The 288,358-nt window shown below is 45.2% G+C and overlaps 1 protein-coding gene across 6 annotated transcripts; it reads right to left on the bottom strand.

Annotated features, from left to right (window-relative positions):
* Positions 1–33,943: 33,943 nt before the first annotated feature.
* On the bottom strand, positions 33,944–140,053 carry LYSMD3 (LysM domain containing 3). 6 transcript variants are annotated; one of them, XM_069225229.1, is made up of 6 exons: positions 139,857–140,053; positions 104,795–104,912; positions 92,211–92,331; positions 89,404–89,470; positions 64,728–65,008; positions 33,944–36,585 (listed from the first exon to the last, which is right to left on the bottom strand). In XM_069225229.1, the coding sequence occupies exons 5-6, from the start codon at positions 64,995–64,997 to the stop codon at positions 35,944–35,946; spliced, it is 912 nt and encodes a 303-aa protein (XP_069081330.1). In that variant the 5' UTR covers positions 64,998–65,008; positions 89,404–89,470; positions 92,211–92,331; positions 104,795–104,912; positions 139,857–140,053; the 3' UTR covers positions 33,944–35,943. The 6 variants fall into 6 exon arrangements, with proteins under 6 accessions (XP_069081330.1, XP_069081340.1, XP_069081315.1 ...); XM_069225239.1 differs by lacking the exon at positions 104,795–104,912; XM_069225214.1 differs by lacking the exon at positions 92,211–92,331.
* Positions 140,054–288,358: the final 148,305 nt, after the last annotated feature.

Here is a 288,358-nt window from a genome sequence, read left to right on the forward strand (position 1 = left end):
TCATTCCAGAGGACCAGTCATCGGTTAAATACTGTTCAGTGGACGTGGCCTTAGCCATCGCACATAGCAGGTAGGATGTACTCCCCATACACTCCAATGACTTTCAGCTGTTGAGCATTCAATTTGAAGGCCGATGGTAAGTAGAGAAAACACTCCTTATGGGGTGCTCTCTCTCATGTGCATTATTGAAAGGTTTCAGCACATTCCTACAATGAGTTTTTTCATGGTCCACAGATCACAAACAAGTAACACTATCTTGATAACTTATGTTTTCTGTTGGGAATGTTGGGACAATGAAGTGCCAGGAGATGCTTCTTAAAAAGTTTTCAGGAAATCATGGGAGACCTGGGAGTCCTGTTGGTGCTAGAGAAGACAGTTGGACCAAAAATAGTGCTGTCCTTCCTCAGCATTGAAACTGACTCAAGGGCAATGGAAGCCTGCCTACTAGTGGAGAAGAAAATAACAATGCAGCTGCTGTTTGGTGCAATGTTGTGAAAGGATAAAGTTACAGTTAAGGGGGTCCAAGTGCTGTTGGGGCACTTGAATTTTGCCTGTAGAGTGGTGAGGGCAGGTAGGACATTTTGTAGGAGGTTGGTTTTGTCATTGTCAGGCTTCCCATTCCCACACTATCATGTTAGGTTATCGGCAGGCACAAAAGAAGGTCTTTTTGGACATTGGGTGCCATAACCAAAATGTAATGGGATGCCTAGATTTACTCCGATGCTGTGGGAGAGATAGGTTTTGGGTTCTACTGGCATGGACAGAGATGTGCAGAGGACTTGCCAGCAAAATGGAAGTATGGAGGAGAGGTTAGCCTTCTTAGAAGTTTTTCTCATAGTTGCGGCAGTGTGCTTATGGGAAGAGAAGTTGGCACATAAGGTTCTCTTTCGTGTTGACAACATGGCAGTGCTTCAAGCAGTGAGGGTTGGAGTTATCACAAGTCTTTGTGTTAAGTGTCTGGAATTTGACATTAGAGCGCAACATGTACCAGAAGTGGGCAATAACATTGTAGATGCTTTGTCTCATTCACAGTGGGAGAGATTCTATGGGCTGGACACGGAGACAGACAGGAGCAGGATGCCACAGGCGTTATGGACAGTAGGTAACAGAGGATGCTGCAGCTGGTGGTAGAGTCACTGGCTGTGCCGACAAGACAGGTATATAGACAGATTTGGGCAGAATTTCCGAATGGTAGTGCACAGTGGAGGGGGGATGTCTGGGAGCAGACAGAAGATTGTTGATTGAGAAAGGACAACCCGGGGGAACCATTGCATGGGGAAGCTGTTATGGGGTTATACCCCATCAGATGAGAAACTGTGGAAACTGATATTGGAAGAGTGGGCTAAAGAGATTGGTGGGAGTGGGCCAATGAGGAGGCCCCTAACTTGGGGGCTTCTTTAGAGGTGCTCAGGAGTCTGCAGGTTGTATGTGCAAATGTGGAGGAACTGGTTTTGTTTACGAAACTAATGACTTGGATGTTTTTGGGGCATTTAGAGTCTCTGAGCTTCTGGATGGGTGGAGCGAGTCGGAGGGGGGAGGGTCCATTGGGAGGAAGTGGGCAATGCCAGGTGGGACTTCAGGTATGGCTTTACAGGACCAAGACAGATCAGAGGGGACAGAGCAGTTCAGTCCTACTTCATAGATACCCAAGAAGCAGTCAAATGGGCCGCCTCCCTACGAGTGAGGTCTTCAGCTGGGGTTGGTAGAGTTTTCCGGCATTATGACGGCAAGCTGATGATGGCTTTTCATTTACTGGCTGTTTTATGCATAGAGCTGAGACATGTAGGGGTTGATGTGAAGAAGTATGGGGCACATTCATTTTCCAAAGGGGACGGCAGCGGAGGTGGGAAGGTGGGATTAGAAGGAGCAGCACATCATGACCTTGGGTAGATGGACTTCTAGTTATTACCAGCACTATGTGCGGGAGGAATGGGGTTCTCAATGTTTTTGTTGTTTTTTCCAGGTTCAGTTCCACACCCAAAGGTACCAGCCTGATCATTGTGGACAGTAGGACATTCGTTTATAAAATGTTTATAAAATGGCTGGAAATGCCGGCGCATCAAAGCAGCTATGGCGCCAACTTGGGTCTTGACCCTTCCATACTAAACGAGTGATGGCGTGGCAAAGGGGGGATGAGATGGATGGAACAGTTACCATGTTTGACTAGATTGACTGTGGCGCAGAGGTGCCCAGACGTACTGTTGATACATTTAGGTGTAAATTACCTGGTGGTACAAAAGGGGGGGGTAACTCCATTGCGAGCAATGAAAGATTACTTATCGGAAATATATAGACAGTGGGCAGGTTGCCATATTGTGTGCACAAATTCTATACCAAGAAGAGTATGGCTAGAGGCTGCCAAACCAGCAGCGATTGAGAAAACAAGGCAAAAGATTAATAGAGACATGAGGAATTTTTGTGGATAGAGAAATATTTGGAGAATTGAGCATGCAGATTTGAGATTTGACCCTAGGGAACTTTTCGCCGGAGATGGTGTGCATCTTTCATTCATGGGCATGGACATCTATTTGTTGCAGGTGCAAGACGTGGTAGCTAAGGTTTGCAAGATGTACTAGAACTCACAAGACACTTTGGGAGGAGCAGGAAAAAGTCAGGGAAGAGTCTTTTTCTAGGTGCAATTGGCACAAGTTGGCATGGGTTAGTCAAGTTTGTTGTTGACAGCGGCAATCCAGGCTGAAATTGAACACATAGGCAAGCGTACGCCTGGGAGAGGCAGGAAGTTTAAGGTTCATTACCAAGTTAACTTGGTTAGAGATTAATAGTTGCATTAAAACTGTATGGGTGGTTGAAGGTCTCAAGTCAGGAAGTTTAACCCAGGAAGCAGGCAATGACCTGCAGGTTTACGTTTGTGGGGGAGGGAGGGCACTTTTTTATGGTTGGGGGTGGTTTGACATAGGTAACTCAGTTTTATAGTAAGGTTTAGTTTTGTAAGGCAAAAGGCCCAAGCTTTAATTATATGTGATGTCCACCAGTTTCAATAAAGAAGTATTTCCTAATGGGGCCTTGGGGGGCAGTAGACCAAACGGAGGGCTGCTTCCCAGGATAATTTTGGGAATGGTTCAGCACAGGCACTAAAGCGGGCTTATTGGGCTATTTTGGATTGTTAGGTATATATCCAACACTTTTCTCTGCCAGCTATCATTCTGTAAGTGGAAACACAGTGGCTGACAGTTAGGTATAGAAGTTTTTCCCACCCCTTCCCTTAAGGTAGGCAGTTGGGGTTTTTGCTCAAGTTGATTTGGCATTTTTTGGGACTGGCTTTTCTGGAACAGGTGAACAGGGGTGATATGGTCTATTTACGTTGTTGCTTTGAAGCAGGTGCAGGAGCGGTTGGCAGACAAGGTGGCATGTGTTAGCCAAGTTTATTGTTGTTGACAGCTGAAATCAAGGCTGAAAGGGAACGGCTAGGCAAGCACATACCCAGATGTGGCAGGAAGTTTAAGGTTCATTAATAAGTTAACTTATTAATAGTTGCATTCAAACTGTATGGGAGGTTGAAGGCCTCAAGTAAGGACCTTTAGCAAAGGAGCCAGGTAGTGCCCTGCAGGTAGGTGTAGGGATGGGATTGGAGGGTGTGTGTGTTTTTTTTTTTTGGGGTAGTTTAACATAGGTAACTCAGTTGTACAGTGAGGTTTAGCCCTGTAAGGTGAAAGACACAGGGTTTAATTAGTACACCGGTTTCAATAAAGCAGCCTTTTTTCAGAAAAACACAGTATCAGTGGCCTGTTCCCCCAAATGACTAATATGTCAGCTTTTGAACCTAGATATCCCAGTTCTTCATACATCAAACTAACGCCATAGTAGATCAGTAGCATAGCTTCATGGTGTGATTTGTCAATGATCAGACATTACTGTGGTGTGAGACCGAGAGCCAGACTTTTGACTTTCCTCCAGATTCAATACTGCATGATGCTGGTCACACTAGCCATAGTGCAGTGACAGTCTATGTGCATTCCATGCTCTTATATGGTGTAACTACTTCTGCAAGTGGGCTCCGGTGAATACTGCATGGTGTAGGTTGTATTTTTATTAAATCCAGTTCGGTGCTAGAATGATATCTGGCTACCGACTATTGGCTCTCTCTTTTCCACCCCTTCCACAAGGATCTCCTGCACTCTAACCTCACCAGACCTCTGTGCCCCCTACCCCAGCCTGTGTAGATGGAGGCACTGGCCCATGCAAGTCCAAGAAGAGACAATAACAGTAATTACACCAGAGAAAAAATATATTGACCTCACAAGGAAGGCTGGCTGATGTAGTCCTGTCAGGATTGGAACTCGTAACCAGTAGGTTACCCATGGCGGGTTTTGCTTCCTTAACTCTCTTTACCAACTCCAGTGTCTTACTTCCTTGTCTTGATGTTACGCTGATTGCCCCTGGACATGTGGCTTTGGTGGCTGTGTGTTCATTCAAGGTCACAAGCAGAGTCTGCCTGCCATAGACACGTCTTACGTTGTTCCTGACTTGATAAATGTTTGTCTAAGTCTCTGATCTTACAGATAAGACTACAGTGAAGGAACAGCTCCCTAATGTCTATGACGTTTGACCGCTGCGATTCACAGGCAGAAGGCTTTAAGTACAGAGGAGGGTGTACTAGGGTTACCCAATTTTTTCATTTTTTACACACACCACGACACCAAGAAAGGACTACAATTTTACATCAACTGAGCACACAGAATGACTACGCGCATTAGCAGAGAATTACAAAAGATGCACTAAGAAAATAAACTGCATTTTTTAAAGCTAGTATCATGCTGTTAATTAAACTGCTTCTTTTTAGCATCCGCTAACTATCACTGTTTTGGAAAGCCCAAAACGCACCTCAGTCTTTTCAGACCACGGCCTGTAAAAACCGGGACATGAGCTAAATTTCTCAAAATTTGCCAGGACAGCTGGTGAAAAACCAGGACTGTCCCAGAAAATCTGAGATGCCTGGTTACCAAAGGGTGTATCCAGGGCCGGCGCTAGGCATGAGCAGCGTGGCCAGCTGCCCAGGGCCCGCACCTACTCAAAAGTACAGGACCCACCCTTGCATCTTTCAGCCAAGGTGCAGCTACAAGGTCCTGCTCCCCTGGCCCCTTTAGCTATGGAATGAAAGAACAAAATGATTGCCTCAGCTTCTAGGTTGTAATCACACTTGTAAGGACATAACTCCCGCACTTGTCAGACTACAGAGCTGTCGCTATGGAACCACATGTCATGCATTTACTTTATATATGACATATCGGCATGCATGAAAAACAAACTTTGACAATGCTTTTAGTTGTGGATATATTGGTTGCTTTATTATAGTGGACAAGCATGTGACTGCCTGTGATAAAGTACATATAGAGCATGAGACTCAATCACTGTCAATAAAATTTGTACTTATGAACAATAAAACATCAGCTTATTCATTTAATAAAATCTACATTCTAACTTTCTCAATTTGCAGTGACTGACTGCTGGGCCTTCAAGTCCTGGCCTCCATTTGTCATGTCTCCTTTTGCCCTTTGATTTCTAGGCAGTCCCACCTTTCGCTTTTTGGAGGGGGCTCACTCCAATAGATTTTGTTTTACCACGTTGTTGTAGGGGGTAGCTTCAAGTTCTTTGGATTAGGCCCAACTCGCTACCTGGCGTGTACCTATGCCCTGCTGTAAGGAAATGCCTCCTTGGCATGGTTACCCCCTGACTTTTTGCCTTTGCTGATGCCAAGTTATGATTTGAAAGTGTGCTGAGGCCTGCTAACCAGGCCCCAGCACCAGTGTTCTTTCCCTAAAACTGTACCTTTGTCTCCACAATTGGCACACCCTGGCATCCAGGTAAGTCCCTTGTAACTGGTACCCCTGGTACCAAGGGCCCTGATGCCAAGGAAGGTCTCTAAGGGCTGCAGCATGTCTTATGCCACCGTGGGGACCCCTCACTCAGCACAGACACACTGCTTGCCAGCTTGTGTGCTGGTGGGGAGAAAATGACTAAGTCGTCATGGCACTCCCCTCAGGGTGCCATGCCAACCTCACATTGCCTATGGCATAGATAAGTCACCCCTCTAGCAGGCCTTACAGCCCTAAGGCAGGGTGCACTATACCACAGGTGAGGGCATAGGTGCATGAGCACTATCACCCTACAGTGTCTAAGCAAAACCTTAGACATTGTAAGTTCAGGGTAGCCATAAGAGTTTATGGTCTGGGAGTCTGTCAAACACGAACTCCACAGTACCATGATGGCTACACTGAAAACTGGGAAGTTCGGTATCAAACTTCTCAGCACAATAAATGCACACTGATGCCAGTGTACATTTTATTGTGAAATACACCCAGAGGGCATCTTAGAGATGCCCCCTGAAAACATACCCGACTTCCAGTGTGGGCTGACTAGTTTTGCCAGCCTGCCACACACCAGACATGTTGCTGGACACATGGGGAGAGTGCCTTTGTCACTCTGTGGCTAGTAATAAAGCCTGTACTGGGTGGAGGTGCTTCTCACCTCCCACTGCAGGAACTGTAACACCTGGCTGTGAGCCTCAAAGGCTCACCCCCTTTGTTACAGAGCCACAGGGCATTCCAGCTAGTGGAGATGCCCGCCCCCTCTGGCCACGGCCCCACTTTTGCCGGCAAGGCCGGAGGAGATAATGAGAAAAACAAGGAGGAGTCACTGGCCAGTCAGGACAACCCCTAAGGTGTCCTGAGCTGAGGTGACACTGACTTTTAGAAATCCTCCATCATGCAGATGGAGGATTCACCCAATAGGATTAGGGATGTGCCCCCCTCCCCTCAGGGAGGAGGCACAAAGAGGGTGTAGCCACCCTCAGGGCTAGTAGCCATTGGCTACTAACCCCCCCAGACCTAAACACACCCCTAAATTGAGTATTTAGGGGCCCCCAGAACCTAGGAAGATATATTCCTGCAACCTAAGACGAAGAAGGACTGCTGACCTGAAGCCCTGCAGAGAAGACGGAGACACCAACTGCTTTGGCCCCAGCCCTACCGGCCTGTCTCCCCACTTCAAGAGAAACTGCAACAGCGACGCGCTCCCCAGGGTCCAGCGACCTCCAAAGCCTCAGAGGACTACCCTGCATCTAAAAGGACCAAGAACTCCAGAGATCAGCGGCTCTGTTCCAAAGAAACCAAAACTTGCAACAAAGAAACAACTTTAAAAGGACTCCACATTTCCCGCCGGAAGAGTGAGACTTTCCACTCTCCACCCGATGCCCCCGGCTCGACCTGCAGAAAAACGACACTACAGGGAGGACTCCCCGGTGACTGCGACCCTGTGAGTAGCCAGAGGTGACCCCTCTGAGCCCCCCCAGCGACGCCTGCAGAGGGAATCCCGAGGCTCCCCCTGACCGCGACTGCCTGACTCCCAGATCCCGACGCCTGGTAAAGACTCTGCCCCCGCAACCCCCAGGACCTGATGCATGAGTGACCCCCAGGAGGCCTCTCCCTTGCCCAGGTGGTGGCTACCCCGAGGAGCCCCCCCCTTGCCTGCCTGCATCGCTGAAGAGACCCCTTGGTCTCTTATTGATTTTTTTACATTGGAAACCAGACGTGTGTTTGCACACTGCACCCGGCTGTCCCCGTGCTGCTGAGGGTGTACTTTCTGTGCTAACTTGTGTCCCCCCCTGTGCCCTACAAAACCCCCCTGGTCGGCCCTCCGAAGTCGCAGGTACTTACCTGCTGGCAGACTGGAACTGGGCACCCCCTTCTCCATTGAAGCCTATGCATTTTGGGCACCACTTTGGCCTCTGCACCTGACTGGCCCTGAGCTGCTGGTGTGGTAACTTTGGGGTTGCCCTGAACCCCCAATGGTGGGCTACCTTGGACCCAACTTTGAACCCTGTAGGTGGTTTACTTACCTGCAAAACTAACAAATACTTACCTCCCCCAGGAACTGTTGAAATTTGCACAGTGTTTAGTTTTAAAATAGCTTATTGCCAATTTTGTCAAAACTGTACATGCTATTTTGCTGGTTCAAAGTTCCTATGATACCTGAGTGAAGTACCTTTCATTTAAAGTATTGATTGTAAAACGTGAACCTGTGGTTCTTAAAATAAACTAAGAAAAGATATTTTTCTATTTAAAACCTATTGGCCTGGAATTGTCTTTGAGTGTGTGCTCCTCATTTATTGCCTGTGTGTGTACAACAAATGCTTAACACTACCCTCTGATAAGCCTACTGCTCGACCACACTACCACAAAATAGAGCAGTAGAATTATCTCTTTTTGCCACTATCTTACCTCTAAGGGGAACCCTTGGACTCTGCATGCTATTTCTTACTTTTAAATAGTACATAGAGAGCCAACTTCCTACACCTGCCATCTGATCTGGCGTGTCTGGGCTGCGAGTGCAGTGTTCTTCTTACTCCCCTCACTTGGCCATCTTACACCCTGCCATAAGGCATCCCCAGGTGTGTGGCTTTTGTTCGCACACGCCCTTATTATGTGTGTCTTCCACTCAATTATTTGGTAAAACTTAGTTTACTTTCCGCTTGCCCCTTTAGTCTGTCCGGCATTGCGACTAGATGCTTTCGTGTTGGGGTGGGAGGGTGGTGTTTTCTTCCGATGTTAGAAGAAAGCGTTGTCCCGATCCTGATCTAAGCCCCAATGGGACAAACGCGCTCTTAAATGCTCCCCCGTCGCCCCCTTATTTGAATTCTTGGTCCTTCCATTGGGGGGTTTGAACAACAACAACCCCCCCCATTAGTCAATCTATAGTCGAAAGTTCCCCCCCTTCTGAAAACAAAGGGGGTGGGAGGGGTGGAACGTCGCCACCTAGCCGGCGCCCACCCTCCTCAAACCGGTTTGACCGGTCCCTTCCAAGCCAAGGCGGCTGTTACGGCGCCGGCCCTTTATGCCTCCTTTGGGGGCAGCCTTTGCACTAACTCCTGCACTTGTCAGACTACAGAGCTGTCACTATGGAACCACATGTCATGCATTTACTTTATATATGACATATCGGCATGCATGAAAAACAAACTTTGACAATGCTTTTAGTTGTGGATATATTGGCCGCTTTAATAATGTGGACAAGCATGTGACTGCCTGTGATAAAGTATATATAGAGCATGAGACTCAATCACTGTCAATAAAATTCTTACTTATAAACAATAAAACATCAGCTTATTCATTTAATAAAATCTACATTCAAACTTTCTCAATTTGCAGTGACCGACTGCAGGGCCTTCAAGTCCTGGCCTCCATTTGTCATGTCTCCTTTTGCCCTTTGATTTCTAGGCAGTTCCACCTTTCGCTTTTTGGAGGGGGCTCACTCCAATAGATTTTGTTTTATCACGTTGTTGTAGGGGTTAGCTTCAAGCTCTTTGGATTAGGCCCAACTCCCTACCTGGCGAGTACCTATGCCCTGCCATCCAATCTGCCGTGTCTGGGCTGCAAGTGCTGTGTTCCCCTTACTCCCTTCACTTGGCCATCTTACATCCTGCCGTAAGGCATCCCCAGGTGTGTGGCTTTTGTTCGCACACCCCCTTACTAGGTGTCTTCCGCTCAATTATTTGGTAAAACTTTGTTTACTTTCCACCACGCTGCCAGAGAGGCTCACTTCTCCTGGCAGCTCCCCCTGCTGCAAAACTTTTTTTATTTTGTTTTTTTTATTATTATTATTTATTTATTTTTTTAACCCATTGCTGCTGCCAAGTTGGACCAGAAGATGCCCATCCCTTCTGCTGACAAATGTACACCATCTGCCGCATAGAGCTCTGGTCCCCTGAGATGGATCAAGCCATGGCGGATGCTCTCCAGTCCGTTAACTTTGCAGTATTTGGTGACCGCGATGTTCAGTTTCCTCCTTGAGTTATCTATTGCTTTGCCCGATATTGCCCCCCTCCATGTGATTCTGGGGATTATTTCTGAGCAAATGATGGTAGTGTTTCCGCAAAGCCTAGTAAGGCTCCCTAGTGCCTGCCTGATCTCGCTCAGGAGCACCTTTCTCCCCAATGTGGTCAGATAGTTCCCCCCCAAGTGTATGATTATTGTACATGGGTGTCTTTGTGCGGTCTCCCATAGCTTGTGCAAGGTCTGTTGGAGCTGGGACCATTTCATGCCCAGAACACCCCACCATCTGTTTGTATTTTTCGCTCCTTCTCTCCTGTTGAAACTCGTGTTTTGCTTCCACCATGCTTGTAGTCTGGATATGAATGAATGCCCAATTACCCATATGAGCTTTTGAGGTGCACCTGTCAATGCAACGACATGATACCATCACAACAGATGCGGGCGCACATAACTTTTGTAAGCTTTTGACCGCCATCTCCCAACCACTTTGATTGCCTAAACTGGCAGCCGTGGTGGCGGCCCGATGCGAAACAAATGTGAACTAAACTCTGATGGTGGCAGGCCTTCCCTCTCCAGTGTTTTCCGCATGATGGCGGTAAACTGGAATCTGCTCAGGTAATCCCCATTAGAATGTCTGAACAAAGGGCCTGGTCCCCCAGGGCGTATCTCTAAGTAATCCCTTATGCTGCAAACCAGGCAATACTTGGCTTGATCTATGCATTTTAGTTCAATTCGGGTGCCCCTGCCGATTTGGTCAGTTTTTGACTGTCTCAGTATTAAGCACACCCCGTGTGCTTCTAGCTGGCAGTCATCTATTTACAGGCAGCTGTTGCCTCCTGATTTTTTCGCTGATGCCACCAACTCGCCCACTCTGAATGCCCCGAAGAATGCTGTAGCGAACGCTGCCCTGAAAACTAACATCTCATACCGGTTTTCCACTATAGTTTGTAGTGAGTCTATTAGCAGGGTCAGTTTGCTAAAATCAATGGGGTGTCTGGTGTCTTTTTTGTTCAAGGTGTTTCCAGCCGTTCATTGCAGTTGTGATGTAATGCGAGGCAGTGGGGTCGGTGCCCGTTTGTAGCTTTGAGTAGTGGGCCACTGCTGCTAACTGTGCTTGGGCCCAGGACTTCGTTTTCTCCTGATTAAAGGCACACATGATGAATTGTTCTGCTGCTGATCTGGTTGCTATAGGGTCTGTTAGCGACTCTAAACCCCCGATTTCCATGAGGAACTTGGCATATTTGTTTTATCTTTTGTGTGTCTCAGGCCTGAATGCGCTTCGCACTAATATAGACAAGTCTGTTACGCCAAATCCCACAGTTCTGCTGGAAAAGGTGTCATCCTGTTGCTTGCTTCTGGGGCGAGCTTTCTGAATCTGTCCATCTGGGAACAAGAAAGGGCATCCGCCCGTGAGTTCTTTATGCCTTGGACATGTCTGGCCCTGACATCCAGGTTGCCTTTGAGCTGGATGTGCACCAGATGTCTTAAAAGCCTCAGCGTGTTGGGGCATGACGCAGACCCCGTTTATTGCCATGACTACGCCTGGATTATCGGACCACAAAGTTATTTTCATGTTGTGCAACTGTGTTTTCCAGATTGTCAAGGTAACCACAATAGGGAATAGTTCCAGACATGTGATGTTTCTGTTGGTCCCTAACTCGTACCATCTGGGTGGCCTGCGCACCATTCCCTGCCTAGGATGGCCCCGAAACCACAACCTCCTGCGGCGTCTGTGAAAAGTGAAATCTCTCTAGCTGATATCCAGCCATCTCTCCAGATGAGCCGGCCATTGAATTCCTCTAAAAAGGAGTCCCACATGGCGAGGTCGCCTTTAACCCCTCTTCCAAGTCTCACGTGGTGATGCTTTTCATGCAGGCCTGATGTCAGCCTGCTTAGCCGTCTTGCGAAAACCCTGCCTGCTGGGATCACCCGGGTTGCGAAATTGAGTTTGCCAACTATGCTCTGCAATTCCCCTAGGGTTGCTTTCGGTTTGCCTAGCATGGACTTGATCCCTGCCCTTAGATCCACCACTTTTGTGTCTGGTAATCTGGAGGTTCCGGCGACTGAGTCTAGTTCTATGCCTAGGAACACTAACGATGTGGTTGGGCCTACCGTCTTGTCTCCTGCTAAGGGGACACCCATCTCCTCTGCTAGGGAGTGGAAAGCCTTCAGTAGGCTGGCACATGTCCCATCGTCAGCCACTCCTACAATAAGAAATCGTCCAAGTAATGCATTTTTCCCCCTGTTGGGTGTTTCTTGTGCAATGACCATTCCAGAAATGTACTGAATTGTTCAAAATATGCGCATGCGATGGAGCAACCCATTGGCATGGCCTTGTCAATGTACACCAGCCCTTTGTCCTGGAAACCTAAAAGATGATAACTGTCCGGATGTACTGGCAATAATCTAAATGCGGACTCAATATCCGCTTTTGCTAATAGTGCCCTCTTGCCTGCTGCTTTGATCATGTCAATTGCATCATCCACTGTGGCATACCCAACTGAACACGCTTCCTCTGGAATGTTGTCGTTTACTGATGTGCCTTGAGGGAATGAGAGGTGCTGTGTCAATCTGAATTGGCCAGCTTCTTTCTTGGGTACCACCCCTAATGGTGAGATGATTAGGTCTACAGGGAGGGGGTCAGTGAGGGGGCCCTCTATGCACCCCCAGCCTTAATTCCTTTTCAATTTTTTGGAGGATTACCTGTGGATGTTCTCTGACAGATTGGTTCCTGGGGGTCCCTCCCGCTATCTGCCCTTTTACCGGGATGAATAAACCTTCTTCAAAACCTTTCACTAGTGTAAGCGCATCTTTTTTGTTGTAATATTTGTTTGCTAGTTTTCTCAGGAGCCGTGTATTGATTGGGGACTTAGCCAGTTTCAATTTCATTTGGTTGGTTTTAAGATTGGTAGGTGAATTGGCGCTACTGTCTCTTTTTCTTGTCTTTTCTGTCTGACTTGTGCCTGTGTTTTTTACATGCTGCCGCTGGATGTTCTCCACCGCAAGATGAGCAGCTGTTTCTAAACTTGCAGTTCTGCCCCCAGGTGCACTCGTCTGTCTCAAATTTCCAGCATATGGCCTGCGGTCCCTTGTCGTTCTGCCCTTTGGCGCTGTGCCAGGTTTTATGTCTATATGATGCCTTGTATTTGTAATGCCTCCCCTTGTGTTGGGTATTCCGAAAGGAATGCTCCCCTTTGCCAGCCCAGGAGCTCGCCTCTTTTGCAACCATCATATTGTGGATGTAGCAGGATACATCCTCTTGATCCCACTCCACCTCTGGGTGGGCCTGCATTTTTAGCCTGAAACTCTTGTCATATGCTAGCCAGGCATCCCCCGGGAATTGGTGGTGTGCCTCATGTATTTTTGATTCGTACAACCAGAGATCAGCGGCGCAGCGTGGGAATTTTTCAACGATAACACAGGCCATTATTCTAAAAGCATCTAACCAGTTCTCAAAATTCCTCTCCTTCCTAGCTCTCTTCCTCTCCCTCCTGTCATCTTCCTTTTTGTCACATACGGTAAGATCTAAACCTTACAGTTGGATTTCCAACAGGGTGAAAATGTCTATAAATTCCTTCCTCCATATTCTTTTACTGCTAGCGGGATGGCCGTTGTCAAGCCTGCGGCTCTTGTTGTCATCCCATGAATGGTCTTGTGTATGTTTCGGGCGGGTTTCCCGTGTTTGCAGGTGTATCTGTTACCTTCGTTGTCGCGCTCCATGCTGTTAAGGGTTCCCCTTGGGAAAGGAGCTCTTTGGTAATTGCTTGGGAGCCTGACTGTCTGCCTATGGGCGCAATCCCCTCTGTGTCTGCCGCCCCATTACCCCGCAACAGCAGTGGTGCCAATGATTTAAAGCATTCTTTAATTATCGCGTTTATATGCTGCTCACCCTCTGCCGGTGCTATGCTGGACTCTGGTGACGCCGATGTATCCTCGTCAGTAGCCCGGGCCGCACCCCTTGCTCTTTTGGCTGTCTTCTTGGCCGGTTTCCCTCCGTCCTCTAGTGCTTATTTGCCTTCTGTGGTTGGGGGGGTGGGGAAGGTATCTTCTGCTGCACCTGTTTCGTCTGCGACAATCGGGTGTGCTGGGGCTGGAGAATCCTGTGCTTGATTTACTTCACCTTTGTCTTCCATTTTTGAATGCAGCCAATCCTTGCCGCGCTTCAGAGCCTCCACCCTCATGTGCGCTATCATCCTTTCTAAGTCGTCCTGTGGCTCAATCACTTGGTCTTCTTCCATGCTGAGTGGACTTGAAGTTACAGGTGCTTGCCTTTTTTCCTTGGTGCTTGTTCAATTTATTACAGTGTTTATACGCTATGACAGAGAGTTCTCTAAAGACCGTGGCCCCTGGCGCTCTGCTGTGTCTCTGCCCGGGTCACACCTTCCAGAACAGTTGTCCTCTTTTCTTGCTTTGGTCTTCTTTTTTGTTTTTCTGCTTTGGTCTTCCAAAAAAACGCGCTCTGAGAATGTGGCAGCGCAACCCTGGGAAGGCAACGGGTCGCCGCCACAAGGTGTGTTCAGAGCGGTTCAGCTGAACAATGGGTCACGTCGCCCAGCTGGGCGGGCCCAGATTCCAGCACAGGCCGCAGAGTGAGACAAAACGGCACGTGGGCTCAAAGCGCGGGGGTTCAGCTGGGGCGGGTGCCCTGGGGTAGCTGTTTTATGCGGCCGGAGCGATCCTTCGTTGCCGGCTCCAGTGAAGCCGCCGCTGGTCGTAGTCAGGTGGGCACTTTCCTCCCGCTGGATGGTTGTGCCGGTGCTGAAGGTCCCAGCAGGGTCACGTCGCGTAAATGTGCGGTCCCCAGTCGGAAGACTGGAGTGTTCGGCAACTGGGCGTGTTGTTGCCTCATGTCTCTGTGGGGTCGCGTCGCCCTGAAGAGGCAGTCCCCCGCAGGATAGGCTGTTGAAAAGCTGAAACGCGTCCTCCTTGATGTCGGCACCACTACGCCGTGACCCGGAAGGTCGAGCCGAAGTCGTGGGTCACTGCGGGGTCGCGTCGCTCAGTCGAGCGCTCCCCCGCAGAAGAGTTGTCGAAGCTGTTGTATCTTTTTAGATGCAAGCTGCACCACGCCTTCAAGCCGCCACACGCCGGGAAATCGGGCCAGAGCTGGGGATTCTATGGGTCCAGACGGGCTGAGCAGCAGTCACCCGCAGTGGAACGATCTTGACCTAAGGTACGCAATTCTTCGTTCTTCAAAATGTGCTTTCTTCCGACGTTGTCCCGATCCTGATCTAAACCCCAATGGGACAAACGCGTTCTTAAATGCTCCCCCGTCACCCCCTTATTTGAATTCTTGGTCCTTCCATTGGGGGGTTTGAACGACAACAAACCCTGCCCATTGGTCAATCTATATTCATATGTTCCACCCTTCTGAAAGCAAAGGGGGTGACGGGGTGTCGCCACCTAGCCGGTGCGCACCCTCCTCAAACCGGTTTGACCGGTCCCTTCCGGGCCAAGGTGGCAGTTGCGGCACCGGCCCTCTATGCCCCCTTTGGGGGCGGCCTTTGCACGTCTCTGCCAAACTCAATTTGTTGGCACCCCTCCCTCTGCCTTATTACTGCATCTGCATAATAATAGCAATTAGCCATGGCACTTGAAGTTGCCTTAGTTGCGAAGAGAGTCCTGCATGAATGGAAAGGATGATTTCCTGCAAAGCTGCAACCAAAAAAATAATGGCCTCGCATCACAATAGGCTCTGCTCACCTGGTATGAAGGGAAAGGGAGAAGAGCAGAGAATGGACAGAGAGGGTATTTAGTTTTACAAGCCTCATTGTATTTTTCAAACAAGTATGTGCAACCAAAAGTTACACATAGTTATAGGTAAGCATTCGCTGTGGCTGAGCATACGCGAGAGGTGTCTTTCACATTTGTGTAGTTTACATGAAACAAAGGTATAATAAATGACTGGGGCAATAACAGAGCGAGAGAGAGGAGGCAGAAAGAATAGTTTGAAAAAGAGAACAACATAAGAGGGGCAGAATCCACAAAGAGAGAGTGTGGAAAGGAAGAAATTGATTTAACAGAACACTAGAGCAGTAGTGTCACACGAAATGATGCCTGAGCAGAATGAGTGACGCCAGAGTCTCCCATCTCTTATAGATATTCATTTGCCCTGGGCTGAATGGGGGTCCCGTGGTGGGCTGGTGCTCCCCCCCCCCCCGAAGTGTTGGGGGCCAGCCAGCTCTGCAGGATTCTGTGTTATGCCCCTGCACAAGAGGTAAAACAATGTAAGAGGCTCAGGGAGAACTGTGGTGAAAAGCAGCACATGTAAAGAAGAGGCCAATGTTAGAGGAAGAACCAGCAAAAGGAGGATAGAGGTGAGAGAGAAATAAAACGTGAAGAAAAGAGCATGGAGGGGAGAGGCGAACAAAAAGAGGACAGAGCTAGTGAAAAAAGTTGAGGCTGCTGGGAAAGATGAAAGGCAGTGCTTAGATAGGAGAGGTAAACCATAAGGAGAACTTAAGTAGCTGAGTGATTTCTTGGTAAATATGCGCCTGAATGCCTTGGAAGAAGGCCTGTGGGCGAGGAGACCTGAATGCACGAGAGGGATTGAATGGAAGGGAGTCAGATGCCTCAGCTGCAATACTGACAAACTGGATCCTTCCACCTTTCTACAGTTACGTACATTGTCCCACGCTGCTTGAGGCTCCCTGTACTGGCCTGGCTACCTGCCCTGCAGTGAGCCTCTGGTGGAGGCCTGCTCCGAGACTGCTAACATCTGGATGCCAAAGGTGAGACTGTGCGATAGGGCCAACGAGGGAGTGCCACGCCAGTCTGGACGCAATTACTGCTGCTTGAAACACAACTGGCCCCACATCCTGGTGAGAATCTGCTGCCTTGGAGGAACCTGTATTTAAAAGGGAGGCTGACATGGATTTATCTTTAATGGAAGATGATTATATCCTCTTCTGGCAACCTGTTAGAAAGCACATTACCATGCACATTTTTGCATTTCCCTCAGCTGAAATTACTGATATAGCAAATGTATTTGCTGCTATTCCTAATTCTACCACACCTTCGACTGTGTTGGTAGCCTTTTCCGATGTCTTATAAAGATAGTATACCTTCAAGTAATCCTCTGGCACGAACATTGCTAAATGTCATCACCTACTGGGTAAGTGGGCAGGCTCTGGTCAGCTGCAGCTTCCTGCCACCAAGTGCAGTGGTTAAGCAGGCCTTGAGCCTATCTAGCACATAAAAACGAAGGACCCCCATGTATGCATGAAGCATCGTCTCTCCTGGCCTACTACTGGGTACAGTCAATGTCCATTCAGTTCTCCCACTGGATCCTGGCTAACCCTACAAACAAAGGCATTATGAATTCCTTAGTTCACGCAGACTCTGCTAAACCAAAAGTCGTCCATTACTGCCCTGGTGGACACTTATTCTGTGCTTGCAGGGTACTGGGTTAATTAGGAGGAATGTGAGGTAAATGCCCCTATTGAATGTGACGGCGACAGCCTGTACAGAGGGAGCCTATATGTTGTGCATCCCCCAAGAGGATGAAATACCTGGGTATTCTGTTAAACAAGGGGCTGTGACACATGATGGAGGACAATATATTGCCCCTCACAGCTAAGTCCAAATGGGATTTTGAAAAATGGGCACAGATTCAGTTATCGCTATGGGTAGAGGCCATTAAAATGGTTACAGCTCATCGCTACTATTATGTTATAGGCATCTTACCCCTCTCCATACTGCCTACCCTGTTACATAGAATAGAGTAGGGGATTAAGTCTTTTGTGTGGGGTTGTGACAGGCCTAGACTTAGGATGTTGAAACTCTAAGTGTGTTTCGAAGCCAGAGGATTACAAATAACCCACATAGGCACCTATTACCTGCTACACAACTCCTGTCCTAGTTGGTTTGTTGGTTACCCAACATTAAGGACCCCGCCGAGGGAACTACAGAACAAGGCTTATTCATTAGGTGAAACATTTCAATACCTTATACGCATTTAAGCACACACACCTGACATGGAAACGTTCATACTCTCTACTAAACACGGACATCTCGATTCACGCTTTGACACCCCTCCTACCTCCCCCCTTTGGGGCAATATGGTTCTGTTCATGGGCAGCAGAACAGTGATGTGGCGAGACTGGGAAGAAAAAGGAATACACACTATTTATCAACTATTTTCCAGGGGCACTACTGCACCTTTCCCAGAACTGAGCTCCGAATATTGAGGGGCAACAGCAGTAATAGAACTATACTCGGATGGTGCACGAACTGACAGTGAAACCTAGGGAACTTTTGCCTATAAGCAGCACAGTTCAAATTGGCCTTGCTTGGAAAGCAAGGGTATAAGAGAGTGGCTGTGGCATGGGGCTGACTGGGGGACAGTCCATAGAAGGACCAAACCCGTTTGTTTGGGTAGCTTGGAGCATGACAGAAGAAACTTGTGGATGATGGAAATGGTCTTGCATTCAATTATGTCTTTAATCAAGAGCCAGTGGATTTACCTTAGGACAGGAGCAATGTGGTTATTACCTCTTAGGCTAAATATGAGTTGAGAGAGGTGTCTAAAACCTTCCCAGTTTGGCAAGTGACTTCTCAGCTATTAGGGACATGTGACTTAACATTTTTAAAACTGTAAGGGCCAGATGTAGCAAAGGGTTTTTACCATTCTGTGTCAATGGGAAAATGTGTTCGTACATATGGCCCTAAATCTCTGTGATTATAGCTTTTGGAAAGGAAAAAAAAGTCAAGCACCTCCTCACCCAACCTACCTATTCCATGTAGCTAGAATTAATTTCTTTATAGTGGAAATCTGCGGTGATTCAGCTATAAGTCTCTCTTGTTGTGTTGCTTTAGTTTGCTACTTGTCTGTTTAGTGATTACTTCCCAATGTAGCTTTTGGCAGTTTTTTCTCTGGATGCAAATTGCTGTCCCTTTTCAGCCACCTCTTATGTATATCTTTAGATTACTTCAGCTGTTTGCATGTCTTACAAATGGAGTTTGTTAGTAATTGCTGTGTTTATGCGATCAATGTGCATGTGAGGTCCGGCCTTTGGTGCTCCTGCCAATGTATTACCCACCCCAACCCACCTGTGTATCCATGCCATCTTGTCCTCTTATCTTCTGCAATCTGTTCTTTCTGTTTGCTGCAGCACTTGCAAATCACTTACCAAAACCAGCATGTATCCCTTTGTGTTGATTCCCCAGTGAATGCTGATAACCACATGCCTTATCGTCCAACTTCACTGGCGCGATAGAAGGTTTGGTGAGTGACCCATTGTAGAGCTCTGGGACAGCCTGTCTTGTAATTTTAATTGTGCACTAATCTAGGAACAATTAGTACATCTGAGTAAAAATATCAGTTATAGAGAGACCTAGGCCTAGCTTTTCCATCCAATTGGATTAATTTATTGTATTTCCACATAACAGAGCTTTAAAATATTTGTACTTATTTAGTAGGTTTATTATTTGTGGCCATTTTAAAGATATCCATGCTAGATAAGTAGATTCTTGCAAAGCTGTTGCAACAATGACAGAAAATTAATAGAAAATTAATAGGCAATTGATGTCACTTTCTGTGATGTCACTTCCAGGGATTATTGCATCTGATGTGCATTAGAGGAGCTTCGCATGTTCCTAATCTGCACAGGTCCCCCACATATCCTTGGACCGGCCCTAGGAGGACCAAAGCATGAACCAGTGGCACTATAAGGGTGCCACAACCCTACCATGACCAGGTGCCGTTGCATCTCCAACGCGAGTAATCCATTGCCCTGCATCTCTCCCAAAAGCACCTAGAGTACCTAAAAAAAGAATTAATGCATCCTTGTGTAATGTAACTGGTGCTCATATAAAGTGCTCTAACACCTTGGGTTGAGGATATAAAACTGCACACAAAAAACGCTTCTGCTACTTCTTTCAACAGGAAGCCAGGGAGTGCAACCACTGCGTTCCACGCCTGACTCAGCCTTTCTTAATGAAAGCAGCGAGCTTTAGTTAAAACAGTGCATGACAAAACGTGTGTTGCAAGAACCTAGGTAGTCAAGTAAAATGCCTACCTAAAGGAAGAACTCTGTCCCAAAGTAAGCCAGAGTCACTGAAACAGCATGTTTTATGTGCTGCTCTTTTAACACAATTTTGTAAAATGTGGATTTTTTTGCATTATTCTAAGATTCAGCTTGATGACAGGGAATGAATCTAAAATTATCTGGGAAGGATCTTTTCCTGGAGAACTTTCCTTTAAAAACAAAAAAAAAAAAACACGGTTCTCAGAGGCTAGGTGAAACATTTTCCTCTGAAATCCAGATCCTTCATGCACCTTTATTATCCGCACCTAGGATAAATGGAAACATACCAGTAATACACATTCTAATCCACTGGATCAACGGGTAGATAAAGACTTACATTAAAACAACATAATTTTGTCCACTCAACGGGTGGGATAATCCTTTCCTCCTTGTCCTAATAGAACTGAAAGTTCTTGATGCAGTGGCTAGAACATTTTATATTCTATGTCAGGACTGGCGGCTTTGGATTATTCTAGTTTAAAGCTGATCCACCACTGCAGATGCCACATCAACAATAGGTTTTTGAGAAAATACCTTAAATGTAGAATCTGAGGACCAGTCTGCAGCTGCCATAATGTCCTCCAAACGAGAACCAGTACAAAAAGCTTTTGAAGCCATAGCACCCCTAACCCAGTGCGCTCCTAACCTAGAAATATCTATGCCAAACTTCACCCAACAACCATCTGACCCATCTGGGCAAGGTAGCTGTTGACAGCGGACCAAATAGGCCCTGCAAGGAAATGAGAAATTGCCACTGGGCATCTCAACGAACATCACAAGTACAATCCTCATAAGCTTTCAAACATTTAACCACACAACTTTTGATTATGAGGAAATGCAGGATAGGAAATACATTTAGAAGCTGTCTTTATTCTTCTAGAAACCTTAAAAGACACTCTAGAAGGACTAAATACTCTTACCTGCTAAATTGAGTGCCTGAACTTCTGAAACTCAACGACAAGATATCAAACAAAGAAGAAGAGTACGTTCTGCTGACAACTAAAGATCTTCATTGCAAGGCTAGGCTCTCAAAAAAAGTAGAACCACATCTACGAACCATAGTATATAATATTCCGTCTGCGGAGGCTTAACCATCCTGATGCCAAGCAGCAATTTGCGCATCAAAGGATGCTCCCCTACAGGTTTACTGTCCAAATGGGGATGCCCTACAGATATCACGGGTTCCAAAATTGATTGTCCTGTAAGCCACATTTTAGGCTGCTGTATCAGAAAGGAAATTAACAATCCTATTAATGTCTGTTTCAATGGGGTTATTATGTTGTGCACTATACCAACAAACCCATCTTTTTCAAGAGGATTCATATCGCTTGTGAGTGGAAGGGGCCCAGGATTGAGACAAGAGAAACATTGCGTTGTCCGAACTCCTGCCACTTGCCAACATGTCCTGAAAGTCTCCATGCCATGAGAGACAACTGATCTGTTAATATGAAGGGATGAGATAGGCCCACTGGGTCCAGCAGCAGAGATAAATGAGATGATATGTGAATCTGACGAGCACACAACAGTGAGATCGCCACTGGAAACCATGGTTGAGCCTTCCAAAGAGGCGTCACCAAAATAATCTCAGCTGCCTGTCTCCTCACCTGAGAGAGTACCTCTGAATCATGGAGAACAGGGGAAAAGCATACAAGAGTCCCATCTGGAGGAAGGCATCAGACCCTGCTGCCAAGGAATCCGGTCTCCAACTGAAGAACCAGGGCAACTGAACATGCAGGTGTGATGCAAACTGGTCTATGGAACACGGAACTCACAACTAACTCAGGTTTGCAAAACCTCAGTGGATCTAGTTTCCAATCGCTGCCATCCCTCAGGAAACAAGAGTCCCGGTCCACCACCGTATTGATGCGTCTCAGAATGTAGTCCGCCATCACTGAGATCTGATGTTGGAGGGAAAAAAACTGCCAGAACTCCTTGGCTATCTCCACCAATATCTGTCATCTGGAACCCACTAGGCGATTTATATAACAAACCGCCGAAATGTTGTCCATTAGAAGCAGGATACAAAAACTTACCTTGAGAGAGGAGAGGGACTGAATGCCCCTGCCAGAAGTTCCAGGCAACTGATATGGAGTGTAGTCTCCTGGAAGAACCACCATCCGCCTGTCTCCACAGACCCGCAACAAGCTCCCCAGCCCCAAAGACTGGCATCCGACTCTATCACTACTTCGAAAATGGATGTAAATACTGCCATTCCACGCATCCATGTGATCTAACCACCAGGTTATTTCCACTCTGGCCTCGTTAGATAATAGAATCTGCTCCGAATATGATAGACCCTTGCACAGATGCAGGATCTTTTATCACTGAAGGGCCAGATAATGAAGAGGGCCTGGAAAAATCGCCTGGATAGAAGAGGTCAAAAGACCTGCTAACCAAGCCAGGGTCTTCAACGATTTAGTCAGAGACACAAGGACTCTCCTCAACTCTTTCTTGATAGAGTTCGGTTTCAAAAGGGGCAGCAACAGTTGGGCTTTGATAGAGTCTACCTGGAAATCTAAACATTCTATTTTCTGAGATGGGATCAAGATTGACATGTCTGAGTTGATGAGGAAACCCAGATCCTCAAGAAGTTGAATCGTCCAAGACAAATGCATCAGCACTGTCTCCTCTGATTGAGCCATGATCAGAATATCGTCCAGATAGATTATAAGGTGAATGCCTCCTTCTCGAATTAACTGCACCATTTGTGTCAAGAGCTTGGTGAAGCACCAAGGGGCTGACGATAGACTGAAGGGAAGGACGGTAAACTCATACCATTGGTTTCTCTACAAAAACTGAAGACACCTTTGGTGCAGATCATACATCAGAACGGTTAGACATGCTTCCTTGAGATCTAGCCACACAAAATAATCTTTTTCCTGTAAAAGATAGCTTAGACAATGGATACCCTCCATCTTGAAGTGCTGATAGACAATCCAAGAATTGAACCCTTGTAGATTGAGCACTAGGCGAGAGCCTCCGCCTTTCTCTTTCACTAAGAAGATTGAACTGACAAACCCGGAAGGATGGGGATTTATTTTGTTTATCGTGTGCTTGCAAAGCAACACAGAATCCTCTACGTCTATGAAATTGCTCTCCTTGGGAAAAAAGAATAGACCAAGGAGATTTGCTGTGTTGAGGAGAGGTGTAAAATTCCAGCCTGAACCCCCAAACAGTTCATACGATCCATGGATCCTGAGAAATTCTCTCCCAAGCGGGAACATGTCACCTTAGGCTCCCCCTCAACCCCCAACTCCCAGACTTACTTCTGAAAACATATTGAGTCACACCTGCTGTAGTGCCATTCGATGTGTTGAAACCACCCTGGCTATTGCCTCGGAAACCTCGGCTACGACCTCTTCGAGATCTGGAGGGGTAGAATTCAGATGTGGCATAGGTGCCACTCAACCTCGCAGGGAAGAGGCCTCGTAATATCTGCGGCCTGGCGCTCGGCCCCTGAAGTGTCTGGCCGTGACAAAAAGGCCCCCTTCTAAACATCTTTTTCATTGATATCTGGGCTTTGTCCAGCACATAAAGGTGGTCACATACCTTTCCAAATCCTTACCAAATTTATCCCCGAACAACATCCCATTTGCCAGGGTCCTGGCCTCATTAGGTGCCAGCTCAGCCAACTTCGGGTCTATACACATGAGGAAGGATCGTCTATGCTCTGTAGACATTGCACAGTTGGCACTGCCCAAAAGGCAAACAGCCCGCTGAGCCCAGTCCAAAATCGTATCTGAGTCTAATGAGTTAGATTCCTTCACATGCATTGTGAGTTCTATGACTTTAGTGATTGGACTGGACATGTCAACCAGCTTGTCTTAGCAACCCTTCCATGCCCGGTCCAGACCCTTCTTGGGATCCTTTGTTAATTTTTTTTTAACAAATGTTGCCCAATTCAGGTCTAATTCAGGTGTTTCCGCCACCTTGCCCAATAACGAGGTACTTGGACATTCCGAACGCAGAGTACTGCATCCATGCCAAGCAAATCCCTCCCTTAGTCTGCCTCCCACATAATGTGCTTTTTCACCACAAGGAACCCACTCTGTGGATCGCGGGTGGATAATTGTTTCAGGATCAAAAGATAAGGTATGTTGCATCTGATTGTCATCCTCCAAGTTTAGGTTTTACCTTTGCGTATATCTGAAGGCTTTGGGTCATCTTGCCCTTGTTCAGAATCGGAAGAGTGGAAGGAGGTAGAATGGGATGCATCAACTTTACTGTAGAGGGTCCTTGAGCTGAGTCAAAGGCTCCCAGAGATGTGAAGGAACCATATTCATGGTCTTTTTAATACAGACGCAGCCATCAGCGCAAGAATCCCTGCCGGAGGGGCAGGACCAAGAGAAGCTCTCTGGGTAAAGCCCAAATCAGATGTCAGGTCACCCCTAGATGTATTCGAAATATAGGTCCGTCCCCATGGTTCATGATGACCAAATCTCACCAGGGGTTTTGTGAAAGAGTTTAAAGCCTTAATTAGAGCCTGATTCACCGAGTACTGAACATGATTACCCAGAGCCTCAACTAATCTCTCCTCCATATGATGTTCTTCTGTCAAATCAGGGAATTTCTCATAATATTCTTCCTCTTTGGCGTAGTACAACATAGTTAAGAGCAAGAGGAATGGAGGATTTTGAGGGGGGGGAGAAGGGAGAACCCCAGCAGGCTCATTAATAATTATTATAAGCACTAAGTGCCCAAATAATGAATAGCAGCACTAGATAAATAGGGGAGGGAACACCTGCTTTGAATCACCCCAAGGGCAGAGCCCTACAACTTTTATGCGCTCCGTTGGGCGTTTTAGGGATAAAACTGCCTGAATACTTACACACTATGCACTCTGGATGAAGCACTCGTAAAATCTAGAGCAAACCTCCACAAGAGCAGAGCTCCAATTCTTACATCAAGGCCCAGGTAGCTCAGCATAAAGTGCGCAATCCGACAGCTTAAACAGCCTCAGTCTAATCGCATGCAAACGCTGATCAGAAAAAAACACACATGGGACAGGCCGGGTTCGAATCATGCTACACACTGCCAGTGACAAACAATACACAATAAAATCAACACTACATGGATAAGTAAGATAAAAGCACTTACCTCAGGCTGCAATCAGCAGAGGAAGGACTTTGTTGCAAGTGACATACATATGGAAAATGTCACTTACCCAGTGTACATCTGTTCGTGGCATGAGTCGCTGCAGATTCACATGCTGTGCACAGTCCGCCGTCTGGTGTTGGGCTCGGAGTGTTACAAGTTGTTTTTATTCGAAGAAGTCTTTTCGAGTCACGAGACCGAGGGACTTCTCCCCTTTTGGTTCCATTGCGCATGGGCGTCGACTCCATCTTAGATTGTTTTCCCCGCAGAGGGTGAGGTAGGAGTTGTGTATGTTAGTCATAGTGCCCATGCAATGGAATGAATACGTATGTACATAATAAAGGTTAAAGTAATATATTTACAAATGTACAATTGTTTAAGATCTACTTCTAAACGGCTACAGGCTCTCGGGGAGGCGGGTGGGCGCATGTGAATCTGCAGCGACTCATGCCACGAACAGATGTACACTGGGTAAGTCACATTTTCCGTTCGATGGCATGTGTAGCTGCAGATACACATGCTGTGCATAGACTATTAAGCAGTTATCTCCCCAAAAGCGGTGGTTCAGCCTGTAGGAGTTGAAGTAGTTTGAAATAATGTTCTTAGTACAGCCTGACCTACTGTGGCTTGTTGTGCAGTTAACACATCTACACAGTAGTGCTTGGTAAATGTATGAGGCGTAGACCATGTTGCTGCCTTACATATTTCGTTCATTGGAATATTTCCTAGAAAGGCCATGGTAGCCCCTTTCTTTCTGGTTGAGTGTGCCTTTGGTGTAATAGGCAGCTCTCTCTTTGCTTTAAGATAGCAGGTGTGAATACACTTAACTATCCACCTGGCAATGCCTTGTTTTGAAATTGGATTTCCTGTATGAGGTTTTTGAAAGGCAATAAATAGTTGTTTTGTCTTCCTAGTTTGTTTTGTTCTGTCAATGTAGTACATTAGTGCTCTCTTGATGTCTAATGTATGTAGTGCTCTTTCAGCTACCGAATCTGGCTGTGGGAAGAACACTGGTAATTCTACTGTTTGATTTAAGTGGAACGGTGAGATAACCTTTGGTAAGAATTTTGGATTTGTTCTTAGAACTACCTTATTCTTCTGTATTTGAATAAATGGTTCTTGTATGGTAAATGCCTGAATCTCACTCACTCTTCTTAGAGATGTGATGGCAATGAGAAATGCAACTTTCCACGTTAAGTATTGCATTTCACAAGAATGCATGGGTTCGAAAGGTGGACCCATGAGCCTTGTTAAGACAATGTTGAGGTTCCATGAAGGAACAGGTGGTGTCCTTGGTGGTATAATTCTCTTTAGGCCTTCCATAAACGCTTTAATGACAGGTATTCTAAATAGGGAAGTTGAATGAGTAATCTGCAGGTAAGCAGATATTGCGGTGAGATGTATCTTTATGGAAGAGAAAGCTAGATTTGATTTTTGCAAATGTAGTAAATATCCTACTACATCTTTTGGAGATGCGTGCAATGGTTGAATTTGATTATTATGGCAGTAACAAACAAATATTTTCCATTTATTTGCATAGCAGTGTCTAGTGGAAGGTTTTCTAGCTTGTTTTATGACCTCCATACACTCTTGTGTGAGGTCTAAGTGTCCAAATTCTAGGATTTCAGGAGCCAAATTGCTAGATTCAGCGATGCTGGGTTTGGATGCCTGATCTGTTGTTTGTGTTGTGTTAACAGATCTGGTCTGTTGGGTAGCTTGACATGAGGTACTACTGACAGGTCTAGTAGTGTTGTATACCAAGGTTGTCTTGCCCATGTTGGTGCTATTAGTATGAGTTTGAGTTTGTTTTGACTCAATCTGTTTACTAGATATGGAAGGAGAGGGAGAGGGGGAAAAGCGTACGCAAATATCCCTGACCAATTCATCCATAGAGCATTGCCTTGGGATTGATGGTGTGGGAACCTGGATGCAAAGTTTTGGCATTTTGCGTTTTCTTTTGTTGCAAATAGATCTATTTGAGGTGTTCCCCAAATTTGAAAGTAAGTGTTCAGTATTTGGGGGTGAATTTCCCATTCGTGGACTTGTTGGTGATCCCGAGAGAGATTGTCTGCTAGCTGGTTCTGGATCCCTGGAATAAATTGTGCTATTAGGCGAATGTGGTTGTGAATTGCCCAATGCCATATTTTTTGTGTTAGGAGACACAACTGTGTCGAGTGTGTCCCCCCCCCTGTTTGTTTAAATAATACATTGTTGTCATGTTGTCTGTTTTGACAAGAATGTATTTGTGGGTTATCAAGGGTTGAAATGCTTTCAACGCTAGAAATACTGCTAACAGTTCTAAGTGATTTATGTGAAACTTCCTTTGATGTATGTCCCATTGTCCTTGGATGCTGTGTTGATTGAGGTGTGCTCCCCACCCTGTCATGGAAGCATCCGTTGTTATGACGTATTGTGGCACTGGGTCTTGGAAAGGCCGCCCTTTGTTTAAATTTGTACTGTTCCACCATAGAAGCGAGATGTATGTTTGGCGGTCTATCAACACCAGATCTAGAAGTTGACCCTGTGCATGTGACCATTGTGATGCTAGGCATTGTTGTAAGGGCCGCATGTGCAATCTTGCGTTTGGGACAATGGCTATGCATGAAGACATCATGCCTAGGAGTTTTAATACCATTTTTGCTTGTATCTTTTGTGTTGGATACATGGCCTGTATCACCTTGTGAAATGTTTGAACCCTTTGTGGACTTGGAGTGGCTATCCCTTCTGTTGTGTTGATTGACGTTCCTAAGTATTGCTGTGTTTGACACAGCAAAAGGTGTGACTTTGCATAGTTGATGGAGAAACCCAGCTTGTGAAGGGTCTGTATGACATACTTTGTGTGACGTGAACACCTTGTTAGCGTGTTGGTCTTGATTAACCAGTCGTCTAAGTAAGGGAACACGTGTATCTGCTGCCTTCTGATATGTGCAGCTACTACTGCCAGGCATTTTGTAAAGACTCTTGGCGCAGTTGTTATTCAGAATGGCAACACTTTGAATTGGTAATGTATTCCTTTGAATACGAACCTTAGGTATTTCCTGTGGGAAGGATGTATCGGTATGTGGAAATACGCATCCTTTAGGTCTAATGTTGTCATGTAGTCTTGCTGTTTGAGCAGTGGTATAACGTCTTGTAATGTGACCATGTGAAAGTGGTCTGATTTGATGTAGGTATTTAGTGTTCTGAGATCTAGTATTGGTCTCAGAGTTTTGTCCTTCTTTGGTATTAGAAAATACAGTGAGTAAACTCCTGTGTTTTTCTGTAGGCTTGGTACTAATTCTATTGCGTCCTTTTGTAGTAATGCTTGAACTTATAGTCCTAGAAGATCTATATGCTGTTTTGACATATTGTGTGTTTTCGGTGGGACGTTTGGAGGGAATTTGTGAAATTCTATGCAATAGCCATGTTGGATAATTGCTAAGACCCAAGTGTCTGTTGTTATTTCTTCCCAAGATTCGTAGAATTGGCTTAGTCTTCCCCCCACTGGTGTTGTGTGATGGGGTTGTGTGACTTGTGAGTCACTGTTTATTTTGAGGGGTTTTGGGACCTTGAAATTTTCCCCGACTTCTTGGGAATTGGCCTCCTCTATATTGTCCCCGAAAACCTCCCCTTTGATATTGACCCTGGTAGGTAGGTGGTCTTGTCTGTGAAGTGTTGGTTTCTGTGGGTTGACCCCGAAACCCTCCCCTAAAAGGTGTTTTCCGAAATGTGCCTCTGCTCTGCGGGGAGTAGAGTGCGCCCATGGCTTTGGCTGTATCGGTGTCCTTTTTTAGTTTTTCAATGGCAGTGTCTACCTCCGGCCCAAACAATTGCTGTTCATTAAACGGCATATTGAGCACAGCCTGTTGGATTTCGGGTTTGAACCCAGAAGAGCGCAGCCAAGCGTGCCTCCGTATTGTGACTGCAGTGTTTATTGTCCTTGCAGGTGTATCGGCTGCATCCATGGAAGACCGTATCTGATTGTTCGAGATACTTTGTGCCTCTTCCACCACTTGTTGCGCTCTTTTTTGGAACTCCTTGGGAAGGTGTTCGATGAGATGTTGCATTTCATCCCAATGAGCCCTGTCGTATCTTGCCAAGAGTGCTTGCGAGTTGGCGATACGCCACTGATTTGCTGCTTGTGCTGCAACTCTTTCCCGCTGCATCAAATTTGCGTCTCTCCTTGTCTGGAGGTGGTGCGTCGCCTGATGTCTGAGAGTTGGCTCTTTTACGAGCTGCCCCCACAACTACTGAGTCCGGTGTTAGTTGTGTTGTAATAAATATTGGGTCTGTGGGAGGTGCCTTATATTTTTTCTCCACCCTTGGAGTTATGGCTCTGCCTTTAACTGGCTCCTGAAATATTAGTTTTGAGTGCCTTAGCATTCCTGGGAGCATGGGAAGGCTTTGATACTGGCTATGGGTGGAGGACAGGGTGTTAAAGAGAAAGTCATCCTCAATAGGTTCCGAATGTAGTGAGACATTGTGGAATTCGGCTGCCCTTGCGACCACCTGTGCATATGATGTACTGTCCTCAGGTGGTGACGGTTTAGTTGGATATGAGTCTGGACTATTGTCAGACACTGGGGCGTCGTAGAGGTCCCATGCATCGGGATCATCCTGGCTCATTGTGGTATGAGCTGGTGAGTGCGTTAGTGGTGGAGTTTGCGCTGGTGATGCATGTGTTGATTGTGGTGGAGAAGGTGGTGGTGTTACTTTCTTTACCACCTTTGCTTGTGGTTGCTTGTCCCCTTGTTGGAAAACAAGTTTCCTTTTCATCTTGATTGGGGGAAGAGTGGTTATCTTACCTGTGTCTTCCTGGGATGTGAAGCCTCCTTTGAGTGTAGTCAGTTTCTACAGTTTGAAGCTCTTCACCAAATCTATGCAATTGGGTGTTTAGTCCTTGTTCCTCTGTATAGGAACTAATTTTCGGTTCCGAGGCTTTTTTCGGTACCGAAACCTTTTCGGTAGGCTTTTTAGGCCCCGAAGAAGATTTCTTTGATTTCGGCGTGGTATCTCGGTGCCGAACATCTTCGGTGCCGCTGTCTCTGCGCCGAATTGTCTCGGAGCCGGTGTCTCGGCTCCGAGGTTGCTGTGTGGCGGTATCACGACCGGAGTCGGATGACTTCGACACCAGCATGCCCTTTTTCGGTGCCTTGGCTCGGTCACCTAGTTTTTGGGTTAAGCCATGGCCTGTTGGCAGTGGCGTCCCCTGGGCTTTCGTGGACTTTTCGTGAGTCCTAATTTTCGACGTCTTACTCACAGTTGTTATGTCTTCGGCGTCGGATTCCCCCGAATCCGACTCGTGGATGGAGAACGCTTCCTCTTCGTCCTCGAACCGATGGTGTCCTGTCGGCGTGGACGCCATTTGCAATCTCCTGGCTCTTCGGTCTCTGAGCGTCTTCCTCGACCGAAACGCGACAGGCTTCACACGTATCCTCCTTGTGCTCCGGGGACAGGCACAAGTTACAGACCAGATGCTGATCCGTATACGGATATTTGTGATGGCATTTAGGACAGAAGCGGAACGGGGTCCGTTCCATCAGTCTTGAAGTTGCACGCGGTTGGGCCGACCAGGCCCCGACGGGGGATCGAAATTACCCCGAAGGGCCACCGGAGCTCTTCAAGATTCGGTGTCGATTTGTTCTAACTAACCCGATACCGAACGAAACAATACTGACGATTTTTTCTGAGATTCTAACTAACTTTCCGACCCGAAACACGGAGCGAAAAGGAACACGTCCGAACCCGATGGCGGAAAAAAAACAATCTAAGATGGAGTCGACGCCCATGCGCAATGGAACCGAAAGGGGAGAAGTCCCTCGGTCTCGTGACTCGAAAAGACTTCTTCGAAGAAAAACAACTTGTAACACTCCGAGCCCAACACCAGACGGCGGACTGTGCACAGCATGTGTATCTGCAGCTACACATGCCATCGAACATATATATATCTATATATACAGGGAGTGCAGAATTATTAGGCAAGTTGTATTTTTGAGGATTAATTTTATTATTGAACAACAACCATGTTCTCAATGAACCCAAAAAACTCATTAATATAAAAGCTGAATATTTTTGGAAGTAGTTTTTAGTTTGTTTTTAGTTTTAGCTATGTTAGGGGGATATCTGTGTGTGCAGGTGACTATTACTGTGCATAATTATTAGGCAACTTAACAAAAAAAAATATATACCCATTTCAATTATTTATTATTACCAGTGAAACCAATATAACATCTCAACATTCACAAATATACATTTCTGACATTCAAAAACAAAACAAAAACAAATCAGTGACCAATATAGCCACCTTTCTTTGCAAGGACACTCAAAAGCCTGCCATCCATGGATTCTGTCAGTGTTTTGATCTGTTCACCATCAACATTGCGTGCAGCAGCAACCACAGCCTCCCAGACACTGTTCAGAGAGGTGTACTGTTTTCCCTCCTTGTAAATCTCACATTTGATGATGGACCACAGGTTCTCAATGGGGTTCAGATCAGGTGAACAAGGAGGCCATGTCATTAGATTTCCTTCTTTTATACCCTTTCTTGCCAGCCACGCTGTGGAGTACTTGGACGCGTGTGATGGAGCATTGTCCTGCATGAAAATCATGTTTTTCTTGAAGGATGCAGACTTCTTCCTGTACCACTGCTTGAAGAAGGTGTCTTCCAGGAACTGGCAGTAGGACTGGGAGTTGAGCTTGACTCCATCCTCAACCCGAAAAGGCCCCACAAGCTCATCTTTGATGATACCAGCCCAAACCAGTACTCCACCTCCACCTTGCTGGCGTCTGAGTCGGACTGGAGCTCTCTGCCCTTTACCAATCCAGCCACGGGCCCATCCATCTGGCCCATCAAGACTCACTCTCATTTCATCAGTCCATAAAACCTTAGAAAAATCAGTCTTGAGATATTTCTTGGCCCAGTCTTGACGTTTCAGCTTGTGTGTCTTGTTCAGTGGTGGTCGTCTTTCAGCCTTTCTTACCTTGGCCATGTCTCTGAGTATTGCACACCTTGTGCTTTTGGGCACTCCAGTGATGTTGCAGCTCTGAAATATGGCCAAACTGGTGGCAAGTGGCATTGTGGCAGCTGCACGCTTGACTTTTCTCAGTTCATGGGCAGTTATTTTGCGCCTTGGTTTTTCCACACGCTTCTTGCGACCCTGTTGACTATTTTGAATGAAACGCTTGATTGTTCGATGATCACGCTTCAGAAGCTTTGCAATTTTAAGAGTGCTACATCCCTCTGCAAGATCTCTCACTATTTTTGACTTTTCTGAGCCTGTCAAGTCCTTCTTTTGACCCATTTTGCCAAAGGAAAGGAAGTTGCCTAATAATTATGCACACCTGATATAGGGTGTTGATGTCATTAGACCACACCCCTTCTCATTACAGAGATGCACATCACCTAATATGCTTAATTGGTAGTAGGCTTTCGAGCCTATACAGTTTGGAGTAAGACAACATGCATAAAGAGGATGATGTGGTCAAAATACTCATTTGCCTAATAATTCTGCACTCCCTGTATATATGGAGATAGCATATGACTATACAGTAATATGGACTACTGGGGATCTTGGGAGAAGTAATTTTTTGTGTTTAAGGTGTTTGATTGGCTGCTGTTTACATTTCAGCAAAAAGAGAGAAGCATAATCTGAAGCCTCTGGTCCTGACATAGAATCAGCACAGTATCCAGAAGGTAGCAACGTACAGATGAGAGTGCACCTTTTACCTAGGTATGGGCTGAACACTCAAAAGATTATTAATGGACAAAGTTGTAGTTAAAGAAGCTTCAAGAGGGACTACAAGTAGCGTCTTTTGGGACATTCAGTTTTGACATGAAGTAAAGCACTGTTTTCTCCTGTGCCCATATTCTGTATTTCAACATAAGACAGCTGCAGAGGTTGTAGTAGGTTAGATAACATTTTTCAGATTGCATGCCAATGGATAATATTAACTGCAGGTCTAGAGACCGATATAGGCTGCACAAAGGTACCACCTTTTTAAGTAAAAGAAAGATGCCGGTAAACGATGGCCTTAATTCAATACGTGGATACTGTGAGCAGAGGTAGAAAAGTTGCAAAAATAAAATTTTATAATGTTTTAAAATCATTGAAGTCTAATCATCCAACAGCAGAGATCAGTGTACTGCCTGGATGATATAAGTGCCAATTCTATTATATCTCCCAGGGTACCAGAGAATTTTTGGTTAATATCTGGCAGCAGGCAATTTTGGCCTGTTTGGAGCAACATTTATGTGCACTCAATTATGCATAAGATCAGAGCTGTGATGCAGAGGAAACACACTATTTAATATGCTTATAAAGATCCTCACAGTAGCATGATACATTTAAAGACATCTACCTTCTTCACTAACAGTACCACAAACTGAATACAGGTTATGTCCAGGTTTGTTCAGACATATGTCTTTAAATACAAAATATTTCTTGTCACAGGATATACATTGCATAAAACAGCATACTGAATACTTCTTGGTCATGAAACATAGCTTGCTAAATTCCTGTAGGGCTCTCCTCACTTTACTTAATTAAAATAGCATAGCTTTCAAGTTTTCCCAAGTTTTACTTGAGTAGGATGTACAACTTTCTTTGCATTACAGTAATTGTAGTACTGCATTCACAGCAAAAATAAACTACAAGTATGAGAATGCAAAAAGAAACAACATCTGAATAACCTATTGGTTTGTGACATAGCAAAACTTTTGCGCTCTCAAGAACAAGTTACTTACCTTCAGTAGCACCTTATCTGGTAGATATTACCTAGCTACATATTCCTTACCTTAGAATTATCCCCAGGCATCAGACTGAAATTAGAATATTTATTGTGGTTACTCCTGGCTGAAACACCTACATCAAGACATTAGTTATTGACAGCCCGGGAGGGCAGCTGAAGGTCCAGGACCTCTGTTGCCTTCTTCATTACCAAAGCAAATTAGGCTCTCTACGCTTTGGCCACGGTAGGACGACAGACAAAGCCAGTATCTGCGGAGGTGCCTAATCCACTGACATCTATCAAATCCTCACAGGACTCCTTTGTGACTTCTAGGGACTGGTTTTCATCGGGGTCCAGTGGCTCCTCTCAGTCATGCCTAGGTCCTAGCCCATAGGAAAAGGGCATAGGCTCTGGTCTGGGTGGAATCCTCCAGTCGGTGTCAGACAACGCCCATCTGGCTCAGTTTCGGAGGTGGAGAGTAGTAGGAGGCAGCGCTGGCAGTGGGCCGGCACTGGGGAAGGTTGAGGTGGCTCAACGGGCACCAGTTCGGATCCGCCCATGGATCCAAGGGGCCCAACTGGTGCCAGGGGAAAGACTCACCGGTGGAAGACTGATAGGGGCCTCTCAAGCCCGTGAGGACCAAAGGTGCTCTAGCGGGGACAGGGCCCCAAATATGAGGTGCATGGCCTCATAAAATTCACAGAGCCCGGAAACTCGGCGAGGGGTAGAGACGACCCATGCACAGGCTCAACCAAGGAGCCAGGTCTCGAATGCTGACACTCCCTCATCTCGTCTTCGAAGGACAGGGCAAAGTTGATAAATTCTTGGACTTTTTGCGCTTGTGGAACTTACCCAAACGACAGAATGACTTTGAGTGCGACAATGAGCATTTGGAGAGGCTCCACAACTGATACCAGGACCTTCCTCTAGATCGGGATTGAGACTGTTGTGGCATCGCACATTGGGCGGTAAGGAGCTTGAGGGACTGCTTCCTCAAGGCCCTGGGGTGCGCAGGGCGTGACAATCGATGCATGTCTTGGTGTCGCAGTCATGCTTGAGGCACCAGAGGCAGACTAGGTTTGGGTCCGTCACAGACATTTGCAGGTGATAAGCACCACAGAGCTTAAAAAATAGCCTTCCTCATGGACATCCCTACCACACCAAGAGACAATGTCTCAAAAATGTTTGACAAAAAGTTGAAAAAAGGTGAATAAAAAAATTGACTTAAGGTAGAAATTGACTTGAGGTAGCTCTTGCTGAGGTGGCACCTACATAGGCACTGCAGTCCCTTCTGGTGCTGAGGATGCCATGTGGAGCTGAACAATGCGACCTACCAGTGTGCAGGGGTACTGCTCACATAAAGTTTCCAGATAAGTCTGACACCTCCTTTTTTTCTTGTATTTATTGACACCTGGGGATAATTCTAAGTTAAGAAATTGGTGGCTGAAAGTTTCTATCAGGTACAAAGCACGCAGTAAGTGAAAACTGGGTGAACCTTTTACAATGTTCACATAGCTCCCTCAATAGCCATGTCAGCTATAACGCACACCGAAAAGAGACTTGCAAGCGAATGAAGGAAATGATAATGTAGAGGCTCACCATCTGATTGGTGCTGATGCTAACCGTGAATTATTAGGGATAAACTAGTCACCCCCACACTAAGATTAGATCAGGACACATCATTTGCTATCGACCCTCAACAAAACCATCTAAGATCTTCTGTGTAAAGATGGCTATCCCCATTTGCTAACAGCATTAAAATAAATACCAACAAGTAATTAACAAAAGCAACTAATGTGGACATTGTTTTAAGATTATATATATATATATATATATATATATTTTACATTGACAAAAACGTGTTTTCTTAATACAAGTAAAAAAGTCAACTGTGTCCTTAGTAACAATTTTGCTCATTGAATTGGTGATTCCAAAACTTTTCATGCAGTGATAATTTATTTTAAAACTGCATCTGAATAAAGTGCTTGTGTTAAAAAGGCATCTGCATAAAAATATATCATTGACGATGTTGACATTCCCCTTCAATAAATGTGCCATTCTTCTTCTCAAAACACAGGACTCCAAACAACTGGTTAACATTTTTCAACATGGATATCTACCAGCTAGCATGTTTGGAAGTTTCTACATATTTCCTGCCCATTTGTGTGCATAAATCCTGCTCATACAGGTGTATAAGTGCACTAGTGGTTCACAATTGACGATCTCCAGTTCACAACATTTTTAATTCAGGTAATTTTATAGGAAATTAGGGTGAATCAGGGTAGAACCAACTGGGGCTACAAGTCCTTCTGGACTTCAATACAGTACTACGTGAAGGGTCTGTGAAGATTTGTTTCAGAGTTCGTGGGGTAATGATTATGCTCCCTTTCAATATGATCAATGCCTGCGTCCACTGGCTCTACATAATTTTCTACTTTTTGTGCAAGAGTAGTAACTAGCGACACTGAATCATGGTGACTAACATCAGCTTTCATTAAATACTCATAATAGAGCAGATAAAATACTGGTGTGATTATACCAACCACTAACATGATAACTACTGCAGTCCACCATCCGATACCCCAGTCTGCTCCGTAGTAGGGATCTTTTGGTTTTCTCTCCTTGGGAATAGGATCAAAAAAGACCTGTTCCGCAGACAGCGAAGAAACCACCTCATTCAAGTTTTCACGCTTTGTGTCTGTACATTTCACAATCTGTTCTATGTCTCGGTCCACTTCTTGCAAAAAGTTGCCAGCACTTTTTTGGGGTGAGGTGGAATCCGAGACTGATACATTTTCTTGGTGCTCAAAAGAAAGAAGCGCAGGCCCAGATCTCGATGCGTGGTTACTCTTTGGGAAGGAATGAGCTTCTCTCAGAAAGCTGAACTTCTTCACAGGGATTTTGATTGACCTTAGAGCAAAAAAGTCCTGTTCACTGATGAAATTGTTGGCCCGCTTAATATCGGCAACCTAAACAAAAAGGGATTTCATTAGATTGATACGCAAATGATGCTTAAAAATATTTCAATTTCCAGTTCCACCAAGACTTTACAAGGACATCTATTAAAAGAAACTGAGACAGAAAACGCAATTCAAATCTGCTGCAAGAAATAGCATCCAACTGTTCAATGAGCAGATGTACATTACAATACAAGTCTTCCTCGACAGTAGACATACTAATTTATTATTCAAACACAACATGCTCCGTATGTTCATCATTAGCTACGATCCAAATCATTGATATTAAGTGCCCCCTTTAATATTTTTAGTACGTGTCACATGTACAGAGGGTGCCAACAGTGGAAGGAGAAAACGTTTGTTTAGCCATAAAATAGCGGATGACCCTCAACAGGGACCTAAACAATAAACCAGAACACGAAGTAGTGATTTAAGGAGACTGACACAAAGTTGACTTTGCCTTATTTATGTAGTTTTAATAATGCTGCAGCGCAACCGATTTTCAGCAAAAACGTTACTTAACCTTATTTTAATCAGGTGCATATTCATTAATTTATAAGCTTTGTCTATCTCCGTCTATGATAAGCTATGTCTATCTCCGGCTATGTGTAGGTTTTCGGTATTGTTAGAGAAATCTCTTGATAGCAAACAACAAAACAAGTTGGAAGAAATATCGAACTAACAAGTCTCTATTTTAATAGGGAAAATAAAGCGAATCAGGCAGGTAAACAAAGCACATAGACTTCTTATTTGACTTACCAAATGCAATGCAGCATACACCTCTTTAGTTAATTTTTTTGGCCAACCATGAGCAGAACCTTATTTGTATCCTAGGTGTCTAAATGCATAGCATGGTTTGCTTTTGGAAAATACAGTGGTTGCTTTCTGTGATGGAAAACGAAAATATTGCTTACGTTGGCGTGCAACTTATAAATTCACTTGCTGTGCTCTCTCCTTAAATGTTTTTTTCCCTAAGGTGTAACGAGTTTGTGTTTTTTGCTTCTTGTGCTGTTCCCCGGTGGGGATGAGATGTAAATCTACACAGAACTAGCGTTCTGGGAAGTCAGGGGTTACTTGACACTACCCTTCATGGATTATATCATATACAAATGGTGTCCCGGCCACAATACTGGTGCACTGCAAATTAGACAGCCAAAACCACACTTCCTTTAAACACTTGTATCTCAGAGCAGAAAGTCAAGCTTTACTGCAGGAGATGGAGGGCTTTAGATATTTAGAACTACTGTTACACAATACATAACACACAATAACCGTCTAATCCAATGTTTCCCAAACTGTGGGTCATGGCCCACTGGTGGGTCACAAGCCGATTTTTTGTGGGACCAACCAAGAATTAAAATCTGTATTTATCTTGTCACATTTGTTGTGCTTAAAAGACTGAGGTTAAATGCCAGGCTGTGTTTTCACAAATTACAGTTTTTTTTTTTTTTTTTTTAACATGGGACTAGTGCTTGTAAACTCCTCTCACTCTACAGTCAGAGAAAGAAAAGTAAAGTGAATTGTAACGATCTTGCTGCAGTACAGAGTGCGGAAGGATATAGTTTTTTGTAACACAACAAAATGTAAATTCCTGTAAATGAACTGTACACATTCAGCAGTTAGGAAAGCAAAAACACATTTTTTTGTAACTCTCAAGTGTGGTGTAATAAAGATTTTAATAAGATCAAGACACTACTTGGTGATGCACAAATGGGTAATATTTACTTAAACACGATTTACACACAATATCATTTGCGTGCAATAAAGTTTTATCAGTTAAACGGTGAAATAGTGCACTAGCAAATAAAGATACACAATGAAAGCTGAAAACCTTAGTACTACCTTACAGACCTGATGCCATGACCCCCGAGATGCCTCTATAGGAATCTAGCTCTAAATTTAGTTTTAACATTGAGCTCCATGTCTAATATTATCCTATGCGGGATGCTCTGGGTTGAATAGTCGTGTCTGGAAGTGCTCAGTTCACTTAATAAAATACAGAGGGATTGAGATACAGGCTGGGATATTGTTATAAAATAGTCATGTAACTACCCGTGGGGCGCAAAGATGCTGAGAATAAAAGCAATCAACCCTAAAAAAAAAAAAAAAAAAAAGGAATAAATGGGTAACTCCTACGAATCTGAAAAAATGCCTTATCGCAACAACTCACCATCCAAACATTAAGTACCTCTCCCACATTAAAAATAAATAAATTGCAGGTGCTCCTTTAGGGAAGACTGGGGACCTACCATACTAAAAGTGAAGTCCAGTTAGTGGGGTAGTCAAGCCCAGGAAAAGGGTCAAATGGACTCTGGCTGTGGACAGGTAGAAGGTGGTAGTGCGACAGGCAGAAGGATGCTGCATGACTCGAGCTGAAGGTGCCTTTATGTTGGTTATCATGGGCTGAGCTGAAGATTATTCTGTGGTGGTAACCAAGATTTAAGTCACCAACATATATCTTGAACTGCACTAGAAAAATTGTTCAGCAGACTAGACTTCCTCTAACCAACAGGCCCCTTGCCTTGTGTTTCCTGGTTCATCTGGAACCACAAGGCAAGGGAGGTGGGGCACCCTATGGGCATGTAGAGGGTGTGGAAGGGAGAAGTTGCATACATTTTGACACTTGAGGGCAACATGGCAGCTCTCTGACATCAAATGCCCCTTGCTTCTCCTGGGCAATTGGGCTGAGGACCTTGTGGCTCAAGGGTATTCGTAGTTCACCAAGAGGTCCTCATGATAGTCCTTACAGTGAGCTGGCTCTTGTATGGGATTACTTGCAATTGGGTTCATACTATCGCTAGGATTCACCTGCCACTTCATGCAAACAGTTAGGGCTTCCATCTCTTTCAGGTCAAGAAGCAAAGCAATACTGCATTTTTCCCCCAAGGGCAATCATGCATAGATTTTACTCCTGGTTCAAAGGTCATTCTTCCTTCCTTGCATCCATTGCTGTGCAAACTTCGTCCTTTTCTGGTCGAGAAAGTATTTTCAAAATTCCTAACGCTCCTCTAAATCTTGGCTGCTGCAGCTGGCTAAATTTCCATGCTTTCTGCGCAGTGTCAGCTATGATGAGCATTAGCCCTTTGGAGAGCAGTTGTCAGGGAAGAAGGCCACAACAGAGCAAACAAGTGAGTAATGAATTTCACTCTGGCTTAGCAAACCAAAACCTGCTCTGAGATAAAAGGATTAAGCTGGATACCAATATGCCACCTTACATGCACACCTGGTTTAATGAAGGGGAAGAGTACATGTGGAGACTGGGAAGTAAGAGTTGGCCATAACCAACTCGTCATAACAGTGACCACCACACAAAACACTTCTCTCTTGAGCTCTGGCTCTAACGGACAACAGCACTCTTCAGTCTATTTACAGTTCTGGCAAATAAACAAACTCTCTTCTTCCCTAAAGGCATTCTTCATAATCGTCACAGACCAACTGCCACTGTGATTCATTGTTATGGCATAGCTCCTGGGCTATTCGGAAGGGTGCAGTGAAGCTACATGTCAGTGAAGATTTTCTGTAAATATGTCTCCTTTAAAACTGATAGATTGAAAGAGTAATGTGTTCTGGCACCAACGGTGCTCTGCGTATTTTTTAAAAACTTTTTTAAAATGTATTTTCCTGTGAGTACATATGTTACTTTTAGCAAATGTAAAATAACCAGAAATAAATTCTTCTACACAGGTGGTTTCTGTTAACATCTAAAGCAATGTATTTTTCTTCTTTGCTTTGGAAGGCCCCTTGATGGAGAATCACATTAAGGTCTTTAGGTTGAGTCTTCCGTGGCACAGGACAGCTCCACGAGCTTTGAGAGTGGTTCTGCAGTATGAAAGATTAAAGTCTCTGGTGTCTTCAGCCTTGTTTTACGACAGGTGGTTAGTAATTATTCAGACTACATTTAAATACAGTTACTTCTCACACAATGTTTGAATCCTCTGGAAAAGTGTTACTTTGAGCTCACAATATAGCTGTCATGGAGTTCCTCCACTGATACTATTATGGAAGAGCAAAGTCTCGGATGAGCATTCATGGTGTTATTATAAACTACAACCTGCAGAGGCCAGGGGACCTGAAGCAGTCACAAACGTGACTGAACTTCATTCTCATGTGGCACAGCAAAATACAGCCAAGGTTCAAATTGAGTCTCAAAGTGTTTTTAAGGCTTGACAACTGTTTTTTTGAATGGGATGAATTAAACATTGACAAGCTCATAAATCAATGGAATCCTGAGTAAACAAATATTCCCAAATTCACATTAAGCTACCAAACAGAGAGGAGATGGGGTGTGCCTAGCCGTTGTTCAAGATCAACATGCTCTTGTGGAGCTCTCGCTACTTGGCCACAACCCCAATCAAATTGCCTGCCATCTGACCAGTTTGCTACTCCCAGGCCTCTAGAAGTACTCCTGGATGGTAGGGCTATCCAAAGAACCCATTTGATTGACTAGGAGGACCTGATCTCAATCAGGTGGGCCAGGCTCTGCGGCCATAGGGACTGCTAGTTGTCGTGGAGGCTTTGTGAGACTGTTATGCATGCGTCCCCACTCTCTTCTGAGTGGTGGGGACTGAAGCAGTTACAAGAAGCTGAGGCGTAGCTTGACACAGAGGCCCATGGCAGCCAGATACACAATATAATTCAATAGTCAAACATGGACATGATAGTGATACTCTTTGACATGAAATCTAGTTTCCAGGTATAGACACCAAAACTGACAACTTGACAGTGCAAATGAATGTTATGAAGGACCTGATGGATAAAACACAGTGATCGCCTGGACAAGGCTGAGCAAGAGATCTCCACTTTGGAAGACACTACCCCAGATATACAAAAAGCGTACAGAAAATGGAAAATAAACTAAACCGAATTTCTGTGAAGAATGAATACTTCAAAGAGCGATTGTGCAGAAATAATATTCGTATAATGGGCCTCCCAGAATCTACTAATCAGGGCAAACCAGAGACAATTGTTGGGAGACTCCAGGAAGTGCTTAATGTGGTAAAAACAAAAAAGGAAGTGCCAGAGCCCTCGTCACGGTGGCACTACTGCCTGCACCACTAATTGTCCCTGGCAGCGCTGCCAATGACAGTACCGACAGAAGTGCTAACCCTCACATTCCTACAAGTGTGACAATTTAGACTATTCCAGGCCTGCAAAGCTATAAGAATGGCTTGGGTGACTGGTTCTAGTCAATTTGAATGTATATTAAATTAATAAACAACAGTTGTTGTGATCTACTAATTTGACAAACTGCACCACCTTGTGGCATACCTCATTAGTGCTGGTGTTTACAATTAAGTTTAGGTGCTGAGCACTGGAAACCACCAGCTGTAATTAAGCATGGACTCCAGGTAGACCTAGTAGACTGATCTAGTTTTTCGGAATTACTGGTAGTCAAGCATACTAGGCTTCCCCTGGTGCCTCTCTCAGGCTAGTTATTGCTAGACTAATGAATTACTGTGATCGAGACACAACACTAAGTCTTGCGAGAGAGAAAGATAACCTTTGCCACCATGAAAACAAATTGTACTTATGAAGTGAAGCCAGAAAAATTCTTAGGCAACAGAATGTCAAATATGCTATCTTATATCCCACTTGGCTGAAAGTTCAATACAATGACTGTAAGCACAATTTGTGTATCTAAAAGATGCTATGAATTTTGCAAAAGTAGTCTCCAGGAATTCAAAAACAGCAAGCCAAAACCATGCCAAATCACCTGTGACGAATACAGGAAGGGCTACTGAATTAGTGTGGCCAGTATGTTGTGACCAAACTACACTGGATTTGGATTGCAAACTGGCTATGGTGATGTAATTATATGTGGTACCTAGGTGGGCTAGATTATAGATTCAAATGTAACTGGCAGAAAATGTTTAATGATATGTAAGTGGGATGACTGCAGAAACAGGGATGGTCGCCCTCTGACCTAAATGCTTGAAACTGTTCCGGAGGGTGAGTTAGGATGTAATATGGAGTAGGTAACTAGAAGTTGGGGTACTCCATGTGGGAGCGAGGAGGAGATGAACTAGTTATGTTTTGATCACAGTGGGAACCCGGCCCAACTCCAAGGGGGTGGCAGGAACAATGTAAATTGTCTGAAATGGTCTCAAAGGTACATATGGTGGCAAATGATGTAGTGATCTCAGTCTTGGACAGAGTTTGGTTCCCCCGTTTCTTAGTTTTCATTTGCATTGAGTGTACAACTGGTACACTTTAGCTATATCACATTTATCAGTATTATTTTTATGTACAAGCTTACATAATATTATTTTGAGAGGGCAGGGCATATGGCACTTTTTTCGAGTTGGCTTTCTCGACACACAATCAGGAACACTCTGTCCAAGGCTACATATAGAACGAGATATTCTCGTTGCCATGCTGCCAGTTTAGGCGACAGCTTCTAATACCAAGACAAAGCATTACATCAGAGCTGCATCTCCTAACAGTGCAGTTTTATTCCATAAACAACGCGCTGACTGGAAGGGTCAGTGGGGCATTCCAGCCGCAACCGTCTCTGGACCACTGTGCTTGAGAATGCAGCTTTACTGACGCTGCTCCACCATCCTCCTGATGAGGACTGACATTCATCACACAGGCAGACCCCTGACACCGGTTTCAGATATGAGGCGAAGGCTAATCCCCTGGATTGGGCAGGCAGAAGGGTATACTCCTATATCCTTTCTGTGTGTGTGTGTCTTTCTCTCTCTCTCTTTTTCTCTCTCTCTATCTCGAATATTAGGGTTAAATAGAAATCTCTAGAATTTCTAGAACAGATTAAAAATATTGGGAATGTTCATTGTTTTCACCCTGTTCATAATGCTGCTTATTTTGCCATATTTCATAAGCCTAATTATCACAGCCCATTCTCTCTATATAATTTTACGTTAATTTCAGTAAATGCATTGAAATCTCGTCATGTATCAACATTGATGTGCACGATAGTAAGGTATATCTGTATATAAACAATATATTTTCATATTCAAATGAAAACTCCACCGTTGGATTCCCCCATAGTGAACTCTCCATCAACCCTAGCACAAAGGTATTCGGTCAGGCAGGCCCTGCGACCCATGCCTCAAGGTTAATGACTGACAGGTCACAGGTAGAATAACATTCAGCGGACAACCAAACCTGCACACAGGACATCTTATACTAAGATCCCACAGATAGGTAGCTACACAACAACAGTCCCAGGAGATGGCCCCAATAAAGCATTGTAGCAACATTTCAAAACACCATAAAGTTAGAGGCCACGTGTAGTTAGGTACACTAGCCAATCAGGACTCAACATACACAGCGCATGAAGTAGCCACAAACCCCTCAGGCCGGATATCTGGACAAGAACTTGCAGGCCCACGTTTGTGTCCACGCAAGGTCTGTGCCCACCTGCTAGGATTTATGTTCATGATTCCAGGGCAGCTGCTCCCATTTTATCATCCCCAAGAATGGTATAAAATGTGTTCTGAACCAATGTACTTTGAGAGAGAGTCCTCAGATCCAATTCTGTTACTGCTCTCCTGGCTATAATATTTGATAACACACACTGATTACTGCTCTGCCAGACGCCTCATGCCTTTTTTTTTTTTTTAAGGTACAATATCATTCAAGCAACATTATGGCGAGCTAGATAGGAGAGATTGGCACCTTGGACGCGACTGCAGCCGAAGGAAGGAGACTCACATTATTATAGCAAGGAAGGTGAGAAGATGCCACAGTTGACTTAAAGTTGTGCTGAATCCACGAGGAGGAGTTCCGTCCTGAAGCCACCGTCAAAAGTGTAAGAGACCACATCTGATCCTTAGTCCTAGCATTTGGCGTGTGGCAAATTAGGAAACCATAACCCTCAGGGTGTCACCTTTGTGAAAGTCAGTGTCAGGGAGGGTGACTCTTGTGATATATTGTGTTGGATACTGACTGCTTGGATTGCTGGGTGTGATGCAGAAGGACGCATGGGCTTTGGGTGTGAGATAGAGCCAACATCTATGTTTTAAGAGGTGTCTATTACACTTAGGCTCTGGGTGTAGTATAGGGCCCACATCTCAAACATAGGTTAAGGTGTTATCACAGGGACATCAGTTTCTTACTGTCTGAAAGAAGTGAGAGGGTCTGGGTGTTATGGGGCCAACATCTCAATCTTATTAGGCTAAAGAGGTTATCTCAGCACTATCAGTTTCATAGCACTGCTGGTGTCTCAAAGAAGTAAGTGATGTGTTTGCAAACTGCTATAATCCTACCTACAGGACAGAAGAGGGACAAACAGGAAGCATTATTGGAGCTATGGGCTGTGTTTGAGGCGGCCCAGGCCAATAACCTCGACCCAACTTCAGAAGACAAGGCATCTGCACCTCCCCCATATGTAAGCATGGAAGTGCTTTCCCTGATGCCTGCCATCCCTGCACTAGGATACACCAATATGCCCATCAGGACAGTAAAAGGGGCCCCTACCGGACAACAGGCGACCAGATCTGAGCACAGTGAATCAACAGATTGACAAACAAAGATACTCTCTGCATCGCCACAGCACTAGAGTACCACAAAGCTCAAACCCCCCCATCAGTTGCAGTCAGTCAGCGACAGCGAGGAAGGAGACCCCAAATCTAGGGGATCCACCCATGAGAGAGCAGTTGAAGGCATGCGTGACAATTGTAGTCTAACCCCTCAAGAGGTAGTAGTGATAAAAGATGGGGAATACTTTGCTCACCTGTTCTGCTACTTACTGGCAGACTGGACTAGGGAGAGGAACTGATTAAACTAGTCCTGGCATAGGAGAGGGTTGTTCGAGCCTTAGGACATGGCCATGGCTGAGGACTGCATCAGGTATGAGAAGGGGAATTCCAACTGAATTTCCCCTACAAGCAGCAGTGCCCTGTAAGATGGAAGAAGGGAAGGGAAGAAGGGAAAAAGACAAGAAGTGGTTAGGACGGAACCAGGTTGTAATTGCAAAATCCCCGAGTTGGAAGCAGACAGCCCTGATTGGGACAGCGGTGGCCACAATGATGCAGAAAGTGGTGGAACCATTCGGCGTACCACCGCAGAGGTCCAGGAAAGGAAAAGCATGTAGTAGAAGGATTCAAGGAAGTCGTACAAGGACTCCCATGGACAGGAATGGGGCATAACCACCCCCCTTCCAGGACCGGACAAGCTGCAGAACAAACACAGGTTGACAATCTGAGGGGGAGCCCACCATGGACTGCTGAACAAGATACCCTATTGCTTCCTGATAGATACAGGTGCAAGAAAATCTTGTCTAAAGAAATGGAGGTATTGTGCCCATATTCAGAGACTCCATGGATGCGCAGGGGTTTTCAGGGGCTGTCATGAGGGTCCCTGGAACTAGACATGGGAGGCAGCAGCGTGAAGGAGGGGCTGTTTCAACACCCCTCATCCCCGACTGATCTCCTGAGGAGAGATCTAATGGCCAAAGTAAATATGATCATTCATTTCGTGGTTGATGGGACAATGACTTGCTCGACCCCTGGGGTTACTGCCTTGAGACTTATGTCTCTAATTAGCCTACAACTAACTGATCTGCCGATAAGAGTGGCATCCATCGACCTGACGACCTTTACTAACAAAGTCCTCACAATAGTTGTAACGCACCAGGACAGCTAGGCCGCAAGGTACAGCTACTCCACAAATTCATAATCCGCCCTGACGATCACTTTGATATAGCACCCAAAGAAGAAGTGTTGCTTTGCTTGGAGGCGGAAGCATTGCCGAAGTGAGGGGTCCTGCTGGCCATGGACCAAACAGACACCATGTGGGCATGCATCATCTTCCTCATACTCGAACTCAGCATAGGGGAGATAACAAATAAACAACTATACAGCGAATAGCCAGAAGCTCCAGAAATCGTCTTCACCAATTTGTTGCTGAGTGGAACCTTGTCGCCCATGTCTGTACTGGCAACAGAGTGAGAGCAAGACTTATCGGTGGTGCCTTTGCGGTTGTGGGTGGAGGGTCCTTACAATGTAGGGCTCATCAATACTGCTGAGCCAGTTAAGATCACCATGCAAAAAGGAGCCATCCTACCCTGGGCGCGACACTACCCTCTCTCCGAAGAGGCAGATGAGGGCATAGCGCCCACAATACAGGCACTGATTAACCAGAGGGTCCTCCACATGGGGGTCTCCCCCGCAATACTCCAATCTTCCCAGTAAATAACAACAAGGGAGGAAGCTGGCGCCTGGGACAAGACCTGCGACCCCTCCATGACATTCTGGTCCAGGAATTCCCTGTGGTGCCAGACACCTCCATCATATTGACCAACATACTTATAGACTCACTACTTCTCTGTGTTCTACATCAAAATGCATTTTTGAGCATCCTGCTGCACCCAGTCAGTCAATATCTGACTGCGTTTACTTCCGGAGGGGTTACACAAGGGTACTGAGAGTCCCCCAGTATCTTCAATAGGATATTGAGGAGAGACCTTGCCAACTTCCGGTCAGATACATTATGCTGAAGACATTTTGATATGCAGTCCCTCTAGGGACTTATATCGTCAGGACACAACAGCCCTCCTGACTGCACTTGCCAAAAGAGGATACAAAGTAGAGAAACAGAAGATGCAGTATGCACAGCCAGAGGTCAGCTATTTGGGCTGGTTGATATCAGCCGCTGGTCGAAGGATCACACCAGAATGCGTGGACTCCATCAAAGCTATACCACTACCAAAGACAAAGAAGAGTATGCAGAAGTTTTTACGGTTGTGTAACTATGTCCAGCTGTCGGTCTTTGATTACAGCACGTTTGTTGCACCCTTTCTCAGGGCCATGAAAAATGTGAAAAGTGTCTGGACACCTGAAATGCATGACGCCTTTGGTAAGCTCAATTCGGAGATCACGCGTGCCCCGGTGTTAGGGACTCCTGATTACAGTAAGGAATTATTTTTGTTTAGCCACAGTGATGGGTGAATCATGTCGGCAGTCCTGACGCAAAAATACCCCCTAGGGCACAAGCTCCTTCTGTATTACAATGGGCTCTTAGACTTGATCATGCTGGGACACTTCCCATGCAACGAGGCTCTAGCAGCCGCGGTCTTTGCCATGGAAAAAATCACCTCCATCATAATGGGGCCCTACTGATGATATTCAGAACACTCAGTGTTTGCAATTATTCGCAAGATCACGCTGACTACACAATGGGTTTTGGGCTAAATGTTGATTCTCTCTAGACCATTGCTGAAGGTAGTACGCTGCCACCTAGTGAACCCAGACACCTCCCTAGCCCAAGAGGTTCATGAGGGGGAGGAGATCCATGACTTTGTGATGTACACCCCCGAGGGAATCAGCTAGGCAGAGGGGGACCCCTTCCCAGATAGCCAGGCATTATTCATCAATGGATTCTCTGCAATCAATCAAGAGTCAGGGGTGAGGCATACAGGGGCAGGAGTAGTCATGGCTGGTAGCCACGCACTCTCTGAAAAGCTGCAGGCCATCGCGCAGCTAACTGTCCTCCCCCACCTGTCAGCGCAGGTGGCAGAATTGACTGCACTAACTGAAGCCCTCACCCAAAGCACAGGTGAGAAGGTGACAATATATTCCGACTCAGCCTGTGTCACTACCACGGTGCACTTGAGCATAGGAAGGTGGAGAAGGAGAGGGTTTCTGAAGTCAGACGGCACAACTGTCGCACAATGAGACATCCTAGAGTTACTAATCAACGAGCAGACCCTGCCCAAACGCATCGCTGTGGTGAAATGAGTCGCCCATACCGGGGGCAAAGATTTTGTATTCCAGGGAAAAGCGCTGGCCGACTTAATTGCTAAGAAAACAGCATATGGTGCCACTGAGGAGGCTCTGGTACTCTTCCCTGATAAGCCTTACACGGAAACCACAAGCCTGTATCTGAGGGACCTACAGGAGACCGTGCTGTCTGAAGAGAGAGACCAATGGGTAGCCAAAGAGTGCACCCAGACAGCACACGACCTCATACAGACACCAACTAGGAAGCCTGTTATACCACAGAGTCTGGTCAACATAGCTCTCCACCAATTACACTTACCTACACATACAGGTAAAAACAAGAAGATGGCCATCCTTAGGCCCACGGGACTTTTCTGTTACACATAGACTTCATTGATATGACTGATCGATGTGCAAACTCTCGGTACCTGACTTAGTGGTCTGCCCCAACTCTAGGTGGGTAGAAGCCAGTCCCTGTGTACAATTTGATTCCAAGGCAATGGTAATATTCCCAGTCAGAGAGGTCATACTAAGGTGGAGGGAGCCAGACGACATCTGGTCGGACAACAGGAGGCACTTTGTTAACTCCATGTTTGACCACACCTGTACCCTATTAGGAATCACATATAAACTAGCCTCCATTTACCATCCCCATAGCAACGGTACCATTGAAACCTGTATATCTCCAAAGAACTCAGTATGAAACACATCCTCTTTCACATTCCCCTCACACATGCAGGCCAAGGAAACTGCTCCTCTCCAATGATAGCCCCCCACGCGTACACTAGGGCACTGAAGGGATGACAGCAGCAGCAGCAGCAGAACACCAGTTAAGGTTAGAAACAACCCGATTACACCATTACACATACCCCTCCAGCTTACTTCTAGTCAGGTACAAAGAAAAGGGGAAGGAAACCCAACGAAGCATAGAGCAAAACAAAAAAAGAAAAGGAAAACAATTTATAAAAATAAAAGGTCTATAAAATAACCCTGTTTTTATCCAGATCCAGGTATCTCGATTGAGGCCATCCTCTGGTTCCTCACTAAGAGTATGGGAAACGCAAAATGCTCACAGATCAAGTTCTGTCAATATACAAAGTTTGATGCTATTTTCTCTTATAACATCCTACCCAACAGGTTCGCAGCTGAGCCCCTGAAAGTACACCATCTCTACAGTGGACCAAACCTCTTTCAGGGGCTGCACCAGCACCCCCAGCAGGATATAGACCAAAAGACTTTTTCACAAGAAAGTTCTCATCTTAAGGGCTACAACATATCACAAGGACTTTCCACACCCCAAGCGGGATCCCATACAACACTTTGCCCTAAAGACATTTTTCAAATATTCCCCAACAGTTTTCTACTACGAAGACCACCAGTTGTCTCATTGCGAAGATCACAGTTGACTCTTCAATGGAACCACTTTGAAAACCCAAGATGTTTCCTAAGTTATGTACACTTCTGCATTTTTACCTTCTCTGTGTAATAGAAATGCCACTGCATTCTTGCATCTCCAAAGAGCAACCCAGACTAGTGGAGTCTATTCAGAAATTGTCACCACCTTTGCAGAGGGACCTCTCGCATGTCACCTGTAATTACACCACAACACTACCATCCTACACCCACTACACAGGACACTGTTACACAACATGTGGTATGGGCACATGACCACCGTGGGCTCTAAGACATCAGCCGGGTCATGTTATGTCTGTTCGCTGATACCACATGCAGTAGGTGGAGACAGACTTTATGTATCCCAAGGGGTGGCCCCAGAGAAAGCAAAATGCCTCCTCCATCTGTACCTGTATAGAATTAGGTCCAAGTTGCAACCGAGTAGAGTAGAGCCCCACAGGGTAATGGTGAACCAAACATACTACGAGACCAATCCTACGGCACTGTACCTTTTTACCGAGACTAGCAGCATCCAAACTGAGCTAGATAGGATGTGCTGGAGGGAAGCTATAAAAGGTAACTGTTTGGCCCCAAGACTTTCATGAGAAGAGGTTCTTGGAGGTAGCTAAGCTACCTAGCCAGTGCAATAACGCATCCGTTCCAGCTTCCATCTGTAGTCCTCGGATGGCCCTTAGCGTGTCTGGGGCTGTCTTCGCTAATAACAAATGCACCCCGGATATGGAGTTTCAGTGCAGGGCCATCCATCTCAATGATACGAAGGTGTCATGAGATCTGGGGCACTGAGATAGACAGGTACATGTGAACAGAAGGGAAGAGGCCACCTCTAATTGTAAGGAAACTCACAATGTATTCCTTATGTTTCAAAGGCAAAGGAAATATCCCGCTGTGCATTAATGAGAATTGTAGCACAATACTGCACATCCCGGACATGCAACGGAGCACCTCCACGCTGATGGACATTTATTGGCAGTGCAGTGAGTTCACTTATAACCAGCTTGTCTCTGGATGGTGCAGCATCTGCTCCCTCATCACTGTCCACACCCCAACCCTGGTCATCCCTGGACACGATTCATCTGAACTGTATCAACACCCACTAAGTAAGAAAATTACATTGTTGCATCAGGTTTGAGGGAAAAGAACTGCTATTTTGTCTGGGCTCAGTACAAGGACATTGCAGAAGAGTTCAGACTGTTCACACCCTTCTTTACCTTGCAGACAAGAGCTAAGCCCACTGGTTGCAAATAATCCAGTGGGAAATGCTCAAAATTATGAACAATAATGAACTCGACCTTAATGCAATAAAGGAAGAACGTAGAGTCATCCGCCTCATGGTGATGCACATCGATATGTCTTGGACTTGATGACCGAAATGGCGGGTGCATTGTGCACCAAGATTGGCGCCTCTTACTGCACTTTTGTGCCTATCAATGACATGGATAGTGGAAGTTTGACAATAGTCATCCAAGCACTGCACTGATTACAAAAGGACATGCGTGAAGAGGGAGGTGCCTCTGAGCCCCAGTGGCTAACCAAGCAGTGCACGTCATTGATGCCTGTTTTTGTCGTGTTACTGTTTTTATGTGGTCTCCTACGATTGGGGGTTCCTGCTGTAAAAACGCAGTCCCCAAATTGGGTAGAGAACAGGTAGCAAGGGAGGTGGGACAACAGGCAACATGCACTGTGACTGTCATTTTGTGCGAATGCGAGTGTAGCTGAAGATTCAAATAGAGAGAGGAGATTGATACGCATAATAATAAGGTATTGCAGAACAATACATTTTCATATTCAAACGAAATTGCATCACCGCTGTTGGATTCCTCCATCGTGAGCTCTCCATCGACCCCAACATGAATGTATTCAGTCAGGCAGTCTGCGAGACCCAGGCCTGAAAGTTAATGACTGACAGGTCACAGGTGGGATAACATTTAGCTGACAGCCAAACACGCACAGAGAACATCTTAAACTAAGATCCCACAGATAGGCATGTACACTGCAACAGTCCCAAGAGATTGGTCCCAATAAAGCATATATGGCGACAGGGACAAGGACATTCCAAAACACTATAAAGTTAGACGCCGCACGTAGATAAGTACACCCAGCCACTCAAGAAGCAACACACACAGCAGAAAAGGTGACCATGCTCACCTCAGGCTTGAAATCTGGACAAGAACTCACTGGCCCATATTTGTTTCCACACCAGGTCAGGGGCCCCACCTGCATTAGCTCTCTAAAATTTATGTTCATGACTCCAGGGGAGATGCTCCCATTTTATGGTCCCCAAAAATTGTATAAAATGTGTTCCCAACCAATGTACTTTGAGAAACAGTCCTCAGACCAGATTCTGTAACTGCTCTCCCCGCCATAATGTTTGATTTAACAACCTGTTTCCTGCTCTGCCAGGAGCCTCTTATCTTTTGGTTTTTTTTTTTAAGGTAAAATCTCATTCAAGCAACATCTTTGTCTTTTTAACTTGGCATGCATGAGTAATATGACAAACGGGTGAGATATGTTTCCATGGGAGTCAGAGAATCGTGATTCAGATTGCCACAAATCACCTTATCCATGTAAGTTTAGGGGCTCAGGTGAGGCGCTGTGAACTAGCCAGGAACCGGCCGACATTTTATGATGATGTGGAAGGACTCAGTCCCCCCACATTCTGAAGTTCTATCGTCCCAAATGTGCAGTCCTGTTTCACAATAGGAACCACACAACATGGCACTACCATTGTTATGTCAGGTACTTATTTAACATGTCTCCTGAGCAGTTTTCTTTTGTGTGCCAAAGACGTCCTATTCACCATCAAACAGAGACATTCGTGGTGTTAAGGACATTATTCTCCTCAGCTATACAGGACGCACCTATATTTGTCTGTATGCTCTTCAAGCTTGAACTTTTTAAAATGATACCCCACTGCAGTACTTCCCTTCTTTGAATTCCATATAATTGCAAATCCAATTAATATTCCTGTTAATTGCAGACAAGCGGTTACACATTACTTCAAAATGGGCTAGCAAAAGAGGGTGGTGATATGTTAGTGTTTGAGGCAAACGCAGCATACAGAACTGAAGTTTTTTTTACTTTTCCAACAGATGATGATAACACAAACATTTCATACGTTCACACAGGCAAATGTACCACAACAATACAGACCTTACCATCATTTAGGAATATGATCAACATACCAAGAAGACCAAAATTGGTTTCAAGGAGCTCCACCACATTTCACAGGACATGTTAGACTGGGTCCCCTCAGTAATGAGAGGGCCACATGGCCGGTGTCAGCTGGCTATACACCATATCCTAATATTCAAAACTTGGCAGCAGGCGACATCCGTCCTTTATATACTAATTTAGCTAATCTATACAGGCGCTTAAGACAATCTGTGATGTGCACACTAAATACAGCACCAGTTAGGGCTGTTCAAGCTGTACAACCACAACTGGCTACGACCGGGATAAACCCAGTAGCAATAAATGCTACTGGGTAAGGTACCCACCAAACGGGAGGAGATACTGTTCTAGATTGCACAGAAAACGAATCAGCTTGAATTAGTGTTTCCCCAAGGTAAACATAGTATTCTTACAATGTGCCTGTCACTTGGAATGGTACTATCACATCTACTATGCCACATGGAGTACAGTCTTTACTGCAATATATACCATAACATATAGTACGCCTCCACTTGCTGTTTTCCCAGAGGTGGGGGTTGTCCAACTGAGCCGCAGGCAGCTAATCAATACTGAAAAACATCTCCTGGAGTTAGAAAGGAAACATAAGCGCAACTAACAGGTAAGCGGATCTGGGCAGAACCCTATGCACTTAGAGAGTATTCGCAATATAAATGCCTATATCTGGGGAGGGATGCCTGTGCGTACCTTTATGAAGAGGGTGAGCGCACCAGCAGAACTTTTATGGTTGTTGAATAATGCACACCCAAATAGTATAATACACTACATTCTATTAAAAGAGGAAATGGCAAAACAATAGATGGCAGCAAGCACATATTAAAATAATTTAATGAAGACTAAACAGATACTCCTAACCATAGAGAAATATCTAAATGGTATAGCTCTCACATGGATTGAGGGAGGGACCAGAACCTTTCTATAGGAGATGGTAGATGCCCAGGAAATAAAACTGGCTATAGAGCAGCTCCAGGAAGGTAAATCCCCAGGCATGGACCGCATTTTGACTGAATTCTAAAAAACATAAAACGCAATTCTAGCCCCAGCTGGCGGACCTATATCAGGTGGTAGTAGATGGAAAGATACCCTCCACACCCCTCACCCCCACCCTAAGAGAACCAATGATAAAGGCCATTTTAAAACCAGGAAAGGACCTCCAAGACTGTGGGCCATATAAACCAATGGCACTCATGAACCTAGATCTAGAATCCTTGATCTTATAGTGGCTCGGCGCTGGGGGTTAAAACCGGTACATGGCCAGGCGTGGAAGTGATTGCTTGTTTGCTTTTCTCTCATTACAGCGGAAAAGAGAAGATACATCATGACGATTAAATAGCGGCTTCCTGAATCGTTGAGGACTGTTAGAAGGAGCAGACGGACGGACGGACGTAGGCAGTCGAAAGCGGTTAGACTCCTAAGCTCTGGGGAGGTCTCGCAGTGCTTGTGGAACGGCCGAAGGTGGCTGTAAGTGGCAGGCCAGTGACGGCGAGGCAGCCATGTAAAACAGAGTCTTCACCATCACCATTGTAAAGACGGAGCTGCTGTGCATCTTACCGCGACCTCAGTGCTCAGAAACCGGGCCAGTCCCCGATCCCGGCGTGGCAGCAAGAGCGGCTGAAGCGGGGGGTTCTGGCTTGCAGATAATTGATATCGTCCGGCCAGGCGGGCACCCGCGGTGCAGTCAGTGAGCCCCGCTTTAGGGATGCGCCCAGACGCCAGTAGGAAAGCGCTCAGTGTTGGGTACCACTTACAGCACTAGGTGTGAATGAGGAGCGGTGCTGGCACAGTGCCAGAATCGTCGATCTAGAGACGGCGTGAGACGCAGCTGCATTGGAAAAGCCGGTCAGCCGCGAGGACCCAAGAAGGTGTCCACTGTAGTGCCTGCCCGACACGCGATTGGGAGCGAGGCAGATCCAGGCTGCTCCCCCGAGGTAATAGGCAGCACTAGGTGCATGGGGCACGAAGGGACAACACCCACGGCTGCACCCCAGAGAGAAAAAAAAATATATATATATACAGCTGTGAAAGAAAAGAAAGTCAAGGGCACAGACAGTACTCACTATAACTGCATGAACAATTAAATAAGAGGGCTCTGCAAGGCTACTATGAAATAAACATTGGAGAAGGACACTCTGTAATGAAAAAATACAATACAATACACTTTGGGTAAGGTCGCTTCCTTTGGATTCTCCTCTACTTCGCGGGTCCCGCTGCGGCGCGAGAGCCGCTTGTGCAAAACCTTTGAGCTCCGCTCCCCTGGGATACCGTCGGACTTGCTGGTTGCTGCTGGTTTGCCTTTGGACTCTCCTCTTCGCGGGTCCCGCTGCGGCGTGAGAGCCGCTTGTGTAAAACCTAGGGGCTGCGAGCGTCGGGAAAGGGCTACGTCTCCCAGCAGTCCTGTTAACCCGCGCCACTTACAGCCTGAAAAACCACCTCTGAGCTCCACTCCCCTGGGATACCGTCGGACTTGCTGTTTGCTGCTGGTTTTGCCTTTTGCCTTTGGACTCTCCTCTACTTCTGCGGCGTCCCGCTGCGGCGTGAGAGCCACTTGTGCAAAACCTACGGACAGTTTCAGTGAGGGACTGGGCGAGTGCAGGGCTGCGAGCGTCGGGACAGGACTACGTTTCCCAGTAGTCCTGTTAACCCGCGCCTTCTGTCACTGGCCGCTCTCCCTGCAAGCCCCGCCCCACTTATAGCTTAACTTTTCTCTTATAAATTCAATCAGCTACTTCCGCGTCGCGGATAAGCCCGGGACAAGGGCGGGACCGTCTGTGGCCGTCAGGGCACGCAGGAGGCTGGGCTGGGCCCACTCTCTTCCACCTGCATTTCCTTGATCCTACCTGGTATACGAAAAAGGTTCTGGGTATGCCATCATCAGCCCTAGGTGGAACAGCAGCGAAGGGGGGGGGAGCCAACACTGGGACTCTGGACAATTACTTTAAATCGGCAAAGGGTGATGGGGGAATCGAAACCTCTTTGGAGATGCGTAGGACAGAGTGTCGTCGCTCGATTGAACATATGAAAAATAGGCCCCTCAGTGACATAACTCCCTATCCTATCTCCCAAGAGGAAGGTTCCCTCAATGGCAGCCCGGATCTTTCATCCCAAGAAGATGTTCCCCTATTACTCCGGGATAGTTCTCCCATTTCTGGCCCACCTCCTAAACAAACTACGGACATCACTCCACTATTAGTTGCCAGTAGTTCGGCAGTTGACTTATCCACCCAAATACACACCAGAGCCAAAATCAAGATTAATAAGCTAAAGCAAACTGTGGTGGCAGAGGTGTATGACCTACCACCAAATAAACGCAGAAGGAAGATGAGGGGTGGTCAGGGGAAGAAAAAGATCCCCCACTCTGATTTTGGAAAGTCACTCAAGTCCGTACCTATGTTAGATAGGCCTTTAGTTAATGTGCAGAGGGCTACTCCCCCCAAGGGTACTAATATTATTACCACTGCTTCCATTAGCGACAAAGGGAAGAGCCCACTTAACACATTACTTCCCGGTAGCTCTTTGGGGAGCATTGAATCTTTAATTAGATCACTCTTGTTGCCCATTAGCGAGAGCTTGCAGAAAATAGAATTCAGGCTGACCACTCTGGAGGCAACTTTAACCACCCTGAAAATTTTGGACAACAAACAGAGTAGAACCACTGAGTCCATTCTACCAATAGGAACCTTCCCCAATACACAAAACCCACCGATCCACACGGGGCCTCCCTTGGGCACTACTGCCGCCCCTCCTTTACAGCCACTTATGGCTATCCCAGTTCCAATTTTACCTACTAACTCTAACATCCTACCATCAGAAACAGATGGCCCAGCACTCCAACGTATACTCCCTGGTAAGCCTGCCCCTAGACCACGAGGATCCGACCTACCACCAGAGGCTAACAGCCTCATGGTGGTGTTGGCTGGTGTTCCCTCTCTAGAATTGGGTGAAAATGAGAACTATCACTCACTCAAGAGGAAAACCATTAAATGGTTGAATTGGAACAGACCTCTTCCAGCTCACCTCAACAATGAGATCATTATGGTAAGAAGGGTACCATGGTTGGGGAAGTCGGGGAAATCAATAGCAGGGGACTGTATCATTGTGTCTTTGAGACCCTGGAACAGTACTATACATTTGTGCTGGGTCAAATAGATCACTGGATTCTACCATACAGACTTTGCCAGTTTCTTTCTTTTTCCCTCCTATTTTCTTGCACCATGACTTCTCACAAGGTAACTGGACAAGGGTGGAACGAAGATCTAGATACAGGGGATATGCTCCACGTCCAGTTTATCGACCTTTGGAGACTCCCTTTTTGGACCATAATCGTTTTAACTGTCTGAATGGTCTGGATGGTGTGGACTGACTGCCTCCAAACCCGAACTTAAATCCTGTGACCTTGGATAATGGTCCCAGCAAACTGCCTGATCTGGCTGAATCCACTTCTGAAAATGACCCTGTTAGAGTAATTGGTGTAGTTTCTGGCTTTGGTACTGGCTCTTCCCCCCACTCCATCCCTGCAATCTGTTCTGTGGCTTCTCCAGCGCACATGAGACTAATTTGTTGGAATGTGGCTGGTTTAGCCAGCAAACTGGGCACCCAAGATTGGACAACTTACATCGAGTCCGGGGATGTTTGCATGTTCCAAGAGACTTGGGCAAGGGAAGATTATAACCATCAAGGTTACGAGTCATTTTCCATCTCGGCTAGGTGGGAGGGTAAGGGCCGCCCCTCTGGTGGACTCACAACTTGGGTGGCTTCCCACTTAGGATGTCAGGCTTCACGCCTACCGGTGACATCAGATGATATCCTAGTGGTTTTATTAGCCTGGCCGAACCTAGCGAAACTTGCCCTGATAAATATTTACTCCAGGCCAGTGGGAGCTTCGCGTGAATCCCCCACTATAGAGGAGCTTTCAGTATATTTAGCGGAAATGCCAAGAGATATCCCTTATATAGTGGGAGGGGATTTAAATTCCCATTTCGAGCCGTTGGTCGGTCTCGTAGAGGGATTTCCCATGGAAGAAGAGTTCAGGTGGTCAGTACCCCCTGTTGTAGCACCTTCCCCAAAGGCATGGACGCCTGTGGCTTTGCAGATTACTGCTCTCACCCTAAAGCATGGAATTAGAGCCTGCAATGGACGTATTAAGTCTGATGTACCAAGCAAAACCACGTACAACAGAGTGGGAAGAGAGTCCCGCTTGGACTATGCTCTTGTACAGATAGTGAACTGGTCTTCTATCCTGGACTTTAGGGTGGTGGAGAGACTGGATAGTGACCATAACGCCCTTGAACTCGATCTTAGCCATCCTGGGCCAAAGGCCTCCATAACAACCATGGGGGAGTCCAAACCTGAACTACTATTAGACAATAACAGGAGAAGAATCAGGTGGGATAAACTAGCTACGAGCCAAGTGAAACTTTCGAAGCTCTACGCAGGTTTAATCCCCATTTTGGAAAAAGTGGGAGAGCTAGCCAACGATGTGGGCAATATAGTCCACCATGAGAAATTATATCAGGCTCATGAGGACCTTATAAAGGGAGCGGCCTCTGAGCTTTTTACCAGGGTCCAGAATCAGAAGAGGACCCAACAACATAACTCCTTATGGTACAATGCAGTCTGCAGGAAGGCAAAGGGAGAACTCCTCAGATGCATCAAGGAGGGAACAGATAGAGAGAAGCTGCGAGAAAGTAGACGGGCTTATAAAAAACTGGTCATCCATGCTAAAACCGAATGGGAGGAGAACCAGTGGGAGGAGCTTACCTCTTCCCTCGCAACAAGAGACCACCGAATGTTTTGGAGAGTAGTAAACGGGGGGTCGGGGAACCTCCATTCGGCAATAGAACCAAATATTGCAGCAGGGGTGTGGCAGGCACACTTCCAGTCTCTCTACAGTTCCGAGCAGGGAGAAACTAAGATTGATTTCGGTACTGGACTGGTAGAGTATGGCGGGGACTTGATAACAGTGGGGGAGGTGAAGGTAGCACTAATGGGACTTAAAGCTGGAAAGGCGCCAGGATTGGACGGCCTGCCCGGGGACCTGTTCAAGCAGGAGCCCGGTGTTTGGGCCCCCTATCTGGCTGCAGTGTTTAATGGAGTTTTGTGTGGCATGGAAATTCCGAGTACTTGGCTGGGGGCAGAGGTGGTTCCTATATTTAAAAAGGGCTGGCCCCTGCTCCCTGCCAACTACAGACCAATCAGTCTAATTGACGTGTCACAGAAGCTGTTTGGCAGGATACTGCTGAATCGGCTTCAGGACTGGGTGGAAGAAACGGGTGCCCTCAGTCCGTATCAGGCGGGATTTAGAAAGGGAGTTTCTACAGTGGATCAGGTTTTTCGTCTGAACGTTATCTATTGGAGGGCAGCAATATTGGAAGGGGGTAGTTTATACACTATATTTGTGGACCTGAGGGCTGCGTTTGACCTCGTGCCCAGAGGGAAACTCTGGAGTGTTCTGGCTGAGATGGGGGTCCCCCCAGACATCCTGATAACTTTAAAGAGATTGCACCATAATAACTACGCCCGGGTCAGGTGCGGGAAACACGGGGAATTAACGGACAGATTCCCCGTTGACAGGGGGGTTAGACAGGGCTGTGTATTGGCACCGACCCTGTTCTGCCTCTTCGTCAACGGGGTAATCGCCCACCTCAATGGAACTGAATACACTGATGCCCCAAAATTGAATGGCAGCAGGGTGCCTGCAATCATGTTTGCAGATGACACCCTGCTGCTGTCCAAAACCCCCATGGGGATACAGAGGATCCTTGATTCTCTTGTGGCTTTTTGCACAGATAGGGGGTTGGAAATCAATGCTAATAAAACCAAGTTTATGGTTATGAACCCAACCCCAAGATCACGCCCGAACCCCTTACTGGGAGCTTCACGTTTAGAGAGAGTCTCCACCTTTGAATATCTAGGTGTAACGTTGAATGAAAGCATGTCCTGGGGAACTCACCAGACTAGGGTTAATCTTAAATTAGTGCAGACCACTGGCGGCATTGCTCGGTTGATGAGAAGCTCCACATATCGACCGCTGGGGCCGCTTATCCAGATATACAAGGCACAGGCTAGAGGAGCTCTGATGTACGGGGCGGAACTGTGGGGTCACACAGTTTCCTGCAGTTTGTCTATAACTGAGAACAACTTCATTAGACAGATAGTAGCACTCCCGTCCAGTACTCCGCTCCTCCCCCTGAGGATGGATCTGGGTCTGAGACCAATAGCAGATGAATTAGGTCTCAGACCCATAGTCTTCTGGCGAAGGCTATGGAGCACCGAAGAACTCTCTTCTTATAGGGCGGAACTGAGGGAGTTTTTAACCCACCCTAAAGCTTTACAGATCCCGTGGATAAAATATATAAAAAAGTCCTGTATGGGATTGGGCCTCCCTAACCTGTGGTCGGATCCAGCTAACGCCTCACTAAGGATCCCACGAAGAGCTTTGGTCAGTGCTTACCACGAGCAGAAATTAGCTATGGCCCTAGACTGCAAGAATGAGGGGGTCATTAACATCTGTATTCGCGCAAAGCAAGGACTCATACCGCCTGGAGAGGGTTCTGGATGCTATGTCTCCTGTGCTGGCCAGGAAGCTATTTCTCCAATGGAGATATGGCACATTGCCTCTGCGATCTTACACCTGCTCCTGGTCAACACTGCCATCTACCAAGCTATGTCCGACATGTGTGGGAGCAGAGGAAAGCGATCTGCATGTGGTCTTGTTTTGTCCAACTTACAAGGCCGCCAGGAAATATTGGCTCCTACCACTTATTAGAAACCTTGGTTTTAGGGAGTACCTCCCGGTGTACAGAATTTTAAAAACTGATGTTTCAGGTCCAATTGTGTTTGCACTAGCCAAATTCCTTACCAATGTCTGGCATATTCGTACCCGTATTTTAAAGTTGCAGGCTCCTATCTAACTTTAAGTTTTTATTTTAATTGTATGGTCTTTTATCTGATGTGTTTTCTGTTTACTTTTCCTTGATGGTTTTATATGTTCATACGTGTGTTTTTTGTGTACATCTTTTATGGCCAAATTGGCCGAAATAAAGATCAATTGATTGATTGATATAGTGGCAAAGTCTTAACCCATTAAGGAGCTTTCTACTCCTCAGACAGTCTGGTTTTATTCTGTGACAAGTCACTTGCAACAACCTGAGAAATTGTTACATTAGATTTTGCATGAGATTGATGACTTGTATTTCTAGATGAAGAAAAGACACTCACTTCCCTCAAATGGTTGCATCTATTTGCAGTGCTTCCAAGACTAGGTGTAAGTGCTCATATACTGGGATTCCTAAATTTACTCTACACTGCACCCATGGTGAGGATGTATATCACTGGGTGCATCTTGTAGGCCTCCAAAATATATAAAAGCATGGGGCAGAGCTGTCCGTATACCGCTTCTCTTTGCACTCGCCATGAACCCCTTGGCAGCCTTGTTGCATGAACTCCATATCCACAGGGGAGCTTTGCTTCCATTGAGGCCTATATTATTGTCCCTGTTTCTGGATAATATGCTCCATTTCAACAAACCAGGTTTAGATCTAACTCCTCCAATCAGGGAAATAATGTTTGGGGTGATATCAAGGATAAGGATTAACAGGGGAAAATCTGAATTGTTCTCCCCTAATTGCGGCTTCATATAGACCACACCTTGACCTCCCACTGCGATGGTCTGACAGATTGTTTAGCTATCTATGCATAATGATAAACAGAGATTAGCAGATGATCATCCAATACCAATACAGACTGGTCATTGACAAACTGAGTGAGCACACAAAGCTTTGCATCAGTGTCCCCGTCCATGGTGGGTCGAATTGCTCTCACCAAAATGTTGGCCCTCCCCAGGCTTATATACACATTTAATAACATCCCTCTGCCCACAGGCAAAGGTTTCTTTGCAAGGTTGTAAACACCACTTAACAGAAAGTTTTGGGTGAGGTAAAAACCCCAGGTTGAAATGGGAAATCCCCACTTTGTCATTTGAGCAAAGCGATTTGCAGTACCAGAGCCTGAGGATTTTATTATCATACACCTTAAACCATTTATGCAGCTTTTTGGTCTGACCTGCTAAGTAGGGCATCCTGCACTTACCCACAGAGAGGGATCAACTGGGATGGGTGACCTACAAACTAGTATGGGGATTCAACCAAAGAGGCCACTGCAGTTTATCAAAGCTGTTCAACACACAAACTAGTTGTTACGGACCATGGCTGGGGCAGCAGGATTTAAGAGCTTATACTCTTAGAAAATTGCCATGCCTGACAACCCTGTACTTCCCTATCCCTTACGATAGAATGGGGGATCAAGCTTAGACTGTTGAAAGCATGTTGCCTCAAAAATCACCTAAAAAATACATCGATCACCTATATGTTGCTCATAAAAGAGCCATAGAACAATTTAAAGGAAAAAGAAAGTGAAGCCCCAAAGATATATTTGACTGTTACAGATTGTGGCATGCAGTGAGGGCCTAGTGCCAGATATTTCCAGTTGAACCAAACGCTTACCCACATTTACACAAATGATCAAAGATCCAGCGGGAAAAGGGTGGATCACCAGGCTCTGTAAATTATAGCCTGGCTCACTAGAGGTTGGAGCCCACTAGACAATAGTGAAATGGGAGGCAGATCTGGGGGAACAGATTGTACAAGAGATACTGCTTTGCTTAGATGCCTATCAACTACAGACCGAAATGAATACACTTCAGATTTTTAAATAGTCACCCAGTGTTCTGCATAATATGGATCCCATCAAATCCCCACAGTGTGATCAATGTAATGCAGAACCTGCAGGTTTTTTTTTCCCATTTAGCTTGGGAATGCCCAATGGTTGCGAGGTACTGGAGTGAAGTTGCACACATTATTAGGGAAATAAAGGTGTTCTCAGTAACATGCACTGCTTGGAAAATGCTACAGGGATTTACTAAACAAATCCTTCAGTCAGCCAGAAGGAAAGTGGCAATAATGATGCCACGAGCAAAGCGGAGATTTCGGAGGACATGCATGAGAGACCCTGCCCCTAAGATGGAGGACTGATTGAAAGAAAAGGACTCGAGAGATAACATGGCATCAGACTTTGCCTCCTTACAACATCCGCAAGCTATGCTATTTGGTAATGGTGACCTTCATGATCCTAATTTTACAGATACATGGTGCCGAATTAAGGGCCACATGTATAAAAGGTTTTAGCAGTCCCAAAAGCCAAATTGGGCCGTTTACGACTACTAAATAGCCTTTTGACATGTACTAACCCTATTTTGCAAGTCAGTAACCTATTGCCTTATCGCAAAATAGGGTTTGTGAGTTGGTATTAGGAAGGGTGTGTTAAGGGCATCCCTTCCTAACCGAGAAAACAGGGGCATGTATGAATGTTTCACATTTTACCAACTCTGTGAAGGAGGTGGTAACCCATTTGCAAACTGGGCTGTTTCCCCTTTGTGAATGTGGGCACCAACATTTTTGAAGAGCAGGCTCTTAAAAATGAAATTTTGAAAGCATCCAGTTTTCCTTCAAGGAAAACAGGCTGCATGTCAAACAAAAAAATGCTTTATTCAAAAAGCAGTCACAGACATGGTGGTCTGCTCGCCCCAGCAGGCCACCATACCTGTGACAACAGGTCATTCCCAGTGGGTCGCAAATTGCGACCTGCCTCATGAATATTGATGAGCCAGGTCCATTTGCGGCCCATTGCACTCGCAAACAGTGTCTGAGACATTGCTGTACATCGCAGTTTGAGACTTCCTAAATGTAAGTCGCAAAAAGCTACAATTAGGAAGTCACGATAGCACATGTGGCCCTAAGTGCCGGAGGTAACTGCCATAGAGAACATAATGTAGATGTCATGTATACTGAGAATCACTTACCAACCTGCTTGATACAAATATTTTACTGCCTAGCCACAACTATGCACCATCCAGTGGAATGCGCTGTGAAGTCGACTGAATGTGCAACACACAGCGTCCAACGTTGTAATATGCCTGAACACTGGTTGCTACAATAAGTGGGCATCGTGGTATGTTGTATCTCTATGACAAAATTAGAAACAGATTTTTAAAAAACTATTAAACATGTTGAACAAACACAACCATGACAAACACTAGACTTTGGAAATGAGTGGAAGGCAGTGTTAGAGGTCAGTGGCAATGAGGATAAAGGGCCTGATTACAACTTTGGAGGAGGTGTTAATCCGTCCCAAAAGTGACGGATATACCACCAGCCGTATTACGAGTCCATTATATCCTATGGAACTCGTAATACGGCTGGTGGTATATCCGTCACATTTGGGACGGATTAACACCTCCTCCAAAGTTGTAATCAGGCCCAGAATATCATCACCTGGAGGTCAAGAATACTATTAGAACCCAGAAATCCCTTGCCAGTCCATTCCTCCAATGACAGATGTGAAGTAAGTCCAGGTGTGATGCAGCAAGGAGTGTGTGGAATGACAGAGAAAGATAACAAAAAGAGGAATTTAAAGGACAACAACACTTTTCATACAAGCACACCCTCCATTAGCCTACAGAGATCCATTCACACACTCAATCCTGCTGTCAAGTTCACCATCCACATCTTTTTGTTACTTGTACTGAAGCACCCTTCTTACAGACCCACCATCCTTCCTATGTAGGCTCTTAAGCAACTTAGATGTGGTCAAATGGCAGTGGTTATTGCTGACAATTTTAACACTAGATAGTAACTGAACTTTCCAATGAATGTAGTGTATGGTCATAGTCATACAATTGAGGAGAAAGCAGTGAATTGCGTAAAAAATAACCACTAATCCTCTACTAGACATTAGTAATACTAAAACCAAATATATAACAAAAATATTATTTTTAAGCTTGTTATTTATGTGACAAACATATAGAGAACTTACTGAACAACTATATTGCAGAGCAACTGCATTTAACGTATCGCCTTCATGTATTTCCTTTGTTACGAACACAATGTCGTCCAGTCGGTCTCTAGAAGTGTTTCGCCTGATTTTCTCTCTTCCTCTTGGACGCAGCTCATATAATTCATTATCATCTTCCAACGCATCATTGTCTGAGTTTGTACTATTTCCAAATGGATAGCTGTGACTGACCACAGGTGGCTGAATAACTTCCGGGACGAGGAAACTACGATTCAGATTCCTTCCGGTCATGGTCAGGAAAGCTAAGGAAAAAGAAAAAACAATAAGACAGGTTTTCACAGTTGATCTTCTTGAGCATGTTTTCAAATTGCACTAAGAAAAGAATGAATAGGAACACACCTCTGGTTATTTTTTAAAGCATTTTTATTGAGGCGTATTTATTGATGGTACAGTGTTAACAGTCATTTAATAAAGTCAAATTCATAAATCGGGAAAATATTGCAGCAGCAAGTAGCACAGTACAACGTGCCATATTGTCTTATGAAGGTAAATCTGTTTGAGTTAAAAGAAAACTAGTTGTAAAGGATATTGCATTTGCTAATCTCACCCTAATGAATAATATTTTGCAGCATGTTAACTAGCTCCACAACTTCAACAATCTGTATAAGCAGCAATTCCAGTGCTTATTTAGAAGGAAGTTTAAAGGCGAGTATATCACGTTTTCTGGAACCTCCTGTTTTCACTATTGGTTGGGTTTTCCACTAAAACAAATTCAACAGGGAAGTCTCTCTGGTGTGACTGCAGTCTCCTCAAACTGCAGTATAAATGGTTATTCACAATGCCATATGCAATTTCTCTCTGTAGGTGGCAAAACTAACTAATTCAACCCGGAGATTGTCCCTGACTGCTGCCAGGGGAACACTGCAGCTATATATTTGCTGACCAGCCCTACTACCAATAACAACAGGACATGACAAAAACGTAATGGTTACTAAGGGCTGCCGGCAGGAACCACTGCAGTTTTCAAGAGGGATACTTTAACTAGGTTGTTCATGCTGGCACACTATTGCTTTATGCACAAAATAAATAATTACAGGTCTAAATTTTATATTATATGTTCAGAGGAGTAAACCTCAGTGTACGCCTTTACAGGTTAAGACAACCAGATCACCAGTCTATGGGCATGGCCTTGTGTGATGCTACCACGCACTGTTCGAGCTCAGGTTCTGCTCAACCCTTCTTACCTCTGGGTAAGTCGGGAACAGTTACAAACATTAACCTGTTTCACAGAATCTCAAAATGTTTCTGAGGTTATCATGAGTGATACATCCCTACTAATATAAAGAAAACACTATGGGAAGTACCCACTCGGAGGGGAAACCTTCAACTTCTTCCATTGCTATACATTGCTACAATATTCTGGAAATATGAAAGCGGTGGCTGGGAGAGTGGATGAGTGAATCCACCTACATAATGTGGATTCCAAGTGATTTTAATCATCAAATGTTTTATTTGAAGGTAACGCAAGAAACTGTACACTAAATGCACTATGTACACACAACCCCATCTCTCTCCCCCACCCCAAAACTGGTGTTAAGCTGTATATTTTTGAGGGTTGAGATAGTGTTCTAAACTCCACAACATGTTTTACAAGAAAGGTTACTGAATACTTAGCGATGAAGGCTCTGTGAAGCTGTTAGTAGACAGTTAGACCTGAACTGTGTTACACGTGCTCCTGGTGTTTTTTTGTGCGTGTGTATATATTTGTACAAGCCTACTTACAGCTGAGTAAATCCTCTTGCCAACAAATAAGGTGCCCGCCTGTGTTCCTGCATCGCACTCCACTGATCTGTGCCACAACGATGGCAACAACTGTTAGAGAACCAGTTATAAGTACTCTTCGATAAAGGACCTGAAATAAACTGCATTAAGGATGGACACTATTTCCTGCAAAAACTGATGGCTGTGTGGGCTTTCAATGAACTGCGAGACCCCACCAGTGCCGTACTACCCGATAGCCTTGTGACCAAGAAAGCAACACTAGTAATGAACGAGGAGGGCTCTAAAGGAAAGCTCCCTTTTCATAATACAGGGGTTTTGGATGTCCAGAAATTGAAGTACTTTCTCATACGTATTCAGAGGCATTACACAATCTAAGGCTTTATCTTGGGAATGAATTTAGGGAGTGGATATCTAGAGGAACCAATGTGTCCAAGATCAAAGGATTTTTTGCGGCACGCTGCATAAAAGACAACTAGGACCCAATCACCGCACAAAAAGGAAGCTACTAAAAGTTGAGAAATAATACAGATTTGTGATTTGGATCACCAGGGGTGCAGAGATAGCTGTGACAGCATGCCAAGTCCAGGATTACAAGTGGCACGGGGGTGGCTGCAACAGCCTACTATCTCTAGGGTTGCTAGAAGCCTATTAAGCAGAACTGTATTTAAAGGAGTGAGAGGCATGTACCAGTTTCTTATTGGATGGTTGAGTAAGCTATCCGCTTTTCAGTATTTATTTTTTTGTGGCTTTCAATGGAGTTCTGTCAGTGTTTTCCAAAGTTTTTGAAATCAGCTACCTGAACTCCAAAATAAACTAAAACAGTGTTGCCGGTTTATAAATAATATGTTGTTTTTTTGCAGTGATTGTTATAAAGCACATATTTAAGTTAAATGAGAGGTAATACAAGGTAAGTAGTGTCTTCTGATTAACAGTGTTCTGATGCTTGTATGCTAGACTGTTTTAGGCATAGAAATTCTGTGTATTGCACTCTAGTACACTCATATCTCATTACCATCTCTCTCACCTCATTATATCTCTCACTCACTGTCAGGACTCTGTCTAGTGTACAGGACTACCAATGGATTAAAAAAGTGAGCATGCTATATTCAAATGTTTTAATAGACAATTACTGGGCACAGCTGTGAGTCATTCACCCACTCTGAATTGAATATTATGAAATTGTAGGGGTGGTCAACACTGCCAACAGCATAGTAATGTCAGAAACCTTTATAATTTTTAACTACATCAGATTAATTTGTAGCCATGTATTCTAAGAGACCTGGAACTTGATGCTTTAAGAATGTTCACCGTTTTTTCCATTTTTTTGCCTGACTACATTAAGGTGGTGCTGCTGCCATATGGACAGTCATAGCTGTTAAGTGTCCCTATAACAAATGTCTCCCTTTAAGTCAGCCCTGACCTTTTAAAAGAGATCACATTGTATTCTAGGACTTGAAATGTTGCTGTTAACATTCTAACTATGGGCTCAAAACACGTGTTTAAGCATAAATTGAGAAACACTTCTGCCCTGATGGCAAAGCTATAAGTAAACTAAGAGGCAAGTCATGCATGGATCATGTGTACCCAATGTGTGGGGCTAGATTTATTATACAAGGAGCAAAGTGTTGAGAGTATTTAATCAAGCAAAAGAGGTTTTTTTTTTTTTTTTTTAAACATCAGAAATGTTGAACTCACATATTTGAAGGTGCACTCATATGAGAATGAAGAAAAAGGTGACTGTAATATACAATATTTGCCTGGGATCCCACAATTCGAGACCCGTTTCCAGGTCAAGTACATTACAGTCAGGTCGAGTAGATTATTCAAGCTACTCGACCTCCAGGTCTAGTAGTATTTTTATGATTTTTCGAGGCCTGTCAATACTGACTTGTTAGAAAAGGGAGCCAATGTATCAAATGTTTTGACTCATTATGTGTATGTGAGTAAATGCAATAGTACATATTGACCAAGATTGTTAAGGATCCACCATTGCACTATGAAACACTGATAAAAGATTAAAAGTGATTGTAATAATACTAGATTCTTTAAAGTGTACAAAATAACTAGATCCATTGTAAACATATTTCTAAACCCCACACCTTCAATTTAAGCGCACAAAACAGGAGGAAAGAAAAGGGAGAAGAAACAAATTTATTTTAGCAACATCCCTAACAACAAAACTCAAGCAGAATAATCTCAGATCAGTCTCTTGTGCTGCTAACCTGTATAACAAAGTTGCATTGTGTTGGTCCATTCAAGAGAAATAACAATGACACATTTTCTGTCACTTTTTCCTTTCTCTGACTGTTACTTCTGTATGTGGCTGTTCAGATATTTATGGGTGTTTACATTGATGAGGGCTGTTTCCCTTATGGTGGGGTTTTATCAGTTATTATAGGCTTAAACCTAAAACAGGATAGCTTAGTTATGAGGAATGTTTCTCACATGCAATAAAGTGCTACTTAATTGCAGGGTTCAGAGATTTAATTTTCGATGCCATCTTCTTTCCTCAGTGGCTACAAGTGTGTTTATACAGGGACTCGACCATTCAGTGTGGCATTACAGTCAGCACTCACCCTCCATGTAGTGCAATGGCTGCAATTGTGGGTGTTACCAACACCACCTGTTTCATCACATCACATAAGGAAAATAAATAATACAGGCAGTATACATTCACTGAGTGACAGTTGGCAGGTTTATGAGATTTACTGTTTCTTCCAAGTGTAAGTTGTATTCATTGCCGATCAATCTGATATTGGTATGTTTTAGAACTTCGGAAACTCGGTCATGGAATTGCCAAGAATATACAAATGTTCCACAGAAGGAGCTGTTTGTCTTCCTCACTGCTGCACTGCAGGAGAAGATTTTGCTCTGTTGATTCATGTTCTTGACCAGCAGATATTAAGAAAGTAACACTGATATTTTCATAAACACATAAACCACAACCCATTTAGGACTGTTTTTTTTTTTTTTTTTTAAAGATGACTGTGAAATGGGGATAGTCCAGTTGGTATAATAACATATGCACAATCTATTCACAATTTGTTATGCAAACATGCCAAAATTTAAAGAGCAATAATTTAATCAAGCAGCTGATACTTAGTTGAATAGTTTAGTGAGCAAACATTTTAGAAGGGCAAAATTACCTTTTCTGTAGAATCCACTGCCCTTTCCAGGGACAGTGCATACTTCAACAGTTTATGTATTATGTTTTGAAAGAAGTGTGTGTTACAGCCAGTTTGTGTTCTAGTTTTTCACTTCTATGAGAATATACATTGTCATTGCTACTTTTGATGTATTACAGTTTATGGTTTGATAGTCACCCTCTTATCTTTAAGTTGATTTATCTGATGTACCCTGAACTGCTATCAACTTGTGACATTTATTAGTGGGCATCATCAACTGAGGAGTAGGAGTGGGTAGAATTTTACCCTAGCTTCTATTGCACTTCTTGTAGTATGCGTTACAAGGGTTTTACCCTATTTTCCACTTGCAAGAGTTTCACCCGGTTTACACTTGCATGGGTCTAGTAGCACTCTGTGTTGAAAGTGTTTTTACCTGGTTTACAATTGTGGTTGCAAGGGTCTAGCTCCCCTCATGTTCAATGCTGCACATGTTGTTACTATGTTTAAAATTGTAAGGGTAAATGGGTACCCTGTTTTCAGAGCTGCCTTTGGCCTGGTTTATGATTGCAAGGGTCTAGTGATGCCCTGTTTTCAATGTTACAAGTGTTTCCCCTCTGTTTACAATTTTAAGGGTCATGTGTACCAGGTTCTACTGCACAGGATTTGAAACTCTAAATTTCCATTTTTCAAATGTGTGGTGTTGAAAGATACCCAACTTGGATGTTTCACTGGGGTTCAATTCACATTTGGGAATAATCAAGGGTTCCGAGAAACCCTGTTTGGATATGAAGTCAAGAGGGAATGGTGCTGCATGTTTGTGCGTATGTTTTTGATTGCATTCTATGCTGACTGCTTTTTATTTGGGTCTCAAGCTTTATTCTGTTAGTACTTTTGTTTCTTCTTTCCTCCTAACTTTATAGACATTATTTTACTAAATTCTTCATCAGTTCAGTGTGGCCAACTGGCTTGATGGGTTTTGAGTATTATGGGTGTCTCTATGCTTGTATCCATTTGAGGATGGGGGAGTGTGTTTTGACCATTCTATGTGATTTTAGTTTGCAATGTGAATTCATTTTTGTATTTGTTTGCCCACATTTGTGTGGTCTTGAGATCTGTGCGTTCTGTTTATAGTTCCCCTTTCATGTGACTTTGTTATCCTTTCTCGAGGTATTTCAGAGTACATATTTTTTCTATATGTTTCCTTGTGAAAGGGGGATATGTGTGATGACATGGAACTCTGTGTGGTGGAGGTTTGGTGGAGCAGTCACTTGGCAGTTAGACTTAGGTTAAGGTCCTGCTAACACCTACTCTTTGTATACATGCTTCTACTTGTACCTGCCTGCTGAATAACTCCTCTTGCAAAACTACAAGGTGCCTGCGCCACACCATTTATTTATGCCACACAAATTACATAGGCCAGATCTGCATCCATTCGCTTACAAATTATTGAAACGTTTATTTGATTTAAATGAATCTTAAAACTACTGTCAACATATTTTTCTAGAATGAAAAAACAAACTATAATGGTTTTTAATCTCCAGCCTATCCCAAATTTAGAGGTTTATAATAATAAACAGAATTTGCATAGCACTTTGCACCTATGTGCAGCACAGGACAGCAGGTGATTGGTTTCTTTTCAAATGGATAGACAGTTTCTGCTGTAAAATAAACGTTAGGTCACCTTTCTAAAACAATTTGAGTAGGCAATCAAAAAAAGTGTATCTGGCAGTAATATTTAATGATTTGTATAACTGTTTTTTAATTTTGCCTATTTTTTTTTATTTTTTTTAACTCAGAAAGCCACGTGCAAATGAAAGAAGGTTTAACATTTTTATTGAAAAGAACAGATAAAATTCTGCATTCTGCAAAGAGCCTATTGAGCGGATTAGCAAACATTTTGTGGCTTACAATGATCATAAAATAGTGAAACACTGGGAAAGAGAAATTGTCAACAACATTTTGTTAGACCTGACAGCCTTAGGGTGGTCACCCCCAACATTTTGCCTGCCTCCCTACACTTTTTGACACTATTTTTGCTGGTTTTATGACTGTGCAATTTAGCACTGCTAAGCAGTGCTAAAGTCCATATGCTCTCTCCCTTAAAACATGGTAACATTGGTTCATACCCAACTGGCACATTTTATCTACTGGTAAGTCCCTAGTAAAGTGCACTCCATGTGCCCAGGGCCTGTAGATTGAATGCTACTAGTGAGCCTGCCACACTGGTTGTGCCACCCACCCAGGTAGCCCCTTAACCGTGTCTCAGGCCTGCCATTGCAAGGCCTGTGTGTGCAATTTCCCTGCCACTTTGACTTTAGAAATTACTTGCCAAGCCTAAACTCCCATTTTTCTACCTATAAGTCACCCCTAAGGTAGGCCCTAGGTAACCCAGAGGGCAGGGTGCTGTGTAGGTAAAAGGCAGGACATATATGTGTGTTTTATATGTCCTGGTAGTGGAAAACCCTTAAATTAATTTTCCACTGCTGTGAGGCCTGCTCCTTTCATAGGCTAACATTAGCGCAACCCTCATAAAGCATGTGGGTGGTACATTCTGATTAGAAAGGGGTAAACCGGTCATATTTAGTATGGTCAGAATGGTAATACAAAATCCTGCTAATGGGTGAAGTTGGATTTAATATCACTATTTTAGAAATGCTACTTTTAGAAAGTGAGCCTTTCTCTGCACTTAAATCCTTCTGTACCTTTCAATCCACATCTGGCTAGGTTAGTTGACAGCTCCCTTGTGCATTTCACTCAGACAACCCCAAACACAGAATGCTCAGTCACACCTGCACACATCTGCATACAGAATAGGTCTTCCTAGGCTGGGAGGGTGGAGGGCCTGACACTTACATTTCAAAGGTCTGTCCGGCTCCCTGAGTGGAGATTGACACAACGTCAACGTTGCGTCCGGAACTTTGACACATAGCCCACCGGATGGATGCATCGCCAAGCCAGAACAACACAGCCAGACTTCCTGCAAGAATAATCGACGCATCGCCAGCCGTGCAGCAGAAATTCTACCACATGACCCACCGGATCGACGCAACAGCTGTGACTTTGCTCCGGATGCCCAGGATTTCCACACATCGTCTCTGGGCGTCAAAACACCCCGCATCGCAAAGAGGATTCAAGCCTGTGTGCCAGAATTCAGCGTAAAGCCCTTGCCGCATGGAAAAGAATCGACGCATCGTCTGTGTGAAGAAATCCGACGCACACCTACCTTTTTCCACGCATCTCCTCCTCTGCGGTCCTCTTGCGAGTAATTTTTATGCAAACCCAGTACTTTGCGCTTGCAATAGAACATTGTTGGTTTTATGAACATAAGACTCTTATTATCATTACAAAAGTGATATTTTAACTTGTGATTATCAAATCTTGATTGTTTTCACCTTAATCAGATAAATATCCCAAAAAAATGTAAACCTGTGTGGAGTCTTTTTGTGGTGTTCTCACTGTGTTATTGCATGATTTATTGCACAAATACTTTACACATTGCCTTCTAAGTTAAGCCTGACTGCTCAGTGCCAAGCTACCGGAGGGTGGGCACAAGATAATTTGGATTGTGTGTGACTTACCCTGACTAGGATTGTGGTCCCTACTTGGACAAGGGTGTATTCCTCTGACAACTAGAGACAACATTTCTAACATGTTTGAAATTAGACGTTTTTCTGATAATGGCCGAGCCATAAACTTTCTCCAGATTCCTTCGGTCATGTACAGCTTTTAGTATACCTGGAAACAAGGAATACTCTCAGCCAACTGAGCAGTCACACACAATAATTATTCACTAAACACCAAACATACGTTGGCATTAAAAAATAAATAAACAGAAATTGCCTGTCAATGAAATCTGCTTTTCTGAGCTGTACACAAGTCTAATTTCAGGGAAAGGTTTCCTTCCCAACGCTATAATATCACACGGATGTGAGGTATACTTAGCATTTAAACTATTAAAATTAAGGGTTAACAGTAAAAAGCAGCATACATTCCCACACAGCTACTGATGAAATTGATACTCCACATATGGATAAGTATTTCTCACAGAAGAGAAACAGGCAAACCCTGGGGAACGATGGATACATTCTGGAGATTTATTTTTTATAGGACTATGGAAAGAAGGATATCTGCAATTGTTGGTTTCAGGACAGCAGGCACACAGGGATAACTATCAACCCTAGAAATGTGTCTTAATTTATCTTAGGGAGGCTAAGTTGACTGTTTTGGTTTTACCATCTGACTTGGAGTTCCTGTTCTTTGTTTGGGGAGAGAAGGAGAAATGCAATCTTTTAGTGCTTTAGTTTTATGTCCTAAGTGATCAAATGTATCCTTTGCTCCCCAGATAGCAGGAGATAAGTCTCTCAAGCCTGTTGGGGCATTCACTTTTAATGTAAAGTTCGGCATCTTCAGTATATTGCAAATAAGAGACACCATGTTTTGTTAGCACATTCTTTGACTTGAGGCATAGAGATCGAACAGCATCAGTAATGACAGAGCCCTGCAGTATCCCACAAGGGAATTTTCGACACAGGTAGGAAAAAAAAGTTTCCATTTTTGATGAGATGCATTCTGTGAGAGATAAGTTCTAAACCAGTTTAACACTGTTCCTTCTATACGTATTCTGATTCTTAGGATTTTGAAGGTGGATATCTTGATAGACATATGCTTCACTGTCAAGCCAGACCTAAAAAGGTTTTGTAGGAAGGCATTGGGGAAATTCAGAAGGTATAAGGGACAGGCAGTGGATTTGCTCACTTTTCTGGCCAAAAGATCACCTATGTTCAGTCCCTACTCTCTGATCAGACCCTTTATTGTTCTTCTCTTGGTTTTAATGTGTAGCTGAGTACAAGTGGGTCAAGGATTCCAAGCGGTTGCTGCTGCACAAACTAGCTGGAGATAAATGATTTTTTTCTTTTTATGTCACAGGTTACTGAGTGCAAGGGAGTTACAGCATGCCACGAAAAATAGTATTTTCTGTGTAAGGTGATCTTTCACCCAAACAGGTGGCTGGCACTTTCTTGTCCTTGAAGATTTCTGGTCACAGCATGCGCTTTCGATTGTGATGAACTATTGTTTCTACAAGGAAAAAATAAAACTGTGAAAGGGGGTTAGTTTGTCCATTATTTATCGCTTCATTGTCAATCTTACTTTCTTTCTATGCATTCGTGAGTATGTCAGCACCTTTCTGCTTCACTCTGTCTCTGTGTTTTTTTCTTGCCTGGAGCATGGATGAAGTACTGATTGATTTCATGATTAGTGTTGTACCTTCACTTGGATTGTGGTACTTTGTTTTATTTTTTTGCTTGCAATCCAATTTTAAACAATCAGAGTTGATGCTCAAGCTTTGTGGCATTTCTAAGAGCAGAATGCAAACAACTAGCAATAATGAAACGTTGGCATGTGACCAATTTCTGAAACGTACATTTCAGCCACCCGTCACTTTTACTGGCGATCAAGCAGTAAATATACTTTCTTTGTTAAAGAGTGATGCCATACCGTATGTGTTTTTCTGAATTATCGTTTGCTGCTGTGTCACATTTGCTTAGTTACCTCTTTTAAAATTTAGAGGCTGTTTTATTCAAACACAGTGATTTCAAAAGGTTTATATGTTTCACCTTTACCTCTACCTACCCCTAAAATCATCCTTACCTCCCTTTACCAACCTGAACCCTAAAGTCACCCTTTACCACGAGCCACCACAAACCATAAATTCACTCATACCTTTCTTTAACCGTAGCCACAAACCCTAAACTCACCCTTACCGGCCTTTAATTCTACCCACTCACACCCTACATTCAACCTTACTTCCATTTACCTCTACCCACCCCGAACACTCAAGTTACCCTCACCTCCATTTACTTCTACTTACCCCATAACCTCATGTAACCCACACCTCCATTTATCTCTACCCACCTCATAATCGTCATGTCAGGCGATACCATCTATTTCAGCTTGTAAGGCTGCGGCTCGACACTGGAATAAAATGTCGCTTTTTTTTGTGTGCAAATCAGATGATGCTCGTTGAGGCTTCCACAGTCATGGCTTATACAGATTTGATGCAGTTCTTCCAACTAGGGACACTGTTCGCCCTCGCACCTGAATGATTTTATAGTTGTTTTTTGATTTCCTAGAGCTAGCTAGTAATGGCTTTTCGAGCAGGCCCCTGATAAAGACCGTGGACTGTGAATGGTTCAACTTAAGGTTATTTTTGGCACAACAGCTTTCCACCCTATTAACCAGTGCCTGAAGGACATTCAGCACAGAAAATTCATTCACATTGTTGAATGGGCACACATGACTAGCTATTTTGTTTCAGGTGGGCTCTTATCCAGGGCCATTCAAAGGACTTTACAATTAAGGACACGTTTTAGGAGACTGGATTAGCAGTATGGAAGGAGGCTCCCTCCAATTCATAATTCAGTGCATTGTGAGTGGGGTGTATTACACACAAGAGAAGAGATATGCCTGTGTGTAAACAAAGAGGGTAGTATACACCTGTGTGAGTATGGATTTACATTTTACCTGTGTGAACCCAGGTTGAAAAATATGCCCAATACCAGATAACCTGTGAACTGAGAGTGCAGGACGAACAAGTATAGGATAAGAGATGTGAGTGTATGTTGAGAGGTGTGCCTGTGAGCGCTGAATGAGCAGCGAGCTTGGATGATTGCAGAATAACGGGTGTTTAAGTATGAACGTTGGGTGAGCGTTGTGTATTGTGAATGCAGGATTTGAAAAGTACATGTACGAGTGCGAGGTGAGAGATGTATATGTTTAAGTGTACGCTGAAGAGTGTGTCTGAGCCACTTGATTTGTTCAATTATCCAGTTTTTCCAATCATGTATGGGTGCATTTTAACTGCTTCCAAGTCACTGGAAGCCACTGGATGTCTGTCACTAGTACATGTTTAATGAGCTTACCAAATATTTTTAATGTAGGTTCACCATATTAGAGAATGAGCATTCTTTGATCATATTCAAGTATAATTGCAAAGTTCATTTAATACCGCCTCCTACCACTTCATTGTTTGTAGAGGAACAACCAGTTGAGTCCTGAGGACGTGGTGCTACCCTTTACATATGTGTCCCACTGAGGATGGTAATTAGAAAATATACTTGACCATTATCAAAGCAAGTTAATATGAGTGAACCTGGTCATTTAAATTTACCTATAATAGCTCACATTCTTTCATGAATTATAAAGAGATAACATGGTAGTGTGTGCAATACTGGTTCGGGCACAAATACTTCTTCTCTGGATTTCTCACACAAGACCCTGAAGAGGAACAATCAAATCTGCAGGGGGGCCGCTGTGACAAAAAATCTCTACTGAAAGGACAGCTGAGCCCTAGCATAAACGTGTTGCACAAGCCACACTTTGCAGAAACAAAGTCGGTGTAATAGAAGACAGCCCAATCTGTTGCTTTGGACCACTGGAGAAGCCTGAGTAGGTGTCAAAAATACAAACTGGAGATTTGCTGTTTTCTTTAGGATGCAGCAACCACCATAACCACAAAACAGCATTGGAACCTAAGTGAGTGGAGAGGTGCACTTTGTATATTGCACGTACACCATGTGGAAGTGAGCAGAACTCCAGCATGTTTTGAATAACTTACTGTTATCTCAGAACTAACACTCATCATTACAGAGATAGTGCATCCACGACGATAGTGAGATGGTGTCTCCCGTTCCAGCTATTTCCTAAACACCCTCAAAACAGTTATCATTCTCTTCGAAGAAAGGACCGGGGTCAAGTGTGATCAATTCCACATGATGACGTTTTACTATAGCAGCAATCTGTAATTCATCAACAACTTCATTACAGCACATGCACAATACAGAGTTCAAGCACTAGATCTTGAACCTTCTGGGGAATGCTATGTGATCCAAGAAATCTCTTGGAAACAAACCCTACCTTTATACAGGGGTGTTACACTGAGATTAATCATGTGTACCTGAATATGCCCTAACACTGGCAAACGCTTGGTGTAGTCAGCTAAGGTCAGTCAAGCCAATTTTGTGAAGCTCCGTGCAGAGTGACACAAAAATTGTTAAAAGGGATGGGTGTGAAAAAGTAGTGTTTTCCCATTTTAGCTACCACATGAAATTTTGCTTGCACCTGCAGCAAAACTATTAACTGATTAACAACACAGTTGGTATGAAAGTAGAACCTTTCTCACAAAGCAAGCCTCCAGTGTTTTGGTGTAAATCTGTTTGATACTTTTTGCGATATAAGCCTTTCAAAATGTTGCCAGGTAGGCTTATAAGGGTTAATGCTTTTGTGTGTGTCTGCCATTTTCCGTTGTAAATCATATCAATCATTTGATTTTTTTCACATATCTGATTAGCTAATTAAGGGATTTCTTTTTTTTACCTCCAGCATCATTAAAAACAAGATTTAAAAAAAAAGTTTTTTTTTTCCACATAGTGGAAAAAAAAATTCTACATCCATGGGAAAGCACCAAGAAGGGCGTTTGACCCAGACGGAAGGCTGCGAGGCACCCACAGCTGCGGAAAAATATGCCAAAAAATATCAAAACATGTTCACAAATTCAACATTGTCATGAAAATAGGGATTCCATGGCCACCATTCTGTGCACAGCAAACAGGACACCATTTTGTGCAGGAAAATACATCATTAATTAATGAAAATAAACTATTTTGAAAATAAGGGAAAATAATTGTGCATAGTCTGCTCAAGGCCATGGAAAAGCCCATGCACAGGATGGATTGTCCACCTGCAACGGGCTGGAAGCAGGTCAAGGCCTTGTGCAGTACTGACTGGTCGCCAACAGGGGTTGGGTGCATGACCCAGAGAGTGAGGCATCCGGTCATAATGCTAACTTGACGAACTTAGGGGCTGATTACGAGTTTGGCGGGTGGAAAAACCTGACTGCCAAAGTCCAGATGAGGAGACCACCACGGTGCTCTCCACCGGCCTCATTACGAGTTTTCCACTGGTCTAACCTGCGTAAACCAAGGTTTCCACTGGTCATCCCAAAGGAAAACTTGCAGCGGCATTGGACTCAGTTCCACATTGTGGGGTTTCAGTGAGCTACAGACAGTAACCATGTTGTATGATGGAGGGGACCCCTGGCCAGAAGTGTTTCCATCCCATTGCAGGAAAAACCCCTGTAATCATCCCCCAACACATTTAGTGTCATCCCTGGGGGAAGGGAGTTCAGGGGAGTCAATGCTTTGTGGAGGCAGATCTTTTGGCCACACCTTCTTTGCCTCTGCCTCTAGTGTTCTCACCTCTGTAAACTCCTTTAGAGTAAACGGAGTTTCCTGCTGCAGTTGTTGTTGGTTAGAGAGGGTCAGTCCAGGGAAGTGGCCTTTTTGCCCCCCCCGTACTGGGGTCTCCGAAACAAGCTTTGGGAGAGGGTATTTAGAGAGAACCAATTGCTTTGGCTGTGTCTGTATCTTTTTTAAGCATTTGAAACACCTACAGTCGAAAGAGATATTTGTGATGGAACGGCAGGTTTAGGAGATGCTGTTGCGCTTGTGGCTTAAAGCCAGAGATACAGTGCCAAGCATGGCATCTAATAAGGACACTCAAATTGATCCCCCTGTAGCCACACTACCAGCTGTATCGAGGGTGCGGAGGATGGTAGTGATGGAGAGGATCTTATTCTCTGTGACTATCTCCCACAAGGCCTGTGTTGATCTTGGAGGTGATAGAAGAGTTCCTCCATTTTGTCTCAATGTGCTGTGTTGTAGCAAGAGAGAAAGCCAGCAGACTTTGTGATTCTCCATTGTGTGGCTGACTGTGAAGCCACGTTCTTGCCGGCTGCATCAATCTTTTTGCTTTCCTATTCAGGAAGCAGGGTGCCACCAGTTCCCTGAGCACTAGCACGTTATTGCTCCATGAGGGAAACCAGGGAGGGATATGATAGGCTGTCTCCCCCAAGCACAGGAGTGCTGTGACCGTTATGAAGAATGTGGTGTAGCTGGCACAAATGGGGTGGCACTTAGGAGAGGCAGGTGAATAGGAGGGTAATGTGCAGGAAGTGGGCTAGAGCCCCTATCCAAATGCTTTGTGTGCTTAGGAGGATGTGTGGGTCCCAAGACAATCTCCTCTTCAAAAATGAGTCTCCTCTTCCTAGGTATAGTGCCCTGTGACTTGGGGGGGATACTGTCCTGTGCCTTGGGTGGCAGCCTGTTGAGATCTTCCCAGTTTGTGGCTGGATAAATAGTCTCTTAACACGTATTGAGTTACTCCAGCAAATGCTGAAGGATGGGCTGTTCCAAGTCGTCGGACCGTGACGCTGATGGGGGCTTTGGTGCAGAGTGGCCTGAAGCGGAGAGATCTTTCTTATCTCCAACGAGTTTTTGGTGTTGAGATTACCTTTGATGCCAATTGAGGCTTTTAAGCCGAGCTGGGTTTCTTCAGCAGCAGAGCCATATTATACAGCAGACACAAAATATCCAAATGTACCTTATTAGTCACCAGTCCACCGGTCCAACTGATCAGCTTCACCGTCAATTTGCTGAAATCAAGTGGTCCCACATACACATTCAAATTCTGCCTAATGTTTGGCAGAAACCAGTAGAACCAGTCCACCCAACTACTGTTAGCTATGGCTGGATCCATCGCCCATGTGACTTACAAGTAAGCAGGCAGCACGCACAGGCTTTCCCTTAGGATTGTTTTTTTTTTGGCAGTTGGGGGGGCAGGGAATTTAGAAAAGAGTGGACCTCCAGGTTTCTTATCTGGGCTAGTCTTTTCAGACTTCAGCCTGAACTGTTACTTGTGTCATTCCACAATGAGGGTCTCTGGCTTGGTACCCACCCTACTGTGACTTTGTGGTTCACTTCTAATGCCTTTGTTAGCTCAGTTGAATTGGTTGCCTGCAGGACTTACACTAGCTCGCTAAGTAACATAGGGTTGATTTGCAATTGATTTTCACTCAAGACGTTCAGCAGTCCACTCTGCAAGATCATATGGGGGGGGGAAATCTAAAAAACAAAAGAACAAAAAATGAGAAAACATTTGGAGTCCGGGCTAAAGCAGGATTTCTGGCTGCCTCTGCCCTTGCACAAAGAGCTAAGTAATGCGCAGAACAAGTTGTTGCTATAGCAAATCGCAGCTCACACTCATGCAAGGAGTCTAGAGCTGCGGATAAGGGGACGGACTCCCCAGTGAACTCCCCCGTGGAATCACTGCAGGTTTCTACAGCTGTCACAATTACTGGCTCTTCCAACGCTATAAGAGCGACTGCTGGGTCATCCTCTGAGTCATCCTCCAGTGGGGTCGGTCCAAGTCTGGAAATAAAGTGTGGTACAGCTAAGGAGTATCTTTTGTTTTCCAAAGGTAAAACTGATCCTAGGGTTTTGCAAACCTTACAGTCAGCTACCCTAAAGGCAGTTTTGACTATATCAGCTTCCATATTAATTTCAAGCCTTGATTCCTCACAAGTGTCTTTCTATGGCCCCCAAGATACAACTTCTCAACTATTAGAGCATGCTCTAATGGGGAGTTACCAGCAGGAGGCACAGCAGCAAGATTCCTCCTCCGACAAATCAGGCAGTATGCAAATGAATGTCAAAATGATGCTCAATGTGATACTCATTGAGATTAGAGAACTCAGGGCATCACAGGCGACTGAAGTAGCAGCTCTCCATGCAAGGCTTGCAAAAACTGAGGGGATGATGGTCCAGTTTCCTGAAAGGTTGAAGGAGGCAGAGGCCAAAGAATTGCAATTGGAAGATCAAGTCACTTTGACCCAAAAGCAAGTCACCCAGCTCAAGAAACACAACTCATCTCTTGAGGCCAAGATAGAGGAATATGAAAATCACTCTTAAAGCGCTAATCTGCGCATAGTAGATGTCCTGGAGGGATGTGAAGGCCAGCAAGTTCTTCAATGGGTGGAATCTTTTATTAGGGCTTCTGTTCTTCCAGATTACTCCGGTGACTTAATAACAAGGGCTCATCATGTTCCAGCCAAAGGTCCCCCCAGCTCAAAATGTCCACGCACTATTCCTGGTACACTTGATGGACTATATGAATAAAGAATTAGTGCTAGCCGAGGCCGTTAAGCAAAAACAATTTTCTACACCAGAAATACCACAATGTTTTATTTTAACTGATACAACTGCTTCAGCTGCTCGTTGTCGGAAGGACTTTTTTAAAATGATGCATCTATTCAAAGCACAGGGCTTTCAACCACCAATTGTACAGCAATCTGAACTGCAGATTTTAGCCAGGGGACAAATTCAATCTTTTCTCCTGCATGGCTTCTGCATTATATTTCCAATTTGTCTAGTGTGTAAGGGGATAATTAGACTGTTTACTACTCCTGGCTTTAGCAGGCTGGTTATTGAAGGGATTTTTTAATTAATGTGCGCTTGGTAGTTATGTCTTGATTTGGGAATCAAGTCCGGCTGTTCAGCCTAGTCATTATGTGGAAAATCATTTGAAGTTTAATTGCTATATTCAATATGGTATTTTGGGGAATTGGAGGGGGGGGATGAAGGGGAGGATGTTGGCATTGTGCTGAGGAGTGCAAAGTCATGGCACCCAGTGTAGTACACCGCAGGAGGGGTATTGAGAGCAATTCCCATGCAAGGGGTAGGGTTTCCTTTCTTTTTCTGCAGTTTGTTTTATTTTAATGTTTTTTTTTTTGGAGCACTTTGCGGGGTTGGGGTGGGATTAAGAAGAGGTGCTTATATTTTTACAAGAAACTCATCTTAAGACCAATTGCCCAAAAATCCATATTTCCAAGAAGTATGAGCAAGTTTATTTTGCTTCTGCGGGTACTGCAGTGGGTGGGGGGGGCAATCTTGTTAGGAAGGGGCCTCGACTGGCAGGTCAGTGATGTAATCAGGGATCCACAGGATTGATGGCTCTGGATAAAGGTTGCAGTCAATGGTTCTCCGTTAAATCTGGTGAACAATTGTGTCCCAGTGTTTGATGAGAGAGTCTTATTGTTACAGATCTATAATATTGCTACAGGTTCTGTTGGGCCTCTGATTATTGGAGGGGATTTGAACTTTATTCAGGATTTCTCTGTAGATACCTCAAATAAATAAGTAAAAAAACAACTTAAACATAATGCTATAAAAGGTCTAGATACATTCAAGCATGATTTTGCTTTAGTGGATCCCTGGAGGCATGACCATCCAGGTCTTTCTCGATATACCTGTTTTTCATGGCAATACCATACCGCTTCTCGGATCGACTTTTTCATAGTCTCTCATTTTATTAAGAGGATTGATTCTGATACCTGGGCCAATTGCTTTTCTGATCGTTTGGTGGTTCCCATCACGATCGAGGTGAACGCATCAAGGGGTGAAAAGCCTACGTGGCAGCTGGACCTGTCACGGTTATCTGATCAGGAATGGCTCATCGATATGAGGCAATTTATTCAGGATTATTTTCTATAGAGAGGGACCCTGCCTCAATCTTCTCCGTGTGGGATACCTTTAAGGATGCGGAAAAAAAAAGAAATTGCTCAACAGGCTTGGCAACACAGGAACCGCAGAAAGCAAATAACTTTGCTGCAATCTGCAGTAGATCATGCTTTGCAGGCCAATGGGGCATCGGGTTCCGCCACCCCCTTTCATGGAGCATAATCTTAAGAAGGCCAAGCAAAAGCTTAGGGACTTTTTTGTACTGGGGGAAATTGAGAGTGCATGTTCCTGGTTCTGGCCTGGTCCACACAGGTTAGGCAAGAAGGAAGCCTTATTTGTTAGGGAACTAGAAAGTTCGGTCAGTAGTGAAATAGTCTCGGAAAAAGCCAAGGTCTCCAAATTGTATTTACAGCATTACAAGGCTTTGTATGAAACTAGCTATGGAACCTCACAGTCAAACATATCTTATTATGTGCAATCAATTAGTTTTCCGCACTTGCTGAACTCTCAGGTCTTAAAGTTTATCTCTAACAAATCCGCACATGAGATACAGGAATTGCCACTATGCCGAATGGGATCACTGCAGGTAATGATGGCTTTCCAGACACATTTTCTAAAAACATTCTCCAGCCAGGGATCGGAAACCTTTCCTGACTGATCTCTTTAATTATGTTAAAGACGTGAAGAAGTAGCTCCTCCCTTTAAGGAATCCACAATAGTCTGTTTCTTAAAGAAAGGAAAAAATCCCAGGGACATAAATTCATAACATAGACTATAAGTTGGTAATGAAGGTATGGGTGTTACGTACTACCCCTCTTGCCCAGGTCTTAATCCAAAAGGAGCAGACTGGATTTGTCAATTAATGACCACAAACATTAGCTTTTTGGTACATGCATTGGATTATTTCTCAGCTACCCACACAAAGGCAGCAGTCATTATGGTGGATGCTGAGAAAGCCATCAATATGGTCAACTGTCAGGCGCTCTCTTCTTCTCTGGTGAAATTTGGCTTTCCTCCTCAATTTATTAAAATGCTCGACAATTTATATAAAAGGAGCCCAAGCCGAGGTATTCATGAATTCCCAGCTTGCGGGATCAGTTGACATCAATAGAGGGACCTGGCAGGGGTCCAATACTTCATAAGGTAAGAGGGCTTCTTGACAGATGAGCACTTCTCCTCTTTACACTGATCGGAAGAGTGGCCCTTATTAAAATGTCCCCTCTCCGACTACTTGTTTTTTCTAAATATTCCCATTAAAATCAACACGAGCTGTTTTAGCAATCTTGATACAATGTTCCAACAATTTGTCTGAAATCGCAAAACATCTAGGGTAAAGTATTCAGCACTTCAACTTGAAATCACAAAGGATAGTCTGGCCCTTCCCCACATTCAGACTTATTACGAGGCAGCTCTTCTAGATATGCTGGTGACAGCATTCGATAATGAAGGGACGGCTGATTTGCTTTTTATAGATGTGACGGTGCAGGATGCCAGAACCGTTTTTAGCAACGCCCCAAAATTTCCACAAAAAAAATACCAAAAAAACAAACAGATCAGTTATTACAGGTTTTGAGTTTCCAACTGATAGCATTATATTGCATTAATCACATTTCAGCTGGTCATATATTTCTTAAGCTTCAAAAGGCTCGCTACGCGGGCTTGCTAATTCCTCCCTTTCAGGTTAGATACTGGAATTTCCATGGTTACAAAGAGGTGCATCATTTTCTCTTATAGGGTAAATGCATGACATGGTAAGAGATTTGTTCCTGGTGTGGTGACTCCTGCAAACAATGAGGTCTCATTACCAGGATCCTATCTGAGAAATGCATACTGTGCTGCACGTGCTTTTCGGAACTAAACTTTCAGGTATAAGGAACTTTTACAGGTTATTATGTATCTGTCAAATTTCCTGGAAAAAATCTGGGAGGCTTCACAGAGTTGGTTTTCGGAGGATGATGGTCAAACATTATCACTTATAGGCCTTAAGGGCGGCAAATTTTAAAAGGATGGCATTATCTAGATGGATAGGATATTATACTTCAACCAGCCCTCCATAGAACGTTCCCCTCTGTAGAAGATTGGTGTTTTTGTTGCATGCAGCAGGTTATAGAGGCATGGCTGTATATTTTCTATTTTTGCTTGAGGTTGGCACATTTCTGGAATCATCTTTTTTTCAGCTGTGAGCTGGGCTCTTTGAGTTGGAACAGAATGGGAAGTCATTAGTCCTTTTTGGCTCAGGAGTCATTAGTCCTTTTTGACTCAGGATCCCATAATCATCACAAGTATTTCTGTCAATTGCGCACTCTATAGCCCGCTCTTTGATTTTACAACTCTGGCGTATGGATAGGGTTCCATCTTATTATGTCTGCTTGAACAAAGTGTCCGGAACAAGGAGGTTTGAAGAGGCCTATGCCAAAAGGGTGGGGGCCTTAAAGAAATTCTATGCTTCATGGCACTAGCTGGACTTTATTCAACATGTGGGGTCGATTTTTGGATCAAGCCCTGGCAGAATCTGTAGGAAACCAACATTTTTATCATAGTTGTGACTGCACTATCAGCATAGAGTCTGTGTACTACACTACCTATATGATTTATGATGAAATGTTTATAGTTGTTATTTTTATTTTTTTTCAACTTTTAGCATTTATTTTTCTTTTTACATTTCAGTTTCTTAACGCTTGACGCATTGTTGGATCAGAGTTTTGGAACTCATTATGCATTATTCCAGATTTCCAGTCCAAATCCGAGGTAGCTTTTGCCTCTCTATTGTGGTTGCACTTAAGCACATGTTCACTTTATTAGATTGATGATATGTTTCATAGGTCATTGTACTGGATGTTTCAACCAATACTCACTTTTGCGAACTTGCACAATTGGAGTCCACTAGGAGACTACTTTCCTATGGAGAAGGAGAAGTCTAAAGTTCTTCTGTGTGATTCTTTATGTCTCTGTTTTGTGTTTTCACTTTAGCACATGTTCTCATTACAGGATCTCTGGCATTTAATATCAGGGATCTATTCTTTGATCCTTGACTTCTGCAAATGCTGTACAAAAGAGGAAAATTGGACTGAAGGTACATATTTTGACTTTGGTAAAAGCGAATCTGCATGATTCGATCTCATCAGAATATCATTTTGAAGGTTTCTATGTGCTTTATTGCTCCTATGTCAAAAGTGATAGTAAATCATATTTAGTCTGCTCAATAATATATATATAAAAAGATAGTTTTTCATACTGCATGGTTTCTGCAACATAAGACACCTTCTGATCTGAGCACAATATGACCCAATGTACCCAAGAATGCAATCACAGTATAAAACAAGTATTTGCAATGCAATAGGTTTTGCATTTTCTTGAGTTAGAGCTATTGGCACTGTAAATTCAGAACCGGACTTTTCTTGCCACATAAACTGGTGAACCCGGTCTCATAATTTTGTCTTTCGTGCCATATTTTGGTGGCCACTGGCAGCTACTGACATCAGAAATCACAACTCTTTGAAGAGAGACGAGAAGATGACTGCACTATTTCACGTTGTGTAAACGTCTGAACAGAAATTAGAAAAATAAGGCTGGAAAAGTATTTTCTTTTTATTTTAACAGAATGAAAAGTCTTGCAAGCATTCGTACCTCGCATTTCAACGAGCAGAGCTGCCTGAGAAGATTTCTGGCCCTAATAAAGAAGATAAGCAATGCCCTGTGTGCGATGTCATGAGTGCTCGCATTTCAACGAGCAGAGCTGCCTGAGAAGATTTCTGGCCCTAATAAAGAAGATAAGCAATGCCCTGTGTGCGATGTCATGAGTGCTGGCAGGGAGGGGCCCTGGCAATAAGAGACTCGAGATGCAATGTGAGGCTAAACAAGTTTCACATCATTCCTTCTAGGTTTAGCTACATTCTACCAGAATGGACATATTGTTGCTTTTGTAAGCAGTGAGCTAAATGACCGGGTATTTCTTTTGTGAAATAAGCTAATTTTAGAAGCCAGAGGTAAACGAGAACAGCACTTGAATAAAGCCAAAACAAAGGTTAGCGATATGGGAGGAGATGTGAGGATGGAATGCTGCAATAGGCAGCTACCAGCCTAAAACAGCCATAGGGAAAGGGGGGCACCACAGAAATAAAATAAAATAGTCTGTCACAGCAACAGATAAAGAAACCGAAGTGGAATAATACAATAGTTGGTCACTGCTCTGAAACAGAAAAAGGAGGGAGAAAAAGGCAGAACTGACCACTAGCAAGCAACAATTTTTAAAGGACAATGCAACCAACAAATGAAACTGCTATACTGAAAGTATATGTGAGGTCGAACGCTCAACATAAAAATGGCACATTAGCCACAGAATAGCATTAGCAGCACACAAATTAAATACCAAGAGTCTCTTTTTGGGAAGGGGACTCTCAATTGAGAGAACCCCAACATACAATAAATGTTTGAAGTACATTGTGGGGTGCTTCAATAAACCTTACCAAATCCGCAGGTCTCCAAACCCAGGCCTCCACTGCTCTTTCAAAGAAAATGTTAGACCTGTCAGCCATAGGATGGTCTTCCCCCAAGCTGTTTACTTACTCCTACATGTTTGCTGGTCTTGTTTTTGTTGGGCTTAGGATTCTGTGCACTTTACCTGTGCTAACTTGCATGTGCTCTCACCTTTAAAAATAATAAAATTGGCTTGCGCCCAACTGGCACATTTAGTTTATTTACTTTTATGTCCTGAGTAAAGTGGTAATACATGCACCGAGGCCTGTAAATTAAATGTTACATGTGGGCCTGCAGCACTTATTGTGCCACCCGCCTAAGTAGCCCTTTAAACCTGTCTCAGGTGTGCCATTGCAGCACGTGTCATTTAAACTGCCATTTTGACTTGGCAAAATAAAAACTTCTGCGAGGCCCAAACCATTTTTATTACATTTAAGTCAACCCTCGGGTATGCCATAAATAGCCCAGAATCAGGATGTAGTGTATTTAAAAAGTTGGACATGTACAGAGTTGATGAGGGGCAGAAGCTGTCACCTACCAAACTTGACTATTGTAAAGAATCTGTCTGAGCACACTCACAAAGGGTTTGACACTAGTCTTTTGTGACCCCAGAAAAGCTGGAGCAAGGGCAAGGAGGTAGAACATTTAAAACGTCTCTCGGGTTAGAAGCCACAAGAACCTTCTCTTACTTCAAAGTTGGCACCAGGTATAAAAATATTGGACCCTCCGACCCAACTCTTTGGTACACTTCTAGGCCTGTGGATGACTCAGAGGGACTGCAATGCTGCTCTGCAAGGACTGCTACTCTGCTGCCTTGCTGACCTGCTTACTAAGTGAAAGGACTGGACCAGCACCTTGATCGCAGGACCACCAAAATGATTCCAAGGGCTAGTTGGCTCGCCTCCTGATCAGAGACACAGGGACAGAAAAGGCTCCAACTACCTTCAACAAAAAACCTGGACTCTGTATGATGTAAGTCCGACCCCTCAGTGGTGCCACCACAGTCCAGGGCCCTTAGAAGTGGGCCTAAAGTTGCTCTGCCAGCAACTGTGGTCCTGTAGGCAGAACTGACACAGCGCAATTCATCTCCTAAGAGCTACAATTCTCAACTGCTGTAGCACAACGCATCCTTGACGGTAGATCTCGCATCGCAGCTTCTTCGTAACTGGTGGTGCACAGCACAAGTTCCATGCAGGACTTCGTATCACAAGCCCCTTATCAACGGCACCCTCGACGACGACGCAGCCTCTGGGAACTACTGGAGCACGATGCATCCTTGATGTGGGAAATCGCTAGTCCCTGCAACCAAGATTTTAGGTACTTTGTTCGACAAGACTAACTTGTCTCTATATCTTGCCTATGCTTCCCTGCGGTCGGCCTGAACTTGTGACTTTTTCCTGGACCAGCAGGATCAGATAACCAAAGTTGGCACTCTGAGCTACCTGGTACTATTTTTACTTGAAACTTTGAAATTGCATATCCTTGGTTCTACTTACCAGATTTTTGTTGATTTGCTCTTAAATAATGGATTACATTTCATTCTAGTTTTCTACATTGACATGAGATTTTCTTTGTGTTGTGTTCTCACTTTTTTACAGTTTCAAGTGTTGCATAAATGCTTTACACATTGCCACTAAGTTAAGTCTGACTGCTTTGCACTAAGCTACCAGAGGGTTAAGCACAGGATGATTTGGGGATTTGCTTTGACTTCGACCCGACAGGAATATTGGGTTCTTCTGCAGCAGGGTTTCACCCACTCCAACCAGTTACCCAACTTCCAACAGAGAATAATTGGAGTACATGGTACATCACTATCCAGTACTTCAGTCATGATAGCAGGGATTCAAATTGGTATTTAAAGTATCACCGAATAGCTTACAACATATGATGCACGTTTTAAACTGCGAGTAAGTATCAATAATATGTGGCTAGCATAAGGAAAAAAAAAATATATATATATACCAGTTTTTAAAATAAGGATGCAATGTTGATAGGCATCGTCCACTTGTGTCACCTCTGCATCTGTGACCTACAATTTTAAAAGAAAAATATACTTTTTATGTTTAACAGAGAATTTCAATATTTTCAGTTACTGATAAGCAAAATAATTAATGTCAGGCTACAGTATGAAGTTAGGTTGTATCAGTAGTTGCCAACGGGCAGCATTTCAGATCCAAGTAAATATTAAGCATTGGCAAAACCATTATGTCTAGTCCTTGCAAGCCTGCAAAATATTGATTATTCTCATCTTCTTTTGCAAACATCTGCAACAGACAATAAATGTGTAATAGTAAAAAAACACCACAAAAGTATGTTTGTTAAAAAAAAAAAAAAAAGACAGACACACTGGGAATAACAATGAAAAAAACGTGAAATTAAAGCAATATTTCCAGTCAGTCCTGCTACTGAAGTTGACTACATTTGGCAGATGTGCACATGTGAAAGAGCATATGCACTCATTCACGGTTAAAAGCGACAATGGCTGAAGCACTGCCCAATGTTGTGGTGAGAGACATTCGAACAAACAGACCAAATGGTGGGATAATGAAGCCCATCTACAGATATTACAGATAAAATAAATATATATCTCAATCAAAATAAAGGGAGGAGGTCCCAAAACGTGTTTTCCACATGCAATTTCCATTTGGTATATTAGATACAGCCACAGCCAAAATGACTGCACGGAGTTACACCAAATTTGGCAGGACCCTATATCTTTACCTAGGAAGTGTGCTCTTTGTTTTTTTGTATTTAGTGTAAATGTGTTTAGTAGTGGATTCAGCAGATAAAAAAAATTACATTGGATGGGCTATCCCAATATTAAAAAAAGTAGCAGGAGCCATTTTAGGACTCTGGGAGTTGGCTGGGCAGGGTAGGAATACCTTGACCCCCTTGGCCTGGTTAGGGGGAGGGGGGCTGGGGAGGATGGGGGAAGAGGGTCCCAAAGGGACCAACTCTGTGGCAAAAAAAAGTATTTTTTTTTTAGTGGTACAGCAGATCAGAGTAATTTAAATGCCTGCCCTTTTCAATTTTGAACCACGTGGGGCAGGCCAATGCCCAGGGAATGACGGGGTGTTGGTGAAAGCTCCTCTTTATGAGCCATTAGAAGGCACAAGAACCCCATCCCCTAGGGCCTAGGCCCCCAACATTTTTTTTTTAATTTTTTTAAGAGGAGGGGAGCTTGTAGCTGCCCTCCCTGAGCCAAAGGATGGCTCCTGGGAGCTCCTCCGCTGGCACCCAAGAAAGCAAATGTCCCGGGGACCACATCCCTGTGACACACTGACATGTTTCCTGTCAAGGAGTGTGCAGGCAGGGAAAATACATTTTATTCCCTATACGCACTCCCCCAGGCACGGTACATAGCTCTGCTTCCACCCACTGGCGTCAAAGCAAATGAGCTGGCTGTTGAGAGGGAGATGGAGGGGATGCAGGGGCCATGGGCCTTCTCCTGCAGCAGCAAACAATTACATATGGGTGTTCTAGGGAACCAACTTAAAAAAATAAAATAAAAATAAAGGAAAAGCAGCCTCACTGCTTTATTATTGATGTATTGATGCAGCAAGGTGACTAATAATATATATTCACTGTTCCCTCCCAGAAGTGCCCCATAATCTACTGCATGGGTATTTTGGAGCACGACAAAATTGTAGTTGTCATGGTGCCTCAATAAGGGGCAGTGGCACCACCTACAATTTGAAAGTCTTGTGGGGGGGGGGGATTCAGAAGCACAGTAGCTCCCCTAAGGAAAGTTTTTTTTTTTTTTTTAAAGAAAACTGTCTTTGAGTCATTGAATGCATGACTCCAGAAGAGCTTACCATTTAAAAAAAACAAAAAAAAAAACTGAGTTGGAGCTGTATGATCTTCTGCTGGCAGGTGCCCCTTATGGTTGGTTATTTGGCTGCTCCAAAAAAATAAAAAACCTCAAACACACATAGCTGTTCGGAAGAAAACGGATTTATATTTTTGAGCAAAAATATTTTTATACATTGCCATCTGTGTATTTTATATGAGGATTATTTTGGAATATGGTTATTAATAAATTGTGGTGACTTTTTGTCAAAGCCCATACGTCTGTTTTATATAGGTTAATATGCTGACCTCTTGCTCACACTAAGAAGCCTTCCTTTTATATTTGGGCATGCTGACTCTTTGACAAAGCCAGTAGGTCTGCCTTACTTTAAAGCCTAGAAATTCACTTAAAAAACAACAGTTAACGTGACATTATAGTTAGGTGAAAATGTAATGCTTTAAACTCTAAAACCACTGAAATTCACTTGTTAATGGAATAACTACAACTTGCCCCCTTGCCATACACTGCTTATGATCTCACATGCTACATAACTCATTTTACCAAACTATAACATCAATTTAACTTTTGTTTTTTCCGTGATATATGTGTGTGTGTGTGTGTGTGGGGGGGAGTAGAGAAGGGGGGGGGTTATGTGAATTTTATTATGATTATCGTAGAAACAATTAATTTGGAGAGACAGCTGAAGCTGTCTCTACACCAGACCTAAAAGGATTCACTTGTCCATCCATTTAAAACAAATTAACATTACCACTGGAGGCAAATGGCATGGAAGGCTACACACCTTTCTTTAGTACTGAAAAAAAAAAAAACACAAGAGCAACAATGTAATGTTGTGTACCAAGGATATAAAATGCCTAAGAGGTTATTTCGATTTCTAATCTATTTTTATTTCTGTAGTGCACGCTTATGCCCAATGGCCTTCTGGTGCTAAAATCAAGTAGGAAATGCAAATACTTACTGGTCAAATATTGAGTTTTTAAAAGCGTTCCTGAACTTAAAAGAGCAAGGTGATGGTACACGATTGGAAAAGAACTGCATTGGCGAGCTTTCCTTTTCCTGAGGGTGCACAGCAGAGATGACTAGGGAGAACAAAGAGAACGGAGAGGAATATAACGAGCAAACATCGGATGCAGAAAGGGAGGACAATTTTGTTGAAATGATGTGAAGCAAAGACTGCAAGCTTTTAAATAGCAAACATTTCTGAATGGGAAAAGCAGTGAAGCTTACTTAAGTGGTTAGAAATAGGAGCAGAAGGGGGTCTGGCGGAGACATTCTGGGCTAGAATTAATGGATGAGTGGTGGATAAGGGTAAAGCCAGGTAAAGAGCATTGGCATAATCAAAGCAAGAGCCAACTATAGCCAGGATAGTTTAAGGGGGCATAAGACTGCCTGCCCAACAAGACAACTATGCTTATGACATGTAACTGAAGATCAAAAGAACTGGAAACTTTGGAATATGAATGCACTACAGACCATCCTCTGTCACACTAGCACTAGTTTGCCCAGGGTTGTGGAATTCCCATTACCCGGCACCGGGGACATATTGTTTGATCAAGAAGTGATGATGTTTACTTTGTTCAATGGACAAGTAGGCACAGCCTCCTAAAGCACAAACATTTCCGTTAACAGTTTACAGAACCGATCTGTGTGAAGGATTGTCAGCCACTAAATCAAGTAGTCTATTTATATGTGTAAATGGTTCAAATCAGCATATGACTCAATAATGCAATGCCTTTACTATTAGGGCCAGCACTGTAAGGAAATGCAGTAAGCAGTGGGCTTAACGTCAATTACCGTCTGTGGTTCAACTACAAAAACATGTGTTTGCTTAATTTAACAATTTGAAGCTTCTTCTAATGCTCACAGAATTCTCCCTTATTATGCGCAAAAGCATGAAAGCAAGAGCAAGATGGGTGTTTTGTGGTTATCAAAATAAATAAAAAAAGAGGGTGACTCAGTTTAAAGTGAAGAGCAGAGAGAGTGCCCCTCACATTAAGGGGACGGAGCACAATGCTCAATAAGAAAACCAAATCTCCCCTTGGATAATTACTCTGTTGTAGTCACACGTTCATTGCGCAAACCCTCACTTAAAACCCAATTAATCACCTTCCCAATACTACTCAGATCAGTACCACAATAATATAAGGATCATAGACTCATAGATAATGGGTATACAAACTACTTCTTTAAGCCCAAATACATTCCTCCACTAGTTCACAAACACATTATAAAAACAATAACCACTAAATGGTGCTAACAACATTCTTTAAAAGACTTTAAATGAAAACACTCATGAAAATGGGAGAAACAACTAAAACAGCTCACAATTTTATTTTCCAGTTCTACTGATCTGGTCACTTGATATACATGGTGCATGACATTTGTATGATGTCACCATCTATTGCAGCATGCTACTAGACGGATTCGGTATATAAAATAAGTTGGTGCATTTCAGTGGACTTCACAAATTATTGCCATCTTCTTCAGGACAAGAACATATGCTCACATATTAAAAACATCTTTAAGAAAACCTAATGAACAAGTTACTTACCTTCGGTAATGCTTTTTCTGGTGTATACAGTATCTACTTGTGGATTCCTCACCTTTTAAATTCTCCCAATGCACCAGCATTTGACAGAAATCTTTTCCTTCTAGCTCTCCAAGCTGACAAGGACATCACAATAGTACAGCTCCGCACGCGACTCCGTCTGACATCATCGGAGCCATAAGAAGTCCTTGCCTGCGTGCCGGGGTCAGTTTCACCTACTTTTTTTTTCTTTTCTTTTTTTTTAACTGTGCCTTATAGACTAACGGGTGAATACCAACATCACAACATGTGCGAACTCACTATAAGACTGAATATATATATGGAAAATGTCACTTACCCAGTGTACATCTGTTCGTGGCATGTAGTGTTGCAGATTCACATGCTATGCATATCTCTTCCGACATCTAGTGTTGGGCTGAAGTGTTACAAGTTGTTTTTCTTCGAAGAAGTCTTGTTCTGGAGTCACGGGTCTGACTGTTTAGGTGAGCTCCCCAACCGATCATTGATGCATCTGTTGTAATTATGGTTTGAGGCACAGGGTCTTAAAACGACCGACCCTTCATCAATTTGCTGCGATTCTACCATTGAAGGGACATATGTGTTTGGCAGTCCATGAACACTAGATCTTGAAGTTGACCGTGTGCTAGTGACAATTGTTGTGCAAGGCACTGTTGTACGGGCATCATGTTTAATCTTGCATGTGGGACTATTGCTATGCAAGATGCCATAATTCCTAGTTTCTTTATGATAAATCTTACAGTGTATTGTTGATTTGGATGTATGAGTGGTATTAAATTTTGAAACGCTTCTACCGTATCCAAGTATACAAAGGATAGAGCTAATTGAGTATTTAGTATAGCACCTAGGTACAATTGTACTTGTGCTGGTTGAAGGTGTGACTTTTGGTAGTTTATAAAGAACGCTAGTGTGTGCAGAGTTTTTATCACATAACAAGTATGTTTTGGCATTGTGTAAGATTGTTTGATTTTATTAGCCAATCGTCTAGATGTGGAAAGACATGGATGTGTTGTCTTCTTAAGAAAGCCGCTACTACTGCTAGACTTTGTGAACACCCTTGGAGCTGTTGTTATGCCAAATGACAACACTTTGAACTGGTAGTGTTTTCCTGCTATGACAAACCTGAGTTATTTTCTGTTAGCTGGGTGGATGGGTATGTGGACATACGCATCTTTGAGATCTAGAGCAGTCATAAAATCTTGTTTTTGCAGTAGTGGAATAACATCTTGCAGAGTTACCATGTGAAAATGCTCTGGCAAGATGTATAGATTGAGGGGCCTGAGGTCTAATATGGGCCTGAGGGTGCCATCTTTTTGGGGAATTAGGAAGTATAGTGAGTATACTCCTGTTCCTTGTTGAGACCGTGGAACTAATTCTATTGCTTGCTTTAACAGCAGAGATTGTATTTATTAAGTTCATTCGGTCTAGAATCTAGTCCATTTAAGATAGTAATAACAATCATACTTGAAAAAGGAATATGATAAAAACATAGTAACAATATAGAACCAATAGACGTCAAAACATTGTAACAATAAGAACAGCAGGACAAAGCATTTAATCATATATATAAATACAATAAAATAAAACATAAATAGATATAATAAAAAAGGGGACAGAGCTAAAAACTAAAATGTAGAACTTTTTGTCTGGAGGACCAGTGTGCACAACCAGAAGACAAAAAAGACTGAAAATAGTCTAATTGGACTAAAAGGAAACATTATCAGAGTACCAATCAAAAAAAAACAACAGGAAAACTATATGGGAAGGCTATATAAGCTTGTGCAGTCTTGGTAGTCATAAAAAAGGAAACAAATTCGTAATGGAAATTTCCTACTAAAAGCAATACAAAAAGGATAAAAAGAGAAGATTAAAATCCTTCTAAAGACTAGTATAGAAATGACTCAGGAGCCTTTGGGTGCAATGAACTTGCGACGGATGTACCAGGCCTCCGATAAGTATTTGGTAACTGGAATGGCAACCCTGGGAGAAAAATCATGTGTACAGATTCTAATGGCAGTTACTCTATCCTGAAATGACATGTTTTTACAGAGGGGGATAATCCACCTCTTTCTTGGTGTCTTGTACAAAGGGCAGAAGAATAATACATGCTCTGATGTTTCTTTACAATGTTGACAGAAAATACACCTATCGTTTGTAGCGATGTTAGAAGGCCAATGGGCCGTGAAACCATTGGTAGGCAATGTACCATATCTTAACTGCAGGTATAGAGTGCGTGCATACGGAGGGATAGGGAGGTTCAGGAAATTCTCAGCCCAGGGTTCATGCTTAATTTGAAGAAAATCCATTGTTAACCTACCCGCCCTCTTTTGGTGCAGGGAATCTTCGTTAACTTTCTCCCAAGATCTGCTCGCAACAAATCTCCTAGCCTTATCAGGGATTTGATCCGGGTGGTTCCAATAATGGGAAAGACCCATTTTGTCCCAGGCAATTTTCATCTCTTTCAACCAAGGGATTCTCTCCAATGCCTTGGGAGCGGCTATCAACTCTCTTATAGCCAGCCTATATGGTTCTAGTTCAGCAGATTTCCATAGACGAATCCAGTAGGTAAGGGGTCTTAAGGCCGCTATGGTTTTAATGCCATTTAAGCCAAGGTCAAGCCTTAAAGGGGTCATTGGAGTGCCCGTACCTAGCCTGGACACCTGCCTGAGGAAAATATTTTCCTTAGTTTGCAGAATGTCCAGGTTTTTATGGGACCCCCAAAGTTCCGCTCCATATAGGGCTGCTGCTCTGATTTGAACATTATAAATCTCCGCAAGAATGTTCAGAGGGGGGCTCGGAGCCTTTCTAGATCTGCGGACTAAGGCCCCACCTCTTTGGCTTATGATCAGAGCCCCTTTATCAATTGCTGCCTTCCATTTGCCTGATGTAGATAATCTGAAACCCAAGTAATCAAACTCTTCAACTTTCTCCAATGGGGTCGAATTCATCTTAATATTAGTACGCAATCGTTTTTTAGAGGTAGTGAATATCATAAATTTGGTTTTCTTAATGTTTACATCTAAACCATAATCACTACAATAAGCACAGAACTGGTTAATCAGGTGTTGAATTCCCATTGGCGATTTTGATAGTAGGATCGTATCATCTGCATATAGCAGGCAGGGGATTTTTTTCCCACCTAGTTTCGGAGAATCATTTATGCAGTTCTCTAGGTAGTGGATGCAATTATTAATGTAGAGCAGAAAAAGAGTAGGTGCCAAAACACAACCTTGTCTAACTCCTTTTTTGATAGCTACAGGGTCAGTCAGCTCGCCCCCCTGTCCACACCTGATTTGGGCAAAGGTATTTTGGTGCAACTGAGCTATGAGTTTCAGGAGGCCAAATGGCACTCCCATGTTTAATAATGTTGACCACAGCAGATTCCTGGGGAATCCAGCAGAGATTGTACTTCTTGTTGTAACAGAATTGTATGTTCGGGGGACAACTTGTGATATTGTGGTAGAATGTTTGGAGGGGTGGATATTGGTTCTAGACAATAGCCATTTTAGATAATTGATAATACCCAGTTCTCTGTGGTGATATTTTGCCAGTGAGAGTGGAATTGTTGTAGTCTTCCTCCACAGGAGATGTGTGGAGTGGAAGGAAGTCACTGTTTAGGCTGTGATGTTTGTTTAGAGGTTTCGAATTTACCTCTATTTCTGAAGTATTGACCTCAATGTGATCCTCTAAACCCACCTCGTTGATATTGGGTTTGTTGTGATTGCTTTGTTTGGGAGGTGGAAGCCTCTGAGGATTGTGGCTTAAAACATCTTCTAAAAACTGTGGCCTGCGAAAGGAGCCTCTTTATGAGGTGGTGTATAAAGCGTCCATTGCTTTCGCAGTAGCCGAGTCCTTCCTTAATTTTTCAATAGTGTATCCACTTCTGGGCCAAAGAGATGCTTTTTATCAAAAGGCATATTAAGTACTGCCTGTTGAATTTCCGGTTTCTGGCCATGCATGTCTTCTGATTGTGACAGCAGTGTTTATACTCCTTGCTGCTGTATCAGCAGTATCAAGGACAATTCTTATTTGATTACTGCTAATTGCTTGCCCCTCTTCTACTACTTGTTGTGCCCTTTTTTGGTGCTCCTTTGGGGGATGCTGTATAATATCCTGCATTTCATCCCAATGGGCCCTATCATACCTGGCTAAGAGTGCCTGAGAATTTACAATTCTCCACTGATTTGCTGCTTGTGTAGCAACTCTTTTCCCAGCTGCGTCACATTTTCGACTCTCCTTATCAGGAGGTGGTGTATCTCCCGAGACTGACTATTTGCCCTCTTTCTTGCTGCACTGACTATCACTGAGTCAGGAGGGACCTGGTGAGTAATGTAGTCTGGGTCCGAAGGTGCAGGCTTATACTTTTGATCAATTATAGGTGTAATAATCCTAGCTTTTACAGGCTCGCTAAATAATTTGGTCTGCATGTTTAACTATGCCTGGTAACATTGGGAGACACTGGTACCTCGAATGTGTAGAAGAGAGTGTATTAAATAAGAAATCTTCTTCTAATGGCTCTGAATGCATGGTTACCCCATGATAAGCTGCTGCCCTGGATAATGCTTGGGTGCATGCAGTGGTATCTTCTGGAGGAGAAGGTTTTGATGGGTAAATATCGAGGTCATTATCTGGATTGGGATCAAGGTCATAGAGATCCCATGAGTCTGCCGTACCTCCTTGTGAATATTTAAAGAATGTGTTGGAGAAGGCTGTGGAGTGGGCTGTTGTGAGGTGAGAAAGATAATTGTGGAGTTTGAGGAGGAGAAGAATGGAGAGGTAATGGCTTCTCTTTTTGTTTTTGCACCTTTACTGGTGGCTGTGCAGAGTCCAATTCTCTTGGAAAGCCAACTTTCTTTTTGTCTTTAAAAGGAGGTGCAGTGATAATTCTTCCTGTCTCCTTATGCATATGTATTCTGGACTCTCTCTCATCCATAACCTGTAAAATCGGTTCAATTTCAGGCTCTTCCTCAGAAGTCTTATGAGATTCTCTCAATTCTTTTGAAAGCCCTCGTTTCTCTGTATGTGAGGATTTTTTCGGCTCTGAAGAGTGTAGTTTTTTCAGTCCGGAAAAGTTAGTCGAAGGTCTCGGCTCCGAAGCCAATTGCTGAATTTTCGACTCCAAAGGATGGGCTTTTTTACTGGAGTCCGAAACAGTGCCTTTAACAGGTTTACTCGACTGTAACCACAAAACGGAAACGAAAGGGAACGTGGGAGGATATGGGGCATCTAAAGCAGACTGTAAGAACAGCACTGCAGAACCCAATAGCAAAGTGTCTGCAAAACTCTAGAAATACGGCACCTCAGCACAAATTGGGTAGACAGGGGACCAATGCGTTGCTAGTGAGCAGATGAGGTTAATATGGCTCAGGGTGGAGTTGCCCCGGGATTAACCCGCTTATTTTGTAGTCCCTGGTTGGTGGACTCCACAGCACACAGGGGGCAGAGAAAGAGCAGGCAGGCAATTACTGCAGGTTCCTTCTTTGTCATGTTTGGATGATAGCTGTCCAGAGTCCAGCTCTCTAGTGAGTCTGGGGGTTTTGACCTCTCTAGCAATGACTGCAGCACAGGGCGAGCACAGCACAGAGGCTCAATGCTACAAGAAGGGAGGAGAAGCTGGGAGAGGCCAGCAGGAATGTGAAATTCGAGCAGGGAGAGTGTCTGGCATGGAGGCAGCAACAAAGAGCTCTTAATTACAAATTGACAGACCAGCGTCATCTGTAGCGTGTAAACACCATCTCCAATAAAAAAGCCCAGCTAACGCAACAAATCACAATAATTGTAGTGCTCGCAACAAAACTCCCAAAAATATAGCAGATATTCATCTGGCCTGCTCTCCCCTCAACCTTGAGCAGAGACTGAAGGGAGGAAGTGTGGAAACAGAATGCCGCAATGCAGAGAAAAGCAATGACTGGGTAGGGGGTGATCGGTGGATGGGCAAGCAATGGGGGCAGCGAGGACGTAGCGGAAACAAGACAAAAAGGAATAAATGCACATGGGGTCGGAGCAGCGTATTGAGACAGCCTGCAAAGAAGATGGAGTGCTGCAGTTTGATAGGTTTAAAAAACAGTATCACATCAGGCACAGGAAAAAATGAAAAGTAAAACAGCCGCCATGAGTATTAGCACGGAGGAGACACACAAAAGGAAAAAGAAGTGCGCTCGCAGTCAAAGTTATTGGCAAAAGTGCAATTAGCCATGTAACAGGGGTGATGCCCAAGGCAGTAACCAAACCGTCCTAAAGAGGGACAAACGTAAAGCATTTCCCAATGATAAAAAAGGATTTTTGAAGGGCACGCTCATTAACAAGTGAACGTGATGGGCGTGAGGTGGGCGTAGTTAAAAGCCCAAATAGCTAAATACACGTCGGGAAAAGCAGAGTTTGTGGCTGCTATGCTCAAACTGAAAAGGGGAATGCCCCAGCCCTTCTTACAGTGCATGGGGAAGGAGGCTTTGGCTCAACTGATAAAAATCCCCTTGCTATTGTGTGGGTAGAATCCCCAAATAGTCTTCCTGAACCAGCACAAATCACTGCAACAAGCAAAAACAATATTCTGTTTGTCATGGAACCAGGACATGGAAAATGGGAATATGTACCAGGTGATAACTGTTATTTGTGAGAATGATCATACTTGTCTCTTGTACAGACAGTACAGAGCCCCCAGCCCTGAAGTAATCGACTGACAGCACCGATCGACATCCTTGCTAAATCAGTCCGAGAACGTTTTAATTTATTTAGCACCAGACCCTGTTGAACAGGTCGGACTTCTGCATGACATATATGAAAAGCACAGTTGACATCATTTGCACATGCTCAGTCTCTATCCCCACTCCCACCAGTGCTCTGCTGAAAATATTCAATAGCACCAAAGCTGATGGAGCAATGGAAGAAAGTGATGTGCTGACTCATTTTACCCCCTATGAATATTGCCGGTTTTGCCAAGAAACGACTGAGGGAAATATGGGACAACCTGACACAGGTGATCACTTACAATGTTACTGCCAACGATGTCTGCTACAACCTAACATGCAACACTTACAAAATCAAAGAGTCCGCTTAAATTATTCCTTGAAGCAACAACGGGTCTTCCCAAGAGATCCCATGGGAACAACAAGTACTTTGTCAACTAAGAAGAGATAAAATGTCTGAAAATGTCAATAATAGCATGTCTTGCAAGAATATAGTGTCTGCTGCTAGTCACATTAAGCATGTCAAGTTACCTGTTGGATGGTTATTTTTTTGTGGAAATATCACATATACTAACATTCCTGCAAATGTAGCTGGAGGACAGTGTGTGCTTTCACACGGCTAGGACTCACAATGTTTTCATTCACTCTGTATTACATACTCAAAACACAAGGGAAACAGTTCAATTAAGCGAAGAATGACTCTGAAGTTCAACTATGAACTAGATCAGAATATGTAAGCTTAGGTCTTTCTATGGCAGGGGTTCCAGGATTAAAGGTTTATAATACTAGAGTTATTAAACTAGCATGTTTGATGGTTAAAAATATCAATAATAAATTATTGCTTTGGCAGAAGTATTACTAGAAATACAAGGCACTAGAAAAGCTGCTTTGCAAAATAGGACAGCTTTTGACTACTTGCTTCTGAAGCACAATCAAGGCTGCTCAGAATTCAAAAGAATACATTGTTTTAACTTGTCAGATCATTCTAAATCTATCCAGTCTCACATTGAAGCCATGTACGAATTGGTGAAGGGAGTGAGGCAAAATGTAGACAAAGGGTGGTGGGACTGGCTTTTTGAGTGGCTCCCAGATTTTGGAGAGCTTTGTTCTATTTTAGGTGGAATACATGTGGTAATTTGTATTATAATAATGCTATGTTGCAGTACACAATGCATGTCTAACCTAATGACTATGCTTAGACCAAAAAGGGTTGCTTTCAGACCGGTATGTTATAAAAGTCACTGGTCAAAAGGTGGAGTGTAATGCTATGTGTATTTAACCACCAACTCCATCTTGACAATTGACTTCATTTTGTGCTCAGCTTCAGTTGCCATCACAGCGGCGGCGCACGGTTTTTCCACACAGAACGTTTTTTTTCTTTTCTCACCAGAACAGGGTCATACCGTGTTGGAACACATTATGGGGGATGCGGACATAAGAGGGTACCAGGCTGGGAATGTTCATCGGAGAAAGGTACAGCTCTGTCTCTGGAATACGCACTGGGGCCCAGCCAGTTATTTTGTGTTTTCTCGAAACAGGCCAAGTACAGCCTACACTTGATTTCGTAACAGAGGGGAGGGTGTTCTAGAATGTTCTCCTAGCCTGTTTAAGGTATATAAGACGCTAAGACAGGAACTCCACTGTGGAGCTGATTCACTGCCCAAAATAATTTTGATCCCCCATATGGTCTCCTGCCTTGGCTGGGTTCCCGGGTCGATCTGGCTAGGATGAAAGATTTACCCTAATGGTGATGCATTGTTAGATAGATAGATAGATAGATAGATAGATAGATAGATAGATAGATAGATAGATAGATAGATAGATAGATAGATAGATATAGTTTTACCGTATGATTAAAGAAACAGTTTGAATACCCAAGAGTTTATGATCCTTATATTGTTGTGGTACTGATCTCAGCAGTATTGGTAAAGTGACTGATGGTTTGTGCAATGAACTTGTGACTATAGAGTAATTATCCAAGGGGAGATTTGGTTTTGTTATTGAATCAGTTTAAAACCATAATGGCCAACATGAAAATAATCATGGGAACCCAATTTTTAAAGCAGAAAAGTGCACCCGCAGATATACAAGTTCCAACATTGATAGAAATCTATGACTTTCAGGAATTCACAAAAGTTTACCAAAGGGTTCCAGTATATGTATCTTCTAGCAAACTTTAATTTTCACAAACTAAACATGGTCACAGGTTTGCATCACTGACAGGTCCACTCAACCCTTAACCCTTTTAAACTTGATTAAAAAAAAGAGCACCACTGAGTAAGGCAAAAAAAAAAAAAAAAAAAAAAAAAAAAAAAGCAGTTATTTCAGTATCAAAGGACCCTAGGGTGAACATGCGTTTTACAAATACATATTATGCTACATTTGCTTATGTAAGAATCTGGTGATCGATCGTAACGCAACTTTTTCCCCACCCTGGAAAAAGATCTAATCTTGCCTGTGTCAGGAGAAAACTTTCATCTTTTCTGTGGAAAGAGATTAGAGAGAAGTTGGTGAATAGCTCTCAACATGCAAGTTAGTGGGTGTGTGCAGACTCTCAGCCCCTTCCATCCCTGGACTTACTGCTTCCCACCTACTTCAGATACTTTACAAGATATACAGAAATGTGGGACTATCAAAGCCTTGCTAAAATCCAAAGCCTTGTATAATACAAGCATATTCAAAGAGCTGTTAGCAAAGCACTGACATAATGAGAATGCCATCTTAAATTGTCACATCACTGCAGGGCATTAACAGGGACAAGTGCTGTTTCTCGGGATAAATAGATTTCTGAAGCACTGCATGCCTTGATAACGTAGATATTTTATAAAGTTGAACACTCGTGAATGCCCAATCTGTCAAGAAAGATAAGACACCTCCACTTTTCACCTATTCTTCTCCCGTCATTTTGCTAATCAAAGTGAAGTATCACTTTGGTGGAATACATATCTTGCAAGATAAGCATCTCTCTTGCATATGCTGTAGTCAGGGCCACTGGCCTCGTAATCTAACATCTGCTGCATAAATCACTGAGGTAGAAAAAAAAAAAAGGGCAGACATCTGCAACGACAAATAAAAACTCTGCATACTTTGAGAAAATTCAAATAAGATGGCAAGAAGGATTCCCTTACGGTCACAACACCCATTTCTTTCACTAACAATGGAAATCTATGTTTACAATACGGCTGCTTCAAAAATAGAAGTCATTTTAAGATGGCAAAGGGCATGTGGAATAAACAAACATTTAGCATATTTTAATCTTAAGCGATTTTGAGTGAGATACTTGCATGATCAATACATGTGGCACAATACTGTTTACCAAGCAGCTGAAAAGTGTTACTCATACAGGACTTGCAGACTAAACTAGGATTAAATTAGATATTGAAGACTAGTTTTAAAATCCAGTTAGGATGCACAAGTTAACAGGCATACATTACAAGACATCAGTACATCAAAGCTGTTTGCTGGTAAGTGCAACTGCAGATGTCTTGATCAAATTACTTGTACTCTTGGAGGTATCAAGAACACTGGTAATTTTGTCTTGCATAGAAGCACATGAATGGCATTGTAATAACTGCTGGGAATACAATTTTGGTTAGAATCTGCTTACAAGGCACAGGTTTCTCATATGACGCCTGCATATTTTCTAAAGGGCTGACAGGAAATACCTTGTGTGTCAAAACATACGTAACACCCGCCCCCCCAAAAAAAATACATATTATGCATTTCTTTGAAGTATAATTTGCACTTTCTTCCTGCACAGTTTAGTCGCTTTGCCACATTTCTATTCTTGGTAAGTTTCTTTTTTTTCTTTCAACCACAGAAAACAAGAGGGTGCTGTCAGCCACTATTCGACTATTAAATAGGCCTAACTAAATTTAAAATAGGCAGGCGTAATTTTGTGTTATGCTTGGTGCGCAAAATTCCAGAAGTTACACCATTTCTCATAATTACAAGCCAGCTGCAGTAAAAAAATCTACAGCCAATGCAGATAAACAGAACACGAGCAGCTGTTCGCTGGGCTTTTGTTTAAATGCACCCTCATACAAAAAAATACTATTTGACTGCTAAGTCTTGCATGTTAATTAAAAAGAAAGATTTTCAAACACACATTTACACTTTATACGAAGCATTACTGTAGTCATGAGGATTTCTCATATCATAAAATACTAAACAGAACATAAAATTCAGCAGTTTTAAGTGGGAGGGGGTCTTTTGTGACAGAAGAAGCACTTACGTGCAGATGTGCCCCAGAAGATTGACTTAACTGTTTTAGTAAACCAAACAAAATACCTGAAAACTGAATCCAAGCAAGCCATTGTGAGCCCTCCCTTCAGAAAATTTCTTATTGATTCCCGTGTGGTTCTATGATCAGTTGGGAAGGTTTCAATATAACTTCTCCACCAGCAACCTAGGTACAAATATATCATTGTTAATCTACTTATAAGTCAAAAAGGGCTTATGAGATGGAATTTAGAAAACTGAAATTACAAATGTGACTTCAAAGCGATTATACAAGATTTCCCCTTTGAACACTGACAGATGAGAAACATAACCCCATTCCCTTTTCACAATCTTAATAAACATCTCTTCATGGCACATGAGATCTGACTTCACCACCCTTGCACATTTTAATTACTCATCTGTGCTGATTCAATAAAATATATTACAAATCAAATATATTTTCTGTAGCTTATCAACAACCATTATAAATAAATAAAATCAATCTAAAACAAACATAGTCCTGTTGGTCCTCATTCACATAATCTAAGAAAGGTTAGTCACAACTGTCCTTTACAAGGCATCCCTATTTACAGTTCAAGACATTTCTCTGCACACCTCAAACGAGTAAGAAGAATGTGGGCATGGAGAGACTGTGTAACATTACCACTCTGGATACTGGTGCTAGCATAACCCCACAAATGAGGGGTTGGGACTGTGGAAATCCTTGCAGTCACACTATGGCCTCTCGCTGACCTTGGAAAACCTAGCAAAAATCTCCAAAAGGTGTGCTGGCAAGGTGTTTGGAGCAACATTGTTCCTGGACCAGGAGCCGCTGCTCAAGGCCTATCTGGTCTTGAAGCAGATGAAATAGCAGGCACACACAGGACAAGAGAAAACTCTGCAAGGAACTCAGATAGAAAATAAATCACCCATGCTCAGCAACTCAAAGGCCCAACCTATTAGGAAAATAGTGAGAAACGTGGCTGGGGAGGTTCGTTTAAGAAAATGGGGCGGTCTCATCAAAACGGTGGCCAGTACAGGTGACCATTACTGCACCTGAAATTTTTCAGCAAAAGCAGGCTATACAGAAGCAAAGGCCATAATACCTACTGGAACTTCGAGGCTGGAGACTCCCATTGGGGCTAAACTGTGACAGAGAGATGGACTTAACACAGAGATGAAGTGTAGTGTACCTCATCTAGATTGGCAACTGTTTATGATAAGAAGCAATAATGGTGGGAATTAGTTTAGGATTAACAAGTCAACCCTCACTGAAACCACAAGTTAAGTAGCTGCTTTTAGGACCAGATGGGGAAGTAAAGCTTGATAGAATAACTTGCTAGGTGAACACAGGAGTATAACTCTATACCTTGTACGTCCTACTTACCACACCCTGAGTCGCAGAACAGGCAGAAAGAGCCAAGAAGATATTGAAGCCCACTATACATGTCAGCAAAAATGTCAAACAACAAGGATTGAAAACACAGCAAGAGGATGATAGTATATCGAGGAAGAAGGATACCCCTAACCGACCAAGGAGTACTCCACTCTCTTCTTCAAATCAGTCCTCCACTCTCTGCGTCAGTCTTGAAACAGGAGTTAGAGGAAGGCTGCAGGGTAATACCAGAGGCAGCAGCCAAAACTGAAAAGAGCTGCAGACCAAGTGAACAATCAAGTATTAGGGGTAGTAGAAAGAAAATCTTCAATTCTCACAATGAAGTCTAAAACAAAGGGGAAACTTAGAGAGATGGAAAGACAAATTGAAAACTCTTCATAAGAAATTTTAAAATCTTGTGAACTAAGCAAGACAAGACAGTATGAGGGTGTAGAGCATCATGGATAACATGAAGCACCTGTTTACTCTAGTGTTGGAGTTTAAGAAAGGAAGTTCAGGTTTAAAGGGGCTACAAAGGGTGTCCCAGAAAACAGGGCACAAATGGCTAACTACCAGTCATAGCTTCTGAAATGACATCATGCCAGCAAAAAGAGCTACTCATTAATGCCAAGAAGAAGAGCCCAATCAACTTTCAATGTCACAATGTGCTGTTGCTGCAGGATCCTGTACAGGCTGTGCTGGTTAAAAAGAGAAACATTTGATCTTGAATAGAAAAATATACATTTTCATAGAGCTCTTCTATGTGGAATGCAATTCCAAATGGAGGATATGAATGACTTAATCACCAGTGTTAAAGATAGGAAAAAAAGTCCAGGAAAGAAAGTTGTGCCAGATGAAGCAGCACCAACAGCTATCCAAATCCAGAACAAGCGTCAGCAAGGGTATCAGAGATGTGTAAGCAATATCAGTCAGCTTGGCTAACTCTCAAAATCGTCCCACCTGGAATGATGAGGGCTGTACTTTTTGGACATTGGGACGCTGCCATGTAGAAAAGTCCACAAGACCTAGACACACCAGAAAACAAAACATCTGGGTGAGTCCTGGGTAGTATGCTTCACCATTTTCTTACTCACAAGGCCCTGCAAACCTCCAACTTTGCTGGAAATCACAAATTGTTTCCCCATTTTTGTGATGGAACGTTCCGGAATCTGCAGGAATCCACAAAATTCCTACCACCCAGCATTGCCTCATCTATACTGATTTGGGCCAAATCAGCCTATACTGGATTCCCCTAGGTATCTAGTTTTCAAAAATGCACACGTTTGATAGGTTTCCCTATGTGCAGGCTGAGCTAGAGGGCAAAATATACAGCTAGGGACTTTGCAAAAAACACATCAGATTTCAATGTAAAAATGTGGCATGTCCATGTTGCGTTTCCTGTCGTGAGCATTAGGCCTACCCACGCAAGTGAAGTACCAGTTTTATCGGGAGACTTGGGGGAACACAGAATAGCAGAACAAGAGTTTTTGCCCCTTGTCTATCTCTACAGTTTTTCCTTCCAAATGTAAGGCAGTGTGTAAAAAAAGACATCTGTTTGAGAAATGCCCTGTAATTCACATGCTAGAATGGGCACCTTGGAATTCAGAGATGTGCAAATAACCACTGCTTCTCAACACCTTATCTTGTGCCCATTCTGCAAAAATACAAAGGTTTTCTTGATATCTATTTTTCACTCTTTATATTTCAGCAAATTAATTGCTGTATGCCTGGTATAGAATGAAAACCCATTACAAGGTGCAGCTCGTTTATTGGCTCTGGGTACCTAGGGTTCTTGATGAACCTTCAAGCCCTATATATCCCCGCAACCAGAATAGTCCAGCAGACATAACGGTATATTGCTTTCAAATATCTGAAATCGCAGGAAAAAAGTTAGAGTAAAACGTGGAGAAAAATGGCAGTTTTTTTCACCTCAATTTTAATATTTTTTTAATTTCAGCTGTCATTTTCTGTAGGAAACACTTGTAGGATCTATACAAATGAGCCCTTGCTGAATTCAGAACTTTGTCTACTTTTCAGAAATGTTTTGCTTTCCTGGATCCAGCATTGGTTTCACACCCATTTCTGTCACTAACTGGAAGGAGGCTAAAAGCACAAAAAATAGGAAAAATGGAGAATGTTCCAGTAAAATGCCAAAATTGTGTTGAAAAATGTTTTCTGATTCAAGTCTGCCTGTTCCTGAAAGCTAGGAAGCTGGTGATTTTAGCACTGCAACCCCTTTGTTGATGCCATTTTCAGGGGAAAAAACACAATCCTTCTTCTGCAGCCCTTTTTTAAATTTTTTGAAGAAGAAAAAAATGAACTTTTTGCTGTATTTTGGCTACTTTCTTGGGCTCCTTCAGGAGAACCCGCAAACTCTGGGTACCTCTAGAATCCCTAGATGTTGGAAAAAAGGATGCAAATTTGGCGTGGGTAGCTTATGTGGACAAAACGTTATGAGGGCCTAAGCGCGAACTGCCCCAAATAGCCAAAAAACAGCCTGGCACCGGAGGGGGAAAAAGCCTGGCAGCGAAGGGGTTAAAGAGAACAGAGAATACGTAACTCCATTAAATGTAAACATTTAACCTTACAAGAAAATATTAGCCAACAGGCTAGCAATGGTGTTGCTGAACCTGGTATATGAAGACCAATCAGGATACATCTCTGATAAACAGATGACAATATAAGAAGAGTGGTTCACCTTGCCCTCACATTTCCAGGACAGAAATTTCTGGAATCCACAGGGGATGTACAAAATTCCTACCACCTAGCATTCTCACAATTCTGATAACGCACAACATTTTTTTAAACAACGACCCCACTTGTGTGGCTGCGCCTCCCACCTGCAACAGAAACAGATCAAAACATGATGTTTAGATCCCTGCAGGTACCTGATGTTTCTGGCACATAAGTCTGAGGAAAAGGCATGATGTAAGATCCACACAAACTGGACAACTCAAGACACTCCTGGGTATCTCGTTTTCAGAAATCTCTGGGTCTAGTAGGATTCCCCGATTGCTGAACTAACCCAAGCCCAGGTAGTGCAATTCGGAATGGCAAGTGGGAGGAAATTGGAGTTAAACCCCACTAAGCTGGTTATGTCCAAACAAACCACATTTCCACCTGCTAACCAAGGGATTTATATGCTGCAAGCCCCAGAGGGCAGAAATAATGTTGAAGCTTTAGGGGTGGGCCAGAGGCTCAATGCCTAGGCAGCCCATCTTCATCCCATATCTGTTTCCTAAAAAAGGAGAAAACAAAAAAAAGAACAACAACTCTGGTGTCTAGCGGAGTGGATCGTTGCACCAAGCAGTGATTCACTAGGGAGTAAACACTCTGGAAATTCCCTTTCCTGCGCTTCCTCTCCCGTAGAGCTTGATATTTGAAAGAGGACATGCCATTAGTGCAGTCTACTTTCACTTTGTCTTGCTGTGATGATAGCAGGTTGTGCACATTAGTGTTACAGCAAAAACAAAAAACAAAAATAAATACAAGCATTTGTAAAGCAACCAGTCTCGCGTTTGCTTGAGCTAGAGCAATTAGCATTGTAAACTCCTAACCAGACTTTTCCTGCCACATAAATTGAAAATGAAAACAAAACAGTTTCACATAACTAACTGGTCTTTTCTTGCCATATAAACTGAAAAGTAAAAGTTTCACATAAGTGATCTGACGGCCGCCATCAGTGCAAAGCAGACACACAAAGGGAAATAAAAGTTTATTCGTAGTGAAACCAATCTGCAAAAGTGCAATTATCCATGTAACCGGCAAAAGTGCAATTATCTACATAACCGGAAAAAGTGCAATTGACTATCTAACAGGGTCAATGTCATGCAAAGCGCTCGACTTCTACCCAGCGAGATTGCGCTGTGAATAAAGAGAAAATGTAGCCCAGAAACTGGACAGAAAACATGGAGCCTCGTATGTTTTCAGTACTTTGTCGCTGCTTGCGAGGAGGACTAAACACTGGAAAAGGCATGACTTGTGCATGCCTTTCACTAATGAAAGCAAGCAGATTTTAAAAGGCAAGCCCATGAACCAAAGAAAGACACTGGCGTGACAAGGACGTGGTTTGAAGCCCAAAGAGAGATTACAACACGGGACGGAGGGCAAAAATAAAAAAGTGTGTGTTGGTTTGTGTTACTCTCCTTGTGGGGTCTTGGTATAAGACACTCACGCTGTGGGGACTTGATTGCACTAAGGGGACCTGAACCCAGGTCCCCACAAAGCAATGTCTTCTAAAATGATACACAATGGCTTCAGGAACACCTGTGTCTATTTTTACAACTTTTTTTTAGAATTGCCTTGTGGGAACCTGTGTTCATCAAGTGTGTTTATATTTCTGCTCCGCTCTGCCCCTGTAGACAGGAGGCGGTACTGCAGTTTTAAGCACACTTAACATTGATACACACTTTGAGTACAAGAAACACACACTAGCAGCAGGAAGGACAGACATAAAAAACTGCATAACCCTGGGTTTATCCACATATTTTTAATGCAAATTAACCTTTTCTCTATATATGGAAAACAAAAATTAGCTAAATGCAATTTGGGACAGTTTTGAATTCGAGAAAACTTCTCTACTGATGTTTGATTCGTAAGGGCAATTAAAGAATGATGTTGCAATATGCTGCAATATAGTATTAACTGGTCATTTCATTTTTGATAAATAACTTAAAGGCATAAATGTTTATTATTGTTCCCCTTTAATGCTTGTACCAGGAATTCAGATTATCTATGTTCCCTTGTCTTTATTTACACATTAATATGCATTATGGATTGTTATTTTTGAAAATGGCTAGATGGGAAACATCATTTACAACATTGCCTTCACCACAAAGCCTTTAATGTTATAGGGTGGATAGTGGTAAAGGGTTGTAAGGGTATTTTTAGGGATTAGGGGAAGGGAGTGGTAAAGGGTAGGAAGGGTAATGTTAGGGTTTGTAGGTGGGTAGTGGTAAAGTGCGGTAAGAGTAATTTTAGAATTATAGGATGGGTATTTGTATAGGGTGGTAAGGGTTATTTCAGTAGGTAGTGGTAAAGGGTGGTACAGGTAATTTTAGGCTATATATGTATATATACACACATATACATACATACACACACACACACACACACACTTAAGAAAACACAGGTTACATGGAAGGTGTAGTTAGGTTCTGAATTTGTTTGCACAAAACCTTAGAAATTCACCAGTTATAGTTATTTCATTCAAGTGGTTGTAACATGCTCTAAGATAACTATAACTCACGACCCTGCCATTCACAGTTTTTTAATGAATATTTTTACAACAAATGTTACAATAATCTTATCAATGGTGTTATAAAAGATGTAATGATTGCTGTAATTTCTGGGGAAATTAGCAGTGCATGGCAAGGGTGCAAGTTATAGTTACCTATAACTCCTGTTTACAGAAAGTGTAGTGTTTGCTCTGACTTGGTGAGAGCTGTCACAGCCCCCTGCCAAGCCAGCACAAACAGCTATGTCCCGGGGGCGGGCAACCCGGGACACACTAAGAGCTGGTCCTGGGGGTGGCAGTCCTCAGGGCCATAACTTCCTCCTTGTGAAGGGGTCCAAAACAGACCCCCTATTTTATTTAAAATTAGCCCCGCTTTTAAATAGTCGTTAGCCACAGGGAGGTGGCAGTCCCGTGGACTTTGGGGGGGGGGGGGGGAGGGGAAGGGGTCAGGCAGCACTCCCGCATTTAATCATTTCTTAGCCCTGGGGCGGTGGAGGTCTCCAGAGTGGGTGGGGGAGACAGGCGCCCCCTCACGTATTTCATTAGTTGTTAGCCCCAGGGAGATGGCGGTCCCTGGGGCTGCAAGAGGACCACACGTGCCTTCCCCACACTCAAAGTGATGTTTGTCCCAGGGAGGTGGTGGTGGTCCCCGGGGCTGCTAGTCAGCTCATGGGCCTGCCCAGATTAAAACATCACTAAGACCCAGAGAGTTGGTGGTCCCCAGGGAATAAAATGCCCTAAGAAGGGGCCTTGTGCACCCCCTCCTTATTTTTAACAAGTCCCCAGGACCTGGCCCACCTGGGGGCTTCAGTTAAACAAGCGCAGGAGCTCACGTTTTTTTGGGGGCGTGGTAGAGTATTTTCACTGAATCCTCCGTGAATATATATATATATTTTTTTAAACTAACGCTTTTTTGCTGGGGGAAGGGGGGAATAGTGCCTCTGGGACCTCTTCAGCAGAACTAAGAAGTCAGGATGTTCCTAACCTGGCCCCTTTTCCTAATATTCTTTTGTGGGACTCGGCTGAAGCCGAGTCCCAAGATGGCTGTCAAAACTGCCTGGCTAAAGTGCTTGCAGTCAATCAGAGCTCTGCATTTTCCTGCACAATCTTCTCTCTAGATATTTGTATTTCTTTAAAAAAAACAAAAAAAAACTACGGAATGGATTTACACCAAATAACAAGCATTTTCAATGCAAAGGGTCTCGCATTTGTTCGAGTTAGAGCTATTAGCGTTGTAAAGCAAAAAAAAAAAATAAGAAACCCAGCGCAATCGCACACTGTAAAATGCAGCGCGATTGCGCTGTGTGGAAAATAAACAGATAAAGTAGTCCGGACTCCAGGCTGAAAACATCGAGCCTCATATGTTTTTGGTACTTTACCGGTGCTGTGTAGGTGGGCTAAACAATGGAAAAGGCATGCCTTTCACAAATAAAAGCAAGCGGATTTTAAAAGGCAAGCCAACGAACCAATGTAAGTGACTGATGTAGCATGGGCGTGATTCGAAGCCCAAACAGAGATTACAGAATGGACGGAGCACTTTGTGCTCGCCCATAAAAAGCACTCTTTCTGGACCCAGAGCTACCTTTCTGCCAAATTTGGTGTAATTCCATCCAGCGGTTCGGGCTGTAGTTGTGTCTTCATTCCCTATAGGAATTATAATGTTAAGTGTATTTTTTAGACCCACCCTTCTTCTCGGTCCCCATTTGACAGATCACCCCAAAACTTTCCACATACACCAAAATTCTCAGGAACACTTTAAAAAATAAAATTTGTGAAGATTTATCAAACGGAGCCAAAGGTATAAGCAAGTCAAAATACGATTTTATTTTTCAATGGAAACATGGTCCTAACTAGGACTACCTACTGCCAACTGACAGTGGGATATATTATATATATATATATATATATATATATATATATATATATATATATATATACACACACACACACACACACACACACACACCTTTGCTTACCTCAAATACACTTAACGAGGTTAAGGCTGCTGAGTGGTAAAGCCATGTGATAAACGCTGCATGGTAAAGAAATGCATGTTAAAGGCATGTGTGGAAACATCACACAACCTGGCTAGATGCATTTTACACGGCTTGCCATTACTGTGTCAAAATTTGTACTTGAGGGCTTCATCAAATATAAATCTCACACAAGACTCCACTAGCTTGCCTTACTTATGCAATGCTTAAAATTACATAGAAACAGTACAGCCAATGACATAATTGGCATATGACTCTGAAAATATGGCTCGGCACTATTTTTACTGTTTCCCAATGGAATGCTACAAATGATTATGTATAGCATAGCCTCAGGTTTTGTTTATTAATGTCACAGAGTTGCAACTACAGCCCCATGTTTCCAAGCAGTGCTATCTTCAGCTATGCATTAACTTGTAGTTATCAAGTCAAGGCATGTGCACATAGACAGCCCGAGTTAATTCAGAAGTGCTCCTTCAGCATAATAAGCCCTCAGGACTCTTTAAGCATTTGACTTGAGTAAGAAGAGCTTCAGACTGCCCGTTGAACTGTGATTATCCATTGTGATATTACTAGAATATTGTCTCAATTCAAACATTTGTCTCAGCAACACTCCTTTTTTATCTGTTGCATAGACATGTGTATGACATGTGTATGCCCTGGTGCCATATGTGCACTTGCTCAGTACATATTTGTAGTTCTAAGTAAGTTACAGTGAACTGATCAGTCAATCATCCCACTCATCAGATGCTGGACGGGTGTTAGAAGAGGGATGGGAAGGGTGGAAAAAAAAAACACCAAGGGAAAAAGTGGGCTGGGAAAAAGGCATGCCTCGTGCTGTAGGAGAGGCTAGTTCGGAGAGGGAGTATGGGGTCAAGGATGTTTTACTCCTGCACCTCACGTCTCAAGTGATTTTAATAGATGGATTTTCCAACCAGTAAAATTTAATTCAATATCCATCCAGCCAGGAAATTCTTGTGTGGGAACAATGGGACAATTTAATTAAGTGAAACAATATTTCACCCACACCACCCAATTTATATTAAGGGCCATAGTAAAGGTATAACACAAATAATCAACAGTCCAATATATTTTCATATAATTAAACAGGTAACGTAAATGCAACATTTTTAGCTTCCACATTTTCAGAGAACAAGAATGTTTTATACAGTGGTGCTTTCATCCCACACACAGAAGAGAGACGGCTCTATGGCAGCCTTTGCTGATGTGCAGAGAAAAGATTCATTTATGTAACAAGTGAAAGATCTCTCACACACATCGGTGTAACGTAAAATTATGCCCTCCTGCAAAATGTGATGAGGGGTCCTAAGTCTCATATCTCACATATATCCATTAGCCTTTGGTTGAATAAGGGAACCCTATACGTTTGCTGGCTGCCTTGAGGGTTAGTGACTCCCCTACACTGCAGGGGTTGAAGGAGCCTGCATTACGCCCCAGCTCACACATATAGAATAGGTACAATGAAGGAAGTAGCACAGACAGTAGCATGGAGACTTCCTTCTTGCATAGACAGAACATGCACAACACAGGTAAAAGAAATGCTGCTTCCCTCGTGCACACAGGTATAAATCATTAGGAGTAGCAGTGCAAACGTATTTACAGATAGGACTTCAACTGCACAAGCAGCAGAGGTTCAAGATTCTCTCTCAGGGACTATCACAGCTCACGTAAGTGCAGTCCATGTTTTATACACATAGGATGCAGCTTTCCTTTCAATGCACGCATCGCAGTTCAGCATGACAAGTTCCTGCGTTGTGCACCTGGGAGAGAGCTGAAAAGTGCAATATCTACTAAGATATAACGCTCTTCAGGTCGCACTCTTTGCTAGTGCTCTTGTGGTTGCCTAGCACCAACAAAGGCACCCTTGCACCGCCCTGCAAGGCTGCGGAGGAAGGCACATCTCCCTGCACACAAACCATTCTTAAAGGCATGTTCCTTTTTCTATGCATGCTGAAGAATGCAGCATGCATAGAAAGTGGAAGTAACTAGAAGAAATAATGATATTTCTCCTTGTTATGCCTGCTTCAGGGAAGGATAGCTTTTTGACACATTCCCAGGGAATCTTCCAAACCCATGGGTGGATGTATGGGAATGCACATGCTCCACCCAGAGCCGTGCTCACACATCAGGGGGTTTTGTAACACATTTTAGAGCGTGCCCCTGCATTCCCGCACTAAAATGCATTCTCACACGTTTTTAGCTCCTCTGAGCAGTGCTTGAGGTAGCCTAATTTCAGCACAGCTAATTAGTTTCAACCTTTCTGCAGTACCCCAGGCAGGGACAGCCGGCTCGGAGAAGAGATGATTTTTGTCTCTGTGGAAACCTGCTCTGGGCCTGGCTTGTTACAATGTATTTGTCTGGCTCGTCCAAAATCCTCACAGCCCCTATGGAGAGAGACAGACTGAGCATCAACACTTGAGACCACATTTTCAAGGTGCTTGCTGCTGTGTGCTCCCAGCACTAGTGCCCATACCAAAGTACTCTGCCCCAGAAAGCCCTCTGTAACCCCAGAATATCAAGGGCTGCATTTGGTAAGTTATGATGCAAGTCTGATATGATGCTTGTAGACAAGACTTCGCAATATTCTTGTAAACTACTGGTGAAGTGGTTCAAGTGTGGGGTGCATTAATAAACTGACCAGAAAAGCCAGGGTTATTGTGGGCTAGGTATGATGTGCATAGGCAGTGATGTGTAGTGTTCTAGTACAGTAATGACTGTTGTATGTTAGGTATGGGCTGTATTAAGTTTGTAGTGCCTGATTTGGTATTGCTCTGATGGACTACCTTGGACGTGCACTGAAAGAGAAATGCACTATTCTACAATAATGTGAGACAGGTGTGAGGTGAAGTGATGAGCTGTGTGTGGTATACAGTAGCTGGGATAGTTGGCAATTAGGTGTGATGTCCACTGTCGCAGCTGCTTGTGGGGTATAACTACCGGAGCAGCAGATGGATTCTGAAGCTCTCTGGACTAGTAGACAATAAACTAATGTTCACATGGAGCATATCCACAGAGAAGAGACTATCCAATATACGGTACTTACAGAAGAGGCAGTATCATGAAAAGAGAGAGTGTAGACACAGAGGCCAGAGCTGTCCTGTATATTATACTTACAGAGGGAAAGTACTGTCGTTAGTTTATTCCCAGGCAGCTTGTGATTCTTATATAATGCATAATCAGTGAACTGAGTCTCCTCTACGTGCATGGGTAAATTTAGGTTATGAGTGGGTATGCATGACAGAGCACTGTTGAGAGCTCTAGAGCTGGGAATTGAGGCAGCTACAGTTTCTAACAGTGCTTGCTGATGGCTCATAAAGGTATTCGGACCTTATGCTCATCTAATTACTGGCCTGTCTACAGAGTGCGCAGAACAATAGTAATATTTTCTTTCATGGTAATCCACGTCAGTGATGCAGTCCCTTTTTACACTTTATGTTTCACTTACTTTCCATTTCCTAAGAGTAGATTAATTTTCCAGATAGTATTTTTCTCAATTTATTTTCACGCAACATAGGATTCCTGCATAGTGCATACTGCAAACGAAGTCACCTCTAGGTGACTTAGTAAATTTGGGTTGTGTGTGGGTGTGCATGGTGGGGCACAATTGAGAGTTCTGCAGTTAAGGCTGAAGTCAGTGAAAAATCCTCACAGTGCCTGTTGATCAGTCAAAGTGATTTGTAATCAACTCTCATCCATCGCATAGTTTCTCTATGACATAGTCACGAATGCCAATTGTAGGTGGTATATACCTGGTGTTATACTGACACCACCAAACCGAGCAACTTCTTGCAGGGGGACAAATTCAATGTGCTCACACCTGCCAGAGTTCTGTTTGCAATGGGAGCCTTTCGATCCGAATTGGACCAGCAGTAGACCCCTCTCCTACCCTTATCCAGAGTTGATGATGGAGATAGACTCATCACTGCTGGGTTGGGTGGCATTGCAACAAGCAGAGTGAAGCGAGGTCCTGGAATTTATGCCATGAGTCCCTGTGCTGCTAGACCTAGTTGGATTGTTAGGGCATCTGTCTGATCCTTTCATGACATGAGACGATCTATAAATGCCAGTTTGTTCACCAGTAGACAAACTCAGCTGGGGGAAATTAAAGGATCATGAATGACAACGGCGGCATCTTAAGGTAGAACAGGACGTCATCCGCCATGGGAAGAGCCCTGGATCAATCTCTTACCTACTGCTGAGAAAGTGCAGTGTCAGCACTTTGGTGTTTTGGAGTTACCAAGAGGAGCTCTCTGGGAGAGACAGGCTGCCTAGAGTGGAATGTGGGACACCGGTATGCTTTTCAGATGCTCCCTCTCCTGCCAAGAGTAATGAAGAAGCTCAAGACGGACTGAGCCCAGATCATCCAAGTGGCCCCATATTGAGTCAGGAGGGTGTGGTACCTGGACCTTCTGGGTATAAGCACCTGTCCTCCAATCAAGCTGCCGCTTTTGAAGGACCTTCTGTTGCTGCAGCAGGACAAGGTCTTGCACCTTGGGCGGTGCAATCTACACATCCATGAGTGGAAGGAGTTTATTCCCTTACATCTACCATCCAGAAGTAATGAATGTCATTCTGGCAACCAGGCATCCTACTCCGAAATCAGTTTACGCAGAATACTGTGACAATTAATGGCTTGGTGTGGCACCCCTAACATGGACCTATGACAAGTCAGACTGTTAGATGTGTTGTTGTTTCTTCTGTCTTTGGCTCAGCAAGGACCTTGTTCAAATCACTTGTAATGAATGGGTTTTCTCAAACGTTTGTTCCTTATCTTTCCTCCAAAATCATTTGTGATGCCAGTGTGGGACTTTATTTTGGTCCCTACATTTTAGTTTTTATGTGTACTAATTTTGAGGCTGATTTTTCTCATTGCAATAACATCAGCACATCAAGTGAGCGAGTTTCCAGCTCTGTCAGTACAGCTGCCTTATACCACCTTCTTTCTGGACAAGCAAGTGCTTTTCTCCTGCAGGTTGTGACCTCTTTTCACATCCGGCAATCCATCACCATTCCAATATTGGTTACCCCTCCTTATCCTTTGAATTCGTTTGGGTGCCATTTTTTTTATATCAATCGTACCAAGGAACATCGGGTAAATGATAAGCTATTTGTTGCATTTTGTCAGGCAAAGAAAGGATGCAGGGCAGCGCAGAAGAGGACATTAACCAGGTGGATCATCATGTGTATCAAGATCTGCTACATGATGGCAAAGAAGCAACCTTCAGGAGGGTTGAGGGTACATTCCACCAAAGGCCAAGTCTGCTACCACTGCATTGGCATGTGGAGCTATGGTCCAAGATATCTGTCAGGCGGAAGGGTGGACCTGTCAAGCAGAAGTGTGGACCTCAGTGAACATGTTCATGGAGCACTACAGATTTTACAGTCATGTCCAAGGGAAAGGGCATTTTTGCCATTTGGTCCTGCAGAACATTTTGGTTTGAGTCATTTCTAAGATTCACCCCACGGGGCGACTACTGCTTTGGTATCTATTTTAAAGTTGAGAAAGCTGTGGTTAGAAGTATCAATCAGATTAATAGGTTACTTATCTTTGGCAACTCTCTTTCTGGCAGATACTATCTAACCACAGACTCCCTTTTGTGGAATAGGCTCTTTTGCATCTAAAAATGACCCTAGTTAGCGACATGCACACTGACATAATTTACTACTTTTGAGATTTGCGTCTCGGGGCTTTCAGAATGATGTGTTGTCAGAGTACTTGGGTGGTGCATAGGTACAGTTCTTGTCATCACTTCCAGGGCAGGGAAGAATCAACACAGAGCTGCATGATACCACCTTTCCACATGCAGGGGCTATGCTGAAATATGTTCCAGATCCAGTCTGGCACTTCAGGATATTCTAAAAGTGAGGAATATACTGTTAGATAGAATAACTAACATCTTGGACTAAGACTGCGTTGTTTCTACTCAGGCTGCCAAACTCGATTACACTTTAATTCATTTTCTCACAGGTAAGTATGGCCACAGGAATAATGGAATTCTGTGGCTGTAAAGTTTTCTGAATAATTATGAATTTTCCTGCGCTTGAAACATAATTAATCATTTTCTACATAATTTGCTGATTTTCTCAAAAACATTTCTAGCTCATATGGTTCAACAGTTTCTAAAAGTGCTGCCACGCATGTTGCCGTGCCCGTGCAATGGCAGTCCTTTTGTAAAGGTCAACTGACCACCTTTCAGTTGCTCGATGCTGTATTTAAGTATTAAACTAACACTGCTGAGATTAAACTTTTTCCCCCCCAAACAGTGTTAACCTGAAACACTGACAAAATAATGAAATAATACTTCTGCAAAATGAGCCACATTATGTTGTATAATTTCACTTGTGTTTTTATTATACTCATTTGACAGCACATCTTCCTTGTGCCTGTAACAATATGGGTTTACAGACCCTCTTTGAGTACCACTCTTTTTTGGTGTACATGTATACAGCACTCCACTGATAGGCTGGTGCAGTAAAGATGCCTACATGGTTTAGACCTAATTACAGTTAGTATTTGTGCACCTTTGTGTCACATCTCCATCACACTGCTATGCAACGTGCCCCAAAACTAGATGAGAGCACCTCTGTGGTATCACCAACTTAGCACAAAAACACGTCCCATATAGGACGACAACAAATATAAAACTCGGCCAATATGCACTCCCCCATGATATTGAGTACTACCTATCTGAAAATGCTCTTTGGCGGCCTGCATCAGGGTGTAAAGCACTATGTAATAGCAACAATACAATACGAATCTAAATATAACTATAATGTAGTGCATGTACTCCTTTCTCTAGTACTGCTACTCTTAGCTATACTCTAGTAAACGTTCTCATTCTGATACCCTTATAATACCACTATACGTATACCATATTACATGTACTCTTAACTGTATCCACCTGCAACTACCCCTACTTACACATTAGTGCCTACACTCCAGCACCCATAACCACATCTATAACCTAGTACCTTTATCAAAGTACCTGCATCTCTGCCAACACCCTGTTAGCTCAGCCACGTCTATGTCTCCAACTATAGCCTCCTTGCTGTACCCCTTACTCGTCTTTGGAACTGCTCATCTGCTAATAGGGGGCTTCTCTCCCCTCCCCCCCCAGTATTGATATCCTGACCTTTGCCCTACAGACCCTATCCTACCTATATCCAAATATCACTGCTGTTCTCTATAATGTGGTTTATCTACCCAAACTATAGTACTTCTATCCCTGCTTAAACCCTTCTACTTCTACTCCTGCCTTTACATCTGAATCTGCCAATACCCCACTGCCTTTAACACTGCCACTACCACTACCGAAGTATGCTACTCCTTCCTATACCCTAGTATATCTACCACTACATACACCATAGTCCCTCTACCCCTAACTACATCTAAGTAACTATGGGCCAGATGTATGAAGCCTGTTGCCATTTCTAAATGGTCCGAATCAGTTTTTCGGGCCATTAAGAAATGAAAACTGGGCGTTTCTAATGTACAAAGCCCTTTAAGGAATCGCAAATTGCGATGTCTACCCTGTAGAAATCGCAATTTGCGATTCCCAGATCATGAAATGCAAATAGGGATTTCCTATTTGCATTTCCTATTATGATGTACTATGCATTTTCAATATGCGATTTTGGCATTTTGGAGATTACCACTGACTTGACGTTGGTGGTAACCAGGTGCAATTTAAATCAAGCATTTGTAATGCAATGGGTCTCACATTTTCTTGAGTTAGAGCTATTTGCGTTGTAAATTCCTAACTGGACTTTTCTTACCAGATAAATTGAAAATTAAAAGTAAAACAGCTGACAAAAGCAAGCCGATTCAAAGCATCACGCCCGCCATGAGCATGGGCGTATCGGCAGAAGTGCAATTGTTCATGTAACAGGGTCGATGGCCAAGGCGGTAACAAAACTGCCCCCTGGGGGTGCAAACAAAGCATTTAGCAATGATAACAAAGGATTTATGAAAGGCAAGCCAACAAACGCGTGATGGGCACGCAGTGGGCGTGGTTAAAAGCCCACAGATGGATTACGAGTCAGAGCAATTATGTGTGCTCTACATGTGCACTCCTATTTTTGGGGTGTACCAAGGGGGGCCTTTTTCCCATTGCCATCCCTGATCTTGCATTTCCTAAATAGCAATTTCTTAAAAAGAAATTGCTATTTAGGAAATGCAGAAAAAGGCCCACTGACTAAAATGAAATGTGATTTCTTAATACCGAACTTCCAATAGCGATTCCTACTTTACAAGAAACACTATTAGGAAATCGGTATCCTTGTACATAGCACTTTGCATTTCTTAAAATTAAATTTCTATGAAGTCCCTATTTAAGAAATGCAAAATTGCATTTTCGTACGTCTAGCACTATATGCTTGCCTATGCGTCTTGGTTTGTCTTCATCTCGTCTTGTGCTTGCATCCTTAGTGTATTTCTAAATCCCCGCCATTACTCCAGTCCCCTTTTCCACAATTTATCGGATGTTCCTAAATGCCTTGAGGACTTGTGTTTCCTCAATTCATCAAAAAGAAGATTAACTACCCTAGGGTCATCAGGCTGTTTTCCCCATTTTGTTTTTTTCTCCGTAGCATTATTAATTTGTTAAAGTACAGATGCTGTAGCAGGCCTCCATCACTATACACTGGGGAAATCCCACTGAATGTTGTGATCAATCAATAACAGAAGTCATATCGGTACATAGTCAGGAAAACTCATGTTGTCTTCCAATGCTTAATTTCTCTTTTCTGCTGACTCGCTGCACACAGAATATCCCAAAAATCTATTTTAATTTCTATATTTCCTGCTTTGCCTTGTCCCTCTTCTTCTGAATCTTCTCTCGCTCTGTGTTCTTCGAGAAAGAGAGAGAGAGAGAAAAAAAGAGAGAGTGTGTGTGTGTGTGCCCGTGTGTGAGTGTATGTGTACCCCACCCAAATAAATACTTGTCACTCCACACATGCCACAGATATTGCCTCTGTCAATGCTTGTTTACTTTTAGAAATAGTGAATATATAGTTCATTTTATGTTATGGGGTGAGGCGTGCTAAATTTCCACTGGGGCAAACAAGCACCTTGTTAGGTTGGAAGCTTGCTGTTTAGCTGTTCAGTGATGTACAATGGGTTAAAAGCACATTAGTTTGCATGATAATCAATAAGTTGTTAACAATATAAATGTGAAAATGCTGCCCACTACTTATAATATTAATGTTCAGTTTTATACAAAACTTAAATAGCACGAACAATATTGTCACAGACAAATATTATACAAGTTGCATAAATGCACACAATTTTCTAAATAGGGAAGGCTAGGAATTTAAACCTTGCCATGGCAAAGGAGACGTTAAACTGCATTCAATCTTACAATACAGTATCTTCTTCCCATTTAAAAGCCAGCAAAATAAATGTATAAATGAACCATATTGTACTAGAAACCCCAAACTATTCAACAACACCATTAACAGAAAGGGTACCAAAAGCAGGGCTCCTACCTCAGAATGGGCAACTCACAGATTTGTAAATGCACAATCACACACCAGAAAAGGTCAATTGTCATAATAAGAGATCTGTAGCTGATTTTAATGAAGGGCTGTTGATTGCACCTTAGAGAAACACTGTTGGTTTGGATATTCTCCTCTACTGGCTCTGTTACAACAATCATGATAAAAGGAAAAACGAGTAAAAGGCGTTCCTTGTCATCATACATTAGTTTTCCTGTTGAGTCCTTCATGACCTTTTGATCTTACCCCTCAGCTTCCCTGCTAACAATCAAAATTATTACTGTCATTAAGGTACTTTTGCTTCACTCTAAGGTGTGTTTAGCTTTATCCATATGTAGAGTCTTGACCCGAGCCCTAAAGTTCAAAATCTTAGGCCATAGATTTTGAAAGATACTGTTTATGTTACCTCTCTAGCAGTTTACCATAAAATTTAGGATAAACTGCTGCTCTATTATTATTGGATTGTGATGAGGTACAAACAAGAGACCCTTGCAACACTGTTCTGAGCAAAGCACAGAGTGTTTCTCCCATGACCCCTCTTTAAAAATCTCAGGCTTCTAGTTCTGAATATACTCTATAACATTCTTCTTTGTGACTATGGTGGTCATTACAACCTCGGCGGTCTTTTAAGAAGACCGCCGAGGGACCGCCGTGCGGAAGACCGCCAGTAGTGGCGGTTTGCCGCACGGCGTATTATGACCGTTGGCTGCCCTCCGTCATTTTTCCGGCGGAGAGCCGCCAACAGCCATACTTGCGGGCGGCGGGGAAGTGGAGGTTGCTCCACCTCCACCGCCACGCCAACAGAACACCGCCGAGCTAATCACTTCCTGAGATTCTGCGCGGCGGTGTTCTGTTGGCGGTGTGATGTTGGCGGAGCTGCCCCCATGGCTCCCGTCCCCACCCGGAGGATCGACGGAACAGGTAAGTCGATCAGCTGTTAGGGGAGGGGGGTGGGGGGTGTTGTGTGGGTGCATGGGGGTGTGCGTCTGTATGTAGGGGGGGGGTGTGCGTGTATGCTTGCGGGGGTGATGCGTGTTTCGGAAATGTGTGCATGTCTGTCTGTATGTATGTCTGTATGGATGTGTGCGTGAATGTGTGAATGTGGGTGTACGTGTGAGTGTGTGTGTGGATGTTGGCATGTATGTCGGTGTGGGTGCGTGGATGTGTGTTGGTGGTGCCTGGGTGCATGTCGGGTGTGTGTCAGTAATGTTATGTTGGGGGTCGGGGTGGGGAGGGGGGCCCTGCCACCTTTGGGGGGTGGCAGGGGTGGTGGAGACCCCTATCAGTGCCAGGGAAGGAATTCCCTGGCACTGATAGTGCTTACTGGCATGGATTTCATGGCGGTTCCTACCGCTGGAAATCCACGGCTGTAAGCCGGGTCACAATACCGGCGGCGGTATTGTCACGGTCGCCGGGCTGGAGACCCAGGTCTCCAGCCCAGCGGTCGTCTCCGCCCTGGCGGGCGGAACGGGGAAGCGGCGGATGACCCTGGCGATAACCGCCATGGTCATGATACTAAAAAAAAGACCGCCAGCCTGTTGGCGGTCTTACCGCCGCTTTAACACCGTCCGCCAGGGTTGTAATGACCCCCTATGTTATATAGGCCCCCACAGTCTACTTCTGGAAACCCTTTGTTCAGTAACATTCTTATCTATATTTCAGTTTCCCTAGCCCTGTGTGGTAGGGCTTCTTCTACCAAAAAGTGCTCAAAGTCTATCAAATGAACTGTGTGTGACAAAGTAAAACATAGTCTAGTGTGCTGTTTAGGTTATAGTGCAAAATGTCCACCAACCCCACAAATGTCAGCAAAGTCTAGCATCCCCTTGAAAATATCCCTTATTTCTACTGGCAAAGCCACTATCCACTCACTTCGACACACCAGAGTTCCTCCGTGCTTGGGCAGCCTCCATGGCCCCTATCCAATGAGGGCGTGGAGATCTGCTATCTCTCTGAAGCTGCATGGACAAAGAGAAACAGACTACAAACACCTTCTGATGTTTCATGCAGTTTCCACCGGCATTGCCACCATAAAACAGAGCTACCCACTCTCCTTTTTGGTCTGCCAAAGAGCCTTGCCCTTGCTGTTTTTTAACCTCTTCGGTGCCCAGGACGTAATGGTTACGTGCTGAGGCACAGTGCTCGTCTGCCCAGGATGTAACCATTACGTCCTGGGCACGGAGCCCAAGAGGGAGCGCTAGCGCTCCCTCTGTGGGGTTCCCCCCCACCCACCTAGGGCAGAGATGGAAGGAGAAGCCATTCCCCTTCCACCCCAGACCACCCCCACCCCCCATGATGTCAGCGCGCGATCATGCGCTGATTGTCACAAAGCCTACGCGCGATCGGAAGAGAAATGCTTTGCATTTCTCTCCCGATCATGTGGAGGAGGCCGGAGAGGCTTCAAAGGGAAGGGAAGGAATTTCCTTACCTTTGAAGTCTCTCTCAGCGTTTTAGCATCCGGATTTCAAGCAATCCGGCTGCTAAAACGCCCACTAGACACCAGGGATTTAGTCTTCAAATGGAAACTGGCATGAGGGGAGCGACCCCTTGGGGGGAGGGGGGCGGCATTTTGTTTGAAGGCCTTTTCTGCAGATCGGCCTATTATTAGGCAGATCTGCCCTCGGGGGGGACAGAAACCACTAGACACCAGGGAGTTTTGTTTTTTTCGTGAATTTCACGCAAGGGGAGCGACCCCTTAGGCAAGGGTCATTTCCCTGGGGGGCAAATATATTTTAGGCCATTTCTGCCCCACCGGGGGCAGATCAGCCTATTTTAATTAGGCCGATCTGCCCCCGAGGGGGGCAGAAACCACTAGGCACCGGGGATTTTTTTGTTGTTGTTGTTTTACAGATGGGGAGCGACCCATTAGGCAAGGGTCGCTCCCTGGTGGGGTGGGGGGCAAATTTATTTTAGCCCATTTCTGCCCCCTCTGGGGGCAGATTGGCCTATTGTTATTAGGCCGATCTGTAAACCACTAGGTACCGGGGATTATTTTTTTTTTGTTTTACAGATGGTGAGCGACCCCTTAGGCAAGGGGCGCTCCCTGTAGGGGCAAATTGTATTTAGACCATTTCTGCCCACTTTGGGGGCAGATCGGACGATTTTAGGTCAATCTGCCCGCAAGGGGGGCAGAAACCACTAGGCACCGGGGATTTTTTTTTTGTTTGTTTTACAGATGGTGAGCGACCCCTTAGGCAAGGGGCGCTCCCTGTAGGGGCAAATTGTATTTAGACCATTTCTGCCCACTTTGGGGGCAGATCGGACGATTTTAGGTCAATCTGCCCGCAAGGGGGGCAGAAACCACTAGGCACCAGGGATCTTTTTTTTTTTTTTTGCACCAACGTCACGCAAGGGGAGCGATCCCGAGGGGATGGGGGGGCAAATTTATTTTAGGCCATTTCTGCCCCCCCGTGGGCGGATCGGCCTATTGTTATTAGGCCGATCTGCCCCCGGGGGACCAGAAACCTCTAGGCGCCAAGGCTAATATTTTTTTTGTGTTGTTTTTTTTTTTGTTTGTTTGTTTGTTTTTTTAGAGATGGGGAGCGACCCATTAGGCAAGGGTCGCTCCCCTGGGGGCAAATTGTATTTAGACCATTTCTGCCCCCCATGGGGGCAAATCGGCCGATTTTAGATCGGCAGAAACAACTAGGCACCGGGGATCTTTTTTTTTGCACCAATGTCAGGCAGGGGAAGCGACCCCGTAGGCAAGGGTCGCTCCCCGGGGGGGGGTAAATTTATTTTAGGCCATTTCTGCCCCCCCTGGGGCCGGCTGAGCTAGAGGCCAAAATCCACTGGTAGGCAATTTGTAAAAAACACCTCTGTTTTCTGTGAAAAAAATGTGATGTGTCCACGTTGTGTTTTGGCCCACACCAGTGAGGTACCATTTTTATCGGGAGACTTGGGGGAACGCTGGGTGGAAGGAAATTTGTGGCTCCTCTCAGATTCCAGAATTTTCTGTCACCGAAATGAGAGGAAAAAGTGTTTTTTTGGTCAAATTTTGAGGTTTGCAAAGGATTCTGGGTAACAGAACCTTGTCAGAGCCCCACAAGTCACCCCAGCTTGGATTCCCCTAGGTGTCTAGTTTAAAAAAATGCACTGGTTTGCTAAGTTTCCCTAGGTGCCGGATGAGCCAGAGGCCAAAATCCACTGGTAGGCACTTTGTAAAAAACACCTCTGTTTTCGGTGAAAAAATGTGATGTGTCCACGTTGTGGTTTGGGCCATTTCCGTTCGTGGGCGCTAGGCCTACCCACACAAGTGAGGTACCATTTTTATCGGGATACTTGGGGGAACACAGAATAGGAAAACAAATGTTATTGCCCCTTGTCTTTCTCTAAATTTTTTCCTTCCAAATGTACGGCAGTGTGTAAAAAAGACGTCTATTTGAGAAATGCCCTGTAATTCACATGCTAGTATGGGCACCCCGGAATTCAGAGATGTGCAAATAACCACTGCTTCTCAACACCTTATCTTGTGGCCATTTTGGAAATGCAAAGGTTTTCTTGAGATCTATTTTTCACTTTCAGCAAATGAATTGCTGTATACCCATTATAGACTAAAAACCCACTGCAAGGTGCAGCTCATTTGTTGGCTCTGGGTACCTAGAGTTCTTGATGAACCTACAAGCCAATATATATACCCGCAACCAGAAGAGTCCAGCTGACGTAACGGTATATTGCTTTCAAAAATCTGACATCGCAGGAAAAAGTTACAGAGTAAAACGTGGAGAAAAATGGCTGGTTTTTTTCACCTCAATTTCAATATTCTTTTATTTCAGCTATTATTTTCTGTAGGAAACACTTGTAGGATGTACACAAATGACCCCTTGCTGAATTCAGAATGTTGTCTACTTTTCAGAAATGTTTAGCTTTCTCGGATCCAGCATTGGTTTCTCGCCCATTTCGGTCACTAACTGGAAGGAGGCTGAAAGCACCTTTTTTTTTTTTTAATGGGGTATGTCCCAGTAAAATGTCAGAATTGTATTGAAAAATTGGGTTTTCCAATTCAAGTCTGCATGTTCCTGAAAGCTGGGAAGATGGTGATCTTCAGGGAAAAACCACGAGCTGCCTTCTGCAGCCCTTTTTCCAATTTTTTACAAAAAAACTAAATTTTCACAGTATTTTGGCTAATTTCTTGGTCTACTTCAGAGGAACCCACAAAGTCTGGGTACCTCTAGAATCCCTAGGATGTTTGAAAAAAAGGACGCCAATTTGGCGTGGGTAGCTTGTGTGAACAAAAGGTTATGAGGGCCTAAGCGCGAACTGCTCCAAATAGTTAAAAAAGGCTCGGCACAGGAGGGGGAAAGGCCTGGCAGCGAAGGGGATAATCAACCCTTACTGCTGCTGGTCCATTTAAGCGAGATTCTAGATAACTGCCACAAACCATACCCTAAAGTATTTAAGGCCAGATGCAGATGCGATACAGTGGACTCAGACACTCGAGACCTGGCGAGTACCAGACAACCCTGCTTTTCACAATGAATGATACGTAGGAGACTCCTTGTTAGTTCCTGATAAGACCCCTTTTTGTTTTTTCCATTGGGTAGCTAGGTGCCAACTTAATGCTAATATCACTGGGGTTAAAGCAGAACGTGAGGTAATGAGTTTACCACATTCCTTGGTTAACACAAGCCCACAGATGAAGAAAATGAGGAAAACAGGGTGGAAAGATAGGGCAGGCATAACATCTCACAGAAAGGTCTGCAGAGGAGGAGGAGAATTTTAAATGCTTGGTTGCCAAAAAAGCCATGTACATTGCTATTTCTGGGGGCTGACAATAGATAGTTTTGGGCTTTTTTTTTATGTCAGAGGATTTAAAAGATTTTAGTTAAAATATTGACGTCAACACTGGTGTAATTATGCTTCTTATTGAATTATACTATTATACTTAAGACTGTAACACTGTATTTCAACAAAGGTTAGCTGATTAAAGACTCACAATTAGATTTGCTTTTGAGAGCATTTTCACCATCTAAGGTAAATGAAATGAGTAGCTGGTGAAACCTAGTTATAAAATTGCATGAAAAAGCTTCTACTGAAAGCACTATAAAGGGTGATACTTTGTTTCCTGATAGGATATACTTAACTCGGTTAAAGCAGAATCGCCCTACCCTATTCGCCATATTAAGGAAAATGTCCAGCTGTTTCAAACGCTGAATGTAGTATCAAAGAGTAATTACCAATGGGCAGACAAGGTCTCCACGTTGCACCCCTACAGTGAGGCAGTCCCTGGGGATAAAAAGAAGCCCTCCATGAGGCCAAGTATTAGTGTATATGAAAGAATTCTATCTAACACTGCGACACATTGGTGGGGCAGATGTACAATCTGAGTTTACTTCTAAATAAAGACGGGGACTTCCCTCTTAGGCCACCAGGAATTTTGAATGAAGAAAAACAAGCACCATGGTGATAAAGTAAATGGTAGTCTATGCTTAAATCAATCTTGAATGTGTAGTTTTCTGTCCATTGACATTTTTAGTTTAAATTAACTTCAGAACATGGATATGTCTAGCAGCAGAACTCGTTGCTGATCTGCCCCTCCTGAGCCTTTGAGCCGCACTGAACTGTAAATGTGTTGTATTGTCTCTATTAAGGTGTGGGCTTCCTCTGTTTTTATTGTAAAGACAGTGTGAAACATATGACATTAACATACACACTCTTACGTCCTTAATATCGCCCGACGCCCGGGACATCTTGTTTGGGGTCAAGGGCAAAAAGTTTTATGTTTACTTTATCCTTGGGACAAGTAGGCCCAACCCTCTGCAGCACAAACTCTTTGTCTGCCTGTTTACAGAGAGTGGAACTCTCTGCAGTTGAGGTAATGTGTTTCCAAAAGATACTGCTGTTCGAACTTGTATTTATGGTTCATTATTTGAAAGCCTTCATTATTAGGGTGAGTGCTGTAAATAAATGTTTTAAGGTCACACTTCACTACTGACGTTGGTTCCAGTACAACAAAAAAAAAAAAAAACATGTATACACATGTTTGAAAAGTTTAGGCTATGAGGCTAAGTATAATGCTCCCAGAATGCTCTCTGATTAGATGCAAATGAAGTGTCATTTAGTAAAATGTGTTGATGAGTGCTAGTATTTCCCAAAAATATTTCTAATGGAAAATCATTGTAACCATTTTCAACACGATTATGGGAAGCATGAAAATAAACAAACACTGACAAAGCCAACTGATCTGACATATTTGTATAAGTCTTTTAGTTTCATCAATGAGTGTCTTGTTTTGACATGGCTTTTGTAACACTTTATTGTTGTGGGAGCTACCAGGCCCTCAACATTGTAACAAACACTGGCAAAAAAAAACCAAAATGTTTTTGAACTCTAAAAGCACACGTTGCCACCAGTGGCATAACAAAGGCCCCGCAGCCGCCCTCCAGGGGGCCCCTTCAGCACAGCACCTGCCCTGAGTGAGTCTGGAGAGGACGCTCCTCCATGTTCTTTGCAAAGGGGCACCCTCCAGTTTCGTTACGTCACTGATTGCCACTGTAGTTCCTGACACTGAACAAAACTACTTTGTGTGCCGATATGCTCCTTGTGGAAGAGCAGAATGCGATCACTCACAGTAAAGCCAGCCGAAAGAGAGAGAAATAGAAGTTTAAGAAAAAACAAAATGTCTTTGTCAACACCAGACCGAATTAGGCCCACATGTAGGTAGCTTTTTGCATGTCGCAAACAGCTACTTTTGCTGTTTGCGACGGGCAAAAAGCACATTGCGATGCACAAACCCAGTTTTGCGATTCGGTAACCTGGTTACCGAATCGCAAAACGGGTTTGCGACTCGCAGTGCAATGTAGGATTGTTTTGTGACCACAAACGCGGGCACAAACCAATCGCAGTTTGCACCCATTTCAAATGGGTGCTAACACTTTCGCAAAAGGGAAGGGGTACCCATGGGACCCCTTCCCCATTGTGAATGTCACTGTAAACATTTTTTCAGAGCTCTGAAAAAATGAAACAAAAACGTTTCATTTTTTGTAATGCATCTCGTTTTCCTTTAAGGAAAACGGGCTGCATTACAAAAAAAAGTGCTTTATTGAAAAGCAGTCACAGACATGGTGGTCTGCTGTCTCCAGCAGGCCACCATCCCTGTGAGGGCCGCCATTCGCAAGGGGGTCGCAAATTGCGACCCACCTCATGATTATTTATGAGGTGGGCATTTGTGAAGCCCTTGCGAATCACAGATGGTGTCAGGGACACCATCCTACATTCGGATTTGTGACTCGCAATTTGCGGTTCGCAAATCTGAACCTACCTACATGTGGCCCCAAATTCTTAAAGAAAGTCACAAAAGTGCACCCATGGTATATGTCGTACCCCTATAAAATATTTGTGTACTGTATTTTATCATGGGTAAATACGATGTGTAGATTTGCTCATGTGAAAATCTATTGAGCATTTGCAAGTTCATTTTCCCTCCAGCCACTTTCTTCCCAACCCTGGAAAAAGTTCTAATTCTGCCAGTGTCAGGAGTAAATGTCAAACCTTTCTAATTATGGGAAAATATTATAGAGAAGCTGGTGAAAATCTTTAAAACATGTGGGTTAGTAGGTTTGCAGACTCAAAGGCATTCCAGCCCTGGAACTATTGCTTACTGCTTCCTCCAGCCCCAGTATGCAGATCTGCAGAAAGGTGGCAAAATAAGGAAATTGCTACAGTGGGGACTAAAACTGCAAGTATTCAAGCCCTACTATGGTAGTAGCCCTGGCATAATCAGAGAGGCTATTATCAGAGCTCTTACATAATGAGATTGCTGCCATAATTTGTCACCACACTACATGGCACCAAAGGGACAAGTAGATCTTTTTACAGGACAAGTAGATTTGAGAAGCAACCTGTCCCCTGGACAAGTAGATATTTTAATAAATTCCACACCCCTGTAGATACGACAGCATGAATGTATTTAAACAAAGGTTTTTTTGCCACTTCTTTCTATTAATTTGGCTCATATTAGTTCTTTTTTAACTCCTGTACGTTTTGTGACTATTTCACAGTTTATCTAATTATTTTAGAAAACAATTCTTATACTGAGGCATGTTTGTTGAATTTGAAGTGTCCTATTTTGCCCCTTGAAAGACATGCCTGGATATAGCATTGTCCTTTCTCCTACAATTAAAGGAGAGAAAAAGATAACTCAGGTAAGTGAGTTGCTGCATTAATGATCAGTGAAGTTCAGCTCAATTCTTGCATACCCACTTGGGCAAATAGTATGATGCTGGACAGACAACTTTACCTTTTTAGGCCTAATTTTTTTTTTAAGTGAAAAAATGCAAGCACCTGGAAGTTATTCTAAAGTACACAAAAAATGTAATTATACTTTGGCTTGTTGAAGGAATTGAGAGTGCATTCTTTCTTTTTTACTTTAGTGTCTAGAAATAATCATTTTTATTAAGTTTTCCATGGTGCAGTAATTGTGACAGAATTGTCAAGTGTTTTATCATGTGTTGCTGCGTTAGAAGTAGTGCCCTTATAAGGGCTACATCAGTGCTTCATTTGTAAATAAAAATGTGCCGGTGCCCAAAGCCCTCCTCTTAAACCTGCGGCTGCTGCATTTAAATGTGCGAGAAGGGAATACTGAGGCAGCCTAATTCTGAAGCCGTTTGGGGCCTCTTCAATACATTTAAAGCCACTCCCTGCCCCTTCAGCTCACTCCTGCAGCTTTCTGCTTTCTACCTTTGAGGCGCCTTTTAGTTTTTCTCTTCCTACGTCTTTCCCATATCTGTCTTTTGCTCGCAGCAAATGCCTGAGGCTGAAGGCTAAGCGCCAGCCCTCAAAAATAAGTGGCGGTGCTGAGCACCGGAAACAACAAGCACAAATTAAGCACTGGGCTACATGTACAATGCCTCTGTTTGGATGATATAGAGTATTGCTTTGGTGGGGCACCTCTATGCCACATATAGTTTGGCCCATAGACACTTAGCTGTAGCAGTCCTGGTGGTTTTGGAAGCTGCATGGTTTGGTGAGTTCTTAGTTACCTTACAGGTTTTGTAAGTCTGGGCCTTCTCGGGGACCACAGTTGATTTCTGACTCTCAGTGAAATCCATATGCTCTTAAAATCTCCTGGTGGTTTATAATAGCTTCATCTTCAGGAGATAGTACGTACTTTGATTCTAGGTGGATTTCAAAGACTCTTTATTGCCTTGATCATTCACCCCTACACCATTTCTGTGGTGAACCATACACTCTTAACTACACAGACACAGGCATTAGTACATGGTAGTTTTGGAAGTTGGAAGATTCTACTGGTTTCTAATTACTCTGTGTTCATGAGGGCAGCACTTATGGCACATCTGCATCTACACCACAAACTCTTATTTACCTAGTCAATCTGGATGTAGTGTTTCCCATGGACTCTAAATTACCTTTATGAATATTAGATATTCATCTGGGTCACATATATAGATTGTTTAGGTGGGCCTGCTAGAATCCTGATTTACTCGGATAGGTACTTGTCCACAAGTATTAGCAAGAGCCATAACACTGATTGGCTACTTTGATATGGTATTTTCTATACTTGTAAATGTACTATTCTAAGATATCATTAATTTGTACTACCACTATTTGTAGAAGCCATGTGAGGATGTGAGAAATAGGTATCTTATTGCATGAGGGAGGCCAGGGAGAGGGTAAAGGACTCCTCACTTCCAGATTTCACAGATGCAACATGCCACACCAAAGGCAAGCCCATGAGTGCCAAGGCGTGCCTCGCCAACGCCCAAAACCAGGAACCCTGGTTCTTCTCCACCTTACCACTGCTGCCATGCTGCAACCCTCTATGTAATACACTAACAAAAGAGCTTATGTGAATATGGCAGCATGGGACCACACAAAATGCTGTCACAGGGTCCACTCCATTTGAGCTGATAGCAAGAGTGTGACGTTTTCCACGAAAAGGTAGTTGCACCACCGCCAAAGTGACTTTATCTACTCAAGCAGAAAGAAAACATCAGCCCCGTTCAGGAAATCCCATTGTATAATCTAGATGCAAAATTTGGGATCCCAAGGTTTTTTCTAACTTAATAGAAGGCACCTATTTTAAACATTGGACCATTTTGAGATTGTGAATTTGTTTTGCTTTCACTAATGACCGAGCTGACAAAAATCTCTGGAATGCACTTCTCAGTTCAAAGAAGACATTTATTATTTCACCACGAGGTTCCGAAAAAAGGAATTTAGTAGATTGAAAGCACACATTTAAAAATAGTCACAGCAATGGAAGGAAAATATACCAAAATGATTCTCAACTGCAATGCACACAGCAAATATATGTAGTTATGACTATGCAAAGCAAACAATGAAGTAAAAATTCATCACCATAGGGCCTGCAAAGCTCTTCATCTTGCTCGTGCCAGCAAGAAGATGACCCCGTTCAACTGCGAGAAAGAGATCTCAACCCTCACGGGACAAGTGTCAGGCATTTGACTTCTAATCCTGACCGAGGTCTCGGAAATTTCACCGCTACTGAGCAGGGCCATCTTTTTCTATCTTAAAGAACCGGAGAAGAGCTTTCTGGAAAAAAAAAAACTAATTTAGCAATTCAAAACATGCTGGCTAGTTTAGGTCTGCTTTGAAAATAACTCATTGGGATCTGGCCACAGTCCCAAGATGCTAAATGAAAACAAATCCGTTCCCTGCCATCTGAGTACATTCTTATCAACCAAAGTCCTTAGTGGGAAAGAGAACGAAAACAAGCACAGTTTACAATGTGGAATAATACTAACACATTTAACATGGCAGTGTCTAACGCTACAATAAAGTAAATAGGCAGCTAAACTGAATACAACATATAGTCTGCAATTGGTGAACACTGGACAACTAATCCAGGTGCAAGTGGTGCGTCACAAAGTCAGTGGTCAAAAACACATATTTCACTACAGAATTTTGCCAAATAAAAGGCAGATTCTCAACTGCCAACAAAACTGGCTCTACTGTGGCACAAGGGGGTTACCTTCATCAATCAGAAAATCAAGATATATGTGCTATGTGGAAAATCTGTGCTCTCAAATAGGTGTTTTCAACTTTGGAAAACTTCTTTAAATAACAGATGACAACTATGAGAATGCACATTTTACCATGTAAAAGGCAGTGGCACAATGGCAAAATGGACTCTGCTCCACAATAAAGTGACCACCAGCAGAAATTAGTAACTTCATTTGCATGCCCAAAGAACCAAAACTTTGGCCCCAAAAAGGCAGTTGCACCACTGTAACATTTTCCATTTCAGCAGGCCACCATTGTTGTTCTGGAATTCCAGTTGTATGTCCCAGTTACACAATCTGGATTTTTCAACTTTGTGAAAGACTCTCGTATTTGACAGGCACACATTTTGGGAATTAGTATTTTCCTGTGCACAGAACTGTTGCACACTGCCAATGTAAAATTCTCCATACTTGCACAATGTGACAATGCCCCAGTCAAGAACATTTGTTGTAACCCAAAACTCATAAGTCTTTCAACCTTGTGAAAGACTGCCAAGAAAAAGCCATTGTGTTGTTGTCAATGTGTCTTTCTCTAGTTTTCCATTAAGGGAAACCTATAATCATTCAGAAACGCCTTGTGCATGCCCCACATACAAAATGTGTGCTCCTAAACAAAGACAATATTTCAATTGTGTTAGGACCTCTATAATTAACATGTGCCCCTTTTGAGAATATCCCTTTTCCGATGAAAATGTAGTTGCACAACTGTTAGTGATTTTCTTTATTCTGGCACAAAGGGACCACAAGCCTAAGTCAGCAAATAGTGTTGAATTCTCTGTGTACAAAATGGGCAAAAGAGAGCATGTGTTTTTCAACTTTGTGAAGGACTAACACCTTTAACGGGGTACCTTTTAAGGTTATTTACGCACACAAAAAAGGCTGTTGCATGACTCTCTGTCTTTTTTTGTTTGTGATCAAAGGATTCACCAGCCCTTTAGGAAGCACCGCTGTACACCTCACATAAAATGACATACAAAATTTTGGTTCCTAAAATAAATTACCATAGTGAAGGAATACTTAATGAGCATATTTTTAGGTATGTATTCCCATGAAAAAGACAGCTATGCGTCAGGCAACATGACTTTATCCACTCTTTCACAATGAGCATTCCAACTCAGTCCAGAAATCCAATTTTTAAAACTCAAGAACAAGATTTGGACTTCAAACAACAAACCTTCAATGTTTTAAAGATGATTTTTGTAGTTAGCATGGGCACTTTTGAGAATGTACCTTTTTCCATGAAGAAGTCAGTTGCACCACTGCCAATCTAACTTTTTCTACTTGTTTACCAAGAAAACACAACCCTTATTCAAGGATAGGATTCCTATTTTACACCTCAAATATAAAATGTGGGTTCTCAAATGGATTTTTTCCACATTGTGAGTGTGACTTCTTTTACTCTTGCACAAAGTGACGGCTAGCCCCATTCGGGAAACACAGCTGTAGGTTCAGCTTACAGAATGTGTGCTCCCAAACACAACAAATGTTTTAACTTTCTTAAACAATGTGTATGCATTTATGTTTAGGTATTTATAGAGTGGAGCCTACGTAGCTGGCGTAGAGCACCAACAGCAGGTAAAATAAATACTCTGAGACAGGGGTTTTGGGGGAGAGGCCCATTATATTCTTAAATTCCAGAGACAAAAATAACATTGATGTGCTAGTCCTTAACTCTGTTTCTCCAATGTATATGCCAATCGGCTCAGAAAGATTAAGTATGTGAAGTGAGTTGTAATCATATATACGGCTCTATTTATCTTATAGAGACTACTTCAGAAGGTGAAGAAAAGAAAATGAGAACTCAGACATTTAAGGAAGTGTAGACCTTTCTAGATGAACACAGTTTAAGTCAGTTCATGCTGCATTTGATGTGGAATTATTAGATGAATGGAATAATTCAAGTCTAGCTCCTGTGTAGGATTGAACATTGCTATTGTCACATCACATTATCTCATGTGTATTTATAAAGTGCACATTAATTCCCAAGTGTATGTTGGTGCTGAATAAAAGATGGTTATTGTTTCCCAACTCAACTGTGCACATTGTATCAACCTTGGAAGGATGGCTGACTACGTGAAAGCACCACGATTCAAACATGTGAGTAGGAGGTCAAACACAAATCCCTCAAGTGAAAACATGTGTTTACTTAGCCACCGGATCAATACTATTTGTTTTGAGTCTTCACAATATCTATTGTAGCAAACACTGCTGTGGAGACTTGAATACGATTATCATCACACATTGTCACTGAGGGGACTTGAACATCACTGTAATCACATACCATATCTATGTGAGCATGAGTATAATCACACACTATCTCTGTGGGACCTGGGTAACACAATCACCCACTATATCTTTGGGGACATTGGCATCCCTATAATCACACACTAGCTCTGTGGGGACCTGTGCATTCCTATAACCACACTCGATCTCCATAGGGACCTAGGCATCCCAGTAATCACACACAATTCTGTGGGGACCTGGGCATCAATATGATCTTAAAGACTAGCTTTGTGGGGACCGAAGCATCAATATAAACGATCACAAACTATCACTGTGGGGGGCTTGAACATCACTGAAATCAAAACTATCTCCAAGGGGACTTGAACCTAACTATAAAGATGCTCTATCTCATTCGGTACCCAAGTGAACACTATAATCATTCACCACTCCTATGAGAACCTGGATACCTGTATAATCAGAAACAATCTCTGTGGGGACCTGGGCATGTTTATTCTCACACACTTTCTCTGTGGGACCTGCGCATCGATATAATCACATATTATCTTTGTGGGGACTTGAACATGACTATCATCATACACTCTCTCTACAAGGACTTCAATATGTCTATCATAAAAGATTATCCCTACATGGACTTCAATTTGACAGTCATCACACAGTTTCTCTACAGGTCTACAATCACTAGATCTATGAGGATATGACATCCCTATAATCCACATTATCACTTTGGGGACCTGGGCTTCACTATAATCACACAATATATCTACAGGACCTGAGCAGCAACATAATGACACACTATCTGTGCGCAGATCAGACCATCGCTATGAAACATAGCATCTCTGTAGGGACCTGAACTTGACTATTAAAATACAGTGTCTACGAGGACTTGAACAACCAAGAAGGGCAGAAATACTCCGGTTAGCGCTAGTCAGGAAGCAAATGTGGGGAAGAAAGTGAATTGTGGAACTTTGCTTGGATCACATATAATGAAATTAGAAAAAGAGAAAGATTAATTGTGAGATAGCAGCATTAAAAAAAAGTAGACGCGGACAAGATGGCTGTCTGCAATCACTTCTACCATCTTCAGAAACAGGTTTAAGAAAAATAACATTTTGAGATAAGAAAGGAGATTTTGACTCCCTCCCAATCTTGACTTGCTTTGATATGGGGACTGTACTTTCCTCTTAAACTTTAATTGAAGCAGATGCAATTACAGACGGGAGACTGATAAAACGAAGCAGTTTTTGGCTTATAAATTTTGAGTTTCCCGTCTGAATTGGGTCTGCTGGCATGTATGTCAGTTCCAGACTTGAGAAGCGTCAACACTAACGAATACAGAACTTCAGTTCTTGTAGGGACGTGTCTCATCAAACTTCATCCTCCCTAGTTATGACGATAGAAAATATGAGGCTTGGAGGGCGTAAATGAAAGGACTAAGTGGGTTTGCATGCTGAGCAAGGTATGATATGTGTATTAACAATTCAGTAGCAAATTAAAACCTGGCTCTTTATATTATAGCCTTTTGCAGTTATTTTATCTCGTCTCTCCTGCTCTCCATTGATTTGATGACTGCGGGTTTAACGTGCTTAAGAAATGCTAGAAATAAAATATGATTGGAAGAAAGTAGTTGATGTAATGTACATCGAAGGTCACTGGTTCAGGAAGCCTAGGTAAGCGTAGGTTTTCTGAACTATAAAGTGTGGCCGAGGTCTTAAGAAATATGGCTGAGCTAACTGTGGAACATTGGTTAAGTGACTGGACAAAAAAAAAAAGAATGCGGGCGTGGCTGTGAAGTACCGATTTGAGTATGGGTGAGAACGGTGATGTTTTGTAGGGTGCGGAGGCATCGAATGCAAATGGTAAAATACTGTCAGGCTGCAAACGAGTGAATACAAGCCACGAACCGGAGAAGTGCAGGTGGTGACATCTGCATGAAATCTGTAGCCACTGGGAAGCTCTGTGTAACCGTATACTTACCTGGAAAACTGGATAACTTCACAAGCCTTACGAGCGTTGCGATTGTCTTTCGTCGTTGTCACCGTTAGGATGTTTTTCAATCCAGCCAAAGGGTGTGCGGTTGGGATGTACCATTTTATATAGACAAGATACGATTATTGTTTTGGGTGTTCTTTGAGGCTGCCTACACGGCTAAGCGTCCTGTGCCTTGCGCCTTTGCTTTGAGTTTGGAGTGATAGTGTCTTTATGTCAGTTGGAGACCGGACAGCGACACCTCTGGAGATGGGGGACAAAGTACTCTTTAATGGAAGCACTTGCTCTACTTGTCGTACTTCATTGCAAACAAATTTGCGTTTTTACAGCAAATGTCGCACCTCGAAATCTCGAGGATATGCATGCCAGTGCCAATTATGAATCTAATATACTGGAGTTGACACAAAGTAAATTATATACACAGGAAACTATTTAAAAATAACTAGTAAAGTTATTTCCCCACAATTCAACTAAAATCGGAATATGGCAAAGCTCGAGAACAGTTAAAATGCGTATGCTTCAAAACGAATGCTCCTTTCAACATATGCTTATGTGGGCTGTTAGAAGTTCCCACCTGCATGTTAATGCCCTGTGCCTAAATCACAGGAAGCAAATTTCATGAAGGGAGCCATGTGGAAGTAAACAAAAGCTGCTATAAGCTACCATACCAACAGAGCGAGGAATAGTGAGGACAGCGGCAGCCCAGCTAGCCTACCAAGGGGAGCACAGAGCGGGGTGAGCGCTCTCCCACCAAGCTCTTGGCAGCCGACTTTGTCAAATGACAATCTCGCAGCAAACTCACCTCGCTTGTAACAGAGCCAGGAGCCCGAGGATCGGAGCTGCCGGAGCTAAGACCGTGCGGCCCAAAAGCGACACGCAATTGGACACTAAGGGGCACCCTGGTGCGACCGCATAGGATGCCTGAGCTGAACCAGCTGGGCACCGCAGCGCTCTCTAACAGTTGGTAGAAGGGAAGGCCGGGGAGCGCAGAAAGTGACGTCGCAGGTACTGACCGGTTTCGATTGCTTTCGTTTACTCAGCCAATCCTAGGGAACAATACAGTCTCGGGTAGCCCGGCAGCCAATGAACAACAGGCGAAGCTCCCCAGCCAATGCACGTAAGAGTTTTCCTAACCAATCCAGGGCCGCTACACATTCCTACCTTACAATAACTTTCCGTCAACGTGTAATTGTAGTCTGTTGTGTCAGATACATAGTTTCACCGCTAATAACCTTAAAGGCGACGTTGTACAGAAAATAGGTCAATATGTACGCATCGTGGAAATGCGATACTACAATAAAGCCAATCACTCCCACTTCCATGCATACATGACAACATTTTTGGGCTCGCAAAGTGGGAGGTTAAAAAATAAAATAGTCGGTAGAATATAGTTTCTCCCTTGACTTATATTGAAACAGAAGCAATCTGCCTGATCTATTAGTATATGGTGACATACGATCAGCATTTTAATTTTGGCAGTTTAATAACATAACGCAAAAACACAGGTCTAAACTCTGTTTCTGTATGGCTATGTAAAACTGCCAAAAGTAAAATGTCAAGGCATGTCACACGCTCAAATCCCCACGCCAAGATTTAAGGACAAAACCTTAAACTTTGATGTGAGAAGTAATTCTTAGATAGGGAGATGGGAGCATGTATGACATTTCACTTTTGCGTTGTTTCCAGCAGATCATGATTTGGCAACCCAAATCACCTTTCTGCATACAGGAATCGGGAGGTGGGAGGCTAGCCTTAAAATAGGTAGTCTCCCTCCTGAACCAGTAGGATTGGCATGTATAGATGTGTAGGTCAACGACAATAAAGAATGCTTTGATTTCCTAGGTAATTTGTTTGAAAGACGCAATTCAAACTGATAGGCCTGGCCAGAATGTCGATTATGCCGGAGTTATCTAAGTAATTTCCAGGGTGTAACAAAAAGCCCCTGCAACCCCTGCGGTGCGACCCCCCTTACCCCCCCCCCAACGCCAGAGGGCCCCCTTAGCACAGTACTCCGTGTATAGGCAGCAGGCACCTGACTGGGTCCAGGGGCTGGGGGCCCCTTCAAGGGACTTTGCAGGGGGCCCCCTAAAGTTTGTTATGCCATTGGTAATTTAAGTAATTCCAATTTACTCTTTGGTACGAATTACAGATAATTATGCAATTACTCCTCCTTGTGTAATTAACAGTAATTTGGTGGGAAAAATCCTACTGTGATCAACTGCTCACCCTCCCTATTCCTGTTCTGCTGCATTTAGCAGTTTCTTAGCGCAAAATGCATATTTGCATCCATTTTGTCCACAAGGGTGCATTTTGTGCTAAGAAAATAGCACTAAATGCCTATAGTAGGTTGGGGAAAAATCCTACCTCAAAATCACATTTAGCAAGCACTCTCTAGTCATGTTCTCTTGCATGTAACATTATTTCTTAGCACCAAATGCATCCTGGGGTCTATTTTGGACGCAAAGGGACATATGTGTGCTAAAATAATGCTTAATGCAGATTTACTCTTCTTGCATAATTCAAGGGTAACCTTGTGGAATTTTTAGGTAATTCTATGTGTGTACGCTACACAGAATTACATGAGTTACACCTACTCCTTATTATGGTTTGGGACTGACAAATGATCATGCTCAGCTCCATTTTATCCTATCAGGGAACTTATATCTGAGCCGGTTTGCTCAACTTTACTTTGTGCCATGTGGCACACTACATCTTTTAACAACTGGATCCAAAATGACGCCATCATAACTAAGGAGCACTTCGCCATGCCGTTCCCCGAGACTACCTCACCAGCAAAAGCAACCACTGCTGCCCTACACAGCGGGATCTACAACAATGAGCCTTGTTACCATCCATGCCAAACAAAGAGTACTTTGCCTACTCCAACCACTGAGGGATGAAGACGTTACCATGCGACAAGTGCGCTTCAGTTCTGTGACTCTCCTCTTAATTGTGAGCGCGCAGCATGGCTTCCTGCCAATTTTCAAAGATCCTGCCTGGTTTACTGCGCAACGAGTATGCACCGGTTCTATGACTCTTCTCTTGAGTGTGAGCGTGCTGAATGGCCTCTAGCTGATTTCAAAGCTCCTGCCTCGAGTTAAGAAAGCTACTTAGCACTCATATGCATGGACTGGTTCTCAGCAGTGTCCTTTACCACACAGGCTATACCATTACCATATCTCCCTAAAGAGGAAGAGGCAGGAAAGCCTCTACACCAAGCTCTGATACATACACATGGGGGCCAACCTCAGTAGCATCACCCTTTCAGCGCCTTGAAAAAGTGCATTAAAAAATTGATCCAATGTTATTGGCCAGCTTTGTCAGCTTCTTGTCAGCTTTTTGGTAAGCTCTTTGTGTATAAAACCCTGCAAGGCCTATGGCCAGCCCTATCCTTACAATCCTATTAAAGAGATAACATTTTGGAAGTAACTGTACATTTGCACTGTCACCACAATGGTGAACAATACAAGTTAAGAGGTCTGTTTTACTTTTTGAGCTCTCTTTGCTTAGCACTATTCAATGAACTGGTCCCACCATTTGTTCTTTGCCAGTAACTTTATCATTCTCGGTTTACTTTTGGGTTAGCGACCCTAACCTACTCCTTACAGTGTTACTCTCAGCATGGTGGATCAAAAGAAAACAAACTGATAAAAAAAAAAGAAAGTAAAACTGATTTAAAAATGACCAAACTTCACACACCACTTCCTGACTCACCCAGCAAGGACAAACAAGAGCACCAATTTTTTTGGACATAATTTATAAAAAATTAAACAAAGTCCACGACATTGACCAAAGTACTAAAACCAATATTGACATGCTCCAAACGGAAGTGGCTGTGATCAAGAAAGACCCTGAATAGCTCAATCTGAGAGTTTGGAAAGGTGAATTTGCATGCCAGAAGATCAACTGTGTGCTCAATCTTAGAACATTCTCAAGAATGACAATATCCTCTCTACCTTGAAACATGAAATCACAGACTTGGAAAACTGCAATAGGAGAGGGAATCTCAGAATCTTTTGGCTTCTAGGGGGACCAGAAGACAAAGCTCCCACCATGATTATGTTCCTTGAAACATGGATTCCAGCAACACCAGTCATCACTTTTGCTAAAGTCTTTGAAATTGGACGTGCACACAGGTTGCCCTCCTAAAGCATAAAAACACATCCAATCCACGAGTGCTGGTCTTTCACCCTTTACGATATCAACATACCAAACTTATTTTATTCCATATGAAGAAGCAGAAAGCAATTATTTGGCATGGTGCCATAATTAACACCTCCCAAGACTATGCTAGAGACACTGTCTTCAAAGGGAAAGGTTTCCTAGCGCTGAAAAAAATAAATCTCTGTTAGGCAGATCATTGCAACACTCCTTTATTAGTCCTGCTAAGCTTAATGTGATTTATTGTGACAAAATGTACATCTTTGCAGAACCAGGCAAGTTACACATATTCTGGACAACGCCTTTGAGTCACAAATGGAAGAAACTCGGAATGCCCATGGCTGAATCAGATATCAGCCAGCTCAGATGACTCTCTTGGCAATCACTCTGTGTTGTGATGTCTCACAAACTCTACCAAAATGATCCACACATAGTCAACAGGATGAGTACCCTTATGTATGAATTTGTATTACTGGTTCTGAGCTGGTCTAGGCCAAATGTCAGTTTCTCTAAACTCTGATTGTAATGTTCCTGTCTGCAACTACTACTTCTTTAGGCGGCTCCCTACAGGCCACAAAATGGTTGCAAGATTACCAGGTTGAATTGTTTTAAGTAGAGCTCGTAGAGCTACTAACTTTCTGTGTTTGCATTTTCCACAAACCAGGATCAATCCACCACAAGTATCAATGTTATCTTACTATTAGCTTGATAGTGCACTGGGCACGTGCCCTTCTACTGTGTTATTGTACCGGTTGTTGCTTTCTGCAACAGCCACAGGCTGCCCCACTTTCTTCACCTCGTCTCTGTGCACTCCCCCATCAAAGAGGACTATGACCCTCCCCTTAGATTACCTTATCACCTCACCCTACATCCACACCTCTCCCATTTTTCCCTTTCCTGAGTCATGTGACGCTCCCAACTCTCTTTTGGCCACTGTAGTCTACTAGGCCTTCCTTGAACTCAAACCACCCACAACCTCAAGTATACCCAATGACTGATCAGAAATCTTTGATGCTCAAAGGGGTTTCCCTCAGTGCCAAAGGTCTCAACTATCCTGTGAAGCGAAGGGAATTCTATGACTACTGCCTCTCTCTTAAGAGCGATTCAGTTTTCCTACAAGAGACCAAAATTGGATATAAAGAAGCTCTTTCCCTTCGCACAGGATGGATTGCTGACATCGCATGTTCCCCTGCGATCTCCCAAAAAATAAAGTTATAACAATGATTTTGAAAGTATCAGCTCTTCCTATTATCTCATCTGAACCAGACAATGAAGACCGCTGGTTAATTACATGATTACAGAAGTCCTCCACAGAAGTCTATACTGTAAATGTTTATGCCCCCACTATAGAAGCCACCAAATTTTGGGATATTGCTCTTTTACCCAAGATGCACGTATTATTTTTGGGGGGCAACCTAAATCTTCCAAAGGATTCCATCTCAGTCCGACAATCCACTTTCAGATATAGAACTCCTAAAGACTGCAAGCCCTCTGCTCAGCAGATGGACTATCAAATGTCTGGAGACTTCACAACCCCACTGACAGCGATTTTACCTTCTTCTCCTCACCACACGCTTTCTCCAGAATCAACCATCTCCTAACCGATTCTTCCCTCCTTCAACACATAATTTCTGCATCCATGGAACCCATTACCATTTCGGCCCATGCAGCTATTTCAATTTCCCTACAACGTCTTCCTACCCCTGTGAAAATCAAAAATTGACGCATGAACATAGAAATCCTAGAAGATGGGGAAGCGACTAGTGATCTCCACAGTGAAATATCACAGTTTATTCTACATAATAAAACACTCAGTATCTTTCCCAGTAACATTCTGGAACTCTCTGAAAGGTTTCTGCAAATTATATCACGTATGTCCCGGAAAAACAAGTCAATTAAATTATCCCTAGACCACCAATCATCAGAAAATAAGACAGCTCAGTAATTAGCGAACAAGCACACTTATGGGTCCACCCCCAAAAAGCCAAAAAAACCTCTTCTGCTTGAATAAAGCTGGCAATTCTCTAGCGGCCTACCTTAAATTTAAACATAACTCCATCCCCATTCACTCAATTAAAGATGATCAAAATAAGAAACAGACCTCTACTGACATGATTCTTAAAGTTTTCCAATGCTTCTATTCCACAATATACACACTAGAAACTAATCCTCCCTTTAATGAATGCCTTAATTTCCTCAAATCTCTCTCAATAAAACATTTAGACAATCAAGATCACATAACCCTAACCAAACCAATCTTGATAATAGAAGTCTTTCAAACAATTAGAAGTATCCCCTCTGGGAAAGCCTCAGGACCAGATGGCTTCCCCATTGAATTTTAGAAAACCTTTAGTACCTCACTTATCAACATTTTACTATCAACCCTTTCTTATTTCACTTCCACTGGAGCAGCTGCAGGTACGGCCTCAGAAGCCACACTCAATGTCATCCATAAAGAGGGGAAGGACCACTCCAACCCTAAAAACCTTTGACCCATTTCCCTCATTAAAATGGAGGCAAAGATATATGCAAAAATCTTGGCTAACCAACTTGCCCCCTTGATCTCTAAACTGGGCCACCAAGACAATCTGCGCTTATCAAAGGCCGCCTTGCTCAGGACAATATTCGTCCCTTCTCTCATGTCATTGAGAAGGCTTTCAATTTGCTCTTCACCCCCAGCGGCCACCATTGCGCTTGACGCAGAGAATGCATTCAATACGTTTTGTGGCCCTATCTTAAAGCTGTTCTCTTGAGCCGTATTCTGGGGGATGAATTAATCAACATGGTCATTGCCCTGCACTTAAACCCTACAGCTAAAATCAGAATAAATGGAGCCCAACCCAACCGTTTCCTCTTCAATTGGGGACTTGCAAGGATGCCCCCTTTCCCTTTACTGTTTTTTGCTTGCCATTGACCCTCTCCTTCTAATGATAAATGAATTGACACATATCCCAGGCATCACTTTCAATGATATTCCTTACACAACAGCCGCCTATGCCAATGACAGCCTGGTATTTACATCTTCACTAGATCTTGCTATCACCTCTATCCTTAATACCATTAAACAATTTTCTTATTTCTCTGGGTACACCCTCAACAGAGAAAAACAATAAGGCTACCAGATGAGTCTTCAGTTTGCTCCCCCTTCTTACTAGTAGCCACTCTGACAATGTCACAACATTCTTTCTCTCACTCGTGGAAGATCCTGAAAGACACTATCCAGGCCTTACTCTCCCTAGGCAAATTATGTAATTCCAATGTCCACTCTTCCTTCTTCACTGCCCTTTAGAACAATACAAAATTGTGATTTCCTAACTCTCTAAGCACTGGATCAACTTGGGCTATGAAGGGTATATCAACTATTGCCGATCTATATGATCACAGTAATCCACTTTTCTTCGGCCCCTCTACATATAAACATGGCCTCCTTTTATGACTTTTTTACAACTCAAGACCAAGATATCAAAATTGGGCATACTCCACCACTCGCCCTTCGTACAAAAATTACGTATGTTACTCTCTCAGGGTTACACAGTCTCAAAACTTTACAAATTACTTACCTCCTCTAAAATATCCTACCATCCCCCCTTGAAAGAGAAATGGACTTCATATGTTTCTGTGAATGACCTTCTTCCTCCTAACCAGGACTCTTGGAATCAAATAGGCTCTAACCTTTTGAAACATAAGCCAATCCCCTCTATAACTAAAACCAAATAGTTCACGGCACACCTTATATACTGGACCCCTACCAAACTATGTTGCCTCAAACTAACAAACTCAGACGCGTGCTAGTCTTGTGGGTCATCACCTGGCAATGAAGAACATATGTTTTTCTCCTGCCTCCAACTACAGTCCTTCTGGAGGGATGTCACCTTACAGTTTTTTTTAAAGTCACCATTCTACTGCCCTTTCCACTGATCATTCTTGGCCCCCTCTATGCTAACCCCCAATTGATCTTCCTGAATCAGACATTCGATTACTTGATTTATTACTTACCATTGCCATCAAAGTGATCTTAATTGACTGGAAATCTACTAACAATGTATCATACTATAACTGGTGGGCCCGAATCACCTATTTAAAAGAAACACATATACCCCAGTCTACCACCTCCCTCTGAAGGATATGAAACACACTTGACCATTTCTGTCCTGACCGTTTCTGTCCCCTAACTAATGGGAAATCCACCACTTTCTCTTTAGGTTTATTTTTCCTCCGGAACACCACACTTTCTAAGATAGACCGTATAGGTACACATGAAAACCCCATCCCTTCCATGTCCCTTCCACCCCATGGTATCTTAAACTGTTTAGACATATACAAAACTTACCATGGACTCACTGATTTTAGCTAATCATTTCCTAAAAAATGATGTTATAACTACTGTTGTCTATTGTATTTATACATGTTGCTTTAACCACTATTAATGTTTTCTATAGAACTTCTTTAATTTCACCACAGCATCAATCTTATATTAGTAGTGCCTGTAGCCTGATGAACAGGTTGTTGATTATGCTATACATACTAGACATACATGCTTTCTGATATTTTCTGATTGTCTCAATATGATGATACTCCATTTCCCCCTCCCCTTGTCTGTTCTTTATCCCTTTGAATTATTCCTGCATTACCAAAAATTCCAAAAAGAAACGCGTAGGAGATCCCATTAGGAGTACTCAAAGGATCCTGAAGATTGCTTTGGGTTCTCTGGAAGGGCGTTCCATATTCTTCAGCTACAAGCTGTAAGTGGCTCTTAGAGTTGCTCTCTGGCTGGATTTATACCACCATGACTGGTATTTTATTCTTCCTGCTGGAACAAAAATTAAGGTGGTATTTTTCAGCTTACCCTACAAACTTCAAGCAGTAAATGTTAGAGAAGAACACACTTTAAAATTTCTTCTAGAGCTGCCCTCATGATCCTTGACTGATAATCAAATAAACAAAGACAAAAGGACATGTTAAAAAGAATGTAGACAGCTTTGTATAAAATTGTACTTAAGAATCATGTCCGGGCCTTTGTACAATCTTAAAACGTGAACAGATGGCTCTGTTTTTTACTTTGGGAAAGCTGGCGACCTTACTAGCTCAGTGACATCACTTTCTACCCCTTTATTGGAGATTCTCTGCAAATCTTCAGGGCTTTCAGTGGCTTCCACCTATTCCAGGTCCCAGGATGCCCCTTCTATTTCTTCTGTGTCTCTGGACACGTCATGACAATTGCTTTGTGGGATCACCGTAAACATTGGTATGTTTCTAGTCACAACCTTGCATGTCCTATCACAGATGTACTTCTCAGTGTCTTGTTCAGTGTCAGCATGCTGCACTCAACTTTGCCATTGCCCTTTGGCCCTGGTGACATAATTGTGTGATGATGGATAGTTAGTACAATCCTGGAACTCAGATCCATTGAACGTTGGGCTATTGTCTGTTTTGAAGAAGTTCCTAAGTACATAAGTAGCAAAGATGTTTTCCAGGATTCGATCAAATATTCTGGAGTCTACTATTTCAACTATGGAGTATTGGGAACATGCATCAACAGTGACAACAGGTTGCTGTCCATCTGCCAGACAGCAAAAATTGTCAATATCACAATGCATTTTACCTATTTTAAACTGTCTTTATAATCCTAAACGATTTTTAAAATGTAAATGCTCTCTGGCATAAATTGTGGCGTGCGAATCCTGGTGCAAGTTCTGCCTGGCCTTGCAAACATAGTAATTGATCCATGCTGGTGACCCGATGGACCACCAGTCCCAGGATGCACTGACAAGTGAACGGGCCCGTCAGCCCTTCAGATTTCAACCACACTACTGTTTCACTGTGTTTACAAATTTTTGAGTAATATGGATTAAAAATGGTTTGAAAAAGGACAAAAGTGTTTACTACAAAAGTATGCGGTTGAAATCTGAAGGGCCGACGGGCTCATCTGCTTGGCAGTGCATCCTGGGACTGGTGGTCCATCCGGTCACCAGTTTGGATCAATTAGACTGCAAAAATTGCCACTGATTTTGGTCGTTGAATCAGTGCAGGCCTGCTCGTGATATTTTTTGTTTAAATCTGTTTACTGGCATTTGACATTTCTCATCCAGAACACATGTTAGAAACGGGGTCTAAAGTTGGCAATCAGTTTACACACGGTCCAAGTAGTGACCCTCACTCTAGTCCGGGTAAGGAAGATAAACACCTAGTATAACTCCTGCTCATTCTCCTGGTAGCTTGGTACAAGCAGTCAGGCTCATTTCAGAGGAAATATGTAAAGTATTTGTACAAACACACACGGTAACACAGTGAAAACACCACAAAAGCATTCGACACCAGTTTAGAAACATAGCCAATATTTATCTGAGTAAAACAAGACCAAAACAACAAACATCCAACATACACAAGTAAAGATATGATTTTTAAAATATTAAATCTCAATAAAATCACATAAAAACACAATAGCTCCAATTGGGACTACCACGATGTCGTTGATGGAGTCGTTTCCAGGAGTCCAACGGCACTCACGGGGAGGGCAGCGCCAGTCACAGAGTCACATGGACCCCCCCAGTACAGTATCTTTGGTAAGGAGGAAAACAAGCCGTGCATGGAGTCGGGGGTTGTGAGGTGTTGCTGGATCTGGTGTAGCCTCAGTTCCTCCCTGCAGCGCAGGGGAGGTGATGCGGCGTTGGTGCGAGGAGTCAGTTCCTGATGATCTGGCAAGGTCAATGAATCCGGCGGGTCAAGACGTGATGGGCGACCTCACGGGGTCACGGTGACCCAGACGTGGATTCCACAGGCAGGCAGAGGCACAGAATGGTTAAGCAAGAAAATGCCCACTTTCTAAAAGTGGCATTTTCAGACAGACAATCTAAAGACTAGTTCTACTACAAGATGTATTTTTAAATTGTGAGTTCCGAGACCCCAAGCTGTCAGGATTTGGAGGCGGCACGGTCTCCAGCATGTGGCCCATGACGACCTTCTTGATGTTGTGTGCGCCTGCTATGTCCTCTCATGCAGCAGGCCACGCCCTCCACGCCATCCCTGTGGCAAATCTCAACTGCCTGGAGGCAGTGCTTGATGGTGGCTACACTGCCCCCATTATGAGCCTTCACTTTCAACTGGGACTTCAATTCCCAGCAGCCTTAGGTGGTGGCCATCTTAAGGGTGTGGCTGGTCTATAAATGGCAGGTCTATAAACCCAGGTTCCAGCGCTTTCTATTCTGGAACCTCCCTGGGGTAAGACTCCTCTTGGCCTCCTGCCATTCCTGGAATCTTCAACAAGAAACTTCTCTTTGAGCAAATGGACGGACTCACTGTCAGTAAGTTCGTTCCGACGGGGCCTCCCCGCCAGCTTTTGAAATCTTTTCTCTGAAATTGCTACATTGAGTCCGCTCCTCCCTTAGCTCTCGGAGGCTGAGCGGCATAGGCTACTGTTACAACTACTGGAGTTGTTTGAATTCCTCCAGCGTACATGCCCCTCTGAAATCGTTTACTGCATTGTGATATATGATACTAGGAGAAACAAAGTCGGGCAATGTTGATATTCTACTAAGATGCTAATTTGATCGTTTATGTGGTAATAGGGAATACTGTGTTGTTATTTGTTTCTGAGTGTGACATTTTCTTTTACGAGTGTTGTGAAGGTCATGAACTATCCCAAGGCATAACTTTTATTTGATTAAGTGTTTTGGTTTCTGATTTACTAGATACTCCGCAAAAGATTGTGCTGTTCTTTTTCGAGCTCCTGGCATACGCTCATGTGAAGGGATTCAGTGGTGGTGAAACACAGTGGTTTTTGGTCTTGAGTATAGTAAGCTGAAGTTAAGCTGCTTTGGAGACTTTGGCTTTTGCTGCAAGTTTATGAATCGCATATTAAGGGGGTCATTACAACCTCAGCGGTCTTTTAACAAGACCACTGAGGGACCGCCGTGCGGAAGACCGCCAGTAGTGGTGGTTTGCCGCTCGGCGTATTATGACTGTTGGCTGCCGTCCGTCGTTTTTCCGAAGGAGAGCCGCCAATAGCCATACTGGCGGGCGGCGGGGAAGTGGAGGTTGCTCCACCTCCACCGCCACGCCAACAGAACACCGCCCAGCGAATCACGTCCTGTGATTCGGCGCGGCGGTGTTCTGTTGGCGGTGTGGTGTCGGCGGAGCTGCCCCCATGGCTCCCGTCCCCTCCCGGAGGATCGACGGAACAAGTAAGTCGATCGTCCGTTAGGGGAGGGGGTGGGGGGTGTTGTGTGTTGTGTGGGTGCATGGGGGTGTGCGTCTGTGTATGTAGAGGGGGTGTGTGAGTGCGTGTATGCTTGCGGGGGTGTTGTGTGTATGGGAATGAGTGCGTGTATGTCTGTAGGTATGGATGTGTGCGTGTATGTTTGAATGTGGGTGTGCGTGTCTGACTGTGTGTGTGGATGTTGGCATATATGTCGGTGTGTGTGCGTGTATGTGTGTTGGTGGTGCCTGCATGCGTGTCAGGTGTGCATGTGTAAGGTAACGTCAGGGTTCGGGGTGGGGAGGGGGGTCCTGCCACCTTTGGGGGGTGGCAGGTGTGGTGGGGGCTGTAGGGGAGGGAGTCGGGGTGGTGGTGGGGGGTGGGGGAGACCCCTATCAGTGCCAGGGAAGGAAGTCCCTGGCACTGATAGTGCTTACCGCCATGGATTTCATGGCGGTTCCTACCGCTGGAAATCCACGGCGGTAAGCCGGGTCAAAATACCGGCGGCGGTATTGTGACGGCCGCCGGGCTGGAGACCCAGGTCTCCAGCCCAGTGGTCGTCTCCGCCCTGGCGGGCGGAACGGAGAAGCAGCAGATGACCATGGCGGTAACCGCCATGGTCATAATACTCAAAAAAAGACCACCAGCCTGTTGGCGGTCTTACCGCCGCTTTATCACCACCCGCCAGGGTTGTAATGACTCCCTAAGAGTTTTCATTGCATATCCTGTTTGACATGTAATTATTGTTGCTGTTTCCTTTTGCAAGTAACAATTTCCTTTCCAGATCTCCCTCCTTGCTGTTCCTTTCCTGCTTTCCCTTTCCCCTGCCTGGCCCCTCCAATCTTCAGCGCCATAAAGGCATCTGAGTTGGTGTTGCCTGGAGGTGGGCCCCTTGACTAGCGACACGCAAATCCAGAGGAATTGGGCCTCTGACAGAATAGTAAGCCCACGAGTGTTTACATTCCTCTTGGTCTGCGCGGGAGCTGGTCAAGATGGCCACCTTAGATACTGTAATGCAGGCCCTTACACAACTACAAAAAGAATTACAGGAATCCAAAAACGCTACGGCGGCTTTGGTCACAAAGGTGACACAACTACAGGCTAAAGTGGATGGCACAGAAGGCACGCCCTCACCACGTCTGCCTCCTCTCCCCAACAACATTTCCGTGAATGTCCCTATGCAAATTCCCCTTGCAGCTCCCGAGAGGTTTTCGGGAGATGCCTCCAAGGTACAAGTTTTCCTTACTCAGGTGGAGTTGCACTTCACATGTCATCCAGCCGCTTTTCCGGATCCACTATCCAAGATCGCCTTTCTTATCTCGTATCTGACTGGTGATGCTGCCATTTGGGCAGTGCCTTTGGTACATCAGGACAGTTGGTTGCTGTACAATTGGCGCCTGTTTGTAGAAGAGTTCAAAAAAGTATTTGACCGACGTGCTGTTACCATGTCAGCTGATAAAGAACTTTTAGAGCTACGACAAGGCAATAAAGACCTCATCTCTTATTTGTCTCATTTTAATCGATTGGTAGAAACAGCCTGGCCCGAGGAGAAAAGATCTGAACTCTTCTATCAGGGCCTCAAAGAGGAATTGAAGGACATTCTGGCGCAGATTGAGCCCCAACCCAAAACCTGTAAGGACTTAATAAATCTAACGTTGCGATTGGATCATAGACTTACCGAAAGAAAAGGAGATAAAATGCCCTGAGCGTGGGAATTGGCACCCGGATAGATATCGAACCCCCTTACCCTCTGCTTCCTTAGAAACCGTTGGCGAGCCCATGGAGATAGGAACTCTTCGACAACCCCTAACCAAAGAGGAAAAAGATCTGCGACGTCATAAAGATCAATGCTTATATTGTGGAAAAAGGGGCACTTTGTGAGAGATTGTCTAGCAAAACCTAAAAGCAAGACGGACTCTACTGCCAATCCAAAGAAACAGGTATCCATGCTCGAGAGACAAAGCTGCAGCTAGAATAAACTCATATCTCTCTCTCTAGCAGGAACATTATTCACAAGAGGTACCTTGATATTTTAATGGTTTTCTAAAGGCTGGATGCACAAGGAACGTTTCAGCAGGTACTTTTAAATCGCAAGTTTTGTAAGTTTATTGCTAAACACAGTGCCCCCTGAGGTCAGCGCCTCCCAATCCAGGTCATCACGTGCTGCGGTCTCATTGCATGCACCGCCCTAAAGCCAGCCCTGTTCAGGTTCACTGTGCTCCGGCAGGGGGAGCCAATGATCAGGAGCGCTGGTGTGAGTTCACAGATGCAGAGAGTTGTGGGATGTTGGTACAGCACCAGGTTTTCTTTCCTCATTTCAGCACCACAAAGGCATGCTCTGCCAAGTAGGTACAGGTTAAGAGGGCAGTGAATACCAGATAAGGTCTTTGATGTCCCAGAGACCTTGGATGAACCGGGGGCAAGCTGACAAGCCCTTGGAGACTTGGCAAAGTCCAGTCCTACCCTTGTAAACTAGAAGCAGCTGGCCAACATACAGTGCAGCAGCAAGGTGGCAGTCCCTCCTACAGTCCAACACACAGCAGCAGTAGGCCAACACAGCAATGCAGAGCAGAGTGGCAGTCCCTCCTGGCAGCCTGGCAATCCATTCTTCCTGACAGGGTGTCCTTCTCCCAGTAATGTTAAAAACTGTTGGGTTTGGGGTCCAACATTCATACCTGACAGCCCAAAGTCTGGAAGGCTGGGGAAACTTCCAGATGTTTCTTTGAAGTCCCCAGGGTCCCTTCCTTGCCCTACCAGGCTCCAGACATTACGTAGGGTGGTATGCAGCCCTTTGTGTGAGGAGAAGCACAGCCCCATTCAGAGGCAAGTGTCAGCTCCTCCCTCCAGCCTAGTCCAGGAAGACCCATCAGCCTGGTGATGAGCCATCAATATGCTAATACCACACCCAGACTCCGTTTGAGTGTGCCTGTCTAGTGAGAATGCATAGAACCTAGACATGTATTCAGGGACAGGCGGAGGCACAGGATGGTTAAAGTAAGAAAATGCCAACTTTCTAAAAGAGGCATTTTCAGACTTACAATTTAAAATCCGACTTCACCATAAGTTGTGATTTTAAATTTAGTCCACGGATACCAATCTCCATATTTATGTCTTGGCCCACTGGAAAGTTATACTTAAACGATGTTTTAAGGCAACCCCATTGCTATTTTATGATATAGATAGGCCTTGCAATAATTAGAGGTGAATTTAGTGGTTTGTCACTTTCTGGGCATGTTAAACTTAAAAAGCACAAGCTCAGCCTTTTTTTATTCACCGCACCCTGCCCTTGGGGGTAGCTAGGGCCTATCTTAGGGGTGGCTTACGTGTAATAAAAGGGAAGGTTTGGGCATGGTTAGTGAGTGTACTTGCCAATTCAAAATGGCAGTTTAAAACTGCACTCACGGTCTGCAGTGGCGGGCCTGAGTCATGTTTGGATGTCTACTGTGGTAGGAGGCACAATTAGTGCTGCAAGTCCACTAGTAATATTTAATTTACAGGCCCGAGGCACATATGGTGCACTTTACTAGAGCCCTACAGGTAAATTAAATATGTAAGTTGTGGAGAAGCCAAAGTTAACATATTTGGAAGGACAGAGCACTTGCACTTCGGCACTGGTTAGCAGTGGTTAAGTGCCCAAATCCCAAAAGGCCAGCAAAAACTGGTCAAAAACACAAGTGGCCAGAGGGCAAAAAGTTAGGGGAGACTATGCCAACAATGCCAGGTCTAACAGATACGTAGATACCCAGTGGTGAAGGTGGAGAACCCGCTTGCTTGTGTTGGAGTTGCAGGTGTTACACAACAGCACAAGCAGCTCTCCTGTGATGACCAGACATGGCCCTAGCTTTTGGGGCTGTCTGCCCTGTAATTGTGATTTATTGTTGGGGTGTAGAGACACCCTGGATAATGGTGTGGCCAAAAGGAACATAGCAGAGTCTTGGACCCGCTTGCACAACAGAAGGTGTGAAGCATGAGCAGCCCCTTCCTGCCTGATCTCAGTAGGAGTTAGTATGGTGCCATGAAACTGTTGCAGGGATAGTTGCCTGTGACACAAAGGATCAATGTAAGGCAGGCAAGGGATATGATCCTGGCAGAACCTCTAGATGCCCTGGCTGTCTGGGCCACCACAAAACAGTGGCATAAGGGAGTAAAGGTAGTGTAACAGTCCAACGAGGGCCTCTCCCAATTACATATTGTAATCTCCAAAGCAGCAGACACTGGGGGTCATTCTGACCCCCGCGGGCGGCGGAAGCCGCCCGCCTGGCGGGAACCGCCAGAAGACCGTACCGCGGTCAAAAGACCGCGGCGGTCATTCTGACTTTCCCGCTGGGCTGGCGGGCCACCGCCAAAAGGCCGCCCGCCCGCCCAGCGGGAAAGCCCCAGCAACGAGGAAGCCGGCTCCGAATGGAGCCGGCGGAGTTGCTGGTGTGCGACGGGTGCAGTTGCACCTGTCGTGATTTTCAGTGTCTGCCAAGCAGACACTGAAAATCTTAATGGGGCCCTGTTAGGGCCAGTGGCATGGGCACTGCAGGGGCCCCCAGGGGCCCCCCACGACACCCGTTCCCGCCATACTGTTTCTGGCGGTGAAAACCGCCAGAAACAGGATGGCGGGAAGGGGGTCGGAATCCCCATCGCGGCGCTGCTTGCAGCGCCGCCGTGGAGGATTCCCTGGGGCAGCGGGAAACCGGCGGGAAACCGCCGGTTTCCCTTTTCTGACCGCGGCTTTACCGCCGCGGTCAGAATGGCCCCAGAAGCATCGCCAGCCTGTTGAATGTGCTTCCGCGGTCGTTGGCCCTGGCGGTCCATGACCGCCAGGGTCAGAATGACCCCCACAGTGTGGGCGTGCCCTGCCTATAGAAAAGCAGATGTGTTTGAGGTGCTGTCCAGGAGCTTTGTATCCAAACCAAGAGGAAGGAATGTGAATGGTGGGGGCAGAGGAGGAGAGAAGAGCGAATACCGAAACAGCCCAATGCTGACTGGGCCAAAGTCGCAGTGAAGCAGGATCCCAGGCTCTGTAAGTCAGGGTGGGGCCCTACTTCCTAGAGTGAGAAATGTATACCTTGCTGCTGTTCACAGGGTCAAATCGGATGCAGTGGATAATCCACCATGCCAGGGATGAGAAGTATCTACAAGTTAGGCAAAGGCCAGAGGCAGCTAGAGGGCCCAGCATCACCACCCCCCATCTGGCAGTTAGTCCCATGAGGTCCATTTCTTAACAGAGGTAGGCCATATTCTTATGACATCATGGCATCACAGCTGGTGTGTCATGGAGTGGCAGAATCGTCCTGTGCTACCCCCCACCTCGCCAATCAGGCCATGGTGTTCTGGCCTCCAGGCAGGGTAACAACAAAGGGGAGACGGGAGGAAGGGCACCCACGTTTGCGCTGGACTCAGTGGGCCCGGCAGGTGGCAGTCCCCCTTGTCACCAGATACTAGTGTTCAGTGCAACACGTTGGCGGCAGCATCAAGTGAGCGCATGCCGCATTTCAGTGCCCCACAAGACACCAATAGCCCAAGCAGTGGGGGGCAGTGACACAAGTGGGGGTCCCTCCAGACCCCGTGGGCCGTAGTCCAGAGGGGGCCGAAGGAGCTGTGCTGCTTCAAGCTCTATGCCCAGTATCATAGGGCCTCCTGGCCCAAACAGGAGTACACCCCTGCCGAATCGGCATCAGCAGTGGTTGGCAGGCTCCCGGCGGAGTCTCTCGTGTCTGCGGCAGGTCAGGGGGAGAGCCGCGCAGTCAGCACAGCAGGTGCCAGGTTACATCACGCCATCACGCCTCAGCTGCCGGTGTCAGTCCCAGGCGTCCTCATCAGTCGCCATGTATCAGCAGCAGTGTGCTTCACACAAGTGTCCCCATCAGAGCCGAAGTCTCAGAAATACAGGTACCGCTGCAGCATGCTGCATGGAGAGCGGTTTTGCCTCGGGTGAGGTCAATGGCAGGCGTTGTAAAGGATAATTACTGGATTATAGCAGCTAGGATGCGGAGCTCTGTTAAAGACCATCCGCCATCTTGGTTTCTCAAGCCACGCTCCCCTTGCAGGCCTGTCTGTGATGATTAGGGCGGTTATGTTGTGAGTACCTGTAGGTTGGCAGAATAGGGAGTTCATTGTAAGGCCTTGCAGGCCTGTCTGTGATGATTAGGGTGGTTATGTTGTGAGTATCTGTAGCTTGGCAGAATAGGGAGTTCATTGTAAGTGTTTCTACTCATTTATTCATTTTAGCAACCACATCTTCTCTCTCAAACGGGCTTTTGTTTTGGCCATGCCTTGATGCCCTTGATAGGCATGCACAATAATGCGCTCTTCGAGTGTCTTATGGACCACTATTTTGTTCACTCGAAGTAGTGTGACTTATCAGGTGAGACTTAGTTTGTGTTTGACCTTCCCTATGTCTGCTATGGTTTGTCATGTCTGCTCATCTCTTGCAGCATTTCCAGTTATTGTCTTCTATTACTGACTTTACCAGTTGGTTGCAGAGATCAGCATCAGCAGATCTGCAAATCTTCTCAAGTGACAAAGCTTTGGTCAGGATGCTTGTGAAATCAGCTAGACAAAATCTTCTGTGGAATCATCAAAGCACTGATCGTCTCTAGTGTCCCTTCACGGATATCTGGAGAGGTAGACAGCAGGATTGTTTGAACCTGGTCTGTACTTGATCTTGAAGGCATACCTTTGTAATTGTAGTGTCCATTTCTCATCCTTGGTGGGGAACATTGTAATGGCCCTTTGAAAAGTGGAACTAGGGGTTTATGATCGGTCAAGATTGTGAGTTCTCTGCCAAAAAGGTAAAAATTAAAGTGATTGCACTCCCATCAAATTGCCTGTTTTACCCATTCAACTGGGAATATCTTTATTATGTGTTTGTCAGCCCTCTGCTGGCACACACATTCGGGTTCCACCTGCCCCCTTGTTTTTTTGGGAATTACACTGCTCCCAGACCAACAGGGCTAGAAGTAGTTTTGGCCCAGGTGTCGAAGTAGTACATTACAGTGTCTTTAGGACGGCATATTTTATGATGTGAAAATCCTTCTCATGTTCTTGTTGCCGGTTCAATAATGACACCGATTACATGAGGTTTCATAGTGATTGAGATATGGTTGCCTAATTCTGTTGAAAACAACTGCAATAGCTGATAATTCCTAAGAAGTTATGCACTTTGATGGGGGTCTTAAGCATAGTTGTTTTTTATGTCTTCAATCTTCTGGGGGTTGATACGGAGCCCCTTATCTGAAAATATATATCCAAAGAATTGCATATGTCACTTTAAAAACTTAAAACTTACATTTTTCTCTCAATGCAGGGCCACTTCGCTTAACTTAGTCATTGGAGCTGTAGTGAATCCTAGTTTGTTTTAATGGGATAACAGGAGTTAGCTTAGTCTTTGGCTTGCAGACCCGTGCCTCCGTCACCTAGTGACTTTTAACCTACTTAGCTTGCTCTTTCTTAGCCCATTTAATTACTTAATTCATCTAAGATGGCTGCCTCGTTTTTAGTTAGGCCACTTGTTATGCTTTGCATTATCAGTGCCACCGTGCTAAGGCGTCAAGATCAAGCAACAAAGACAAACAAACAGTAGGTGTTCACACTTAAGGATTTTCTCTCTTTATACTTTCGAGGGAATTGTTTATAATAATTGCCGTCCCAAGCATGTATGTTATCTATTGTCTGGGAACATACCTACGTCAGGGGTCCTGGTAGATCTGTATAAATACATTGCACTTTAGGCAGATAATCAGAGGGATTCTGACCAGAGGGCATCACCACCATTGTTGATATCGATGCTGCACGTCGTCTTGACGCTGACCCAGTCTTCGTGTCCCTGCGGAGTCTGAGATAGAGACCTCATTCCAAGGTAGCGAGGGTTGGGGGCTCCTCTCATGGACATGGCATTGGCAGATTAGTTTTAACAAACCCAGCTCTCCTTTAGGTAGGAGGTTAGGCCTATCAAATTAGGGTATTAGGGCATATTACACCTCTCATGTCTTTACCTGCTATTGCAAGATGGTGGGGGGTCTTTGTAATAATGACTCTTGTCTTCACAATTCTGTTTCTTGCACTGTTCATTATCCTAATCATTGCAGCCCATGCAACATATCGCAAATTGCAGTTGTGTTAAATAAAAACTATTGAAACTTTACTGCATCTTTGGTATTGCCTGTTTTTGAATGAGACATAGTGTATCTGTGAGTAAGGGGTAATCTCCGTTTAACCACGACATTCCCTGAGATGTCTTACTCTCGAGTCCATGCCTAAAGGCTGCCACAAATCACCTTTTACTATTGTGTTTTTGGTGAGGTGCTGCTACTGAGCCGGTAAGGTTGGGACGACAGTTGCGACTTGTTGTAGGATAGGCATAGTCACCTAAAAAACAAAAGTACTGTCATCCTTAAACCAGCAATCTTGCCTAGAGCAAAAGTCCAAACTACGACAGAGCGTGCTGCAAAATCTTGTATTGTGTTCAATGAGCGATAGGCCCTAAATGAGGATGTCATTGCCTATACTGATGACACCCATTAGTCCAGTCAATAACTAGCTAACAGCATTTTGAAACACATCAGTGGCAGAGGATACTCCAAAGCTCAGTCCAACGTGTGCAGAAATTAGTGATATAGCAACTGTCTTGATTGAGCAAGAGCTGATTGTACCCGGTAGTTAAGTCAAATTTGGAAAACCACCTTGAATCATTCAGGTGTGTGGTTATTTCATCTAGAGTGTGAGTGATATCCCTTTATGTTTTAATGACCACATTTTGTAGGCTTATGTCAACGCATATTCTGATGGTCAAATCCTCTGGTTGTCCACATTTTATCACCACCACCACTGAAGAAACCCTTGGAGAGGGTCTTGACACTTTTTCAGTCACTCCTAAGTCTTCTAGTAATTTGAGTTCTGCTTCTACTTAGTCTCAAAGATGCAAAGGAACATGCAGGTGCAGGGGTAACCTAGCTCGACTGTAGTGTCTCAGTGGAGTTTCATTGACTTGCTATCAGACACCTAATCTTTTGAAGCAGTCCCTGAATTTAGCAACAAATGTGTCAATTTAATTTGTGCTAATGTCGCATGCAAATTGAATGGGGCCCAGCGTTCCAACCATAGAGCATGGAGTTGATGTGCATCCCTATGTCCTTATTGAATACAAATAATTTCATCTTCAGCATGTTGGTTTCATGATGTATTTTCATGACGAAGACCCCAGCGACTGGAAAAGGGTCTTGGCTGCCATAAGCAAAAATGTAGGTTTGAAGAGTAGGTTTTGGCCAGAGTTTGTCATACTGGGGACTGCCCATGATGTTAACGGATACTCCTAATTCTGTGAGTGTGTCGATGTTGGACCCAAGGAGGGTGAGGCCCTTCTTCCTTTTAATTGCTCTCCCAGTATGAGGAAGATGTTTTCATCATCTTCCTCACCTTGGCCAAGCCCATAAAGGGTCATGTTGTCCTCCATGGATTGCGCTGTCCTTGGCAAGAGGACAAGGTTTGAGGCTACAACGATTGCATTTGCGTGAGTGGCATCTCTTCTACCGAAGCAACGTTTCCAGTCTCCTCTGTATACCTTTACAAAATGGTTCTGTTGTCCACACGCAGAACATATTATGACTTGCCCGGGGCATTAATTTTCTGAATGTGGTTCTCCTCCTCAAAATCCACATGCTTACACAGTGTTCTTCATGTTTCTCATTTTATTCAGGAATTTTGAGGTGTCATTCTGTTGCACAGGACATCCACGGCTTCTGCCTTCATTTGTTGAGGCAGTTCTTCGCGATCCACCATTTCAGATTTTTCTAGTGCATCTTCCAAGGTTGAAGCACAGACGTCGCTGAGCTGCAGCCTTAAATGATATTTGCTCTTTCCTTGGCAGCTTTGTCATCTTTGCAAGTACCTGCTAATTCACTTAGGCGTGTGTAGAAATTATGGATTGTTTCACTTTCTTTCTGTTTTGCTTGCTCGAGGACAGAATACTCATAATCAGGATTGAGTTGCTGGTTGAACAGCCCTTCTAGTGCCTTTACAGCCGCGTCAAATGAATTGTCTGCGCTGGTGTTGGGGAGGTGTTGGAACAATTTATATATCTCTTCACCTGCATAGTACAGCAACAGTGAGCTTTTAAGGCAGGGTTCTGTTTCTCTTGTAACAAAATAGTTGTTGATCCTGCCCATCCATATCACTCAACTAGGCGAGGCGTAGTAGTGGCAGGGACTTCTAGTTCACTGAATGGTACCATGTTGTATGCCACATTGCCTACGTGAATCGCTGCCTGGGTGGCTAGATATGGGTTTTTTGGGGACAGATGCTGCTGCTTGCGGTTGTTACTGGACAGTATTTTGCAGATTTTCCTCCTTGTTGTGTGTTTGGGTGTTGAATGATTCGGATGTTATTGGCCTTTCTTAGGAAAAATGTTCCTCCTCCTCTTTTGCTTTCTACTTTGTGGGCTTTGTTTTGGAGGAGTGAAACATTCTGGACATTTTATTCTTCCTTATCAGCTGCTGCCACAATTTAAATTTCCAGTATAGCTTCACTCATAAAAGTATCTTCCTGACCTCTTTTCTTTATTGTGGTGCCGAAGGTGCAAAGTGAGGGTTTAGCCACCAAATGCCATGTGTCAGTAATATAATCACAGTGCGGTGCTCATTGTTTGCCACTAGGTGTCACTCAAGAGCACCTTTGAGCTTGGTACCTTCTTAAGATGCTTTGCTCTCGGAAGTACCTTTCCCTCTAGAGATATACATTTGAGTGGCTGTCAGTCAAAAGGTCTGAGTTGTGCGTTGTCTGTGTGTCTAATTGCCCCTTACTGCTCTGTTTCCGGGGTTCGAATGCCTCCTCATCGCCATTGTACTGTCCCAGGTAATTGGTACAAGAGAGTCAAGTGACACAAACTGGTCAGTGTTTGGGAACAAACCTGAGTGCACAGCTTCCTTTTATTTTATGAGTCACCTCATACCTGATCGCCATTGTGCCAGCTTAACTTTACATTGTGCCAAGTAACACACTACAAACGCTGCCAATTCTTCTTTTGAGATTAGTATATTGATTGCTTTTTTATGATACTTGATCAGCCTCCCATAGTCTTTGTACCTTTCCTGCAATTCCGTTATCTTCCAGAATACTCTTTCTTCCTAAAATCACTGGCATATCACAAAGAGTGTGTAGACGGGTCTCTTCGACCGCGTCTACCGATTCACGAAGCTGGCGGCCATTGCCCCTCCTTTCGAGACGACGGGCACGTTCCCATGACAACATGGGAACACTGTCGGACGCGTCGGACCCGGACTTCCGGGTCCGACCAAGAAAAGAAACGATGAACTCGCAAAAGGGTGTGGAATGCCGGGAGACAGAAGACGCGAACAGAACGAAGGAGAGGACGCCGATTAAAGAAGCAAGGTCGCTGGATCCAGAGGAGGAGCGGAATACCGGAACCGAGGAGCGAGCTTTGACGGTCCCAAAGAACCCCAGAACCAACGCTAGAGAGCCCAGCCACGACCGTGGCTCCGAAAGGTACGGTCCTTAATAGGACTCTCTGATATAAAGCACAGTAAAGGGAAGCAAGGAAGGGAAACCGGGCACGAGGGGAAGGCTGGGGAGGGGAGCGGGGAAAAGGGCACAGGGTGCACACTACGAGCACAGTCAGTCTGATAAAGAAAAGAGAGTAGAAACGCCTGAGAAAAGCACGTGTGACCTAAACCCTGCACCGCTGGACACTCCCTGTTTTACCTTTTTCCTACAACCAGGAATACTTTTCCCTTGCATGCTACTAACAACTGAACGCCAGAACAACCCGCAGTTGACTTACCTGCTCCTACTATTTCTTTCCTTTTCCGGTATCCTCGCGACAAGACGCACGGACATCCACCAGACCTTAAAAAGAACAGAGATGAAGAAACAGTTGTTAATGGGATAAAGAAGACACCATAAATCCGTGTTTCCGGAAAACTGTCCCGTTTTCTCTTCCCCATCCACAAAACTGCATCAAAGCTCACTTAAATAAACACAACTTACCATATTACCGTGTTTGCGTCCTCTGTACCTAAAGTAGCCTACCACAGTGGTGTCAGAAGTGGGATCTTTTACGACCTACAAGGCTACGGAGGGGTACAAACATGGAGGAAAAACCCACAATAGAGGACATGATAAAGCAGCTGGCGGAGGGACAGCGACACCTGCAATTGGTCTGGGAAGCCCAGCAAAGAGAGGCGAAAGAAGATAGAGAGGCCTTGCAATCGGCTTTAAAGAGTCAAGCCACAATCATGGCAAATAACCAGCTCGTACACGAGACTGTGCTGCAAAAACTAACAGACACCATAGCAGCCAGCAAGATCCATCCCAATGTCCCGAGCTCAGTTTTACAAAAATTTCAGGAAGGAGAAGACCCCGACTCCTTCTTTACAAACTTCCAGCGGGTAGCCTCATTGGCACAATGGCCGGAAGAGCGGTGGGGACAGTATATTGCGCCACTGCTAACAGGATTCCTACAGACTGCTTACCAGGCCGCTAATCCAGGAGGCAACACACCATATAAGGATATCAAGCATAGCATCCTAGAACGGGTTGGACATGATGCGGAATACTACCGAATGAAATTCAGAAAAGTGAAGTGGGGACAGAGTGAAGATCCCCGTACTTTCTATTTCAGAGTGAAAGATCTGGGTTTAAAGTGGCTGGGTCCTCTGGAAACGAGTAGAGAAGACGTAATCAAAACAATTATTCTAGAACAATACCTAGACTCACTCCCGAACAGCACCCAGAATTGGATTAGGCAGCATCCCAAGGTCGACACAGAGGTGGCCATAGACCTAGCTTGTGCCTATCACCAATCTACAGATGTGAAAACAATGACTCCCAGACCCACTGTGAAACCAGCCATGGCTCCACTTAAATATGCGCCCAGGCATTCTATGGAAGAAACAATGACTTATAAACAGGGGGAGGGTAGCCACCTGCAGCAACCCCAATGTTTCAGTTGTGGTGAATGGGGTCATATCGCGAGAGTGTGTCCCAGGAAACACGAAGGTGTTGAACACATGGAAATCGGGGTTACCCGGCGTAGAGTGCTATGCACAGGAGGGGGCCATTATAAGTTCAGACAGGTTATACAGATCAATGGCCAACCCACTGAAGCCTTAGTGGACTCAGGCTGTAGCCAGCCCGTGATAAGGAAGGATCTTGTGAAACCCTTAGAACAGGCATCAAATCAGAGTGTCACTATTTGTTGTATTCATGGAGACAAGAGACAGTATCCCCTAGGCTTGGTCTGGATAGACTGGGATGACTACTACGATTTCCTTCCAGTAGGGATCATGGACAGGCTGATAGAAGATTGTATTATCGGAACTGATTATATCCGGTTTTCTCAATTGTTAGAGAAGACAAAAATACCCTGACAAAACCCGGACTGGTGGGCAGAGGCACCTTTCGCCACTAGTGTTATTGAGGGCCCTCCCGCTTGCATCAAACTAACATGAAAAGAGAAAAGACAAGGAAAACTAAAATATCAAGAATCGCAGAGTGAAAACAACTCTAGTAAAGTCGTAGCAGAAGTTGGGGACGCTGTTCTTTCCTTCAGGGATAGACAACGAAAGGACCCTACGCTCAGCCATGCCTGGAAAGTAGCCAAAACAGAACCATCTACTGAGGTGGGTCCTTACTTCCTGGTTCAAAAAAACCTTCCATATAGAGTCACTAACTCTACAAAGGGGGAAAAAAAGCAATTGGTGGTTCCAGAATCCTATCGCAAACAGGTCCTGTTTCTAGCTCATAACCAGCCAGGGGGTGGTCATTACGGCCGGGACAAGACAGAAGAATACCTCTTACGAAGGTTCTATTGGCCAGGGATTTATGCACAGCTGAGACGTTATTGTTCGCAGTGCCCGAGGTGTCAACTGACGGAACCTGGAGTTCCTAAGAGAGTGCCGCTACAGCCTCTACCCATTATAGATGTTCCATTCAGCCGCATGGGTATGGATCTCATCGGTCCTCTCATACCCTCCTCCCGAGGTCACACATACATTTTGGTACTCGTGGATTACGCCACAAGGTACCCAGAAGCTATTCACCTATCTAGTATGACTACCAAAACAGTAGCTCAGGCCATGATAACGGTCTTTTCGAGAACGGGTTTTCCCCAAGAACTTCTTACCGATCAAGGCACCCCTTTCATGTCAGGCCTTATGAAGCAAATATACAAATTACTAGGGATCAGTCAGGTAAAAACTTCTGTATATCACCCCCAAACAGACGGTTTGGTAGAGCGATATAACCGTACCATTCAAACCCTATTGCGGAAAATAGTGGATGATTCCGGAAGGGATTGGGACCAGAAATTACCCCTGGTCCTTTACGCCATCCGGACTCATGAACAATCCTCCACGGGACACAGTCCATTCGAATTAGTTTTCGGGAGACAACCACGTAGTCTCCTGGATATGGCTGTGGAAACCTGGGAAGAAGAAGCGGAGGAAGGGAAACCCCTATTGGAATATGTCAACCAACTGAAGTCCCAGTTGCAGTCCCTATGGGAAGATGTACGAGTTAATCTAGAAAAAGCCCAGACCAACCAAAAAACATATTATGACCAAGGAACCAAATTACGGTCCTTCCGCCCCGAGGAACAGGTTCTTATAATGCGGCCAACCTCTGAAAACAAACTGTTAGCGAGATGGCAGGGTCCCTATAAAGTAATAAAAGCCGTCACCTATCTCATTGAGGTAAACCAACATCCCAGGAAAACCCAAATATACCATGTCAATCTGCTAAAGAAATGGGAACAGCCAGACGTTAGCAGTAACCCCATCGCTACCGGGTTCTCGTTACACCATCCACGACACTAGGATTAGAGCTATTCCCCACTACGCGCATACAAGAGGAAACAGTCCCAGAGATAAACAAATCGCTTACAGTCAGGGAGAAACCACAACTGTCCACCCTCATACAGAATCACTCATTGTTCTTTTCTGAGACCCCCGGTAGGACGACATTAATCCAGCACCAAATCAAAACCCCAGAGGGGAAAATTGTGCGACTTCTTCCCTATCGGATTCCAGAAGTCAGGAAACACCTTATTGAGGAAGAAATAAAAAAAATGCTGGCACTGGAAGTAATCGAACCCTCGGTGAGTCCATGGTGCTCCCCAGTAGTTCTTGTTCCAAAACCCGATGGTTCTGTGCGATTCTGCATTGATTTTCGCAAATTAAATGACATATCGCTTTTCAACACGCATCCAATCCCTCGGGTAGACGATGTCTTAGAAAAACTAGGTAAAGCTAAATATTTGTCTACCCTCGACCTCACAAAAGGGTACTGGCAAATTACCCTCTCAACCGAAGACAAAGAAAAAAACGCTTTCTCTACCCCATCAGGCCTATACCACTTTACCGTCCTTCCTTTTGGGCTCCACGGGGCCCCAGCTACTTTCCAATGGCTCATGGACCGCTTATTGAAACCGTTCCATGACTTTGCGGCTGCCTACCTAGATGACATTGTGATCTATAGTGATACATGGGAAAATCACTTACACCACCTAGATGAGGTATTTAGAGCCCTAACCAACGCAGGACTCACGGCGAATCCAAAAAAATTTACCCTGGGAAACACCCAAATATCCTACCTTGGGTATTTAATTGGTAACGGAACTCTAAAACCCCAACAAAGCAAAATTGAGGCCATTTCACGAATACCAATGCCAAAGACTAAGAAAGATCTACGATCCTTTTTGGGCTTAGTAGGGTACTATCGTAGGTTCATCCCACAATACTCCACCATTGCTGCCCCCCTTACCGACCTCCTACAAAAGCAACATCCTTCGACATTAGTCCCGTTGTCTGCCTCTCAACTGTCCAGTTTTGAAACCTTGAAACAATCCCTTAACACCGAACCCGTCCTTCGGTGTCTGGATTTTTCCACCCCTTTCCATCTATATACTGACGCCTCTAATGTTGGTCTAGGTACGGTCCTCGCCCAACCTGATGGGGAGGGTCAGGATCACCCAGTTGTTTTTATTAGCAGGAAACTCCTCCCTCGCGAGTGTCATTACCCTGCTATTGAAAAGGATTGTCTCGCCATTAAGTGGGCTGTGGAAAGCTTGCAATATTACCTCTTGGGCAGGCCTTTCATTCTTTATACGGACCATGCTCCTCTTACGTGGCTCGCCTCTCACAAAGACACAAATTCTCGAATCCTTCGTTGGTTCCTTGAACTCCAACCTTTTACATTTCAGGTCCGCCACATCCCGGGTTCACAACAGGGTCCTGCAGATTACCTGTCCCGCTTTCCTTCCTCTTCGGTCCTCTACCAGTCCCGATCTTGGGATGGGGAGTGTAGACGGGTCTCTTCGACCGCGTCTACCGATTCACGAAGCTGGCGGCCATTGCCCCTCCTTTCGAGACGACGAGCGCTTTCCCATGACAACATGGGAACGCTGTCGGACGCGTCGGACCCGGACTTCCGGGTCCGACCAAGAAAAGAAACGACGGACTCGCAAAAGGGTGTGGAATGCCGGGAGACAGAAGACGCGAACAGAACGAAGGAGAGGACGCCGATTAAAGAAGCAAGGTCGCTGGATCCAGAGGAGGAGCGGAATACCGGAACCGAGGAGCGAGCTTTGACGGTCCCAAAGAACCCCAGAACCAACGCTAGAGAGCCCAGCCACGACCGTGGCTCCGAAAGGTACAGTCCTTAATAGGACTCTCTGATATAAAGCACAGTAAAGGGAAGCAAGGAAGGGAAACCGGGCACGAGGGGAAGGCTGGGGAGGGGAGCGGGGAAAAGGGCACGGGGTGCACACTACGAGCACAGTCAGTCTGCTAAAGAAAAGAGAATAGAAACGCCTGAGAAAAGCACATGTGACCTAAACCCTGCACCGCTGAACACTCCCTGTTTTACCTTTTTCCTACAACCCCAAATACTTTTCCCTTGCATGCTACTAACAAATGAACCCCAGAACAACCCGCAGTTGACTTACCTGCTCCTACTATTTCTTTCCTTTTCCGGTATCCTCGGGACAAGACGCTCGGACATCCACCACACCTTAAAAAGAACAGAGATGAAGAAACAGTTGATAATGGGATAAAGAAGACACCATAAATCAGTGTTTCCGGAAAACCGTCCCGTTTTCTCTTCCCCATCCACAAAACTGCATCAAAGCTCACTTAAATAAACACAACTTACGGTATTACGGTGTTTGCGTCCTTTGTACCTAAAGTAGCCTACCACAGAGTGTTCAAGCCTGGCCCTTGATTTAGCAGTGCCACAGGTGGAACACAGATAGATGCACAATGAACATGAGTCCTGTCAGTAATTCAACCTCTTCCAAGACTATTTTTGTGTATGTCAAACAGCTCCTTAGGCTTAGCAAAAGCAGATGAATATTAAGCTGATGATTATTGTGAGGTGTAAAAAAAATCACTCAGCTGCACATCTGATCATTGTAGATTTATGGACTTAGCTTCACAATGACACAGCTGCGCATCAGACAACTCACCAGGTAGGTTATGGCATGCCTTTGTCCAAGCACTTCTTTATTAGCTATGGTAGGCACAGCATAAGTACATTCTTTACATAGGACCTGCCAACTCACACAAGACCCTGTGTGTCACACGATTTCGGTCACCTGGTGAGGAGCTGGAATCAAACGGTGGCAAGGAAAACACGCTAAAAAACACTGTAAACGTTGGGTTTCCAGCTTGCTTTCTAAGGCTGTTAGCAGCTGATATCCACAAAGGGTGTGAAAACATCCTAGGACATCGGCCCCAGCCTCGATGACCCTTTGTTTTTTGTTGTTGTTTTTGTTTAGGAGGTGGGAGGCTAGGTGAGGGGCAGAGTGCCTCTTAGTTAGCTCTTGGCACCAGGCCCGTCCCCTCCAAGTCCCTGCCCCTGTTAATGTTGACAGTTTACTAATAAATAATCATGTATTCTGAATGTTGAATCTGCTTAGAAAATGACTTAATATAGAGAAATATTGCACAACTCTGAAAATTTGCCTACTTGAGTGACCTCTAGTAGTTACGAAGTGTCCTTATTAATTTCTTATTAATGTAAAATGTTGTGCTCATGTTTGGATTAATGTAGTAGTATGTTATATTAATGATCATGTATTATGTATCAGCTTTATTAATAGTAGGCCTTAAGTTAGCAAAGTTTTGGGCCTATTTGCACGACCTCATGTCAAGTTGCATTGCTTGAACGAGTCACAAAATGGCTGCTTAGAGAATTAGATTTGTAATTCTCTACTGCGTTGACCAGATGCTAGTAGCTAAATTTCTTTCACATGAGAACGGCTCGCTATAATATGTTGTACTAGCTATTAATCCTTTGTAGAACTTAGTGTGTGTAAAGGCGATGTTCCCAGGAACTATCAATGGATGCACTGCCTGGAGTATAAGGCGATACAAAATTGTTATCTGACAAACTCAATGACGGAAACAGGAGAAGAGGAGCCAATCATCGAAATGTGAAAGACAGTATAGTTATATCTTAGATTTGAGGTTGTACTTTGATTGGATTGAATGTAATCGTACGATTTTGGTGAGGGCCGCCATGCTGGCAGTTGTTGGCGGGGGTGGATGCTGTTCCAGTCTCACTGCTATGTCAGTCCAGACACTGCCACGCCTATAATGATGCAGTCATAGGTGTGGCAGTGTATGGAGGCGCGGCCATGCCAGCGGAGCACAATCCTAGGAGCCCGTTCCCTCCCAGAGCAGCGCCACGGAACAGGTAAGTGCTGCCCAAGAGGAAAGGGGGGTGAGGGGTGTTGAGTGAGTAAGTGTGTGCATGAGAGTGTGCATGTGTGTTTGTGAAGGAGGATGTGTGTATGAATGCGTGTGTGCATGTTGGAATATGGGTGCATGTGGATGTGGGGGTTTGGGGTTTGGTGGGGACCTGTATGGAGGTGGGGGAGGGTGATGGTGGAGGGGTTGGGGAGGGCCTACAGGGAGATGCCTCCTTGCTGTTCATGCTCTTCTGACTGGCACTATCCATCTCTTGCATGCATCACCTCTCCAGTGCGGAACAGAAAACACATCCCACACTATGTTTGAAGTGGTCAGACAAAATAAAAACACTAAGAGCCAGATGTAGCAAAGGGTTTTTCCCATTCTGTGCAAATGGGAAAATGTGTTTGTACATATGGCCCTAAATCTCCACAGTAGCTTATTCCAATAGTTGATGTATTTTCCTTGTTGGCCTTTAAAGGTGAGTAGATGATCAATGTAACGAAATAGAAAGAAGAGGAGGGAGTCAAACATTTGAACTAGCTGACATCATACTTTGAGTCAACAAAGAATCAATAGCACGGTCCAAGAAAGAAGAAGATGAAGGGGGTTAATAGTGACAGATAGCTGGAGCATCAGGAACAATGAATGGTTTCATCTAACATTTCAGTGTCCATTACACTTTCCTCTCTAGAATCAACATCTGTGAATTGAGAGTCCATCTAAGATTGAAGTTCACAATAGTCTTCATACAGTGTCCTGAAGTATGAAGAATTCAGGGTAATTGTGTGTCCTTCTTGCCAGGCTGTGATCATCGGTCCAGAAATGTCAGTCATTACGTATAACTTGGAAACAATGTTGAGGTCATCCTTAATTGCCTTAGGATTTGACAGGCACTTGGCTTCCTTGCATTAGATACTTATATCTGGCTCCTCTCTGTTGGTCTACATATTCCTTCATCTTCTCTTTTACTCGTCTGTTAAACGTTGTATCTCCAGAGTTACCCCATTGTCAGAAGTTTCCACTATGTGATGAACTGTAGTGCAAATTGTCTCCCAAACATCAACTCAACAACAGGAGATATACCTGTGGCATTATGAAGAGTCCCATAGTAGTTCTCAGAGCATTTGGCACAGTGCTTCAGAAATAGACTTTTTAGTGATCTTTAAAACTTGAAGTATTTTTTAAGTGTAGCAAATATTTGCTCCACAATGACATTACTATCTGGGCCTGAAACCCAGGCAATCAAAAGACTACTTAAACCCTCCTCATGAGAAAGGTGTATCAATGTCTGACCATACTGTCTTGAGATTACCAAAGATGGAAAAGATGTTATTGACAGCAGGTAAGGTTACTTCAGAAGCAGGGCTAGGGATGGCCATCACCTCGGAAAACCGTGAACACTCAACAGTGATAACCAGCAGATGTTGGCAGGTTTCCATGGGCACAAAGAAATCAACTACCACCTCACTCCACATCTATTTGGGTAATTGTGACATTTTTTGAATCTCAGGAGAGTAGTACTTGCTGACAGTCTGGCAAATGGGACTTTCTTGTCTTTTTTCCCACCTGATTTTCTAGTGAGGGAAACCATATTTTCTGTCTGAGCAGTTTTTTTGTAACTATTTGCCCAATGGCCTTCATCAAGAAGTGAGATCATATGGGGCCAGATGTAGCAAACGTTTAGCGAGTCGCAAACGGCAAAATTTGCCGTTTGCGACTCGCTAAACGCGTTTCCCAATGCAGAAATGCATATTGCGAGTCGTTACCGACTCGCAATATGCATTTACGACTCGCAAATAGGAAGGGGTGTTCCCTTCCTATTTGCGAGTCGCATTGGGATGCAATACCATTTGCGACCGCGTACGCGGTCGCAAATGGCATCGCAGTTACCATCCACTTCAAGTGGATGGTAACCCACTCGCAAATTGGAAGGGGTCCCCATGGGACCCCTTCCAGTTTGTGACTGGACCCAAAAATATTTTTTCAGGGCAGGGAGTGGTCCAAGGGACCACTCCCTGCCCTGAAAAAATACCGAAACAAAAGGTTTCGTTTTTTTTTTAAGTGCAGCTCGTTTTCCTGTTAGGAAAACGGGCTACACTTAAAAAAAAAAAAAACTGCTTTATTGAAAAGCAGGTCACGAACATGGAGGTCTACTGACGTCAGCAGGCCTCCATGTTAGCGAGTGCCTATACTCGTAATGGGGCCGCAAATTGCGACCCACCTCATGAACATTGATGAGGTGGGTCATTGCGACCCCATTGCGAGTCGCAGTCGGTGTCTGAGACACCGTACTGCATAGCAAATTGCGACTTGTAATTTGCGAGTCGGATGGACTCGCAAATTGCAAGTCGCAATTTTGCATTTTGCTACATCTGGCCCATGGTCTTGTAAGGCACAAGAGATTATTAGATGTGCACTTCTGAGTATTAATCCATTAGAAAGATGTGCAAGCTCCCCTTGCACATGATGAAAAGCTTTAAGATCTTTCAGTTTGCATTGTGGATGCTGTTTGTGAGTACATTCTACGACTCTCCATTTTCATGACATTGTGAGGTCTATAACTGTGCATAAAGAAGGGTGTTGTATTGAGGCATTAGTTAATTCCCTCTTTATTGCTTGAAGTCTTGATTACTTTACCAGATACCAGAGATATTCTTCAGCATCTGAGAGAGGTATGTCACATGCCTCAAGAGGAAATCGAAAAACCAATTCAGCAGGATTTTTTTCTTTCCTAGACTGAAGGAACATCCTGAACTTGTATTCTTGTAAGGAGGGACCATAATGTTCTTTTGTGGGATTACCCATGATAGGTAGTGGTGCCTGGTGGTCAGCAATCACAGTGAATAATGTTCTATAAAGAAAAAGATGAAAATGCTCACAGGCCCATACCATTGCAAATTCCAGCTTGGTCAGACTGTGGCTGATGTGTAAGACTATCCTTCTTGGTTCTTTGTGGTCGCTATCTCTTTGTGCCATAATCACTACCAGACCCACGGTGTTGACATCAATGATGAGATCAGTGTGAAGTGGTGGGTCAAAGGAGGTAAGGTTTTCAGCATTCGTGAGCCTTGAACAAACACTTTTAAAGGTAATCTGACTTTTTTTGACCTCTTGAAAATTGACCCTTTCCTAAGTTTCTCATGGGTGCATCAATGGAGACAGAGGGGCATACATTGAGAGCGGTAACTGATCAGATCCGAAGTGCGTGAAGAGCTGGTAGATTTCCAGGTGGTAGTGCTAAGGTAGAGACTATAGAAGCAAGGGTGCATGCTAGTTTTGAAAAGATATGACCATAGAATGTTATGGATGATGTCTTGAGATTGACTTTTATTTGTTGAGCGTGAGGTGGACATCTTTTAATGCCATGCAGAATCTCACTAACATGTCACCATGTTCCTCTTATGACTTCCCAAAGACTAGAATACCATCACTTTAATTAAGGCAATTAGGTATACCTTGAATGACTTTTCCTATTTCTTCCTGAAATACTCCAGCCACAGAGAAAACAACAGAGTAGCGGTAAAGTGCACAGTGATAAGGGAACATCATGATTACACCTTGACCCTTTTTCAAGTTCCAGCTGGCAATAGCCTTTGTTAAGTTCTAGGGGGTCATTACGACACTGGCGGCCGGCGGTATGTTGGCAGTAACACCGCCAACAGGCTGGCGGTGTTCTGCCAGCTATTATGACCCTGGTGGAAAAGCCACGGCCATACCGCCGGCCCCTCCCCTTCCGCCTGGCGGTCATAATCCCCAGGGCAGCGGTGCAAGCACCGCTGCCCTAGGGACTATGAGTCCCCGACCGCCGGCCTGTCCATGGCGGTACACACCGCCATGGAAAGGCCGGCGGTAAGGGGACTTGGGGTGCCCTTGGGGGCCCCTGCACTGCCCATGCACTTGGCATGGGCAGTGCAGGGGCCCCCAGGCATAGCCCCGTCGCGCATTTCACTGCCCGAATTTCGGGCAGTGAAATGCGCAACGGGTGCTACTGCACCCGCTGCACATCAGCATTGCCGCCGGCTCTATTACGAGCCGGCTGCAATGTTAATGTGACATTTCCGCTGGGCCAGCGGACGGTAACACTGTTACCGTCCGCTGGCCCAGCGGAAATGTCATAATAGGGAGACACAAATACCGCCGGCAATGGCGGTATTCTGTCTCCCGCGGCCTCGGCAGTCTTTTGAAAAGACCGCCGAGGTCGGAATGACCCCCCCTAGTCTAGAAAACATACATCCACTGTTCAACTGATGTATCATATCCTAAAATGAGTGCACTATGTGCCTCTCTGAATTTCTTGATAAGGTTGATGCATATCACCCCAAATGCATATTTTGCATGCCTTTTTGCTATGGGTACTATGGGAGATAATTACATTGTCGGTCCTACTACCGGTTCAGTGATGTCTTGATTCTTTAAAGTCTAAATTTCTAGCTCAATTTGCTTTTGCATACTGAAAGGAATGCCATGGAAGTGTTGAGCCATTGGTTTGACTGGTTCATGAACATGTAGTGACATTTTAATTTACAATGCCTTTAAATAAGTCACAAAAGAGTTTTTTCACGGAAACTGTTGAAGTAGATTAAATCATATTCATGATCAACACACTACTTTTAAAAGCCTAAAAGGAAACCAACGCCGCAGCAGCCTCCACTACATAAACATCAGTCTTTAGTGAGTGTATATAGTGGGCACGTTGCGGAAAGAACACACCTATGCACTTGAGAGATTTCTTGACTCATATGGATAAATGCACACACCAGTGGCTTGCAGACTGAGAGTATTCTGTAGTTTGGCAAAGTCGGTGTCAGTCATAATTCTAGACATTAAAGCGAATGATAGCCTTATTCCTTTCCTGATTGGCTAATGTCAACAAGGAAAGGAATAGGGCTACCATTCATTTTAATGACGCTGTTGCTTATAGAGAAGACCTTTTCCTTGTGAGACTTTTGAGTCAGCTGATGTTAGGGCATCGGTTGACGTAGGTTGGCAGGTTTCAAAGTAAGGCACCACACAAGAAAAACAAGTCGGCCCAGTCACCAGAGGACCAATAACTGACTCCCAGGTCATAGGCCTAGAAAGGGTTAGTGGACGCAGAAGACCGTGTCTGGCAACATAGGTTGTTTCAAGTCCCTCGCTTGGGGTTACAGTTCTACCCATTCCCTCACCTTTGTGGTTTTTCCCCTTTATTGGTTCTCTTGGTCTTCCTTCTTCTGCTTTCTTGTATTGACCCCTGGATTTGTTTTTGGATCGATCTTGGTATTTTGACCCAGTGACTTTATTTTGACCTTGCTCCAGTTCCCATTTTTGGTTGGGCAACTATAATTCAGCTATCCAGTAGAGTGGAGTGCCACTCATCTTCAGTTCTCCTGCATGTTTCCGGGTCTGCCTGGAGCCTAGCTACAGCAACACTTCCTCTCACACCAGAGAAGCCACCTCATGTATTTCTGTAGCCCTTATCCGTTATAAGAACATGAAGATTTTTGAGCAAGAATGAGATGAAAGCAAAGAAGACCACCTGGCTTCTGTTAAAGGCATCTCTCAAGTCACTATAACATTAAACAATAGGATTTAGTTAGATAAATCTGAGTTCTGGTAGATTTATCTTTTTATTTGAAAGATTATAAAACACGGGTCCGATGTGCAAAAAGAACAACAGAGGGCTGTACAAACAAACCATTATTATTTAGGGTTTTCTCTGACAGTGGTTAGCATGCTGTGATTTTCAGCTCAGAATTACATTGTTGAATGTGAAGCTACCAGAATGCAATCCCCTTAGCACTCCAGCTGCAGCTTTTAAAGGTTCTGATACTAATTATTAGAATACAGGTTTTGAGATGTCACGAGGTTCCCAATTTTGCAGCACATGGGGGAAGCACACTTTTGAATGCAATTAAACAATGCTTCGATCTTGGCTCGGTAAAACCTATTATCTTTGGGATGATTAGTACTGAACTATGGCTGTAAGGCCTATGCGAGATAGGTCAGCCCTCTAGGGTTGGCACCAGCCCAGTATTTTACTGCCATGGTCAGTAATTTAATGTCTAAACTGAGAGAACATATGATAAAGAAACAAAAGTCTTTGGTTTTCTAGGTTTCTTATAGAATACCAACGTTGATTTGCTTATGGTTGGCCCTTGCCTATTGCATTCTGAGCAAAACAACGATAACTTGGAATGCTGACTACACTAATTACTAGGGACTGCAATTAATTCAAGCATTTTGTCCTTCACCTTTTTCTTCTTCTCAGTGAAATTCACTAAGCGTGATGGGTATGCCCAGATGTGGGCCCTGTAGCTCATTGTCCCTGAGGACACACTCTGCACTGCATTCAGGAGTCCTAAGGAGGCTGAATCCAGTCTTTGGTTGCTTACTTTTCCATTGAGAGAGGGCAGGACACGGCTGGACCATTTCTGACTGAGCAGTCAGATGGGCTGTAGTAATGACTAGTGTCTAAGATTAATTCACACATTCGTCCCATCACAGTGCAGGGCAAAGAAGCAAAAATCTCAACAGAAGTTCTTGGGCTATAACTATAGTTAGAAGTGCTTAGAGTATAAAGACAAAGACATAGGCACTCATATATAAATAAAAGAACAGACTATATCAACATAGCTGCTCCATACAAACTGAAAATCAAGGAAGCCTATGTTTTGACCCTGTCAAAATGGTTATTCCAAACTGTATCAGACCTATAAACTTATTTAGCTACAAACAACTATGTGGTAGCATTACTCAATTCCTCATCAAGATTAAACGTATACATGACAACATCCAGAAACAAATAAATGCCACATTAACTTTCCTATGGCAATCCATAACATCCAAACTGTGATTACTTTACACTCTTTCACTCCTACTGATGCGGACTGACCTTGATGCCACTGTTACAAGCTTTTGTCAAATCAACTTATACCCGATCAAATTAATGAAATCGCTTTTCCTTTTTCTAAGCACTCAACTGCTGGACTTGCTTATCTGTTCTTTAGGTAAAGGTATATTACTTATTATGACATTGTGAACTCTTTTTAAAAACAAAAATACCTTTGAACTCACAAGATCTCGAAAACTTTTGGTTGATCTCCCGTCTACCAATCCTTGGCAGATCTTTAAAAAAAGTATGGGGGTCATACCCAATGATATGTTTGGTGGTCTCATAAGAACCAATGAGAAGTGACAGACTTTATTTAAATCAGACACACAAGAGGCGATGAAAGGAATTATTACAAATACTCTAAACCATTGTCAGTCACTCTAAGTTGCATTACAACCCATTGTGTTGTGCCCACTGTGCCACTCTAGACAGAGATCCGCCTTATCCAAATCAATATTGACTCTACACTTCATGGGAACAGGTCGATCCTGAACAGCCAGACGAGGTTCCCTATGGAAGGAAACACAAGCAACACCCTGGGTGCTGACAGAACTCTTTACAGTACACTGTGTGGAGATCCCGTTTTCCACTAATAGTCTCCCTGAACACATTGATGATTATTTTAGGTTGGCACTGAATAGATAAGGGAACTGCAGTATCGGGGGGCATCACACAGCAGCTGCTTAGCTGATCTCTCAGACTGGGACCATAAAGTATGGCTGAGTTACTATTAATAATCAGCATTATTCATGTTACACAAACTGGTGCTGCTCACATTTGAACTGCTTGCTTAGAGGTTCCCAATATCTGCCATCAAGTTTTTTTTCACGGAAGCTGTCACAGGCAAGGCACAGAGGAGCCACTGAGACCGACGTACTGCAATGATGCTGGGGTTTGAAATAGAGGCAATAATGGAAGAGGTGACCTACACTGAGGTGTTCATAGGGAGAGTGGAGGGCAACACGGTGAAGGCAAAAAGTGAAGTATTCTCCACAAGAAATGACATAGCACCCTTCAGCTCACACCTCATGGTGGAGGAAGACAGGTTGACATCAACAGAACAGAAGATGGCAGAATAAATAGACTTGGAACAAGACCACTGGAGCCTCCAATCTAACTGGAAGACAGAAACAGGACAGACAATGTCCAATTCTTGGAAATTACTGATAAAATTGTACAAACAAAATGAACAACTACCTCACTTGCTTCACTGCATAGCTTGCAAACCTGACGTTCAACAAAAACCCAGAGTTCAAGAGAGCACATAGAATCCAAGCACAGGACAAAAATTCAAAGCCCTAACTGAGAAACTTGGCTGCTTCACAGGAAACCAGCTGGCACATCAAGTCATTATGGCAGCCAGGAAACATGGCCCATTTCAATACAGAGAGAACAAATATATATATATCCAGATGGCTTTTGTCATTTTACAGCTCGGCGAGGATGACACTATGTCAATCCTATGCTTAAAGATTTTGCTGTACAAATGGCAAAAGTCTTTGTCACTATCTAGCTCGGCAAGGATAGCACTGTGCTGATCCTATGCTTAAAAACTTTGCTAGATAAGCAGACATTTGAGGTGAGCAAATTTAGAGTGTCGCTGGTGTTGCAGGGTGCTCCTTACTAGAGCAGCTCTCCACCTAAAATTGGGAACTTCCCAGAGTTCTCCTTTGTTTTTTGCATAATTTATGCGTCACTCTAACCCTGAAAGGGCCTTGGTTTGACTTATACTGGGTGCTCCCTTGTGTCTGGACAAAGCTATACCCCTCTGAAGAGCTCTAATGAGAGTGAAACACGTGTCAGGGGTTGCTTTACTCATGCCAGGTTGGCTTGGACGGTATTTGACCAGTCCAAAGCTGTAATACTGTGCCTGGAGTGGTAAATGGCTTTTGTCATTTTACAGCTCGGCGCGGATGACACTATGTCAATCCTATGCTTAAAGATTTTGCTGTACAAATGGCAAAAGACTTTGTGCCTATCTAGCTCGGCGAGGATAGCACTGTGCTGATCCTATGCTTAAAAACTTTGCTAGATAAGCAGACATTTGAGGTGAGCAAGTTTAGAGTGTCGCTGGTGTTGCAGGGTGCTCCTTACTAGAGCAGCTCTCCACCTAAAATTGGGAACTTCCCAGAGTTCTCCTTTGTTTTTTGCATATATATATATATATATATATATATATATATATATATATATGGCAAGGCTGTTCTTTCAAAAGCAACTTGAAGGGGAAGAAATTCCTGGGACTCCGACTTCAGCTGAAAAATGGCATATCCATTTCAGCTGAATAAATGTATTTCTCACTCTCCAGTGATATTTGAAGGTTCTTCTCCACTTTCACACATGGAAGAAAGAGAGGGGCCTAAAGTAGTCACATGCCACTGGGCAGTTGGTGAATAGGGCTCAGAAACATACAGGACCAAGAGATAAATATAGGCCGCCTCTTAAGGACACCTCCAAGGAATTGAAAATGAGTTTCACAAATATTGCAGTCAAAGCTCTCTTTCATGACTTATGTTATGAGGTATAAGTTACTAATAAGTTGAATATGTTGCGTTCACTGCTGTTCTTTCTATTTGTTGCAGGGATGTTTATACACAATTCTTCAGTCACCAGGTGTCTCAAGGCAGGCATCATATTACTATGATCACCATTTTGCATTTTACCGATCACAGTCATTCACTTTAGGATGTGAACTCTCTGCACCTCCTCCTAAATGGGGCAGATGGGTGCTCCCTTTCTTCTTGTTGCAGCGCTGACCCAGCTCAGACTTTTAAATGAATGTTTTGCCAAGGGGTCTCAACACTTATGTGCCATGTGTACTAATGTAAGAGGGATGCAAGGTACTTAGGGATGATTCCCCTGTTGCTTCATTAACATGATTGTTCATGTTAGTAGCAATCTGTGCAGATGCCCCCATTACCTTGGTTGTCTATCACCTGTCAAACTGAAGTTTCTTCAGTCTATGGTGCAAGTTGTGATACAGTTTGTTCCGGTCTTTTTGTCTCTTTTAATAATTTCTACACCCAAATCCAACTATATAACTCCTCTACATAGCTATTGGATAGTTAGGATAATGAGTGACACTGACTTGTATTGATTAACTTCTTATGCTTACCTCCTCTGTCCACATTTAAGGCCTTCTTGGGTTTACATATAGCGACTATGATGCGTGATTCTGAAGTTCTCTTCCATTAGTGATGCTGCGTCTCTTACTGCTGAGAACACTGATACATTTGAGTTCACCTAGCTCAGAACCCCCCTATTAATTAGGGTTATATGCGGAGAAGGCCCCTAAGAGAGAACAAATATAGGCTTTTCCCTTAGGTGAGACCCAGTCATGAATGTGACCAGAACCAAAAACCGTTTAATTCTATTATTACCCATTTTATTAAAAAACACATCTTGTCTCCAAGCTTTCAGGTGTAGCATTTTTCAAGCAACACATCTTTTTATCAAAGGAAGTGACTCATTGCAACTGGGTTAAGTAGGAAATGTCATGCCTGTAAATGCCAACTTTCTCTCTTAGCCTACCCCCACAAGCAGCCTATCAGAGAGTAAGTTTGACAGGTTTAATTAGGAAAGCACTGCCCATTTGAATCCTGAAGAAATGGCTGACCGGAATTACCTATTTGACCTATTTGTCGAATTAGCAATGCGAGACCGGACACCTGTGATAGGCTTGGTTTTTGCCCAGAAGGGTGATATTGCTAGGATATTGCTTGCTATGGGAAATACAAAGGTGGCTAGTCTCAAAGGTAAACTTACATGTGAGCAAATCTACATGTGTAAATTTACTATTTTTTGCCACTTTGGAAATTTACTACCAAGTGTAGACTTCTACCCCTTGAAATAAGACATAAAGGCCCTCATTACAACCATGGCGGTTGGCGATAAAGCAGCGATAATACCGCCAACAGGCCGGTGGTAAAAAATTGGAATCATGACCACGGTAGAAACCTCCAGCACAAACATCCACTTTAACATTCCGACTGCCATGGCAGTAGCAACAAACACTGCGGCGGTAACCGCCAACAGCCAGGCGGAAGACAATGTACCGCCCACTGCATTACAACACGTCTATCGGCCAGCTTTTCCGGGGCGGTACCAACGCCATCAAAAGCACTGCAGAAACAGAACACAGAAGGGAAACGACTCACCTCTCGACATTCAAGAAAGAACCATGACGCCATGGAGCCCGGACTGCAGGTGTTCCCCATGCTGGTGTACCTGCTCATATAGCAGGAACATGAACGCCGGCAAAGACGACCACAGTGAGTACTGCACCTAGCACACAGGAGAGGGGGGAGGAAAAAGAGAGTGACACAACCACGCAACACGCAACAATCCCACCCCAACACCATACACACAAACACATGCAACAACATTACATATACACCCCGTAACCCTCAGGAATAACGCGAGGACAAAAGGAATGGAGTAAAATTAGTGTAATATTAGTAATTTGGAGAAATACGTTCTTAAAGAAATAAACAGTATGTACAATAAATACAATATATACACAAGGAGGGACAATGCCCACTCCAAAATGTCCGTGGCCCACTGGGCCAAAACACATAGGCCAAGGCCACACTTGACTCCTGCCTCAATACGGAGAGAACACAGCAGGGGCATCAGGTCGAAAACACACAGGTGCCTCAGGGGGACAGGGAATGGGGGGGCACCTCAGCCGGAAGATGGTATAATGCCACTGGCCTATAGGGGGCTCCATGCCCACTGCTTGGTCCTGGGGAGTGCAAGGCCACAGACTCTCAAGTGGGTGGTTTATCCACTGCTTGGTCCTGGGGAGTGCAAGGCCATAGTCTCTCAAGTGGGTGGTTTGCCCACTGCTTGGTCCTGGGAGTGCAAAACCACAGTCTCTCAAGTGGGTGGTTTGCCCACTGCTTGGTCCTGGGGAGTGCAAGGCCACAGTCTCTCAAGTGGGTGCCAGTTTTCCACTGGTTCTTGAGAGGGTCTTGTGCCCAGTGTGCTTCATCCTGGCAAGGAGGGGCTGAGTGGATGCCTTCTTCCACTGGTTCTGGAGGGGGCCTTGTGCCCAATGTGCTTCATCCTGGCAAGGAGGGGCTTAGTAGATGCCTTCTTCCATTGGTTCTGGAGGGGGCCTTGTGCCCAGTGTGCTTCATCCTGGATGGGGCAAGGTCACAGTCTCTCACCTGTGTGTCACACCGACAGGTGTTGCAGGGGCCAGGACGCGCTGCAGCCCATGTAGTCACCACTACACACTGCTCTCCGGCGGTGACGGCTGCTCAGTGGATGCCAGTTGCACTGCAGGTGGCGGTGCAGGCAGTGGTGCTGGCAGCCTCCAGGCCTTCACCTGCAGCCTCGGACGGCTACCCACTGTGGCTGCTGCTGCTGGCAGTGGTGCGGCTGGCCGCGGTGCAGGTGGCAATGCTGGCAGTGGTGGTGGTAGCCTCCAGGTCTTCACCTGCAGCCTTGGACGGCTGCCCACTGGGTCTGCTGCTGCTGGCAGTGGTGCTGCTGGTGGCGAGGCAGATGGTGGTGCTGGCCGCGGTGCAGCTGGAGGTGCTGGCTCTGGTGGTGGTAGCCTCCAGACCTTCACCTGCAGCCTCGGATGGCTGAAGTGCCATGGTTTGTGTTCTGTGCCCCTTCCTGCCCTTGGCAGATGGTGGTGCCTCCTTGCTTCTGCCAGCTGGAGTCTTTGTCTTGCGCTTGCTGGCTGGTTGTGCCTCCTTCCCCTTACTGGCTGGTGTCCCCTTCTTGCCCTTGCTAGGTGGCGGACCCTTCTTATCCTTAGCAGGTGGTGCTGGCACACTGGCTGGGCTGACGGGTGCCTCCTTGGAACCTCTCACATCTGCAGAAACCACAGTGGTCGTGGACTAGGTGGCTGAGGTGGCTGAGGTGCTGGCCTGGGTTCTGGCCACCCTGGCCCGAGGTGAAGGATGGGGGGAGGGGTAAGGAAGAGGTCAATGTTGGTGAGGAAAAGCTTCTTAGGGACACTGGTGCGGGAAGAGGGTGAGGGTTTGGGAGTGAAGGAAGAGGGAGTGGTTGTAGGAGGTGTCAGTCTGCTGTGTTTGAGTGCAGGTGCATGGGATGGGTGCTGTTGTGAGGTGGATGGCTGCTGGGTGTGTGTGCTTGCATTTGTGTACTTTGGAAGAAGGGGTCACAGACACAGTTGGAGAGGACACAGGGGACGTGTGCATGGATTTGGGGGTGGTGACTGCCAGTGAGGGGCGTGTAGTGATAGGCGTGATGGTGATGGAGGTAGTGGATGAGGATGAGGTGCATGCAGGTGTGAGTGGAGACACTACTGGGAGGGAGGTGGATGACATGGAGGAGGGGGACCCAGTGGAGGCAGTGGATGTTGGTGTGTCTGCATGGGGATGGTGCTTGTGCGAATGCCTGTGAGATGAAGTGTGGTGCTTGTGTTTGCCTGGACCACTTCTGTGAGTTGATTTGGGTGATTGCTGGTCTGAAGGTGTGCTTGGGATAGTTGGGGTAGAGGAAGTTGGAGGGGGGAGGCTGGAGGCTGGAGACAGGGACAATGGCTGCCATCAGTGTGGAGGCCAGAGCCTGGAATGCTCTCTGTTGGGCCGCACGCCAGAGAGAATGCCCTCCAGGTATGCATTTGTTTGTTGCAAATGCCCTGCTACACCCTGGATGGCATTCAGTATGGTTGACTGCCCAGCAGAGAAGGATCTCAGGAGGTCAATAGCCTCCTCACTGAGGGCAGCAGGGCTGACTGTGGCAGGGCCTGAGGTGCCTGGGGTAAAGGAGATGCCCACCCTCCTGGGTGAGCGGGCAGGGGAAACACGCTGAAGGGCTGCTGGGATGGCGGTGCTGGTATGGGGGATGGCAGCTGTACCTGTTGTTGTGGTGGGCACAGAGGTGTCTGCCACTGCCAGGGAGCTTCCATCAGAGGAGGAGTCGCTGTTGGTAGTGTCCCCTCCGTCCCACTGGTGCACTCACTGTCAGTGGATTCGGCCTCCAGGCCCATGTGGGATGCAGCTCCCTCCATCGCCAGTGCCTCTGCTCCTCCGCCAGGTGATGCTAATGCACACAAGGACAGGATGACAAAACAAAAAGGGGTGGGGAGAGACAGAGGATACACTTGGTCAATGCCTGCAACAACACTACCGTTGGCATACACAACACACAGGGAACAGCGCTATGCACTCGGCCATGCACTACCAGTTACAATGCTAGTCACCAGCCCATGGGGTACAATGCCTAACGCCATTAGCTGCACACCTGAAACCCACAGGACCCTGCCCAGTAGTAGATGCCCACTAACACTATTGGGGTTGGAGTGCATCTGATCTTGCCCATCATTGAACATACCCTGCCATGTTTGCCCATGCCTAGGGGCACCCACAGCCCCCGTCCCCACCCAGGTAAAACCCCCTTGTGGCTGCTGTGATGCCTTCAAGCGCCCATCCAACTCCAAATAGGCCACCGTCAGGATGCGGAACATCAGGGGGGTCAGAGTACAATGGGCACCCCTTCCTCGTTGGGAGGCCATCCCCAGCTGGGCATCCACCATCTTCCTTGCCCAGCGGCGCAGGTCCTCCCACTGTTTGCGGCAGTGGGTGCTCTGCCTGTCAAAGACCCCCAGGGTCCGCACCTCCTTGGCGATGGCACGCCAAATACCCTTTTTCTGATGGGTGCTGAACTGCAGGAAAAATACAACAGAAAAGGGATTAGTCATACCGTCCGAAGTGTCATACTCATGGCCCACCATATACCTCCCATCAACTTACGCACATACATTGACCACCATACATGCAGCACTCTGCCCAGGAACCCTCAAACCCCCTTCCACACACACAGCAATCTATACATTCATGGCCCACGCATCATGCTCACAGTGTACTCACCTGTTTGTCTGGAGGACCATAGAGTAAAGTGTACTGGGGTAGGACCCCATCCACTAGTCTCTCCAACTCCTTGGAAGTGAAGGCTGGGGCCCTTTCCCCAGACACTCAAGCCATTGTCGCTTCCAGACACAGGTCACAGCAGCACTTGCAGGGTAGGTCCTCTCCTGTTTAAGGTCAGGTAGCAAGTGAGTGCACAAATAGAAAATGGCGGTCACGTCCGTGGCGGTGTGTACCATCACCACCGGCGTACATTGCCATTGGCTCCTGGAACCTTTAGGGCCCAATGATAACCAATGCGATGTTGCGTGGAGGTCGTCGACCGCCGACCGTAATGCCGCACAACACCAGCGGAATTACCTCATTTACACTTGTCTCTCCTCACAGGTCGGGCAGCTGCCATTTCAGGGGGGACACAGGCCATGGCACCTAACTGCATCACAGCAGACATTGGCACATCAACTGACTCACAAGTTCACATACTGTTTCTGTAAAGGAAGAAATGCATATTAATATTGACATATGTGTGAATATGACCTTCTGCTCACCGTTTTTCACCCTGAAGTTCAACCGCTGAGGATGAATAGGAGATGGTGATATCCCCCCATGTACAGACCCCTGCTGGACCTGGCGACAAAGGAGGTCAGGCACATTATCCTAACCTACCGACTTGATAGGGCCACAATCCAAGAACTGTGTGCCCAATTGGAGCCAGATCTGATTTCAGCTATCCGCCAACCCACAGGTATCCCCCCTCTAGTGCAGGTCCTGTCAGTGCTCCATTTCCTGGCAAGTGGTTCTTTCCAAGCAACAGTGGCCATGGCATCAGGGATGCCACAGCCTATGTTCTCAAACGTGCTGACCAGAGTGCTGTCTGCCCTGCTGTGTTGCTTTCACTAATGACCGAGCTGACAAAAATCTCTGGAATGCACTTCTTAGTTTAAAGAAGACATTTATTATTACTTCACCACGAGGTTCCTGAGAAAGGTGATTAGTGGGTTGGAGGCACACGTTTAAAAATAGTCACAGCAATGAAAGAAAAATATATCAAAGTGATTCTCAACTGCAATGTGCACAGCAAATATATGTGATTATATTATAGCGTAATTGCAAAGCAAAGAATAAAGTCAAAATTCATCACTGTAGGGCCTGTCAATGCTTTTCATCTTTCTCATGCCAGCAAGTTGATGACCCCTGTTCAACTGCGAGAAAGAGTTTTCCACCCTCATGGGACAAGTGGCTGTGTCAGGCATTTGACGTCCAATCCTGACTGAAGTCTCGGAAAATTCCCCTCGCTGCTGCCCAGGGACACCTTTTATAGATTAAATAATTATGGGAAAAAGCCTTCTGAAAGGCCCTTCCCTCTCAGATGTGAATTATTAAAAAATGCTGGCTTGTTTAGGTAAACCATGACAGGAATGTGTTGCAAGCTGACCATCATTCCGAGACACGCCTTTCAAGGTCAAACTGTTTTCTGCACTAAAGAAAAAAACTAAATATGCGTTTCCTTATCATGCTATTGCGTTCGGTAAGAGAAAATACGAAAAACACAAGGTTAGTTTACCATGTGGAAAAACACAGCTCATCTGCAATGTCTCAACTTCAATGTCTAACGCCACGATAAAGCCAATAGGCAGCTAAATTGAATACAAAATGTAATGTCTAACGCCACGATAAAGCCAATAGGCAGCTAAACTGAATACAAAATGTAATCTGCAACTGGTGAACATTGAACAACTAATATGCACAGTGGTGAAACACAAAGTCAGTGGTCAAACATACTTATTTTCACTACACCTGCTGCAACACATGCGCAGCTACATCGTATTTCCCCAGGTGGAGGATTTGGCCACAGTGAAGGCTGACTTCTATGCACTGGGACATATCCCCAACATCATTGGTGCCATTGATGGAACACATGGGAAACCTGGAAGAACGAGTCCGGAACCACGAGGTTGTGAAAAACGAAAGCGAAACAACACTTTCGTTTTTCACAACTTCTTGGTTTTGGTACCTTAACCATGCATGTCTGAACAACGTTCATGTGTGGTTAAGGTACAGAAGAAGGGAGTCGGAGTGGACACAGTGAAGGAGGAGGTAAGTTGGGCTGGGACTGGGGCTGTTTTTGGGGGGGCTCGGGGGGATTAGGGTTTGATGGGGCAGGGTTTAGGTTTAAGGGGTGGGTTGGGGGGTTTAGGTTTTAGGGGCAGGGGTGGGGACTCGGGTATTTTTTGTTTTTGGGGTGGGGTGGGGGGCTGGGGGTGATTAGGGTTTGGGGGAGAGGGATCAGGGTTTAGGTTTAAGTGGTGGGGTGGGAGGCTGGGGTGGAAGCATGCTGGGTCGTGCATGATGATTGCTAATGCCTTTACCAGGAATGCATTTACAACAGTAAAATCATTGTAAACACAGGAATAGGAAAAGCTTTCACTCTCTGAATGTGCAGATGGTGTCTTTGGTTGACCTGTATATCTCCCATTCAGTGCCAAGTATCCTGGCTCCGTGACTGATGCCTTTATCTTGAGGAATAGCAGCATCCAATATGTGATGTCTCAACTCCAGAGGCACCGAGTGTGGCTAATAGGTGAGATCCTGGTCCCTCCCAGTTGATGTAGGTATATGGGTGTGGGGTTGGCCCTAAGGGTGAGTGTGTGGCTAACAGGTATCCCTCGAATATTTGCAGGTGACTCTGGTTACCCCAACCTCTCATGGCTACTGACCCCAGTGAGGAATGCCAGGACGAGGGCAGAGGAACATTACAATGAGGCACATGGGAGAACAAGGAGGATCACAGAGAGAACCTTTAGCCTCCTGAAGGCCAGATTCCTGTGCCTCCATCTGACAGGTGGATCCCTGTACTACTCACCCAAGAAGGTGTGCCAGATCATCGTTGCATGTTGCACAACCTGGCCTGCAGAGCTGCTGTCATCACTGTGTGTCTCTTCAGGAGGGGGCTGGATGTGGCTGGCACCTCCTCTTCGTGACATTGAGTGGGGGTCCTGTGGGGATGTAAATGCAGTGTTATTGTATCTGCATGTGCCATCTTGTGCATGGATATGTTTCCCTCTATGGTTGTTATTAGCAAGGCAGCTTTGGCTTGTGTGAGTTGTGCTTGGTTTTGCTAAGTGATTGTCACTAGTGTGCATGCTGTGGTGATGGGTGTCCATGTAGGTCTGTGATGGGAGTCCATGCATTGGCATTGCATGCAGGGCTTGGTATTGGGATGGGTGGGTTGTGATGGTGGGGTATACATGAGGTGGTGAGGTGATGAGGTGAGGGTAGGGGCTGTTGTTTGTGATGGCATGCAGGTAGGGTGAGGGATAAAGTAGTAAAGATTTGATTTACCAGAGTCTAGTCCTCCTGCTACTCCTGCGAGGCCCTCAGGATGCATGATCGCCAAGACTTGCTCCTCCCATGTTGTTAGTTGTGGGGGAGGAGGTGGGGGTCCACCGCCAGTCCTCTGTACAGCTACCTGGTGTCTTGCTACCACGGAACGCACCTTCTCCTGTAGGTCATTCCACCTCTTCATGATATCATCCCTTGTTCTTGGGTGCTGTCCCACGGCATTGACCCTGTCCAGGACTCTCCACCATAGCTCCATCTTCCTTGCAATAGATGTCTGCTGCACCTGTGATCCGAATAGCTGTGGTCCTGTGGGATGCAGCTCGCTCTGTCGCCGGTGCCTCTGCTCCTCCGCCAGATGATGCTAATGCACATAAGGACAGGATGACAAAACAAAAACTGGGGAAAAGAGACAAAGGATACACTTGGTCAATGGCTGCACCAACACCAACGATGGCTTACACAGCACCCTCACACACAGGGAACAGCCCTAGGCAATCTGCCATTGCACTACCAGAGAAATAGTTAGCGGCCAAGGCATGGGGAGGGGCACACACCGCCAAATGCAGCACACCTGGGACCCACACAGCCCTGACCAGTAGTGGATGCCTATGAGCTAGGTTACAAGATTTTCCCTTCTGAACCCTAGCCACCAGGGAACAAACGCTGCAATGTCAGGCGTGGCCTAGGGGCACCTACTGACACACATCCCCCACCCGGATACCATCCTACCATGTGTAAGTTGTAATGATGGGCACTGTACTCACCCCCTTGTGGTTGTTGTGATGCCCTCAAGCGCCCATCCAGCTCTGGATAGGCCACCGCCAGTATGCGGGCCATCAGGGGGGTCAGGTTTCGACGGGCACCCCTTCCTCGTTGGCAGGCCATCCCCAGCTGGGCCTCTGCTGTCTTCTGTGCCCAGCGTCTCACGCCCTCCCACCGTTTGCGACAGTGGGTGCTCTGCCTGCCATAGACCCCCAGGGTCTGCACGTCCTTGGTGATGGCACACCATATACCCTTCTTTTGACAGGCGCTGACCTGCAGAGGCAATGCACACAGGAAAATAGATTTAGACAGACAGTCCCGCCTGTTAAACATATGGCTCACCATACCCGTTTCCATCACCATTTACACACACATGGCCCAGCACACAACCTGTACGCGCCCATAGGACATCCACCCACCCTCTTACATGAGGCTTTCACACCTTCCACTCCATGCATTCATGCCACATGCATTTGTGATGCTATTAATTGTGTTTGACCAATGACTTTGCGTATCACCATTGCGTATATTAGTTGCTCAATGTTCACCAGTAGCACATTATGGGGGTCATTCTGACCCTGGCGGTCACCGTCCGCCAGGGCCAACGACCGCGGAAGCACCGCCAACAGGCTGGCGGTGCTTCCTGGGCCATTCTGACCGCGGCGGTAAAGCCGCGGTCAGAAAAGGGGAACCGGCGGTTTCCCGCCGGTTTTCCAGCCGGTTTTCCCCTGGCCCAGGGAATCCTCCATGGCGGCGCTGCTTGCAGCGCCGCCATGGGGATTCCGACCCCCTTCCCGCCACCCTGTTCCTGGCGGTTGTTACCGCCAGGAACAGGATGGCGGGAACGGGTGTTGTGGGGCCCCTGGGGGCCCCTGCACTGCCCATGCCACTGGCATGGGCAGTGCAGGGGCCCCCTAACAGGGCCCCATAATGATTTTCAGTGTCTGCTTTGCAGACACTGAAAATCGTGACGGATGCCACTGCACCCGTCGCACACCAGCAACTCCGCCGGCTCCATTCGGAGCTGGCTTCATCGTTGCTGGATCTTTCCCGCTGGGCCGGCGGGCTGCCTTTTGGCGGTTGCCCGCCGGCCCAGCGGGAAAGCCAGAATGGCCGCCGCGGTCTTTTGACCGCGGTGCGGTCATTCGGCGGTTCCCGCCAGGCGGGCGGCTACCGCCGCCCGCCGCGGTTGGAATGACCGCCTATATGTTTTGTTCAGTTTAGCTGCCTATTGGTTTTGACATGGCATTAGACATTACATCCTGTATTCAGTTTAACTGCCTATTGGCTTTGACATGTCATTAGCCATTACATTCTGTATTCAGTTTAGCTGCCTATTTGCTTTGACATGACATTAGACATTACATTTGATATTTAGGTTAGCTGCCTATTGGCTTTAACGTGGGGTTAGACATTGCAGTTGAGACATTGCAGATGAGCTGTGTTTTTTCCAAGCTGTGTTTTTTCACATGATAGACCAAGCAGTGTTTTTCACACCAGACTTTAGCTGATAAGAGCACGTAGATTTTGTGTTTACCTCGCAATCCAGTCTGAGAACGAGTGAGCTCGGGAGAATTGGCCACTCTCCAAGTTTCTTCGGTTCTCACACTGAGTTTGCTTTTAAGGATGACTCTGGACTACAGCAGGGTTAGATTGAATCTGCTTGACTTCAGACAGGAACGGAGACGTCAGTTGCCTGTCTCCCGTTTGGGTAGAAAATATCTTTCTCGCAGTTGACCGGACTCGTCAACTTGCAGACCCCAGAAAGAGGAAGCTGAATATAGGCCCTTCAGCCTTGCCCCTATGGTGATGAATTTTGACTTTTATGCTTTGCTTTTAAGTTGTGCTATAATATAATCACATGTATTTGCTGTGTACATTGCAACTGAGAAGTACTTTGATATATTTTGCTTTCATTGCTGTGACTACTTTTGAACGTGTGCTTCCAATTTACTAATTTCGTCTCTCAGGAACCTCGTGGTGAAGAAATAATAAAAATAAATGTCTTCTTTAAACTCAGAAGTGCATTCCAGAGAGGTTCTGTAAGCTCGGTTATAAGATAAGAGCAGGAAAGCAGAACAGCATTGTGTCCACAGTGTACTCACCTGTTGGTCTGTAGGCCCATACAGCAGTCCGTACTGGGGTAGGACCCCATCCAACAGTCTCTCCAACTCCTCCGAAGTGAAGGCTGGGGCCCTTTGCCCGGTTACACGGGCCATTGTAGTTTCCAGACACAGGTCACAGCAGCACATGCAGTGTAGGTCCTCTCCTGCGGAAGGTCAGGTAGCCGGCAGTGGTCACCATTGGCCACTGTACCCCATAAGGCCCTATTATAACCAGTGAGGGGTTGCACAGCAGTTCCCGACCACCTCCCACAACGGCGCACATGTCAGCAGAATTACTTCACTTCCACCTGTCCCTCCACACAGGACAGGCGGACGCCATTTGGGGGGGGGCAGGCCCTGGAAAAACGCTGTGTCACTGGTGATATTAGGACATACTTGACAAATCACACTGACCCATTACAAGTTTACAGGATGCAAAGTTCTGTTGTAGCTCCATTGTTCAGTTTGTGACCGGCTCCTCACTCTTGGGTCCCTTAGATTTCTACCGCTGCAGATGTATAGGAGATGGAGACATACCCCTGTGTACAGACCCCTGGTGGACTTGGCAACACTGGAGAACAGGCATATTGTGCTCACCTATAGACTGGACAGGGCCACAGTCACCGAGCTGTGTGCCCAATTGGAGCCTGACCTGATATCTGCTATCCGTCACCCCACTGGGATGCCCCCTCTTGTGCAAGTGCTATCAGTGCTCCATTTCCTGGCAACTGGTTCTTTCCAAGTGACAGTGGGCTTGGCAGCAGAAATGTCACAGGCAATGTTCTCAATAGTACTGACCAGAGTGTTGTCTGCCCTGTTTAAACACATGTGCAGCTACATTGTTTTCCCCCAGGTTGAAGATTTGGCCACAGTGAAGGCCGAGTTCTATGCAATGAGACATATCCCCAACATAATTGGGGCGATTGATGGAACTCATATTGCATTTGTCACCCCCCCTGTCAGAATGAACAGGTGTTCAGGAATCGGAAGAGTTTCCACTCTATGAATGTACAGATGCTGCGCCTTGCGGACCAGTACATCTCCCACGTCAATGCTAAGTATCCAGGGTCAGTGCATGATGCCTTTGTCCTGAGGAATAGCAGCATCCCAAATGTGATGGGCCAACTACAGAGGCACACGGTGTGGCTTATAGGTGAACCCCGGTTCCAACCCAGTATCTGTTGGTATATGGGTATGGTGTGGGCCATATGGGCTAGTGTGTGGCTAAATGTTGTCCCTCAATATTTCAGGTGACTCTGGTTACCCCAACCTATCATGGTTGCCGACCCCTGTGAAGAATGCCAGGACAAGGGCAGAAGAACATTATAATGAGGCCTATGGGGGAACCAGAAGGATAATTGAAAGGACCTTTGGCCTCCTGAAGACCAGGTTCTGGTGCCTCCATCTGACAGGTTGATTCCTGTGCTACTCACCCAAGAAGGTCTGCCAGATAGTGGTGGAATGCTCCATGTTGCATAACCTGGCCCTCAGACGTCATGTCCCATCCCTGCAGGAGGAGGAGGCTGGAGATGCCCGTATGCCAGTAGTGGACCCTGTGGACAGTGAGGATGAGGAGGCAGAATATGAGGATGAGGGCAACAGAACATCTGTGATCAGACAATACATCCAATGATACACAAGTAGGACAGTGTTACTTCACATTTCAATGACATTTGTTTGAATTTCTGTGGTACTGGCATGCTCATAGTTCCCACTTCTATGCCCACTTACTGTTCCCTCTGGCAATTCATTTTGCAGATGTTGGTGACCTCACATATACTCTTGGTGTGATCACTGCAGTCAGCCACAGGTCATTAATCTATCCTCATTTTTTGTACAGTTGATTTGCAATGTATGTGCCTGTTTCAATGAATACATATTTGATATACATGACATACTCCAAACTTCTTTTTGTTTCCAAGGGTGTTTATTGAAATGCTAAAATATAGAGGGGCAAGTGCAATGGGATGGGGTGATGATGGAGGAAAGTCCAGGGTATTGTTCCATTCTGTTTATAGCACAGGTGCATTGTCGAAGGGGACATAGGAAGGGGAGCAATGGCAGTTCAGGGTGGACAGGGTGACTGTGTGGAACACAAGGGGGACAATCAGGAGAGTCACATTTCCTGGCGGGGTCTTGGCAAGTGTCTCTGGCTTCTGTCTGGATCACAGGGAACGTTTGCAGGGTGGTTCTCCTTCTGCAGGGGGAGGGTTGCTGGTGGCCTGTGAGTCTGTGGCGGGCTCTCCTGTCTACTGGCAGTAGCGGAGGTGTAAGGCTGTTCAGATGTCTGGCTAGTGGCAGGGGCCTGCTGTTGTGAGACTGCCTCCCTCATAATATTGGCCATGTATGCCAGCACCCCTGCTATGGAGATCAGGGTGTTGTTGATGGCCTGCAAGTCCTCCCTGATCCCCTGGTACTGTCCCTCCTGCAGCCGCCTGTTCTCCTGCACATTGTCCAGGATCTGGCCCATCGTGTCCTGGGAATGTTGATAGGCTCCCAGGATCTCTGCAAGTGCCTCCTGGAGAGTCGGTTCCCTGGGCCTGTCCTCTCCCTGTTGGAACAGCAGTCCTCCCAGTTTCCCCTGTTGGCCTGTGCCTCTGTCCCCTGAACCGTGTGCCCACTGCTACTGACCCCAGGTCCCTGAATGTCTTAGGTATGAGGTGTGGCCTGGGGTCCCCGTAGAGGTGGACACACTGCTGATTGACGTGTCCTGGGGGCAGAGGTGTGGGTACACTGGGTGGGTGCTGTGGTGGTGTTTCCTGATGGGGGAGGCTGTGTGGTGGTGTGTGACTGGGCCTGGGTAACCGGCTGTCCAGAGGTCCCTGATGGGCCAGTTAGGTCATCCAGATCCTGAAGACCAGAGTTGCTGTCATCACTGTGGGCCTCTTCAGTTGGGGGACTGGATAGTGCTGGCACCTCCTCTCCACTGACATTGGCTGGGGTACCTGTGGGGATGTAAATGATGTCTTATGGTTTTTGTGTCTGACATATTGTGAATCCGTGTCTTGCCCTCTTTAGTTGTATTTGCCCTGGCAGCTTTCACTTGTGTACATTGGTGTATGGTGGGATGATTAGTTCTCTATAGTGTGCATGCTTTAGTGGTGAGTGTCCATGCAGGGCTGTGAGTGGTGTCGATGCATTGGTAGAGCATGCAGGACTTGGCATTGGGAAGAGTGAGATGTGATGGTGGTGTGTGCGGGATTTAGTGGAGTGATGGTAGCGGTATGTGATGGCATGCAGGTGGGGGGGTAGTAGCAGTAGAGAGTTGACTTACCAGAGTCCAGTCCTCCCCCTACTCCGGCCAGGCCCTCAGGATGCAGGATTGCCAAGACTTGCTCCTCCCATGCTGTTAGTTGTGGGGGAGGAGGTGGGAGTCCACCGCCAGTCCTCTGTACAGCGAGCTGGTGTCTTGCTGCAGTGGAATGTTCCTTCCCCCGTAGGTCATTCCAACTCTTTTTGATGTCATGCCTAGTTCTTGGGTGCTGTCCCACGGCGTTGACCCTGTCCACGATTCTCTGCCTTAGCTCCATCTTCCTAGCTATCGATATCGGCTGCACCTGTGCTCCAAATAACTGTGGCTCTACCCTGATAATTTCCTCCACCATGACCCTTAGCTCCTCCTCTGTGAAACGGGGGTGTCTTTGTGGTGCGATGGGTGTTGTGTGAGGTGTGTAGGTGAGGGTGTGTTGGGTAATGTGTTGGGGTGTGTGATGTGGGGTGCGTAAGTGGTGTATAGATCCGAAACATGTGTGGCTCTAGTTGTGTCAGTGGTCTTGATGTCTCTCTGCTAGCAATGGTTTGAAATAGTAAAGGGTTGTGGGTAATGTGGGTGTGTGTTTTATAGTGGTGTGGGTGTGGTGTGTGTATGGGTGTTAGGTGTATGTTGTTTGAATTGTCCAATGTGGTGTTGTTTTGTTTGTGTGTGTCCATTTTGAGTGTGGCGGTATGTACCCCCAATGGTTTACTGCCATTGAATGATTCGTGGGTCATAATTTGATGGGCGTTGTTCTGTTGGCGTAACGGTGTGGGTTTTGATACCACCATTTTATCACTGACCTTTGGTCTGGCGGATTTGTGTATGTGGCTGAATACTGACGGATTGGTGTGTGTGTTTCATAATGTGGTGAACGGATATCCACCACGGCAGCAGTAAGTTGGCGGCAGTCAGCATGCCCGTAAGTGGGATTTACTGCCAATGTCATAATGAGGGCCAAAGTGTCCGATAATGATGCAGTCTGGTTTCTGACGGACATTATACTCCTTGTGTCTCTGAGAGCATGTGGTGGATAAATACATCCTGTTTTAAAATTCCAAAGATAAAACCTGTCCTTTTTAATGCCTTATGTGACTGGGAATGAGCAGTCAGTCGCTTTGGTGTAGACATTATGGGAATACATTGAGTAGGAGAAATGATGATGATGAGGGACACTGCAACTCTCAAAAGAAAGCCCAAAGCTTCTCAAAGCTAACTGGAACCTGACATTGCTAGGCTGACATCCTAATATTCTGAAGCTCCAAGGCAGGATACTGTTAGGGCACTGGTTAAGGCAAAGCATGACCTCAACACCCATTACACCTCCAAAGCAGAATACACTCCATAGCAGATACATTTGGTTCTTGCACAAGTTGTACCACTCTGAACTCTCAGATACTTCAAAGGAGGGGTCGACATTCTTATCGGATTTGACCTTACTGAGACAAGCATATTGGTCAATCGGTGATTGAAGAACACATTGATCTTAAACTTATTTTCACTTTGGATAGACTGTAGATATTCTGGCATGGTCCAAATTACAATTATTGCTAGAGGGAGAGTGCACATTATTAGAATGAATACTGCCATGCTTCAATTATTTGTTTGCAGTGATATTCCTGAATGTTCCGACAAATTTGCTTAGACTTCTAGACAGGAAAATAAAAAACGTTCATATGAGAGGGTCTAGGGCTAGTTTGAAACCTTGGAAGGTTCTTCATGCTTTTACAGAAATAGAATGCGATTGTCACTCATGGAGGCATACTGCCTAGCATACCAGTTGTTTCAGGCAAAGTACATGCTACCCACATGCGCTGAAGCCCTGAGCTGGGTGCATATGTAATGGCCATTCTCCATTCCAAAGGTGGTCTGAACACCTTCTATGTGACATTTACAGAATGTTCAAACCTCATTGCCCATTCTCCGTTGTAAGCATGTCACAGGAGTCATGCAAGGTTAGGTGGACTGCATGAAGACGTACCTATATGATACAATGGGTACATATTTATAGTTGGTCTATGGTGCTCTGGGCAATCTGGAGGCATAGAGGGATATGTTATCAGACAAGCCTTATAAGACATTTACCGATCTGCACCATAAATATGGTCTTCCACGCTCCATTATGGAAGTACCAACTGCTGAAATATTGCCCATTGAAAAAAGCTTGAAGCACCTCCTATTGAACTGGCCCAGTTCATCTTTCTCGAATATCGACTTTATGATCATACAAGAGAGCTGTGTTAGGGTTCTGTTAGGTTATCATTGAACACTGATATTCAGAGCAGTGGTATGTGAAAACAAAGTTGATTGGGAACTTCGACTGGGTACTTCGACTGATTTACTCCTGTTCCATGATCTATGCTAGTGTGAAACTAGACTGAGGTTTGGGCATTTCAAAATTCTGCATCAATGGCACTTGTCTCCATTATGGTTGCAAATTGCAAGGCTATGTCGAATCTCATTGTGCTGGAGGTGCAACCATTCTAAATGTGGTATTGTCCATGCGCTCTGGCAACACAAACCAGCTTAACTAGTACTCACACAAAGCTGGGAAGGCATGAAAGAAGAGATGGATGTTGGGGTGCTCTCAATTCGAGCTGTACTATTAAATGACACATCTGACATCCCTGAAAACACTCATTAACGAAGGGGATGGTTCTCAACATCCATGGCTGTCAGTAAACGTCAGGTATGGAAAATGTGGTAAACGTCCAATGTATCTGTTGTTTATCCAGGCCACTGGAATTATGCGGCAGTGGAGGACCAAATTATGTGGCAGGGTTGACTAAATTATGGGGCAATAAAAGACAAATTATGCAGCTTAAAGCTCACATTTTGTGATAGCACTACTTCCTCATTTTTGTCATTTTTACACAGGGTGAAACTGATTGGGCAAAGGTTTCACATCGTTAGTACCAGTTTAACATACAAATACAGCAGTATGCAAATTAAAGGGAACCAGTCAAGCTTTGTTACTTCAGTTTGAGCTAGAAACAACATTTTTTAATAAAATGATGGGTTATGTGTCAAACGCAGTAAATCCACAATTATGCCATAAACACCACATCCGCAAAAAAATTCCAGTGGCCCTTTTTATGATACATGGCTGTAAGGCGTATTCGATCTGGCATCTTATGAGATAATCATATAGTGGTTGAATGACTAGATCACAAAATTTGATGACATATGGAGTGGATTCCTTGCATCATAAATGGACATCCAGTTGTACAATTGTAGCAAATAAATGTGCATAGAATGTTTGAAAGGGTTGGCGGAAAGAAAGTCTGGGATAAGAACTTAGGTTTGTTTAATTTTAATTAAAGGTCCAGAAAATAGTGGGTATTATAAATTCATATTTGCATTATAAAACATGAATATGTAATTTTATGTATAACTCTGATGCTGCACTTTATATGCCTTTCTGTCCGTATAACCGGTAAAGAACAGTTACAAAACAAAAAAGAGTCTAATTAAGGTCTGTAAAAAAATTGTGTTACTGGCTGAGGGCGTTGTAACCCTACTCAAAGAGTAACCACAATTATTGTCAGGGTGAAGTCAAATGCAAACCTTAAATTAACCTGTGCTCAACCCGCAGAAAGTTTAGCACAGAGAAGTCAGGCTTAATTCAGAGGCAATGTGTAAAGTACTTTTGCAATACTTCAAAAAGTAATAATGTGAATACTCCACACAAGAACACTCTCACACCTAGTTAGAAAAATAGAGCACATTTTAATAAATAAAACAAGACCAAAATCACATCTCCAATCAGTAGAACAGGAGATTTGCAATTTTAAGTGGAAATAGGGTCAAAAAGCACAAAGCACCAACTCTGGATATCTGGTTGACCTGGACAAGGACAAAGTCACAAGGTCAGGCCGACTGTACTGCAAAAGAGTACCTTAAATCCTGGTTGCAGAGTGTTCCAAGATCCTGCTTCGAAAACTCTTTGCACAGTTAAGGGAATGCATCAGTTCTGGGAATTGCGGGGCTGCGATGTGAGGTCCTGCATTTTCATTGAGGAGACCATCGATAAGGGAAGCTTGCGATTAAAAGTTTTTAATTGAGGATGCATTGTACACTGGTTGGTTCAGAAGAGACTGCATGGCTTACGATGCAAAGTTTTGCTTTGTCGTCGAAGCTGCTGTCAGTGAGGCATGTGCAATGCTAGAGCCTGCACCAAGAATACATCGTACAGTGGTGGTTCCAATGCGGGCTGCAAGGTTGATGCAGAGTCCTTCCGCTGGAAGAATCCTTGCAGTACAAGCAATGCACGCGCTCTGCTCAGGCTTGCACCATGCAGCAGAAGTGATACATCAATTCAGCTGTATCCACAGATGGGCTAGCAGAGCACCTTCAGGCCTGCTTCCAAGTGTCCAGGACTAGGGTCCACCACTTGGCAGGGTAGGACTCAGTTGCAGAGTCCATGTGCTGGTTATAGGAGACTAACACTTGAAGTCACTCTTGTGGTCTTAGATTCAGGTTGCAGGTCCAGTCCTTCTCAGCCAAGCAAGAGGGCAACAGGTTAGCACAGCTGGCAGCAATCCTTCAGCGCACCAGCCAGTGTGTGGTAGTCCCTTCAGCAGCAGAGCAGTCCTGGAAGAGGCTTCCATGGGTCCAGAAGTATACTGAAGAGTTGGTGTCTGAGGTCCAATGTTTATACCTGGTGCCTCCTTTGAAGTGGAAGAGTTTCGAGAGATTTCCCCTTAAGGTGCACAGGTTTTTTGCCTTCCCTGCCCGGGCTTCAGACTAACTACAGGAGGTATGCAATCCTTTGTGTGAAAGCAGGATACGGCCTATTCAGGTGTAAGTGGGGCTGTGCCTAATTCCACCCTCCCACCCTTGCAGCGATGGCCCATCTAGGCACACCTAAGTTCTCTATTGTGTGTGGCTGTCTAGGAGGAATACAAAAGACCAGCTGCCAACTATACCTAGTCATGTGACTTAGAGACGGGCTGCAGACACTAAATAGCCAAGGCAGGAAAATGCCAAATTAATAAAAGTGGTATTTTCTAAATTGTAATTAAAAATCCACAGAAGATACATTCCTCAGATGTATTGTATAGTCAGACATCACTCATAGCATAATGTCATAGTCATTGCAAGTACTGAGTTGCTAGTGTCATGCCATTAAACAATCACTTCCACTCAGCTCCGCACCTCCTGCAGCTCCACAGGCCACTTGCCACTCCACCTTCAAATCCCTACAACAACCAGCCAGCCTGACTGCCTGTGCTAAAAAATAAAGCACACAAAGTCGAAAAGCCCAAGGTCTAACTTGCATTTAATGCAATCTAGCAAGCAGCATAGCACAATACTTAAAGACAACTAACCATGGATGTGATTAGTGGGAGGCCTGTTGGAGAATGATACTAAGAAATAAAATGTAGGACAGTTTATATTATAGTAAACACAGAGGAAGCACAGATGTAACTTAGGAGAAGACATCATTCATAAATACTATACTGAGCTCATTGGTCTCCAAAAATCCAAATTCAAGTTTGCAGGTATTACAATGAGGTGACACTTTGCAGAAATGTGCAAATTTACAACTGTGAATGCCATGGCTTCTGGATGTACTAGAACCATGAAATTTAGCAAGCAAATATAAAGCTAATGGATGCTTCAAATCGATACAAAGTGACATCCATATCTGCTTGTACAATATTGATACACTAGTTGTCACGTATTTATAAAACAGCAATATTGTAATACATAGCAACGTTTTGGTTTTTTTTGCATGCAATTTAGGGCATACTTTATTTCACACTGGATTTATTGCACCTTAATTCTGCACCTGGTAATGTCAGATGAAATACTGCATTGAGATAATATTGCATGTGGAACAACTTGTAATTGGACATAGTATAATTAACATTTGAAACCATGTGGTAATTCCACTCGGCCTGACCTGCAATTGGGCCTTTGGATATACTTGTAACACAAGCTCCTCAGATGCTTCTCTGTGTGCCCCGATGTCCACATGTTACAAAGCTGCTCACTTTCTGTCCTTATTTACATATGCGCCGAACTCCTCAGACTTCATGTACCAAAATTCCTCACACAATGTAACGATAGGCATTAATTAGAGTTTTGTGGGTGGGTTATTCCATGACAAACATGACAGGTATCTCATCCTCCATATTACAAGGGCCATAGGATATAGTACACTTGCAATACAGCAGATGCGATATCCGCCACATATGTGGCAAAGTGAGCCATCCATCAAAAACTAAATCAGGTCCTATGTGTCCTAAATTCCTGACGTTGCATTCCCATATGCAGATGCTCCTTGTATAGTATTCCCACAACCCTGACTGTCTGTCCATGTTTACCAAAGTCCTCTCCTCTCTGCCTGTTCAATCACCTGTGGGCTATAATCACTGTTAATAATCACTGTGATTGCTACTAAGATATATATTCCTCATTACTAGCTTTGTGGCATATGTGTGTAGTAATACTGCATCTGTATTTACCATTAATAACCATGAATTCCATGCACAATAGTGAGAATTACACATTTCCCCTAGGTGTAGTGGTATTGGAATTACCAGACCATATTACCTGTTGCAAAACTGGGTCTGATAATTCCACAGCTATGACTGAGAAACCATACAAATGTTCAACAAGAAAGAAACATATCATGAAGACTGGCCAAAAACACATAAAGACTCTAAAGAGAGACATTTCTTACCATGCAAAATATATGTATTGCCTTTCTACCTCTAGAGCATAATGTAGCACTATGTGCAACCATTTTATAGGGACGAGCACAATGCGCTCCATCTCATGTTGTAATCTCTCTTTGGGCTTCAAACCACACCCATTTCACATCAGTTTTTTTTCATTAGTTTGTGAGCTTGCCTTTTAAAATTGGCTTGCTTTCATTAGTAATAGGCATGCATACGTCATGCCTTTTCCGGTGTTTAGCCCTCCTCGAGCGCAGCGACCAAGTACTAACAACATACGAGGCTCCACATTTTCTGTCCAGTTTCTAGACTACTACTTCTCTTTTTTTGCAGCAAGATCTCGCTGGGCAGAAGTCGAGCACTTTGCATGACATCGACCCTGTTACATAGTTAATTGCACTTTTGCCAGTTACGTAAATAATTGCACTTTCGCCGGTTACATGGGTAATTGCCCTTTTGCCAATAGGTTTCACTACAAGTGAACTTTTATTTCCCTTTGTGTGTCTGCTTTGCACTGATGGCGGCAGTCAGCTCGCTTATGTGAAACTTTAATTTTTTAGTTTATATGGCAAGAAAAGTCCAGTTAGTTATGTGAAACTGTTTTATTTTCATTTTCAATTTATGTGGCAAGAAAAGTCCGGTTAGGAGTTTACAATTCTAATTGCTCTATCCCATGCAAACACGAGACCTGTTGCATTGCAAATGCTTGTTTAAATCTGGAAGCACATGGCACTGAGGAACAGGATCCAGTGCCATTGTCTCCCCCACAAAAGCCATTTAGCCGAAACTACCACCACAGAATACCAGCATGGTCTCAGCAAGGGTCAGGAGGATTTAAGATTCAGGGAGTGAAATCCAGGTACTCACTGAGGAAGTGGTCAGGGAGAGGCCACACATTTTAGTCAATACCAAATAGTGGCAAATAATCACAGACAATATCACTGTGATGTCCCCTGATCGCAGAACATGAGCAGATTGAAAAAGAATGTTCAATGCCAAGTGCAAGCATCTGTACGTGTAGTATATCACATATGGAAATTAAGATAAGTTTTGTATATCACAAATAAACATGAGGCACAGAATGGGCTCTGCAACCACGAGTACCAGGAAACTACCAGGGACAACGTAGTATTGTATGCAGTGGCACCTCTACTTTCTCCACAAGTGAAAATCTGACACTGTTGTCACCACCCTGTTCAGGTACTGCTGCATCCATGGCAATTATATCTGACACTACCAATGTGCCCTTTGGAGCTGTCATCGCGTCCCTTTATGATAATTTATTACACATCAGGACTCGTTTTAGGCCAATGAATCTTTTGACCCAGTTGAGAAACACCTTAGGACGAGATAGCTAATCAATATGTCAATCAATACGTCAATAATGTCATCAATATTTATTACAACAATGCATTTCACCTTAGTCAAAGACATTAATCAATACAAGACACCACCATGACCTGTCGGTCACGAATAACCATACCAGTTTAGTCGAATTTTATGAGTTTTATTCCCTATTGGTTACAATTCCAAGAGCAAATGTGTTAACCTTAAAACCAAGTAGCAAAATAGCATAGTCACAATATGGCAACTCAGATAAGATTTCATCAAAGCAAAAATCACGAACATCAGAACATAACATGGTGTGAACATATATCAGTCTTAGCAGAATGTCATTAGCGCGTCAGTTCAACAAAGCATAGATTCAGTCATTTGTCTATTTGCATCAATTTAGTGAACACCTGTCCTAACCACTGATTAGCATTGGCATGTTGGGCTTCATGCAAAACGATTTAGAACATCAATTTGGAAAACATCTAAACTATGGTCTCTGTCAAAAGTAAGCAGTTGGTACCTAGAAAGGAAAAGCAAACAGACAAATCACAATTGTATTGTCATAGTTACCCTCCAAGGTTTAGGTCAGCGTTCAGGTTCAGTCTTCGTCTTCAGGACATCAGTCAAAACGCCATCAGTCAGAATTCAGCTCCGGGGCAATAAGGGCACTTCCCTCATAAGGAGGTAAAATGTAAATGGGCAATCTAAGGAAGAGGATGGTTTTAATAAAACCAAGAAAGTCACCAAACAGAGTGACAAAGTTTCTGGATAAAATCAATAGCATTCCCTACCTAACTCTAATAGTTCTCTGTGTCATGGGTTTTTATCCCTTTTTAATTGTACATTCCCCTAAAATTCTATTGGATCTTAGTTATACCCCACTATCTTTGCCCAGTAAGAAAACAGATTATGTCATTAATCTTTCACCCCATATTATTTTACAGACATTTCATTGGTCCACATGATTGACGTCTTCAGAGGTAGCACGTCCGGCATAATTTCATCCTTCTGTAATTCTTTGCACATCTTTTGGTCAGTAACTCCATTGTCTTCACCAGTTTGAACGACCTTGTACATTACATTTATCTACACTGTTGCATTTTGTCTAATATTTCTACAAGCGATGTGCATTTTCATGAGAACGGATCTACTATGATTACATTCAGATTCTAGTTTGAAGAAAACAAGAGGTCATGTCCTTTTGTGAGTCAGCACACTGCACGTTAGGAAAAATACATTTAATATGAGAGCCAGGCAGCTAAGCTTCGGCTCATGCTAACTTAAGGCCTACAATGATTTTAGCTCATTTTCAATGGTACAGTCATTTATAATTAGTATAAAACTTATTTAGTATAACAATTTATAAACATTTAGTCATTTTATTAGTTCAAATATACATTGACGGCCACTCCCCGTGGTCACATTTCAAGTGCATATTTTAGCAAAACAGGTCAATACAATTTCTATGTGGCATTACCACACATTATTTCATAAACATTTCAGGTTAATATAGATTCTATAAGCTACGCTCTCTCAGTCCCTCCTCTGATGACGTTCGTCATCACACAAACCTTTCCCCTTTCACTTTTAATTTTTCACTTTGCGCATAATGCGCATTTCAACATCTTGTCCCTTGTGTGAACTTTCCCAAATTTCATTAAACATTTTCTCCCTTTCGCTTTCCTCATTTTTCTTATTTCTCTTTGTCCAATTTCTTTTAATTTTATCATTAATTTTGCATGCTCCCCATAAACCTAATAGACAAGCCAGGACAATTAGTAGACCCCCTAATATTTTTGCAAGTACCCCATTCCAAATATTGGTAAACCAGCTCCTTACTCTGGCAATTCCTTTTCCCACTTTCTCCCACACTCCAGATTCCTTCAGTTCCTTCAAATCTGCACTATCTCTAGTTAGGTTAGTAAGCATACCTCTAATCTTTTTACTATTGTCCGGTATAAACGAGCAACAATGACGCTCGTTAAGCATCTTGCAGACTCCGCCGCTCTTTGCTAAAAGAATGTCTAAAGCAAGCCGATTTTGAAGAGTCATAGCACTTTCCGCAGCAAGTTCAGTATCCATCAGGAGTATAGCCCCTGTGAAGTTTGTCAGCATGTTATCCACAATAGTAGACAGCTTTCGAATCTTTATGGAGTTTAAGATAACCCGTACTGAAGGAATTATAGCTCCAAATATGTCACCAACGATAGCAGCCGCTGTCTCTCGTTTTTGTCTAGCATGTTGTAATTCAGATGCCTTAGGTATTTGCTTTAAGTCATCAATCTGGTAAATCTTTGGGAAAACTATTCCCAAATAACATGTCCCATACCATCCCTTAGGGAGACGGTAATAAGCATTGAGTTCACAAATGTAATAGATCCCAGGGATCGCTGGATCCTGTCCATTTAACATGAATGTCCATTTACTCTGAAACAAAAACACATGCCTGCATTCACTCGTTCCCACAAATAAAGTGTCAAGATCAGATTTTGGCCTATATATACAAAGCCTTCCTACATGTAATGCATCTATAGCTAATTTGCCTTGCGTCTTTATTGCATTGTAAGCGTAATCATTTGCATATGTGCGTTTCTCTAGCCCCTTTTCTAGTCTCTCTTTCAGTGCTTTGCGTCTATCATCAGTGTGATCTAAGAAGCTTTTCTCTACAGGTGTTAATAAGCAAGTCAGATTGTTGCGATGTGCATAAGCTGTCCCAAATGTAAGTGTTGGTTCAAAGAATCCTCTAACTATTTTTATACTATGCTCTTTAGCTAATTTGTTCAGAAACTCAATCACAGGCACAAAGGAAAACACCACATCCAAGTTAGAATAAAAGTATTGCGCATGCTCCTGGTCATAGAATCTTGTTAGTAGTAAGCTACAGCTTAGCCCATATGTTAATGACAAGCTATGGTAAGTGACCCCTTCCTGCACTGATGAAGGAATCTTTGTGCACACATAACAATTTCTTGCATCCATGGTTTCAACATACTCATTCAGCAAGCGATAGAAGACAATAGTGGAGAGTTCCCCCTTTGAATTAGTTCCCTCATGCAAGAGTTTTGTATCCTGCTCAAACCTTTCCCACTGTGTTAGTGTTGTAGTTTCAAGTTTTGAAGCATTGTTAGTTGTTTTCTTATCCAACAACGGCATTCCCACAATCACACCTACAATTATTATTGCACACACAATACCCAATAGAAGGCTTAACCAACCACACACTTTACCCTTCTTGCTACTACCTCTATTATAAGCCATGGTCTGTAAAGAATCAGACAGTAGAACAACTCAAAACAAACAACTTGAGGATGATGTTAAAAGCATTTTTTTTTCTTGATGCAAGTTTCTCTTTCTCTCTGCGTGTATTTACAGCGTTTCACTCACTCCAAGACCCTTTAGTCAAATCAGGTTAGCAGCTTGTCATAATCGTTTTTTAAAAATCAATTCAGGGTTTCAATGTCATATCCAGTAATTTTTCCCAGTCTCTTTTTCTCAGCTTTTCAGCTTTCAATTTCAATTTAATACAGTCTCTTTCTCTATCTGATTTCAGGTACCGTAGTATTGGCCTGGTACTTCTCGATCAAAACAGAATGCTAAGAATTCTTGTTGCCATTCAGAGGTCGTTGCATATGCCCATTCAGGACCCGCGTACCTTCTATTTGCGGTTCTTTTTCTTTTCAACCTGCGTTCACTTTGCAATTCTCCTTCACTCAGATCCTCTATCCTTGTGGTATCGGTTTCTTCTGCTATTTTTTCACCTGGCACAACCCTTTCTTTGTCAACTTGTTTCCTTGGCCAGTTATCACCCTTATGCGTTTTCTTCCTGCTCGTCCTATCAGGACGCTGAACAGCACCCTCCTCTTGTGCTATGGTCTAGCTCCTAGCGCTAGCGCCTTGAGACCCACACGGGTGAGTAGCGCGCTTTATAAATGTTAATGATTTGATATGGTGTTTTCTCTTGACGGACCTGCAACTGGTTCAGGGGATGCCGGTGTGCTTTGATCTCTCTCTACTATTTCCCCTTCTTCTTCTACTGGGTCTGTAACAGGTTCAAGCTCTAACCTGTATCCGTCTACTTCTGGGAGAACCTCTGCTTGACTTAGTTCTCCTGTTGCCTCTACTGAGATAGGCTCACTGTCTCCTCTCTCGAGCTCGTTTACTGTTTGAGGGACTGAGCCATCCTCAGTGGGCTCCCCTGCAGTCTCAGTTCCCCTTTGGCCGTTCTCTGGCCCTGAGACTTCCTTCTCTGGAGTCGGAAACTTCAAGTTCCTCATCAGTCGGACATGTTACCTTCTTTGTGTGACTGGCATGTATCCAGTTTGGAACGCCTGCACATTTCACAGCAGTGGTTGTTGTTAGTATCACTTGATATGGTCCTTTCCAACGTGGCTCCAGACACAACTTTCTCACGTGCTTCTTGACAACCACCCAGTCACCGGCTGGCAGGTTGTGACATGGATCACTGATCGGTGGCAATGTGTTGGCCTCCACCTGGTGGGAATAAGAGCGGACCACATCAGCCAGACCTTTGCAGTAGTCCAACACCATATCATCCGTGATATTTACAAGAGTATTTGCGGGTACTGCGGGCAGCCTCATAGCTCTGCCCATGAGGATTTCATGGGGTGATAATCCTGTCTTCTTATCAGGGGTGTTTCTCATTGACATCAGTACTAAGGGCAATGCATCTGGCCATTTCATATTGGTAGCTGCGCACATTTTTGCTGTTCTCGACTTCAAGGTACCATTCATCTGTTCTACTAGTCCTGATGCTTCAGGGCGGTAACTACAATGCAGCTTTTGTTCAATGTGTAATGCAGCACACAAGAGCTTAATCACCTCATTGTCAAAGTGTCTGCACCTGTCTGATTCCAAAGAGACCGGAAAACCGAACCTGGTTATAAATTCTCTAAGCAACAGCTTTGCAACTGTGAGACTGTCATTCCTACGTGTGGGGTAAGCTTCAATCCAATGACTGAAAACACACACAATCACCAACACGTACTTCAATCCTCCACACATTGGCATTTCAATAAAATCCATTTGCATCTTGCCAAATGGACCTCCAGCTCTCCCTATGTGGCTCATAGTTACCACAGTCCCTTTCCGGCATTCATCTGTTGACAGATGATGCACCTGTGACAGGTAACCTCTGCGGCATGTCTGAATTTCAGGTTAAACAAGTCAATTTTGAACAATCTGATCATTGCATCTCTCCCAAGATATGCCTGTCCATGATAAAGCCTTGCAAATTGTGACAAGAGACTGTTTGGCAAAACCAGTTTCCCCTCCTCTGAGACCCACAAGTCATCAGCTCTTTGTACACATTACATTCTTTGCCAAGAGAGTTTTTCCTCTCTGCTTACACGACCCTGCAGTGATTTCAGCTCATTTAATGTGTCAACAACTCTTAATGCAAAATTCAAACATGTCTCATTTTCAGTTTGCGGTAATAATTCCCACTGATCCTTGAACGATATACAGTTCAATGTGCAAAACCTTGCGACTTGATCTGCATAGCCGTTTCCCATTGACACAAAATCTTGTGATTTAACGTGAGCATTGCATTTCACCACGGCAATTTCAAGAGGTAACAGAATCGCATGTAACAATTCTTTAATTTGTTCACCATTTTTAACTGGAGAACCAGAAGAGGTCATGAAACCTCTCTGTGACCACAATTGGCCGAAATCATGTACAATGCCAAATCCGTATCTGCTGTCAGTATAGATAGTGACTTTCAAATTTTCAGCTGCGTTGCATGCCTTAGTAAGGGCAATTAACTCAGCCACTTGAGCGGAATACACTCTTTCGAGCCAGGAAGCTTCTATAATGCCAGCTATTGTACACACTGCATAACCAGCTCTCAGTATTCCAACTGAGTCTCTTAAACAGGATCCATCAACAAACATAATGCAGTCATTTTCTTTTAACTGCGTATCTTGAATGTCAGGTTGGGGTTTAGTACATAGTTCTGTTACCTCAAGACAGTCATGCTCCACTTCCTCTTCATTATTCAGTTCAGTATTTTCAACAGGAAGTAGAGTTGCCGGGTTCAATACAGTACATCTCTTTAAGGAGACATTTGGTGACCCCAAAATGATTGTCTCATATCGGGTAAGTCGGACATTTGTCATGTGCTGGGTTTTAGTTCGAGTCAACAAAATTTCAACTGAATGTGGAACCATTACTGTTAGGGGATGTCCCATCACTATGCCTTCACACTGTGTGAGGCTTTGACCAACTGCTTCAACTGCGTGCAAACAACCCGGTAAAGCTGCTGCGACGGGGTCCAGAGTAGCTGAAAAATATGCTACAGGACGGTTTGCACCTCCATGGACCTGTGTTAAGACAGACAAAGAACAAGCGTCACGTTCATGACAAAACAGTAGAAAAGACTTAGTGTAATCAAGCATACCTAAAGCTGGTGCCCTACACATGCACTCTCTCAATTCAATAAATGACTCAAGCTCTTCCTTAGACAAAGCTATGGTGTACAGTTCATCCTTAGTTTCTTTCCCTGTCAGTTTTATCAATGGTTTAGAGATAATTGAAAAGTTGGGAATCCACTGGCGACAGTAGCCCACCATTCCCAAAAACATCCTGACATCTGTCTTTGTTGACGGGGGATTCATCTGCAGTATGGCTGTCACCCTTTCTTTTGATATTCTCCTGGACCCTTTCTCAATCAAATGTCCCAAGTATTTCACCTCTTTCTGACAATACTGCAGCTTCTTGGGGGACACTTTATGTCCGTTCTTTCCCAAATGGTTCAGCAAGGCAATTGTGTCATACCTACAATCATCTTTTGTTCTGGATGCGATCAGCAAGTCATCAATGTACTGCATTAGAGTCGAACTAAAAGGCAATTCTAATGACTCCAAATCCTTCTTCAATATCTGATTGAAGATGGACGGTGATTCAGAAAACCCTTGAGGAATTCTGCACCAACTGTATACTTTATCCAGGAATTTGAAACTGAATAAAAATTGGCTGTCCTCATGAAGAGGCACCAAAAAGAATGCTTGTGACAAGTCTACCACTGTGAACCATTCTGCATCACATGGAACCTGGAACATGATTACTGCTGGGTTCGGCACTATGGGGCAACATTTTACCACAATCTCGTTTATTTTTCTCAAATCCTGCACAATTCGAACCTTCCCACAAGGCTTTTTCAAACCCATTATTGGTGAATTACATGGGCTGCCCAATACCTCCTTCAAAACTCCCTGCTTTACAAAGTCCGCAATTATCTGCGACACCTGAATGAGGACATCTTGTGTCATGTGGTACTGCGGCACCTGGGGAAACACTGTATTCGGCTTCACTTGTACTTTGACTGGTTCCACTCCTTTTATCAGTCCTACTTCTTTTCCTGTCAGGTCTCATACCTTTTCTGTCACTGTTTCCTGTAACTCGGCTGGCAAGTCAGTCACTGTAAGCATCGGGAATAAGGTTATCAAAGGGTAATCTTCATTTGCAGTCTCCGTTTCTGATTCTGTAAATTGCCCATCATCCCCCTCATCATCACTGTTTGTCTGTACTTCAATTCCATCATTAGAACAGGTAATCGAACATTTCGTTTTGCACAGTAAGGCGGTCATTCTAACCGCGGCGGGCGGCGGTCGCCGCCCGCCATGCGGTCACCGCCAAAAGGCCGCCCGCCGGCCCAGCGGGAAAGCCCCTGCAACATAGAAGCCGGCTCCGAATGGAGACGGCAGTGTTGCAGGGGTGCGACGGGTGCAGTAGCACCCGTCGCGATTTTCACTGTCTGCAAAGCAGACAGTGAAAATCTTCATGGGGCCCTGTTAGGGGGCCCCACGACACCTGTTCCCACCATCCTGGTTCTGGCGGTGTAAACCGCCAGAAACAGGCTGGCGGGAAGAGGGTCGGAATCCCCATGGCGGCGCTGCAAGCAGCGCCGCCATGGAGGATTCCCTGGGCCAGAGGAAAACCGGCGGGAAATCGCCGGTTCCCCTTTTCTGACCGCAGCTTTACCGCCGCGGTCAGAATGGCCCTGGAAGCACCGCCAGCCTGTTTGCGGTGCTTCCGTTGCCCTCCACCCTGGCGGTCATAGACCGCCAGGGTTGGAATGAGGGCCTAAGTCTCTTCCCAGTAGGGACACGGGACTTGAATCGCAGACTACAAACTTATGCAGTCCCTGGAAGTTTCCAATCTCAACCTGAACTGGATCGGTAATTGGGTTTGTCAAATACTGATTTGCTACTCCTACTACTCTTATGGTATGTCCTGAAAGTGGCAATTTTGGAACCTCAGCACTTCTGACTGTAGAACGTGTAGCTCCCATATCAACTAGGAATTAAACCTTGTGTCCCATCACTTTTCCCTCTACATAGGGTCCCCGTTGATTTACTTCTAGGGATGCTGCAAGCTTGCACTCCTCACTGTCTGAACTGTCATCTGACAATTAATCATTTATTCCATCTTCACCACACAATGGGAATTGCAGTACTGTGTTATTTTGGCTCACTACTTGACCTGTGACCTGCTGAGGAATCATCACCTGTTGCTGTCCCATTGGAGCCAAGGGTAGTTGCATTTGCTGTCTAGGTACCATGGCAACCTGCTGTTGTACTTGCTGCATTTGTGCTGGTTGGACATGCAGCATTTGCATTTGCTGCATGGGCTGTAGTCCCTGCATCTGAACCATGTTATTCTGAAAGTTTTGATGTTGACCTCTCATTTTTGGGCCTCTTATATTTTGAAATGTACCAAAATCAGTGCTTTGTTGAACGACACCATCATGCACCACATTTGGGCATTCCAGCTTCAAATGCCCCACGCCCCCGCACTTGTGACATGGTGACATCTTTTTCATCCCCTGTCCAACATTTTGAACCACAACTGTATTCAAGTCTGGACTGCGATTTACAAAACCTCGACCTCGACCTCTTGGTTGTGCCCGAATCACATTATTCCCTTGCGGTTGCTGCTGTACCATCTGTTGAACTCCATTCCCTTATATACCTGCCAGTGAAGCCTTTATCTGCATCACCATCACTTTCTCCTTCAACTTCCTCTGCTTCAGCTCAATCTCGTTGCTACAGTATTTCGCATACTGCAATACCTCATCAATCGGCTTCGCTTGCCAACAGATCAAATAATTTTTAAACATCTGGCTAACCTCTGGCCTCAGCCCCTCAACGAATCTAAACACAAGATGGTTCATGTCTTTCGGCTCAATAGTCTCAGTGCCACGGTAATGTTTGAACGCTTTCAATAACCTCCCATAATAAGCATGGATTGACTCTTTAACCTCCTGTGAGGTCCGGTCGATTTTCTGCAATCAGTTACTTTCGGCGACACCTTCTGTTTCAAAAACTCAATCACTTTATGATAGTACTTCATCACCTCCTCAGATGGTGCTCCAGTTACCTTATCCCTTGCTGGCTCCTGTGTTGGCCAGTCTACACCTCTCTTGCACTCAAGCCATAGGTTGGGTGGAATAATCTCAAACAGAGTATTGAAGTCTTCCCAGAGACACTTTGCAAGCTTCACAAACGTATCCGTCTGCTGGTACCACTCTATCGGCTTCTACCTCAACCTGGGATAATCATTTGTGAATGACAAAATGTCTCCCCTAGTCCACGGTACATGGACTAGGACCCCTCCAGCTGTTTCTCTCATTGGTAGTATCTTTACCGTTCCGGTATCTGGTGAAGCTGTAGTTGTACTTGATCCCGGACTGTCACCTTTTTCCTTATCTCTCTTCTTTGCCCATCTGCCTTCCCATTTCTCTAAAGCTCCCCAGATCTGTGCACTCTGCAATATTTTTTTAAGATGCGCTTTTATTCCAGCTGACCTCATGTGATCAAAGTCTTTGGAGTCAAAATCTAGTCTGTAACTTCTCTTCAAATGTTTAGTATTCTCAATGTCAATATTGTATTTGTCTGCCAGGTTCGCCAACCTCTGATGCACCTTGCCCACTTCTTTAGTAATCTTGGGGCATAGATACCTTAGCTTCGCTTCTGTGTATGACTCTAATCTGTTTACCCCTATTGTCCCTTCCACTAGTTCAGCAGCTTCCACGCCCAGTCTCACAAAATTCAGGTACTCATCTCTCTCCAACCTTTCTGGCTTCCCTGCAGTTACTGTAGTCTTTTGTGAAGCATAGGTCTTTTCTAACTACTCATTTAACTGTTGTACCGTAAAACCTTGCAGTGAAATATTCACTGCATGCATCATTGGTGACTGCAAAGCATTCGTACTTATTGTCTGTGGGGTTAGCACACCTAGCCCTGCCTGTCTCATTGCCTCCAACGGTGCTTCAACCGGACTAAGGTCTAGTAAAGGCCTTGGTCTTTCAACTGATTGCTCTCCTGGGGCCATTAACTGGGGAGTTCCTATGGACCCTCCTCTTATAGCATCTTCGGTCATTACTCCGTGATCGCACATACCGGGCTTGCCTTGCGCATACAATGGCACCGGTGGACCGACAGTAATTGGTAATGATATGGCAGCAGGTGTTTGGCCTTGTCCAAAACACCGCGGAGCAGCAACTCCAGAAGTTTGATTCTCTGAGACCGGGGCAGGTACTAATGGAGGTCCTGCTGCTGGATTATACCTTGGTATCAGCTGTTGCTGCGGCTGGGGCAGCAATTTTGGAGTTGGCTCAAGCTGCACTAACCTCGATTTTGTATATATCGGGTCAGGCGGCACTATCAGATTTGTAGTAGTCTCTAGTACTGGGACGTCTGGATAGCTTCTCTGTATCTGCGGTGGAGGTTGCAACTGTATCTGCATGTCTGGTGCAGTGGGTACACTGACACCATTTTGTGTCGAAACCGTATCACTAGTCTGCACTGTATCAGTAACTGCCTTCTCCTGCGTCTGGTTCCCAGGGACCGCACTAGTGCTCGGGACATTGTTGCTTACCGCATAAGGTGGTGGGCGATCATGTAATATCTGATTTAAGAATTCTTCATCATCTGAATCATCTTCTTCTATCCAAGATCTCTTAGTCTCTTTAGGCTTACTAGAGTCTTTGTCTGTCTCACAGGTGGCTTTCTTCCCCTGCGTCTCGTCTCCCTGTGTTATTGCTGGGAACAATTTAAGTCAGTCAACTATTCCCCGTCCCCACATTTTGCTCTCATTGTCCCATCTAGCCTCAGCTAAAGTCTTTTCTGCCCTTTTTATTCTCCTCTCGAATTTCTGCTGTCTTTGTTTAATAGCCATTAAATCCCAGACTGCTAATGCCTCGTACTGAGCCGGCCTCGGAGGTGGCTTTTGTACAATTAACATCCACCTCAAACTCTAAGATTCTCGTATTGAATGTTCCGTGTTCCGGAAATGCCAAACATCCCTCCTTTTCTGTGAGTTTGCGCCATTGTGTCATCCATAAGCAAGGCGCAACACCCTTTTCCTCCATGACTATATAAGCTGGAGTACCCTCAGGCGGTGTAGGCTCCCCTTCACTCGCCATAATGTATGCGTCTCCTTTCAGAGCGCTCCTAAAAGCTATGATAAAATTCATCTTTGCGTCTTTTCTTTTATTTGTATTTAATCAGGAAGTGACTTTAATTCCCAGGACACTCTTCACCCACCTTTCTCAACCTATTGCCTCACACGGACGGCAGCCAATCCGTGCGCGACCCCTCTCGACGACTGACCTATCCCAGCGCGGCACCACTGACGTCACACTCACACACTGCAGCTGACAAAGTCTTGCGGCTTGTCCGTCCCTTACTGGATTCACAACAAATGAATGCAAAATTACTGCGAGCACCTTTAACAACAATAAGAACTCAAATTTGCCGGTTTACTACAGGAAGGGTAACACATTTGCTTCAGAACTTTACAGAGATTTCACTTGAAGCCTCATCCGCTACTCTCTCCTTCTCAGTTCCGGCACCCGCAAGCAGAATTCGACCCGCAAATCCTGCTCTCGACTTGTCAATGGTTTGTCCTAGTGCACCATAGAACTCGCCAAATCTCCATTGAAGGTTTCTCTCACACATTTAGATTCAAACTCGACTCGTCAACCACACCTGATTGACCTATTAAACCGCACAAATTACAACATAAACCCAAGTGTCGCCTACACTTGTCAATATACTCCGGAGTCTTAGACTACGACGGGTCCGTACATTAACAACCAACCACGTGGATAATTTTGAGCACAAAGCGCCACGCTCACATGAAGTACGCCGACTTCCCTACTCTCATACTGTGGAGGATGCCCACTCCTACTAAAACAACTTTTACCTGGCCTAAACACACATAGGCCCTCATTCCAATTCTGGCGGGCGGCGGAGGCCGCCCGCCAGAATTCCCCCCTCCAAAATACCGCGCCGCGGTCAAAAGACCGCGGCGGGTATTCTGAGTTTTCCCCTGGGCTGGCGGGCGGCCGCCAAAAGGCCGCCCGCCAGCCCAGGGGAAAACGACCTTCCCACGAGGATGCCGGCTCGTAATCGAGCCGGCGGAGTGGGAAGGTGCGACGGGTGCAGTTGCACCCGTCGCGTATTTCACTGTCTGCCAAGCAGACAGTGAAATACTTTTAGGGGCCCTCTTACGGGGGCCCCTGCAGTGCCCATGCCATTGGCATGGGCACTGCAGGGGCCCCCAGGGGCCCCACGACAATCCCTACCGCCATCCTGTTCCTGGCGGGCGAGCCGCCAGGAACAGGATGGCGGTAGGGATTGTCAGAATCCCCTCGGCGGCACAGCGAGCTGCGCCGCCTTGGAGGATTCTAAGGGGCAGTGGAAAACCGGCGGGAGACCGCCGGTTTTCCCTTTCTGACCGCGGCCAAAGCGCCGCGGTCAGAATGCCCCGCCTACAGCGGCCCTGGCGGTGTTACACCGCCAGGGTCGTAATGAGGGCCATAGTTTTCACAAATCACCTGCAAAAATGTATAAGCTGAGCAAGCGCAAATCCTACACCACACATGCTAAGACGCCGAGAACATTCCCAACTCACTTAGGCAGGCTCCGAGATCCCGGGAAAGTCATGGGGAACTTAGAAACACATCATATCTCCAATTTGCATTATCTCAAAAAAACAATCTAAACAATAATTCTCCGTCCTAGGGCCCCAAAGGGCCAAACCGTCGCTCTGCTACCAGAACTGTCAACGTGTCCCTTTATGATAATTTATTACACATCAGGACTCGTTTTAGGCCAATGAATCTTTTGACCCAGTTGAGAGACGTCCCCTGATGGCAGAACATGAGCAGATTGAAAAAGAATGTTCAATGCCAAGTGCAAGCATCTGTACATGTAGTATATCACATATGGAAATTAAGATAAGTGTAGTATATCACAAATAAACAAGAGGCACAGAATGGGCTCTGCAACCAAGAGTACCGGGAAACTACCAGGGACAACGTAGTATTGTATGCAGTGGCATCTTTAGTCTCTCCACAAGTGAAAATCTGACACTGTTGTCACCACCCTGTTCAGGTACTGCTGCATCCATGGCAATTATATCTGACACTACCAATGTGCCCTTTGGAGCTGCCAACGCGTCCCTTTATGATAATTTATTATACATCAGGACTCGTTTTAGGCCAATGATCTTTTGACCCAGTTGAGAGACACCTTAGGACAAGATAGCTAATCAATATGTCAACCAATACGTCAATAATGTCATCAATATTTATTACCACAATGCATTTCACCTTAGTCAAAGACATTAACCAATACAAGACACCACCATGACCTGTCAGTCATGAATTACCACACCAGTTTATTAGAATTTTATGAGTTTTATTCCCTATTGGTTACAATTCTAAGAGCAAATGTGTTAACCTTCAAACCAAGAAGCAAAATAGCATAGTCGCATTATGGCAACTCTGATAAGATTTCATCAAAGCAAAAATCACGAACATCAGAACATAACACGGCGTGAACATATATCAGTCTTAGCAGAATGTCATTAGCGTGTCAGTTCAACAAAGCATAGATTCAGTCGTTTGTCTATTTGCATCAATTTAGTGAACACCTGTCCTAACCACTGATTAGCATTGGCATGTTGGGCTTCATGCAAAACGATTTAGAACATCAATTTGGAAAACATCTAAACCATGGTCTCTGTCAAAAGTAAGCAGTTGGTACCTAGAAAGAAAAAGCAAACAGACAAATCACAATTGTATTGTCATAGTTACCCTCCAAGGTTTAGGCCAGCGCTCAGGTTCAGTCTCCGTCTTCAGGACATCAGTCAAAACGCCATCAGTCAGTATTCAGCTCCGGTGCAATGAGGGCACTTCCCTCATAAGGAGGTAAAGTATAAATGGGCAATCTAAGGAAGAGGATGGTTTTAATAGAACCAAGCAAGTCACCAAACAGAGTGACAAAGTTTCTGGATAAAATCAATAGCATTCCCTACCTAACTCTAATAGTTCTCTGTGTCATGGGTTTTTATCCCTTTTTCGTTGTACATTCCCCTAAAATTCTATTGGATCTTAGTTATACCCCACTATCTTTACCCAGTAAGAAAACAGATTATGTCATTAATCTTTCCCCCCATATTATCTTACAGACATTTCATTGGTCCACATGATTGACGTCTTCAGAGGTAGCACGTCCGGTATGATTTCATCCTTCTGTAATTCTTTGCACATCTTTTGAGAACGGATCTACTATGGTTACATTCAGCTTCTAGTTTGAAGATAACAAGAGGTCATGTCTTTTTGTGAGTCAGCACACTGCACGTTAGGAAAAATACATTTAATATGAGAGCCAGGCAGCTAAGCTTCGGCTCATGCTAACTTAAGCCCTACAATGATTTTAGCACAATTTCAATGGTACAGTCATTTATAATTAGTATAAAACGTATTCAGTATACCAATTTATAAACATTTAGTCATTTTATTAGTTCACATATACATTGGCGGCCACTCCCCGTGGTCACATTTCAAGTGCACGTTTTAGCAAAACAGGTCAATACAATTTCTATATGGCATTACCACACATTAGTTCATAAACATTTCAGGTTAATATAGATTCTATAAGCTACGCTCTCTCAGAGCCGTAGCAACACTCTTCCTAATTCTGAGCCATGCAGTACAGAGCTGTGAGTAAGCCATTTCTCAGCCCTTTCCTGTACATTCTTATCTAGTTGTTTGATTTTTGTTTTGTGTTGTGTTTATCTTCCATTCTTCAGGAGTATGTCAGCGGTGCACAGTTTCCAGGAGGTACTGTATGGGTCTCTCACAGTTTTTAAGGGCACACTGATAAGTGAATTCTTCGCCTTCATTGTATTTTGCGTCCTTTATATTTTGTGCATGATATTAATATCCACTTGTCTACCATGGTTGCATCATTGTGACAGGCATGTAAGGCCTATCTCAGGCTGTGCAGTGGGATCTCCTCTTTTTCCATTCTTTTGTTCTCTCATTACCCAGTGGGCATGCACCAGTGGGCTTGCTGAAGCGTAACACACAGACTCTGTTGGAAGAGTGGCCTTTACGTTTAAGCTTCCTGCTGAGTCCTTTAAATTTTACCACTGATCTTGACAGCGGGCTGACATGTTATTTGGCCAACCTGGCATTAGATTTTGCTTTTCAGAAACAAACCAAAGTGAGAAAAAGTCAAAACATCTGAACTGGGTGGTGGGGTCTGCATGAGGTAAACACAGACCTTACTGGACAAGGACGTCTGTCTTGGATCAGGGATGGCTAATTTACAATCTTTATGCCTATAATCTCGCAAGCCTTGGTCTTATGGTTCTACCCCTATTTACAAGGACAAAACGTTAGAGCTGTACAACTGAAGGATCCTGCATTTCCATGGTGTTGATGCAAAGAAGTTGGGCAAACTGGTAACGTCCACAGACCTGCATCATTTGCAGTCTATTGAAGGTTGGCTGTACATTCAAGAATTCTGTAACTGGAGTTCTAGAGCCCTCCGTTCCACAAGATCTATTGGTGGTACTCTGGGAGTTCATAAAGAGGGTACTTAAGTCCCTTCACGATGGTCATCGCCCCTGGGATTTAACGAGACATTCAACATGGTGTGACATAAGTTGAGTGGTCTCATCTAGCCGCTGATGTGGCAGTGTACTGCAGCTCCAGTCTGGTTAGCAGGTAAGCCCAACCTTTGAAAGCAGTTTCGAATTAACACCTACAGAGCAGTAGGCCTATATATTTGACCTGCATTGACTTCCTGACACGAGTACAAGTGAGTTACCAAAAAGCACGCCTCTGTATTTGCTCACACCTGCTATCAGCAGGCATCCTGCCCGCCCAGGGTCCTCTTGCAGACATACTTCATGACACATGACCAGCCAGGCTACACTCTGAAAGTCAGATACTAGAAGCACATTGATCAGCTCGATGTAGACGGGATAAAGAAGAGTAGAGCACCACTGAAAGTTTCACAGGTTAATGCTCTGATGTAGTGTTTCAGTTGGACACTCGTGTAAAGGTTTGCATGAAGAACAAATCCGGTAAAGTTCAAATTTTAATTTAAAATCAGTCTGCCTGTTGTAAAACTGGCTGAGATTCCAAAATCAGAACCTCGTCAAGAGGCCTAAGAGTTATCACGAAGTAGAGAATCACAATCAAGAAACAGCAGGAAAACAAAAATAAGATCGCTGAATCTAAGAAGACATGGTGTCCGACTCAGACAGAGAGGCCCGATAGGGTGTTTCAAGAATACGTGTCAATCCCATTTGCCACTCCACCTTCACCGGTTGAAGCATGGAAAGAAAATGATGACACTGAACAGACTGTAAGAACCACAAATGTGGGCAAACCACACACTTGCAGTTCCTTGACATCCAAGTCATCCATCAATCAATCAGTCAGTTTTGTAAAGCGGGCTACTTACACGTGAGGATCTCAAGGTGCCGGGGGAGACGGGAGGGGCCTCATCCCAAGATACACGTCTTGAGGTTCTTCTTGAGGATGGTGAGCGATGGGCTTTGTCTGAGGTGCAGGAAGAGGTTGTCCATATACAGAGGCCAGAAAGGGAGCTCAAAACCTGCACATTACTTACACCTAAACTCCCACGACTTGTTGTGGCGGAGTCACTTGATTAACAGGGCAGAGCTGAAAATGTTAGGAACAGAGTAAATCCGTTGGCAAAAATCAGGATGTGCTATTTGGACAGAAATTAGCATCTGCAGCTCTCTTGCTCGTTTTCTCCAAAAGTAGGACTATTTCTAAGCTGAAAGTTTCGTAATTCAAGCTTTTTTCAAAGGGATGTCAGCCCATCTCAAATAGTATTCCTGACAATAGCTGTGTGATTCGAGCTCTTACTTTCAATTTCTATACTTATTAAAAGATGTTGTCACTTTCCTGTGCTAAATTCAGACAACTTATATTAAGACAGAATGCTTATAGACAGTAATCACCTACGGCCACTAGATGGAGCAGTTCACTTATACTCTATACTTATAAAAAGATTTTGTCACTTTCCTGTGCTAAATTCAGACAACCTATATTAAGACAGAATGCTTATAGACAGTAATCATCTATGGCCACTAGATGAAGCAGTTTACTGCCGTAGCTATTGTTTTCCACTTACAAAATCTACTGCCACTTACTAAATTTTTTGCCCATTCTCTGTGCCTTCCTTTGCGTTCCTAATGAATTAAATTCCCCGAAGGGAACATTGCTTGTATTCTGTTTCCAACACTTGCAAATGGTACTATATATCAGCTAAACAGTAAACAGTAATTCATGCTCCACTTACATTTAAGTTTTATCTACTCCAAGTCCCTTTTGTGTCATCAGTGATACTCAGGCTATTTGCTGTTTCATCTCACGGCACAAGTCTCTTGCAGCTCCCCGTCTGAGGTCGTCTGTGTTGTACACAGTGGCGGCCGGCAGCTTTAGGAGGGATGTGGCGGACGGGAAGCACACACACACACACACACACACTCATTCTTTCACACACACGCACGCACATCCATTAACAACACTCATAACATTCAAACATGCACGCACGCACCAACCATTTATTTTAAAAGATCACACACACACTCATTCTTCCACACACACACGCATGCACGCACATCCCTTAATAGCACTCATAACATTCAAACATGCACGCACCAAACATTCATTTTAAAAGATCACACACAATAATTCTTTCACACACACACGCAAGCACATCCATTAACAACACTCATAACATTCAAACATGCACTCACGCACGAAACATTCATTTAAAAAGATCACACACTCATTCTTTCACACACACAAGCATGCATGCACATCCCTTAACAACACTCATAACATTCAAACATGCACGTACGCACCAAACATTAATTTTAAAAGATCGATCACACACACACACACACACACACACACACACACACTTACCTTCAGCCTCGGAGGTCCCAGGAGGGTTGGGTCTGCTGCCAATGAGGGAAGGCAGCAGTCCCAGCTTAGTCACAGAGTGGGATGGGGTCAGTGAGACTGCTGACCCCACCCCAATCTGTGACGAAGTGTCACTGATTGACACTCGCCCTCGGCGCTTCAGTGCTTCAACCTGACGCGCCCAGGTCGAAGTCAATGGGTGACGCTTTCCTCATCACCCAGGGGAGGGCCTTGAGGCATCTTTGCTGGGCTGAGGAGGTCATGCCCATAGGAGCTGTGAACTCCTCAGCCCAGCAAAGTTCAGCTCAGGCAGCCAGGAGTCTGCGCAAATCACGCATGTCTGTTCCTGGCTGCCTGACCTGAACATGAAGAGTGTCTGTCAGGCTGACCTTGTTCAGCCTGACAGACACTCTTCATGAGAGGCAAAAGGTGGGGGGGGCGTGGCCCCTCTGCCCTAAAGGACAGGCCGCTCCTGGTTGTACAATCAACGGATTACTGATTTAAACTCCCCTGTTTATAAACTAGTGCAGAGTGTTACTGTCAGGATACTTCAATTCGATTTCCTCAAAAGCAGAAGATAACTCCTCAGTCCTGACCCGAGCTACTCACAACGAATATTAATCCTTCGTGCTGAGTACCCCGGAGGGGGAAAGGGGAATGGGATGGTAGAGAGACTGCCACAGAGATGATGAACGCCAGTACTCAGTCTGCCTCTTCACATCTAAGATTGGATACAGCACCTGCAAGAGTCACAGTCGCAATTACTAGGGACATACAACATCAGTTTTTCACTTTCTACTCTCAACACTTAATTCTCTTTAATTCTATTATTTCTTCACTCACCCTGAGTTCTCTGTAGCCTTGCTTCTCTCTATAAATGATAGCTCTTCTTAAAAAATGCTTATTACTGATTCTGGAAGAACTTCTCAACCTTTGTTAGAGATTGGTTTTATGTTGCTATATATATATATATAGTTGGTGATAATGCGTTCTTCAAATCAGCTGATGTTATTTAATTTCTCCTGTCTTATTGTGACTTCTGTCAATACTTGTATTTGTAAATGCTTGTTTATTAAAGTTTGTTTCTCCTTTCTTACTTCGACATTTGTTGATAACTTGTATTTGTAAATGCTTGTTTATTACAGTTAGTTTCTCCTTCCTTACTTCGACATCTGTCGATAACTTGTAGTTGTAAATGCTTGTTTATTTAAGTTCGTTTCTCCTTTAAACTCTATTTTGGTTTATTACCATTGAATTTGTAAATGCTTATTTGTTAACAGTTCGTTTCTCCTTTAAACTTGGCCTTTGTTTATAACCTTGACATTTGTAGATACTTGCTCTTTTAAAGTTCGTTTTTTCTTTGACTTTAATATCTTAAACAAGAACCTTGTAAACATAAGGTTAATTCATACATTAACTCTGTAGCCTTGCCGACTTCCACGGGAACGGTCTACTATCAAACTCTTCGAATAAACCTTGACAATATTTATCTGTTTTCTGTAATATAATCTTCAAATGTAATTTTACCTCACAGGAGTTTCTGTTCTGAAGCGCGCTCTCTCTCCACACAGCTGTCAGACCTCAGTTGAAGTGCAAGGCTTCCAGCTGGAGAGCTCGTAACCTAGCAACCAACCGATTGCAAGACTAGAACTGTAACTAACCTTCTGGACTCACAGCGGCCATCTTGGATCTTCTCTTCTTGATTCTTCCTTTGAAATAAGCGCAAGATTACTCTGCAAACCTTCTTCCAGTTTGGGCTTTGCTGTCTCCACTGAGGATATCTCTTTGCTTTTCTCATGCACTTCTTTGATTTGACTTGGCAAGTTTGTGTGGTCATGACAGTACTCCCCCTCAAGGAACAGTTCTCCAATTTAGGTTTGCTTGGGTAGGTTCTATGAAATTTTCTCACTAATCTTGAAGCATGTACATACTAGTGCGGCTCCCAGGATCGTTCCTCTGGACCATAACCTTTCCAATCAATTAGATAATAAAGCTGGCCATTACGGATTTCGGAATCTAAGATTTGATTGACCTCATACTCTTCTGCAGAGCTAATCTGGATAGGAATTGGGGGGGGAGTTTTGACGTAAATTTGGAGGACTGTTCTTTAACAAGGAGACATGGAAAACAGGATGTATCTTTAGATGAGCTGGCAACTGCAATTTAACTGCCACTGGATTGATCATCTTGTCAACTTTGAATGGGCCTATAAATCGTGGCTGAAATTTGCGATTTCCTTTGAGACGTAAATGACGAGTGGATAACCAAACTTTGTCTCCTTTCGAATAAATGGGACTCTCTCTTCTTTTTCTATCAGCCTGAGTCTTATATGAGTCTTTTGCTTGAATGATGTTTTTTCTAGCCCTAACTAACGTGGTCTGCAAATCCCTCACCATCTCTTCTACTGCAGGCACTGAATCATCTTCTTTACCCAACATTACATTAGGATGTCTACCATGGTTCAGATAAAAGGGGGTGAACCCAGTGGTGGAATGAACAGCATTATTGTAAGCAAATTCAGCTGCCCACATCAACTCGGGCCATTCCTTCTCTTTACCGAATAAATTGAGTCTTAAATACTGTTCTAACTCTTGATTCACTCTCTCTGTTTGCCCATCGGTTTCAGGATGGTAACTGGTAGAGTAACGAAAATCAATTCCTAATCTTTTACTAAAGGCCTTCCAAAAGCGAGAAACAAATTGGGACCCCCTGTCTGAAACTAGAATTTTTGGGATACCATGGGCGCGTGCTATGTGTTGTGTAAACAACTGTGCAACCTGTGGGGCTCGAGGGATTTCTTTCAAAGGAATGAAATGCGCCATTTTAGTGAAAGTGTCTACAAAAACTAGGATAGTGTTAAAACCTTGGCTACTAGGGAGGTCCACTATAAGATCCATAGTAACAGTATGCCAGGCATGGGGTGCAGTGGGCAAAGGTCTTAACAGACCTTGTGAAGCTGTTCTATTTGATTTCCCTCTTTGACGTTTGTCACAAGTTGACACATATTGTCTTATCTGAGTTTTCATTTTTGGCCACCAAAATTCTCGTTGTATTAGATTTTGAGTCTTTTGAATTCCTTTGTGTCCAGCCAATTGATCGTCATGATAAGCCTGAAGAATTTTTTCTTGCAGCTCCACAGTCGGAACATACAGTGCACCTTTAAAGTATGGCAAACCTTTTTTGATTTCTCTTCCTTGGCCTTCTTTGGACCACTTCAGCATTCCTTCGAATGTTAAGTTTTCTTGAATTTCTTTGGTTAAATTTTCATACAATATGGCAGATATGAACTTCTCTTGTGGAATAATCAATTCTTTTTCTGGAGTCTCTTTAACTGCACCAGTATCAATTCGAAATAGAGCATCTGCCTTCCCATTTACTTTTCCTGGTCTGAAAGTGATAACAAAATCAAAGTCTGCAAAATATAGGGACCAACGCAGTTGTCTAGCTGTTAGAGTTCGAGCTGATTTTAAAAACTGTAAATTTCGGTGGTCCGTGTAAACGGTCACTTTATGCTTAGCTCCCAAAATGTAATGCCTCCACTCACGAAAAGTTTCTTTGACTGCCAATAGCTCCTTATCTGCAATTGAATAATTTATCTCTGGTGGTGTTAATTTTCGAGAGAAATAGGCCACTGGATGTAATTGACCTGTATCTTTATGACGCTGGGAAAGGATACCTCCTATGGCAACATCTGAAGCATCTGCCTCCACATAATATGGCTCATCTGGATTGGGGTGGAGCAAGATTGGAGCTGAGACGAAGGAATTCTTCAAAAAATTCAAAGCATTTTCAGCTTCTTTTGTCCACTCAAACTTCACTCCTTTCTTCAACAATCGAGTAATGGGTGTAACTGTTTGAGAAAAATTGGATATGAATCTTCGATAAAAATTAGCGAACCCCAAGAAACTCTGGATCTCTTTGACATTGCAAGAAGAAGGCCAATGTTGCACTGTCTTTATCTTGGCAGGATCCATACTAACTCCTTCTGGTGACAAAATGAATCCTAAGAACTCAACTCGTTCCACATGAAATGCACACTTCTCCAATTTTACATAGAGATGGTTTTCTTGCAACCTTGTGAGGATGGATCGAACATGGGAAATGTGCTCCTGTAGATTGTCGGAAAAGATTAAAATGTCATCTATATAAACCACGGCAATCCGGCCGAGGAATTCTCGTAATATATCATTAACGAAATGCTGGAAGGCAGCGGGAGCATTGCATAACCCATAAGGCATCACTTGATATTCAAATAATCCGTATCGAGTCCGAAAAGCGGTTTCCATTCATCCCCTGAAGCCACTCGAATCAAATGATATGCTCCTCGCAGGTCCAATTTGGTGTAGATTCTAGCATTCTTTACTTGATCTAATAAAACTGACACTAAAGGCAGTGGGTATCGATTCTTGATGGTAACCTGATTGAGGGCTCGATAATCAATGCAAGTTCGAAGACTCCCATCCTTCTTTGGTATGAAAAATAGTGGGGATGACACTGGAGATTCAGAAGGACGAATAAAACCATTAGCAAGATATTGATCCAAATACTCCTTTAAATGTTGATTCTCTGCTTCGGTCAATGCGTATATTCTGCTACATGGCAATATCGCACCTGGCTCCAGTTCAATTTTGCAGTCGTAGGGTCGATGTGGTGGCAATTTCTCAGCCTCCTTTTCATCAAAAACGGCGACTAAATCCTCATATTCTTTTTGGATTTCTGCTGTCTTTAGTGCACAGATCATTGAAGAGTGTGATGATAAACAGGCCGCTTGGGACTTGGTGGACACTTCCACTCCATCATGAAAGCAATTCTCTTTGCAGTAAGAGGAATTCATCTTGATCGTTCTTTTGCTCCAATCAATTTGTGGATTATGTTCTGTAAGCCAGGTCAGACCCAAAATGAGTTGAAATTGTGGAGCATCTATCAAATTAAAGATTATCTGCTCCTGATGTCCACCAAAACCTTGCATCTGAATTGGTTCCGTCTCATGGGAAATGGGTCCTGAAGAAAGATTGGTTCTTCTATTGTTATCCCTTCTCCGGCTCTCGTATGATCATTTCTTACACGATCAATTCTCAGGGGAAATGGTCGATACTCTCTTCTCTTTTCTGCTCTTCGTTCAGTTAACCGGTGGTCAATCTGTAACACAAGATCAATTAACTCCGAAATTTCGGTGGGTCTATTTGGAACTTGTGCTAAGGCATCTTTCAATTCATCTCTCAGTCCACGATAAAATATGGCGGCTCTTTTTGACTCCGGCCAGGCAGTCTCTACAATGAGTTTATTGAAATGAGCCAGATAGGCTACTAGATCTTTATTACCTTGCCTGATTTCCAGTAGTTCATTGTCAGTGGCTTGAGCTGCAGTTCGCCGATCAAATATTCTTAAGAACTCTTCCTTGAAATTTTGGAAATTATATAAAACAGGATCATTTCTGGAAATTATTGGCATGGACCACGCGGCCGCATCTCCTGTCAGATAAGACAATATAAATGCCACTTTGGACTGGTCTTCGGAAAAAAATGACTGGTCTACATAAAAAATGCAATGAGCATTGGGTCAGAAAAATCTGCGCCTTATTTGGATTCCCACCGAAGCGCTCGGGTTGAGCCAAAGGAATAATAGGGGAAACCGCATGAATTACTTGAGTGGTTATACCTGCAGACTGTGAAGGGCTAGGGATTTGTGAAAACACAGATTCATTTGATTTAGCGGTGTTCCCTAACTCATTTATTCGTTGTTTTATTTGGACTGTTTCTTCTATGGTGTTATTTAATTGTTTCTGTAACCCTTCCAAAACAGTGGCTAATGCTTTTATATCAATTCCTTCTGCCATTCTGCTCAGGAGGAAATCAGTTTTTTCCCTAAAATTAGAGTGATGGCACTTCAATCTGTCAGGATACTTCAATTCGATTTCCTCAGAAGCAGAAGATAACTCCTCAGTCCCGACCCGAGCTACTCACAACGAATATTAATCCTTCGTGCTGAGTACCCCGGAAGGGGAAAGGGGAATGGGATGGTAGAGAGACTCCCACAGAGATGATGAACGTCAGTACTCAGTCTGCCTCTTCACATCTAAGATTGGATACAGCACCTGCAAGAGTCACAGTCGCAATTACTAGGGACATACAACATCAGTTTTTCACTTTCTACTCTCAACACTTAATTCTCTTTAATTCTATTATTTCTTCACTCACCCTGAGTTCTCTGTAGCCTTGCTTCTCTCTATAAATGATAGCTCTTCTTAAAAAATGCTTATTACTGATTCTGGAAGAACTTCTCAACCTTTGTTAGAGATTGGTTTTATGTTGCTATATATATATATAGTTGGTGATAATGCGTTCTTCAAATCAGCTGATATTATTTAATTTCTCCTGTCTTATTGTGACTTCTGTCAATACTTGTATTTGTAAATGCTTGTTTATTAATGTTCGTTTCTCCTTTCTTACTTCGACATTTGTTGATAACTTGTATTTGTAAATGCTTGTTTATTACAGTTAGTTTCTCCTTCCTTACTTCGACATCTGTCGATAACTTGTAGTTGTAAATGCTTGTTTATTTAAGTTTGTTTCTCCTTTAAACTCTATTTTGGTTTATTACCATTGAATTTGTAAATGCTTATTTGTTAACAGTTCGTTTCTCCTTTAAACTTGGCCTTTGTTTATAACCTTGACATTTGTAGATACTTGCTCTTTTAAAGTTTGTTTTTTCTTTGACTTTAATATCTTAAACAAGAACCTTGTAAACATAAGGTTAATTCATACATTAACTCTGTAGCCTTGCCGACTTCCACGGGAACGATCTACTATCAAACCCTTCGAATAAACCTTGACAATATTTATCTGTTTTCTGTAATATAATCTTCAAATGTAATTTTACCTCACAGGAGTTTCTGTTCTGAAGCGCGCTCTCTCTCCACACAGCTGATTCCTGTCAGACCTCAGTTGAAGTGCAAGGCTTCCAGCTGGAGAGCTCGTAACCTAGCAACCAATCGATTGCAAGACTAGAACTGTAACTAACCTTCTGGACTCATAGCGGCCATCTTGGATCTTCTCTTCTTGATTCTTCCTTTGAAATAAGCGCAAGATTACTCTGCAAACCTTCTTCCAGTTTGGGCTTTGCTGTCTCCACTGAGGATATCTCTTTGCTTTTCTCATGCACTTCTTTGATTTGACTTGGCAAGTTTGTGTGGTCATGACAGTTACAGATAGTGTTACTGTTTTTGATTGTGACCAAAGACACTCTAGTTAGACGGCAGTGGGGGACCAAACTATGTGGAGTGATTGACTAAATTATGCGTAAAAAAAAGACAAACTATGCAGCTTAGGCCCATATTTATACTTTTACATGCAAAACTGCGTTAGTGCCATTTTTCGTGTAAAAGTATAGCACCGGGTAGTGCCATTCCTGGATGCCAGCTGGGTGGCATAATTATGAAATGGCGCTAGCTGGTGCAAGGTGGGGGAGCGGTATAAGAAACCGGAACTTGTGCACCGAATAATGGCACTACACTGGCAAAAAAATGCCTCTAAGCAGTGTAACGCCATCTCCTGGCGCACAACCCCCATGGACATGGCTCCTGTCTTAGTAAAGACAGGAGTCAGGCCCACCACCCCAGTGACCGTGCCGAGGTGACGAATATCCCCTGGGCATGGGCATTGGGGCCAACACCATGCAGGAGTCCCCAAGTCAGGGCCCCCGAGTGGGTGAAAAAAAAGAAATATGTATACTTCCCAGGACTTACCTGGGATGGGTCCCCCATTCTGTGGTGTCTCTCTGCTGTGTGTGGGGGTGTCCCTGGGGCCAGGGAAAGGCACCTATGGGCTCTATCCATGGTCTCTGACCAAGGAAAATGGCCCACAGGTCCCCTAACGCCTGCCCTGACCTAGGCGTTAAATAATGGCGCTAAGCAAGGTTAGCGCCATTATTTAAGGCCCCCATTTCCAGTGCTAGATTTTAGCATGGGGGATAAATAGGGTGCTAAGGCCATAGCATCATATTCTGGATGGGAATGCCTACGTTGCATTTCATTGATGCAAGGTAGGTTTTCATGTTCAGAAAGTTATGTAAATAACTTTGGCGCTAGACGTTTCCTAGATATGGGCCTTAATGCGGAAAGGAGCCTTAGGGACCAGCCGAAAACCAGGAGGTCTGTGCCGTGGGATACTTTGGGGAATGAGGCAGTCCTGCAACTGCTTAGTTTTTGGTCTCCCTTGGGCTATGTTGGGCATCCAGGATATAAAATCGGCCATTTTATGAAGCCAACTACCATTTTAATAGTGGTAGTACGGTGGCAGCTGGCAAAGGATAGGGTGGGCAGACAGGAGCTTGCTGGGATTTTAATAGAGGATTGTGGACCAGGGAGTACTGTAAGTTTAGAAATGAATGCACCAAATGTTCAGGCAGACATGCCCTAGTTAATTGCTATGGGATGGGAGGACAATCTAGTAATTCGTCTGGACAGTGGCAGCAGCAGTAGGGGCAGTCTGGCGGTCAACAGCAGGAACAGTCTTCAAGGTTTAGGGGAGGACAGGGCACAAGGACCTGGGGGAAAGAGCTCGTACTCCCATTAAATTGGATTGGCTCAAGTTTTGGTTGACAATATATAATCAGAAAGATTACAAAGCTGTTGGAGGAAGGCTTCACTTGGGGTTCTGATTGGGGTACCGGGGACCAAGGATGCGCAGGTGGGTGAAGAATCTCAAACCAGTGGGCCCCCTCAAAAAGTAAGGGAGAAATTGCTGAAAGAGATTTGGGAAGGGAGGATGGCTGGGCCATTTGATGAATGGTCTATGGGGGACTTGATGGTGTCACTTAGTAGATTAGTGCTGAAAAAAGAGAAAGGGCAGTTCAGGCTAGTCCAACACCTGTCATGGCCAGAGGGCACCTCCATTAATGGTTTCATTCCCAAAGACCAGTCCTCAGTTGAATATTCTTCAATTGACTGTACCCTGGTCATACTAGAGGGCATAGGTAGGGGTGCATTATTGCCAAAGAGCGAGAAAAAGTTAGCTTTCCGCTTGCTCCCAGTGCTTCCAGATAACTTTCAGCTGTTGGGCATTCAATTTGAAGGTCAGTGGTATGTTGATAAGGTGCTACTGATGGAGTGCTCAATTTCATGCTCATTATTTGAATGTTTTAGCACATTCCTCCAGTGGATTTTTCATGGCGCACAGGTCACACACATGTGACCCATTATCTTGATGACTTCTTTTTTTTTGGGTCAACCCAGGGCAATGGACTGCCAGTGGATGCTGCTCAGTTTTCCGGAGATCATGGGGAAATGAGGGTCCCGTTAGTGCCAGAGAACACAGTCAGACCCAGTACGGTTCTGTCCTTCCTAGGCATAGAAATTGATTCAAGGGCAATGGAAGTCTGATTACCAGTGGAGACAAAAATGACAAAGCAATTGCTTTGGACGAAATGCTGGTAAAAGACAAAGGCCCTCATTACAACATTGGCGGTAAATCCCGCTTACCTGCGTGCAGAAGACCGCCAACACACCACTGCGGCGGCGGAATTCCACTACAGCTATTACGACCCACAGCTCGGAATCCGCCAAAATCTAGACACCCACACAAGTCCGCCACACCGATTGTCAGTGATAAACTGGCGATAACAAAACATCCACCGTCACGCCAACAGGAATATGCCCACACTATCACGACCCACGAATCCACAGGGCGGTCTTTCAACCGCGGTATTCCATTGGCAGTACACACCGCCGCACTGATAATACACACACATTTCCAAAACACAACCACATTGGACAATTCGAAGTACACACACCTGATACACATATACACACCACTCCCACACACCCAATACAATATAAAACACACACCCACATCACCCACAAACCCCTATGACAAAAATTTAGAACGAAGCACAGAGAGAGACACCACCATCAACAAACTAGCATCCACAGGCACACAACACCATCACTCACACAACATCCACGCACCTCACACAACACACACAAACACATCCCCTCACACATCACAACACACACCACCTCACACATCACCCACACCACCCCATGGCATCGCAAGGACACCCCAGGTTCTCTGAGGAGGAGCTCAGGGTCATGGTGGAGGAAATCATCTGGGTAGAGCCACAGCTATTCAGATCACAGGTGCAGCACACCTCCATTGCAAGGAAGATGGAGCTATGGCACAGAATCGTCGACAGGGACAACGCAGTGGGACATCATCCAAGAACTAGGGATGACATCAGGAAGAGGTGGGACGACCTACGGGGGAAGGTGTGTTCCGTGGTCTCAAGACACCAGATTGCAGTTCAGAGGACTGGCAGTGGACTCCCACCTCCTCCCCCACAACTAACAACATGGGAGGAGCAGGTTTTGGCTATACTGCATCCTGAGGGCCTCGCAGGAGTAGCTGGATCAATGGACTCTGGTAAGGCAAATCTTTACTACTTTATCCCCCCCACCCTACCTGCATGCCATCAGATACTCCCACCTTTACCCTCACACCCATGACCCCAACACCTCACATACGTCCCACTATCACAAACCACCCATCCCAACACCAAGCCCTGCATGCAACACCAAAGCATGGACACCCATCACCAAAGCATGTCCACTACACATACCCACCCAGATCCCCAAACCAAATATCACACAAGGTCCTAGACAAGAATGTAAGCACTGGGGTACAGGGTCACCCACCCGTTCCACACAATGGCACACACCGATGCAATAATCATGCCTTTACACCCCTGCAGGACCCCTACCCAACGTCACCGGACAGGAGGTTCCAGACATGTCCACCCCCCCACAGAAGAGGCCCACAGTGATGACAGCAGCTCTGTCTAACTGGATCTAGATTACCAGCCCGGCCCATCTTGGACCTCGGGACAGTCGGTTCCCCACACACTGGCACATGCCACCACAGAGCCTCCCCCCTCAGGAAACACCAGCACAGCACCCACCCAGCGGGCCCATACCTCTCTCCCCAGGATACGTCAAGCAGCAGTGTGTCCACTACTACAGGGAACCCAGGCAAACCCACCAACCCAAGAACATCAGGGACCTCGGGGCAGTGGCAGTGGGCACACGGTTCAGGGGACAGAGGAACAGGAAAACAGTGGAACTGGGAGGACTTCTGTGCAACAGGGGGAGGACAGGCCCAGGGAACCCACTGTCCACAAGGCCCTCTCCAACATCATGGGAGTGTACCATCATTCCCAGGAGACGATGGCAACAGTACTGGCCAAGTTTCAGGAGACCCAGCGGCTGCGGAAAGAACGGTATTTGGGGATCAGGGAGGACTTGAAGTCCATTAACACCACCCTGGTCACCATTATAGGGGTGCTGAAGGACCTTGTGAACACCAGGAGGGACACTGTGGCACAACAAGTGCCTGCTGACACTAGCCTCGATGATGAACTGCCCACCACCTCTGCCGGCACTAGTGGACAGGAGGCACCGCCACAGGACCAAGATACCAGCACCCCACCCCCTGCAGATGGTGAACCACCCAGCAAACGGTCCCTGAGATCCAGGACAAAGACAGAGAACAATGCCATGACCCCCGCCAAGAAATGAGACCACCCTGAATGTCATCCTTCTGTCCCACTTCGTCACCCTGTCCATCCTTAAACTGCCCTAGCTCCACTTCCTATGCCCCTTTGGACAATGCACCTGTGAGACAAATAACTGGACTCTGCCATGCACATTCCTCCACCATCACCCCTGACCATTTTACAACCCCCTCCACTAATTTGCACTTAAGTAAACACCCTTGAATCACAAACCAATCTGGAGTCAGTCTGTGCTTTCACAAATGTGTATTTGCTATAACTAATGAAAATAGCAATGTCCATTGTATTGTCAACATACCTATGTCACACAGCTCTAGTCCATGAGGTAACATAGCAGAGGTCACACAGTGGGACCCACATCTCTGGAAAGGAAACGCAAAGTGACAGGTTGGGGTCCATACACTGGGTGAAAGTGACAGACATATGATAGGTCTAGCAATTGTATGAGATGTAGGAGGCAGTGATGTCTTCTTACCTGTGTCTCACTGAAAGTATTGCTGGATCACGTTGTTTCTGTTGTCTATATCCTCTTCGTCTGCCTCCTCTTCTTCACTGTCCACAGACTCCACAGCTGCCACAGGACCTCCTTCTGGACCATCCTCCTGCAGAAAAGGCACCTGTTGTTGCTAAGCCAAGTTGTGCAGCATACAGCAAGCCGCGATGATCTGGCATACCTTCTTTGGTGAGTAGTACAGAGAACCACCTGTCATATGGAGGTACCGGAACCTGGCCTTCAGGAGGCCGAAGGTTCTTTCTATAATCCTTCTAGTTCACCCATGTGCCTCATTGTAGTGTTCCTCTGTCCTTGCCCTGGGATTTCTCACTGGGGTCAGTAGCCATGACAGGTTGGGGTACCCAGAGTCACCTGCAAATGTTGAGGGACAACTGTTAGACACACACTAACCTGTAGGGACAACCCCAGACCCAGACAACTATTCACACTGTATAGGGTCCTTGTCCTCACCTATTAGCCACACACGGTGCCTCTGGAGTTGCCCCATCACATAAGGGATGCTGCTATTCCTCAGAATGTAAGCGTCATGCACTGAGCCAGGAAATTTGGCATTCACATGGGAGATGTACTGGTAGGCAAACACACCATCTGCAGATTCATTGAATGGTAGCTCTTCCTGTTTCTGTACACCTGTTCATTCCTGCCAGGGGGTACCAAGGCCACATGTGTCCCATCAATGGCACTTATGATGTTGGGGTTATGTCCCAGGGCATAGAAGTCACCTTTCACTGTGGGCAAATCCTCCACCTGAGGGAAAACGATGTAGCTGTGCATGTGTTTCAGCAGGGCAGACAACACTCTGGACAACACGTTTGAGAACATAGGCTGGGACATCCCTGATGCAATGGCCACTGTAGTTTGAAAAGACCCACTTGCCAGGAAATGGAGTACTGACAGGACCTGCACTAGAGGGGGGATTCCTGTGGGATGGCGGATAGTTGACATCAGGTCTGGCTCCAACAGGGCACACAGTTCTTGGATTGTGGCACGATCAAGTCTGTAGGTGACTATTACATGTCTCTCTTCCATTGTCAACAGGTCCACCAGTGGTCTGTACACCAGAGGATGCCGCCATCTCCTCACGTGCCCCAGCGGACGTGCCCTATGGACGAGAACAGCGAGCACAGAGTCAGCCAACACTGAGGTATTACTACATTTCATTAGCAAACATTTGTAAATCCGCAATGTGCCTGTCTCTGTGTGTATGCAAGGCCTAGATATGTGTGACGCATTTAAAAATAATGCCATGTGGCCCCCTGAAATGGCGAGTGCCTGACCTGTAATGAGGGACAAGGGGATATGAGGTAACTGCGCTGGCGTTGTACACCGTCGCGGTAGGCGGTTGAAGACCGCAGTGCAATCCTGCATTGGTTAACATTGGGCCTTATGGGTCTGAAGAGCCAATGATGATGTACGCAGGCGGTCTCGGTACGCACCGCTGCAGATGTGACTGCCATTTTCTCTCTGTTCACTCACTTGATACCTGACCTTCGACAGGAGAGGACGTACACTGCAAATGCTGCTGTGACCTGTGTCTGGAAGCGACGATTGCTCATGTGTCTGGGGAAAGGGCCCGTGCCTTCACTTCGGAGGAGTTGGAGAAGTTAGTGGATGGGGTCCTCCCCCAGTACACACTATTCTACGGTCCTCCAGACAAACAGGTGAGTACACTGTGAGCATGCTGTATGTGCAATGCCTGTTTGGAGTGGTGTGGATGGAAGATACAGGTGGGGGAGGACTGAGGCCTGCATGAGCAGACGGTGAGTGTATGTGCGTCAGGGCAAGGGTGGGAATGTGGGACAATGACTGTGACGGTTCGGACGGTTAAAGTTTTTCATTTTCCCCTGTACTATTCCTCTAGGTCGCCGCCCACCAGAAGAAGGATATTTGGTGTGCCATCGCCAAGGATGTCCGGACCCTGGGGGTCCACCACAGACGGAGCACCCACTGCTGGAAAAGATGGGAGGACATTCGCCACTGGAGCAAGAAGACGGCAGAGGCCCAGCTGGGATGGCCTCCCAACGTGGGAGGGGTGCTCGTCGCACCATGACCCCCCTGATGTTCCGGATCCTGGCGGTGGCGTATCTGGAGTTGGATGGGCGCTTGAGGGCATCACAGCAGCCACAAGGGGGTGACTACCGTCACATCCATCTGACTCTGCGTGCATTAGGAGGTGTCTGGTTGGGGGAGGTGGGCAGTGGGTTACCCTAGGCCAGGGCGAGCTTTCTAGACAAGGACCCTTTGTGAGGCAGGCTATGTGGCACCCCAACCCCACCAGTGGTAAGAGCCATCTACACTTAGTCATGCTCCTGTGACTTTCATGTGTGCAGCAATCGGGCATGGGCCTTGTACCTCATGGCCCTGTGATTACTCTAGGAACTCTAAGTGCATGGCGTAGTGCAGAGGACTGCTGTGTCTGTAGTGTCCGCCAACTGTAGCGGTATTGCATGCACTGAACATGTCTTTCTTCTTTCTCCCACCCTTTTTGTGGTCTCCCTGTTCTTGTGTGCATTAGCATCATCAGGCAGAGGAGCAGTGCCACCGGAGCAGGAGGGAACTGCATCCCACATGGCCCTGGAGGGCGAGGCAACAAGTCTGAAGTCACCAGTGGGACGGAGGGCGAGGGGAGCTCCACGGCGGGGACAGGAGCAGAGACCAGTGACACCGACTCCTCCTCTGATGGGAGCTCCCTTGCGGTGGCGGCCCCTCTGTGCCCACCGCATCTACAGGTACAGCCGCCACCCCCCCTACCAGCACCGCCTTGCCAGCAGCCCCTCAGCATGTGTCCCGTGCCCGATCACCCAGGAAGGTGGGCATCTCCTTCGCCCCAGGCACCTCAGGCCCTGCCCCAGTCAGCCCTGCTTCCCTCAGTGAGGAGGCCATTGACCTCCTGAGATCCCTCACTGTTGGGCAGTCTACCATTCTGAATACCATCCAGGGTGTACAGAGGCAGTTGCAACAAACAAATGCATACCTGGAGGGCATTCGTTCTGGCCAGGCAGCCCAACAGAGAGCATTTCAGGCTCTGGCCTCAGCACCGATGGCAGCCATTGTCCCTGTGTCCAGCCTCCCCCTCCAACTTCCTCCACACAGACAAAATCCCCTGTACCTCAGCCTATCCCAAGGACACCATCAGACCAGCATGCACACACATCAACACACAAGGGTGGCTCAGACAAACATAAGGACCACACATCCCACAGGCACTCACACAAGCATCATACCCATGCACACATACCAACATCCACTGCCTCCACTGTGTCCCCCTCCTCCACGTCTCCCTCCTCCCTCCCTGTCACGTCTCCACTCACACCTGCATGCACTACATCCTCAGCCACTACCTCCATCACCAGCACGCCCATCACCACACACCGCTCACGTGCACTCACCACCCCCACTACCATTCACACATCCCCTGTGTCCTCTCCCAGTGTGTCTGTGAGCCCTCCTCCCAAAGTACACAAACTCAGTCACACACCCACCCAACAGCCATCCACCTCACAACAGCCTCCAGCTCATGCACCTTCACCCAAAGTCAGCAAACGTACACCTCCTACATCCACTACCTCTTCCTCCACTTCCAAACCCCCTCCGCCTACCCATCCCAGTGTGTCTAAAAAGCTTTTCCTATCAAATGTTGCCCTCTTCCCTATACCTCCCCCCCCTCGTCCGTCCCCTAGGGCCCGCCTTTCCAGGTCCCAACCCAGCACCTCAGCCACCACATCACCGGGCACAGTGGTGCCAGCAATACCGGGATTCTGGAGTGCACCAAGCAACAGGGCTGCCAGTGTCCTAAGGAGCAAGGGCAAGGACATTCCCCCACCTCCAAATCAGAAAAAGTTGACCACATCCCGGAGGGAGAAGGCGAAAACACCTGCCACCAAGGGCTCACGCAAGACAAAAGTTGAAAGTGGCAAGACAGCTGCACCACCATCCAAGGTGGGTAAGGGCCTGAAAATCAAAGGCAGGTCCATGTCGACGCCAACCTGCATGGCGGACAAGACCGCCACCGGCACTGCCACCTGCACCGCCGTCACAGACACCGCCGCCAGCACCCCAGACACTGAGCCCTTCACCAGCACTGCAGACACTGTGCCCTTCACCAGCACCGCAGTCAGTGAGCCCGCCACCAGCACCACCGCCACTGACACCACCGCCAGCACCGCAGTCAGTGAGCCCGCCACCAGCACTGCCGCTACTGACACTGCCGCCAGCACCCCAGACACTGAGCCCTTCACCAGCACCGCAGACACTGTGCTCTTCTCCATCACCGCAGTCAGTGAGCCCGCCACCAGCACCGCTGCTACTGACACCGCCACCAGCACCGCAGTCATTGAGCCCGCTGCAAGCACCGCTGCTACTGACACTGCCGCCAGAACCGCCAGCGGCCCCGCAACATCCTGAGCCAGTGGCACCACCGCAGACATGGCTGCCATCCCCAGTGTTCAGTCGTACAAGGCTGGTGGTCACTTCCAGGAGCCTGGGCAGCTTGCATGTTGCACCACCAGCAGTGGAGTGTCACATCCACTACCTCAGTCCTTGGCAGGATGAAGCACTCTGGGCACAAAGCCCCCTCCAGAACTAGTGGAGAGAAACATCCACTACCTCAGTCCTTGGCAGGATGAAGCACTCTGGGCACAAAGCCCCCTCCAGAACCAGTGGAGTATCACATCCACTACCTCAGTCCTTGGCAGGATGAGGCACTCTGGGCACAAAGCTCCCTCCAGAACCAGTGGAGAAATACATCTACTACCTCAGTCCTTGGCAGGATGAAGCACTCTGGGGACAAAGCCCCCTCCAGAACCAGTGGAGATTGACATCCACTTCCTCAGTCCTTGGCAGGATGAAGCACTCTGGGCACAAAGCCCCCTCCAGAACCAGTGGAGAAAGGCATCCATTACCTCAGGCCTTGGCAGGATGAAGCACTCTGGGCACAAAGCCCCCTCCAGAACCAGTGGAGACTGTTATCCACTTGAGAGACTGTGGCTTTGCACTCCCCAGGATAAAGCAGTGGGCAACCCACCCACTGGAGAGACTTGAGAGACTGTGGCTTTGCACTCCCCAGGATAAAGCAGTGGGCAACCCACCCACTGGAGAGACTTGAGAGACTGTGGCTTTGCACTTCTCAGGATAAAGCAGTGGGCAACCCACCCACTGGAGAGACTTGAGAGACTGTGGCATTGCACTCCCCAGGATAAAGCAGTGGGCAAACCACCCACTTGAGAGACTGTGGCTTTACACTCTCCAACTCTCCAGGATAAAGCAGTGGGCAACCCACCCAATGGAGAGACTTGAGAAACTGTAGCATTGCACTCCCCAGGATAAAGCAGTGGGCAAACCACCCACTGGAGAGACTTGAGAGACTGTGGCTTTGCACTCCCCAGGATACATCAATGGGCATGGAGCGCCCTCGTGGAGCTGGCATTGTGCACTCATACGGCTGAAGAGCCCCCCTTCCCTTCCCCCTGAGGTGCCTGTTTCATTTCGATCTTATGCCCCAGCATTGTTCTGTCCGTTTCGAGTCTGGTATCGAGTGTGGGCCTCGCCTATGCATTTTGGGCCCAGTGGTCTACGGACTATGAATGGTGCACTACCCGGACTTGAATAGTTGGTGTACATATTTGTTTATACTGTATTTAAAGTTTTGACTAATGGATTTTTATTGATTACAATTGTTACAATCATTGTAATGAGGGCCAATGTATGCAAGAGAGTTGTTCACCCGTTAGGAGGCACAGAAAAATGGCACCGTGGAATCTCCGAAATTCCACTGCGCTATTTTAAGCATCGTGTTTAACGCCTACTCAGAGCAGACGTTAACTTGCGAAGATGAGAAGATGTCGAATATGCTCATATGTCCTGAATTCTATAGAGTAATATCTGGTGACCTGGAGTCCCTTATCAAGAGAGAGATCAAAGTTAGGAACAATATTGCACTAAAGTCAGGTCTTATCTGCCAGAACATACTAGATTTCCCATCATATATGGACTTCCCAAAGTACATAAGAACTCTCTAGATCCCCTGTTACGCCCTATTGTCTCCACTATTGGTTCAGCCATCGAACCGTTATCTCAATATGTTGAAACCTTCCTGAAACCATTAGTGACGCAGCTTCCCTCTTACGTTCGAGACACGGGACATTTCATCTCCAAACTTGAAGGCTTGGACTTCAATTCTAAACAAGAAATATTGGTCACCATGGACCTAGAGTCCCTTTATACTAACATTCCCCAACAACAGGCACTTGACTGCGTTAAGGCTTTTTTTGTAGACCTGGGCTCATATCCCCTACATGCTTACATGCTTTCATTTTAGAATGTCTTAAAATGGTTCTATTTAACAATTATTTCAAATTTAATGGAACAGATTATCAACAAATTAAGGGAGTCAGTATGGGCACTGCTTGCGCTCCCAGTGTAGCAAACTTGTATGTTGGAGCATTTGAGAAGAGACACATCTACAAAGAAATTGCTCAGTTTTTTTTAAACATCCATCTATGGTGTAGATACATAGATGACGCCTTCTTTATCTGGAGAGGAGGAGAACAGGAACTGAACGAGTTCTTTCTGTGGTTGAACGTCTGTGACAACAATTTGAAGTTTACTATCAAGTGGGAACGCAATCAGGTAGAGTTCTTAGATGTCTATATTAAACACCTTGATGGACGCCTTTTAGTGTCCTTGTTTACCAAACCTTCCAAACCTACAGAAGAAACACCCTCCTACACTATGATAGTTTCCATCCTAGGAGCCAAAGACAGGCCATTCCTTTCTCCTGGTTCTTGCGTTTGAGAAGGAATTGTACAGAGATGAAAGATTTTGTTAAACATGCAGATGTCCTTTCTGACAAATTGCGGCAGAGAGGATACCCCACAAAAGTGATCAAAGATTTGCTTAAAAGAGCGAAATACTATAATCGTGAATCACTTTTTCAAGGCAAGAAATGTACAAACAATGACAGGCTAGCATGTGTGATCCATCACTCCAGTGTAAATGACAGAATTCGAAAGATCATCAATTTAGAGTGCCATATCTTGAACACTAGTGAAGACTCTGATCTGCTGTCACGTACACACAAGAACCAATGCAGAGATCGATAACAGGATTGTATCCCATTAAAGGCAATTTCAAATGTGGTAACTGTCATGCCTGTGAAGCGGCTATAGTTAAAAAATAGGTCATCTATAATGGAAAAACTATTGCCCTCAACAGCATGACGAACTGCAGATCAAAAAATTTGATCTACCTTATCCTATGTCCATGTACTCTAGGATACGTTGGTGAGACATCAAGGGAGTTTAGAGTCAGACTGTCTGAACACAAATCTTCCATTAGAACTCGGAAGCCTAATGCCCCCTTGGTCACACATTGGGTCACATTTAACCATAAGGAAGATGAGACCAGATGGACCATCTTGGAAAAAATAACCTCGAGGGACGATATGTTTTCTGAAAAACTTAGAAAAAAGAAGGAGGTTTTTTGGATCTTCTTCTTGGAGCCTTTAAAAGGGGTTTGAACGAAGACATCCCTTGGCATTACTCCCTTTGAGGAGTTTTCAAGGCTAGTGATGTCCAGCTACATATAGAGGGGAGCGGAGAGGTATCTGTTAGTCCTTGAGCTACAATTTCTTTTATTTCCACAGGTTATTCGCTTGTATTTAGGCCTTATGATCGCTTTTGATCATATATCCCGCTGTTTCCTTGTTTTCTGTACCCCTCTATTCTAGTACCAATATTACATAAAACTAAGTTACTCCCTTTTAAGATGGCCGCTATGTCTTTCTGAATTATGACAGCTCAGTAAGAGGGACGGCTCTCTCTCGTCTATTTTCACACCTTCTGGTGATTAGCACCCGGCGTTTTAAAAGCGCGTTTTAATGCCGCGTGCCACAGAGATTGTCGTCCTGTCCGCTTGTATAGTTGATCGAATCTTATTCCCTGGAAGACCTCTGAAAGTACGCATTTTAGGTTGAAATGACTCCTGTAATGCGGCTTTCTAATTCTGTAGTGCTGTGCTTGCCCGTGTCTGCTTTGTATTCTGAAAGACGAGTCTCTTTGCAGTTTCGGCGCTCTGGTCCCCTTACCCTTTGGTATTGTGGTAGGCTATTCTGTGTTTCTCCTATTATCATCAGGTAAACATGTAATTTCTTTGTGTGCTATACTTCTCCAGTCTTTTTTAATGCATAGGCTGAAGGTCTCCTCTATTTATTTGTATATCACGTGGCTTTATGCGGTTCTTTGTATTATACACTATACTCGCACTGTGGATTATGATTGGTCCTCACATTCACTTGAATGGGCCCCCACACACGGGAACAGATGTAACATATGCCCTCATAATACGCCATATCCTCGATATGGAGGTAATTATGTTTTTAACTTATACATAGATGTAATAAGATGACACAGTGCGCAATATGGGATATAGTGCCCTGATGAAGGTGGTTGTGAGTATTATGAACATATTTGAAAGTGCAAGTCCACCGAAACGCGCGTTTGCAGCTTGGATGATCTACTAAGGCAGTAAGGACGATCCACCAATTCGCAGTTAGGAGAATTCACCAATTGACGAAGAAACTTTTTTGATAAGAACTTTCATACAAAGACTAACCGGATTTAGCTACTACAGCTAGAACCTATGTTCTTATTATGAGCATCGATCCTTGTGGCATTTATCACTATATTTGTGAAATGGACTTGTTCAAAGCTCATTATTGGAGAGAATTTTGAATATTATTTATATATGGGCGTGATGTCTTAATTCGTCATTTATTTGATATCTAAAATTTGAACTTTTTTGATATATTTTTGTTGTTTGAAAACATTTCTGTGTATGAAATTATTTGACTTTCCGGTGTCTTGGTATTTGTTTATATGTATGTTTTATGTATAGTCGGTTGTTCATGGTCCTTGTGTGTTGATCTATATGTTTGTTATGATTATCTGTGAAGGTCTTGCTTTGAGGGCTTTTGAGCTGGTAGGGGTTTATGGTCTATTTTAGAAATTGCATAGTTTTGAATAATGATGTATATATACTAACATATACTCGAGTTTGGATCAATACATTTTTGAATATCAGTCTGGCCTTTTTGAAAATAGGTTGCTTTATTGAATTAATAGGAGAGTGATGTACTTTTTACTTATTGTTAACTTGCGACACACCATTATTTATAGTGGGCCTCCTTGTACTTTGCAGGATTAGCGCCAATATTTTTGGACCTAGTCCTGCAAAGTACCACAATAGCGTCAGAAATGATGATGCTTTTGTTCCTAACTTGTGCCATGGTACTCTATATGTTAAACATGGCCCACATATGGTGGCGTTAGGAGGGCACAAAAGAACACAAGAAAAGTGTTGCTTTATGTAATGAAGCATCACTTTTCTTAAATCTGGGCCTTGGTGTGGCTGTCAATCACCCCAGCCATGAGAGGGTCATCCGGAAAACTGCCAGTGTCCATGCTGACACATGACCATGGTGTCAGGCACAGTTCTCCAGTAATGACCGGAGCCAGCAGGGGTTCTCCACTTGTTATTTTGCAGGAGTAACAGCCTCTGACCTTGTCATTTAGCCTCGTGTCCATGCCGGGGAACTATACCTTGTCCCTTAGCTGTGCCCTTGTCGTTACTATGCCTTGGTGGTCCTAGTGGGTCAGTTTGATGACTTGTGCCCACAAACGTTTAGATTTTACAATCTGCCTCCTACGAAGAAGCATTGGTGCTCAGTTCATCTCTGATCTGCCAGATTTGGCTTCTTGGTGCCTGTCCATCAGCAGTCAGTGCTTTGGCACCGTCCAAGAAGTTGCACCACAGCCTCCTCCAGAGTGCGCTTTTGCTTTTGAAAGGCTCACATCCTGCTCTGTGGCCTCCAGGATCTCTTCAATTGAAAGTAACCGGGGGCAGGCATCATGTACCACCAACCTCGCAAATTCCTTAGCCCCTTTGTCTTCTTTCCTCGGTGCCAGCTTGTGCCTGCAGGTGCCTCGATAAATAGTACACTGGGCTGTTCCCACCCAGATGATACATAACCTCCAATGTGTATGGCTGGAGCTGCACAGCCCACCATTCTATGCGAGGGGGCCCATTTATACCAGTGGCAGCAAATAGGAGGACAAGCGGCTTGTGGTCCATTATGACATTGAACTGCTTCCCACAAAGGTACAATTGAAAATGGCAGCAGACCCACCGAATTGCTAGTGCCGCACATCCAATCTGCGCATACCTAGTCTCTGTGTCCATAGTGCGCTGTACTGTGGAAAAATAAAATATCGCACCCTCATGCAATCACTGTGCCTTGACATCTGGACATCCATTTTGAGAGTAAGCATCCATTTTGAGAATGTGTTGACATTTTGGAGAATGCAGCTGAAGATAAATTACAACGTGTGATGTGCTTCAGGCAGGATGTCAGCCACCCACATAGCTGTGGTTAAGCCGATTCTTCTGTTTCTAAGAAAAAGCTCGCTTCGACAGAATAACCTGTGGTTGGAAGAAAGTCACGCTTGTTTTACCCTGTACTCTATTTTATACCCCACGCTTCTGACATTTCTCCGTCTGCATGCTAGCTTCATATATTTCCACTGACGCACATCGGAGTGTTCCAGCTTCACATATTTCCACTGATGCATATAGACTGTTTTGTTTTTTTCTCTTTTTAAAGTTTGCTTGATGGAAAATTACCGAATACTGCCATTTGCTTGTGTTGTGCAAGAAATGTATAAAAGCTGTAAACTGCGCAATGTTAAGCAGACCACTCCCTAACCCGCTTGGTGAAGGAGCTCTCCCTTAACTCGAGTTATTGAAATAAACCCTGATTATACTCCACGTCCCGGACTCTGTCTCCTTCCTCATTTACCTATTACTAGAAAATTATGAAATAAGATAAGGTAAACTAAATTATTTACCACATTTTTGGCGCCCGAACAGGGACCTTCCCTTCTCTACACGCGCCGGTTTTTGCCGGCCGCGGTGTTTTCCCCTGTTTCCTCTCTTGACGGACTTCAGGTGCACCCGGTGGGGATTTCCCACCGAATTCCTTCGGAGATGCGGGGGATTGACTGAGACCGGCATACATATGAGGCGGTGAGAGACGCGGGAGGTCCATACCCGAGCCCGACATCGAGGAGTTGAGGAGTCCGAGACGTCTGAGATCCCTGACTCGCGCAGCGTCTGGATTCGATCGAAAATTCTGGATTTGCTGTTCGGTGAGTATTACTGAATAGTATCAAGACGTTTTCCGATTAAGGAAACGGTAAAGGTATAGATTTAGTAACAAAATGTCGTTGTTTACCAAATTTAAGACTAAATCTAAGGATAAAAAGTTTTTAGAAAAAGAGGTGGTTCTTCCACCTAAGGACACGCCAGCTAGATTTATGTATAATAAACATGGCATGTCGGCAATAGTCTTTTTGGACTTATGGGTGGAATATACTGAGAAGTTGGAAGAAAGATACCGGTGGCCCATCAACGGGACTTTCGATATAGAAAGTGTCCTTAAGGTAGAGGAACAGTTGTTCAAAAGGAAAGCGAGACAGGCTCAATTAGATTCTGTGGAATGGTGGAGGAAAGAAGCCCATAGGAGACAGGAGAAAGCTCAGAATAAAGTTGAAAAAGCGCAGAAAATGTCAGAAAAAGCGAAGTCAGACGAATTATTGCAGACAGGAAAGGAAACAGTTCTTGACCAAATAATTAGAGAAAAACAAGGAAATATGACCGGTCTGTATCCGGTATTACCTAAATGTGAGGTTGCTGGTCAGGTTAAATTGAAACATGGTCCCCTTCCCAGCGCTCCTATAGATTTTGAAGAGGCACCCCTCATAGACTTATTGGACGTACCACCCCCGTATTCTACTGATATGCGGCCCGTCCATCCTGGACCTGGTCAAGCGGTAACACCTCCCCCAACTATAATTGACAACCTTTCAGAACGCACCCGACGTCTTTTTCTGGAAGAGACAGCGGGAGGGGACGAAGCAGCGGGGGGGGAGGATGAAGTGCAGTGTCCCCATGATCCATTATATAAAAGATATCCCGCTTTGGATGAACAAGGAAAACAGTTAGTTGATAGTTGGACTAAAATAGAGAAAATGCCTGCAGTACAAAGTACCATTGACAGTATGATTGAATATATGTTACGAGGTGGAGATTCCACCGCATATACAGATGTTATGAAGGGGAAAAATAAGAGACAAAAAAGGCACATATATACTTTCATGACACTTCTCTTTGCACGATATTTCCAGGCAAATGGTTTGAAAATTCCTACAAAATTAGCAGACATTATTAATGACCTTAATGAAAAAACTGAAGAAGTAGAGGATGAGATAGATGGAGCAGTAGGTACCTTATTGGGCCTTATGGTACAACAACAACGTAAATTCAAAGAGGGTCCCTCACGACCTACTAAACAATGTCCACTTCGGGGGGACCTCGGAAAAAGAGAAAAATTTACCCCCTCTACGTATACAACTGTTTCCTTTTTTCCCGAGGCCCCAACGAGTGAAGAATTATATGAGGAAACAGAGGAAGCCTTAGAATGGTTCCTTGATCAGGAACCTCCCTTAACAGTTGAGGAGCAGGAATTAGCTTGTACCGCCACCCTGTGGACCTCGCAACCAAAAATATACAATCCAGATGTCATTGCCCAGTTATTTTCTAATCTCCCACTTACGCAACGTAGATTGGCCAGTATATATATGACCCAACACTTGATGACGCTAAATAAAATAATTAGACCCCACCAAAAGGCCCTCGAAGATTTATTGTCTAAGTGTACGTCCTTAACATTCGTACAAGACCCAAGTCTGTTTTTGAACATATTCCTTGAGGCTAGACATGAGTATCATGACGAAGTAACACGAACACTTCTTCGGTCACGACACCAGGATTTACAACAGAAAGACACACTTCGTCATTTTCCTCTCAGAGAGGTACACCCACGAACAGATGTTGGAAATAACTTGCACAGAGTTTTTGTGTATACCCCCCTTACTAAAATGGAAATTATGAAAATGAAAGAAATGGTTCCATCCCATTCTAAGGATCCTACAGGATTCTTTAAAGAACTCGCGGATGTCCTTACGATGGGAACATATACATTAGCAGATATGACAATCATGTTGAAACATTTGTTGCCCTCGGGAATTTATGAAAAATTGAGAGAGAAAAACTGGGTAGTTGATGCTGGTGAATTAAATTGGGCAACTCTTGAAACACATGAAAGTACTCGCGCAGCGGGGGGAGATATACACGAGGATATAAAGGCGTTGCCAGGTCTTATTCTCAAAGTATTACCCCAACTCCTCACTACTAAAAAAGAGGATTGGGACGCCATTTCGGCTTGTAAGCAAAAACCTGGTGAGGATACTGGGGATTATTATTCCCGATTAGAGGAATGTTTCGCTATCAATAGCGGTCTTAAACCAAATAGTGACTCTTACCCCCACCTGTTTGTGTCCAAATTGGTAGAAAATAGCTTGCCTAAACTAAAAGAAAGGGTTCAAAGAGTTGAAAGCTCCTGGCAGGCTCAGACTCCCTCCCAAGTTTTACGAATATTACAATATCATCAAAATAGACTGAGGGAGGAAGAAGAGCGTGAAATGTGGACCCATGATCCCTTGCTCTTTTCTTAAAAGAGCACCACACTAAGCCTGACTGGGCTTGCATCTACAAATTAGCTCTGTCCAGCGCCTTGGATTAAAGTACACCATAGTGGTATCTTCACCTTTTTCACTTTCCTGAATGCCAGGTCAGAGCAGGAGTCCCAGTCCTATGGGGTGTCATGCTTTGACAGGGCTCGCAATGTCTCCGAAATGATGGCCAGGCTTGGAATAAAATACCCACAGTGAGCAGCCATCCAGAGGAAACTCTTCACCTCTGCTGTGTTCTGCGTGACAGCTGCGCTCCAGATAGATTCAACTTTCTTTGGGTCTACCTGTAGACCCCCACTCGAAAAAAGTTAATCAAAGAACTTGATGGAGTTTGTGTAAAACAAGCACATTTGTTTGTGTAGGGTTAGCCTACAGTCCGCTAACCATTTAAGGGTCACCCTCTACCATACATGGTGATCTTAAAGTCACTTGGAGAAAACTGAATGTTGTTGCTAATGTTCAGCACTCCGATGAAACCAGAGAGGGTCTCACAGTTGGTGTTCTGAAACACCTCTGCTTCTGATGATGTTGCAAAGTTTCATCTCTTGTATCTGTGGAGCCCCATGAGTGTTGAGAGAATGGTTACATACAGGTTAGATGGGTCAAGTTCAAGTTGGTGGTAGCCCGCATTGAGGTCTAGCTTTGAGATTCACCTGGCTACCATTGAGGTCCGCCACTATGCCATTAACTGTGGGGGTTATGTGTTGCTGCCTGCATCAGACTTTGTTAGGGAGCTGCATAGCAACACATAGGGGGTCATTCCAACTTCAGCGGGCGGAGGAGGCCGCCCGCCAAAGTTCCCCCGCCGAATGACCGCCCTGTGGTCAAAAGACCGCAGCGGCCATTCTGGCTTTCCCGCTGGGCCGGCGGGTGACCGCCAAAAGGCCGCCCGCCGGCCCAGCAGGAAAGACCCAGCAACGATGAAGCCGGCTCCGAATGGAGCCGGCGGAGTTGCTGGGGTGCGACGGGTGCAGTGGCACCCGTTGCGATTTTCAGTGTCTGCGTAGCAGACACTGAAAATCTTTGTGGGGCCCTGTTAGGGGGCCCCTGCACTGCCCATGCCAGTGGCATGGGCAGTGCAGGGGCCCCCAGGGGCCCCACGACACCCGTTCCCGCCATCCTGTTCCTGGCGGTAAAAACCGCCAGGAAAAGGATGGCGGGAAGGGGGTCGGAATCCCCATGGCGGCGCTGCAGGATTCCCTAGGCCAGGGGTAAACCGGCGGGAAACCGCCGGTTCCCCTTTTCTGACCGCGGCTTTACCGCCGCGGTCAGAATGGCCCAGGAAGCACCGCCAGACTGTTGGCGGTGCTTCCGCTGTCGGTGACCGCCAGGGTCAGAATGACCCCCATAGTCTGATAACTCCAGGTTGTTTGGGCTTGAAAACTATCACAAGAGGTGAGACCTATATAATGGGCACAGCAACATTTTTGATCACCCCTTGCTGTTCAAGTTGATCAAATTCTTAATCCATCAATGGCCACAAGTTAAATGGCACCCTCTTGTGTTGGAGTGCCAGGGGTCTCACAGTCTTGTCAATGTGCAGCTTTACTTTCAGGTCTTTCAAATACTCCAGCTCCTCGAACAGCTGGGGGAATTTGTCAGGATGCCCGCAGCATGAGATTCATGCACTTGCAGAGCTAAGAACACCAGCTTCAGGTCTTCAGCTGTGTGTCACAGAAGGAGGGTGCCTGTGCTACCTCTGGTTACATGAAATCGGGCCTGTGTCAACTTCCTTTCACTCTGCACCACCACCTCTATGACTCCTCTCAGTGGTAGTGGCTCAGTTCCCTCATAGGTGTAGGTTTGTGCTTTGATCAGTACGAGCCTCAGCAGGGGCATGATCCTACCAAATTGCTTTGAGTCCATTATATTGATTTAAGCGCCTGTGTCAATTAGTGCTTTGATATGGGTAGCTCTGTTGTCCACCATGCAAATCGATGGCGGCCTCTTGCGGTTGCCTTCTCTGCTGGTGAACGAGTTGGGGAACACTTCATTGTCATCATCATTGTTAGGGCGATTTGTGGAGTCAGGTCGATTTACAGGGCTTCCAGCATCTTTCTCTTCAAACGACAGCTGTCGCATGGTTGCACTCCCTCGTCCTTTGTACCCCATACTTGCACCTTGCCCACCGCTCTGGCACACCTTAGTGAAGTGATTCATGCGCCCACACCTCGAGCATGCTTTTCCCCATACCGAGCATACATTGACTGTCTGATGTGTCAGGCCACTATTACCTCAATAGTTTTTTGGGCAACTTGGATGTGTTTGTGGCACAAAATCTAGCAGAGTGTCTCTGAATGGTATCCACCTGCTCCCCTTTCCCTTTACCGCCCGGGCTGTGCTCACCAGGGCTGCCCCTCTCGCCAGTGCTACCTCCATGTCTTTGGCTCTGCTGTCTGCCAGCTCATGTGATCTTGCCATTATCAGGATGTTGTCTAGTGAGATGCCTGGCAGTCGCATTATGAGCTTCCTTGGGTCCATCGACCAACAGCCCTGAATCAGCTGGGCCCTGATTTCATCAGGCTAGTTGATGTTTGTGCAGGTGCTCACCAGTTTCTGAAGCTGTGTATAGAAGATGTCCACAGACTCATCTTCTACCTGGTGGATCGCCTCAGTTTGATTCTCTCATGGTTGGGGTTGAGCTGTGTATCAAAATGGTGGTTCAGTGTTGCAATCAGAGTACCAAAGTCATCATCCCCACTTGTGTTGGGGAGGTGTTCGAACAAGTCATATAGTTCCGCACTACAGATGTGGAGCATCATTGACCTCTTCATTGCCCTGACACTTTCACGCATGGCACGAAAGTAGTGCTGTAAGCGTTTGATCCATTGGAACCAGCGTGGGGTGGTCGTGGCATGGTCTACCGGCTGGCTTAATGGCAGCATTGCTGTGATTGAGGAGTGTGTACAACAGGCAGGGGACGGTGGTGCAGGATTCTCGGCTGCTCCAACGTCGTGCATGCATAGCTATTCCCTGCACACCACTCACTTTACCAGAATGTGCCACCCTCATCGGTGAGTTGGTCAGGAGCACTCGGCTTTGGCACAGCCCCTCTCTATAGCAGACAGATGGGGTGCCTTCCCCCTTGGTCCAGACAGTCAGGGAGGGTGTCTACTGTGGGACCTTCTCTCTGTGCCTCCTTCACATGTGGACCAGCAACCCCAAAATCTTATGCATCAACGTTCTTGCCCTCATGGCTTCACGTGTCTCAGTGTACCAGTCCTCCTTCTTTCTCTTTTTTCCTTATTATTTTTTTTGTCTTCTTGCACTTATGTGTGCTTTTTGGATTCACAAACGGAGGGCAGAACTCTTTGGACCATGTGCCCCAGAGGAATCCTCTGCCTCTCCGGAGTCACTTGCTGTCTTTTGCCCGGCCGGGGGCATCCTCTGAGGCTCTTCTTTGCCTCAGGCTGTTTGCAGTAAGTCTGCCTCAGATCTGGTATGGTGTGGCCAGTCGCCGCCAGGTGGCTATGTTGCCACTTCTTTTCCCAGTGCTTGGCCTCGTGCCTGCGGACTGTGTTAATTCAGGGAGTGGTTGCAGCATTGATTCAGGGATGGACAGGGCGGTGGAAGCACACCTCGCCTCACAGGTGTTGACACACCCTGCCAGCCAGGTGCGTGGCCTCTCCTTCCTTCCTGCAGGACACCTCTATGCACCAGCTAAATGCAATTTAAGGCATACCAGGATGTGGCACGCCCAGCATGCAGGGGTGCTGTCAAGGCTGCAGCATCGCTGCACTATACAAGATGAGACACACAGTTATGTCAACGGCTATCATGGAGAGGCCACAAGTGACACTCTGCCCTTTAATTACACCCACATGCTGCATTCACGCCTCGGTTTGTGGGGGCGATACAAAGTATTGTAGAGGCTGGGTGGCACTCTACACCGACCAATCATCATCTGTGTTTCATTATAGAAAGCACAATATAAAGCAGCAAAAGAAGTGTGTGCAGAGAAGTGGTGGTCACGAAATATCAACAAGCATTGGTAATGCACACAGGTCTGGTTTATACCTGGAAGTGCCTCTTCCATCACTGGGGAGCTTAGTGGCACAATAAGTCACCATATATGCACTCTATCACTCATCTATGCAGTTATACATCCACCATTTCACCCCTGCCTGATTACTGCATCCTTCCTGGAACTGAACTCTTACGCTGAGGATAGAGAAATTCTAATTCACTTGGATGCTTTCCCCAACTCTAGCAGTGCCAACTTTAGAAGTCGTCTATTGGCGGTGGCCTCCTGTATAAATGCCAACTGACTGAAGCTAAAATGTGGCAAAATTGAGGTTCTCATTGTTGGTGGCCTTTGTTCCATCTCGTTCCTGGTGTGGTGGCAATTGAACTTCAGTACCACACCTGTACCCTCTCCCTTGCTTTACAACTGTCATGTCATAGTTGACTCCTCTCTGACCTTTTCTAAACACATCTCTCAAATTGCATCCTCTTACTTCTAATACAACAAGCTCCTCAGTGAGATTCTTCTCTTGCTCTACCTTCACTTCAGGAAACCTGTGGTACAAGCAACTATACTACTTAGAAGTGACTATGGCAACTCCCATTTCTTAGGTCTCCCTGCCAATTCTATTTCTCAACTCAAAGTTGTACAAAAGCATCAGAATGTCTCCCTCTATATATTCCACATCATGTCTCTGTAGCCCATTCCCTCCCAAGTCTCCGTTGCCTCCCAGTTATCAAGCATATCTGGTTTAAAACTCTGTACATCTGCCTTTGGGTTATCTATGGCTCTGACCCTAAGTGCCTCCAGAAGCGCATGTCATTCTACCAGCATGGCACAGCCTTGTGTTCTTTCTCTCTCCAATATCTTATTGTTCCCCAGGTCCGATGGGCAAGAGGTTGTGGTTGTGCTTTTTCTTACCATGGCCTCAAACTATAGGACTCACACCTTCCTTTGTTCTGTTCTTAACCTAATCTACTTATGTTTCAGAAATCCCTAAAAAGTTTCTTCTTCACCATGTAACCTGTTCCTTCCGCTTTCCATCACAGTCTGACCAACCATCTGCAGCACTCCAGCGCTGACAACCTTTCACGTATTTCTGTGACTTAAAAAAAAAACCGAATTCATTCTTTCATTTATTCGTCCATAATAAAGTACACAAAGAAGCTCAACATGCATGGTCAGGATGCATTAAAATATTAAAGGAAAAAAAAAGAAAATGTTGTTGCCTAAACGTGGCAAACATATACTTTAAAAACTAAAAAATGAAACATCAGCGGGCACCCGTCTTGCAATGGTATTGCATGTATTGTATCAATGTATAAAAGACCAACTTGACATCACAGCTAGAAGCAATGATTTGGCCATATTCGAGCAGTAAAACAATGATATTCTATGCACAATATAATTACAAGATGGGGGCTCAGAAAAAGGAGCAGAGGTTGACCATCTTGGCATGATATTGTGTATGATGTAACATTGTTATCTCTATCCAAGACAGACAAAATAATGCTTCTAAACATGGTGGTTGTCTTGGAATGGTAAAACAGTTTAAACACTATGGACAAAACCATTCCAGGAGAGTCTCCCGGATTAGAAGCAGTGGCCTCATGGTATGCATTGCACTGAAGGTTAAATGAGAACTAAGCCAGCAGGCCTGGTAACAATGTCTGCAGGTGCTGCAAGATACCAGAGAAAAACACAATAAAAACAAGCTTTGGCAAAGCCAACAGGTTTGTAATTATTGTTCTAATACATGCATTACAAGCATATTAAACCCAGACAAGAAAAGATGGGTTGTATTGAATATCCCCTTGTCTTAAATACTACAGTTTTTTGTTTTTGTTTTAAATAAAGGTCAAATGGCAATGGAACCTGCATTAAAACCTATCGAAAATAAAGAAGGGCTAGGCTTTCTTGCCATCTGAACATCTTTTGACATAGAAACAAAAAAATAGACGCTACTGACGGCAAGGGAGCCTTTAACGGAGCCTGCCTTTCATTTCTATGAGGCAAAAAAATATCCAGTCTTGATGGCAATTAAGAGATTGAGGCCCTCATTACAACATTGGTGGTAAATGCCGCTTACCGCTGTGCAGAAGACCACCAACACACCGCTGCGGCCGCGGAAATCAGCTACAGCTATTACGACCCACAGGCTGGAATCAGCCAAAATCTAGACACCCACACAAGTCTGCCACACCAAAGGTCAGTGATAAACTGGTGATAACAAAACCTCCACCGTCACGCCAACAGGAATATGCCCACACTATCACAACTCATGAATCCAAGCAGCGGTCTTTCAACTGCGGTATTCCATTGGCAGTACACACCACCGCGTTCAAAATACACACACATTTACAAAACACAACCACATTGGACAAATCGAAATACACACACCTGATACACATGCACACACCACACCCACACACTCAATACAATATAAAACACACACCCACATCACCCACAAACCCGTACGACAAAAATTGAGAACGAAGCACAGAGAGAGACACCACCATCAACAAACTAGCATCCACAGGCACACAACACCATCACTCACACAACATCCACGCACCTCACACAACACACACAAACACATCCCCTCACACATCACAACACACACCACCTCACACATCACCCACACAACAACATGGCACCACAAAGACACCCCAGGTTCTCTGAGGAGGAGCTCAGGGTCATGATGGAGGAAATAGTCCGGGTAGAGCCACAGCTATTCGGATCACAGGTGCAGCACATCTCCATAGCTGGGAAGATGGAGCTATGGCGCAGAATCGTAGACAGGGCCAATGCAGTGGGACAGCACCCAAGAACACGGGATGACATCAGGAAGAGGTGGAATGACCTACAGGGGAAGGTGCGTTCTGTAGTCTCAAGACACCAGATTGCAGTTCAGAGGACTGGCGGCGGACCCCCACTTCCTCCCACACAACTAACAACATGGGAGGAGCAGGTCTTGGCTATACTGCATCCTGAGGGCCTCGCAGGAGTAGCAGGAGGAATGGACTCTGGTAAGTTAAATCTTAACTATTACATCCCCCAGCCTACCTGCATGCTATCACATACCCCCACCCTCACCCAATCACTCCAACACCTCACATATGTCCCTCTATCAAAAACCACCCACCCCAACACCAAGCCCTGCATGGAACACCAAAGCATGGACACCCATCACCAAAGCATGGACACTAAGGATACTCACACAGATCCCTAAACCAAATATCACACAAGGTCCTAGACAAGAATGTAAGCACTGGGGTACAGGGTCACCCACCCATTGCACACGATGGCACACACGGATGCAATAATCATGACTTTACACCCCTGCAGGACCCCTACCCAACGTCACCGGACAGGAGGTTCCAGACATGTCCACCCCCCCACAGAAGAGGCTGACAGTGATGACAGCAGCTCTGTCCAACTGGATCTAGATGACCAGCCCGTACCATCTGGGACCTCGGGACAGTCGGTTCCCCACACACTGGCGCATGCCACCACAGAGCCTCCCCCCTCAGGAAACACCAGCACAGCACCCACCCAGTGGGCCCATACCTCTGTCCCCAGGACACGTCAAGCAGCAGTGTGTCCACCACTACAGGGAACCCAGGCAAACCCACAAACCCAAGAACATCAGGGACCTGGGGGCAGTGGCAGTGGGCACACGGTTCAGGGGACAGAGGAACAGGAAAACAGAGGAACTAGGAGGACTGCTGTGCGACAGGGGGAGGACAGGCCCAGGGAACCCACTCTCCACGAGGCCCTCTCCAACATCATGGGAGCGTACCATCATTCCCAGGAGACGAGGGCAACGGTACTGGCCAAGTTTCAGGAGACCCAGCGGTTGCAGGAAGAACAGTATTTGGGAATCAGGGAGGAACTCAAGTCCATCAACACCACCCTGCTCACCATTGTAGGGGTGCTGAAGGACCTTGTGAACACCAGGAGGGACACTGTGGCACAACAAGGGGCCCCTGACACTAGCCTGGATGATGAACTGCCCACCACTTCCACCGGCGCTAGTGGACAGGAGGCACCACCACAGGACCACGACACCAGCACCCCACCTCCTGCAGATGGAGAACCACCCAGCAAACGGTCCCTGAGATCCAGGACAAAGACAGAGAACAATTCCAAGACCCATGCCAAGAAATTAGACCACCCTGAATGTCATCCTTCTGTCCCACTTCGTCACCCTGTCCATCCTTAAACTGCTCTAGCTCCACTTCCTATGCCCCTTTGGACAATGCACCTGTGAGACAAATAACTGGACTCTGCCATGGACATTCCTCCACCATCACCCCTGACCATTTTACAACCCCCTCCACTAATTTGTACTTAAATAAACACCCTTGAATCACAAAACAATCTGGAGTCAGTCTGTGCTTTCACAAATGTGTATTTGCTGTACCTAACAAAAATAGCAATGTCCATTGTATTGTCAACATACCTATGTCACACAGCTCTAGTCCATGAGGTAACATAGCAGAGGTCACACAGTGGGACCCACATCTGTGAAATGGAAAGGCAAAGTGACAGGTCAGGGTCCATACACTGGGTGAAAGTGACAGACATATGATAGGTCTAACAATTGTTTGAGGCAGTGATGTCTTCTTACCTGTGTCTCACTGGAAGTATTGCTGGATCACATTGTTTCTGTTGTCGATATCCTCTTCTTCTGCCTCCTCTTCTTCACTGTCCACAGGCTCCACAGCTGCCACAAGACCTCCTTCTGGACCATCCTCCTGCAGAAAAGGCACCTGTCGTCGCAAAGCCAGGTTGTGCAGCATACAGCAGGCCACGATGATCTGGCACACCTTCTTTAGTGAGTAGTAGAGAGAACCACCTGTCATATGGAGGCACCGGAACCTGGCCTTCAGGAGGCCGAAGGTCCTTTCGATCACTCTCCTAGTTCGCCCATGTGCCTCATTGTAACGTTCCTCTGCCCGTGTCCTGGGATTTCTCACTGGGGTCAGTAGCCATGACAGGTTGGGGTACCCAGAGTTACCTGCAAATGTCGAGGGACAACTGTTAGACACACACTAACCCTTAGGGACAACCCCAGACAACTATTCACAGGGTAAAGGGTCCTTGTCCTCACCTATTAGCCACACACAGTGCCTCTGGAGTTGCCCCATCACATAAGGGATGCTGCTATTCCTCAAAATGTAAGCATCATGCACTGAGCCTGGAAACTTGGCGTTCACATGGGAGATGTACTGGTCGGCCAAACACACCATCTGCACATTCATTGAATGGTAGCTCTTCCTGTTTCTGTACACCTTCACTCCTGCCGGGGGGTACCAAGGCCACATGTGTCCAATCAAGGGCACCTATTATGTTGGGGATATGTCCCAGGGCATAGAAGTCACCTTTCACTGTGGGCAAATCCTCCACCTGAGGGAAAACGATGTAGCTGCGCATGTGTTTCAGCAGGGCAGACAACACTCTGGACAACACATTTGAGAACATAGGCTGTGACATCCCTGATGCTATGGCCACTGTTGATTGAAAAGACCCACTTGCCAGGAAATGGAGTACTGACAGGCCCTGCACTAGAGGGGGAATTCCTGTGGGATGGCGGATAGCTGAAATCAGATCTGGCTCCAACTGGGCACACAGTTCCTGGATTGTGGCACGATCAAGTCTGTAAGTGATAATGATGTGTCTGTCTTCCATTGTCGAAAGGTCCACCAGCGGTCTGTACACCGGAGGATGCCGCCATCTCCTCACCGGCCCCAGCGGACATGCCCTATGGACGAGAACAGCGAGCACAGAGTCAGCCAACACTGAGGTAGTAAAAAAATAATTTATTGCACACATTTGTCAATCCGCTATGTGCCTGTCACTGTGTGTATGCAAGGCCTAGATATGTGTGATGCATTTAAAAATAATGCCATGTGGCCATCTGAAATGGCAGCTGCCTGACCTGTAATGTGGGACAAGGGGATATGAGGTAACTGCGCTGGCGTTGTACACCGTTGCGGTCGAAGACCGCGGCGCAATCCTGCATTGGTTAACATTAGGCCCTATGGGTCTGAGGAGCCAATGACGATGTACGCCGGCAGTGACGGTACGCACTGCCGCGGACGTGACTGCCATTTTCTCTCTGTTCACTCACTTGATACCTGACCTTCGACAGGAGAGGACCTACACTGCAAGTGCTGCTGTAACCTGTGTCTGGAAGCGACAATGGCTCATGTGTCTGGGGAAAGGGCCCCTGCCTTCACTACGGAGGAGTTGGAGAATTTAGTGGATGGGGTCCTCCCCCAGTACACGCTACTCCATGGTCCTCCAGACAAACAGGTGAGTACACTGTGAACATGCGATATGGGCAATGCCTGTTTGGAGTGGGGTGGATGGAAGATACAGGGGGTGGGGGGTTGGGGACTGAGACCTGCATGAGCGGACAATGAGTGTATGTGTGTCAGGGCAAGGGTGGGAACGTGGGCCAATGACTGTGACGGTCCGGACGGTTAAAGATCATCCTTTTCACCTGTACTATTCCTCTAGGTCAGTGCCCACCAAAAGAAGGATATCTGGTGTGCCATCGCCAAGGATGTCCGGACCCTGGGGCTCCACCTCAGACGGGGCACCCACTGCCGGAAAAGATTGGAGGACATTCGCCGCTGGAGCAAGAAGACGGCAGAGGCCCAGCTGGGGATGGCCTCCCAACGTGGGAGGGGTGCCCGTCACACCATGACCCCCCTGATGTTCCGGATCTTGACGGTGGCGTATCCGGAGTTGGATGGGCGCTTGAGGGCATCACAGCAGCCACAAGGGGGTGAGTACCGTCACATCCATCTGACTCTGCGCGCATTAGGAGGTGTCTGGGTGGGGGAGGTGGGCAGTGAGTTACCCTAGGCCAGGGCGAGCTTTGTAGGCAAAGACCCTTTGTGAGGCAGGATATGTGGCACCTCAACCCCACCAGGCGTAAGAGCCATCTACACCTAGTCAGGCTCCTGTGACTTCCATGTGTGCAGCAATCGGGCATGGGCCTTGTACCCCATGTCCCTGTGATTAATTAGGGAACTCTAAGTGCATGGCGTAGTGCAGAGGGCTGCTGTGTCTGTAGTGTCCGCCAACGGTAGCAGTATTGCATGCACTGAACAAGTCTTTCTTCTTTCTCCCCCCCCCTTTTTGTGGTCTCCCTGTTCTTGTGTGCATTAGCATCATCATGCGGAGGAGCAGTGCCACCGGAGCAGGAGGGAGCTGCATCCCACATGGCCCTGGAGGGTGAGACAACAGAGCCTGAAGTCACCAGTGGGATGGAGGGCGAGGAGAGCTCCACGGCGGGGACAGGAGCAGAGACCAGCAAAACCGACTCCGCCTCTGATGGGAGCTCCCTTGCGGTGGCGGGCCCCTCTGTGCCCACTGCATGAACAGGTACAGCCGCCACCCCCCCCCTACCAGCACCGCCCTCCCAGCAGCCCCTCAGCGTGTGTCTCGTGGCCGCTCACCCAGGAGGGTGGGCATCTTCTTTGCCCCAGGCACGTCAGGCCCTGCCCCAGTCAGCCCTGCTGCCCTCAGTGAGGAGGCTATTGACCTCCTGAGATCCCTCACTGTTGGGCAGTCTACCATTCTGAATGCCATCCAGGGTGTTGAGAGGCAGTTGCAACAAACAAATGCATACCTGGAGGGCATTCATTCTGGCCAGGCAGCACAACAGCAAGCATTTCAGGCTCTGGCCCCAGCACTTATGGCAGCCATTGTCCCTGTGTCCAGCCTCCCCTCTCCAACCTCCTCCACCCAGACCCAATCCCCTGTACCTCAACCTACCCCAAGCACACCATCAGACCAGGATGCAAACACCTCAACACACAATGGTGGCTCAGGCAAACATAGGCACCACACATCCCACAGGCACTCACACAAGCACCATTCCCATGCAGACATACCAACATCCACTGCCTCCACTGTGTCCCCCTCCTCCACGTCTCCCTCCTCCCTCCATGTCTCGTCTCCACTCATACCTGCATGCACTACATCTCCACCACTACCTCCATCACCAGCACGCCCATCACCACACACCGCTCATGTGCACTCACCACCCCCACTACCATTCGCACATCCCCTGTGTCCTCTCCCAGTGTGTCTGTGAGCCCTCCTCCCAAAGTACGCATACGCAGTCACACACCCACCCAACAGCAATCCACCTCACAACAGCCTCCAGCCCATGCACCTTCACCCAAAGTCAGCAAATGTACACCTCCTACATTCACTACCTCTTCCTCCACTCCCAAACCCCCTCCATCTACCCGTCCCAGTGTGTCTAAAAAGCTTTTCCTATCAAATGTTGACCTCTTCCCTACACCTCCCCCCCCCCGTCCGTCCCCTAGGGCCCGCCTTTCCAAGTCCCAACCCAACACCTCAACTACCACATCACCGGGCACAGTGGTGCCAGCAATAGCGGGATTTTGGAGGGCGCCAAGCAACAGGGCTGCCAGTGTCCCAAGGAGCGAGGGCAAGGACATTCCCCCACCTCCAAAACAGAAAAAGTTGCCCACATCCTGGAGGGAGAAGGCGAGAACACCTGCCACCAAGGGCTTAGGCAAAACAAAAGTGGAAAGTGGGAAGACAGCTGCGCCACCATCCAAGGTGGGGAAGGGCCAAAAAAATCAAAGGCAGGTCCACGTCCACGCCAACCTGCATGGGGGACAAGACCGCCACCGGCACCGCCACCTGCACCGCCGCCACAGACACCGCCGCCAGCACCACAGATACTGAGCCCTTCACAAGCACTGCAGACACTGAGCCCTTCACCAGCACCGCAGACACTGAGCCCTTCACCAGCACCGCAGTCAGTGAGCCCGCCACCAGCACCGCCACTACTGACACCGCCGCCAGCACTGCAGTCAGTGAGGCCGCCACCAGCACCGCAGTCAGTGAGCCCGCCGCTAGCACCGATGCCACAGAGTCCGCTGCCAGCACCGATGCCACAGAGCCTGCCACCTACACCGATGCCACAGAGTCCGCCGCCAGCACCAATGCCACAGAGTCCGCCGCAAGCACCGCCGCTACTGACACCGCTGCCAGCACCGCCGCTACTGACACCGCTGCCAGCATCGCCAGCGGCCCTGCAACATCCTGAGCCAGAGGCACCACCGCAGACATGGCTGCCATCCCTAGTGGTCAGTCGTTCGAGGCTGGTGGTCAGTTCCAGGAGCCTAACCAGCTTGCATGTTGCACCACGGTCAGTGGAGTGTCACATCCACTACCTCAGTCCTTGGCAGGTTGAATCACTCTGGGCACAAAGCCCCCTCCAGAACCAGTGGAGAAAGGCATCCACTACCTCAGTCCTTGGCAGGATGAAGCACTATGGGCACAAAGCCCCCTCCAGAACCAGTGGAGAAAGACATCCACTTCCTCAGTCCTTGGCAGGATGAAGCACTCTGGGCACAAAGCCCCTCCAGAACCAGTGGAGAAAGGCATCCACTACCTCAGTCTTTGGCAGGATGAAGCACTCTGGGCACAAAGCCCCCTCCAGAACCAGTGGAGAAAGGCATCCACTACCTCAGTCCTTGGCAGGATGAAGCACTCTGGGCACAAAGCCCTCTCCAGAACCAGTGGAGTATCACATCCACTACCTCAGTCCTTGGCAGGATGAAGCACTCTGGGCACAAAGCCCCCTCCAGAACCAGTGGAGTATCACATCCACTACCTCAGTCCTTGGCAGGATGAAGCACTCTGGGCACAAAGCCCCCTCCAGAACCAGTGGAGTATCACATCCACTACCTCAATCCTTGGCAGGATGAAGCACTCTGGGCACAAAGCCCCCTCCAGAACCAGTGGAGAAAGGCATCCACTACCTCAATCCTTGGCAGGATGAAGCTCTCTGGGCACAAAGCCCCCTCCAGAACCAGTGGAGAAAGGCATCCACTACCTCAGTCCTTGGCACGATGAAGCACTCTGGGCACAAAGCCCCCTCCAGAACCAGTGGAGAAAGACATCCACTACCTCAGTCCTTGGCAGGATGAAGCACTCTGGGCACAAAGTCCCCTCCAGAACCAGTGGAGAAAGGCATCCACTTGAGAGACTGTGGTTTTGCACTCCCCAGGATACAGTAGTGGCCAACCCACCCATTGAAAAGACTTGAGAGACTGTGGCTTTGCACTCCCCAGGATAAAGCAGTGGGCAACCCACCCACTGAAAAGACTTGAGAGACTGTGGCTTTGCACTCCCCAGGATGGAGCAGTGGGCAACCCACCCACTGAAAAGTCTTGAGTGACTGTGGCTTTGCACTCCCCAGGATAAAGCAGTGGGCAAACCACCCACTGAAAAGACTTGAGAGTCGGTGGCTTTGCACTCCCTAGGATTAAGCAGTGGGCAACCCACCCACAGAAAAGACTTGAGAGATCGTGGCTTTGCACTCCCCAGGATAAAGCAGTGGGCAAACCACTCACTGGAGAGACTTGAGAGACTGTGGCTTTGCACTCCCCAGGATACATCAATGGGCATGGAGCCCCCTCGTGGAGCTGGCATCGTGCACTCATCAGGCTGAGGTGCCCCCCTTCCCTTCCCCCTGAGGTGCCTGTTTCATTTCGATCTGATGCCCCTGCAGTGTTCTCTCCGTTTGCAGTTTGTTATCGAGTGTGGGCCTCCCCCATGCATTTTGGGCCCAGTGGTCCACGGACTTTGAATGGTGCACTGTCCGGACTTGTATAGTTGGTGTACATAATTGTTTATACTGTATTTAAAGTTTTGACTAATGGCTTTTTATTGATTACAATCATTACAATAATTTCCTTTAGTCATTGCATTCTTCCAGGGGGGCTTGGGGGGTGTAAATCTATTGTTGCAGCATGTATTGGTGTGTGTGTTGTTGTGAGTGAGGGTTGGGGTGGGGGTGTTGCGTGTTGCTTGTGTGTGTCACTCTCTTTTTCCTCCCCCCTCCCCTGTGTTGTAGGTGCAGTACTCACCGTGGTCGTCGCCGCCGTCGTTCATGCTCCTGGCAGAGGCGATTAAGTGATATTTTCCACACAGTGGGGTCCCCTGTCAGCACTGAGCTCTGTAAAAGATTAATGCAATGTGTTGTTGTGGAGTCTCTCAGAGCATTATCATCAGAGATTTGCAGCGTGTGAATCTGCTGTCATCTACCAGCCTCTGCATCAATGTCAAAGGGGTGATGTGTTGGTTCTGACTGGCTCAGTGGTGATGATGCGTCGTTTTATAACAGAAAGCAGCTGCATAATCCACTTCCGAGGCCCAGGACCCGAGGGGACACTTAAGACAAGGGTAGGACTCACAGATGGCAGAGTCCAGCAGCACCAGGAGAGTTCCAGGCAGTCTTTGATGTCCTAGAGACTTTCAGAAGAACAGGGGGCAAGCCAGCAAGTCCTTGGAGCCACTCTGAGGTCAAGTGAGATAGGTCCAGTTCTATTTCTCAACTGAAAGTTGTACAGAAGCAGCAGAATGTCTCCCTCAGCAGGCAGCAGTGCAGGTCAGCAAGCAGAGACACAGTTACTTAGAACAATCAGTCCAGGCAGAGTGGCAATCCTTACAGCACAGCAGTCTTTACTCCAGCACAGTTCTTCCCAGGTCCATTAGTATGCTGATTTGATAGGGTCAGAGACCCAGCCCTTATACTTAAATATTGGGATGGATTCAAAGAAGGGTCTTTGAAGTGTACAGTGATCCCTTCTTCTTGGTGCTGGCTCCAGACAACCAGTAGGGGGTAATCAGCTCATTGTGTGGGGTCAAGCAGTTCCCTAATTTAGTGTAAATGTATGCTCCCCTGCACCCTTCCTGCCCAGAAAGGCCCATCAGAATGCAGATGAATGCAGAGGAGTCCTTTGTCACACTCACCTGTCCTGTGTTTGCGGCTCTCTAGAGGGAATGCACAAAGTGTAGCTGTCACCTACCCCAGACTTTTATTAGAGACAGGCTGCAAGGTACACAGAGCAGTAAGAGCAGAGAAAGGCCCCCTTTCTAAAAGTGGCATTTCTAAAATAGTAATGTTAAATCTGGCTTCACCAGTAAAGAGGATTTATCATTACCATTCCAACGATATGAAACATGATGTAACTACTCCTTTCTGATCAGGAATTACAGCTTGAAAGTATATTAAGGAATTCCCAATGCTGGCCTATGAGAGCAGTAGGCCTCACAGTAGTGAAAAATGACTTTGGGTGTTTTTCACTATCAGGGCATGTAAAACTTAAAATTAACAACGTTAGAGTCATACGCTAAAGAAAAAGTTAAATTATATCATTCATTACAGGTTTCCAGTCTGTATGAATATATTAATCCTAGAAATGTGAACCCCAAAGTCCAAATCACGATGTCCTAAAGAAGATCCAATCATATGGTAAACAGATGTATAACACTTCAGTCCTTCTGTGTGGTTCAACCAGTTTATAGTTTATTCAAATTCAACACAATTCTTGTCCTTCTGTAAATGCAGATGATGGATTTCAATTGTGACTCAGCCAACACGTGTTTCGTCTTGGGAAAAAACCCAACGACTTCCTCAGGGCTGGTACATCTGTTTACCATGTGATTGGATCTTCTTTACGACATCGTGATTTGGACTTTGGGGTTCACATTTCTATGATTAATACATTCATATGGACTGGAAACCTAATGAATGATATGATTTAACTTTTTCTTTAGCGTGTGCTTCTAATGTTGTTGCATTGTCTGACAATCATTGGATTTTCATGTTTAGGGGAGGAGGGTGTTTCCCGTATGAGAGCACCACTTAGTTGATATTTGTGCTTTATTACCTTGCTAATTGGGTCTTTGAGCACCAGATTCTCCAATGTCAAACACCCTCCTTATGTATAAAACTTAAAGTACATGTCCTGCCTTTTACTTACATAGCACCCTGACCTTTGGGCTACCTATGACCTACCTTAGGGGTCACCTATATGTAATAAAATGGGAGTTTAACACTTGGCAAGATGTTTTACATGCCAAGTCGAAGTGGCAGTGAACTTCACACAAAGGCCCTGCAATGGCAGGCCTGAGACAGGTTTGAAAGGATAGTCGTGTGGGTGGCGCAATCAATGCTGCAGGCCCACTAGTACCATTTAATTCACAGGCCCTGAGTCTATGGTATACCACTTTACAAGGGATTTAGAAGTAAATTAAATATGCCAATTGTAAATACACCAATGTTACCCTGTTTTAGGGGAAAAGTACATGCACTTTAGCACTAGTAAAGTGCTCAGAGTTCTAAGGCCAACAAAAAGATACAGCAAAAATGTGAGGCAAACAGGAAAAACGATTGGGGAAGACCAACCTAAGGATGTCAGGTCTAACACCATGTCACAAAATACCTACAGCTGTAACACAGTTACCCATCTCCTTGCAGTCAGCCTTGAGGCCTAACCACCTGGTATTTCTTGGCCTTCCTCTTTTTATTTTCCCTTGAGGGTTCCAGGTCAGGGCTTGCCTGTGTTTGATGCAGGCTTGTGGAGGGTGTTATCTATCCAGCCCCATCGTCTTTTCATGATTTCTTCATGAGAAGGGAGTTGGAAAGCCTGCTGCCATAGGTTGATGGTGTTTGGCCAGCAGTGGATTTGGAGGATTTTCCTCAGGCAGGCGTTGATGAAGATTTGGACTTTGTTGGTGGTCGTCACTGTTGTCCTCCAAGTTTCTGCTCTATGCAGAAGGGTGATTTTACGTTTGTATTAAAAAGCACCTGGAGTCCAATTGAAAGAAAAGCCCTGGACAGAGGTAGATGGAAAGTCCTGGTTGATGGCCTATACCCTGGGAGCGGTAGTAGGCCTAAGTAAGTAAGGTTAACACAGCATAATAAAAATCCACCCTTAAAGGCCTTTTGGGTTAAACCTATGGTTTTCCCAATAAATAAGGCAGGCCTACTCCCTTTGTCCTAACGTTTTATTGGCGTGTTACCAAAACCAACTCACGCCTATTGAATTGAGTGTAAGTTTTCACACAAGGCAATTATTAGACATACAGTCATAAAATAAAAAATATGTACAAAATTACAGTTGGCCAAAAATATAAAATCCCTCCTATTGGAACTTCAGAAGGATTTTCACAATGCAAATCTTCTTCATCTATGAATTGTCAGAGGGTGTAACCTATACCATAACCCTTGCCTATTACAGTAAACTGTGAGATTATATGTGTCAAAATAGCTGCCAACAGGCAATAACACAGTGTAATACCAATACAAAATAAAAGGACTATTGGCATTAATTTATCCCCAACAATACATAAGTCAGACCTACTGCCTTTATGTAATGTTTCATAATAAATAGATCATACCTTTGGCAATTAACATAATTTGAACCAGCCAAGTCTATAATTTTTACCAGCCAAGTCTATAACCTTTACCATGGGAACTCAGGGCTGCTACATTGAGCATACATTTTCCCACAAGGCACCAATCAGGCATAATTTCTAATATTACAGATATAAAACAAATTACAGTTGGCACACAGATATATAGTAAACTTCCCTAGAGGAGATGAAAAAGATTATCAATGTGCGTATCCTCTATGCCCCGAGTTTGTCAGTGGGGTGGCCAGCACAAAAACTATTGCCTACTTCAGTAATATGTGAAATTCCATGTTATAAAATAGCTATCTATATTCTATAGCATAGTGTAATACCAGTCTACTGTTAACGGTCTATTGGCTTTAATAAATGCTTTCCACAATAAATATGTTTGACCTTCTGTAGGAAACTGGCACTTGTTGCAGTTACCCCCCCCCCACACACACGTTTTGCTGGTATTGATGCTGACTTGACTGAGAGTGTGCTGGGACCCTGCTAACCAGGCCCTGACACTAGTGTTCTTTCCCTAAAAATTAACCATTTTTTCCACACCTCTGGCCTCAAATAAGTCCCTTGTAAAAGGTACCAGTGGTACCAAGGGCCTTGTGACCAGGGGGGTCCCTAAGGGCTGCAGCATGTGTGGTGCCACCCTAGGGCCCCCTCACCTACCACATGCACACTGCCATTGCAGATTGTGTGTGTTGAGGGGGAGAAAAAGGCAAAGTCGACATGGCATCCACCTAAGGGTGCCATGCCCACAAACCACTGCCTGTGGCATAGGTAAGTCACCCCTCTATCAGGCCTTCCAGCCCTAAGGCAGGGTGCACTACACCACAGGTGAGGGCATAGCTGCAGGACCAATATATCCCTACAGTGTCTAACGTCATTCATAGACATTGTAAGTGCAGTGTGGCCATATTAAGTATATGGTCTGGGAGTTTGTCATTACGAACTCCACAGTTCCATAATGGCTTCACTGAATACTGGGAAATTTGGTATTAAACTTCTAAGCACAATAAACCTGCAATTATACCAATGTGTGATTTATTTAAAAAATGCACACGGGGGATCTTAGAGATGCCCTCTGTATTTTACCCATTCCTCTAGTGTAGGACTGACTGGTCTATGCCAGCCTGCCACTAGCAGACTAGTTTCTGACCCCATGGGGTGAGGGCCTTTATGCTCTCTGAGGCCAGAAACAAAGTCTGCTCTTGGTGAAGGTGCTTCACACCCTCCCTCTGCAGGAACTGAAACACCTGGCAGTGAGCCTCAAAGGCTCAGGCCTCATGTTACAGTGCCCCAGGGCACTCCAGCTAGTGGAGATGCCCGAACCCCAGATAAAGCCCCACTTTTGGCAGCCAGTTCGTCAGGAAACTTAAGAAAAACAAAGAGGAGTGACCACTTTAGCTGGGATCACCCCTAAGGTGTCCAGAGCTGAAGTGATCCCCTCCCTCCAGAATCCTCCATCTTGGTTTGCAGGATGGGGACCAATAGGGATAGGAATGTGCCTTCCTCCCCAAAGGGCAGTAGCCCTCTGACCCCTGTAATGCCCCTAAATCTTGTACTTTAGGGCTTCATGAACCCAACTCACCAGATTCCTGGTGACCTGACAAGAAGACCAAGGACTGCTTAGCTGAAACCCCCAGCAGAGAAGAAGGAAGACGACAACGGCTTTGGCCCCAGCCCTACCAGCCTGTCTCCTGCTTCAAAGAACCTGCAAAAGACCAGCGAATCGTCCAGCGGGATCAGTGACCTCTGTCCAACTCCAGAGGACTGCCCTCCACCCAAAAGGACCAAGCACTCCAGAGGACAGCGGCTCTGTCTAAGAAAAACCTACAACCAAGGACTCCTACCTCACTCCGGATGCGTGGGTCCTGACCCCCATGCCCCGGACGGCGATGGCCCCTGTCCAGGTGGTCCACCCAGCAAGAGTGGGTCCCCAGGCAATTGGGAACAAGTCCCCACCCTAGGTTGACCTCTCCATCCCTCCATGATGACACCTGCAGAGGGAATCCTGAGGACCTCCCTGACTGCAAAACCCCGGACAGAGATATCTGATGCCTAAAGATACCATACACCCTCAGCCCCCCGGCCTTGGAGAAACTGACACCTGGTGCATCCACGTTCAGCAGGCAACCCTCCTCCCTATCCGACCAGTGGTGTGCCTGAAACACCCCCCTGGTTCTCACCTGCAGCCTCTGAGTGACCTCCGGGGTCTCCTCATAGACCAGCATTGGAAACCCAACGTCCAGTTTGCACCCTGCACCCGGCAGCCCCTGTGCTGCTGAGGGTGAGTGTTTGGTGCCTACTTGTGGCCCCTCCAGTGCTCCTTCCAACCCCCCTGGTCTGCCCTCCAATCCGCAGGTACTTACCTGCAGGCTGGCCTGATTCCAAGTACCTTCTGTCTCTATAGGAGCCCACGTTAAAATTGCTCATCTTTGACCTCTGCACCTGGCCGGCCCCGTTTTGCTGGTGGTGGGTGTTTGGGGTTAACTTGAACCCTAACCAGTGGACTTCCATAAACCCGGAGACTGAAACTGTGAGTGTTGTACTTACCTGCAAATCGACCTAACCTTTCTTCCCGCCAGGAACTGTTTCTGAAAATTGCACTGTGTACATTTTTAAAACAGATTATTGCCAATAATTCAAAAACTGTGTAACTTAACGATTTCACAAAGTACTGTTGATACCTATGTGAAATATGAACCTATTTGAAGTACTTACCTGCAACTTGAATCTTGTGCTTCTAAAAATAAACTAAGGAGAGATATTTTTGATATATAAAAACCATTGGTCTGGAGTTAAGTCATTGAGTGTGTGCTTCTTCTATTTTATGTGTATGTACAACAAATGCTTTGCACTACCCTCTGATCAGCCTAACTGCTCGACAACACTACCACAAAAGAGGACATTAGTATTATCTACTCTAGCCTCTGTTAAGTCTCTGGGGAATCCCTGGACTCTGTGCACACTATGAGGGTCATTTTGACCTCGGCGGTCTTTTTGAAAGACCGCCGAGGGACCGCCGTGCGGAAGACCGCCAGTGGTGGCGGTTTGCCGCTCGGCCTATTATGACCGTTGGCAGCTCTCCGTCCTTTTACGGACGGAGAGCCGACAACAGCCATACTGGCGGAAGGCGGGGAAGAGGAGGTTGCTCCACCTCCACTGCCACGCCAACAGAACACCGCTGAGCGAATCACGTCCTGTGATTCGCCGTGGTGGTGTTCTGTTGGCGGTGTGGTGTCGGCGGAGCTGCCCCCATGGCTCCCTTCCCCTCCCGGAGGATCGTCGGACCAGGTAAGACGACCGTCTGTGAGGGGAGGGGGGTGGGGGGGGTGTTGTGTGTTGTGTGGGTGCATGGGGGTGTGCGTGTGTGCATGTAGAGGGGGTGTGTGAGTGCATGTATGCTTGCGGGGTTGTTGTGTGTATGGGAATGAGTACTTGTATGTCTGTGGGTATGTCTGTATGAATGTGTGCGTATATGTTTGAATGTGGGTGTGCGTGTCTGACTGTGTGTGTAGATGTAGGCATGTATGTCGGCGTGTGTGCGTGTAAGTGTGTAGGTGGTGCCTGCGTGCGTGTCGTGTGGGTATGGGTGATGTGATGTTGGGGGTCGGGGTGAGGAGGGGGGCCCTGCCACCTTTGGGGGGTGGCAGGGGTGGTGGGGGGGTAGGGGAGGGAGTCAGGGTGGGGGTGGGGGGCGGGGGAGACACCTATCAGTGCCAGGGAAGGAATTCCCTGGCACTGATAGTGCCTACCGCCATGGATTTCATGGCGGTTCAAACCGCTGGAAATCCACGGCGGTAAGCCGGGTCCGAATACCACCGGCGGTCTAGTTTGTCAACATACTCATCTCATTCCTGCTGTATTGAACAAAAGTGTTGCCAAAAGGATTGAGTCACAACATTATAAATATGCATACAGTTAAAGCTGGACAAAAATATGAAGCCCTGCTGTGATTGCCTAACAATGATTAGCACAGTGCAAATCCTGTACCTCCAAGTTTTGTCAGAGGGGTTAGCCAGCAAAATAACCCTTGTCTCCTGCAGTAATCTGTGAGATTCCATGTAGGGTCCATGTAGCAAAATATCTGTCTGTTGTGTTTAACATAGTGTAATAACTGTTCATCATAACAATCCACCCTTAAAATGTGTATTCGCTTTAACATATGCTTTCCATAATAAATAAGGCAGGCCTTCTGTCTTTTTCATAAACTGTCTTAATAAAGAGAAGGTGCCTATAGCTTTGGTCAAAGCCATGTCATCATAACCAATGCAGTCCTGTTTTATTGACCATGAGCTTTCCAACAAGATAGAAAGTGGAATTTAAGCACTCTTTTTCAGTTAAAGAACACAACTTCTGCCCAACCAAATGCTGTACTTGAGAAAATCAACATGTGAGTGAAGCAAAAGCCCCTCCCTCTGTAATTCTTCTACCGGCTCTTTTTTGTTGATCACATAAGGTCTATCAGAGAGTGCACCGTCAGATGGGGTTTGTTTGTACATCCCTGCTTAATTTTCACTGAATGCTCACCAGTAGAAAGACATGGAATGCTCCTTATGGAATGATGAGTAGATGATTCGGCTGACCCAACCCTCATTTCTTGGCTTTGGTTGGTGAGAAATTATTGAATCCATTTTAGAACATACCCAGTTATGCACGTTGATGCTTGTCTGGTGTCCAAGTCTTTCAAACAGAATAATATTGCCAGTAGTTCAATGATTATGAAAGTAATGTATGACCTCCTCTGTGGTGAGAAGGAGCTTCTCTCTAATGTTGGATCATGTGGTTTTTATGCCCCTCCCAGTCATGGATTGAAACTTCTGGTTTTGGAGAAGGTGGTTTACCACCATTGCCCCCATCTTTCTGGAGAGGAAGGCTGAAGCTTGGTCCGTAATTTGCCTACATCTTTGAGTCAACTGAGTGGGATAATGATGGCATGTTTCAAGGGGTCAGGAACAAAATCGTCGGGAGAGAGATTTTTATTACAGGTATTTCAAATAATTTGGCTGTGGTATGTTATCTACAATAACAATTTAACTCGCCCTACTATTGTTTTTTTTATGTATGTAGGTTATTTGTATAGCAGAGTTATTTGTATAGCAAACAATCTGCCAGTAATCTGACCTTGCATCTATTGAAAAGCACGTTCATTCACTTCTACCTTCCACCTATTTTTATGTTCCCACCCTACGTAATCTAAATAGATTATTTGTAATGAAATATGACTGGAAATCTATGTGGAAATGGGCGATTAGGTAATTACAAAGCTATCTATATCTCACAGTCTCCGTTTGTAGGTAGCATAGCTAACCCTCAGGTTAAACGGTTATTGTAACCTCAAATAACGAAATCATTTTACACCAATTTACAGGCCCAGATTTCAGACAGCATTTATACATACAGACCATAAGGCAATAGTTATTCATGAACATCTCAGTGTGCCTTCGTATGGATAATTAAATTCATACCATGGTAGCATGAAAGTGGCCTCTATGGCAATCATGACATAATATCCACAAAAAGGTATCCCCAGAGGGCATGAAGTTTCATTTAAATATCTGCTTTAACGAATTTGTAAATTAACTAATTTGTTCTGGAAAATCCAACTTGTTATTTTCAGTAATTTGGCCCATTTGTAAAAATACACTTACAGTCTATCAAGTCCCAGCTTTCATTTAATTCAATAAACCCAATTCTCTCGAAACAACAGCTCATCCTTGTCTTAAAATGCACGTATTGAGTTCCTGCATTATGCATCATTTTTTATTGGTTGCTTCATCCCCACGGGGCAATAGTACGCCAAACTATAATGTTAGGTAGACGCTGCCACCTTAAAAGCAAACTCCACTTCTCACACGAGTAATGTCTTTTAAGTGCATGTATGTCATCTTATCCAGAGAAGAAGAATGTCATTTCATTTTTTTTTTTGTATTTAAATACGCTTTCAGTAGAAAGTTCTGGGTATTATATCCTTGCATTAAATAGACATTTCATGGAAAGGTTTTTGGTTGAAAATGTTTTCATTTTGTATAAAATATTTTGTATATTTATTTATTGAAGCCTAGCCTCCAATCAAACCCCAAACACCAACCTTTGAACAAAATTAATTTTTACATACACATAAACTGTTTTTTTTTAAAAAAATTTTAAACATAGCCCCCAATTTAAACCCAACCCCTAAACCCTTGATTCAGCCATTGGTCCTAGTAGCTTGGGTCTAGCTTTAATCTTAAACATCACCATTTTCTTGTCTATCGAAGTTCCCTGCCCAATTTTTTAGGGCTTTCCTCCACATGTTTGTATGTCACACGTTTGGAGCATAATTGTTTTACATAGTTTCTGGTAGGGTGAAATATCCTGCCATTGCTGACTGCGGGGAACTATTTGTTTTGTAAACGTTTTCGTTTAACACTCCATCAGAGCGCATGTCTTTCCTTGAGCTTTCTCCTCCCCCTTTTCTTAGAGCCCTATCCCTCTGGCTTGTTAGATCAGGTATTTTTATTTTTGTTCATATCAGGAGTAGTTGAAAAGACTGTTTATGAGGTGCACATTTCTTCGTAATTCCAAATGCTGCGCAAAACTGGCATTCGTCAGACACACTGAAAGCAGAAAAAACACCCGTTCAATAAATAACATGCAAAAAACGTTAGGGAGGCATATGCACAAATAATATTTAAGAAACGCTTTAGAAATGTGTAACGATTTTGCAGCGTACATGAAGGAATACGTCTTCTCATTCTTCTTCGTTTATGATTCAGTCAGTTCGGGGCACGCTTCGTAATTAATGACACTGCTTCTTGACGAAACTAAGTACCCGAGAACCAAGCAGCCCGCCGAGAAGGTGAGAGGCGAATCGGGCCAACGGAGCTTCCACCTTCCTCGCTGCATGCACGAGGAGCTCATGCGGGCAATTTAGTGTTTTCCTTCGCATTGCGGAACCATACCAATCATAACAGAATGCCAGGACTTCCAAATACCGGAATGTGAAGGAAACCCGAAAATGGATGAGGTACTCGAGCCTAATCTCAGAAACGTGTGCCGGATGCTGGCAGAGCTGCACTGTTCTGATAATGGCGGCCTAGCACCCTTGGCAAAGGGGGTGTAGCTGCACTGTGCCCTAACTCCTTTGACATCCATCTTTTTTTGTTTCTAGGACACACATAATATTCTAACAAGTTCTATAAATGTTAGTGGAAAGGTCAGGAATGATGGCCATTTCAGTGTTCGGGATAGATTCAGGGCTAGGTGTTAGGCTTGGAAAGAAATGGTTAAAGTACACATTTGACGAATAACTGCATCACCAAGGGGTGGGAAGGGGCGAGGTGATGAAGTTGGGTGAATGGGTGTGGTTGTGTGTGTGTGAACAAATTAACTGCTTTTGCTTTGAATGGCATTTAAGCAGCATCCTACTAGACAACTACTAAATGCAATAAATGGTTTATTATGGTAATGGTCTGTATTCTCTTTACTATCCACAGTATGTTGCATTCCTCATTTGCTTGGCAGAAGCCAACCATCTATACATATAGGCATGTTCCGTACATTGGCCATAAATTATACCTTGACCTGCCCGTTGAATATTCAACTAATGTATAATAAGTCTTGGATCATTACACAGCCTACCCACTTAAACACCTGGCATTACAGATGTGCATACCACTTCTGCCCTGCAAATGTTGTGTCTGCATTGTACTGCAACATTCATTTGACACTTACTACCCCTATGAGGGTGCTAAGGCACTTGCATACATAGCCAGCATGCTACACCATGTAGGATGTGTGGTTGGAAGTGCGCTGTCCTTGTTTTGATCCTGTGTAAGATGTTTTTCCAAGTGTGTGATGACCACCTAGGTGCAGTTATCATGCATTGGGTGCTTAGTAGTATGATGGATGAAGAAGTGTGAGAGAGAGGGGCACATTTTATTGTTTTAGTAAACTGACAGCTTTGAACATCTCTACAAGTCCCTTTAAGGCATTTCTTATAATCATAGCCCCCTTAGCTGGTTACTGCACTGGGAAGCTCATCTTGAGATATTTTGCTTAATGGTCATGGTCCTGAGCAGGCATAGGGTCGAAGCAGAGATGGAAGAGGGATCACTTGGGATGTTATGTGGATTTGTAAAGTGCAGCTAATAACCCGTGTTGGTATCCAGGCACCAAGCATAGCAGACCTGAGGGGGAAGCTTTGGACTTTTGGATGGACTTTGTTACTATATTTCCATATATGATTGTCATTCTGAGATGTCAAGAAACAAAAGTATGCAACTTTTTGGGGCCTGCAGTGGTAGACTAAATTAAAATCCTCCTTTGACCAGTGGTAGGTGGTAGTTCTCTTCAGTTGTTCCATGGAGTTGTTGATGGGTGGTTTATTGCTGTGGACTGGTACTGCAGCAGACAACAATAATCCCCTTCAGCCTGAGTTTTATCTTGGCATCACAGCACATGATCTATGACAGATGATACAGTGCATCATTTCAATATACTTTTTTATTCTTTTTTAATTTAATTTTTTAAAATTAAATCTCAGTTCAATGAATAACGAATAAATATCTCCTTGTCAAAATTAATATACACATTTAATTACTCATACATTCTCTAGATAAAAACAGTGTTTCCTGAACTACATCAACAATTCCCAAAATACAATGTACAACACACTGCTTGAATTCTTTGTACAATGGAAATGAATGGCTGGTGAACCTAAGACAATAGGTTGACACACGTTTTGTGGCTACTGCTCCCATACAACAACCTTCTTTAGGACCAAACATTCAATTAGGGTTCTTTACACTCAACTGGGTTCAGGAACATCCTTATTTCCATAACAGCTATCTATAATTTGTGTTACCTCTGAAAATTATCTGCACCTCAGTAGTTATGAACACTATTTGGTTGTAGCTCCTGTGTCAAAGTGAAGCATGTTTTAGAACGTGATTTCATGTGCTAACCATCTGCATAAATGCTGCAGGTATATATACCTTGCTGTGCTGCATTGCATGACAGGGAAAGGGCAAGAATGTTCCCTTGAGTTCCTACAGTGAACCTTATCTATCCTGTATAGAGTCACACATCAATGTGAAAACCGTGAATGCAGAAATGACTACACATCCAGACTCAGAGGTATATTTATGAGTTTGACACGCAGTGTAGCACAGCAAGTCACCTTGATGAGCTGCACTGCGTCACAGTGAAAGGGAAGGAATGTGCCATATTTAAGTTATGTGGTGGAAGAGAGATGCAAAGGGGCTCCTAAATATGCCCCAGAGTCCTTTTCACCAGTAGGCAAAATTAACCGAATAAGTTAGCAGTAAATTCAACCTACAATATGTCATTTGTATTCTGGATTTGTGAAGCAAGAGTAGGCACATCACGTCACACTAAGCAAGTGTTCCATCACACGCATAACCCATTTGTGGTGGGAATTGCTTCCTTGACAGTGAAAGTGTATTACCTGCATTCTGGTGGCTATAGGGTGAAGACTCAGACAATGAAATAAGGACGATGTACAAAGGGCTACTTTTAGCAATTCCATAAACCTCATTAGCAAGGGGGTACAGATGAATTCTTCCTGAGCACTGCTATTTTGTACAAGGTATAGGTGAGGGTGGGACTGTAATTTCTGTTTTTCAAGGAGAGGAAATGTCAAGGCCTGGCCTGTCCCAGAAAAGTTAATGGCAGCCAGGTGCAGAGATCTGAAACTTTATTGTGCCTATATTGTGGGCTTAGATCCAGTCATAGTGCTACCAGATGTATGATAAATATAAATAATTAAGTTTTGCTATAGTTGCCACTTCACTTTTTCCAGATTGAAGGGACTTGTTGGAGAAGTACTTTAACCCCTAGGGTGCCCAGGACAAGATGGTCTCGCCCTCAGCAACGGTTGCCCGGTGCCGAGGAGGAGACCAGCTCGTCCTGCTATGGGCCCCCTGGGGGAGCACTAGCCAAGCGCCACCTTCCCCTGGGCAGAGATGGAAGGGGAATCGCTTCCCCTTCCACCCCCGCCCCCCCCCTGAGCCCCTGTGGCATTTGATGACGCCAGCGTGCTCTCTCGTACTGACCTCATCAGAGGCCTTACCCTCCACGCTTGAAGCTCAGCTTCCAGCGCCAATTGAAAGAGAAATGCAAAAGCATTTCTCCTCCGATCACATGGAGGGGGCAGAGAGGCATGAAAGAAGAGGAAAGGCCTTTCCTCTCCTTTCATGTCTCTCTGAGCATTTCGCGATCGGGCAGCAGAAATGCCACTAGACACCAGTTTTTTTTTTTTTTGTGTGTTTATTGAAATAAGGGGAGCGGCCCCTTGGGGAAGGGCTGCTCCCCAGGAGGGCAATTTATTTCTAGGCAATTTCTCCCCCCCCCGGGGGCAGATCGGCCTATTATAATTAGGCCGATCTGCCCCCCGGGTGGGCAGAAACCCCTAGACACCAGGGATTTTTTTTGTTTGTTTTTGTTTTGTATGTGGGAAGCGACTCCTTAGGCAAGGGTCACTCCCCTGGGGGCAAAATTAATTCTAGGTCGTTTCTGCCCCCCTTGGGGGTAGATCGCCCTATTTTTATTTTTTTATTAGGCCAATCCCCACTAGACACCAGGGATTTTGGTTTTGTCAGTTTCACATGAGGGAAGCGACCCCTTAGGCAAGGGTCGCTCCCCTGGGGGGAGGGGATTTGTTTTAGGCCATTTCTGCAGATTGGCCTATTGCAGAAACCTCTAGGCAACAGGGATTTTTATTTTTTAAAATTTTTTTTTATATGTGGGGAGCGACCCCTTAGGCAAGGGTTGCTCCCCTGGGGGCAGAATTATCGTTAGGCCATTTCTGCTCCCTTGTGGGCAGATCAGCTTATTTTTCTTAGGCCAATCTGCCCCCAAAGGGGACTGAAACCACTAGACACCAGGGGTTTTTATTTTTTTGCGTCAATTTCACGCAAGGGGAGCGACCCCTTAGGCAAGGGTCATTCCTCTTGGGGGGGGGACTTATTTTAGGCCATTTCTGCCCCCCTTGAGGGCAGGTCGGCCTATTTTAATTAGGCCGATCGGGCAGAAACTACTAGGCACCAGGACATTTTTTTTTGCCCCAAATTCACACATGGGGAGCGACCCCTTAGGCAAGGGTCGCTCCCCTTGGGGGGCAAATTTATTTTAGGCCATTTGTGCTCCCCTTGGGGGCAGATCCTATTTCTATTAGGCCAATCTGCCCCGTGAGGGGGGGGGGGCAGAAACCATTTAGGCACCAGGGATTGGTGTGTGTATGTGTGTGTTTTGTTTGGGGGGGCAGCCCCCTGGGCAGGGGTCGCTCCCCGTGGGGACACATTACTGTTGGCCTATTTGTGGAAGGCCCATCTGCCCCCAACGGGGGCAGAAAGCCAACCAGAGACAATTGTTTTTCAAAATAAGAGTGTGGGGTTATGGCCATACCCCCACCCCAAATAAATAGGGCCAAAGTTGTTCTGCCCACCAGTGTGCAGATGGGACAATTACCCCTGATCCACACCCGGGGCGGGCAGAAAATCCACTAAATGCCAGGGAATTAAAAAAAATTAAAATAGTGTGGTGGTGGCTACCAACCAGCATGGGCATGGTTATGCCCCCATCCTAACTGTAGGGGTAACAGTAACTTTCAGCTCCCCCTAGCATACTAAAACATCTTATCCCATGGCAAGCAAGTGGACATTTGATTATTTGGGGTTTTGGTTTTACATTTGGGCCATGAGAGCTTGGCTAACTCTCAAAATCGTCCCACTTGGAATGGTGAGGGCTGCACTTTTTGGACTTTGGGATGCTGCCATGTAGAAAAATCCACAAGACCTAGACACATCTGAAAACTAAACATCTGGGTGAGCCCAAGGTGGTGTGCTTCACATGCAGTCTGCACCATTTTCTTACCCACAATGCCCTGCAAACCTCCAACTTTGCTGGAAATCTCAGATGTTTTCCCCATTTTTGTGATGGAACCTTCCGGAATCTGCAGGAATCCACAAAATTCCTACCACCCAGCATTGTCTCATCTATACCGATAAAAATTCTGCTGCACTTGTCAGCCTAAAAATGTTTTTTTTCAACCTGCCCTTTTGGACCCACTTTGGCTCCTCCTCAATTTCGACATGTTTTTGGCTCTTCCCTGTTACAAGCACTTGGCCCAAGTGAGGTATCATTTTTACCGGGAGGCTGAGGGGAACATTGGGTGGTAGGAAATTTGTCCCGGTGCGGTGATCCCACACAGAAATGTGGGGGAAATGTGCTTTATTAGCTAAATTTGAGGTTTGCTGAGGATTCTGGGTAAGAAAACATTGGGGGATCCACCCAAGTCACACCTCCTTGGACTCCTTCGGGTGTCTAGTTTTCAGAAATGTCTGGGTTTGGTAGGTTTCCCTAGATGGCTGCTGAGCCCAGGACCAAAAACGCAGGTGCCCCCGCAAAAACAGATAGTTTTGTATTTGATAATTTTGATGTGTCCAGATAGTGTTTTGGGGCATTTCCTGTTGTAAGCACAAGGCCTACTCACACAAGTGAGGTACCATTTTTATCGGAAGACTTAGATGAACGCTTGGTAGAAGGAAATTTGTGGCTCCTCTCAGATTCCAGAACTTTCTGTTCCGAAATGTGAGGAAAAACTGTTTTTTTAGCCAACTTTTGAGGTTTGCAAAGGATTCTGGGTAACAGAACCTGGTGAGAGCCCCACAAGTCACCCCATCTTGGATGCCCCTAGGTCTCTAGTTTTAAAAAATGCACAGGTTTGGTAGTTTCCCTAGGTTCTGACTGAGCTAGAGGCCAAAACCCACAGGTAGGCACTTTGCAAAAAACACCTCTGTTTTCTTTGGAAAAATGTGATGTGTCCACGTTGTGTTTTGGGGCATTTCCTGTTGCAGGCGCTAGGCCTACCCACACAAGTGAGGTACCATTTTTATTGGGAGACTTGGGGGAACATAGAATAGCAAAACAAGTGTTATTGCCCCTTGTCTTTCCCTACATTATTTCCTTCCAAATATAAGACAGTGTGTAAAAAGAAAAGTCTATTTGAGAAATGCCCTGTAATTCACATGCTAGTATGGGCACCCCGGAATTCAGAGATGTGTAAATAACCACTGCTCCTCAACACCTTATCTTGTGCCCATTTTGGAAATACAAAGGTTTTCTTGATACCTATCTTTCACTCTTTATATTTCAGCAAATTAATTGCTGTATACCTGGTATAGAATGAAAACCTACTGCAAGGTGCAGCTCATTTATTGGCTGTGGGCACCTAGGGTTCTTGATGAACCTACAAGCCCTATATATCCCGCAACCAGAAGAGTCCAGCAGACGTAACGTTATATTGGTTTCAAAAATCTGACATCGCAGGAAAAAGTTACAGAGTAAAACGTAGAGAAAAATGGCTGTTTTTTTCACCTCAATTTAATATTTTTTTATTTCAGTTGTTGTGTTCTGTAGGAAACCCTTGTAGGATCTACACAAATTACCCATTGCTGAATTCAGAATTCTGAGTACTTTTTAGAAATGTTTAGGTTTCTGGGATCCAGCATTGGTTTCAAACCCATTTCTGTCACTGACTGGAAGGAGGCTCAAAGCACAAAACATCTTAAAAATGGGGTATGTCCCAGTAAAATGCCAAAATTTTGTTGAAAAGTTGGGTTTTCTGATTCAAGTTTGCCTGTTCCTGAAAGCTGGGAAGCTGGTGATTTTAGCACTGCAAACCCTTTGTTGATGCCATTCTCAGGGAAAAAAAACACAAGCCTTCTTCTGAAGCCCTTTTTTCTATTTAAAAAAAAAAAATGTTCACTGTATTTTTGCTAATTTCTTGTTCTTCTTCAGGGGAACCCATAAAGTCTGGGTACATCTCGAATCCCTAGGATGTTGGAAAAAAGGACGCAAATATGGCGTGGGTAGCTTATGTAGACAAAAAGTTATGAGGGCCTAAGCGCGCCCTGCCCCAAATAGCCAAAAAAATGGCCTGGCACCTGAGGGGAAAAGGCCTGGCAGCAAAGGGGTTAAAGTGCATTGAAACTGCAATACACATAACAGTGGGCAAGCCAGCAAATTAACAATGAGCTGAGTCAGCTGAGTGTCTTAGCTCTAAGAGCTAAAACACAAGCCAGGCCGCAAACGGATTTTCAGTAAAATCATGCAATGGAGGTATTTAAACCTCTTTAGAACTCAAAATGATTTCGTTTTTACCAATTTTTTTCAGTTTAGTCAATTAAATTGTATCACTAAACTGATTAACCATTATTAAGATTAATAAATAGCCTTTAACCAGGCAAAGATTCATTGAGCGTTTTCTAAAATGCCAATGTGTGTTTTTCAGTACGTAAAAGGTCAATATATTGATTGGGAGAAACAATAAAGACTACCAAACAGCTCAAACAGTATACAAGTGAGCATATTCTGTAAATAGTACTCTGAACAGAATCACTATTAAAGCTCCGAAATGTTTCCGTGAAGGAAAAACAGGGCCTATGAAGTGATTTGACTAAAATCCAGATGAGTGGAATAAGCGAAATTTGAGTCAACAATTTCAGAGCATGAATATTATCCTTTTGCCTGCATTTTGGCAACAAAAAGCAAACCCTCATACATAATGGTATTTCAAATAATTAATTAGCGCTCTTTTCAAATCGCATTAATAATTCATTCAGGTACTGTTTAAGACATCTTTCTAGGTATCAGTTTGACAAACTGTGATGAATTCAATCACAAAAGGTGAAATGGCACAAAAAATTCAGTTTTGGAATAAGTGTCACACCATGCGTTAAAGGTGCACGTGTGTCCTCCGTAGAAAATTGTTAAGTGTAATGAAGGCAACCATATGATGAAATGAGAAGCAGAGCCCTTAGTGAAGTCCAAACAATAGATAGGAAAGAAAGCAAAGATGCCCCAGAGGTTGTTCTCAGTGCTAGAGCAGTGGTATTCAATCATTGCTATGGTTAAAATATTTGTATTTGATAGTAACATCTACAGCATACAACACAATCTGCGTTATCTGCCCAAGCCTGCACCACAAACTTTTCAGGCTCTCATCCTGCTCATAAGTCCTAAACTTTTTTTGTTTAATTTACACTCTGTATTTTAGAAGCATCAATCCATCTCGTATTGCAAAACTTTAACAATCATTAGGCTCCTCAGATGTCTATCAAGACCACCTCAAGAATAAAAAGAAATTGCAATACCGAGAGGGCAAGGAAGAGGAACATGATGGAGAAATGGTGAGAAAAAGTAAGGGGAGGGATGCAGGAGAAGGAAAGTTATTGCAGATCTACTAGCTTATTTACCATCTCCTTATCATTGCTTTGTCAAGTCCACTTCACTCTACTATGTGACCTTCAGAGAGAATGGGACAGAGTAATTTTATACCTTGGGTATGAGTGAGGTCTTATGGTAGCTTTAGTCAAAAGGATCAGTGCAGGAAGCTGGCTCTCTATAGGGTGCACTAAAGAGAGCCCAGTGGATCCCCAATTGGTTTGCAGAGGCAAAAGTGGATAGGACTAATGCTCTATTTTGCGGTAGTGTAGGTGAGCAGTTAGGATTATCAGAAAGTAGTTCTAAGCATTTGTTGTAATTACACAGGCAATAAATGAGACACCCACAACACACACTCAAATAATGAATCCACAACCAATTTAGAAAAATAATACTTTTGTACATGCATTATTTAAACCCAAGAGCGTCATCACAAGGTAAGTACATTTTCAAGCATAAATACTTTTTAGTTTAAAAAATCGACACAGTGCAATGTCAGAGTTCTTCAATGTTAATCTATGGAGCAAACAGTGTTCAGCAAACACATGGTTAACAAAGGCTTACAAGGCCAATCTCAGAGAATTGAGGTAGGTACTGGGCACTGATCAGAACCACACCAGCAGGTCACTCTGGGCAGCCCTGGGGGGGGCAGGTGCAGGGGTGCAGCAAGGTGTTAGGTGCCCAGTGGTTTTTAATAGAAATTGGTCTTCAGGAAGACAGACTGGGGGCTCTGGTTTCAAAGCCAGTCGTGGACAACAAACAGGTAGGTTGTAGACATGGAGTGCTGAGGGACATCAGTGCGCCTTTGGTCCTTTTCTCCAGGGCCCAGGGGATATGGGTGCAGGAGTGTCCTTGGGCGTCAGCTTTCTCCATCCGGAATCACTCACAGTCGGAAAGTCCTGTGTGTTGAGGCTGCAGGTATCATCGGGGAGTCCAGCAGGGATGAAAACAGGGTGGGCTTGAGCTCAGGGGAGCCGGGGGACATCATTGGCACTGATGATCAACCTCATATTGGGTTGTGGGCGACTGGTGCAGTGGTTGCAGTAGGTGTTGGGTTTTCTCTCACCACAAGGCAGCGGGAGAGGGGGCCTGCATGCAGAGGCTGTAGGCAACTTGGGGAAATGAGGGGTGAAACCCATGTGGACTCAGACGCTGGACAGTTGGGGAACCTTGCTGGCACCGTTGGTTGGCTTCATCTCGAATCGAGGACATCGAGTGCAGTGGTCACTTCGGGTGTCAGGTCTTTGCTGTTCCAGAGGCTGCAGAGTCCTTTCTTGAGACTATGTGGCAGAGCAGATCCGCTGCTCATTGGAGTCTGAGCCTTTGTGGAAGGCAGGCAGTCCTCCTGAATTTCTTGGAGGCTCAGCTGCAGGACGAGTCAGCTTTTTGGTCAGAGTCCGTCGAGGTCAGTGGACAGGCGGGTGGGGATGGTACCAAGTCAGCTACTTCTTCTTTTCTTCTTCTGGAGGTGTGACTCCTCTGTGTCCTTTTCTTCCTAGGTTGTCAGGATCTGAGTTCTAGGGTTCAAGGGTGCCACCTTAATACTCAATTTAGGGGTGTTATAGGAAGGGCTGAGTGGCAGCCAATGGGCTGACCACCTTTAGGATGACTACACCCTCTTTATGACCCCTTTCGCTGGGAAGTGGGCATAACCCTAGTGGCCTACTACTTTCCAAACAAGATGGAGGAATTTAAAAAGTAGTGTCTACTTCAGCTTGTCAACCTTAGGGGTGGGACTGGCATGAAGTGAGCACACCTCCTAATCTGGTTAATTATCCATCTGTTCTGCTGAGAAAAGTGGTGTCAGAACAGGGGGTCGGTTGGCTCCGCCATCTGGAGATATCTGGGTAGCACTACAAAGGCTGCTAGGCCTTTGAAGCTTCCCACCCTGGAATGTCCATCCTGCCCGGGTGAGGTGCTAACTGGTAGGTTTTCAGGGGTCACCTCTGAGGTGCCCTCTCGGTGCAGTTATTAATAATTCTCTCACTGACATCAGTGAAAGTTTATACTCAGAGAGGCCATCATGTAGCTGGGAATCGTGTAGTGACCATTGTGTCCAGCACATGCATTTAAAATGGCTTCCCTGGCCACTAACTATGTCTGAGAATCGACAAAGACATAGCAGGGGCATATCTGCTAATGCAGATATGCCCTGACAATCAATATAATGCACCCTGCCTTAGGGCTGTAAGGCCTGTTAGAGGGGCGACTTACATATATTGCATGCAGTGCCACACACGCTTAATGAGTGCCATGTTGTGTTTTCACCTTTGTCTGTACCAAGACACACAGCCTGCAATGTCAGCCTGTCACATGCTTGGTGAGGGGTCCCTTAGGGTGGCACAATTTGTGCTGCACTCCTTAGGGAGCCTCCTTAGTACCCCAGGCCCTAGACACCAGGGGTACCATTTACTAATGGGTGCGAAAGGTTTTTCCAATTGGGAGGTTTGGGGTAAAGAGATCTGGCCCTGGGGACCTGGTTGGCAGTAACCCAGTGCTCTTTCAATGGAAAATACACCAGAAACCAGGCAAAATATTGGGGGGGGGGGGGGGGGTGTGATCATGTCAAAAGAGGTACTTTCCTACATGCAGGTATACACTTTGGGGGTCATTCTGACCTCGGCGGTAAAAGGCGCTTACCGCCGGTCAGAAGCCCGCCATAACACCGCGCGGTAAACCACCACGGTCATTCTGACCCGCAACTGGCAAACCGCCAAAAACCCGACATCAACAAAAGGCCGCCACACCAAAGGTCAGCGGGAAACTGGCGATGACCAAACCTCCACCGTCACGCCAACAGAAATACGCCCATACCATTCCGACCCACAAATCCCTGCAGCGGTCTTTCAACCGCGGTATTCCATTGGCGGTACACACCGCCGCGGTCAAAATACACATACATTTACAAAACACATCCACATTGGATAATTCAAAATACACACACCTGAGACACATGCACACACCACTCCCACACACCCAATTAAATATAAAACACACACCCACATCACCCACAAACCCCTACGACCACAATTGCGAGTGAAGGACAGAGAGAGATAGCACAGAATAGAGTACACCATCAGACAGAGGCAAATCACAACATCACCTACACAATATCCACGCACAAAACACCACACACCACCGCACTCACCACACTCTACAACACATACACCACCCCTCACCTCATCCACACCACCCCATGGCACCCCAAAGACACCCCAGGTTCTCTGACGCAGAACTCAGGGTCATGGTGGAGGAAATCATCAGGGTAGAGCCCCAGCTCTTCGGGACACAGGTGCAGCACACCACCATTGCCAGGAAGATGGAGCTATGGCAAAGAATAGTGGACAGGGTCAACGCTGTGGGACAGCATCCACGAAATCGGGACGACATCGGGAAGCGGTGGAACGACCTACGGGGGAAGGTGCGTTCCATGGTATCAAGGCACAACATTGCGGTGCAGAAGACTGGCGGCGGAACCCCACCTACTCCCCAGAATTCACAGCATGGGAGGAGGAAGTCTTGCACATCCTGCATCCTGAGGGCCTCGCAGGAGTAGGCGGAGGAATGGACTCTGGTAAGTCAAATCTTCACTACTTTATTCCCCCCACACCACCTGCATGCCAAATCATACCCCCACCCTCACCCCCACCCCCATCACACCAACTCCTTGCTAATGGCTCACCATCACAACCCACCCATCCCAAAACCTAGCCCTGCATGCCTCCCCAAAGCATGGACACCCATCACCAAAGCATGCCCACTGCACACACCCATCACCCCCACAAGCCACCGTCACAAAAGCCCCCACAAGGGAATGCCAGCACTGGGGGACACGGCCACCCACCCATTACACGAAATGGCACACACAGAAGCAATAACCATACTCTTATACCCCTGCAGGACCTGAACGCCACCACACCGCCACGGAGGGTCCAGAGATGTCCATCCCACCCCAGAAGAGGCCCCCAGTGATGACAGCAGCTCTGTCTCCCTGGACCCAGATGACCAGCCCGGCCCATCGGGGACCTCGGGACAGTCGGTTCCCCACAGACAGCCACAGGCTACAGCAGACCTAACCCCCTCTGGGAACACCAGCACAGCTCCCACCCAGCGGGCCCATGCCTCTGTCTCCAGGACACGTCAATTAGCGGTGTGTCCACCACTACAGGGCACCCAGGTTGACCCACCACCCCAACAACAACAGGGACCTGGGGGCAGTGGTAGTGGGCACACGGTCCAGGGGACAGAGGCCCAGGGAAACAGGGGAACTGGGAGGGCTGCTGTGCGACAGGGGGGGGAAGGCCCAGGGAACCCACTCTCCACGAGGCCCTCTCCTCCATCATGGGAGCATACCACCACTCCCAGGAGACGATGGCTACGGTACTGGTCAGGTTCCAGGAGATCCAGGTACTGCAGGAGGAACAGTACATGGGGTTCAGAGAGGAACTGAGAAACATTAGCGATTGTTCAACGCTCTGGCCTCAGCACTGACGGCAGCCATTGTCCCTGTCTCCAGCTTCCCTCCTCCAACTCCCTCCACCCAGTCCCAATCCCCTGTTCCTCTGCCTATCCCAGACACACCTACAGACCAGCCTGCACACACATCAACACCCAAGGGCAGCTCATCCAGACATAAGCACCACAGATCACACAAGCATTCACCCAAGCAACATCCACATGCAGACATGCCAACAGCCACTGCCTCCTCTGTGTCCCCCTCCTCCTCGTCTCCCTCCTCCCTCCCTGTGACGTCTCCACTCACACCTGCATGCACACCACCATCAGCCAGTACGCCCATCACCACCACACCCACTAGAACAGTCCGCACTCGTGCAGTCACCACCCCCACTGCCATTTACACGTCCCCTGTGTCCTCTCCCAGTGTGTCTGTCACACCCTCTTCCAAACCACACAAACGCAGGCAGCCACCCACCCAACAGCCATCCACCTCACGACAGCCTCCGTCACAAGCACCTGCACCCAAAGACAGCACACTTGACTCTCCTACAACCACATCCTCTTCCTCCACTCCCATACCCACTGCACCTACCCTTCCCATTGCTCCTAAAAAGTTGTTCCTCACCAAAATTAACCTCTTTGCATCACCTGACCCACCCCCTCCATCTCGTAAGAGTCCAAACAGCACCTCAGCCACCACAAGCCCTGCACCTACTAGGACCATCGTTCAGGGCTATTGGAGTCCACCAGCACCTAGGGCAGGAACATCGGCCAGCAGCAAGGGGACAGCCAGCCCACCCCCTGGGAAAAGAACCAAGAAAGGGAAGGGCCGGCGCGACAGGCCTGAGACGGCTGCCCACAAGGACACCACCCTTGCACCGTCACCTGGCACATCCCCAAAGGGAGGCAAGGGCCCCAGAGATTCGGCGAAGGAGGGCAAGGGCAGCAGGGCGGACAAGTCCGGCAGCAGGCGAGCTGCCCAGGAGGGCCCCACCAGCCCCATTTGGGGTGTGACGGAGGACACCTACGGGCCCAGGACTCCAGCACAGGAGGGCCCCGCAAGCGAAAGGTCGGATGGCGACTGAGCGGGATTTCTTGGCCAGATCTGGTTCCCTAGGAACAGAAGACAAGCACCGCTGAACAGGGCCCCGCCGTGAGAAGCACCGCTGAACAGGGCCCCGCCGTGACAGGCACCGCTGAACAGGGCCCCGCCGTGACAGGCACCGCTGAACAGGGCCCCTCCGTGAGAAGCACCGCTGAACAGGGCCCCGCCGTGAGAAGCACTGCTGAACAGGGCCCCGCCGTGACAGGCACCGCTGAACAGGGCCCCGCCGTGAGAAGCACCGCTGAACAGGGCCCCGCCGTGAGAAGCACCGCTGAACAGGGCCCCGCCGTGACAGGCACCGCTGAACAGGGCCCCGCCGTGACAGGCACCGCTGAACATGGCCCCGCCGTGAGAAGCACCGCTGAACAGGGCCCCGCCGTGAGAAGCACCGCTGAACAGGGCCCCGCCGTGACAGGCACCGCTGAACAGGGCCCCGCCGTGAGAAGCACCACTGAACAGGGCCCCGCCGTGAGAAGCACCGCTGAACAGGGCCCCGCCGTGAGAAGCACCGCTGAACAGGGCCCCGCCGTGACAGGCACCGCTGAACAGGGCCCCGCCGTGACAGGCACCGCTGAACATGGCCCCGCCGTGAGAAGCACCGCTGAACAGGGTCCGCCGTGAGAAGCACCGCTGAACAGGGCCCCGCCGTGACAGGCACCGCTGAACAGGGCCCCGGCGTGAGAAGCACCGCTGAACAGGGCCCGCCGTGAGAAGCACCGCTGAACAGGGCCCCGCCGTGAGAAGCACCGCTGAACAGGGCCCTTCATGTCAAGCACCGCTCCGCTGGGCCCTTCCTGTCAAGCACCGCTCCGCTGGGCCCTTCATCTCAAGCACCGCTCCGCTGGGCCCTTCATCTCAAGCACCGCTCCGCTGGGCCCTTCCTGTCAAGCACCGCTCCGCTGGGCCCTTCATCTCAAGCACCGCTCCGCTGGGCACCGCCGTCTCTGCACCGCTCCGCTGGGCCCTTCATCTCAAGCACCACTCTGCTGGGCACCGCCGTCTCTGAACCGCTCCGCTGGGCCCTTCCTGTCAAGCACTGCTCCGCTGGGCCCTTCAACTCAAGCACCGCTCCGCTGGGCCCTTCAAAACAAGCACCGCTCCGCTGGGCCCTTCATCTCAAGCACCGCTCCGCTGGGCCCTTCATCTCAAGCACCGCTCCGCTGGGCACCGCCGTCTCTGCACTGCTCCACTGGGCCCTTCCTGTCAAGCACCGCTCCGCTGGGCCCTTCATCTCAAGCACCGCTCCGCTGGGCACCGCCGTCTCTGCACCGCTCCGCTGGGCCCTTCCTGTCAAGCACCGCTCCGCTGGGCCCTTCAACTCAAGCACCGCTCCGCTGGGCCCTTCATCTCAAGCACTGCTCCGTTGGGCACCGCCGTCTCTGAACTGCTCCGCTGGGCCCTTCCTGTCAAGCACCGCTCCGCTGGGCCCTTCATCTCAAGCACCGCTCCGCTGGGCACCGCCGTCTCTGAACTGCTCTGCTGGGCCCTTCCTGTCAAGCACCGCTCTGCTGGGCACCGCCGTCTCTGAACTGCTCCGCTGGGCCCTTCATCTCAAGCACCGCTGGCCCATTGGCAGGGCCGGATCTGTGTCGGGCAGGGCTTCACGAAGCACTCTGGCCAACATGCCTCCTCCATAACCAGTGGAGTCTGTAATCCACCTGATGGACTGTGGCTTTGCACTCCCCAGGATGGTACAGTGGGCAATCCACCCACTGTAGAGACTTGAGAGACTGTGGCTTTGCACTCCCCAGGATGGTACAGTGGGCAATCCACCCACTGTAGAGACTTGAGAGACTGTGGCTTTGCACTCCCCAGGATGGTACAGTGAGCATGGAGGCCCATCGTGGATCTGGCGTCGTGGACTCATGTGGCTGAGGTGCCCCCCCTTCCCGTCCCCCTGAGGTGCCTGTCGTTTTATTATCTGATGCCCCAGCAGTGTTCTCTCCAATGGAATCGGGTCTCCTGTATGGGCTTTGCCCATGTGTTTATGCACATTGGCCCACGAACAATGGAATGTTGCCAATATGTGCCGGACTTTTGGACTATGTATATATTGTTCATGTTGTAATATATTTATTTTATAGATTTTATATTTCACTTAACTTCAAATATGCTATAATATACTTCAATTTTAATGATCTTTTTATTTTGTCTTTGCATTATTCCGGGGGGTTTGGGGGTGTCACTCTGACTTGTTGCTCTGCATTGGTGTGTAGGGATTTGGGGGGGGGGTTGGGTGTGTCGCGTATGTGTGTGCCCGTAACCTTTTCTCCTTCCTCCTCCCCTGTGTCGTAGGTGCAGTACTCACCGTTGTCATCTGCACCAGCGTTCGTGCTCCTGGTAGAAGAGCAGGTAGACAATAGCTGGTAGGATGTTTAATTCGGGTTCCATGCTGTCCAGATTCCTCGTGGAGTGTATAGAGGTGAGCGTTTTCCCGTTCGTGGTCTGTTTCCGCCGTGTTTTTATCGGCGGGGCTCCCGCCCCAGAAAAGGTGGCAGATTGGTGGGTCGTGATAGTGTGGGCGGTACATTGTCTGCCGCCTGTCTGTTGGCGGTGACCGCCGCGCTGTTTGTTTGTCCCGCCGTGGCGGTCTGAGTGTTAAAGTGGCGGGCTGTGTTGGCGGTTCCCGCCAGGGTCAGAATTCCATTTTTTTTACCGCCTGCCTGTTGGCGGGTTGGCCGCCGCTTTAACACCGACCGCCAGGGTTGGAATGACCCCCTTTGTGTCTATCCTCAAAATATTAATGAACAATATGTTCCTGATAATATATAGGGGGTCATTACAACCCTGGCGGATGGTGTTAAAGCGACGGTAAGACCGCCAACAGGCTGGCGGTCTTTTTTTTAAGTATTATGACCATGGCGGTTACCGCCATGGTCATCCGCCGCTTCTCCGTTCCGCCCGCCAGGGCCGAGACGACCGCTGGGCTGGAGAACTGGGTCTCCAGCCCGGCGGCCGTCACAATACCGCCGCCGGTATTGTGACCCGGCTTACCGCCGTGGATTTCCAGCGG

This window comes from Pleurodeles waltl, chromosome 1_1, assembly GCF_031143425.1.
Source record: "Pleurodeles waltl isolate 20211129_DDA chromosome 1_1, aPleWal1.hap1.20221129, whole genome shotgun sequence".
Classification (NCBI taxonomy): Eukaryota; Metazoa; Chordata; class Amphibia; order Caudata; family Salamandridae; genus Pleurodeles; species Pleurodeles waltl.

What these genes read in the sequence shown, in the direction of transcription:
- LYSMD3 (XM_069225258.1), bottom strand. Translation starts at nt 64,997, where the DNA reads ATGACCGGAAGGAATCTGAATCGTAGTTTCCTCGTCCCGGAAGTTATT. An exon ending in CTCTGCAATATAGTTGTTCA is followed by an intron (nt 36,586 to 64,727) that starts GTAAGTTCTCTA and finishes CTTTTTGTTTAG; the next exon opens with GTTGCCGATATTAAGCGGGC.